The 247,500-nt window shown below is 48.6% G+C and overlaps 4 protein-coding genes across 11 annotated transcripts in view; 1 reads left to right on the top strand and 3 right to left on the bottom strand.

Annotated features, from left to right (window-relative positions):
- Positions 1-31,549: 31,549 nt before the first annotated feature.
- JHY (junctional cadherin complex regulator) lies at positions 31,550-102,824 on the bottom strand. 3 transcript variants are annotated; one of them, XM_075327895.1, is made up of 8 exons: positions 102,732-102,824; positions 93,503-93,777; positions 58,196-58,640; positions 53,588-53,961; positions 52,368-52,578; positions 33,544-33,618; positions 32,242-32,367; positions 31,550-32,074 (listed from the first exon to the last, which is right to left on the bottom strand). In XM_075327895.1, the coding sequence occupies exons 2-8, from the start codon at positions 93,745-93,747 to the stop codon at positions 31,874-31,876; spliced, it is 1,677 nt and encodes a 558-aa protein (XP_075184010.1). In that variant the 5' UTR covers positions 93,748-93,777; positions 102,732-102,824; the 3' UTR covers positions 31,550-31,873. The 3 variants fall into 3 exon arrangements, with proteins under 3 accessions (XP_075184010.1, XP_075184012.1, XP_075184011.1); XM_075327897.1 differs by having other exon boundaries at positions 93,503-93,772; positions 102,732-102,787; XM_075327896.1 differs by lacking the exon at positions 102,732-102,824 and adding an exon at positions 95,971-96,096.
- Positions 102,825-106,615: 3,791 nt separating this feature from the next.
- On the bottom strand, positions 106,616-154,804 carry CRTAM (cytotoxic and regulatory T cell molecule). Of its 5 annotated transcripts, none has more exons than XM_075327898.1 (13): positions 154,726-154,804; positions 135,775-135,912; positions 128,334-128,486; positions 127,061-127,204; positions 125,674-125,832; positions 124,273-124,323; positions 117,104-117,190; positions 115,775-115,852; positions 115,616-115,684; positions 115,126-115,218; positions 114,731-114,862; positions 108,714-108,806; positions 106,616-106,771 (listed from the first exon to the last, which is right to left on the bottom strand). In XM_075327898.1, exons 1-13 carry the CDS (start codon positions 154,781-154,783, stop codon positions 106,713-106,715), a joined length of 1,314 nt encoding a protein of 437 aa, XP_075184013.1. In that variant the 5' UTR covers positions 154,784-154,804; the 3' UTR covers positions 106,616-106,712. The 5 variants fall into 5 exon arrangements, with proteins under 5 accessions (XP_075184013.1, XP_075184014.1, XP_075184015.1 ...); XM_075327899.1 differs by having other exon boundaries at positions 106,616-106,768; XM_075327900.1 differs by having other exon boundaries at positions 115,126-115,215.
- A 23,479-nt stretch (positions 154,805-178,283) lies between these two features.
- LOC142257145 (uncharacterized) lies at positions 178,284-210,636 on the top strand. Its single transcript, XM_075329260.1, has 23 exons — positions 178,284-178,466; positions 180,831-180,937; positions 181,943-181,987; positions 182,681-182,834; positions 188,405-188,476; positions 189,629-189,717; positions 189,979-190,135; positions 190,215-190,292; positions 193,914-194,005; positions 194,164-194,269; positions 196,366-196,445; positions 196,711-196,779; positions 196,853-196,913; positions 197,271-197,287; positions 204,146-204,203; positions 205,490-205,582; positions 205,797-205,857; positions 206,118-206,231; positions 207,660-207,717; positions 209,525-209,593; positions 210,075-210,138; positions 210,279-210,350; positions 210,427-210,636. Exons 1-23 carry the CDS (start codon positions 178,410-178,412, stop codon positions 210,535-210,537), a joined length of 1,884 nt encoding a protein of 627 aa, XP_075185375.1. The 5' UTR covers positions 178,284-178,409; the 3' UTR covers positions 210,538-210,636.
- Positions 210,637-220,747: 10,111 nt separating this feature from the next.
- UBASH3B (ubiquitin associated and SH3 domain containing B) overlaps positions 220,748-247,500 on the bottom strand; it is a 104,956-nt gene continuing 78,203 nt past the window's right edge. The window contains exons 8-14 of one of the 2 annotated variants that reach the window (XM_075328385.1): positions 226,332-226,452; positions 225,898-226,020; positions 225,621-225,713; positions 225,250-225,394; positions 224,107-224,213; positions 221,994-222,121; positions 220,748-221,032 (exon numbers count right to left, since the gene is read on the bottom strand). In XM_075328385.1, coding sequence (XP_075184500.1) covers positions 220,895-221,032; positions 221,994-222,121; positions 224,107-224,213; positions 225,250-225,394; positions 225,621-225,713; positions 225,898-226,020; positions 226,332-226,452 — 855 coding nt within the window. In that variant the 3' untranslated portion in view covers positions 220,748-220,894. The remainder of the gene's footprint in view (positions 221,033-221,993; positions 222,122-224,106; positions 224,214-225,249; positions 225,395-225,620; positions 225,714-225,897; positions 226,021-226,331; positions 226,453-247,500) is intronic. The other variant, XM_075328387.1, reaches the window with a different exon arrangement.

The raw sequence follows: 247,500 nt of genomic DNA, 5'->3' as shown, positions 1-247,500 counted from the left end.
TCACTGTGGATCTGGGGCCGCAGACCACTCCCCTCAGCTTCACTCCAGCGTCTGTGGAAGGTGAGGGGAGCTGCTGACCCATTACTACAGGATGGGGACAAAGTGCGCACATTACTATAAGATGGGGACATTACAAGGATGGGGACTAGGATGGGCACATTACTATAGGATGGGGGCATTACAAGGATGGGCACAATACTATTGGATGGGGACATTATTACTATAGTATGGGGACATTATTATAGGATGGGGACTAGGATGGGCACAATACTATAGGATGGGGGCATTACTACAGGATGGGGACAAGGTGGGCACATTACTGTAGGATAGGGACATTACTACAAGGGGACAAGGATGGGAAACATTACTATAGAATAGGGATAATGCTGGGGACATTACTATAGGGTGGGGACAAGGTTGGCACATTACTAAAGGATGGGAAACATTACTATAGAATGGGGACAGTACTATAGGATGGGGACATTGCTACAAGGGGACAAGGATGGGGAACATTACTATAAGATGGGGGACAAGGATAGATACATTACTATAGATTGGAGACATTACTATAGGATGGGGATAAGGATGATCACATTACTACAAAATGGGGACAAGGATGAGCACATTACTGTGGGATGGGGACTAGGATGGGGCACAATACTACAAGGGGACAAGGATGGGCACGTTACTGTGGGATGGGGCACAATACTACAAGGGGACAAGGATGGGCACGTTATAGGGAACATTACTAAAAGATGTTGGTCAAAATTTCAATATAGTGGTAATTGTAACACTATTAGTTACAAGAAAGGAATAATATGTAAAAAAAAAAAAAGTTTATATTTAAACAAAGAATGTGCACGTTTGCTATAATGAACAAGTGAAAATGTTCAAAATCAGTGATCCCAAGGTGTGTAAAAAAAAAAAATAAAATATATATATATTATATATGGTACCAATAAAAATGTCACTTTGTCCTGCAAAGAATGCGACCCCCCCCCAAATTATTTTTTTTCCTCTGTGCAGCCCATACACCCAGCCGAGTTTGAGACCCCTGGTCTATCTAATGAGTAATTATTACTGACAATCATCAGTAGGAGCCCAAATACTGTCCTCGGGTCCCTCAGCTGCGGTGATGCGGAGCACATATACCGTCCTCGGGTCCCTCAGCCCTGGTGATGCGGAGCACATATACCGTCCTCGGGTCCCTCAGCCGCGGTGATGCGGAGCACAGATATTGTCCTCGGGTCCCTCAGCCCCGGTGATGTGGAGCACATATACCGTCCTCGGGTCCCTCAGCTGCGGTGATGCGGAGCACATATACCGTCCTCGGGTCCCTCAGCCCTGGTGATGCGGAGCACATATACCGTCCTCGGGTCCCTCAGCCCCGGTGATGCAGAGCACAGATATTGTCCTCGGGTCCCTCAGCCCCGGTGATGCGGAGCACATATACCGTCCTCGGGTCCCTCAGCCCCGGTGATGCGGAGCACAGATATTGTCCTCAGGTCCCTCAGCCCCGGTGATGCGGAGCACATATACCGTCCTCGGGTCCCTCAGCTGCGGTGATGCGGAGCACATATACCGTCCTCGGGTCCCTCAGCCCCGGTGATGCGGAGCACATATACCGTCCTCGGGTCCCTCAGCCCCGGTGATGCGGAGCGCACTTGTTCTAGTCACCCCGGCGCTTGCAGCGGAGGCCGCACCACACGCTCCAGGTCACCGCTCATATCTGATGGCATCAATGGTCGGGAACCGCAGCCCTGTGAACTTGGCCTCAGAGACCATTGAATTCACAGCCTGTAAGGAGCAATTACCTAGAGAGATAATTCCGCGCTCCGAGAGGCTTCTTGGATCCGTGTCTCCAGTGAAGTGGATGGAGAAGATCCGCGCGACCTCGTGTAATATAGATAATTATTGTTATTATTCCATCTGAAGGGTGAAAATTACCACCAGAGACGCACGTGATGCCAAAACCATGAAAGACGCGGCGCTCTCAGGGAAAAGACGGCTCGTTATTAAACAGTGTTAGATGTGACTCTAATACGAGCGTTAATTCTAGAAAGATTACAACCGAAATCTGAGAAGATGAAAAAAAAAATACAGGAAAGAAGCCGCACACCCGCAGCCAATCACACCGGACCAAGGGGACTACAAGGAATCCGCTTCACGGGAAATTGTCATATGTTTAAAAGATCCTCGAAAACCTCATTTATAAGGAAGCAGCGATTGCTGTTATCTGGATAGGACGTGCAATACTCTCTACCCCCATAAGGGGGAGCCATTCTCAGGTTCAAATCACTATCTAGGATGGTGGAGGGAGACCCCCGAGGCCTGTCTGTGACATTGTGACATGTACACCCTGAGGGGTGAGAACCATGGACGCCCTGCTACATAAGACCTTCTTCATACATCCGTGCAAAACACTAATGTTATGCAAGGTCCATGGTGAAGGTCTGTATGTGTGTGCGTGTGTGTGTATACGTGTGTGTGCGTGTGTATGCGTGTGTGTGTATATGTGTGTGTGCGCGTGTGTGTATATGTGTGTGCGCGTGTGTGTGTGCTGTTCCTGTTTTATCAGTGTGACATCCGGACAGCACATGAACAGCATGAGCTGCTATAATTACCTGTCCCCAGTGCTGCTGTTACTTCCTGTCTGCAGTGAGGGCAGTGAATATTCATGAGCATAATGAGTGGCCTGGAAGTGACAGCACAGGCAAAAACAGCAGTGTCGGAGACAGCAGAGGCAGAAACAGCAGTGCCGGTAACAGCAGAAGCAGAAACAGCAGTGCCAGTGACAGCAAAGGCAAAAAAGCAGTGCTGGAGACAGCAAAGGCAGACAACAGTGACGGAGATAGCAGAGGCAGAAACAGCAGCGCTGGAGACAGCAAAAGCAGAGACAGGAGCTCTGGAGACAGCAGAGGAAGAAACAGCAGTGCTGGAGACAGCAGAGTCAGAGACAGCAGATCTGGAGACAGCAAAAGCAGAGACCACAGCGTTGGAGACAGCACAGGCAGAAACAGCAGCGCTGGAGACAGCAGAGGCAGAAACAGCAGAGGCAGAAACAGCAGCGCTGGAGACAGCAGAGACAGCAGAAGCAGAAACAGTAGCACTGGAGACAGCAGAGGCAGAGACAGCAGCTCTGGAAACAGCAAAGGCAGAGACAGCAGCGCTGGAGACAGCAGAGGCAGAGACAGCAGACGCAGAGACAGTAGCACTGGAGACAGCAGAGGCAGAATCAGCAGCATCGGAGACAGCAGAGGCAAAGACTCCAGAGGCAGAAACAGCAGTGTTGAAGACAGCAGAGGCAGAGACAGCAAAGGCAGAGACAGCAAAGGCAGAAACAGCAGCGCTGGAGACAGCAAAGGCAGAGACAGCAGCACTGGAGACAGCAAAGGCAGAGACAGCAGAGGCAGAAACAGCAGCGCTGGAGACAGCAGAAGCACAGACAGAAGCTCTGGAGACAGCAAAGGCAGAGACAGCAGAGGCAGAAACAGCAGCTCTGGAAACAGCAAAGGCAGAGACAGCAGCGCTGGAGACAGCAAAGGCAGAGACAGCAGCACTGGAGACAGCACAGGCAGAGACAGCAGAGGCAGAAACAGCAGCGCTGGAGACAGCAGAAGCACAGACAGAAGCTCTGGAGACAGCAAAGGCAGAGACAGCAGAGGCAGAAACAGCAGCTCTGGAAACAGCAAAGGCAGAGACAGCAGCGCTGGAGACAGTAGAGGCAGAGACAGCAGCGCTGGAGACAGTAGATGCAGAAACAGCAGTGCTGGAGACAGTAGAGGCAGAAACAGCAGACACAGAAACAGCAGCGCCGGATACAGATGAGTATAAATATTCTTTATTTTTTTGTCACCTGTGTTTTCTCTGGTACGTGTCACACGGGTCACATCAGTGTGCGGTCCGTGTGACACCCGTGCTGCCTGCAGAAAATGGACATGTTGCAGTGTGGAGCACACGGATACACGGTCCATGTCAAAACATGAAGTTGTGCGCAGACCCATTGATTTTAATGGGTGCACGTGTATCCGTGAATATGTGTGGGTATGTGTGAAAACGGACATCACATGTACTGGAGTCACGGATGTGTGAACGAGGCCTAACAAGAGGCCAGGATTATAAATGGCTCTTGGTGCTCGTTGTCTGGTGGACTCATTGCTCTGGGTCCAGGATATTCTGGTTACAGTGGGAAATATGTTACAGCCTCTGCTCCCCAGTGCAAAATAAGAACAGCATGCATTAAGTGGTGTTTCCCTTCAAATTTACCTGCACTGACAGGGACGGAGCCGTGACAACTTCTCCTTCAGTTCATTTGTCAGTGAGGGGCCACAGACCCAATATAGGGCCCATCCGCACTCCACACACCGAGAAACATAATTAATCCAAATAGCAATAAAATAAGGAGAGTAACCTCTCCAGTCCGCCAGCGCCCTCTGTGCCTCGACCACCACCCCCATCGTGCCCCCTCCACACACCCTGACCCCCACCCCCATCAAACCCCCTCCGCATCCCGACCACCACCATTGTGCCCCATCTGTGCCTCGACCACCACCCCAATCGTGCCCCTCCGTGCCCTGATTACCACTTCCATCGTGTCCCCTCCGTTCCATGACCACTCCCATTGAGCCCCCTCTGCGCCTCGACCACCACTCTCATCGTGCCCACTTCACTCCTCGACAACAACTCCCATCATGCCCCCTCTGTGCCTCAATCACCACCCCCATCATTCCGCCTCCGCACCTTGACCACCACCCCCATCGTGACCCCTCCATGCCCTGACCACCATCCCCATTGTGCCCCCTCCTCCCCTCGACCACTACCCCCATCATGCCACCTCCGCGCCCTAACCACCACTCCCATTGCCCCCTCCGCTCCTTGACCAACACCCCCATCATGCCCCCTCCGCACCTCGACCACCACCCCCATCATGCCACCTCCGCGCCCTGACCACCACTCTCATCGTGCCCTCTCCACGCCTCTACCACCACCCCCATCATGCCCTCTCCGCACCTCCACCATCAGTCCCATCGTGACCTCTCCGCGCCTCCACCCCCATCGTGCCCTCTCCGCGCCTCCACCACCACTCCCATCCTGCCCTCTCCGCACCTCCACCACCAGTCCCATCGTGCCCCCTCTGCGCCTCCACCTCCACCCCCATCGTGCCCTCTCCGCGCCTCCACCACCACTCCCATCGTGCCCCCTCCACCACCACTCCCATTGTGCCCCCTCTGCGCCTCCACCTCCACCCCCATCGTGCCCCCTCTGCGCCTCCACCACCACCCCCATCGTGCCCCCTCTGCGCCTCCACCACCACCCCCATCATGCCCTCTCTGCACCTCCACCACCACCCCCATCATGCCCTCTCCGCACCTCCACCACCAGTCCCATCGTGCCCTCTCCGCGCCTCCACCACCACCCCCATCGTGCCCTCTCCGCACCTCCACCACCAGCCCCATCGTGCCCCCGCCGCGCCTCCACCTCCACCTCCACACCCATCTTGCCCTCTCCGCTCCTCCACTATTACTCCAATCGTGCCCCCTCCGTGCCTCCACCACCAATCCCATCGTGCCCTCTCCGCGCCTCCACCACCACTCGCATCGTGCCCTCTCCGCACCTCCACCACCACCCCCATCGTGCCCTCTCCGCGCCTCCACCACCACCCCCATCGTGCCCTCTCCGCGCCTCCACCACCACCCCCATCGTGCCCTCTCCGCGCCTCCACCACCACCCCCATCGTGCCCTCTCCGCACCTCCACCACCACCCCCATCGTGCCCTCTCCGCGCCTCCACCACCACCCCCATCGTGCCCTCTCCGCGCCTCCACCACCACTCCCATCGTGCCCTCTCCGCACCTCCACCACCAGCCCCATCGTGCCCCCTCTACCACTCCCATCGTGCCGCCTCCACCACCACTCCCATCGTGCCCCCTCCGCGCCTCCACCACCACCCCCATCGTGCCCTCAACGCACCTCCACCACCACCCCCATCGTGCCCCCTCCGCGCCTCCACCACTACTCCCATCGTGCCCTCTCCGCGCCTCCACCACCAGCCCCATCGTGCCCCCTCCACCACCACTCCCATCGTGCCCTCTCCACGCCTCCACCACCACCCCCATCGTGCCCCCTCTGCGCCTCCACCACCACCCCCATCGTGCCCTCTCCGCGCCTCCACCACCACCCCCATCGTGCCCCCACCACCTCTTCCTGGTAGAACATTTTATCTCCATTTCATAATGAGCTGTAATTTCGTGTTGTGAACGTGTCGACTTGTAATGAAATCATAATCACTCGCGCTCTCACAAGTGCCGCGTTCAGCGCAATCTTTAGGCAAATATCAAAGCCCTATTTGCTTCTTTCTAATATTCTAATTAAATCATGGGCTCAATTTAACCCTTCGCGTGGCTTTGATGAAGCCTCTTCAGTTTTTTCTTCTGTAGCATTTAGGCGCAGATGTAGGACGGGATGAATATTGGCCTATTGATTTAATGAGAAATCATTGCTGCCGGAGAGCCGCTCGCTCCTTTTATTTTCCCCGCTATAGAATTCATTTAATTGAAAGCGCCTTTTTAGCAAAACACATTAAGGGTCTAAATTAGTGAAGCTTTTCTGCTCCGGGAGACGAGCGGCCGTGGAGGCTTTGATGTGAAGACCGGGCTAAAGTGGGCAAAGAAACCCTGAAAATGAGCTGATGGGCCCATTATTACCATAGAATGGCGGCCGGCCCATGTGTAGGAGAAGAATACTTAATTTCTTAATTGATCACCTTTCGCTCTCCTTGGCCGAGCTCTGCCCCCTTCCTCTATAGAGGTCGCCCCCCTCATAGGTTTCAATTAGGAGATTTGTTACAAAGAGCGGGAATATTTACATATTGTTGGAAAATTCTCAAAACGTCTTTGGAATAAAGGTTGGAACGAGGCTCTTTTCATTCGATGGACGAGCAACATGTGCGACCGGGGGACGTGCGGGGGAGGGGAGCATTTGATCTCATTTAATACTAATGGTAATTACCTGCGGTACAATGCGTCAATGACGAGCGCCCATCTGTCTGAGCCGACACTTATACCACTCCATATAGCAATGATACAGTATCACCGATGGCCACTGTTCACCAGTGAGATGCCAATCTCTCCCGGACGCCGGTTCGTATAGTTATCCCCTCCTACAAAAGCACAATTCTAGCTTTCCTGATGTCTAAGCCGAAAACTGAATTTGCCTGGTGATGAGCTGACGATTTATTGATACCCTTTTGGGGGACATCCGACTTTTTGATCGATTTCTATTACACTTAATTAGGGAGGTGACAAACAAAAAGCATTATGGAGCGTCTGTAACTTTATATTTGATCATTTTATTAGGCCAGACTTTTACAGATTTACAAAATTTATGTTTTAATTTCTTTATTTTTAACAAGGAAGAAGATTTGTATTTGTATTCTTCTTCTTTATATCTTTAGTCGTCTCAGGAGACGTGAACTTACAATCCTTTCATTGGTCAGTGTATCGCCCCTACTGGCGTCCACGCACTCTCGAGCTCCCCCCAGCGGCGGGGACGTTGGTTTCCTCACCTGTTCTATCTCCATCCCATGCTGCTGTCTCCTGGAGCTTCTGTGCACCTTGCAGGCTTCCGGCGTCTGCCCGAAGGGTGTATGCACAGCCACACCCCTTTTCTTGAAGGGCCAGCGTCCCTTCGCCTGGAAGTGCTTCTCAGGTCGGCTGAGAGGCTGCAGGTATTCAAGGCACTTCCTCCCCTTAGGGAATGCCTGGGCAATGTGTTAGTTCAGTTGCTAGTTCTCAGGTCCGCAGTGCTGCTGCTACTGTTACTGACATTGTGTTGTTGCTGTCACTGAGCTGTACCTCTGTTACAGTGTGCTCCTACATGCTGCTGCTGTGACCATCCACACCGGCTGTCTACTACCATACAAGCTGCCGCCACATCCATCCATCCGTCCTGGCCGAAACCGCAATACCTGTTGTTGCTGTCATCTCCCACCAGAGACTGTCTCTCCAGTATCCCTGGGGCCAGCCATTGCAGCTTCAGCCTTCCTGAGTGGCACCTGGGCTCACACCTGCAGCGTAATACCCGCACCATTAGAGGCTCTGGTGAAAACAAGGTGTGGGTCCATAGTCAAGCCCTTCTGAGTTTTCTGTGTGCTGCGTCCCAGTGGGTCCGCTATATCCCCTGCTCGCCTAGCGGGCATAACACTTAAGCTATATGCCGCAACTTTAATCTCCTGTGAAGGTCAGTTGGTGGCACAGGAGAGACAAAAGTCAGCAACAAGGGTCTTCAAATACAAAAGGTTTGATACTCCTAACATAAATATAGATGTAGCAATCCATAATTTATCACACAGCACAACACTTTATTAATATGGCCACATAGCTATAGAGTACTACATTTGTACAGGATCAGAACCAATAACAGCACAGGCATACAGAACCAATACCACTATTAATACATATAAACAGCACCAAAACAACCACAAGTTACATGAATACAGCACCAGATCCACCATCAGTACATGAATAGAAAACCACCATCAGTAAATGAATGCAACACCAGAGCCATCATTAGTACATAAAAACAGCAACAAAATCATCTTCAGTACATGAATACAGAACTAGAACAACCATTTTTACAAGAACAGAGCAGTAGAACCACCATTAGTACATAAACCATAACTATCGTCAGTACATGAATACAGAACCAAATTCAATCAGTACATAAATATAGCACCAAAGTCATCATTGTTACACACTGTACAAACAGTACCAAAGCCACCATAAGAACATGAATGAAGCATATGAAGCACCATCAGTACATGAATAAATCAGCAAAACTAATTTCAGTGCAGAAATAATCACAAGAACCAACATGACTACATGAATAAAGAACCAGAACAACCATCAATAAACAAATAAAGCACCAGAACAATCATTAGTACAAGAATATAGCACCAGATCTACTATCAGTGCATGAATATATCACCAAAACCACCATCAGTAAAGGAAAGCAGCACTAGAATCACCATCAGTACATAACTGCAGCACCAAAATCATTACTATTATTTTTAGAACACCATGGATTCCATGCTGCTGTACATGTGAAAAGGGTTTCCATACAAAACACAAATAGCTCACAGGACCCTGCTCTCTTGAGCTTACAGTCTACAGGGTAATAGGGAAGGAGCTCTTAGGATTTGGGGGATTAGCAGCAGCTCAGGTGGTGGTGAGGTGGCAGAGGGGTCATTGCAAGCTGTAAGCTTTCTTGAAGAGATGGGTTTTCAAGTTCTGTCTGAAGGTTCTGAATGTTGGAGACAACTGGACATCTTGGGGCACGGAATTCCAGAGGATAAAGGATCCTCAGGAGAAGTCCAGAAGATGGTTAAGTAAAGTACATATGAGTGTGGAAGACAGAAGGAGGTTTTGTGAGAACCAGAGATTACGGGAAGATACAAAGAGATTATTTTGGAGATATATGCAGGAGACAGATTATGGATGGCTCTGTAGGTCAGTTTTAGTCATTTAAATTGAATCCGTTGGGAAATTGGGAGCCAATGAAGAGATTTTCAGAGCAGAGAAGTGGAGGAAGTAGCGAGGGAAGAGGTGGATTAAATTGGAATCATTAGTACATGAATGCAGCACCAGAACAAAGCTGAATCCCACTTCTAAGTGTGGCAAAATACCGCCATCTGGCAGACACCTTGGCCCGCTGCCTGAGGCGAGATGCTCATCTTGCCTCCTGGTAGAGCTTGTCCTAGTAGTAGTTCAATTCTTGTACATAGGAGCAGTATTATAGCAGTTATATTCTTGTACATAGGGGACAGTATTATAGTAGTTATATTCTTGTACATGGGGCAGTATTATAGTAGTCATATTCTTGTACATGGGGCAGTATTATAGTAGTCATATTCTTGTACATGGGGCAGTATTATAGTAATTATATTTTTGTACATAGGAGCAGTATTATAGTAGTTATATTCTTGTACATAGGAGCAGTATTATAGCAGTTATATTCTTGTACATAGGGGCAGTATCATAGTAGTTATATTCTTGTACATAGGAGCAGTATTATAGTAGTTATATTCTTGTACATAAGGGCAGTATTATAGTAGTTATATTCTTGGACATAGGGGGCAGTATTATACCAGTTATATTCTTGTACATAGGGGCAGTATTATAGTAGTTATATTCCTATATATAGGAGTAGTAATATAGTAGTTATATTCTTGTACATAGGGAGCAGTATTATAGTAGTTATATTCTTGGACATAGGGGGCAGTATTATACCAGTTATATTCTTGTACATAGGGGCAGTATTATAGTAGTTATATTCTTGTACATAGGAGCAGTATTATAGTAGTTATATTCTTGTACATAGGGGGGCAGTATTATAGTAGTTATATTCTTGTACATAGGGAGCAGTATTATAGTAGTTATATTCTTGTACATAGGGGCAGTATTATACCAGTTATATTCTTGTACATAGGAGCAGTATTATAGTAGTTATATTCTTGTACATAGGGGGCAGTATTATAGTAGTTATATTCTTGTACATAGGGAGCAGTATTATAGTAGTTATATTCTTGTACATAGGGAGCAGTATTATAGCAGTTATATTCTTGTACATAGGGGCAGTATTATAGTAGTTATATTCTTGTACATAGGGGCAGTATTATAGTAGTTATATTCTTGTACATAGGGGGCAGTATTATAGTAGTTATATTCTTGTACATAGGGGGCAGTATTATACCAGTTATATTCTTGTACATAGGAGCAGTATTATAGTAGTTATATTCTTGTACATAGGGGCAGTATTATAGTAGTTATATTTTTGTACATAGGGGCAGTATTATAGTAGTTATATTCTTGTACATAGGGGCAGTATTATAGTAGTTATATTCTTGTACATAGGGGCAGTATTATAGTAGTTATATTCTTGTACATAGGGGCAGTATTATAGTAGTTATATTTTTGTATATAGGGGCAGTATTATAGTAGTTATATTCTTGTACATAGGAGCAGTATTATAGTAGTTATATTCTTGTACATAGGGGCAGTATTATAGTAGTTATATTCTTGTACATAGGGGCAGTATTATAGTAGTTACAGTGCCTACAAGTAGTATTCAACCCCCTGCAGATTTAGCAGGTTTGATAAGATGCAAATAAGTTAGAGCCTGCAAACTTCAAACAAGAGCAGGATTTATTAACAGATGCATAAATCTTACAAACCAACAAGTTATGTTGCTCAGTTAAATTTTAATAAATTTTCAACATAAAAGTGTGGGTCAATTATTATTCAACCCCTAGGTTTAATATTTTGTGGAATAACCCTTGTTTGCAATTACAGCTAATAATCGTCTTTTATAAGACCTGATCAGGCCGGCACAGGTCTCTGGAGTTATCTTGGCCCACTCCTCCATGCAGATCTTCTCCAAGTTATCTAGGTTCTTTGGGTGTCTCATGTGGACTTTAATCTTGAGCTCCTTCCACAAGTTTTCAATTGGGTTAAGGTCAGGAGACTGACTAGGCCACTTCAACACCTTGATTTTTTCCCTCTTGAACCAGGCCTTGGTTTTCTTGGCTGTGTGCTTTGGGTCGTTGTCTTGTTGGAAGATGAAATGACGACCCATCTTAAGATCCTTGATGGAGGAGCGGAGGTTCTTGGCCAAAATCTCCAGGTAGGCCAGGCTATCCATCTTCCCATGAATGCGGACCAGATGGCCAGGCCCCTTGGCTGAGAAACAGCCCCACAGCATGATGCTGCCACCAGCATGCTTGACTGTAGGGATGGTATTCTTGGGGTCGTATGCAGTGCCATCCAGTCTCCAAACGTCACGTATGTGGTTGGCACCAAAGATCTCGATCTTGGTCTCATCAGACCAGAGAACCTTGAACCAGTCTGTCTCAGAGTCCTCCAAGTGATCATGAGCAAACTGTAGACGAGCCTTGACATGACGCTTTGAAAGTAAAGGTACCTTACGGGCTCGTCTGGAACGGAGACCATTGCGGTGGAGTACGTTACTTATGGTATTGACTGAAACCAATGTCCCCACTGCCATGAGATCTTCCCGGAGCTCCTTCCTTGTTGTCCTTGGGTTAGCCTTGACTCTTCGGAAAAGCCTGGCCTCGGCACGGGTGGAAACTTTCAAAGGCTGTCTAGGCCGTGGAAGGCTAACAGTAGTTCCATAAGCCTTCCACTTCCGGATGATGCTCCCAACAGTGGAGACAGGTAGGCCCAACTCCTTGGAAAGGGTTTTGTACCCCTTGCCAGCCTTGTGACCCTCCACGATCTTGTCTCTGATGGCCTTGGAATGCTCCTTTGTCTTTCCCATGTTGACCAAGTATGAGTGCTGTTCAGAAGTTTGGGGAGGGTCTTAATTAGTCAGAAAAGGCTGGAAAAGAGATAATTAATCCAAACATGTGAAGCTCATTGTTCTTTGTGCCTGAAATACTTCTTAATACTTTAGGGGAACCAAACAGAATTCTGGTGGTTTGAGGGGTTGAATAATAAATGACCTCTGAATAAACTTTTCACAATTTAAAAATAAAAAAAAGAAAAAAGAAATAACATTCTTTTTTGCTGCATTTCACACTTCCAGGCTGATCTACAGTCCAAATGTCACAATGCCAAGTTATTCCGAATGTGTAAACCTGCTAAATCTGCAGGGGGTTGAATACTACTTGTAGGCACTGTATATTCTTGTACATAGGGGCAGTATTATAGTAGTTATATTCTTGTACATGGGGGGGCAGTATTATAGTAGTTATATTCTTGTACATAGGGGCAGTATTATAGTAGTTATATTCTTGTACATAGGAGGCAGTATTATAGTAGTTATATTCTTGTACATAGGAGCAGTATTATAGTAGTTATATTCTTGTACATAGGGGCAGTATTATAGTAGTTATATTCTTGTACATAGGGGCAGTATTATAGTAGTTATATTCTTGTACATAGAGGCAGTATTATAGTAGTTATATTCTTGTACATAGGGGCAGTATTATAGTAGTTATATTCTTGTACATAGGGGCAGTATTATAGTAGTTATATTCTTGTACATAGGGGCAGTATTATAGTAGTTATATTCTTGTACATAGGGGCAGTATTATAGTAGTTATATTCTTGTACATAGGGGCAGTATTATAGTAGTTATATTCTTGTACATAGGGGCAGTATTATAGTAGTTATATTCTTGTACATAGGGGGGCAGTATTATAGTAGTTATATTCTTGTACATAGGGGCAGTATTATAGCAGTTATATTCTTGTACATAGGAGCAGTATTATAGTAGTTATATTCTTGTACATAGGGGGCAGTATTATAGTAGTTATATTCTTGTACATAGGAGCAGTATTATAGTAGTTATATTCTTGTATATAGGAGCAGTATTATAGTAGTTATATTCTTGTACATAGGGGCAGTATTATAGTAGTTATATTCTTGTACATAGGAGCAGTATTATAGTAGTTATGTTCTTGTACATAGGGGCAGTATTATAGTAGTTATATTCTTGTACATAGGAGCAGTATTATAGTAGTTATATTCTTGTATATAGGGGGCAGTATTATAGTAGTTATATTCTTGTACATAGGGGGCAGTATTATAGCAGTTATATTCTTGTACATAGGGGGCAGTATTATATTAGTTATATTCTTGTACATAGGGGCAGTATTATAGTAGTTATATTCTTGTACATAGGGGCAGTATTATAGTAGTTATATTCTTGTACATAGAGGGCAGTATTATAGTAGTTATATTCTTGTACATAGGAGCAGTATTATAGTAGTTATATTCTTGTACATAGGGGACAGTATTATAGTAGTTATATTCTTGTACATAGGAGCAGTATTATAGTAGTTATATTCTTGTACATAGGGGACAGTATTATAGTAGTTATATTCTTGTACATTGGGGCAGTATTATAGTAGTTATATTCTTGTACATAGGGGGCAGTATTATAGTGGCATATTCTTGTATATATTTGCAGTATTATTAGGGTGATTATACTTATTTAGTGCAGTATACAGGGATTTTAGTGAGTGTGCAGATATTAGCATTTGTGGGGGGTCATGACCTTTTAGAAATCGCCGATTCGTTATGTGTGTATCCAGCTGAAGTATCTGAACACAATGGAATAACTTGTCCTCCCGCTTAACTAGATACTTAGAGAACTCGTACACAATTGCAGTTCATGAATTCATTGATTTGCAAGGAAACTAACCTTACAATTTGCCTTGTTCATTATTTTTCCCATTTCCTCCGTCCAGAGGTACAGCTGGCAGGACGCCCTCTCAGCGCTCGCCGGCAGCGGCTGGCCTCGTCGTCCGGCCTCACAATGGTCACTCAGAGCTGCATTGTTGTATGAAATGAGAAAATACTTGATAATATCCGCGGGTTAATGGGGATTGTCCATATCTCATGGCTGTGCGGTATTGATTATGGCAGGGCTTGGTTATAGCACACACCGGCCTGGTAATCAATGCTCTTACTTGTCAAGTGAGTGTCAGGCAGTTAATCCATAGTGTGTAACCTTTCCGCATTCCTGCAGTATGGATGTCAGCGCCGCGCCGGATAAATGCTCCATTAGTTTTGGGGAACAGTTACAGTTCCGTGCGGTCAGAGCCCGGCTTACAGGCAGGGATTTGTGCATTTTCTGGGGAAACTTTCTGCAATTAATCTTCGGGTTTCTGTGGGGAGTTCACAGCGACAGATCCACAAATAATCCTGGAGACGATGATGGCAGCAAACATTGCACCCCTGCGCCCATCCCTTCAGCAGCGGCTCCGTGCAACCCGACCCGCTGCGTGCGGTTTGAGCTCGTGTGATTGCTGCAGCCTATGATTGACTGCAGCGGTCACATAGGATGGAGCAACATGATTGGTTAGTGAAGTCATATGATGTGATGTTAGAATGGATTCACTATTGTGGTCTACAGACATTAGATGATTTGGTCATGTGATGGAGGACTCGCTGCACCGGACCTCTCTCAGATGTGACCCTGTGCCCCAGCATGTCCGGCCGCCATGATAACAACAGGGTGGTAGACAGAGATGTGGAGGAGATGTAAGGTGGGTACGGAAAGTATTCACACCCCTTTACATTTTGTACTCTTTGTTTCATTGCAGCCGTTTGGTAAATTCAAAAAAGTTCATTTTTTCTCATTAATGTGCCCTCTGCCCCCATCCCCCGTCTTGTCAGAAAAAATAAATTGCAGAAATTTTTGCAAATTTATTAAACAAGAAGAACTGAAATCTCACATGGTCATAAGTATTCAGCCCCTTTGCTCAGTATATCACATGGTCATAAGTATTCAGCCCCTTTGCTCAGTATATGACATGGTCATAAGTATTCAGCCCCTTTGCTCAGCATAACACATGGTCATAAGTATTCAGCCCCTTTGCTCAGACACTCATATGTAAGTCCCATGCTGTCCATTTCCTTGTGCTCCTCCTTGAGATGGTTCTCCTCCTTCATTGGGGTCCAGCTGTGTGTAATTACACTGATAGGACGTGATTTGGAAAGGCGCACACCTGTCTATATAAGACCTCACAGCTCACACTGCACGTCACACCAAATGAGGATCATGGGGTCAAAGGAACTGCCCAAGGAGCTCAGAGACAGAATTGTGGCAAGGCACAGATCTGGCCAAGGTTACAAAAGAATGTCTGCAGTACTCAAGGTTCCTAAGAGCACACTCATTAAATGGAAGACGTTTGGGACCAGCAGGACTCTTCCTAGACCTGGCAGTCCAGCCAAACTGAGCAATCGTGGGAGAAGATCCTTGGTGAGAGAAGAAGAACCCCAAGATCACTGTGGCTGAGCTCCAGAGATGCAGTAGGGAGATGGGAGAAAGTCCCACAAAGTCACCTGTCACTGCAGCCTCCACCAGTCGGGCCTTTATGGCAGAGTGGCCAACGGAAGCCTCTCCTCAATGCAAGACATATGAAAGCCGCATAGAGTTTGCAAAAAACACATGAAGGATCCCAGACTATGAGAAATAAGATTCTCTGCTCTGATGAGAAGATAGATCTTTTTGGTGATAATTCTAAGCAGTATGTGCAGAGAAAACCAGGCACTGCTCATCACCTGCCCAATACAATCCCCACAGTGAGACATGGTGGTGGCTGCATCATGCTATGGGGGCAGGTACAGGACGACTGGTGGCACTTGAAGGAAAAATGAATGTGGCAAAGTGCAGAGATATCCCGGAAGAAAACCTCCTCCAGATGCTCTGGACCTCAGACTTGGGCAAAGGTTCACCTTCCACCAAGACAATGACCATAAGCACACAGCAAAAATAACAAAGGAGCAGCTTCAGAACAACTCTGTGACCATTCTTGACCGGCCCAGCCAGAGCCCTGACCTAAACCCAATAGAGCACCTCTGGAGAGACCTGAACATGGCGTCCACCAACGTTTACCATCCAACCTGACGGCACTGTAGAGGGTCTGCAAGGAAGAATGGCCAAGGATCCCCAAATCCAGGATCCCAAGAAGACTCATGGCTGTACTAGCTCAAAAGGGAGGGTGCGTCTACTAAATACTGAGCAAAGGGGCTGAATACTTATGACCATAGGATATACTGAGCAAAGGGGGTGAATACTTATGACCATGGGATATGTCAGTTTTTCTTTAATAAATTTGCAAAAATTTCTACATTTCGGGGTTTTTTTTCTGTCAAGATGGGGAATGGGGCGCTGAGTGTACATTAATGAGGAAAAAATACCAAATGGCTGCAATGAAACAAAGTGAGAAATTTAAAAGGGTGTGAATACTTTCTGTACCCACTGTAGAGTGGTGCAGAACTGTAGAGTGGACAAATAGGGTGATAGAGATGAGGAGATGTAGGGCGGTGCAGATCTGTAGAGAGGACAGATAGGGTGATAGAGATGAGGAGATGTAGGGCGGTGCAGATCTGTAGAGAGGACAGATAGGGTGATAGAGATGAGGAGATGTAGGGCGGTGCAGATCTGTAGAGAGGACAGGGTGATAGAGATGAGGAGATGTAGGGCGGTGCAGATCTGTAGAGTGGACAAATAGGGTGATAGTCATGAGGAGGAGATGTAGGGCGGTGCAGATCTGTAGAGAGGACAGATAGGGTGATAGAGATGAGGAGATGTAGGGGGGTGCAGATCTGTAGAGAGGACAGATAGGGTGATAGAGATGAGGAGATGTAGGGCGGTGCAGATCTGTAGAGAGGACAGATAGGGTGATAGAGATGAGGAGATGTTGGGCGGTGCAGATCTGTAGAGAGGACAGATAGGGTGATAGAGATGAGGAGATGTTGGGCGGTGCAGATCTGTAGAGAGGACAGATAGGGTGATAGAGATGAGATGTAGGGCGGTGCAGATCTGTAGAGAGGACAGATAGGGTGGTAGAGATGAGGAGATGTAGGGGGGTGCAGATCTGTAGAGAGGACAAATAGGGTGATAGAGATGAGGAGATGTAGGGCGGTGCAGATCTGTAGAGTGGACAGATAGGGTGATAGAGATGAGATGTAGGGCGGTGCAGATCTGTAGAGAGGACAGATAGGGTGATAGAGATGAGATGTAGGGCGGTGCAGATCTGTAGAGAGGACAGATAGGGTGATAGAGATGAGGAGATGTAGGGCGGTGCAGATCTGTAGAGAGGACAGATAGGGTGATAGAGATGAGGAGATGTAGGGCAGTGCAGATCTGTAGAGAGGACAGATAGGGTGATAGAGATGAGGAGATGTAGGGCGGTGCAGATCTGTAGAGAGGACAGATAGGGTGATAGAGATGAGGAGATGTAAAGCGGTGCAGATCTGTAGAAAGGACAGATAGGGTGATAGAGATGTGGAGATGTAGGGCGGTGCAGATCTGTAGAGAGGACAGATAGGGTGATAAAGATGAGGAGATGTAGGGCGGTGCAGATCTGTAGAGAGGACAGATAGGGTGATAGAGATGAGGAGATGTAGGGCGGTGCAGATCTGTAGAGAGGACAGATAGGGTGATAGAGATGAGGAGATGTAGGGCGGTGCAGATCTGTAGAGAGGACAGATAGGGTGATAGAGATGAGGAGATGTAGGGCGGTGCAGATCTGTAGAGTGGACAAATAGGGTGATAGTCATGAGGAGGAGATGTAGGGCGGTGCAGATCTGTAGAGAGGACAGATAGGGTGGTAGAGATGAGGAGATGTAGGGCGGTGCAGATCTGTAGAGAGGACAGATAGGGTGATAGAGATGAGGAGATGTAGGGCGGTGCAGATCTGTAGAGAGGACAGATAGGGTGATAGAGATGAGGAGATGTAGGGCGGTGCAGATCTGTAGAGAGGACAGATAGGGTGATAGAGATGAGGAGATGTAGGGCGGTGCAGATCTGTAGAGTGGACAAATAGGGTGATAGTCATGAGGAGGAGATGTAGGGCGGTGCAGATCTGTAGAGAGGACAGATAGGGTGGTAGAGATGAGGAGATGTAGGGCGGTGCAGATCTGTAGAGAGGACAGATAGGGTGATAGAGATGAGGAGATGTAGGGCGGTGCAGATCTGTAGAGAGGACAGATAGGGTGGTAGACAGAGATGTGATGGAGGGTGGTGCATAAAAGGAAAACACTTTTAGGGAGGGTGGGCAGGGTTTTTCCATATTTTTTTTTTGTTTGGTGCACACTACATCTTATTATGCTGTTGTTACCCCCAGCGTGAGCCAATCAAACACTGCAAGCGGCTCACACTGGGCTGAGCACCAAGCGTACCCAAGCACTGAGCGTACCCAATCACAGCGATGCTCACGCGAGTGGTCTGCATACATAAAGCACCCGAACTCTGTTTTTTTCTAAAGCCTGTGTTTGGTACGAGCACCGAACCTCGGGTTCACTCATCTCTAGTGGTAATTCATTTAACAAGAGTGAATGTGATCATGAGCTGGAGTCACATCCGAAGAGGAAGGTACAAATTATTCTCTTAACGCTGTAACAACCTTTCACTTGTGTCCTATGTGGTGTATGGAGCAGGCTCAGGAAAGATGATAAGCAGCCGGCATTGGACACTAACGGCCATTTATGTTTAGCTATTAGGTCTGTTTCCACTGACAGCAGCATATAGAGGTCTGTGCTGTCACCCGTTGTGGCGCCTATTGCCCCCTCCCTCAATTTGACGCCCTGTCTGTACTCCATGAAGGGCAGCCTGCGGATGAACTTCACATGAGTTCATTAACTTATCTATATACTATAATACTGTAGCATTGCAGTGTGTAGTGATCATATGATCATTGCTTCAAGTGGGATTAAAAAAAATAGGCAAATAGTTTAAATTATATTTAAAAAAATCAGCAAAATTAAATTATCCATTTTTAGTAATTCTAAAATAATAAAAAAACATTTGATAAAAGTCCTATTTATCAAAATATATATTTAAGAAATGTGAAAAAAAAAAATATATTTAAGTAGTTGACATTTAAAAAATATAAAAAATATTTAACAAGAAACATAAACTTAACTCACCCCCAACCTGAAAATATTTATGTGTAAAGTACATTTGTTATTGCCACAACTGCAAAACCCACTGCCCAGAGTTTGCTGGAATTATCGGACACAGATTTATCCCCATTTTTCAGTATTTTCTACAGTAAAGTGAATGGTTTTATTCAAAACTACAAATTTTCCTGCAAGAAAAAGTGCAAATTCTCATACAACCGAGGGGACGGAGAAATAAGGGAGTCATGGAGAAGCAAAGCAACACTGACTGCGTCCTCAAGGGTTTAAAGGGACAAAATAATCCAATATATAAGGCTGAGTGTATGTATGTGTGTATTTATGTGTGTATGTATGTGTGTGAATATGTATGTGTGTATGTATGTGTATATGTATGTGTGTATGTATGTGTATATGTGTATGTATGTAAGTATGTATTTGTGTGTATGTATGTGTGTGTGTGTGTGTGTGTGTGTGTGTATGTATATATGTGTGTGTGTGTGTGTGTATGTATGTATATGTGTGTGTGTGTGTGTGTATGTATGTATGTATTTGTGTGTATGTATATGTATGTATATATGTGTGTGTGTATGTATGTATGTATATATATATGTGTATATATGTGTGTGTGTGTGTGTGTGTGTGTGTGTGTGTGTGTCCACAAAAGGAATCTGCACCGTTACATTTACATTCACGAAATTTTGCACAGACGCCCCGTGTGACTCAGGGGACGTCATAGACTATGTTTTGAGGGGAAATTTAACCCCGCGCTTTACAGTTATTTACAAAAAAACCTGCGTAATTAAAGTCAATGGAGCTGGGAGCTACAGGTCATTAATAGGAGCTGTGATTGGTTGTTATAGGCAACAAAGGACATTCTTAGTATAAGAAGCTTATGTGTGAGGTAATTTGATTTCGAGAGAGACAGACACACAGTAACAGAGACACACAAAGACAGAGACACACAGAAACAGTGACACACAGAGACACAAACACAGAGACACAAAGAGACAGACACAGAGACACACAGAGAGAGACAAACAGCGACACACACAGACATACAGAGACACACACACACAGACACAGAGAGAAAGCGCGAGAGATAGAGAGAGGGAGACAGAGAGTGGGAGATAGGGAGAGGGGGAGAGACAGAGAGACACTTAGTTACTATCCTGGGCAACGCCGGGTACTACAGCTAGTATTTATATATTTCAGAGTTTTTGCCGTTTCCATAATCTTAAAAAAATCAAAATTTAAAGATTTTTTTTATTGTATTAGTTATAATCTAAAAATAAAGAGATTTCTAGGTCACTTATTGTTACAAATTATAATGAAATAAAAATTATATATTTATTGTTGAAAAAAAAATCATATAAAACATCCCAATAAATTGTGATGCAGGTTGTATGTGAAATCTATGGGAGGCAAAATTAATTTTCTTAAAGGGACAGCATATTTTATGGAGCAGCTTTTGCAGTTTTCTCATTACTTTGAAGCTTAAATTATTATATTCACGTTTATTTTATATTTACAGGACTGGATTTAACTTTTAGGGAACCCCTTACATGATGCGGCCCCTTAATTTAGTTTTCTTGGATTATGGGACAAATCGAGGAAAGAAACTGATGACACCAAGAAGAGAAAATACTAGAAAAGTGGAATTCAATCTAAAAAAGTGCAAAAAATGGCAAAACGATGCAAGTTCTTCACTTTGTGCCGGCACCGAGCCTTCCAGAGAGCCTGTTCCCATGGCCAAGGCGATAATCGCAGGCATTTTCCTGCAATCCTGGGGTCACAGGTACAATGTTATGTTTTTTTTATCCGTTTATTTTTATTTTTTTCCACGATTTCTATCTTTTCGCTCTTTATCCTCTTTTTGTAGCAATTTAAACTGTATTCCAGCGTGAACGAGAAGTTGCGTATATTAATCCCCCCCACTTACAAGATTCTGCGGCTGCTTAAATTTTGCTAAAACTGATTGTGACACATTTTATACAGTAAAAAAAAAGGAATATTTTTTTTTCCTATTGGTAAAACACAATATCGCATTCGTCTGATTCCACAGTGGGGACGCGGGGAACGAGGCCTTTACAGCTTTTGTGACATTTGTAAGAAAATAACTTGTGTTACGAAGCAGGAGAAAGCTATTATATATAAAAAAACATTAAAAAAATGATAAAAAAACAACCTGTTAGGACTGGTGCTGCTTTCAATGAGCTGCTTACAATATGGCAGCTCCAGCGACCATTAATTGTTAATGCATTTTGCATTAACCCTGGGAGATCGCAGCTCCTGCAGGTTCAGGATTAAAAAATGATTTCCAGCGTGTTGCTAAAATGGCTGCAGAGCAGCGGGGCTCCATTACCTTCCAAGCCGAGCACTGCCACTTAAATGGCAATTTAAAATTAGGCCATTAACAATTTGAGGCAATTACGAGGCTTTTTCAATAATATTATTTTACGGTTTGAATTAACTATCAAAATTAGATTAGATACAAACGCTCTGCGGACGGATCCGATCCCGGGCGACTGACACCTTCTTCCTGCATCTTATGGCACGTATGTGACCTATAGCCGGGGTATGGGTCTGGAGATGTGGAGGTGCGGACAGGAGAGCGGGGGGGGGGTCGCTGGTCGGAGAAGTCGTATTTCCTCATACACTACTTGCAAAAAGTTAGGAATATTTGGCTTTTCTTTCAGGATGACCCTACAATGGCCTCTGATCTTCTCTGGTGACCTTCATGTCACCTTCTCTAATCTTTTAGATGTTCTTGTCAAACTGTTCAATGTTTCAGGACTTTTTGCACAATTTACTGTTCTCTAACAAGGAGCTTAATGGCAAAATTCACAACCCATGTTTGATCAATGAATCGCCCAATAAATTTCGAGGTTGAATTGGAATTGGTATTAACCCGTCCTCCTCATCAGTTTGGTCACATTTTGACATGATGAGACCAATACGACACCTAACAATTGATCATCAGCACCGCGCCATTGCAAAGCTTCAAGCGGCATGTTCTCAGATGGAAGTGGCCACTGAGCTTAGAACGTCACAGAGTGTCACCAGCAGGTTGTACAGAGACACAGAGAGACTGGACGAACCACAGAAAGGCGGAGAGGTGGCCACTAAGCTTAGAGCGTCACTGAGTGTCACCAGCAGGTTGTACAGAGACACAGAGAGACTGGACGAACCACAGAAAGGCAGAGAGGTGGCCACTGAGCTTAGAACGTCACAGAGTGTCACCAGCAGGTTGTACAGAGACACAGAGAGACTGGACGAACCACAGAAAGGCGGAGAGGTGGCCACTAAGCTTAGAGCGTCACTGAGTGTCACCAGCAGGTTGTACAGAGACACAGAGAGACTGCAAAAATCACAGAAAGGCAGAGAATTGTCCACTGAGCTTAGAGTCTCACCAGCAGGTTGTACAGTGATACTGTCATGGCTCGCCTCCCCGTCCACATGGCTAGGGGGAGGATCCTTCTCTCGGGCCTCACTTCCGGACCCTGGATGCCTTAAAAGCTGACATTTCCAGTGAACCAGCGCCGGCTATAAGCTTAGCTCTGCTTTGCCTGTGATTGCTGGTCCTGTGAGTGATATCCTGATCTGTCTGTTCCTGTGCCCCCGTGCCCTTGTCTGTGTTCTGTCCCCTGGTCGTCCCTCCTGTCCTCTGTCCCCCCCTCCTATTTCCCCACTCGGTTGCTTCCTCCGGTACTGACCTTGGCCTGACTTTGACTCCACTTCTACTCGTTCCTCCGGTCCTGCTTCTGCCCGTACGGTGTTTGACCCAGCCTGCCTGACTATTCCTCGCATGCCCTGCAGTTCTGCTTCTCAGCTGTGCTGTGAGGCAGTGTATGAAAATGCTGTGTATTTACTTCCTGGTTCTCGTTGCTCTGTGTAGTGTCTCTGCTGCAGAGCTCTGGCTCCCCCTGGTGGCAGCTTGATAGATACAGAGACCTGAAGACTCATAGAAAGAAAGAGAAAATTCCACTGCGCTTAGAGTGTCACCAGCAGGTGAGACAGACAAAATGGAACAGTTACAGAAAGGCAGAGAGTTGGCTACTGAGATTAAAGAGTCACAGAGTGTCACCAGCAGGTTGTACAGAGACACAGAGAGACTGGGAGAGTCACAAAAAGGCAGAGAAGTTGCCACTGAGCTTAGACTGTTACCAACAGGTTGTACACTGATACAGAGAGACTGGAAGAGTCACAGAAAGGCAGAGAAGTGGCCACTGAGTTTAGAGTGTCACTGAGTGTCACCAGCAGGTTGTACAGAGAGACAGCAAGAATCACAGAAACCCAGAGAATTGTCAACTGAGCTTTGAGTGTCACCAACAGGTTGTGCAGAGACACAGAGAGACTGCAAGAATCACAGAAAGGCAGAGAAGTGTCCACTGAGCTTTGAGTGTCACCTGCAGGTTGTATAGTGATATAGACAGACTGGAAGAGTCACATAAAGGCAGAGAGGTGACCACTGAGCATATGGGGGCTTTACACGCTGCGTCATCTCTAATGCGGAGTCGTTGTGGTAACGGAATTTGTGACGCACATCCGGCCGCATTAGCGATGTTGCTGCGTGTGACACCGATGAGCGATTTTGCATCGTTGCAAAAACGTGCAAAATCGCTCATCGGTGACATGGGGGTCCATTCTCGATTATCGTTACTGCAGCAGTAACGATGTTGTTCGTCGTTCCTGCGGCAGCACACATCGCTATGTGTGACGCCGCAGGAACGAGGAACCTCTCCTTACCTGGCTCCCGGCCGCTATGAGGAAGAAAGGAGGTGGGCGGGATGTTACGTCCCGCTCATCTCCGCCCCTCCGCTTCTATTGGGCGGCCGCTCAGTAACGTCGCTGTGACGCCGCACGGACCGCCCCCTTAGAAAGGAGGAGGTTCACCGGTCACAGCGACGTCGCCGGGCAGGTAAGTATGTGTGATAGGTCTGCGCGATGTTGTGCGGCATGGGCAGCAATTTGCCCGTGTCGCACAACAGATGGGGGCGGGTACCCACACTAGCGATATCTGGACTGATAGAGTGTCACAGAGTGTCTCCAGGAGGTTGTGCATTGATACAGAAAGACTGGAGTCACAGAAAGGCAGAGAAGTGGACATCCTCTCTCCAAATCCCACACTGATGACTGCTTCATTGTGAACAATGCCCTGCGGAGCCAGATGATGAATGCCATACAACTCCGGGCTCATTTAGGGGAGGTGAGAGGATACAAGTGTAACATCAAACCATTGAAACCGTTTTCATCAGCGTGGTCTGCATGCTAGATGACCTGCAAGGTACCTGGCTGCACCACCAGGCACAGGCGTCGTCTACACTGGACGAGGGACCAGTGGCCTCAGTGCTGGTCACTTATGAAAGTCGATTCACGCTGAGCAGAAATGATGGCCACCAACGATGCTGGGGACATCAGGGAGAGTGCTGTGCATCAGCCGCTGCTGTCACCAGACGAGGCTTTGGTGGTGTTATAGTGTGGGCCGATGTGTGGTCAGTACAGATCAGCTCTACACTGTGTGATTGGTAAAGTGACAGCCCCTACTACTGGAATGAAGGGAATTTTGTTACTTACCGTAAATTCCTTTTCTTCTAGCTCCTATTGGGAGACCCAGACGATTGGGTGTATAGTACTGCCTCCGGAGGCCACACAAAGCATTACACTAAAAAGTGTAAGGCCCCTCCCCTTCTGGCTATACACCCCCAGTGGGATCACTGGCTCACCAGTTTTAGTGCAAAAGCAAGAAGGAGGAAAGCCAATAACTGGTTTAAACAAATTCACTCCGAAGTAACATCGGAGAACTGAAAACCATTCAACATGAACAACATGTGTACCCGAAAAACCACCAAAAATCCCGAAGGACAACAGGGCGGGTGCTGGGTCTCCCAATAGGAGCTAGAAGAAAAGGAATTTACGGTAAGTAACAAAATTCCCTTCTTCTTCGGCGCTCCATTGGGAGACCCAGACGATTGGGACGTCCAAAAGCTGTCCCTGGGTGGGTAAAGAAATACCTCATGTTAGAGCTGCAAAGACAGCCCTCCCCTACGGGGAGGCAACTGCCGCCTGCAGGACTCTTCTACCTAGGCTGGCGTCCGCCGAAGCATAGGTATGCACCTGATAATGTTTGGTGAAAGTGTGCAGACTCGACCAGGTAGCTGCCTGGCACACCTGTTGAGCCGTAGCCTGGTGTCGTAATGCCCAGGACGCACCCACGGCTCTGGTAGAATGGGCCTTCAGCCCTGATGGAACCGGAAGCCCAGCAGAACGGTAGGCTTCAAGAATTGGTTCCTTGATCCATCGAGCCAGGGTGGATTTTGCAGCCTGCGATCCCTTGCGCTGACCAGTGACAAGAACAAAGAGTGCATCCGAGCGGCGCAGGGGCGCCGTGCGGGAATGTAGATTCTGGGTGCTCTACACCAGATCCAACAATGCAAAGCCATTACATATCGATGAAATGGATAAAAGGAAGGTAAGGAGATATCCTGATTGTGATAAAAAGGGGATACCACCTTAGGGAGAAACTCTGGGATCGGACGCAGCACTACCTTATCTTGGTGAACACCAGGAAGGGAGCTTTGGATGACCGCGCTGCTAGTTCGGACACTCTCCGAAGAGACGTGACCGCTACCAGAAAGGCCACTTTCTGTGAAAGTCGAGAAAGTGAAAACATCCCTCAGAGGCTCGAAGGGCGGCTCCTGGAGAGCAATTAATACCCTGTGCAGATCCCATGGGTCTAACGGCCTCTTGTACGGAAGGACAATGTGATAACCCCCCTGCAGGAACGTGCGCACCTGAGGAAGTCGTACTAGGCGCTTCTGAAAGAATACCGACAGCGCTGCGACTTGTCCTTTAAGGGAGCCGAGCGACAAACCTTTTCCCAATCCAGATGCAGGAAGGGAGGAAAAAGGAGACAACGCAAATGGCCAGGGAGACACTCCCGAAGCAGAGCACCAAGATAAGAATAACGTCCACGTCTTGTGGTAGATCTTGGCAGACGTCGGCTTCCTAGCCCGTCTTATGGTGGCAATGACGTCTTGAGATAATCCTGAAGACGCTAGGATCTCGGACTCAATGGCCATACAGTCAGGATCAGGGCCGTAGAATTCAGTGGAAAAAACGGCCCTTGGGACAGTAAGTCTGGCCGGTCTGAGAGTGCCCACGGTTGGCCGACCGTGAGATGCCACAGATCCGGGAACCACGACCTCCTCGGCCAGTCTGGGACGACGAGGATGGCGCGGCGGCAAGCGGAGCTGAGCTTGCGTAGCACTCTGGGCAACAGTGCCAGAGGTGGAAACACATAGGGTAGCTGGAACTGCGACCAATCCTGAACTAGGGCGCCTGCCGCCAGAGCTCTTTGCTCGTGAGACCGCGCCATGAAAATCGGGACCTTGTTGTTGTGCCGAGACGCCATTAGTTCGACGTCCGGCATCCCCCAGCTGCTACAGATTTCCTGACACCATTCTGGGTGCAGAGGCCATTCCCCTGCGTCCATGCCCAGGCGACTGAGGAAGTCTGCTTCCCAATTTTCTACTCCCGGGATGTGAACTGCGGATATGGTGGATGCTCTGTCCCCCACCCACGTCAGAATCCGCCGGATTGCCTGGTAGGCTTGGCGATGCGTGTTCCGCCTTGGTGGGCGATGTCTGCCACCGCTGTGGAATTGTCCGACTGAATTCGGATCCGTTTTCCTTCCAGCCACTGCTGGAAGGCTTGCAGGGCAAGATACACTGCCCAGATTTCCAGAACATTGATCTGAAGGATGGACTCCTCTGAAGAGAGTCCTTGACCGTCTGAGAAGGGAAACGTTCCTGTCTAGGGACGTCGACTCCCCAACCCATTGGCAAGGCATGTCCCATTGAAGTGGACGCAGATGAAACTGCGCGAAAGTGACTGCCTCTGCATGAGGCGTCTTAAGGGGTGTGACTGGCCTTGAAGGAGAGACTGCACCCCCGTCTGTAGTGAACGCTGCTTGTCCAGCGGAAGCTTCACTATCGCTGAGGGAGTGTGAAACTCCATACCCAGATATGTCAGCGATTGGGTCGGTGCCCGATGTAACCTTGAAAAGTTGATGATCCACCCGAAACTCTGGAGAGTCTCCAGCGCCCCGTTCAGGCTGTGTTGGCATGCCTCTTGAGAGGGTGCCTTGACAAGTGGATCGTCCCAGTAAGGATCACAGAGTGACCCTGAGAGTGCAGGACTGCTCCCACTGCTGCCCTGAACTTGGTGAAAACCCGTAGGGCTGTCGCCAGACCGAAGGGCAGGGCTATGCACTGAAGATGGTCGTCTTCAATAACGAAACTTAGCAAACGCTGGTGCTCTGGAGCAATCGGCACGTGGAGATAAGCATCCTGATATCTATTGATGCTAGGAAATCTCCTTGAGACATTGAGGCAATGACGGAGCGGAGGGTTACATCCGGAACCGCCTGGCCTTCACGTGCTTGGTGAGCAGTTTTAGGTCCAGAACGGAACGGAAAGAGCCACCCTTTTTTGGCACCCCAATCAGATTGGAGGAAAAAACCGTGTCTTGTTCCTGAAGAGGAACAGGGATTACCACTCCTTCTGCCTGCAGAAGAGCATCGGCTCGGTGGGGGGGGGGGAATGTCCTGTACACGTGAGACACAATGTCTCTCACCCACCGGTCTGTGACCTGCGGCAGCTAAATGTCGCCAAGCGGGAGAGTCTGCCACCAACCGCGGATGCGGAGAGAGAGAGCTGAAGTCCTGAGGAGACCGCCTTGGTAGCGGTTCCTCCTGCAGCCTTCCTTGGGCGTGATTGAGCCCGGCCGGAATTTGAGCCCCTCTGAGCATTTTGAGCCCTTTTGGACGAGGACAATTGGGACCTGCCCGAGCCTGGGAAGGACCGAAACCTCGACTGTCCCCCCAGGACAGCATTACTAGGGTAAGTCGCAATGCAGACATTGCGAGGTTAAGGACACCACCTGCGGCCCAGATGTACATGTGCTCAAGACCAGCTGCGCAAGACCAGCTGAAAAAGCTTAGAGTGCCTATACGGCTGCGAATGCCGGAGCAACCGACACGCTGATAGCTTCACAGACAGATTTCAACCAGAGGTCCATCTGTCTGTCATTGGCATCTTTAAGTGAAGCCCCATCTTCCACTGCAACTATGGATCTAGCCGCAAGCCTGGAGATTGGGGGATCCACCTTTGGACCCTGGGTCCAGCGCTTTACCACGTCAGGGGGAAGGGATAACGTGTATCCTTAATACGTTTGGAGAAAACGCTTATCTGGTAAGCGTGGTGTTTCTGAACTGCTTTTCTGAAGTCAGCGTGGCCAGAAAAGTACTCAATATACGCATGAGATACTGAAAAAGGATTTTTCCTGCTGTAAGCTGACTCCTCCCCTGGGGGAGCTGAGGGAGCATTATCCAACATTCCATTGATGGACGCTATAAGATCATTCACTATGGCGTCACCATCCGGTGTATCCGGATTGAGAGCGGTGTCAGGACCAAAGCCCTGATCAGCTACGTCTGCCTCATCATACAGAGAGTCCTCTGCTGGGACCCTGACCAGTGATGAAGCCGAGTGCCGCACCCAGCGAGCTAGCTTAGGCTGTCTGGGACTGCCGTCCGTGTCAGAGCCTTCACCCTGGAATGCCTGGGACCCCCCCGGAGCACTGATTATGTTCCAAATGAGGGTGGCCAGGGAGCATTAATCAAGATTGCCCATGGCCTGTCTGGAGTGCAAAGTCTCCATCCCATGACAATCTCCGTCCCTGTCCCTGGACAGGGTTCACAGGTGGTTTCTTTGGCCACCTCTAGTAGAGACCCCGGCTGACCAAGTGCTACAGGGGTGCATTGCACACAATGGGGGTCAGTGGAACCTGCCGGTGGAACAGTATCACATGCAGGAAAAGCAGCATAGAAAGCCTGTGTTGCTTTTTTGCTGCTGTATTCTAGCCATCTATGCAATGTATAGCATACAAGCATAAACACTTCAGCACATGCAATACAAGCAGCATAGAAAGCCTGTGCCTTAGCACCCTTGCTTTTTTGCTGCTGTTGTCCAGCCATCTAGGAGAATATAGCCAAGAGTAGCGACCGTACAGTGCAATGTATAGCATACCAGCATAAGTACAAATGAACACTTCAGCACATGCAATACAAGCAGCCTATAAAGCCTGTGCCTTGGCGCCCATGCTTTTTTGCTGCAGTTGTCCAGCCCTCTAGGAGAATATAGCCAAGAGTAGCGACCGTACAGTGCAATGTATAGCATACAAGCATAAGTACAAATGAACACTTCAGCGCATGCAATACAAGCAGCCTAGAAAAACTGTGCCTTAGCACCCTTGCTTTTTTGCTGCTGTTATCTCGCCATCTAGGAGGGCATATAGCCAAAGATAGCGACCTACAGTGCAGTGTATAGCATACAAGCATAAAATACAAATGGACACTTCGGTATTTAGTGGGGTCAGCACTTCAGGTGCTGCTTACCGCCCGCCTATAACGCGGGTGTGTGGTCGCCAGAGCCCTGTGAGTGGTTGCCCAGAGCATTCTCCGTTCCCCAGCTCGGACTGCGTGCAGGAATGGCTGCCGGCGTCCTTCTCCAGCTCGTGTGACGAGGGGCGGGCCGTGGGCGTGCCCCAGACAAGAGCGGGAAACTGGCGTCCCACTGTGTCCAGTGAAGGGGGCTGGAGAATGCAAAGCAGACTCCAGCTCTCGGCGCTGACTGTCTGTACAGCGTCCCGCCCCTCCCCTGACTGGCAGGGCTGGAGGCGGGAACGAAACGAAAACTAGGCCGCAAAGCCGGGGACTCGAGTAATAAGCGCGGCCGTCCATGTGCACGGCCAGCGCGGAAGTCCCCGGCGCACCACAAGTCCCAGCCGCGCCACAATGTAAAAAACACCCCGCAGCGGCCGGCGCGGCAGTTCCCAATACATAAAGTCACTCAGCAAAGCTGTAGTGAATAATAGCACGAGCGCTCCGCGCTGTTGCCCCCGGCGCACTAACACTCCCAGCAATGCTGGTGTGTGTGTGCGCGCTTGCCCGGGGACACAGAGTACCTTAATGTAGCAGGGCCTGTCCCTGACGATACTCAGCTCCATATCCAGCAGGTTCTCTGGGTCTGTGGATGGAGCCCGGTCTCAGTGCCTGGAGACCTGTAAGATCCCACTTCGCCCAGAGCCCTGAGGGGGGATGGGGAAGGAAAACAGCATGTGGGCTCCAGCCTCCGTACCCGCAATGGGTACCTCAACCTTAACAAACACCCGACAAAAGTGGGGTGAGAAGGGAGCATGCTGGGGGCCCTAGTATGGGCCCTCTTTTCTTCCATCCGACATAGTCAGCAGCTACTGCTGACTAAACAGTGGAGCTATGCGTGGATGTCTGACCTCCTTCGCACAAAGCAGAAAACTGGTGAGCCAGTGATCCCACTGGGGGTGTATAGCCAGAAGGGGAGGGGCCTTACACTTTTTAGTGTAATGCTTTGTGTGGCCTCCGGAGGCAGTACTATACACCCAATCGTCTGGGTCTCCCAATGGAGCGCCGAAGAAAACATCATTACTCCAGTCACTGTGCCTCTGCATGAACAACAGCGGCCTAAACTCATCTTCATGGAGGACAATGCTTCAGCTCATCGAGGAGACATCATTAGATAGTAGCTACGGGAGACTGGGGAACCTTAAATGCAGTTGCCGGCGCTATCTCCAGACCTGAATCCCATAGAAAATCTATGGGATCAGCTAAGTCGCCGTGTAGAGGCTCGTAACTCTGTACCCCAGAACCTCAATGATCTGAGGGCTGCCTTCAAGAAAAAGGGGATGCCGACCTCCAATAACTCCACTGGTGACCAGGAGGAGGTGTCATTGTTAGCTGGAAAAAATGCCTAAGGCCACATGACAAGTTATTGGGACACTGACATTTTGGGGGGGGGTATTTTGGGGGGTATACCGGCCACTATTGGCTTTTATCTCAATAAATAGTTTGAGATGAGGGAATCTCCATTGCTGCTTCTACTTAAATGCCCAAATTCATGATAAAATATCACTGTAGCTTGAACTTTTTACGTTTTCCATAAATTTCAAAAGCCAAATATAGTAAAATGAGGTAAAAATGAAGATTAATAAAATTCTAGATGTGAGAGGCGGTGTCTGCGGATATTTTTATTTTGCACATGTAACAAGCGTGCGTCCTCCACACATTATCACATCAAAGGTAAAATCACCCGGGAGAAACGTTTTCTTCTCTTAACACCTGAGGAGCACAATGCTTAGTGTCAGAGCCTGAATTTAGGCGTGCATCCCGTCCAAGGAGGGGGAATACCATTCTTCCTATGGGGGAGGGGAAGTAACAACAGGTGTGAGCACATTTCTGGCTCCATGGTTGTCAGCACCACCCAGTGTGTTGACTTTGGAGCTCAGGAGGTGTCTGCTGCCCCTATTTTGCAGCCTCGTGTAGACTTCTCCTACCATGCAGGTCACTTAGAGGATATGGAGGGCGTTCAGGGCGGCCACCGCCATCTTCTCCTTCTCGTGCCTGAGCTGCAGATCCTCGAGTAGCTTCATCTGTGGGAGCAGAGACTCGCAACTCATCGCTCGCTTCTCGGGGACGCTCGCGCTCTTCTCATTGGACACTTTGGGTACAGGCTGCGGTCGCGGAACCTTCTTGGCGTACTCCAGGCTCTTAAAGAGACAGACACACAATAACAGTTTGGTTACATTGTTGTTAGTATGGTGGACGAGCCCCCGGGTTTGGTTGATGAATTGCTGGTCACATGACCGTAGCCACCACTATTAATCATCTATAAGTACTGTCAGTGTAGCTATGTGAGTAGGTGATGGCCTCGCACCTTCTGCCGCGTGCTCTTGTCCTTGTCGGTCACAGTCACCGGGATTTCCCGCGGTTTTGCCGGCTTGCTGCGGTTCCACTCGAGGATCTCTTTGGCGTATTCCTTCTGCTGCTTCAGCTGTTCTTTCTGGAAATTGAGCATTGGGTCATGAAGGTGAGAACATTCACCAGCATTCATACATGGAGAAAACTTCCACAAAGGCCTCTCATGGTGAAACATCGGTACTCCCATCTCACACACGGGCGGCCCTGCACAAATGCAAAGAGAGTGACTGCAGGGGCGGTGTGCGTCCTCAGGACCTCGCCAAGATGGGGATGAACATCCCGTCATCAATCCTAAGACTTTGAAGAGACCCACATAATAAATTACATAGTGTCATTATTTACTAAAAACAAGGCAGTGTGTGAGAAAGTAAGTACACCCTTACTGCACCAGCTGCCCTCCAATACCTCTTGATGTCTTGACTTGTCCAAAGAAAAGGAGAGTAAAGCCAGCGGGGCCGCAGGGATCACGTAACATATATCAATGTCATGTGAGCCCTGGGAGTGAAAGACGTCGGCACCAGAGGGGAGTATATGGGTTATTACTTTACTTTGGGGGACAAAAATAGGGATTCATAAAGCGTTGTCCAAGTAGTACACAAACTCCTTGAAAGACATGCAAGGAATGTCTTTCAGGTCATGTGACTGTCAGCAGAGTCCAGCTCCGTTCAGGTCATGTGACTGTCAGCAGAGTCCAGCACCGTTCAGGTCATGTGACTGTCAGCAGAGTCCAGCACCGTTCAGGTCATGTGACTGTCAGTAGAGTCCAGCACCGTTCAGGTCATGTGACTGTCAGCAGAGTCCAGCACCGTTCAGGTCATGTGACTGTCAGCAGAGTCCAGCTCCGTTCAGGTCATGTGACTGTCAGCTGAGTCCAGCTCCGTAGCAGAGGAGCAGGACACACAGGCCGGTGGGATGGTTGTATGGGGGATTCATACCATGTGGAGGACAATGTACTGTGTGTGGGGGTGCGGGGCACTGTGAGGATCATAAATAGGGGCCATAAAAGTGGTGTCCTACAGTAATGTGCAGTATGGGCTTCTCTAGGAGAATATTTCTGTGTGGCCGGGGGACAGTACAGCAGACAGTAGGGTACTGGCTTAGCGTAAAATAAAACCGTCTGCGGTATGTCTCCCTCTTTCCGATGGTAAGTGTGGAGCGGGGTCACAGACTGCAATGTGTGTAGTGGGGTCACTATATAGCGGTACGGGGGAGTAAGGTCAGAGGTTAGCACAGTACACAGCGTGCAGATGTATCTCACCTTCTCCTCGCTGACGGCGTGTGCCGGTCCCAGTCCTCCTAACTTCACCTCTTGATTGAGGAACGATTTCAACCTCTAGAATAAAATCATGAAAACTGTGATCATCACATAGAGGTGTCTCACACTACGTACAGTCATGGCCAAAAGTGTTGGCACCCTTAACATTGTTTCAGAAAATGAAGTATTTCTCATAGAAAATTATTGCAATTACATATGATTTGTCATGCACATGATTATTTCCTTTGTGTGTATTGGAACAACACAAAAAAACTAAACATAGAAAATTTCACACAAAACCCCCAAAATAAGCCGGACAAAACTGTTGGCACCTTTCCAAAATTGTGGGAAAATAACCTCCAGCATGTGATGCTTGATCAGACTCACCTGTGTGGGCAACATGGAAATCTCCCTAAACGTGGACGGCAGAGAAAAACTGATGAAAGGCTGTAACGCAGGATAGTCCGGATGGTGGATAGGCCCCAATCAAGGTCCAGAGAAATTCCAGCCATCCTGAAGCTCAGGGGGCATCAGTGTCAGTGCAACCTATCCGTCCACATCTGAATGACATGAAACACTATGGAGGAGACCCAGGAGGACCCCAGTGCTGACACCAAGACAGAAAAAAGCCAAAATGTATGAGAGAAACCAAAATCCTTCTGGGAAAGCGTCTTGTGGACAGAGGAGACCAAGATAGAGCTTTATGGTAAAGCGAATCATTATACTGTTTTCAAAAAACAGAATGAGGCCTAGAAAGTAAAGATCACAGCACCTACAGTCACATATGGTGGAGGCTAGAGATGTTTTGCTGCTTCTGACACTGGGGGTCTTGACTGTGCGCTAAGAATCATGAAATCTGAAGATTACCAGATGATACTGGGTGGCAATGTAGGGCCCATGGTCAGAAAGCTGGGTGTGCGTCCTAGGTTGGGGGTCTTCCAACAGGACAATGACCCCAAACACTTCAAGAAGCCCCAGAAATGGATGGAAACAAAGCGCTGGAGAGTTCTGAAGAGGTCGCAATGAGTCCGGATCTAAATCACATTGACACCTGTGGAGAGATCTGAAAATTAGGAGAAGAGAGGAGAGATGAGGAGAGAAGAAGAGAGAAGAGGAGAGATGAGGAGAGAAGAATAGAGAAGAGGAGAGATGAGGAGAGAAGAAGAGAGAAGAGGAGAGATGAGGAGAGAAGAATAGAGAAGAGGAGAGATGAGGAGAGAAGAAGAGAGGAGAAGAGACGCCTTCAGATATGAGAGACCTGGAGACGTTTATAAAGAAGAGTCTGAGACTCCAGGTGAGAGGAGGAAGAAGCTGTGGACGGGTGCAGGAGGCGACTGATGGAAGGGATTTATTCCAGAAGATACAACTAAATATTAAGAGGAGGGGACAACAATTGTGTCTGGACCATGTTTGGAGTTTCTTTTGTATGAAATTATGTCCAATTTGCCTTTTTTCTGTTTGTTTGTTTTTTTGTGTTGTTCCAATACACACAAAGGGAATAAACGTGTGTAATAAAACTGGCAAGTACAATAATTTTCTGGGAGAAATACTTCATTTTGTGGAACAATTTCAAGGGTGCCAACACTTTTGGCCATGACTTTATGTATGGGAAGAGTCCCTAGGTGGCGCTGTGCGCTCATGGTGCAGAATGCCAGGTTGTTTATATAGACTGGATTTGCTAAGCCGTGTATCTAATCCTATCATACGTATATTGTCTGCAGCACTGTGTATCTAATCCTATCGTGTGTGGTGCTCTTTGCAGAGTTGTGTATCTAAGCTCACGTATGACACATTCTCGGAGAAGCATTGCTGGATGGTGATATTCCCTGGAACGCCTCTTCTGGTGGCGGCTCTCGCCCTTCGGGTGGAGGCCGCAGTGGATGTCGGGCGGCTGTAATAACACCCCAGGCAGGAACACTCAATAACATACATTAATGTAAGTCAATAATCTGCAGCGAGCGGCAGCCGGGCGAGCGGAGGAGAGCGCAGTGATACTCAGCCCGTACTGATCCCATCCACCCGTCTGACACTTCTAGATACCGAAGTTAAATATGAATATAATCTTTAGGAAGATGTGGAAATACAGTAACTGCAGAAGAAGAGAATACACTATTATTATCAATAAACAAAATGCAAAGTGAATGAACAAAAGAGAAATGTAAATCTCCTCAATATTCAGTGACCGCCCGTCTCCTCTGTCCTCAGTATTCAGTGACCGCCCGTCTCCTCCGTCCTCAGTATTCAGTGACCGCCCGTCTCCTCCGTCCTCAGTATTCAGTGACCGCCGTCTCCTCCGTCCTCAGTATTCAGTGACCGCCCGTCTCCTCCATCCTCAGTATTCAGTGACCGCCCGTCTCCTCCGTCCTCAATATTTAGTGACCGCCCGTCTCCTCCGTCCTCAGTATTCAGTGACCGCCCGTCTCCTCTGTCCTCAGTATTCAGTGACCGCCCGTCTCCTCCGTCCTCAGTATTCAGTGACCGCCCGTCTCCTCCGTCCTCAGTATTCAGTGACCGCCCGTCTCCTCCGTCCTCAGTATTCAGTGACCGCCCGTCTCCTCCGTCCTCAGTATTCAGTGACCGCCGTCTCCTCCGTCCTCAGTATTCAGTGACCGCCCGTCTCCTCCGTCCTCAGTATTCAGTGACCGCCCGTCTCCTCTGTCCTCAATATTTAGTGACCGCCCGTCTCCTCCGTCCTCAGTATTCAGTGACCGCCCGTCTCCTCTGTCCTCAGTATTCAGTGACCGCCCGTCTCCTCCGTCCTCAGTATTCAGTGACCGCCCGTCTCCTCCGTCCTCAGTATTCAGTGACCGCCCGTCTCCTCCGTCCTCAGTATTCAGTGACCGCCGTCTCCTCCGTCCTCAGTATTCAGTGACCGCCCGTCTCCTCCATCCTCAGTATTCAGTGACCGCCCGTCTCCTCTGTCCTCAATATTTAGTGACCGCCCGTCTCCTCCGTCCTCAGTATTCAGTGACCGCCCGTCTCCTCCGTCCTCAGTATTCAGTGACCGCCCGTCTCCTCCGTCCTCAGTATTCAGTGACCGCCCGTCTCCTCCGTCCTCAGTATTCAGTGACCGCCCGTCTCCTCCGTCCTCAGTATTCAGTGACCGCCCGTCTCCTCCGTCTTCAGTATTCAGTGACCGCCCGTCTCCTCCGTCCTCAGTATTCAGTGACCGCCGTCTCCTCCGTCCTCAGTATTCAGTGACCGCCCGTCTCCTCCATCCTCAGTATTCAGTGACCGCCCGTCTCCTCTGTCCTCAATATTTAGTGACCGCCCGTCTCCTCCGTCCTCAGTATTCAGTGACCGCCCGTCTCCTCCGTCCTCAGTATTCAGTGACCGCCCGTCTCCTCCGTCCTCAGTATTCAGTGACCGCCCGTCTCCTCCGTCCTCAGTATTCAGTGACCGCCCGTCTCCTCCGTCCTCAGTATTCAGTGACCGCCCGTCTCCTCCGTCCTCAGTATTCAGTGACCGCCCGTCTCCTCCGTCCTCAGTATTCAGTGATTGCCCGTCTCCTCCGTCCTCAGTATTCAGTGACCGCCCGTCTCCTCCGTCCTCAGTATTCAGTGACCGCCCGTCTCCTCCGTCCTCAGTATTCAGTGACCGCCCGTCTCCTCCGTCCTCAGTATTCAGTGACCGCCCGTCTCCTCCGTCCTCAGTATTCAGTGACCGCCCGTCTCCTCCGTCCTCAGTATTCAGTGACCGCCCGTCTCCTCCGTCCTCAGTATTCAGTGACCGCCCGTCTCCTCCGTCCTCAGTATTCAGTGACCGCCCGTCTCCTCCGTCCTCAGTATTCAGTGACCGCCCGTCTCCTCCGTCCTCAGTATTCAGTGACCGCCCGTCTCCTCTGTCCTCAGTATTCAGTGATTGCCCGTCTCCTCCGTCCTCAGTATTCAGTGACCGCCCGTCTCCTCCGTCCTCAGTATTCAGTGACCGCCCGTCTCCTCCGTCCTCAGTATTCAGTGACCGCCCGTCTCCTCCGTCCTCAGTATTCAGTGACCGCCCGTCTCCTCCGTCCTCAGTATTCAGTGACCGCCCGTCTCCTCCGTCCTCAGTATTCAATGACCGCCCATCTCCTCCGTCCTCAGTATTCGGTGGCTGCCCACCTTCATCCTCAGTGGTCGGTGATCACATCAACTTTTCTCGTCACTTGTACAATGGTTATGGAGGATCTCAGCAGAAGATCGTTCCAAACATCTTGGAGAGATGACCCCTGATCTTCTGTGTATGAGGCTTGTGCGGATCCTTCTGTCTCTTGACCCCAGATCTTCTGTGTATGAGGCTTGTGCGGATCCTTGTCTCTTGATTCCAGATCTTCTGTGTATGAGACTTGTGCGGATCCTTCTGTCTCCTGATGCCAGATCTTCTGTGTATGAGGCTTGTGCGGATCCTTCTGTCTCTTGACCCCAGATCTTCTGTGTATGAGGCTTGTGTGGATCCTTCTGTCTCCTGATCCCTGATCTTCTGTGTATGAGGCTTGTGCGGATCCTTCTGTCTCTTGACCCCAGATCTTCTGTGTATGAGACTTGTGTGGATCCTTCTGTCTCTTGACCCCAGATCTTCTGTGTATGAGGCTTGTGTGGATCCTTCTGTCTCCTGACCCCGGATCTTCTGTGTATGAGGCTTGTGCGGATCCTTCTGTCTCCTGATCCCTGATCTTCTGTATATGAGGCTTGTGCGGATCCTTCTGTCTCCTGATCCCAGATCTTCTGTATATGAGGCTTGTGCGGATCCTTCTCTTTTCATCCAATTCCTGACAGACTGGATGATGTGAGATTAGGGCTCTGATCATCCCACAAAATCCGCTGTATACCGGTAACACATCACGAGATGTGCCATATACTGGGAACACCCCAGAAGACCATGTTTTGGAGATGAGCCAGTCCTCTAGACACTACTATCTGACCTTTATCACAGTCGCTCAGATCCTTACACTTGCTTTTGTTTGCTGTCAGTGAATGGAAGCATATCTGCAGGATGGACGCATATATCGTGAATATTTCTATTGGCTGAGGGTTTGTTACAATGTAGCAGTGCTGACAATCCTCCTCTGCCCTGTGGTGATGGTTTATGGCTGGTTTCCTGCATCCATCATGTTTTCTCGCTCCCCCCGACCCTCTGTCAGGACTGTGTGAGCCCCGATGGGGGGGTGATAGTTTCCCTGATAACATAATTTGTGAGTATTAGTAGTTTTATGGCGGCTGCTCCGTCTTCTAATCTCCGGTGTGTGATCACAACGCTGCAGATGATGGGGCTATCATCTCATTACTCAGGCTGGCGAGGAGTTAATAGCGATAATGTCAGCGCGGAGAGATGTAACGCTGGCGGCAGGTTACTATAATATCTCCTCTTTATATCTCACATGAGCGCGGCGGCTACAAGAAAGTTCTCTCCTAATGAAGCTTGGATTTCACAGAATATACTGTATATAGATTAATTTATGGAAAAAAATGAGCCGACCGGTCCAAAACGCTGCGGGGGGAGAAGGTTACACGACGCCTGGAGGCTGCAAGAGGACAGAACCGAAACTCCAGATCATGGGTCACGGGTCACTGAGGATTCTTTTCCATTTTTAGGTAGGTTGAAAAAAAAAAAAAAGATTAGATAAAAACAAGAAAAAGCAGAATTACATCAGATCTTTATCTCCATTGTATCATTACATGGGATAGGGCAGACGTCTACACCCCATAACCCCATGTCCAGAGGCATTAGCCTGTTACACCCCCCCCCTTCCCCCCCGTACCCCACTAGCTACCACCCGGTGTCCCTGTACTGGAAGGACCAAGATGGCAGCGTCTGAGCCGTCACCGGAGAACGGCAGGACGGGGAGCGGCATGTGACAATTTGGGCTCCTAGTGAAGACTTTGAATTGGGGCCCGGGAATGAACCATTTTATTAATGTCTCTTAGGCCATATTTACACAGTGCAGATTTGGTCATGATTTTACACCAAGAGAGGATCCTAATTATAGAAAAAGTAGAATGGAAAAAAGTTCTACGTTCCGTCTCACATCACACTGCCTTCAAAATGTGTTACTTTTTCCATTTTTTCCTCTCACGCCAACAAGTGGAAGGGACTTAGTGGAAGGTCACGTGGCAAATTATTATGGTATTTAATGCAAATTGTCATAATATACAGCACAAATCTATGCCAGCCCCTGTTATGTTACAGTGTATCAGCACAGGTAACATACAGTATATCAGTCAGGATATATATTCCAGGATGGGGACATATATATAAGCAAGGGGCCCAGGACAGGGAAATATATCAGGAAGAGGCCCACAATGGGGACATATACCAGAAAGGTCTAAAAAACTGACCGCACATCCAACAAATGTGAACAGGTGCTAACTTAAAAAAACATAGTAACTATAAAATGCATACAGCTGCACACTGAAAAAGCCAAAAATGTACAAGGGAAAATATAGCACTGCATTACTGCAAAGGAGAGATGAAGGGAATTTTGTTACTTACCGTAAATTCCTTTTCTTCTAGCTCCAATTGGGAGACCCAGACAATTGGGTGTATAGCTTCTGCCTCCGGAGGCCACACAAAGTATTACACTTAAAAGTGTTAAGCCCCTCCCCTTCTGCCTATACACCCCCTGTGCCTCACGGGCTCCTCAGTTTTGATGCAAAAGCAGGAAGGAGGAAACTTATAAATTGGTCTAAAGTAAATTCAATCCGAAGGAAGTTCGGAGAACTGAAAACCATTCAACATGAACAACATGTGTACACAAAGAACAGCCCAAAGGGAACAGGGCGGGTGCTGGGTCTCCCAATTGGAGCTAGAAGAAAAGGAATTTACGGTAAGTAAACAAAATTCCCTTCTTCTTTGTCGCTCCATTGGGAGACCCAGACAATTGGGACGTCCAAAAGCAGTCCCTGGGTGGGTAAAATAATACCTCGTAATAGAGCCGTAAAACGGCCCCTTCCTACAGGTGGGCAACCGCCGCCTGAAGGACTCGCCTACCTAGGCTGGCATCTGCCGAAGCATAGGTATGCACCTGATAGTGTTTCGTGAAAGTGTGCAGGCTCGACCAGGTAGCCGCCTGACACACCTGCTGAGCCGTAGCCTGGTGCCGCAAAGCCCAGGACGCACCCACGGCTCTGGTAGAATGGGCCTTCAGCCCTGAGGGAACCGGAAGCCCAGAAGAACGGTAGGCTTCGAGAATTGGTTCCTTGATCCACCGAGCCAGGGTTGATTTGGAAGCCTGTGACCCTTTACGCTGGCCAGCGACAAGGACAAAGAGTGCATCCGAGCGGCGCAGGGGCGCCGTACGAGAAATGTAGAGTCTGAGTGCTCTCACCAGATCTAACAAGTGCAAATCCTTTTCACATTGGTGAACTGGATGAGGACAAAAAGAGGGTAAGGAGATATCCTGATTGAGATGAAAGGGGGATACCACCTTAGGGAGAAATTCCGGAACCGGACGCAGAACCACCTTGTCCTGGTGAAACACCAGGAAAGGGCCTTTGCATGACAGCGCTGCTAGCTCAGACACTCTCCGAAGTGATGTGACTGCTACTAGGAAGACCACTTTCTGCGAAAGGCGAGAAAGAGAAATATCCTTCATTGGCTCGAAAGGTGGTTTCTGAAGAGCCTTTAGCACCCTGTTCAGATCCCAGGGTTCTAACGGCCGCTTGTAAGGAGGGACTATGTGACAAACCCCCTGCAGGAACGTGCGTACCTGTGGAAGTCTGGCTAGGCGCTTCTGAAAAAACACAGAGAGCGCTGAGACTTGTCCCTTAAGGGAGCCGAGCGACAAACCCTTTTCCAATCCGGATTGAAGAAAGGAAAGAAAAGTGGGCAAGGCAAATGGCCATGGAGTAAAACCCTGATCAGAGCACCAGGATAAGAATATCCTCCACGTCCTGTGGTAGATCTTGGCGGACGTTGGTTTCCTAGCCTGTCTCATAGTGGCAATGACCTCTTGAGATAACCCTGAAGACGCTAGGATCCAGGACTCAATGGCCACACAGTCAGGTTGAGGGCAGCAGAATTCAGATGGAAAAACGGCCCTTGAGACAGCAAGTCTGGTCGGTCTGGTAGTGCCCACGGTTGGCCCACCGTGAGATGCCACAGATCCGGGTACCACGACCTCCTCGGCCAGTCTGGAGCGACGAGGATGGCGCGGCGGCAGTCGGACCTGATCTTGCGTAACACTCTGGGCAGCAGTGCCAGAGGAGGAAACACATAAGGCAGTTGAAACTGCGACCAATCCTGAACTAAGGCGTCTGCCGCCAGAGCTCTGTGATCTTGAGACCGTGCCATGAATGCCGGGACCTTGTTGTTGTGCCGGGACGCCATTAGGTCGACGTCCGGCATCCCCCAGCGGCAACAGATCTCTTGAAACACGTCCGGGTGAAGGGACCATTCCCCTGCGTCCATGCCCTGGCGACTGAGAAAGTCTGCTTCCCAGTTTTCTACGCCCGGGATGTGAACTGCGGATATGGTGGAGGCTGTGGCTTCCACCCACAGCAGAATCCGCCGGACTTCCTGGAAGGCTTGCCGACTGCGTGTTCCGCCTTGGTGGTTGATGTATGCCACCGCGGTGGAGTTGTCCGACTGAATTCGGATCTGCTTGCCTTCCAGCCACGGCTGGAACGCCTTTAGGGCAAGATACACTGCCCTTATCTCCAGAACATTGATCTGAAGGGAGGACTCTGGCTGAGTCCAGGTACCCTGAGCCCTGTGGTGGAGAAAGACCGCTCCCCACCCTGACAGACTCGCGTCCGTCGTGACCACCGCCCAGGATGGGGGTAGGAAGGATTTCCCCTTCGACAATGAAGTGGGAAGAAGCCACCACCGAAGGGAGGCTTTGGCTGCCTGAGAAAGGGAGACGTTCCTGTCGAGGGACGTCGACTTCCTGTCCCATTTGCGGAGAATGTCCCATTGAAGTGGACGCAGATGAAACTGCGCAAAAGGAACTGCCTCCATTGCTGCCACCATCTTCCCTAGGAAGTGCATGAGGCGCCTCAAGGGGTGTGACTGGCCTTGAAGGAGAGATTGCACCCCTGTCTGTAGTGAACGCTGTTTGTCCAGCGGAAGCTTCACTATCGCTGAGAGAGTATGAAACTCCATGCCAAGATATGTCAGTGATTGGGCCGGTGTCAGATTTGACTTTGGGAAATTGATGATCCACCCGAATCTCTGGAGAGTCTCCAGAGCAATGTTCAGGCTGTGTTGGCATGCCACTCGAGAGGGTGCCTTGACAAGCAGATCGTCTAAGTAAGGGATCACCGAGTGTCCCTGAGAGTGTAGGACTGCTACCACTGTTGCCATGACCTTGGTGAAAACCCGTGGGGCTGTCGCCAGGCCGAAAGGCAGTGCCACGAACTGAAGGTGTTCGTCCCCTATGGCGAAGCGCAGGAAGCGCTGATGCTCTGGTGCAATCGGTACGTGGAGATAAGCATCTTTGATGTCGATTGATGCTAGGAAATCTCCTTGGGACATTGAGGCGATGACGGAGCGGAGCGATTCCATCCGGAACCGCCTGGTTTTTACGTGTTTGTTGAGCAGTTTTAGGTCCAGAACAGGACGGAAAGATCCGTCCTTTTTTGGCACCACAAACAAGTTGGAGTAAAAACCGTGACCCTGTTGCTGAAGAGGAACAGGGATCACCACTCCTTCTGCCTTCAGAGTGCTCACCGCCTGAAGAAGAGCATCGGCTCGCTAGGGGGGCGGAGATGTTCTGAAGAATCGAGTCAGAGGACGAGAGCTGAACTCTATCCTGTAACCGTGAGACAGAATGTCTCTCACCCAACGGTCTTGTACCTGTGGCAGCCAGGCGTCGCAAAAGCGGGAGAGCCTGCCACCGACCGAGGATGCGGTTTGAAGAGGCCGAAAGTCATGAGGAGGCCGCTTTGGGAGCGGTTCCTTCGGCGGTCTTTTTAGGACGTGACTTAGACCGCCATGAATCGGAGTTCCCCTGACCCTTCTGTGGCCTGTTGGACGAGGAGAATTGAGACCTGCCCGCGGGCCGAAAGGACCGAAACCTCGATTGTACCTTCCGTTGTTGAGGTCTGTTTGGTTTGGACTGGGGTAAGGATGAGTCCTTTCCCTTGGATTGTTTAATGATTTCATCCAATCGCTCACCAAACAGGTGGTCGCCAGAAAATGGCAAACCGGTTAAGAACTTTTTGGAAGCAGAGTCTGCCTTCCATTCACGTAGCCACATGGCCCTGCGGACTGCCACCGAATTGGCGGATGCTACCGCCGTACGGCTCGCAGAGTCCAGGACAGCATTAATGGCGTAGGACGCAAACGCCGACGCCTGAGAGGTTAAGGACACCACCTGCGGAGCAGAGGCACGTGTGACTGCATTAATCTCAGACTGACAAGCTTAGATAGCTTGGAGTGCCCATACGGCTGCGAATGCTGGAGCAAAAGACGCGCAGATAGCTTCATAGATGGATTTCAACCAGAGCTCCATCTGTCTGTCAGTGGCATCTTTGAGTGAAGCCCCATCTTCCACTGCAACTATGGATCTAGCCGCCAGTCTGGAGACTGGAGGATCCACCTTGGGACACTGAGCCCAACCCTTGACAACGTCAGGGGGGAAGGGATAACGTGTGTCCTTAAGGCGCTTAGAAAAGCGCTTATCTGGACAAGCTCGGTGTTTCTGGACTGCCTCTCTGAAGTCGGAGTGATCCAGAAACGTACTCATTGTACGCTTGGGAAACCTAAAACGGAATTTCTCCTGCTGAGAAGCTGACTCCTCAATTGTAGGAGCTGGGGGAGAAATATCCAACACCTGATTGATGGACGCTATAAGGTCATTCACTATGGCGTCTCTTTAAGGTGTATCTAGGTTGAGAGCGGCCTCAGGATCAGAATCCTGATCTGCCACCTCCGCTTCATCCTCTAGAGAGTCCTCCTGCTGAGACCCTGAGCAGTGTGATGAAGTCGAGGGAAGCTCCCAGCGAGCCCGCTTAGGCGGTCTGGGACTGCGGTCCGTGTCGGAGACCTCACCTTGGGACCTATGAGTCACCCCAGGAGCACTTTGCTGCTCCAACCGAGGGAGGCCTGGGGTCAATGATTCAACAGTGCCCGGGGCCTGTGTTACCGGTCTGGACTGCAAGGCTTCTAGTATCTTAGCAGACCATTTATCCATAGACTCAGAAAGTTTGTCAGCGAATACTGCAAACTCCGTCCCTGTCACCTGGACAGTGGTAGCAGGTGGTTCCACCTGGGCCACCAGTGGCAGGGGCTCCGGCTGAGTAAGTGCCACAGGGGCCGAGCATTGCACACAATGAGGGTAGGTGGAACCTGCCGGTAGCATAGCTGCACATGAGGTACAGGTTGCAAAGTAAGCCTGTGCTTTGGCACCCTTGCTTTTTGCGGACGACATGCTGTTGTCTCCTCTGAGTACAATCCGGGAGGGTATATAGCCAAAAACCAACAGTGCGACCGTACAGAGTAAATGTATAGCATATAAGTATATATATATATATACACTTCGGCACCCAGGGGGGCCAGCACCTAGTAACAGGTGCGGCTTACCGACCGCCCAAAGCGGTTGTGTGACCACCAGATTCCCTGCCTGGGCCTCCCAGAGTCGTGTTGTCTCTCCTCTCCAGCTTCAGAAGTGCTGACAGGAATGGCTGCTGGCGTTCTGTGAGGAGGAGGGGGCCGTGGGCGTGCCCTAGAAAGTGCGGGAATCTGGTGCCCCACGGTGCTCAGTGAGGGGGGAGGAGGATACAAAGTATGCTCCAGCCGTCAGCGCTGACGTCCAGTGCAGCGTCCCGCCCTTCCCCTGACTGGCAGGCCCGGGGGCGGGAGTATGCGGTACTAGGCTGCAGAAGCCGGGGACTAAAGTTATAAGCGCGGCCGGCAAACAAGCGCGGTCAGCGCGGTAGTCCCGGCGCACTAACACACCCAGCAGTGCTGCAGCGTGTATAACACAAGCGCTCCATGCGCCGTCCCCAAGGGGACACAGAGTACCTCACAGTAGCAGGGCCTTGTCCCTGACGATACTCGGCTCCTGTCCAGCAGATTCCCCCAGGGGCTGCGGAGGGAGCACGGTCCCAGTGCCTGGAGACCGATTAGGATCCCACTTCACCCAGAGCCCATAAGGGATGGGGAAGGAAAACAGCATGTGGCTCCTGCCTATGTACCCGCAATGGGTACCTCAACCTTAACAGCACCGCCGACCAGAGTGGGGTGAGAAGGGAGCATGCCGGGGGCCCTGTTATGGGCCCTCTTTTCTTCCATCCGATATAGTCAGCAGCTGCTGCTGACTAAATTGTGGAGCTATGCGTGCATGTGTGCCTCCTTCGCACAAAGCATAAAAACTGAGGAGCCCGTGAGGCACGGGGGGTGTATAGGCAGAAGGGGAGGGGCTTTACACTTTTAAGTGTAATACTTTGTGTGGCCTCCGGAGGCAGAAGCTATACACCCAATTGTCTGGGTCTCCCAATGGAGCGACAAAGAAATTTAGTTTATGTATTGGCCAATGCATGTAAGCCTGGAAACCAACGGCAAGGTATATCTCTGTAATCCGGGAACCTAACTTAAATTCCACTATCTAGGTTAAAAACATCCGTGTCTGGGCAAAACGCCACTATTTGGACTACAAACCTCCATGTATAGGCGGCTAGGCTCCTGCTACAATGGTTATGAACACAAAAAACCAAGGAGAAAAATTGTATGAAAAATACCCTGAATATAAATAAATAAATTGCAAGTGCTTAATAACAGGGTACTTAGTGTATACATTTTTGCAAAAAGGTAAAAAGCTGTCTCACCTCGTCACGGTGTACCCATCTGAGACAGTCCCTAACCTACTGAAGTTAAAAACATTATCAATACCTGACTTGTGTCATGTCAGAACTCCAATATGGATGGTGGCAAGTGGTTAGCTGTGTCCCAGATAAAATACACAGCAAAGTGAGACGCAATCAGCTGTTCAGTCTCAGTACTAGGAGGGCTGCACCCCCAACTTGCAACCAAGCAAGAAAACATACAAAAAACACAAAAAACCTGAGCTGAAACAATGTTCAGTAAACATGCAACATTAAGCATGTGAATTGCAGCCTTAAGACTAGAAAAAACCAAGGAGAAAAATTGTATGAAAAATACCCTGAATATAAATAAATAAATTGCAAGTGCTTAATAACAGGGTACTTAGTGTATACATTTTTGCAAAAAGGTAAAAAGCTGTCTCACCTCGTCACGGTGTACCCATCTGAGACAGTCCCTAACCTACTGAAGTTAAAAACATTATCAATACCTGACTTGTGTCATGTCAGAACTCCAATATGGATGGTGGCAAGTGGTTAGCTGTGTCCCAGATAAAATACACAGCAAAGTGAGACGCAATCAGCTGTTCAGTCTCAGTACTAGGAGGGCTGCACCCCCAACTTGCAACCAAGCAAGAAAACATACAAAAAACACAAAAACCTGAGCTGAAACAATGTTCAGTAAACATGCAACATTAAGCATGTGAATTGCAGCCTTAAGACTAGAAAAAACCAAGGAGAAAAATTGTATGAAAAATACCCTGAATATAAATAAATAAATTGCAAGTGCTTAATAACAGGGTACTTAGTGTATACATTTTTGCAAAAAGGTAAAAAGCTGTCTCACCTCGTCACGGTGTACCCATCTGAGACAGTCCCTAACCTACTGAAGTTAAAAACATTATCAATACCTGACTTGTGTCATGTCAGAACTCCAATATGGATGGTGGCAAGTGGTTAGCTGTGTCCCAGATAAAATACACAGCAAAGTGAGACGCAATCAGCTGTTCAGTCTCAGTACTAGGAGGGCTGCACCCCCAACTTGCAACCAAGCAAGAAAACATACAAAAAACGCACTTGCAATTTATTTATTTATATTCAGGGTATTTTTCATACAATTTTTCTCCTTGGTTTTTTCTAGTCTTAAGGCTGCAATTCACATGCTTAATGTTGCATGTTTACTGAACATTGTTTCAGCTCAGATTTTTGTGTTTTTTGTATGTTTTCTTGCTTGGTTGCAAGTTGGGGGTGCAGCCCTCCTAGTACTGAGACTGAACAGCTGATTGCGTCTCACTTTGCTGTGTATTTTATCTGGGACACAGCTAACCACTTGCCACCATCCATATTGGAGTTCTGACATGACACAAGTCAGGTATTGATAATGTTTTTAACTTCAGTAGGTTAGGGACTGTCTCAGATGGGTACACCGTGACGAGGTGAGACAGCTTTTTACCTTTTTGCAAAAATGTATACACTAAGTACCCTGTTATTAAGCACTTGCAATTTATTTATTTATATTCAGGGTATTTTTCATACAATTTTTCTCCTTGGTTTTTTCTAGTCTTAAGGCTGCAATTCACATGCTTAATGTTGCATGTTTACTGAACATTGTTTCAGCTCAGGTTTTTGTGTTTTTTGTATGTTTTCTTGCTTGGTTGCAAGTTGGGGGTGCAGCCCTCCTAGTACTGAGACTGAACAGCTGATTGCGTCTCACTTTGCTGTGTATTTTATCTGGGACACAGCTAACCACTTGCCACCATCCATATTGGAGTTCTGACATGACACAAGTCAGGTATTGATAATGTTTTTAACTTCAGTAGGTTAGGGACTGTCTCAGATGGGTACACCGTGACGAGGTGAGACAGCTTTTTACCTTTTTGCAAAAATGTATACACTAAGTACCCTGTTATTAAGCACTTGCAATTTATTTATTTATATTCAGGGTATTTTTCATACAATTTTTCTCCTTGGTTTTTTCTAGTCTTAAGGCTGCAATTCACATGCTTAATGTTGCATGTTTACTGAACATTGTTTCAGCTCAGGTTTTTGTGTTTTTTGAATGGTTATGAACACAGCCAGGTCTTAGGGCGGAGTGCTCAGTCAGAAAAAGACTCACTAGTAATATCAAAAAACTGACCCGCACATCCAGCAAATGTGTGCAGCTGTATGCATTTTATAGTTACTATGTTTTTTCAGTTAGCACCTGTGCACATTTGTTGGATGTGCGGGTCAGTTTTTAGATATTTCTAGTGAGTCTCTTTCTGACTGAGCACTCTGCCCTAAGACCTGGCTGTGTTCATAACCATTGTAGTAGGAGCCTAGCCGCCTATACATGGAGGTTTGTAGTCCAAATAGTGGCGTTTTGCCCAGACACGGATGTTTTTAACCTAGATAGTAGAATTTAAGTTAGGTTCCCGGATTACAGAGATATACCTTGCCGTTAGTTTCTGGGCTTACATGCATTGGCCAATACATAAACTAAATATCTCTCTTTTGCAGTAATGCAGTGCCATATTTTCCCTTGTACATTTTTGGCTTTTTCAGTGTGCAGCTGTATGCATTTTATATATACCAGAAAGGGGCCCAGGACAGGGAAATATACCAGGAAGGGGCCACAATGGTGACATATATACCAGGATGGGGAACATATATACCAGGATGGGGATATACACAGTATATACCAGGAAGGGGACATATACAGGAAGGGGCCCAGGATGGGGACATATGTCGAGCCCCGGGCACGCTGTGTCGGTGCATTACCTTCAGGGACTCCGCTGTCAGTCTGGATCTTGTCACCGGTAGGGAATCTTCTATTTGTCGTGACGCCACTCTCAGTATTGCGGTCAGTGGGGACCGCCACTGCAGGTTGAGGGACGCCTGGGGCTGATGGTGAGTGCAGTTAGTTGGAATAGCCTCCTGAGAGTGAGGCAAGCCCCAGGGCCCTGTGTAGGTGCGTAGTACCACAAGGCGCAGAATAACTCCACACACGCAGGATGTCTTTCAGGGGTTTTACTCACTTCAGGTGGCAGGGTGAGTAACCCGGGCGTAGCTGGGATGAACCAGGCGGGAACCAGGTATCCTTCAGGCTGACTTCTGATGGTGACTACCAACTCGCCTTCCTTAGCCCTTGGTGGTTTGGGGTAACCCCGACTTTTAGTCCCTATGGGGGTCACCCAGGGAAGTTGCTGAAGCCTCTCTCCCCTTCGTTTGCCGTTTGCTTGTTGCCTGGGCCAGATCACTCCAGCTGCTTGCCTCCTGTGAACTATGGGCCCTAACTGTGGCTACGTGGCTGCGGCTTTTGGGTGTTGTGGTGTGGGCTTTGAGGGCCCCACACCGGCAGGTTTAGCAGGGAAAGGTGGATCTATCCCCGCTCCGGGATCTGCCGCCCGTTTGGGCCTGGTACTCCCTAGCAGTCTCCTTACTTCCCACTCTGTGCTCTCTCTCTAGCTGGAGATGGGTTTCGGGTAGCCCTCCTAAGTGACCGTTCTCCCCCGTCGGTAGCCACTGCGCGGGCGCTGTCAGACTGCAACAGCCCAGGGGAAGGGGTCAGCTCTCCTCGGAGCTCCCTGGACTCTGCACTGAACCGGCTCACTGCTCCTCCTCTCCTGTTCTTGCCTACGCCACCTAGCAACCAGGCTCTCTTACCACACCCCTTGAGAGGAGATGGAGGCTTTTGGCCCCCTCCACTATTCCAGTGGAGGTGAAGGCTTTTCCCCCTCCTGGGATCCCCAGGGGTCCTCTCATAGGTACATGTGTGAGACCTGATCACTATGCGCCTGTGTAGTCACACCTCGGTCAGCCTTCTGGATTACCTGTATTGTACTGTCCCCAGCATGGGTGCAGTACTCAGTGGTGCCTGACCAGGTCAGGGGCGCCACACATATACCAGGATGGTGGACATATATACGAGAAGGGGACATATATTCCAGGAAGGGGCCCAGGATGGAACATACATTCAAGGAATGGGCCCAGCATGGGAGACATATATACCACGATGGAGAAGATATATACCAGAATTGGGGACATATATAACAGGAGGGGGCCCAGGATGGGGGACATGTGTACCAGTAAGGGACCCAGGATGGGGGACATTGCTTAATGAATTGCATAATGAAAATGGAGGGGGGCAACTGCATAATGAAGATGGAGGGGGGCAACACTTATGATTTTGTAGGCTTTAGAACGCTACATCTGACCATTATGCGGTGGGGGCAGGTCCAAATTTTTGCGCCAGGTCCATTCGGACTGGCTGAAGCTGACTGTCCTCTTGTGTATGGGGCCCTTACTTTCCTAATAATCCTCCATGCTGTTATGTAGGTGATTCACCAGCTGCTTGTTACACATGGCAGAGCGCGTGCAGCAGGTAATGACGTGTCCGCAGCCTCGGAGCGGCCGCTGCTGCAGGTAAGTGTAAACGCTGCTAATGTGAAGTGTACTTGGATTTATCGTGAACCTCTCATTATGTCGGTACATGAGATACTCAAGACGAATGTTGTTGGTGATGAGAGGCGCAAGAAGGAGACTCGTCTGATAGACACAGGATCCGAACATCACATTCAGGCAGCCCATGCGGCCACTATGGGGCCCCTGAAGAAGAGACCACGCTCGGGCTAACCTGGGTTGCCAACCATCTGTAAATTCAGAGGCAGTCCATGAGGCTATGTGCACACAGTGCACATTTATTGCGATTTTTGATGCGTTTTTTTAATGCAGTTTTGTGAAAACTGCAAGCGAATCCTTATACCAGCAAAGTCAATGAGAGACCTGAAGGTTTCTACACATTTTGCATTTTTTCCTTACAGATTTGGTGCAGAAAATAATCTGCAGCGTTAATTCTTTCAGCGTTTTTATCTGCGCTTTTTACCATTGAAAGCAATAAAAAAACGCATTCAATGTTTTTGAGCTGTGTTTTTCTGCCAAGAAATGCAGGAATGGTGCAGAAATTTTTGCAACCAAATCGTAGATACCCGATAAAGGATTGTAGTGGTTTTTTTGCTGTTTGTAGTGTTCAGCATAAACAAATAGTCAGTATTTTTTTTTTATTTTGCAAAGTTTGCATTGTGCATGGTAGCCAAAGGAGAACAGTGTCTGAATGCAGCCTGCAGGGGGCGCTGAATGGAGGAGCTGATGCCAGTGGGTGTGGAGTGCCCTCACTGTCCGCACTGCTGTAACATGCCTGCAACTGGCCCAGAAGCGTCTGCATCGTGGACTGACTCCAGGCAGGAGAGTGGAGAAGTAGTAGAGGACCCGCAGGACGGCAGCGCTGCACACATCCTCCTCCCCGTCCACATCGGGAAGATACTATTCTAATGCTCAGTACTGCGACTTTGTTGTATCTGCTTTTAGGAAAGCTGGGTGACAACCAATATGGCCGCTACTACAGATTGAACTGGATGTGTCCCCTGGCTTTCTCATATCCACGCTTGTAGCCATTATATGGGCTGAGGGCTACGAGTTATACCATTCAGGAATCCCGGATCCCGTGTACTCTGCTTTCCTGATATGAACAGTTCTGTGCTATACTCACCCTACTGGGGTCCGGCACTGAGTATCCAGCACTGTCATGGTCTCAGGTTGGCTGCAGCAGTGACGTTACTCTGACATTGCTGCAGCCAATCACAGAGTTCAGCAGCTCTGCCCAAATATATGTATGAGCCACTGATTCGCTGCAGCGCTGGACCTGGGGAGGGTGAATAAAGTGGTTTAGTTTTTTACAACGAACTGTCCATACCAGTAAACATTTTCTGAAAGGGCCCATCCTCTTTAAAGGCTGCAGAGAGGAGGTTTCCCAATGGCTGCCTCCTAGTAGCCATAAATGTCTCCTATGTGTATCATAAGGATTTCGGCTACTAATATATCTGCGTGGCTCAGTGGGTTCTGTGCACAGTGGCGTACGCTGCTCTCCCCTGATGTCAGGTAATCGGACGCTGTCAGATTAATTGAATCACTAATCACAACCTGAGGCTAAGCACATCTAAAAGTAAAGTCTGCGCCCATCAGCAATGACAGCGTCTGGGGCAGGCTCCTGGAAAGGGTTGTGAGGGCCACAGGCCCGGGTCAGTTCACACTTGGATTTTATAAGGATTTTACCTTTTGATGTCTTCCTTCCTTCTTCCTCATCCCTGAAGAGCCCGATCTGGTTTTCTGGTTGCCGCCTTTGTCCTGGGCTCCGGGTTCAGGCTCACCGCTGGATATTGCTGCTTGCGTCTGTGGGAATATCTGGCCATGTCGGGGGGCGTCATTGCGGGCGATACAGATGATTCCCGGGTCTAGAGAGGTCAAAGCTCCAACCTGAGAAAACCTTAATAGAAAAATACACAATCATGTTCTAAAGATGGTGGCTGCATTGGCTCCACGGACATTACTGCATCCATTCACAGCAGGGCGCCATCTTGATTTTTTACTTTTCCTGGACACTTTATCAAAAAATCATGGACAGACAATATTTTTCACGTCACATTGTAAACCCTTAATGAATCATTCTGATGATCACTGATCTATGTACAGCCCATAATTGTGATCAGACATCAGCTGCAGACGCTGTAGACATATTGGGGCCGATTCATCAAAGCTTCTATGCCAGAATTCAAAGAGTGAAAAGTCACAAAAGTTTGGCACAAGTGGAGGCTGCGGTGAAATGTTGCGACTTCTGGTGGTCTCACGCCATTTTCACCAGATCCAACAAAGCGGTTGGACCTGGGGTGATACACGGGCGTGACAATCCTGCTCTTCAAATTCATGACGAGTGGTGACATTGCTTATGCCAACAATCTTACCGCAGTCCCCGCCTGGAGTAAGCTTTGTGGTGAGGCACACGACACTCGTCAGATGCTCCTGATTAATGATGACGCTGCGCCTCTTCATGAATCAGGAGTGTCTGACTCCAGAACATCTCCTCGTCAAGAGCGGCGCAAAATCCACCTGACTTAACGAATCTGGGCCATTGAATTTGTAGCCGCCACTGCCGGGTCCTGCAGAAGAGCAACAGCTCCTATTCTCAAATATGCTGGACCCCACCGATCAGATATTGGTGACCCATCACTATCTTTCACTAGACACCCCTTTATGTAAATCCCCACATCCTGCTAATTAAAGGGGGTCCTGTTTTTTGTAAATGATGCTTCAGTTTTTAATTGCTTAATTCTTAAGAAACAATCTGGGCAAACTGTATACACTGTGTTCAGCGGCCGGAGCATGAGCAAGGGGGTCTTTATTAGGTGGTCTTTGAGTCCCTATGTGATGTAGCGCCTCCTGCACCAGGACATGAATTAGTTTTGACTAAAGTGAGCAGTCACACCATTCCTCCTCACCTGGGGTACATGTACATCTCCATCAGGTCTTCTGCTTCCTCCATGGTCTCCGCTACGTGACGGCCACGTCTGATGCGGTGATATAATCCATCATTATGCATCTGGAGAAGTTCTTCAGGGGAATAGTGACCCTCAAAACTCAGAGAATCCCGGTATCTCTCAGGGTTAGAAGGGACGGTCATGTATTGGTGGTCATACTCCCAGACCGCCCTCCTGTCCCACTGTAAAGCAGCTGTCGCATGTATATCTTGGGCAGTTTTCTTTTGGATCCAGCTCCCGGATAATCCTGATTCTTCCATGGATTCAGATAATTTTGCTTCTTTCCTCAGGTGGGATTCGTCCTCCGCTGGCTGAAAATCTGACTTCTCATTGTCCTAGAAAAGAGTCAATGAATTAAGACCCAATTAGGAACTAGGCTTAATGGGTTAATGGCGACACTAACACTGAGATATCCACGGGTATAAACCTGTAGTGGGAGACCCTCTTCCATGTCACCCCTGTAGGAGACCAGCAGGATCAGAAGAGTGAAAGTCTTCACACGTGACATACATCCAGGTAGGACATGCTGCCATGTCACCTCCTGGACCCCAGCAGAGCTTCATCCTACAAAATATACAGTCCACCACTGATGGTCGTCCAACCTTTCTGCCTAGTGGGACATCGATGGATAAATGATGGGGTGTCAGGAATATTGCACCATTTCCATCTACTCATCAAATTGTTTCTTCAGGGAGGAAGGAGACAAACGCTAGCGCCACCTATTGGAAGTAGCAATCCTAAAAGTCAAAAGTGGCCCTTTAACAAGCCTTTTTATATGACCTAGGATTTATGCAAGATCAGAACCTCAATTTGCAGACACGGTGTTTCGGGGGATGATTGTCCCTCGTCAGTGCAAAATATGAGATCTGAGGAGCATTGCAGCTATAAGACTCCTCACCACTAACAGCCAGATTGGTTTGTCAGTCTCCGCAAGGTGAAAAGTTTTCCTCTTAGACCCCAGTACAGCTTCTCATTCAGCCAGAGCAGATCTCATACTTTGCACTGACGAGGGAAAATCATCCTGAAACACTGTGTCTGCAAATTGAGGTTCTGATCTGGTATAAATCCTAGGTCATAGGAAAAGGCTTATTAAAGGGCCACTTGACTTTTTGGATTGCTACTTCCAATAGGTGGCGCTAGACTTTGTCTCCTTCCTCCCTGAAGAGACAATTTGAGTATTACCCAGAGGAGCATTGCAGCTATAAGATTCCTCACCATTGGCAGCCAGATTGGAGAAAAGTTTTCCATCTACTCATCAGCACTTTTTTTTATTCTTGTAGGACCACCACCACTATTTCCATCCACGGTGTGATCTAGTCATGACTCTGGGTGGTCTTCATCACAGAAACAGTCAATTAGCACCTATTATGCATTAAGTGATTCCTGTCCAGCGCAATTTATGTACCAGAAATTCAATAACCCCCGTCTCCATCCCTCCGCCTTGGTTGGTGCCATTGTCTATGGAGCGCGTGTTCTTCTGGAAGACACATTGTATCAGTAGAGATGTAGTTTACGGGGCCAGTATGATACATACTTCTGCATTAGCCCTTTGAAAAGAGGAACAGGACGCAACCTCTGCTTGCCTGTTTGTGAACTGTTCTATTAATACCAATCAAATTGAGAAAATGATCAAATGAAATTGCATTTTGAGCATCATAAGCTGTGTAATGTCTATTCTGTTAAATTGAGGCCCATAATTGCTTCTCTACAGAAAAGGTACAACAAAGACCGCAATCATGTCATGTCATTATCCCAGACTAGGAAACGGCCTTAGGAGCTGGGACATCAAAGACTCATGCTTCTCGAATTGCATTTGGCTACTATTGTGGAAGCGCAGACAATCTGGATGAGGTGTTTATACTGAGCCAAGCCGTAGTGCACAGAGAGTCTGAGTGCCTTGGTCTAGGGCCATTAAAAAATTGTACATTATGTTCCTGCCTTTGAAGTGATGTTGTAGGTAGGAAAGCAAGTCGCATGGAGTACGGCTGAGTGAGATTGCTTGTCTGCTCGTCATTCTCTCTCTCAAAGAAACAGAAGGTTCTTAGACAATAAGAAAACACTAAAAAGTTCATTTTATGGAGAATATTAGGAGCCCTAAAAACAAACCCAGAAATGCACTTAGCATCGGAAAACCGCCGGGAGAAAGAAACAATTATGCTTTTGCGGAATTTGGATAAACTCAGCTCCAGCGAAACATGGCATGAAATTTCCAAAACATGGAAGCAAAATGCAAATATGGGGGGTCTGCTTGTCGATTGGATTCTGGAGTCATAAAGCTGGGTGGATTTCTGAATTATTTCGGGATTCAGAGGCCTGTGCGGCTTGTATGATATCGATGGTAAATTCTGGTACATGTAGGAAAGTGACAACCACAGGGCTGAGCCAGAGAACGGCTCACAGGAGTTGTCGCTCCCCTTCCCCCACATTATACAGAGGTCTCTTTGCTCACATAGAAGGCATTCCCAAGATGAGGGTGACTTAAAGGGGCACTCTGATCGCTAACATTTGTGGCATGTCCATAGTATATGACAGGTCGCAGGGGTGGGCACGCTTCTATCTTAAGAATAAGGCCCAATCTTGCACCACTAGGTATAAACAGGGGGTCATGCATGTGTGGCTCTCTCCATTTACTTCTACGCTATATTGGATCTCCTCATACCTAACAGACCGGACATTCAGCGTCTCCCACTCTCACACCACTTCCTTCCTCGCCCTCTATCTGACGGTGTCCCCCAAGGCTCAGTTCTTGGACCCCTTCTCTTCTCCATCTTCACCTTCGGCCTGGGACAGCTCATAGAGTCCCACGGCTTTCAGTATCACCTCTACACTGATGATACGCAGATCTACCGCTCTGGACCTGACATCTCTCCTTACTAACCACAATCTCACAATGACTTCTGCTATTTCATCCTTTTTCTCTGCTCAATTTCTAAACCTGAACATGGACAAACAGAGTTCATTGTCTTTCCTCTTCCTCACTCCAATCCAACAAACCTATCCATCAATGTCACTGGCTGCTCACTTTCCCCAGTGCCATGTGCTCGCGGCCTGGGAGTAACTCTAGACTCTGAGCTCTCTTTCAAGTCACACAATCTGCCGCCTCCAACTCAAAAATATTTCCGAGATTCGTACATTCCTTATCCAAGAAGCTGAAAAACCCCTCGTGCATGCCCTTATTATCTCCCGCCTGGACTATTGCAACCTCCTGCTCTGTGGCCTCACTTCTACATTACAATCTATCCTAACCTCTGCTGCCCGATTAATCCACCTGTCCCCCCGCTATTCCCCAACCTCACCTCTCTGTCAATCCCTTCACTGGCTTCCCATCGCCCAACGACCCCAGTTCAAAACCCTAACTGTGACCTACAAAGCCATCTACATCCTGTCTCCTCCATACATCTGTGACCTAGTCTCCCGGTACCTACCCTGACGTAACCTCCGATCCTCACAAGATCTCCTTCTCTACTCCCCTCTCATCTCCTCTTCACACCACCGCCTCCAAGATTTCTCCCATGCCTCCCCCATACTCTGGAATGCTCTGCCTCAACACATCAGACTCTCACCTACCTTAACAAGCTTCAAAATGAACCTGAAGACCCACCTCTTCCGACAAGCCTACGGCGGGCTTTGCACGTTGCGACATCGCAAGCAGATCGTCCCCGCCCCCGTTGCAGGTACAATATCTTGTGAAAGCTGGCGTAGCGAAAATTATCGCTACGCCGGCTTCACATGCACTCACCTGCCCTGCGACCGTCGCTCTGGCCGGCGACCCGCCTCCTTATTAAGGGGGCGGGTCGTGCGTCGTCACTGCGACGTCACACGGCAGGCGGCCAATAGGAGCGGAGGGGCGGAGATGAGCAGGATGTAAACATCCCGCCCACCTCCTTCCTTCCGCATAACCTACGGAAGCCGCGGTGACGCCGGTAGATGTTCCTCGCTCCTGCGGCTTCACACACAGCGATGTGTGCTGCCGCAGGAGCGAGGAACATCGGACCGTCAAGTCAGCGTAATTATGGATTACGCCGACGCTGCACCGATGATACGATTACGACGCTTTTGCGCTCGTTAATCGTATCATCTAGGCTTTACACACTGCGATGTCGCATGCGATGCCGGAAGTGCGTCATTTTCAATTTGACCCCACCGACATCGCACCTGCGATGTCGTAGTGTGCAAAGCCCACCTACAACCTGCCTTAACTGTCAGTCCACTATAGCACCACATGACCATCTCTACCCTCACCTACTGTATCTTCACCCATCCCTTGTAGACTGTGAGCCCTCGCGGGCAGGGACCTCTATCCTCCTGTACCAGTCTGTGCCTTGTTTTGTTTACGATCATTGTAGTTGTCCCTACTAAGTAATAATAATTAATAATAATAATAATAATACTCATAATAATAATAATAATGGGAGTTCTAAAAATAGCCAAGTGAAGGATGAGAGCCGCCCATGACCAGCCATCTCTCCATTACCAGAGGCCTAAGATGGTACACTGTTCTCTAGACATGTACAGCTCCCTTCTTTACATTAGTCTTATTAATAAAACTGACAGTCCCGATGGTCTTACCTGCCCGGAGGTGCCTGTCTCTATTTTCTTTTTGTGAATGTGGACGTATGATCGGCTTTTCTCTTTTCGCACCCCTAAAGTAACCTTGTTCTTCTCTACAATGTCTTTTGTGGTTGCCTCTCCTTGTGTCTTCTTATCGGATGCGTCCTGATGGGCTCCCTGTTTTCTTATCTGGACATTTTCTAATATTTTTGGTTTTGTTGTAGCTATGATCTTCCTGTCCTTGGGGACCACATGAGTGAGGGGCTTCCAATACGGGTGACGGTCTGGACTTTCCCGATCGTCTGTGGTGTCGAGGATCACGTCATCAGGTGGCCATTGGTCTGAGTCAATGGAGGACACGTCTAGAGCGTCCTCCTCATCTGGGTCCGATGTGTGCAGCTGGTTCTGGTGCTTCCTCCAGTTCGGGTCGTATCTTAATTCAGAATAGGATGAGCCGATTCTCCTAAAAGGAATATTAGAAGGAGATTAGATCTTTCTATATATTCTAGAATGCTCTACCTGGGTATCTGTATAATATCCTGTCAGTGATGGCCCTGTGGTCACAATTATATTTGCCCCCTGAGGAAGACCCCCTTGTATCACAAAGTAATCCTCTTCTCTATTAATCACTTGGAGCTCCATGAGAACCCACAAGAAAGAGAAGGAGCGCTAGTAAGAAATATGGCGTGGCGACATGTGGCTCATGTCTTTATTTTTTAGTTACACTGACAAGCAAAAGGGTAACAATGTTTTTAACTTTTGAATTTCAGGTTCGATATCTCGCCATCCTCTACAGCTTTGAGCGTGAAACGACCTTCGTTATAGACAATCAGCTTGGCTATCTCATATATCTCAAATGTGACGTGCAGCTATTTAGCGTATGGTTAGTTCTGCAGATTCTTGTCATGTCTCTGCATTGTTACTGTTTGGTCCTAAAAATCTAAATTGATGGTATTTTTTAAATACACCTTTGGCTTTCAGCACTGCCGAGGCCTAAAACACACTTCCGCAAAAAAAACGTCCGTGTGAAACGGTCCGTTTTTCGGGTCCGTGTTCCGTTTTTTTTGGGCGTTTCTCCGGTACGTATGGCATCCGTGTGATGGCGTATGCGAGCCGTGTGTGCGTGTAAAATGTCCGTGTTTGTGTGTAAAATGCCCGTGTATGTGTACGTGGAATGTGCGTGTGGAATGTCCGTTTGTGTGTTGCACAATGTCGTTGATACATGTCGGCTGACAGCAGACAGAGTTGCGCGATGAGAATGAACTTGGGTGAACTTCACCCGACTTCATTGTCATGCCACGGCTCTGTGCCGCGTACTGATTAGCGGTCACCTGTGAAGGATTCACCAGTGACCGCTAATCCCCCGAGTGACAGAAGTGAGCAGCCCTCTCTCTTACTCACCGCTCCCCGATCACCCGCGCGGCGAGGAACAGCTGTGCAGAGAATACGCAGCAACAATTACTTTGAATATGCCGGCCGCTCATTAATCAATCTCGTATTTCCTGCTTTCCCCACCCACAGACACCTGTGATTGGTTGCAGTCAGACACGCCCCCCATGCTGAGTGACAGCTGTCTCACTGCACCCAATCACAGCAGCCAGTGGGCGTGTCTATACTGTGCAGGAAAATAAATAAATAAATAATTTTAAAAAACGGCGTGCGTTCCCCCCCAATTTTAATACCAGCCAGATAAAGCCATACGGCTGAAGGCTGGTATGCTCAGGATGGGGAGCGCCACGTTATGGGGAGCCCCCCAGCCTAACAATATCAGTCAGCAGCCGCCCAGAATTGCCGCATACATTATATGCGACAGTTCTGGAGCTGTACCCGGCTCTTCCCGATTTGCCCTGGTGCGTTGGCAAATCGGGGTAATAAGGAGTTATTGGAAGCCCATAGCTGCCAATAAGTCCTAGATTAATCATGTCAGGCGTCTCCCCGAGAAACCTTCCATGATTAATCTGTAAATTACAGTAAATAAACACACACACCCGAACAATCCTTTATTAGAAAAAAAACCCCACTAAGAAATTGCCTTGTTCACCAATTTAATAAGCCCGAAAAAGCCCTCCATGTCCGGCGTACTCCAAGATAGTCCAGCGTCGCTTCCAGCTGTGCTGCATGATGGTGACCGGAGCTGCAGAAGACACAGCCGCTCCCGTCAGCTCCACGCAGCTAATGAAGGGAATAGCGCGATCAGCTGTATTCAGCGTTGGCCGCGAGTAACCTCAGTGACAGCTCAGCTGATCGCGCGGCTGTCTTCATTAGCCGCGTGGAGCTGACAGGAGCGGATGTGTCTTCTGCAGCTCCGGTCACCTTCATGCAGCACAGCTGGAAGCGACGCTGGACCATCCTGGAGTACGCCGGACATGGAGGGCTTTTTCGGGCTTATTAAATTGGTGAACAAGGCAATTTGTTAGTGTTTTTTTTTCTAATAAAGGATTGTTCGGGTGTGTGTTTATTTACTGTAATTTACAGATTAATCATGGAAGGTTTCTCGGGGAGACGCCTGACATGATTAATCTAGGACTTATTATCACCTATGTATGAGGAGATAAGGTATGCACACCAGTGACTATGTAAGGGGAATACATGAAATAGCAGAAACTGCTGTGTGAATACTGACTTGAAAAATCCAATAGCTATATGCAAGAGTGAATATGTGAAAAATGGAATCTGCATTACTGCCATGAACATATGAATCAAGAGAAATTTAGCTACTGAATTGATCAATGCAATGGGGCTCTATTGCATTGATCAATTCAGTAGCTAAATTTCTCTTGATTCATATGTTCATGGCAGTAATGCAGATTCCATTTTTCACATATTCACTCTTGCATATAGCTATTGGATTTTTCAAGTCAGTATTCACACAGCAGTTTCTGCTATTTCATGTATTCCCCTTACATAGTCACTGGTGTGCATACCTTATCTCACCATAGTGATGTTTTTTTAGGTTTTTGCACCCAGTTCGGACTTAGAATGGTGTTCCAAACGTTATTCCTATTTATTGTCACCTATGGGCTGCCAAAAACTCCTTATTACCCCGAATGCCAATGCACCAGGGCAAATCGGGAAGAGCCGGGTACAGTCCCAGAACTGTCGCATATAATGTATGCGGCAATTCTGGGCGGCTGCTGACTGATATTGTTAGGCTGGGGGGCTCCCCATAACGTGGAGCTCCCCATCCTGAGAATACCAGCCTTCAGACATATGGCTTTATCTGGCTGGTATTAAAATTGGGGGGGACCGCACGCCGGTTTTTTTAATTATTTATTTATTTTCCTGCACAGTATAGACACGCCCACCGGCTGCTGTGATTGGGTGCAATGAGACACCTGTCACTCAGCGTGGGGGGCGTGTCTGACTGCAACCAATCACAGGCGTCTGTGGGTGGGGAAAGCAGGGAATACGATATTGATTAATGAGCAGCCGGCATATTCAAAAGTAATTGTTGCCGCGTATTCTCTGCACAGCTGTTCCTCGCCACGCTGGTGATCGGGGAGCGGTATGAGCCGGGGGAAGAAAAAAACCGAGCGCCAATGTAAGTATGACTGAGAACAGCACAAAAAAAAGGTAAGTATACTGACTTTAATTTAAAAAAAAACAAAAAATAAGATCGCTAGTGTAAAAACGCACACGCACGAAACGCACTGAACACGGACATACTCCGTGTGCGGTACGTGCAGGCACGGACCCATAGACTAAAGCGGGTCCGTGCCTGCGTGCTGCCAGCCAAAAATGGACATGTCGTCCGTGTAGAAAAGCGCACACACGTACTTACCACACGGTCACACGTTCCGTGTGATTTTACGTGTGTGTGCCATCTACCATAGAACAACATGGGTCTCCGTGTGTACGTGTCTCCGGTACGTGCAAATCCGTACAAATTACACAGATGTGTGTTGCGGGTCTGAATCATTCTGAGCTCTTGATCAGATTCAAGCATGTCTGGACCAAAATCTGCTCCCAGGTCTCTTCTCCACGTTCCCAGTGTTGGTGTATACTGGTCAGGTCTCTTCTCCACGTTCCCAGTGTTGGTGTATACTGGTCAGGTCTCTTCTCCATGTTCCCAGTGTTGGTGTATACTGGTCAGGTCTCTTCTCCACATTCCCAGTGTTGGTGTATATTGGTCAGGTCTCTTCTCCCTGTTCCCAGTGTTGGTGTATACTGGTCAGGTCTCTTCTCCCTGTTCCCAGTGTTGGTGTATACTGGTCAGGTCATTTCTCCACGTTCCCAGTGTTGATGTATACTGCTCAGGTCTCTTCTCCATGTTTCCAGTGTTGGTGTATACTGGTCAGGTCTCTTCTCCACATTCCCAGTGTTGGTGTATACTGGTCAGGTCTCTTCTCCCTGTTCCCAGTGTTGGTGTATACTGGTCAGGTCTCGTCTCCATGTTCCCAGTGTTGGTGTATACTGGTCAGGTCTCTTCTCCACGTTTCCAGTGTTGGTATATACCGGTCAGGTCTCTTCTCCACGTTCCCAGTGTTGGTGTATACTGGTCAGGTCTCTTCTCCACATTCCCAGTGTCGGTGTATACTGGTCAGGTCTCTTCTCCACGTTCCCAGTGTTGGTGTATACTGGTCAGGTCTCTTCTCCACATTCCCAGTGTCGGTGTATACTGGTCAGGTCTCTTCTCCACGTTTCCAGTGTTGGTATATACCGGTCAGGTCTCTTCTCCACGTTCCCAGTGTTGGTGTATACTGGTCAGGTCTCTTCTCCACGTTCCCAGTGTTGGTGTATACTGGTCAGGTCTCTTCTCCGTGTTCCCAGTGTCGGTGTATACTGGTCATGTCTCTTCTCCATGTTCCTAGTGTTGGCGCATACTGGTCAGGTCTCATCTCTATGTTCCCAGTGTTGGTGTATACTGGTCAGGTCTCTTCTACATGTTCCCAGTATTGGTGTATACTGGTCATGTCTCTTCTCCACATTCCCAGTGTTGGTGTATACTGGTCAGGTCTCATCTCTATGTTCCCAGTGTTGGTGTATACTGGTCGGGTCTCTTCTCCATGCTCCCAGTGTTGGTGTATACTGCTCAGGTCTCTTCTCCACGTTCCCAGGGTTGGTGTATACTGGTGTTAGGGCCAGGTGGACGGGCAGACCCAGGAGGTGGATCCACTGGGCCTAACTCCTTGATGATGATAAGGGGTCCGGTAGCTGGTGCACTACAGGTAGCAGGATAGTCTGTGTATAAGAGCAGAATGCAGAAGTCCCTGGGACCACGGAGTCACAGATGGTAGTCCGGGTGACGGAGCTCAGGTTCGGAAGCCGAGATGTTGTCAGGCGGAGTCCGGAACCGATGGAGCGAGAAGACGGGTCACCGCAGGGATCAGAGATGGAACGGACTGTCAGGATGGCAGATAGGCAGCGTTCGGGATTCGGGACTCGGCAGGACCGGATGGCGAGGCAGGATCGGCTCTAGAAGAGAGAGAGGTGAGTATCTCACAGGAACACAAGTAGACCTGACTCCTAGCTTGGGAAACACGAAGAACAGGCCCCGCCTACTTGGACACTAAACCCCTTTATACCCAGTACCTGTGTGCTCAATTTCCTGTCAGTGGACGCTGGCCCTTTAAGAAAGGGTCAGTGACCGCGCGCGCGCCCTAATGCGCATGCGCGCGGCCCGGGTGCCAGAAGCCAGGGCAGGGAGCGGAGAGGAGGAAGCAGGAGAGCCGGGCTGGGGCTGTGTAGCCGAGGGGCGCCGGGAGCGGGGACCGGACCGCCTGGAGGCCGCAGGCAATGGAGGCTGGAGACCGGGGAGAGAAGCAGGGAAGCCGGGGAGCGTGGCAGGTGAGCCGGGGAGTAGGGCAGGGGACCCGGAGAGCGTGACAGTACCCCCCCCCCACGCCCCCCTCCCCGCAACCGGGACAGGAAGGCACGGATCAAAGGAGTACCCACATTCTCCCGGGGTTCCCAGGACCTATCTTCAGGACCATAGCCTGCCCAGTCCACCAGGAAGAACTGTTGGCCCCGTACAGTTTTCATGGCCACAATATCCCTTACCGCATAGATGTCGTCATCGGCAATAGGAGGAGGAGCCGAACTGGCAGCAGCGGAGAAGGGACCAAGGACAACCGGCTTGAGCAGGGAGACGTGGAAGGAGTTGGGTATCCTCATCGTGGCCGGGAGCTGCAGCTTGTAGGAGACCTCATTGACCTTGCTGAGGACTTTAAACGGCCCGATGTAGCGAGGTCCCAGCTTGTAGGAAGGTAGCTTCAATCGGACGTACTTGGAAGCAAGCCAGACGAGATCTCCTGGAGAGAAACACGGAGGGTCCAGACGCCTTTTGTCTGCATGTCTTTTCATCCGCAGGGAAGCACGTCCTAGGGACGCCTTAACAGAGTCCCAAATGGTTGCAAAGTCACGGGCTAGAGCATCAGCAGCAGGGACATCCGAGGAAGAGGATACAGGCAATGGGACGGAAGGCTGAAGTCCGTAAACAACATGGAAGGGAGAGCTGGAAGAGGACTCACTGACGTGGTGGTTATGGGAGAATTCAGCCCAAGGAAGAAGCGTGGACCAGTCGTCATGATGGGCGTTGACGTAGTGACGTAAGAAGGAGGTCAAGATCTGATTGACCCGTTCCACTTGGCCGTTCGACTGAGGATGGTAGGCTGAAGAAAAGTTCAGAGTCACTCCCAGATGTTTGCAGAGAGCCCTCCAGAAGCGGGAGGTGAACTGAGTTCCTCTGTCGGAGACAATGTGTGATGGAAAGCCATGCAACCGGAAGATGTGCTGTATGTAGGCGGCAGCGAGTTCCTGGGCAGAGGGCAGTCCAGCCATAGGGACGAAATGAGCCATTTTAGAGAACCGATCCACCACGACCCATATGACAGTGTGTCCGGAGGACAATGGCAAGTCCGTAATAAAGTCCATCGCAATGTGTTGCCACGGTATTGAGGGTATAGGCAGAGGTAGAAGACGGCCATATGGTAGATGTTTGGGCGTCTTATTCCTGGCACAAGAGGAGCAGGCTGAGACAAAAGAAGCGACGTCCTTGCGAAGGGATGGCCACTAGTAGTGACGTACAATCGTACTCCATGTTCTCTTCTGACCAGCGTGACCGGCTATTTTCGAGGCATGGCCCCAGTGTAACACTTTTTGCCTGTCAGTCTCAGAGACATAGGTCTTCCCGGGCGGTATGTGGGCCAGAGTGACAGGAGTCACCGGAATGATTTTACTAGGGCAGATGATGGGCTGGGATGTCTCCTCCTCCTGCTCCATGGGCATGAAAGACCTGGACAAGGCATCTGCGCGTACATTCTTGTCCGCGGGTCGGAAATGGAGCTGGAAATCGAATCTGGCAAAGAACAAGGACCACCTGGCTTGCCGTGGGTTCAGTCGCTGAGCAGACCGCAGGTATTCCAGGTTCTTGTCGTCCGTGTAAATAATAACGGGGTACACTGCTCCTTCCAGAAGGTAGCGCCATTCCTCCAGAGCCAGTTTGACTGCCAATAGCTCTCGGTCACCGATGGTATAGTTGCGTTCAGGCGCAGAGAAGCTCTTGGAGAAGAAACCGCAAGTCACCATCTTCCCGGAGGAGGACTTCTGCATGAGCACTGCTCCAGCTCCCGAGGAGGAGGCATCCACCTCCAAGGTGAACTGTCGGTTTAACTCCGGACGGTGGAGCACAGGAGAGGAGGCAAATGCCCGCTTCAGAGAGCCAAACGCGGCGTCGGCCGCAGGTGACCAGTCCTTTGGATTAGCCCCCTTCTTGGTCAAGGCGGAGAGAGGAGCAGTCAGAGCAGAGAAGTGAGGGATGAACTGGCGGTAATAGTTGGCGAATCCCAGAAAGCGTTGGATGGCCTTCAGTCCGGAAGGAGGAGGCCAGTTGAGAACGGCAGAGACCTTCTTTGGATCCATCTGCAGTCCGGTATCGGAGATGAGGTAACCCAGGAAGGGCAGAGAAGACTGCTCGAAGACACACTTCTCGTACTTGGCGTACAGACGATTCTCCCTCAGTCGTCGTAGTACCAGCTGCACGTTCTCTCTGTGGGTCTGGAGGTCCGGAGAAAAGACCAGGATGTCATCAAGATACACCACCACACAGATGTAAAGAAGGTCCCGGAACACGTCGTTCACCAATTCCTGAAAGACTGCTGGTGCGTTACACAGGCCGAAGGGCATCACACAGTATTCATAGTGCCCATCGCGCATATTGAACGCGGTCTTCCATTCGTCCCCTGAGCGGATGCGGACCAGGTTGTAGGCACCCCGAAGATCCAACTTGGTGAACACACGAGCTCCTCTAAGCCGATCAAACAATTCGGGGATGAGCGGCAGGGGGTACTTGTTTTTCACTGTGATTTGGTTTAATCCCCGGTAGTCTATGCATGGGCGTAGGTCACCCTCTTTCTTCTTAACGAAGAAGAAGCCTGCTCCAGCAGGAGAGGAGGATCTCCGAATGAATCCCCTTGCCAGGCTCTCTGTGATGTAAGTAGACATGGCCCTTGTCTCGGCTGGAGACAGCGGATATATCCGTCCTCGAGGTGGTGTAGTTCCCGGGAGCAGGTCGATGGCACAGTCGTAAGGACGATGTGGCGGAAGTACCTCTGATTCCTTTTTATCGAAGACATCCGCGAAGGACCAATAGGCCGAGGGCAGTCCCGGTAGGGACTCTGGAACCGGAGGTCGTCGGATGGGTTGTATGGTCTTCAGACAGTTTTCATGGCAAGAAGAGCCCCATCGGGTGATCTCACCAGTGCCCCAGCTGACTGATGGTTCGTGTGTCCGTAACCAGGGAAGTCCCAGCAGGATTTGATGGGACATGTGTGGAAGGACGTAGAGAGCGATGTTCTCGGTGTGCAGGGCACCGATACGCAGTTCGACCGGCTTGGTGATCCATGAGATGGTGTCAGAGAGGGGTCTCCCATCCACAGAGGCAATCATGAGGGGTTTGTCGAGTGGAGTAACAGGCACCTGGTACTTGTCCACCGTGGCCTGCTGAATGAAATTGCCTGCTGCCCCAGAATCGAGGTACGCCTCAGCCGTGAACCGCGTCTCCCCCGTTGTCACTTGTACAGTCCACATAACCGGGTCTGAGAGAGTCCCAGCACCTAGGGTGGCCTCTCCTACCAACCCTAGGCTTTGGAGTTTCCCGGCCTCTCTGGACAGGAGCGTAGCAGGTGTGTGCCCTCTCCGCAGTAGAAGCAGAGGCCCTTGGCGAGCCGCTCTGCTCGGCGTTGTTCAGACTGCCGCACGCGGTCCATCTGCATGGGCTCGTGGACGGAGACACCAGATGCCGTTGACTGGAGTACGGCGGGCTTCTGCGGAGGAGAGGAATGCCGTACCGGACGTCTCTCACGGGACACCTCTTTGGATCGCTCCTGAAAGCGAATGTCCACTCGAGTCGCTAGGGTAATCAGGGCATCCAGGGTGGACGGTACGTCACGGCCAGCCAGCTCATCTTTAATTCGACCCGAGAGTCCTTCCCAGAAGGCGGCGGTTGGAGCCTCGTTGTTCCACCCGAGTTCCGAAGCCAAGGTGCGAAAACGGATGGCGTATTGACCCACCGTCAGAGTCCCCTGACGTAACCGGAGAAGAGATGAGGCCGACGCAGAGGCGCGTCCGGGCTCGTCAAAGGTGCCACGAAATGCCTGCAGGAACTCCTGGATGTTTGTGGTCACAGGATCCTCCTTCTCCCACAAGGGGTTCATCCACACCAGTGCCTCACCCTTTAGATGGGACATGATGAACGCGACCTTGGCTTGGTCGGAGGCAAACAAATGCGGCAGCTGCGTGAAATGGAGGGAGCATTGGTTTATGAATCCCCTGCAGGTCTTGGGATCTCCGGCGTACCGGGGTGGTGAGGCCAAACGAAGTCTGGAAGCATCCGAAGAGGCTGCCACGGGGGCTGGAGCCGTGGATTGGCTAGTGGAAGCCCGTGATGCTGAAGATGTAATTGACGCTTGTAGCGTGTTCAGGCGGGCGTCCACAGAAGTCATGAAGTTCAGCATGCGGGTCTGGGTCTCACGCTGGCGTTGGAGTTCCTCCTGCAAGGCTGCTAGTGCTTCAGCGGGATCCATGGCCTGTTCTTACTGTTAGGGCCAGGTGGACGGGCAGACCCAGGAGGTGGATCCACTGGGCCGAACTCCTTGATGATGATAAGGGGTCCGGTAGCTGGTGCAGCACTACAGGTAGCAGGATAGTCCGTGTATAAGAGCAGAATGCAGAAGTCCCTGGGACCACGGAGTCACAGATGGTAGTCCGGGTGACGGAGCTCAGGTTCGGAAGCCGAGATGTTGTCAGGCGGAGTCCGGAACCGATGGAGCGAGAAGACGGGTCACCGCAGGATCAGAGATGGAACGGACTGTCAGGATGGCAGATAGGCAGCGTTCGGGATTCGGGACTCGGCAGGACCGGATGGCGAGGCAGGATCGGCTCTAGAAGAGAGAGAGGTGAGTATCTCACAGGAACACAAGGAGACCTGACTCCTAGCTTGGGAAACACGAAGAACAGGCCCCGCCTACTTGGACACTAAACCCCTTTATACCCAGTACCTGTGTGCTCAATTTCCTGTCAGTGGACGCTGGCCCTTTAAGAAAGGGTCAGTGACCGCGCGCGCGCCCTAATGCGCATGCGCGCGGCCCGGGTGCCAGAAGCCAGGGCAGGGAGCGGAGAGGAGGAAGCAGGAGAGCCGGGCTGGGGCTGTGTAGCCGAGGGGCGCCGGGAGCGGGGACCGGACCGCCTGGAGGCCGCAGGCAATGGAGGCTGGAGACCGGGGAGAGAAGCAGGAAAGCCGGGGAGCGTGGCATGTGAGCCGGGGAGTAGGGCAGGGGACCCGGAGAGCGTGACAACTGGTCAGGTCTCTTCTCCACGTTCCCAGTGTTGGTGTATACTGGTAAGGTCTCTTCTCCACATTCCCAGTGTTGGTGTATACTGGTCAGGTCTCTTCTCCACGTTCCCAGGGTTGGTGTATACTGGTCAGGTCTCTTCTCCATGTTCCCAGTGTTGGTGTATACTGGTAAGGTATCTTCTCCACATTCCCAGTGTTGGTGTATACTGGTCAGGTCTCTTCTACATGTTCCCAGTATTGGTGTATACTGGTCATGTCTCTTCTCCACATTCCCAGTGTTGGTGTATACTGGTCAGGTCTCATCTCTATGTTCCCAGTGTTGGTGTATACTGGTCGGGTCTCTTCTCCGTGCTCCCAGTGTTGGTGTATACTGCTCAGGTCTCTTCTCCACGTTCCCAGTGTTGGTGTATACTGGTCAGGTCTCTTCTCCATGTTCCCAGGGTTGGTGTATACTGGTCAGGTCTCTTCTCCATGTTCCCAGTGTTGGTGTACACCGGTCAGGTCTCTTCTCCACGTTCCCGGTGTTGGTGTATACTGGTCAGGTCTCTTCTCCACGTTCCCAGTGTTGGTGTATAGTGGTTAGGTCTCTTCTCCACGTTCCCAGTGTTGGTGTATACTGGTCAGGTCTCTTCTCCACATTCCCAGTGTTGGTGTATACTGGTCAGGTCTCTTCTCCATGTTCCCAGTGTTGGTGTATACTGGTCAGGTCTCTTCTCCACGTTCCCAGTGTTGGTGTATACTGGTCAGGTCTCTTCTCCATGTTCCCAGGGTTGGTGTATACTGGTCAGGTTTCTTCTCCATGTTCCCAGCGTTGGTGTATACTGGTCAGGTCTCTTCTCCACATTCCCAGTGTTGGTGTATACTGGTCATGTCTCTTCTCCATGTTCCTAGTGTTGGTGTACATTGGTCAGGTCTCTTCTGTATGTTCCCAGTGTTGGTGTATACTGGTCTTGTCTCTTCTCCATGTTCCCAGAGTTGGTGTATACTGGTCAGGTCTCTTCTCCATGTTCCCAGTGTTGGTGTATACTGGTCAGGTCTCTTCTCCATCTTCCCAGCATTGGTGTATACTGGTCAGGTCTCTTCTCCACATTCCCAGTGTTGGTGTATACTGGTCATGTCTCTTCTCCATGTTCCTAGTGTTGGTGTACATTGGTCAGGTCTCTTCTCCATGTTCCCAGTGTTGGTGTATACTGGTCAGGTCTCTTCTCCATGTTCCCAGTGTTGGTGTATACTGCTCAGGTCTCTTCTACATGTTCCCAGTGCTGGTGTATACTGGTCAGGTCTCTTCTCCATGTTCCCAGTGTTGGTGTATACTGGTCAGGTCTCTTCTCCACGTTCCCAGTGCTGGTGTATACTGGTCAGGTCTCTTCTCCACGTTCCCAGTGTTGGTGTATACTGGTCAGGTCTCTTCTACATGTTCCCAGTGTTGGTGTATACTGCTCAGGTCTCTTCTCCATGTTCCCAGTGCTGGTGTATACTGGTCAGGTCTCTTCTCCACGTTCCCAGTGTTGGTGTATACTGGTCAGGTCTTTTCTACACATTCCCAGTGTTCGGGTATACTGGTCGTCTCACTCGGGGATGTATACAGCTTTTCTTTATCTCTACGCACAAGTGTTGGATTGGGTTGCACTCTGGGGACTGTGGGGACAATCCATCTCCTCTACTTCATGGTCATTGAACCATTTCTTCCCCAATCTCGCGGTATGCTTTGGGTCGTTGTCCTGCTGGAACACTGCGTCGTCCTTTTCATACACATAGTATCGAGTGTATGAAGTAACTGGTCTTGTAGGATCCTCACATATAACTCAGCATTCAGACCATCATCCATCCTGGTCAAGTATCCAGCACCTTTGGCTATGAAACCCTCCCCATATCATCAGGCTTCCTCCACTGAACTTGTCAGTTCCTTCATTTTCTCTATCCATTTGCCCCTTTTTCCCTTGTTTCTTCCAGACCCATTTGTACCCATCTGAACCATCTCTTTTCATTTTTTTTCCTCATCGCTCCAAATCACCCGTTTCCAATCTTCTACTTTTCTTATTTCTTTGCAAACTTGAGCCGACGCTTCTTCTGATGATATTGCAGTGGAGGCTTCTTCACCTTTTTTCGGGCCACCATTCCACACTGCGCTGATCCTGTGGGAGGTCATAGACAGAGTGGGAGCCCCCAGCAGCACAGAGTATTTCAGGAGAAGACTATGCTGATCTTGTGGGAGGTCATAGACAGAATGGGGTCCACCAGCAGCACAGAGTATTTTAAGAGAAGGCTGCGCTGATCTTGTGGGAGGTCACAGACAGAGTGGGGTCCTCCAGCAGCGCAGGATATTTCAGGAGAAGGCTGCGCTGATTTTGTGGGAGGTCACAGACAGAGTGGGGTTCTCCAGCAGGGCAGAGTATTTCAGGAGAAGGCTGCGCTGATCTTGTGGGAGGTCACAGAGAGAGTGGGGTCCCTCAGCAGAGCAGAGTATTTCAGGAGTAGGCTGCGCTGTTCTTGTGGGAGGTCACAGACAGAGTGGGGTCCTCCAGCAGCGCAGGATATTTCAGGAGAAGGCTGCGCTGATTTTGTGGGAGGTCACAGACAGAGTGGGGTCCTCCAGCAGCGCAGAGTATTTCAGGAGAAGGCTGCGCTGTTCTTGTGGGAGGTCACAGACAGAGTGGGGTCCTCCAGCAGTGCAGAGTATTTCAGGAGAAGGCTGCGCTGATCTTGTGGGAGGTCACAGACAGAGTGGGGTCCTCCAGCAGTGCAGAGTATTTCAGAAGAAGGCTGCGCTGTTCTTGTGGGAGGTCACAGAGAGAGTGGGGTCCTCCAGCAGCGTAGGGTATTTCAGGAGAAGGCTGCGCTGATTTTGTGGGAGGTCACAGAGAGAGTGGGGTCCTCCAGCAGTGCAGAGTATTTCAGGAGAAGGCTGCGCTGATCTTGTGGGAGGTCACAGACAGAGTGGGGTCCTCCAGCAGCGCAGAGTATTTCAGGAGAAGGCTGCGCTGATTTTGTGGGAGGTCACAGAGAGAGTGGGGTCCTCCAGCAGGGCAGAGAACTAGATCATACCAACTGGATGCTGAATGTCAGAATCTAATAATAATTATTAATAATTTGCTGCCAGGGGAAGGCGTGGGGCTGCGTCTCACTTTCTAATGGTCCGCTCGTGTAATGTGAGTGGTATAAGCCTGTCTGCAGCTGCTGCCATTAAGGAAATGATCGTTTAATTAAAGTTAAGAAATGGTTTTAATGCAACGCGAGGGATATTGAATTTTCACGCCTCAAACTGTTCCAGTCAGAAATGCGTTTTTTCTGAATAATCTTATAGATTTTACCCTTTTATCGCCTGCGCTCGCTGTGCATGTAGCTTAGCATCACAGACAGATGATCAGGTGATTATTATTCATTACATGTGTTACTGAGAAGCTGCCGGGAGGATGATGACCTCATATGTCGCTACACCTGACATTCCCCCACAATATTATTAGTATATGACATACACCTCATAGTGAAAAGTTCTGTAACTTTCTAGTAAACTTTATATCTCCGTCATTATCTTACTCAAACAGCCGAAAACCAATCCTGACGGACACTTGTGCTGATGGTTGGTGGCGAATGTTTCCAGGCTATGACTATTTCTCTGTGGAGACTTCAAACTGATACATTTCATCTGCACTGATTCATTGTAGCAAACTATCAGCGAGGAGACGGCTTTGCCCCCCCTGTGTTTGACCTCGACCAGGGGTCTCACACTCTGAGGGGTCAATGAGCTGCTGCACGTAGAAGAAATCTGAATTTGTTGGGCCGAATTCTTTGCAAGACGAGATGATGTTTTCAGTGAAGCCATTTTTTTTTCTATACGACTTTTTCATCCATTTTTTAACATCTTTGATGTTTTTTTTATTTATTATTGCTGGTATTTATTGTATGGGTTATGGTCAGTTGTATAGCTGGTGTTACCTATGCAGCGATAACAAAAACTTTTCCATTACTTTAATTTTGACATAAAATAGCATTTTTATTGGCAAACTATATTCTGTTATTTTTTTATACTTTACTTTTATTTTTTGAATTTTACAATAGATTTGACCTTTTTTTGTTCCTTAATTGACCACATACAGTAGTATTGTCTTACAATTAGCCCCATACTGTAATTCTCACCCCATCCTGTAATATTGTCCCGCATCTTGTAGTAATGTCCACCATCCTGGTCCCCATCTTGTAGTAATGTCCCCCATCCTGGTCCCCATTTTGTAGTAATGTCCCCCATCCTAGTCCCTATCTTGTAATGTCTCCAGTCCTGGTCCCCATCTTGTAGTACTGTCCCCACTCCTGATCCCCATCATGTTGTAATGTCCCCCATCCTGGTCCCCATCATGTAGTAATGCCTCCCATCCTGGTCCCCATCTTTTAGTAATGTCCCCATCCTGGTCCCCATTTTGTAGTAATGTCCCCCATCCTGGTCCCAATCTTGTAGTCATGTCCCCCATCCTGATTGATTCCCATCTTGTAGTAATGTCCCCCATCCTGGTCCCTATCTTTTTGTAATGTCCCCATCCTGGTCCCCATCTTGTAGTAATGTCCCCCATCCTGGTCCCTATCTTGTAATGTCTCCTGTCCAGGTCCCCATCTTGTAGTAATGTCCTGCATCCTGTCTCCCATCACATAAAAGAAAAAAAATAAATTATTCTCACGTCTTTGCTCCCTCTGCAAACGTCATCCTCTTCCTCCTCCACAGCCAGGGTGTCACTGAGCTGTGACTACTCACACTGCCTGTGATGGGCACTGCGATGTCAGCTGTGAGTGGCTTGTGGTTGGTATTGTGGTGCAGCGAGCCTGTGACTCCTTGCACAGGGATTGCATCCTTGGATGTCCTTTGAAAAAAGTCCTAACTTCAGGGGGGCTACGAATTACTTAAAAGCTCATGTATCCATGAGCCGCAGAATATAATCTCAGGGCCTGAATGTGTGAGATCCTGACCTAGGCCAAGGGTCGGCAACCTGCAACACTGCAGCCTCAGGCAGTTGTCAGGGAATGCTGGGAATTGTAGTTTCACAACAACTGGAGTACCACAAGTTGCGGACTCCTGACAGACCTGAATATAATTGCAAAGAACCCTCAGCTGTCTAAACCTCTGGATATTAACTAGCATGTATGCAGAGACCCAGGTTCCTAGAATATGTCACTTACTGGGATGTGTGTAGCAGTTTCAATTCAATCAGTGTTTTATCAGCAGGAGATTATCATTAGAGCACTGGGTCTCCAGTGCAGGCCAGTGTAGTGTAAACATTAAATGGATATTTTGAGCCCATACATTATGGTAAACTATGACAAACCAGCATTGTTGGACATAGTGATACAGGCAGACAATGGGTTCGTTGTGGCAAAACTGTTACATGGTGATTGGCTTTAAACTCGCAGTGTTATGACGACATCTGACACTGTTCACATTGCAGAATCTGACACTCCACACTATGCCTCCTTTGAGGCTTCTGAGTTGTCTTGTTGTTTCCTCCCTGCTCTTATTTTCCTCTTATACTTCTGTGTGTGTGTGTGCCATGAGGTAGAGATTTGGTTTCCTGTGTTTGTCTATTACTGTTGGCTTTATCACTCCTGCCCTGGCTCTCCTCAGACGTTGGGTAGGAGGTATAAGACCAGGGCTGGTCAGAAACAGGGAAATGAAGGCGGCCCAGATATCCTCACCATCAGAGGTAACTCTGGGATTAGGGACAGCTAGGGTCCTCTAACCTGATGACCAGTCTAGGAGCTCCTGTCCCCTGCTCTCCATATACAACTTTACAAAAACCTTGTGATTTATTTAACCTAATGCTTTTGACTTGTGTGATTCTTGAGAACCTTGAATTGTGACTGATGTTTGCCCCTTTATTGTGATTCATCTAATACCAAAGGCATTTGATTAGCAGCTGCTGACAATCAGCTATTGGCTGGGGTGGGTTTTGATAATGATTCATGCACCCCTGCCTGTTATTCCTCCCCCTATCTTTTATTTATGCTAATTCCTTTACAGAAGTGTTTTACTAATCGTAACGCCTAAATCCCAGTGGCTAGAAGGACCTCTGCTGACGTCATGCCCATGTGACTAGAAGGGGAGGGGCCTCCACCAACATAACTGATACCAGGAAGCAACATTATTTTTCTAAGTCCACGCGGGAATGGAATTGAGTATAATAGAAGCGGAAGTCTGTGGGTAAGACCCCCAAATGAGGGGGCTGCAAGGGGGTGGCAAAGCATCATTATAGTGGACAGAAGGAAATATCACCACACCCACCAACAAAGCCGGCCACGCCCACTAACCAACAGTCATGCCCAAGCTCCTTCTAGCCACTGGGATTTAAGCAACAACCTTTTATTAATGGTTGTGACTTATCCCAGTGGCTAGAAGGACCTTGCTGACATAATACCCATGTGGTTACACCCAAGGCTACCCATGTGACCAGAAGGGGCGAAGCATCAGCCAACAGAAAAATAATGTTGCTTCCTGGTATCAGCTATGTTGGCTGAGGCCCTGCCTCTTCTGGTCATATGGGTATGACATCAGCACAGGTCCTTCTAGCCACTTTGATTAAACCACAACAATTAGTAAAATGATTCCATAATAGAATTAGCATAAATAAAAGATAGGGGAAGGAACAACAGGCAGGGGGGTGGGAATCACTATGAATACCCACCCCAGCTATTAGCTGCTTGGCAGCTGCTGCCAATCAAAAAGCTGTTCATTTTACAAACTTTACTTGCTTGCATTTCAAAACCTATACATCCGAGCTGATCACTACAGGTATGTATAGAATCAGCCTGATAGTGCTAGTATAGCACTGTATGTATAGAATCAGCCTGATAGTGCCAGTATAGCACTGTATGTATAGACTCAGCCTGATAATGCCAGTATAGCACTGTATGTATAGACTCAGCCTGATAGTGCCAGTATAGCACTGTATGTATAGACTCAGCCTGATAGTGCCAGTATAGCACTGTATGTATAGAATCAGCCTGATAGTGCCAGTATAGCACTGTATGTATAGAATCAGCCTGATAGTGCCAGTATAGCACTGTATGTATAGACTCAGCCTGATAGTGCCAGTATAGCACTGTATGTATAGAATCAGCCTGATAGTACCAGTATAGCACTGTATGTATAGAATCAGCCTGATCGCGCCAGTATAGCACTGTATGTATAGACTCAGCCTGATAGCGCGAGTATAGCACTGTATGTATAGACTCAGCCTGATAGCGCCAGTATAGCACTGTATGTATAGAATCAGCCTGATAGCGCCAGTATAGCACTGTATGTATAGAATCAGCCTGATAGCGCCAGTATAGTACTGTATGTATAGAATCAGCCTGATAGTGCCAGTATAGTACTGTATGTATAGAATCAGCCTGATAGCACCAGTATAGCACTGTATGATAAGAATCAGCCTGATAGCGCCAGTATAGCACTGTATGTATAGAATCAGCCTGATAGCGCCAGTATAGCACTATATGTATAGAATCAGCCTGATAGCGCCAGTATAGCACTGTATGTATAGAATCAGCCTGATAGTGCCAGTATAGCACTGTATGTATAGAATCAGCCTGATAGTGCCAGTATAGCACTGTATGTATAGAATCAGCCTGATAGTGCCAGTATAGCACTGTATGTATAGAATCAGCCTGATAGCGCCAGTATAGCACTGTATGTATAGACTCAGCCTGATAGCGCCAGTATAGCACTGTATGTATAGACTCAGCCTGATAGCGCCAGTATAGCACTGTATGTATAGAATCAGCCTGATAGCGCCAGTATAGCACTGTATGTATAGAATCAGCCTGATAGCGCCAGTATAGTACTGTATGTATAGAATCAGCCTGATAGTGCCAGTATAGTACTGTATGTATAGAATCAGCCTGATAGCACCAGTATAGCACTGTATGTATAGAATCAGCCTGATAGCGCCAGTATAGCACTGTATGTATAGAATCAGCCTGATAGCGCCAGTATAGCACTATATGTATAGAATCAGCCTGATAGCGCCAGTATAGCACTGTATGTATAGAATCAGCCTGATAGTGCCAGTATAGCACTGTATGTATAGACTCAGCCTGATAGTGCCAGTATAGCACTGGCTTTAGGTTATATAGGAAAATCCTGGTGATTAGTGTGCTTTACTTTGACTTGTGCAATGTTATGCAAGTCCCTATATAAGGCCGGAGAAACATGACAAAGGCGGAGGCTGTGCATCTGTAACTGTGGGACGCCCGGTAGAGTGCTGGGATTTTTTCCAGGCGTTTTCTGCCTTTGTCATGCTTTTCCGACTGATGAGCCAGACAGATGATGTTCTAAAGCTCCATGGTGATGTAAGAGCTTAATTTTTGCTTGTTGAATATACAAAACTGTACGCAATATCATACTATTTTTTAATTTTATATTTTATATACTTTAGAATAAAATTGTGTGATTTCCTTCTTTAAAGTTGTATGTGAACCTTAGTTTTAAAATCTTGGCAATACAGCCAGACAGGTTAATCTGTGTAACCCCGCCCCACCACTGACTGGCAGCCTGCTAACAATGCATAGCGTAGACACAGGAAGTGGGCTTAGCATTCTGAGCACTAATACATCTGCAGTAGAGAAAACAGGGATTCTATCCAAACTGCACGAAGCAGCCAAGTACAGTGCCTTGCAAAAGTAATTGGCCCCTTTGAATTTTTCAACCTTTTCCCACATTTCAGGCTTCAAACATAAAGATAAAAAAATTTAAAAATTTTATGGAGAAGAATCAACAAGTGGACACAATTGTGAAGTTGAACGAAATTTATTGCTTATTTTAAACTTTTATAAAAAATAAATAATTGAAAATTGGGGCGTGCAATATTATTCATCCCCTGTAAGTTAATACTTTGTAGCGCCCCCTTTTGCTGCGATTACAGCTGCAGTCTCTTGGGGTATGTGTCTATCAGTTTTGCACATGGAGAGGCTGAAATTCTCGCCCATTCTTCCTTTGTAAACAGCTGGAGCTGAGTGAGGTTGGATGGAGGCATTTGTGAACAGCAGTTTTCAGCTCTTTCTACAGATTCTCGATTGGGTTCAGGTCTGGACTGTGAATTGGCCATTCTAACACCTGGATACGGTTATTTGTGAACCATTCCATTGTAGATTTTGCTTTATGTTTGGGATCATTGTCTTGTTGGAAGACAAATCTCCGTCCCAGTCTCAGGTCTTTTGTAGACTCCAACAGGTTTTCTTCAAGAATGGTCCTGTATTTGGCTCCATCCATCTTCCCATCAATTTTAACCATCTTCCCAGTCCCAGCTGAAGAAAAGCAGGCCCAAACCATGATGCTGCCACCACCATGTTTGACAGTGGGGATGGTGTGTTCAGCATGAACATATCGTTTGGCATTGTGCCCAAAAAGTTTGATTTTGTTTCCTCTGACCAGAGCACCTTCTTCCACATGTTTGGTGTCTCCAGGTGGCTTGTGGCAAACTTTAAACGACACTTTTTATGGATTTCTTTGAGAAATGGCTTTCTTCTTGCCACTCTTCCATAAAGGCCATTTCAATATGATCGCTTGCACAGTGCTCCTTGGGATGTTTAAAGGTTTGGAAATCTTTTTGTAACCAAATCCGGCTTTAAACTTCTCCACAACAGTATCACGGACCTGCCTGTTGTGTTCCTTGGTCTTCATGATGCTCTCTGTGCTTTACACAGAACACTGAGTCTATCACAGAGCAGGGGCATTATACGGAGACTTGATTACACACAGGGGATTATATTTACCATCATCAGTCATTTAGGACAACATTGGATCATTCAGAGATCCTCAATCAACTTCTGGAGTGAGTTTGCTGCACTGAAAGTAAAGGGGATGAATATTATTGCACGCCCAGTTTTCAGTTTATTCTTTTTTACAAAAGTTTAAAATAAGCAATAAATTTCGTTCAACTTCACAATTGTGTCACTTGTTGTTGATTCTTCACCAGAAATTTTTATCTTTATGTTTGACGCCTGAAATGTGGGAGGTTGAAAAATTTAAGGGGGCCAAATACTTTCGCAAGGCACTGTAAGTGACATCGCTGGAATCAGGGTCTCTGTCCCTACATCATGTTACTCTTGGATTACATAGCAAAAACCTGTTCACAAATCCCTTAAAAATGAATGAGGCACAGAAAGATAAAAGATACATTAGAAAGTTGTAATAATGTCTGCCTTAGGGGTACTTTGCACGTTGTGACATCGCAAGCCGATGCTGCGATGCTGAGCGCGATAGTCCCCGCCCCCGTCGCAGCTGTGATATCCTTGTGATAGCTGCCGTAGCGAACATTATCGCTACGGCAGCTTCACATGCACTCACCTGTCCTGGGACGTCGCTCTGGCCGGCGACCCGTCTCCTTATTAAAGGGGCGGGTCGTACGGCGTCACTGCGACATCACACGGCAGGCGGCCAATAGGAGCAGAGGGGCGGAGATGAGCTGGATGTTTATCCCGCCCACCTTCTCCCTTCCGCATATCCTACGGGAGCCGCGGTGACGCCGGTAGGAGATGTTCCTCGCTCCTGCGGCTTCACACACAGCGATGTATGCTGCTGCTGGAGCGAGGAACAACATTGGACCATCGCGTCAGCGTAATTATGGATTACGCCGACGCTGCACCGATGATACGATAACGACGCTTTTGCGCTTGTTAACCGTATCATCTAGGCTTTACACACTACGATGTCGCCTGCGATGCCGGATGTGCGTCACTTTCAATTTGACCCCACCGACATCGCACCTGCGATGTCGTAGTGTGCAAAGTACCCCTAAGATTATAAAACCTTGTTAACTATGATGTGTTCCCTTTTCTGGGCTGCACCTTTCTGATATGTTTGGAAACAGATGCCATTAGGTGCAGAGATTATATCGGTATCTCTAGACTGAACACATAGGAAAAAGGGATAAAATTATGGGTCCTGGAACATTGGGACCCCGGAGTTTTAGGCCCCACCTATGAGTAAGGTGATGGGTTTGTGACAGTTTTGTAAATGTATATCGGGGCTCTTCTTGGAGAGTATTGGGGTGCATGCATTGATAACCTCAGGCGCCATGTTTCCTTGCTCCGTTTTTCTATCGCTGATGACACACAAGCCTCGCTGAGTATCCGTTACATTGTTAACCTGTCGCAGCAGTGGGTTCATTGCCGATTTGGGATGTAGACGGAGAAAATGTTACTGTGAAGGGGATGGGGGCAAGATTACAGATGGCTTCTCGGGAGCATCTGCCGCTCGTCCACAAGAATCATTTTCAAGAGCCACAGTAAATGGATGTAAACACTTGCAAGGCAACGCTGCCAGATGCTCCTGGGGCGCGGATCTGCCCATTCTTCGCCAAACTATTGAAGAATCCTATTAAAACATTTAGCGACATTTAATCCCTGTGTGTTTGGCATGAGTCGGACGTGTTTATGGGGCGCGCTGTCAGGCCTCCCTGGTTATTAGTGATCTTGATGCGCTGCAGGAAACCTACAAGCCGCGAGGCTCATAGAATATGCAGCTTGTTGGTGTCGCTGGACGTGTCGGGGCAGCGGCGTGGGCGCAGATCAGCCGCGGATTATCCGGATGCACAAGACTTTATCATTTCCTGAATCTATTAAGCAATTAAAAGTTTTTAGAAAGTTATTTATTGGACTGTCTGGTGGTGTGCAGGTGATTGGCTGGCCGCCATGATTAGCCGCAGTATGGCCTGGCACGGTAATCTATAATGGGGGCAACAATAGAAAGCACAGGGCACCATCAGCCAGAGACTGGAGGGGACGAGGGGTAGGAAGGGATCCAATGGTGGAAAGTGGCGTGCAATATACAGTATATAGGACCGGTGTTATATATACAGCCCCGATGCATCCCTGTCCTATATGTACAGCCCCGATACCTGCCAGTCCTATATATACAGTCCCGATACATCCCAGTCCTATATATACAGCCCCTATACATCCCAGTCCTATATATACAGCCCCTATACATCACTGTCCAATATATACAGCCCCAATACATCACAGTCCTATATATACAGCCCAATACATCCCAGTCCTATATATACAGCCCCGATACATCCCAGTCCAATATATACAGCCCCAATACATCACAGTCCTATATATACAGCCCCGATACATCCCAGTCCTATATATACAGCCCCTATACATCACAGTCCAATATATACAGCCCCAATACATCACAGTCCTATATATACAGCCCCTATACATCCCAGTCCTATATATACAGCCCCTATACATCACAGTCCAATATATACAGCCCCAATACATCCAATATATCCCAGTCCTATATATACAGCCCAATACATCCCAGTCCTATATATACAGCCCTGATACATCCCAGTCCAATATATACAGCCCCAATACATCACAGTTCTATATATACAGCCCCAATACATCAGTCCTATGCAGTATATACAGCCCCAATACATCCCAGTCCTATATATACAGCCCGATGCATCCCAGTCCTATATATACACAGCACCGCTACATCACACCGCTATGTATACAGCCCCAGTACATCACACTGCTATGTATACAGCCCCAGTACATCATACTGCTAAGTATACAGCCCCGGTAGATCACACTGCTATGTATACAGCCCCAGTACATCACACCACTATGTATACAGCGCCGGTACATCACAGTGCTATGTATACAGCCCCAGTACATCACACCGCTATGTATACAGCCCCGGTACATCACACCACTATGTATACAGCGCCGGTACATCACACTGCTATGTATACAGCCCCGGTACATCACACTGCTATGTATACAGCCCCGGTACATCACAGCACTATGTATACAGCCCCAGTACATCACACCGCTATGTATACAGCCCCAGTCCATCACACTGCTATGTATACAGCCCCGGTACATCACACTGCTATGTATAAAGCCCTCGTACATCACATTATGTATACAGCCCCATCACATCACACTGCTATGTATACAGCCCTAGTACATCACACTGCTATGTATACAGCCCCGGTACATCACACTGCTATGTATACAGCCCCGGTACATCACACTATGTATAAAGCCCCGGTACATCACACCATTGCACCCAAGCCGCTCAGTATAGACATGCGTTCTCTGCTCTCACATCTACGCCTCACCGTTTCTCATTTTCATGCACTTTTAATTGCCGGTAAATTGGAAACAATTGCCTATTTAAATTATTAGTAGAATGGCGGCGAGGTAATAATTAGCGTTCCCCGTCTTTTCCTAACAGCCTGCCATACTAATCACTAAATTGAATCATCTCTTCAATATTCATCATTGCCCTCTGCAATTTACCGTGGAGGACGCTAATTGCTCTCCATATGTTCCGCATTTACTCATTTCTATTTACGACGTGTAGATTAGGAGCTTTCTGCAGAAAACATTTTTGTTTCTAAACCATTAAAATAAAAGACACTGAGCGCTCGGCGGTGAAGCCCCGCCCCGCGTATCACGCATTACAAAGGAACAATCACCTCTTTATGTGCGGGGGGCGCGCGGCTCGGTGGGTAGTCCGCACTGGAGAAGGATAAAGCCGTCCGGATTTACATGTAAAATATGTTCTAAAAATATCTCAAAACAAGCCGCCTTTAGTATGGTAATATATCTCACCAGTGCCGTGCCATAGTCTCCAGCATATAAACGGACTGATATATCTTAACGACCATATTAATACAAAACAATATTAATTTAGGAACATTTTTTTTTGCTCAAGATTAGAGAAAAGTGCAATTATTGTGATTAGCAAATTTAATTTTAAGGAATACCTGTGACCCCAGGCGATTTCAGAATGAGCCGTCCTCTGTCTACATGAGGATTAATGCTACTTTTGTCCATTATATGACCTGTATTCTGCAAGTTTCATCAATTTTTCCTTCTGGAAGTTTTATCTTTGATTTTCAGTTGTCTCTGAGCTACTGGGTAGAGAGAAGTTGCTCTGATGTCTCCCATACACAGCACATTGAGGAGTCCTGCTCTCCTGTCTCTATGCAGCACATGTTCAGAAGAAGCAGCAGCATGGAGGACATTACACAGCAGTACTGAGCAGTGTAGCTGTGACTCCAGCTCCAGGGTGAGATAAAGAGTCTTTAGAAAGCTACAGCAGCAGGAAAGACATTATACAGCAGCAATGAGAAACGCAGTTATGAGTTTTGCATTTAGGTCTTACTAGAAGCAGCAGCATGGAGAACATTAAACAGTACTAAGCAATGTAGCTGTGGATCCAGCTCTGGGGAGAGATGCAAAATTAATAGCAACAGCGCCATCTGTGTGTGTCTCTGCCTCCCCTCTCGCTCTGTTTCCCCTCCTATCTCTGCCTCCCCTCTCGCTCTGTTTCCCCTCCTATCTCTGCCTCCCCTCTCGCTCTGTTTCCCCTCCTATCTCTGCCTCCCCTCTCGCTCTGTTTCCCCTCCTATCTCTGCCTCCCCTCTCGCTCTGTTTCCCCTCCTATCTCTGCCTCCCCTCTCGCTCTGTTTCCCCTCCTATCTCTGCCTCCCCTCTCGCTCTGTTTCCCCTCCTATCTCTGCCTCCCCTCTCGCTCTGTTTCCCCTCCTATCTCTGCCTCCCCTCTCGCTCTGTTTCCCCTCCTATCTCTGCCTCCCCTCTCGCTCTGTTTCCCCTCCCATCTCTGCCTCCCCTCTCGCTCTGTTTCCCCTCCCATCTCTGCCTCCCCTCTCGCTCTGTTTCCCCTCCCATCTCTGCCTCCCCTCTCGCTCTGTTTCCCCTCCCATCTCTGCCTCCCCTCTCGCTCTGTTTCCCCTCCCATCTCTGCCTCCCCTCTCGCTCTGTTTCCCCTCCCATCTCTGCCTCCCCTCTCGCTCTGTTTCCCCTCCCATCTCTGCCTCCCCTCTCGCTCTGTTTCCCCTCCTATCTCTGCCTCCCCTCTCGCTCTGTTTCCCCTCCTATCTCTGCCTCCCCTCTCGCTCTGTTTCCCCTCCTATCTCTGCCTCCCCTCTCGCTCTGTTTCCCCTCCTATCTCTGCCTCCCCTCTCGCTCTGTTTCCCCTCCTATCTCTGCCTCCCCTCTCGCTCTGTTTCCCCTCCTATCTCTGCCTCCCCTCTCGCTCTGTTTCCCCTCCTATCTCTGCCTCCCCTCTCGCTCTGTTTCCCCTCCTATCTCTGCCTCCCCTCTCGCTCTGTTTCCCCTCCTATCTCTGCCTCCCCTCTCGCTCTGTTTCCCCTCCTATCTCTGCCTCCCCTCTCGCTCTGTTTCCCCTCCTATCTCTGCCTCCCCTCTCGCTCTGTTTCCCCTCCTATCTCTGCCTCCCCTCTCGCTGTTTCCCCTCCTATCTCTGCCTCCCCTCTCGCTCTGTTTCCCCTCCTATCTCTGCCTCCCCTCTCGCTGTTTCCCCTCCTATCTCTGCCTCCCCTCTCCCTCTGTTTCCCCTCCTATCTCTGCCTCCCCTCTCCCTCTGTTTCCCCTCCTATCTCTGCCTCCCCTCTCCCTCTGTTTCCCCTCCTATCTCTGCCTCCCCTCTCCCTCTGTTTCCCCTCCTATCTCTGCCTCCCCTCTGTTTCCCCTCCTATCTCTGCCTCCCCTCTCCCTCTGTTTCCCCTCCTATCTCTGCCTCCCCTCTCCCTCTGTTTCCCCTCCTATCTCTGCCTCCCCTCTCCCTCTGTTTCCCCTCCTATCTCTGCCTCCCCTCTCCCTCTGTTTCCCCTCCTATCTCTGCCTCCCCTCTCCCTCTGTTTCCCCTCCTATCTCTGCCTCCCCTCTCGCTCTGTTTCCCCTCCTATCTCTGCCTCCCCTCTCGCTCTGTTTCCCCTCCCATCTCTGCCTCCCCTCTCGCTCTGTTTCCCCTCCTATCTCTGCCTCCCCTCTCGCTCTGTTTCCCCTCCTATCTCTGCCTCCCCTCTCGCTCTGTTTCCCCTCCTATCTCTGCCTCCCCTCTCGCTCTGTTTCCCCTCCTATCTCTGCCTCCCCTCTCGCTCTGTTTCCCCTCCTATCTCTGCCTCCCCTGTCGCTCTGTTTCCCCTCCTATCTCTGCCTCCCCTCTCGCTCTGTTTCCCCTCCTATCTCTGCCTCCCCTCTCCCTCTGTTTCCCCTCCTATCTCTGCCTCCCCTCTCCCTCTGTTTCCCCTCCTATCTCTGCCTCCCCTCTCCCTCTGTTTCCCCTCCTATCTCTGCCTCCCCTCTCGCTCTGTTTCCCCTCCTATCTCTGCCTCCCCTCTCGCTCTGTTTCCCCTCCTATCTCTGCCTCCCCTCTCCCTCTGTTTCCCCTCCTATCTCTGCCTCCCCTCTCCCTCTGTTTCCCCTCCTATCTCTGCCTCCCCTCTCCCTCTGTTTCCCCTCCTATCTCTGCCTCCCCTCTCGCTCTGTTTCCCCTCCTATCTCTGCCTCCCCTCTCGCTCTGTTTCCCCTCCTATCTCTGCATCCCCTCTCGCTCTGTTTCCCCTCCTATCTCTGCCTCCCCTCTCGCTGTGTTTCCCCTCCTATCTCTGCCTCCCCTCTCGCTCTGTTTCCCCTCCTATCTCTGCCTCCCCTCTCGCTCTGTTTCCCTTCCTATCTCTCTATAGATGTTAATAGACTTCTGTAATCTGATTCCTCAGTGAGATTGCAGTCCTTTTTATTCTGAGCAGAATGGCTTTTAGAGTGTATTATGGGGGGTGAAGTGGCTCATAGGTGGACAAAGAAGCTGATTTTTCTAAATATTTTCATATTAACTTGCACTTGTCATGGGTGGTGTTAATAGGGCTTCCACAGACATCCTTGACACAGACCACTCCATTTTCCAGATCCCAGGGACTGCCCTGGCTTTCATCTTATGGACTTATATAGGGACTCCTGGGCAGGAACCACAGAGTCATTTGCTAACTGGTGGAGCAAGCTGGGAGCAAGAAGGGTCAACACACACAATTGATCCCAAGAGATCACATCAGGACCAAAATCAGAAGGCAGGCGGGTGGTCGAAATATGGACTAATGTGACAGGAGCAACAGATCAGAGAGACCAGGTCTAGCTGAACTAAATATCTGTCAGCCATCGTCCAGCGGTAGCCGTGGTCTTAGTGCGGCGCCCCCTTACAGGCCAGGGCAGAGGTTGCAGACTTATATCCTGATGTGCCAGTAATATTCACTGAAGTAATGTTAAGAGAACAGTGCACGTTTATTCTGGGCTGCCATTAAGCTTCTTATTTATAAGGTAAGTAATCTATTGGGAAAGTTGGTCAGATCGCTTTTTATTAAAAAAATAACTATATATTCTGCAGATTATTACATTTCAGAGATCTTTGGAGATCTCAAAATAACTGAACTTCTATATAACAGATACATAGTAATATAGTCAGCAGAATACATTGCCAACCCCCTCAGAGATACGCTGAGTATATAAAAATCGATACATTTCTTCTTTCCGACAGGCACAATCTGATTTCCTCTGCAGATAAAAGATATCTATCAAATCTTCATTACAACAGATTTTAATTTGAGCTCTCAATCTGGAAACATTTTAGCAATAATTTAGCTGATCATTTTACTATTGAGTGGGGTATTGTTAGACCCCATTACTGTACCATAATACCTGTTGATACTTAAACAATAAAGTTCAGTGTTGATAATCTGCATATATGATAGATAACTGCGATCATTTGAATAATCTGAACTTTTGTGGTGTCTATGATGATAAAATAATATTTCAAAAGAAGAATCCCATTTTCAGTTCTTTGAAACACTTTGAGATATCTGCAGCTACAGTATATAGGTGTCAAATATGAAGCTGTTGGGAGAGGTCATGCCTCAAAAATAGTGAATTGTGAGAATTACATTTGAAGGTAATGATGTGTGATCCACGTACTTTCTGATCCACTCCAAGTGTCTCAGAATGAAAGTTGTGGATCTCACACCAAGTTTTTCAGATGTAAATAGCAGCTATATTTACAAAGAGATAAAGATGTGGATCTCACGCAAAGAATCTCCATGTGGAGGAAGAGATACATTTGTGGATCACTTGCCAAGTATCTCCTCCATTTGGGGATCACTTGCCAAGTATCTCCTCCATTTGGGGATCACTTGCCAAGTATCTCCTCCATTTGAGGATCACTTGCTAAGTATCTCCTCCATTTGAGGATCACTTGCTAAGTGTCTCCTCCATTTGAGGATCACTTGCCAAGTGTCTCTCCATTTGAGGATCACTTGCCAAGTGTCTCTCCATTTGTGGATCACTTGCCAAGTGTCTCTCCATTTGTGGATCACTTGCCAAGTATCTCTTCCATTTGTGGATCACTTGCCAAGTATCTCTTCCATTTGTGGATTACTTGCCAAGTGTTTCCTCCATTTGTGGATCACACGCTGACTGTCTCTTCCATTTGTGGATAGCGCACCGAGTGACTCCTCTATTTGTTGATCACGCGCCGAGTCTCTCCTTCATTTGTGGATCAATAAAAGTGGTTTTCTTTAGTATAGACAACCCACGCTATTACATGTCCGTAATGCAACTGCTGTAACAAACTGCCTTAAAAGTCCATATTATTAAAGATGGCACATGACTTAATTTTCTTTATCCTTTCTGTCAATTAAAATTTCAGAAATATGCATCCAGTAACTTATCATTTTGTTACATCATATTCACCACTGTGAAGAAAGACATCCAGCGTGCAGTGAGATATGGGTTTCATCAAGCTTCTGTGCTACAGTCAGACTCGGTGCGGGCGATCCATATGTGCTCAAAGGCTGCACTAGATTTAACAGGGAGGCAGAGACACTTCACTGATGAACAGGGAACCATACCTGCAGTGACGGTTTGGGGGATCGCCCCCCTTTCTCAAGGCCACATAGATTTGTGGATCAAAGTCCTAGTGTCTCCACCATTTCTGAATAACGTTCTGAGTGTTTCGTCCATTTGTGGATCACGCGTCGAGTGTCTCCTCTATTTGTGGATCACACACCGAGTGTCTACTCTATTTGTGGATCACACGCCGAGTGTCTCGTCCTTTTGTGGATTATGTGCTAAGTGTCTACTCAATTTGTGAATTACACGTTAAGTGTTTTCTCTATTTGTGGATCACGCGCTGAGTGTCTCCTCTATTTGTGGATCACGCGTTGAGTGTCTCCTTTATTTGTTGGTCACGCGTCAAGTGTCTCCTCTATTTGTGGATCACACGCTGAGTGTCTCCTCTATTTGTGGATCACGCGCTGAGTGTCTCGTCCTTTTGTGGATCATGTGTAGAGTGTCTTGCCCATTTGTGGATCGTGTCTATTCCATTTGTGGATCATTTGCTAAGTGTCTACTCAATTTGTGAATCACACGTCAAGTGGTTTCTCTATTTGTGGATCACACGCTGAGTGTCTCGTCCATTTGTGGGTCACGCGTCGAGTGTCTCCTCTATATGTGGATCACGTGTCGAGTGTCTCGCCAATTTGTGGATCAGGCGCTGAGTGTCTCATCCATTTGTGGATCACGCGCCGAATGTCTCGTCTATTTGTGGATCACGCGCCGAGTGTTTTCTCTATTTGTGGATCACATGTCAAGTGTCTCGTACATTTGTGGATCATACGCCTATTGTCTCGTCCATCTATGGATTAGGAACTGAGTATCTTGTCCATTTGTGGATTACATGCTGGGTGTCTTGTCCATTTGTGGATCACATGTCGAGTGTTTCCACCATTTGTGGATCACATGTTGAGTGTCTTCTCTATTATTTGTGGATCACACGTTGAGTGTCTTATCCATTTGTGGATCACATGCTGAGTGTCTCCTCCACTAAGTGGATTATGCGCTGAATATCTACTCCATTTGTGAATCATTCGCAGAGTGTCTCATCAATTTGTGGATCATGCGCTGAGTATCTACTCCAATTGTGGATCACGCACTGAGTGTCTCCTCCATTTGTGGCTCATGCGCTCAATGTCTCCTAAATTGTGGATCACGCACCGAGTGTCTCCTCCATTGTGGATCAGTGCCGAGTGTCTCGTCCATTTGGGGATCAGTGCCAAGTGCCTCCATTTGTGGATCACACACTGAGTGTCTCCTCCATTTGTGGATCAGCGCCGAGTGTCTCCTTCACTTGCTATTTTAATACCTGGCAGCTAACATCGCTTAGTACAGAATATGTGATTAATGTCCTGTATGCGGCTTTTCATGGATTATGTAATAGCTCTGCAGGCAGAGAAAATGGACGTGTAAGTGATCATTGCGAGCCGAGCGTCCTGCCGATATTTTTATTATCCTCTTCCATTAGTTTTCATGAGAGCAATGCTGCCCTGCGGGGGTCTTTCAGGCTACATCTTTCATAGGGGTCTATTCAGCGCTTCCATAGTGCAAGGATTTCAGCTCAGCGGAAGTAAAATCCATTCTGCAGGAGCTGTTCAGCCGGGGGAGGATTTATTTATCTATTTCCTCCATGGCTTTCTGTAAAAAAAAAAAACTTCTCTGATGTTTATTGCGCTCAAATTTGAGAGAAAAGTCTCCTGGTCAGATCTATGCAACGCCTAAACCCCAAAGTATTACATTACTGACCGCAGAAAGAATCTGCAGAGCATCGGCTTCTCTAGCTACATTCAACAGGTAAATATTGCTCTATTCTGTAGGCTATTACATTGCTGAGCTCAGTCTGCAGAGCATCGCTCCAAGCCAGACAGGTAAGTATTGCTCTTCTCTGCAGACTATTAGTCGTTTTTGTAGTGGTCTGCAGAATATTACTGCACTTACATTCAACAGCTGCACATTGCTGTATTCCGCAGATTATTACAGTACTTTGTAATCTGCAGAACATTTCTCATCTACCCATTTATGTGTGTATCTATATATTGGGTGAAATACGTATTGAAGATGTAACTAATTTTGTAAGTAAATATATTTCTAAAGGTGCTTTTTACAAAACTTTCTCACCAGATGTCGGTAACAACCCATCCAATCCACACACGCAAAGAAACCAAACCATAGATGTCCATAAATTAAGTGATGAGTAGCTATGAAAAATGTCACAGGGAAAAAGTATTGAACACATGAAGAAAGAAAGGTGCAAAAAGCCCTGGAAAGTCCTGACACGGGCTGCAATCCTGCCACTTAGTGAAAAATAATATCAGCTGGTTCAACTGATGGACTATAAAAAGGTGTCTCATTACCAAGGAGCCACAAAAGAAACATCTCATGATGGGTAAAACCAGTGAGCTGTCTCAAGACCTTCACAGCCTTAGGCCCCCTTCACACGTCCGTGATACACGTGCGTGTTTGGTCCGTTTCCGTATATACTGGAGACACGGCCAAACGTGCACCAATGTTAATCTATGAATGTGGTCACACGTGCGTTATTTCATTATGTCCGTGTGTGCGTGTCCGTGATCCGTATGTGTTTACGTTTTGCACGGATGCATGTCCGTTATCTGCACGGAGCACGCACACGTGGACACAATGAAAGTCTATGGGTATGTGCACACACGTTAGTAAACACGTATGCATCTACCTATAGTCCGTGTCCGTTTGGTGTTTTTATTTCTAGTGATGTCAGCTATTCTTTCTATTTCTGTGTATGTCGGTCAATCTCCCTGAGTCCGTCGGTCGGTCTCTCTGTCTGTCTGTCCCTCTCTCACAGTCTGTCGGTCAGTTTCCCCCCCTCTCTCATACTTACCGTTCCCCGATCACCGGCGCGGCGCTGCACGGGCGCGGCGGCTTTTACTATTTTGAAAAAGCCGACCGCTCATTAAACAATCTCCTATTCCCTGCTTTCCCCGCCCACCGGCGCCTATGATTGGTTGCAGTGAGACACGCCCCCACACTGAGTGACAGGTGCCTCACTGCACCCAATCACAGCAGCCGGTGGGCGTGTCTATACTGTGCAGTAAAATAAATAAATAAATAATTAAAAAAAAACGGCGTGCGGTCCCCCCCAATTTTAATGCCAGCCAGATAAAGCCATACGGCTGAAGGCTGGTATTCTCAGGATGGGGAGCTCCATGTTATGGGGAGCCCCCCACCCTAACAATATCAGTCAGCAGCCGCCCAGAATTGTCGCATACATTATATGCGACAGTTCTGGAACTGTACCCGGCTCTTCCCGATTTGCCCTGGTGCTTTGGCAAATCGGGGTAATAAGGAGTTAATGGCAGCCCATAGCTGCCACTAAATCCTAGATTAATCATGTCAGGCGTCTCCCCGAGATTCCTTTCATGATTAATCTGTAAATTACAGTAAATAAACACACACACCAGAAAAAAATCCTTTATTAGAAATAAAAAACACACACATATACTCTGGTTCACCACTTTAATCAGCCCGAGAAAGCCCTCCATGTCCGGCGTCATCCAGGATGGTCCAGCGTCTCATCCAGCGCTGCTGCATGGAGGTGACAGGAGCTGCAGAAGACACCGCCGCTCCCGACAGCTCCACGCGGCAAATGAAGACAGCCGCGCGATCAGCTGAGCTGTCACTGAGGTTACCCGCTGTCACTGGATCCAGTGACAGCAGGTAACCTCAGTGACAGCTCAGCTGATCACGCTTCTCACCTCATTTGCTGCGTGGAAGTGACCGGAGCGGCGATGTCTTCTGCAGCTCCTGTCACCTCCATGCAGCAGAGCATGGAGCAAAAGGATTTTTTCGGGTGTGTGTGTTTATTTACTGTAATTTACAGATTAATCATGAAAGGAATCTCGGGGAGACGCCTGACATGATTAATCTAGGATTTAGTGGCAGCTATGGGATGCCATTAACTCCTTATTACCCCGATATGCCAAAGCACCAGGGCAAATCGGGAAGAGCCGGGTACAGTTCCAGAACTGTCGCATATAATGTATGCGACAATTCTGGGCGGCTGCTGACTGATATTGTTAGGGTGGGGGGATCCCCATAACGTGGAGCTCCCCATCCTGAGAATACCAGCCTTCAGCCGTATGGCTTTATCTGGCTGGCATTAAAATTGGGGGGGACCGCACGCCGTTTTTTTTTAATTATTTATTTATTTTACTGCACAGTATAGACACGCCCACCGGCTGCTGTGATTGGGTGCAGTGAGACACCTGTCACTCAGTGTGGGGGCGTGTCTCACTGCAACCAATCATAGGCGCCGGTGGGCGGGGAAAGCAGGGAATAGGAGATTGTTTAATGAGCGGCCGGCTTTTTCAAAATAGTAAAAGCCGCCGCAGCAGTGTGAATGCCGTGCAGCGCCGCGCCGGGGATCGAGGAACGGTGAGTATGAGAGAGGGGGGGAAACTTCAGTCACTCGGGGGATTAGCGGTCACCGGTGAATCCTTCACAGGTGACCGCTAATCAGTACTCGACACAGACAGAGCCGCGGTATGAGGATAAAGTCGGGTGAAGTTCACCCGAGTTCATTCTCATCGCGCAACTCTGTCTGCTGTCAGCCGACATTTATAAACGACATTGTGCATCACACACACGGACATTCCACACGGACATTCCACGTACACATACACGTTAATTCCACACGCACACACGGACGTTCTACACACAAACACGGCTAGCATACGCAATTCACACAGGTGCCACACGGACCATAAAAACGGACACAAAAACGGGACACGGACCCGAAAAACGGCCCGTAACACACGTGCGTGTTTTTCACGGACGTGTAAAGGGGGCCTCAATGTTGCAAAATATACTGATGGCATTGGTTACGGAAGAATTTCTAAACTACTGAGGGTTCTAGTGAGAACTGTTGGGGACAGAATCCACAAGAGTAATAACAATAATGTCATCATATATGGGCCACGACCAAGTGCTCCCTGCAAGATTTCAGACAGATTAGTGAAAATAATTAACAGAAAAGTTTTCCAGAAATGTTCGCTCACCACGTAGGACTCCATTGCTGAACAAAAAGCATGTTGAAGAGCGTTTAAAGTGTTCTCAACAGTATTTAGACAAGTCTGTGAAATACTGGAGAATATCGTCCAGTCGGAGGAGCCAAACCGCACTCTTTGAATGCCATATTACACACCATGTTTGGAGGCCAAAAGGCAAATCACCATTGTTGGTGATTTTGGGGTGAAGTGTGGAGGTGGGAACATCATGGTGTGCGGTTGTTTTTCTCCATACGGCATTGGCAAACGTTATATAATTGAAGGAAGGATGAAAAGAAAGAAAATAAATCTGCTAGAATGGCCGAGCCGATCACCGGAGCTGAATCCAATAGAAAATGTCTGGAAGGAACTAAAGCTCAGAGTTCATAGAAGGAGCCGAGACCTGCAGGATGTGAAGAGTGTGTGCGGAAGAATGGGCCAAAATCCACCTGAGCCATGCAGGCGACTAATGTCTCCATACAGGGGGCGTCTGTAGCTTCATCACCAACAAAGGAGAATAATAAATACATTCCAGTAACATTTTCAATACTTTTTCCCTGTGTCTCTTCTCATTATTACACATAATTTATGGGCATCTCTGGTTTGATTTCTTTGCCTGCGTGGATTGGATGGGTTGTTACTGACATCTGATGAGAACTTCATGTCAATAGCAACTTTAGAAATATATTTACTTAGAAAATAGTTGACGCGTCCAGTACTTATTTCACTCGCTGTATATCTCTCTACAGACCTGCCGCACATTTACCATTAACCACTCGCTGGCTCGTGATCCTGTGTTACCTTATGCTTGGTGCTGCTCCTTGGTCCTCAGCTGCTCTTCCTGTCGTAACCAACTCCTCCGTGCCCTGGAAGACGACCTCATGGGTCCTGTGTATGCGGTTCTGGAGGTCGCTTTGATACTGTCTCTCCTCACATACGCTGTCTGTATCGCTGCCCTCCAAACTATCAGAGCTGAGGCCCGGATCCATGTCAGCGGCGGCGTTCACTCGGCCATGAGGACGTCGCACAAGGTTGTCAGCGTCCATTACAGTTGTCAGGAATCACCTCACCCTAAACTGGAAAAAACAAATACCAGTGAGAGGCAGGAACGGCCCATTGATAAGGGGGTCTCCAGAGCTGGGAGTGAGCGCACATTAGCCTCACTGCCTCATACAACAAACCAGGTCTTGTCAGCCATACTGGATGTCACGGATATCGGCACGGAGTACGGCTGGGAAATCTCCGACCATGGAAAGGTCGTGCAATTACAATATGTCACCATCAGCCATAACATAAAAAACACTGGCAAGTAACCGGAAAAGTAAAGCTGACCATGTGTTTACTGTGACACAGTTTATCAGGACAGACAAGAATGGTCCCGCTACCTGCTCCCCGACCCCCGCTACCTCCTAGCTGGCCTCGGCCCCCACTACCTGCTCCCCGACCCCCGCTACGTCCTAGCCGGCTTCGGCCCCCACTACCTGCTCCCAGACCCCCGCTACCTCCTAGCCGGCCTCGGCCCCCACTACCTGCTCTCCAACCCCCGCCTACCTCCTAGCCGGCCTCAGCCCCACTACCTGCTCCCCGACCCCCGCTACTCCTAGCTGCCCTCAGCCCCCACTACCTGCTCCCCAACCCCTGCTACCTCCTAGCCGGCCTCAGCCCCCACTACCTGCTCCCCAACCCCCGCTACCTCCTAGCCGGCCTCGGCCCCCACTACCTGCTCCCCAACCCCTGCTACCTCCTAGCCGGCCTCAGCCCCCACTACCTGCTCTCCAACCCCCGCTACTTCCTAGCCGGCCTCGGCCCCCACTACTTGCTCTCCAACCCCCGCTACCTCCTAGCCGGCCTCAGCCCCCACTACCTGCTCCCCAACCCCCGCTACCTCCTAGCCGGCCTCGGCCCCCACTACCTGCTCTCCAACCCCCGCTACCTCCTAGCCGGCCTCGGCCCCCACTACTTGCTCTCCAACCCCCCCTACCTCCTAGCTGGCCTCAGCCCACAGTACCTGCTCTCCAACCCCCGCTACCTCCTAGCCGGCCTCAGCCACCACTACCTGCTCCCCAACCCCCCCTACCTCTTAGCCGGCCTCAGCCCCCACTACTTGCTCTCCAACCCCCCGCTACTCCTAGCCGGCCTCAGCCCCCACTACTTGCTCTCCAACCCCCCGCTACCTCCTAGCCGGCCTCAGCCCCCCACTACTTGCTCTCAACCCCCCCTACCTCCTAGCCGGCCTCAGCCCCACTACTTGCTCTCCAACCCCCCGCTACCTCCTAGCCGGCCTCAGCCCCCACTACTTGCTCTCCAACCCCCCCTACCTCCTAGCCGGCCTCAGCCCCCACTACTTGCTCTCCAACCCCCCGCTACCTCCTAGTCGGCCTCAGCCCCCACTACTTGCTCTCCAACCCCCCCCTACCTCCTAGCCGGCCTCAGCCCCACTACTTGCTCTCCAACCCCCGCTACCTCCTAGCCGGCCTCAGCCCCCACTACTTGCTCCCCAACCCCCGCTACCTCCTAGCCGCCTCGGCCCCCACTACCTGCTCCCCAACCTCCGCTACCTCCTAGCTGGCCTCGGCCCCCACTACCTGCTCCCCGACCCCCGCTACCTCCTAGCTGGCTTCAGCCCCCACTACCTGCTCCCCAACCCCTGCTACCTCCTAGCCGGCCTCAGCCCCCACTACCTGCTCTCCAACCCCCGCTACCTCCTAGCCGGCCTCAGCCCCCACTACCTGCTCTCCAACCCCCGCTACCTCCTAGCCGGCCTCAGCCCCCACTACTTGCTCTCAACCCCCGCTACCTCCTAGCCGGCCTCAGCCCCCACTACTTGCTCCCCAACCCCTGCTACCTCCTAGCCGGCCTCAGCCCCCACTACCTGCTCCCAACCTCCGCTACCTCCTAGCTGGCCTCGGCCCCCACTATCTACTCCCCAACCCCTGCTACCTCCTAGCCGGCCTCAGCCCCCACTACCTGCTCCCCAACCCTGCTACCTCCTAGCCGACCTCAGCCCCCACTACCTGCTCCCCAACCCCTGCTACCTCCTAGCCGGCCTCAGCCCCCACTACCTGCTTCCAACCCCCGCTACCTCCTAGCCGGCCTCAGCCCCCACTACCTGCTCCCCAACCCCCCGCTACCTGCTTTCGAGCCAAAGCTACCTGCTCTTGGCCCCCACTACTTTCTCTTTGGAGCCTGCTACCTGCTCCCCGGCCCCCACTATCTACTCTTGGCCCCCACTACCTGTCCCCCGACCCCTGCTCCCCAGCCCACATTACCTGCAGCTCGGCCCACACCTACCTGCTCCCTTGTGTGGTCTGTACATAGCAACGAATATCAGGCTTCAGTCATCAGAACTTATCACACGTCAGTTTCATTTTATGAGCGCAACCAGAGCTTAGCTTTCAGTTTACCTCAGCAGAGCCACCAATCAGAGCTTAGTGTTCAGTTTACCTCCACAGATCCACCAATCAGAGCATAGTTTTCAGTTTGCCTCAGCAGATGCACCAATCAGAGCATATTTTTGTTTACCTCATCAGATCCACCAATCAGAGCATAGTTTTCAGTTTACCACAGTAGAGCCACCAATCAGAGCTTAGTTTTCAGTTTACCTCAGCAGTGTAGGACATGAGGCCGTCATCTCCTCTCATGAACGTCAGTGATAAATGGTGCATGTGATGGCAAAAGAGCCCATTGAAGGCGCGGTGTTACAGGAGAAGCTCCTGAATATATCTACAGCACAGTTTACACATCTGCTGCCTCCATCTCCTGGTACCAGGTACACCATAATCCAATATACAAACCACATGAGGAAACCTGAGGCCCCTGGTCTTATCAGCACGAGGCGGCACCAGCTGTAGATGATTGTGTGAAGAAGTAAAAATGGACTGAACACATGAACTATGACACAGGGCTGGTGTCTGCAGTGTGACCAGTGACAGGGGCCGGTGTCTGCAGTGTGACCAGTAACAGGCGCTGGTGTCTGCAGTGTGACCAGTGACAGGGGCCGGTGTCTGCAGTGTGACCAGTAACAGGCGCCGGTGTCTGCAGTGTGACCAGTAACAGGCGCCCGGTGTCTGCAGTGTGACCAGTAACAGGCGCCGGTGTCTGCAGTGTGACCAGTAACAGGCGCTGGTGTCTGCAGTGTGACCAGTAACAGGCGCCGGTGTCTGCAGTGTGACAGTAACAGGCGCCGGTGTCTGCAGTGTGACCAGTAAACAGGCGTCGGTGTCTGCAGTGTGACCAGTAACAGGCGCTGGTGTCTGCAGTGTGACCAGTAACAGGCGCCGGTGTCTGCAGTGTGACCAGTAACAGGCGCCGGTGTCTGCAGTGTGACCAGTAACAGGGGCTGGTGTCTGCAGTGTGACCAGTAACAGGCGCCGGTGTCTGCAGTGTGACCAGTAACAGGCGCCGGTGTCTGCAGTGTGACCAGTAACAGGGGCTGGTGTCTGCAGTGTGACCAGTAACAGGCGCTGGTGTCTGCAGTGTGACCAGTAACAGGCGCCGTGTCTGCAGTGTGACCAGTAACAGGCGCTGGTGTCTGCAGTGTGACCAGTAACAGGCGCCGGTGTCTGCAGTGTGACCAGTAACAGGCGCCGGTGTCTGCAGTGTGACCAGTAACAGGCGCCGGTGTCTGCAGTGTGACCAGTAACAGGGGCTGGTGTCTGCAGTGTGACCAGTAACAGGGGCTGGTGTCTGCAGTGTGACCAGTAACAGGGGCTGGTGTCTGCAGTGTGACCAGGGGCTGGTGTCTGCAGTGTGACCTGTAACAGGGGCCGGTGTCTGCAGTGTGACCAGTAACAGGGGCCGGTGTCTGCAGTGTGACCAGTAACAGGCACTGGTATCTGCAGTGTGACCAGTAACAGGGGCTGGTGGCTGCAGGTGTGACCAGTAACAGGGGCCGGTGTCTGCAGTGTGACCAGTAACAGGCGCTGGTATCTGCAGTGTGACCAGTAACAGGCGCTGGTATCTGCAGTGTGACCAGTAACAGGCGCTGGTGTCTGCAGTGTGACCAGTAACAGGGCCGGTGTCTGCAGTGTGACCAGTAACAGGGGCCGGTGTCTGCAGTGTGACCAGTGACAGGGGCCGGTGTCTGCAGTGTGACTAGTAACAGGGGCCGGTGTCTGCAGTGTGACCAGTAACAGGCGCTGGTGTCTGCAGTGTGACCAGTGACAGGCGCCGGTGTCTGCAGTGTGACCAGTAACAGGGGCCGGTGTCTGCAGTGTGACCAGGGGCCGGTGTCTGCAGTGTGACCAGGGGCCGTTCTCTGCAGTGTGACCAGTGACAGGCGCCGGTGTCTGCAGTGTGACCAGGGGCCGGTGTCTGCAGTGTGACCAGGGGCCGGTGTCTGCAGTGTGACCAGGGGCCGGTGTCTGCAGTGTGACCAGTGACAGGGGCCGGTGTCTGCAGTGTGACCAGGGGCCGGTGTCTGCAGTGTGACCAGTGACAGGGGCCGGTGTCTGCAGTGTGACCAGGGGCCGGTGTCTGCAGTGTGACCAGTGACAGGGGCCGGTGTCTGCAGTGTGACCAGGGGTCGGTGTCTGCAGTGTGACCAGGGGCCGGTGTCTGCAGTGTGACCAGGGGCCGGTGTCTGCAGTGTGACCAGGGGCCGGTGTCTGCAGTGTGACCAGGGGCCGGTGTCTGCAGTGTGACCAGTAACAGGCGCCGGTGTCTGCAGTGTGACCAGTAACAGGCGCCGGTGTCTGCAGTATGACCAGTAACAGGCGCCGGTGTCTGCAGTGTGACCAGTAACAGGCGCCGGTGTCTGCAGTGTGACCAGTAACAGGCGCCGGTTTCTGCAGTGTGACCAGTAACAGGCGCCGGTGTCTGCAGTGTGACCAGGGGCCGGTGTCTGCAGTGTGACCAGTAACAGGCGCCGGTGTCTGCAGTGTGACCAGGGGCCGGTGTCTGCAGTGTGACCAGGGGCCGGTGTCTGCAGTGTGACCAGGGGCCGGTGTCTGCAGTGTGACCAGTAACAGGCGCCGGTGTCTGCAGTGTGACCAGGGGCCGGTGTCTGCAGTGTGACCAGGGGCCGGTGTCTGCAGTGTGACCAGTAACAGGCGCCGGTGTCTGCAGTGTGACCAGGGGCCGGTGACTGCAGTGTGACCAGGGGCCGGTGTCTGCAGTGTGACCAGTAACAGGCGCCGATGTCTGCAGTGTGACCAGTAACAGGCGCCGGTGTCTGCAGTGTGACCAGTAACAGGCGCCGGTGTCTGCAGTGTGACCAGTAACAGGCGCCGGTGTCTGCAGTGTGACCAGTAACAGGCGCTGGTGTCTGCAGTGTGACCAGTAACAGGCGCCGGTGTCTGCAGTGTGACCAGTAACAGGCGCCGGTGTCTGCAGTGTGACCAGTAACAGGCGCCGGTGTCTGCAGTGTGACCAGTAACAGGCGCCGGTGTCTGCAGTGTGACCAGTAACAGGGGCTGGTGTCTGCAGTGTGACCAGTAACAGGGGCTGGTGTCTGCAGTGTGACCAGTAACAGGGGCTGGTGTCTGCAGTGTGACCAGTAACAGGCGCTGGTGTCTGCAGTGTGACCAGTAACAGGCGCCGGTGTCTGCAGTGTGACCAGTAACAGGCGCCGGTGTCTGCAGTGTGACCAGTAACAGGCGCCGGTGTCTGCAGTGTGACCAGTAACAGGCGCTGGTGTCTGCAGTGTGACCAGTAACAGGCGCCGGTGTCTGCAGTGTGACCAGTAACAGGCGCTGGTGTCTGCAGTGTGACCAGTAACAGGCGCCGGTGTCTGCAGTGTGACCAGTAACAGGCGCCGGTGTCTGCAGTGTGACCAGTAACAGGGGCTGGTGTCTGCAGTGTGACCAGTGACAGAGGCTGGTGTCTGCAGTGTGACCAGTAACAGGGGCTGGTGTCTGCAGTGTGACCAGTAACAGGGGCTGGTGTCTGCAGTGTGACCAGGGGCTGGTGTCTGCAGTGTGACCAGTAACAGGGGCCGGTGTCTGCAGTGTGACCAGTAACAGGGGCCGGTGTCTGCAGTGTGACCAGTAACAGGCACTGGTATCTGCAGTGTGACCAGTAACAGGGGCTGGTGGCTGCAGTGTGACCAGTAACAGGGGCCGGTGTCTGCAGTGTGACCAGTAACAGGCGCTGGTATCTGCAGTGTGACCAGTAACAGGCGCTGGTGTCTGCAGTGTGACCAGTAACAGGGGCCGGTGTCTGCAGTGTGACCAGTAACAGGGGCCGGTGTCTGCAGTGTGACCAGTGACAGGGGCCGGTGTCTGCAGTGTGACTAGTAACAGGGGCCGGTGTCTGCAGTGTGACCAGTAACAGGCGCTGGTGTCTGCAGTGTGACCAGTGACAGGCGCCGGTGTCTGCAGTGTGACCAGTAACAGGGGCCGGTGTCTGCAGTGTGACCAGGGGCCGGTGTCTGCAGTGTGACCAGGGGCCGTTCTCTGCAGTGTGACCAGTGACAGGCGCCGGTGTCTGCAGTGTGACCAGGGGCCGGTGTCTGCAGTGTGACCAGGGGCCGGTGTCTGCAGTGTGACCAGTGACAGGGGCCGGTGTCTTCAGTGTGACCAGGGGCCGGTGTCTGCAGTGTGACCAGTGACAGGGGCCGGTGTCTGCAGTGTGACCAGGGGCCGGTGTCTGCAGTGTGACCAGTGACAGGGGCCGGTGTCTGCAGTGTGACCAGGGGTCGGTGTCTGCAGTGTGACCAGGGGCCCGGTGTCTGCAGTGTGACCAGGGGCCGGTGTCTGCAGTGTGACCAGTAACAGGCGCCGGTGTCTGCAGTGTGACCAGGGGCCGGTGTCTGCAGTGTGACCAGGGGCCGGTGTCTGCAGTGTGACCAGGGGCCGGTGTCTGCAGTGTGACCAGGGGCTGGTGTCTGCAGTGTGACCAGTAACAGGCACCGGTGTCTGCAGTGTGACCAGGGGCCGGTGTCTGCAGTGTGACCAGGGGCCGGTGTCTGCAGTGTGACCAGGGGTCGGTGTCTGCAGTGTGACCAGGGGCCGGTGTCTGCAGTGTGACCAGGGGCCGGTGTCTGCAGTGTGACCAGGGGCCGGTGTCTGCAGTGTGACCAGGGGCTGGTGTCTGCAGTGTGACCAGTAACAGGCGCCGGTGTCTGCAGTGTGACCAGGGGCCGGTGTCTGCAGTGTGACCAGGGGCCGGTGTCTGCAGTGTGACCAGGGGCCGGTGTCTGCAGTGTGACCAGGGGTCGGTGTCTGCAGTGTGACCAGGGGCCGGTGTCTGCAGTGTGACCAGTAACAGGCGCCGGTGTCTGCAGTGTGACCAGGGGCCGGTGTCTGCAGTGTGACCAGGGGCTGGTGTCTGCAGTGTGACCAGTAACAGGCGCCGGTGTCTGCAGTGTGACCAGTAACAGGCGCCGGTGTCTGCAGTGTGACCAGTAACAGGCGCCGGTGTCTGCAGTGTGACCAGTAACAGGCGCCGGTGTCTGCAGTGTGACCAGTAACAGGCGCCGGTGTCTGCAGTGTGACCAGTAACAGGCACTGGTATCTGCAGTGTGACCAGTAACAGGCGCTGGTATCTGCAGTGTGACCAGTAACAGGCGCTGGTGTCTGCAGTGTGACCAGTAACAGGGGCCGGTGTCTGCAGTGTGACCAGTAACAGGGGCCGGTGTCTGCAGTGTGACCAGTGACAGGGGCCGGTGTCTGCAGTGTGACTAGTAACAGGGGCCGGTGTCTGCAGTGTGACCAGTAACAGGCGCTGGTGTCTGCAGTGTGACCAGTGACAGGCGCCGGTGTCTGCAGTGTGACCAGTAACAGGGGCCGGTGTCTGCAGTGTGACCAGGGGCCGGTGTCTGCAGTGTGACCAGGGGCCGTTCTCTGCAGTGTGACCAGTGACAGGCGCCGGTGTCTGCAGTGTGACCAGGGGCCGGTGTCTGCAGTGTGACCAGGGGCCGGTGTCTGCAGTGTGACCAGGGGCCGGTGTCTGCAGTGTGACCAGTGACAGGGGCCGGTGTCTTCAGTGTGACCAGGGGCCGGTGTCTGCAGTGTGACCAGTGACAGGGGCCGGTGTCTGCAGTGTGACCAGGGGCCGGTGTCTGCAGTGTGACCAGTGACAGGGGCCGGTGTCTTCAGTGTGACCAGGGGCCGGTGTCTGCAGTGTGACCAGTGACAGGGGCCGGTGTCTGCAGTGTGACCAGGGGCTGGTGTCTGCAGTGTGACCAGGGGCCGGTGTCTGCAGTGTGACCAGTGACAGGCGCCGGTGTCTGCAGTGTGACCAGTAACAGGCGCCGGTGTCTGTAGTGTGACCAGGGGCCGGTGTCTGCAGTGTGACCAGGGGCCGGTGTCTGCAGTGTGACCAGGGGCCGGTGTCTGCAGTGTGACCAGGGGCCGGTGTCTGCAGTGTGACCAGGGGCCGGTGTCTGCAGTGTGACTAGTAACAGGGGCCGGTGTCTGCAGTGTGACCAGGGGCCGGTGTCTGCAGTGTGACCAGGGGCCGGTGTCTGCAGTGTGACCAGGGGCCGGTGTCTGCAGTGTGACTAGTAACAGGGGCCGGTGTCTGCAGTGTGACCAGGGGCCGGTGTCTGCAGTGTGACCAGGGGCCGGTGTCTGCAGTGTGACCAGGGGCCGGTGTCTGCAGTGTGACCAGGGGCCGGTGTCTGCAGTGTGACCAGGGGCCGGTGTCTGCAGTGTGACCAGGGGCCGGTGTCTGCAGTGTGACCAGGGGCTGGTGTCTGCAGTGTGACCAGGGGCTGGTGTCTGCAGTGTGACCAGTAACAGGGGCCGGTGTCTGCAGTGTGACCAGGGGCTGGTGTCTGCAGTGTGACCAGGGGCCGGTGTCTGCAGTGTGACCAGGGGCCGGTGTCTGCAGTGTGACCAGTAACAGGGGCCGGTGTCTGCAGTGTGACCAGGGGCTGGTGTCTGCAGTGTGACCAGGGGCCGGTGTCTGCAGTGTGACCAGGGGCCGGTGTCTGCAGTGTGACCAGTGACAGGGCTTCTGGTACTTGTAGTGCATGTGACTTATCCTGCCCTTAGTGGCTGATGTCTGACCCTGTCCTGACCCCGGATATCGCCCCTGATATCGGCCCTGACCTATCATTATATAGACACATTAACTCTTCACGTACCTGATCCTGCCGCTCTCTGGGCTGCTCTGGTTTCTTCTGTTATTCTGGTTTCCATAGCGACCAAAGGGACAACAAACTCCCTGGAAGAGGAGCGCAGGCCTCACCCCCAGAGCAGGGAGGACCCGGCCATGCTGCCCCCTGCAGGGCAGAGAATGGTAATGACTGCATATAGCTGGTATACATGTATGTAACATCACGGAGATAAAGGAGAGCTATCTGCAGCAGCCATAGGAGCAGGGGGTCATGTGACCTAAAGCCGACTCTATGACATCACGTCACAGGGTCATGTGGGGTCTTCACAGGTATCAAGTGTTTACGTGTGTAGGAGTGTATAGAATATATACATATATGTACATAGATGCATTTATGTATCACAGTATAGTATTTTATATAGGTATGAGATTTGGCGATGAATATAATGTATTATGTACATAATTTAGATAATGAGAATATATACACTGTATATAAATATATATACACTGTATATGTCTGAGTATATACACAATGGGTCCAATTCATCAAAGCTTTGACACCAGTATTGTGGAGTAAAAAGCTCTGAAAAGTTGCATTATTTGGGCACGACTTGAGGCTGCGCTAACATTTTGGGATTTTTAGCATTGTCTGTCATTTTCGCCCCGGCTCCAATAGATTTATGATGAGCAGCGACGTTACTCGTCTACTCCACAAATCCTCTTCCAGGAGAGACTGGGACTGGAGTAGGGCCTGTGGCGAGACGCAGACAGGGGTCTGACTCCTGCACATTTCCTCATCAAGACCATCCTGAACAACACCAGCCTGGATGTATCAGGTCAATAATGTAAAGTATGTGCCCCCCACATCCACCTCTGGGGGCTTTTCTGTTCTCCATCTAGATCCATACACATTAAAGGGTTTGTTCACTACTCCGACAACCCCTTCTCAATACCTATGTTTCTCCCCAGTAAAATAACAACACCTATACTCACTCCAGAGTTGGCACTGGCTCTCCCATGGATTGTAGGATATTCATGTACATCACGAAATCACAGTGGCCAGTCATCGCTGACCTCACTTTCCCCTCCTTCGCACAAATCAGACTTCTGTAAGAAGTGAGGGAGCAGTCGCACCAGAGTCAGAACTTGGGGTTGTGCCTGGCGGTGTACAGCTTTGTGTTGTGCTTGATGATGTACTGCTTGGCATTGTGCTTTGATGTACGGCTCGGAATTCTGCTTTTGTGATGTACGGCTCGGCATTGTGCTTGGTGATGTACGGCTCAGCATTGTGCTTGGTGATGTATGGCTCGGCATTCTGCTTGGTGATGTACGGCTCGGCATTGTGCTTGGTGATGTATGGCTCGGCATTGTGCTTGATGTACGGCTCGGCATTGTGCTTGGTGATGTACGGCTCGGCATTGTGCTTGGTGATGTACGGCTCGGCATTGTGCTTGGTGATGTACGGCTTGGCATTGTGATTGGTGATGTACGTCTTAGCATTGTGCTTGGTGATGTATGGCTCAGCATTGTGCTTGGTGATGTACGGCTTGGCACTGTGATTGGTGATGTACGGCTCGGCATTGTGCTTGGTGATGTACGGCTCGGCATTGTGCTTGGTGATGTATGGCTCGGCATTGTGCTTGGTGATGTACGGCTCGGCATTGTGCTTGGTGATGTACGGCTTGGCATTGTGATTGGTGATGTATGGCTCGGCATTGTGCTTGGTGATGTACGGCTCGGCATTGTGCTTGGTGATGTACGGCTCGGCATTGTGCTTGGTGATGTACAACTCAGCATTGTGCTTGGTGATGTACGGCTCGGCATTATGCTTGGTGATGTACGGCTCGGCATTGTGCTTGGTGATGTACGGCTCGGCATTGTGCTTGGTGTTGTACGGCTCGGCATTGTGCTTGGTGTTGTACGGCTCGGCATTGTGCTTGGTGATGTACGGCTCAGCATTGTGCTTGGTGATGTATGGCTCAGCATTGTGCTTGGTGATGTACGGCTCGGCATTGTGCTTGGTGATGTACGGCTCAGCATTGTGCTTGGTGATGTATGGCTCAGCATTGTGCTTGGTGATGTATGACTCGGCATTGTGCTTGGTGATGTATGACTCGGCATTGTGCTTGGTGATGTACGGCTCGGCATTGTGCTTGGTGATGTATGGCTCGGCATTGTGCTTGGTGATGTACGGCTCGGCATTGTGATTGGTGATGTATGGCTCAGCATTGTGCTTGGTGATGTACGTCTTGACATTGTGCTTGGTGATGTATGGCTCAGCATTGTGCTTGGTGATGTACGGCTCGGCATTGTGCTTGGTGATGTACGGCTCGGCATTGTGCTTGGTGATGTACGGCTCGGCATTGTGCTTGGTGATGTACGGCTCGGCATTGTGCTTGGTGATGTACGGCTCGGCATTGTGCTTGGTGATGTACGGCTCGGCATTGAGCTTGGTGATGTACGGCTCGGCATTGTGCTTGGTGATGTACGGCTCGGCATTGTGCTTGGTGATGTACGGCTCGGCATTGTGCTTGGTGATGTACGGCTCGGCATTGTGCTTGGTGATGTACGGCTCGGCATTGTGCTTGGTGATGTACAGCTCGGCATTGTGCTTGGTGATGTACGGCTTGGCATTGTGCTTGGTGATGTACGGCTCGGCATTGTGCTTGGTGATGTACGGCTCGGCATTGTGCTTGGTGATGTACGGCTCGGCATTGTGCTTGGTGATGTACGGCTCGGCATTGTGCTTGGTGATGTACGGCTCGGCATTGTGCTTGGTGATGTACGGCTCGGCATTGTGATTGGTGATGTACGGCTCGGCATTGTGCTTGGTGATGTACGGCTCGGCATTGTGCTTGGTGATGTACGGCTCGGCATTGTGATTGGTGATGTGCAGCTCAGCATTGTGCATTGTGCTTGGTGATGTACGGCTCGGTATTGTGATTGGTGATGTGCAGCTCAGCATTGTGCATTGTGCTTGGTGATGTACGGCTCAGCATTGTGCTTGGTGATGTACGTTTGCTGTAGCTGCTCGGCCATGAAGCTCCCGGCAGGTGCAGTGTTTGTGCTGATGTTACCAGAGGAGGTCTGGACTCTGCAGTTATGGGGTCAACAGAGCAGTAGGGACTTTGTTACATGTATTTGCAAAAATATACACTAGCACTGTCAAAAGCTAAAATATGCAAACACTGAATATGGGAATACTGGTCCTGCATTACTGCTACTGGAACTAGGTTTAAAAAAAATGAGATAATCAGCTTATAGATTGGCCAATCCATGTGAGCCCGACAGCCAGCGACAAGCCGTATCTCTGTGCCGGGACCCTACACTACATGCCTTTATCCAGGTTAAAAAACCTACAAGTTATGGGCAGGTAGGATGCAGCTAAATGAAAACGCCTTGACTAAAGGGCAGAGTGCTCAGTCACAAAGGAATAGAATACAAATATGAAAGACTGACCAGCACATCCTACAAGTGTGAACAGGTGCAGGCGCTTTTATATTTGTATGCTATTCCTTTCTGATAGGGGCATATAGTGTAGGGTCCCGGCCAGGAGATACGCCGGGTTCACATGGATTGGCCAATCTATAAGCTGAGTGTCTCATTTTTATAGCCAGTTCCAGCAGCAGTAATGCAGGACCAGTATTCCCAGGTTCAGTGTTTGCAGATTTGGCTTTTTACAGTGCTGCCCTATACTCTTGTAGTGATATTGACTTTTCAGCGTCCTCCTGTTCACATTTGCAGGATGTGCTGGTCAGTCTTTTATATATTTGTTGCATGTAAAAACAGTGAAGATCTTTGACTTTCTCTTCATATTGGACGTTATACTCTGCGAGTCACAGCATCTGCCCCGGCTTTGCAAAAATAACCTCAGAAATGCAGAATGCACACATCCAATCTATATAAAGGCTTTATTGTAATTCCATACATGTCACATATAAACCACAGACAGTAACCGTGCAGGACACCGGCGCCGCTCCTCATTGTCAGGTGCAGGGGCCCGGCCGCCTCATAGGGACACCTGGTTGTTGTACTGGATTCCGGGGGGTTTGTTCTTGGCATTTTCTGCTGGAAGATACCAATAGACATCAGACATCACTAACCTCTGATTTGGCAGAGCCGCGCTGCAGACACAACGGTCGCCTGCTGAGACGCATTTCATTTTAATGTCTTAATTACCGGTTACTACACTAAGAATTTAATCTTCAAAGCAAGAAACATTATTAGTAAATAAAACAGGAGGGAGCAGAAGGAAAGTTCCCTAATGAAAATCTGCAGCTTTCTATTGTGTTTCGTTACCATATTTTATATCTCTGCTTCTTATCAACAAATGGAAACTTTAGTACCATATATCCTAAGGCTATGTGCGCACTTTGCATTTCCACAAAGTTTTGAGCAGCAGCGTTTTCATGCCAAAATGCATGCGTTTTGATTTTGGAAAAGGAAGATTTCCTGACCGCACTTTGCATTTCAAAACACTGCGTTTAATTTGCATATTTTGTGGCAAAAACATGCGTTCAAAGAAGCAGCATGTCAGTTGTTTTTGCCATTTCTGCTGCGTTTTGCTAACATTGAAGTCAATGAGAAGTAGCAAAAAGCAAGAAAGATCAAAATTCCAGCGTTTTACCTGCTTTTTAGCTGCAGAAATGCTTTTCTGACTTTAAAATAATGGAATAATATATCCCTTTACACACACACACATAGTCCGACAAGTAAATTAATGAAAAATATTAATTTATTGCTATTTTACCGCTAAATAGTAAAAAAACGCTATAATTATATGAAATATAACTATTTTCTTTATTATTTCAATAATTATGTGTTCCTTTTTTTTCCCCTTTTTTCATTGTGTTTGACTGTTTAAACTTTATTTAACAGTGTCTTTATGTTCAAAACGCATCTTTCAAAATGCAATGGAAAAGCATGTAAAAAGCGCTAAAAACGCGGCTAAAACGCGGTAAATACGCATGCGTTTTTAGCGCTATTTTGTGGTCAAAAGCAACTTTGGCAAAATCAATTACTGCCAGAGGGTGCGTTTTGAACTGCAAGTAGGACGACGCAAAGTGCGCACATAGCCTAAGGCTGAAAAACTCTACAGACCGAAGATTTCTCACTCTAGTATTTCCCAATTCTAGTCCTCACACCCCCAAAAGATCACGGCTCCGGATTTTGTTGATAGGACCTGTGGGTGAGAGAATTTGTGATGTCTTGATAATTCCATCCCTTGTGCAATACCGAGACAATCCTGAACATAATCTGTTGGGGCCGTTAGGACTGGAGTTTGGGATACACTGCTCTAGATAATCCTCTGAGAGGAAAACGTCCCGGACTCTAGACTGATACATTGTAACAAACTATCAAGACAGAGGTGAGATAAGTGCTGCCTCTGTCTTCAGCTCACAGAGAATTGTCCAGACTGAATACAGTTGCGACAAACTCTCAGTGGTGAAAAATATTAGGGTGTGTGCACACAGTCCGGTGACACTGCCTCCTGGACGCAGCATGTCCTCTCCTGCGGGGCCGCGATTGTTCTCCACAGGAGGCCGCAGCAGCCATGCCTACGATCAGGGTTCGGGCCGCTGTGGACTTTTGCTATATTCTCCTCGAGGAGAACACTCGTGTCCCCGCAGCATAAATTGACATGCTGCGGCTCGGGAAGCTTCACCACGTCCATTTACGTTGCGGGAAAAACAAGCACAGTGTGCATGGGATTTCTATAAATCCAGCCATTGTGCTCGTACTGTACAACGCAGCGTTTTGGACTCGGCGAAAACAATTTGCGTCCAAAGCGCTGCAATCCCTGATCATGTGCACTTACCCTTAAGGGAGGGTGAGATTTGGGGTGTGATCAATAATGGTTTTATCGACTGCCTGCAAGCAGAGGTTTTGTAACCGGTGAGGAATTGAAATTCACAGTACAGTTGTAGAAAGTTATAAACTTCTGAGCATATTTAATATCTATTCTCTGCTTTTCCACCACGTGGTATCAGCAGTCACAGTCGCTCCTGACCTGGCGGCGCAGCGTTCCTGGTCTGACTCGACGTCTCCTCGTTATTAGATCTGGACTTCGTGCTCTCCAGCGTCTGATCCGATGTTTCATTTTCTGGACAAAAAGATACAATAACAAAAGCCTCTGAGTCATTGAGTTACAGCAAAGTTTCTATACCTTCATCACAGAACATTCTCTGCAGAACATTCCGCCTCGTTAAAGACACCGAAAAGGCAAAGGCCACAAAACCTGCCGGCCACAAAGCTTGCGGATAATTCATGGAGGGGGAACAACTTGTCATCAAACTATTGTGTGCCGCAGCCTAAAGAATGGCGAGCAGCAGGTGTGCGCAGAGCGAGGCGCTCAGACACGGCCGGGACATAGAATTACCAGCTGCAGCCCCGACTCCACGTCTCATTCATTCCCACAAATTCGCCTCATTTGCTGATTGTGTCAGGTTGGTGGATTAAATCGAAAGTTTTGTCCCTTAAAAGGTGGAAATATAAACAGGCCTCGTCCATTAATTAATTAGAATCCCATTAGAGGAGCTGGGCGCTGGGTGATGCCGCTTCGCCTCGTTCATTACTCCACCTCACAAAATATTGTGGGCCTTTAAATGAGCAATTCTTGAAAAGGGAGAGTCTTTATTTTAAAGGGCAGAAAATACGTCCTTGAAAATTAACAAAATGTTGTCAAGTGGAGGAGAGCGCTGCAGAGGAAGATAATGACAATTAATGTGACTGAGTTATATCTGCGTCATACGAGGGCAAATTTATGGTGAGGACGAAGTGTAATTATGGGAACAAAGAAGAAAGCAATAGCAATAAAATGACCAAAATATAAATTTACACTTTTAAGAGCATGAAAAAATATAATATTATTTGGGATTGGTTATTGTTTCCTAATAATCATCATGTATTTATACTATTAGTCTTATTTACAGTAATAAAAAAATGAGCAGGCTGCAGAGGCTGCCAAAACCCCAGCTGCTGCGAGAAGCAGTCTGTGCAAGAAAAATGGGGATCAGGGAGCAGTCTGTATAAAAAGAGGGGAACATGGGGAGCAGTCTGTGTGAGAAAAATGGGGTATAGGGAGCATTCTGTATAAAAAGAGGGGAACATAGGGAGTAGCCTGTGTGAGAAAAATGGGCACAGGAAGCAGTCTGTATAAAAAGAGGGGAATATAGGGAGCAGTCTGTGTGAGAAAAATGGGGTATAGGGAGCAGTCTGTATAAAAAGAGGGGAACATAGGGAGCAGCCTGTATGAGAAAAATGGGCCATAGGGAGCAGTCTGTATAAAAAGAGGGAACCATATGGAGCAGCCTGTATGAGAAAAATGAGGCATAGCGAGCAGTCTTTATAAAAAGAGGGGACCGTAGGGAGCAGCCTGTATGAGAAAAATGGGGCATAGCGAGCAGTCTTTATAAAAAGAGGGGACCGTAGGGAGCAGCCTGTGGGAGAAAAATGGGGTTCAGGGAGCAGTCTGTATAAAAAGAGAGAAACATAAGGAGCAGTCTATGCAAGAAAAATGGAGCATAGGGAGAAGTCTGCATGAGAAATATGGAGCATAGGGAGAAGTCTGCATGAGAAATATGGAGCATAGGGAGAAGTCTGCATGAGAAATATGGAGCATAGGGAGAAGTCTGCATGAGAAAAATGGAGCATAGGGAGAAGTCTGCATGAGAAAAATGGAGCATAGGGAGAAGTCTGCATGAGAAAGATGGAGCATAGGGAGAAGTCTGCATGAGAAAGATGGAGCATAGGGAGAAGTCTGCATGAGAAAGATGGAGCATAGGGAGAAGTCTGCATGAGAAAGATTGAGCATAGGGAGAAGTCTGCATGAGAAAGATGGAGCATAGGGAGAAGTCTGCATGAGAAAGATGGAGTATAGGGAGAAGTCTGCATGGGAAAGATGGAGCATAGGGAGAAGTCTGCATGAGAAAGATGGAGCATAGGGAGAAGTCTGCATGAGAAAGATGGAGCATAGGGAGAAGTCTGCATGAGAAAGATGGAGCATAGGGAGAAGTCTGCGTGAGAAAGATGGAGCATAGGGAGAAGTCTGCGTGAGAAAGATTGAGCATAGGGAGAAGTCTGCGTGAGAAAGATTGAGCATAGGGAGAAGTCTGCGTGAGAAAGATTGAGCATAGGGAGAAGTCTGCGTGAGAAAGATGGAGCATAGGGAGAAGTCTGCGTGAGAAAGATGGAGCATAGGGAGAAGTCTGCATGAGAAAGATGGAGCATAGGGAGAAGTCTGCATGAGAAAGATGGAGCATAGGGAGAAGTCTGCATGAGAAAGATGGAGCATAGGGAGAAGTCTGCATGAGAAAGATGGAGCATAGGGAGAAGTCTGCATGAGAAAGATGGAGCATAGGGAGAAGTCTGCATGAGAAAGATTGAGCATAGGGAGAAGTCTGCATGAGAAAGATGGAGCATAGGGAGAAGTCTGCATGAGAAAGATGGAGTATAGGGAGAAGTCTGCATGGGAAAGATGGAGCATAGGGAGAAGTCTGCATGGGAAAGATGGAGCATAGGGAGAAGTCTGCATGAGAAAGATGGAGCATAGGGAGAAGTCTGCATGAGAAAGATGGAGCATAGGGAGAAGTCTGCATGAGAAAGATGGAGCATAGGGAGAAGTCTGCGTGAGAAAGATGGAGCATAGGGAGAAGTCTGCGTGAGAAAGATTGAGCATAGGGAGAAGTCTGCGTGAGAAAGATTGAGCATAGGGAGAAGTCTGCATGAGAAAGATGGAGCATAGGGAGAAGTCTGCATGAGAAAGATTGAGCATAGGGAGAAGTCTGCATGAGAAAGATGGAGCATAGGGAGAAGTCTGCATGAGAAAGATGGAGCATAGGGAGAAGTCTGCATGAGAAAGATGGAGCATAGGGAGAAGTCTGCATGAGAAAGATGGAGCATAGGGAGAAGTCTGCATGAGAAAGATGGAGTATAGGGAGAAGTCTGCATGAGAAAGATGGAGCATAGGGAGAAGTCTGCATGAGAAAGATGGAGCATAGGGAGAAGTCTGCATGAGAAAGATGGAGTATAGGGAGAAGTCTGCATGAGAAAGATGGAGTATAGGGAGAAGTCTGCATGAGAAAGATGGAGTATAGGGAGAAGTCTGCATGAGAAAGATGGAGCTCAGGGAGCAGTCTGCATGAGAAAGATGGAGCATAGGGAGAAGTCTGCATGAGAAAGATGGAGCATAGGGAGAAGTCTGCATGAGAAAGATGGAGTATAGGGAGAAGTCTGCATGAGAAAGATGGAGCTCAGGGAGCAGTCTGCATGAGAAAGATGGAGCATAGGGAGAAGTCTGCGTGAGAAAGATGGAGTATAGGGAGAAGTCTGCATGAGAAAGATGGAGCATAGGGAGAAGTCTGCGTGAGAAAACATGGAGCTCAGGGAGCAGTCTGTGCAATAGAAATGAGCCATAAGGAACAGTCTGTATAAAAAGAGGGGAACATAGGGAGCAGTCTCCATGAATAAAAATTGGGAACAATGAGCAGTCTCCGAAAAATGTATTTCTTTATTTTTCTTATTCTTTGGGTCTGAATTTAGATGTCTGGTCTGATATCTGATAATTGTTCAGTCTGGGGTACAAATTAATGTTGTGGCTTATAGAAAGGGATTTCCCAAAATCACAAATTATCCCCTATCCATAGTCTAGGCTGAGGGTTGGACCTCAGACATCCCCAGCGATGGCCAGGTGTGACTCAATAAAGGAGCAGATCTGAATGTGCTCGACCTCCACTCCGTTGATTGTCTATGGTACTGCTGGAGAAAACAGTACAATCTCCACTATTTCTGCCTTTCACATAGACACTGAGTAAAGCAGAGGTCGAGCATGGGCTAAAAATTAAGGCAAGACTCTGCAGAGCCGTGTTTTCATGGTTCTGGAGTCCCCGTTGTGGAATCACTTGTGGGCCCAGAGGTCAGACCCCGAGTTATCAGCAAGTTATCTTTTATGGATAGTTGATAACTTAGGATTTTGGAAAATCACTTTAAAAGTTTAAACGTTTGACATAAATAACCTCCCTGTGCTGATGTATGAATAGAAAAAAATTGCAAACTAACAATGTATTCAGTATTTGTCAGATACTTTCTCCTGTTAATTACATATTAACCTGCAGGACAAATCAAGGAAGATCGTAGTAATAACTCATATGGAGATATTTACCAGCATGAAATCACGCTCATGTAGGGGTACTGCTGCTAGAAGTTTGTATGTTCTCCCTGTGTTTCGTATGGACTTTCTCTCTACAAGTTTCCTCCCAATAGGGACACTGAAAATAATGCCTACAAAGTACTGTACTGCCAAATATTATGGTGCTATATAACCAAGCAAAATAAATAATATTCTGACTATATACAGTGGAGTGATGAATTCTGCAGTGCACAGGGCGAGACTTTCTGTAAGATTCCTACAAATGCGGAAAGGATTGGATGGCGCTTTATAGACAGATGGACAAAGACCAAAAACATCCTGCAAAAGTGAAGAAGAGGAATATTCTGCAATGGCCATGTCCTCACCAGATCTCAGCTCCATCGAGCTACATTTCACAGGATTAAGACAAAGTTTAAGGAGAAAGCCTCAAAGAAGAAACAACTGAAGTCTCCACAATAAAGGCGGCAAAGTCTCACACTGGAGGAGTCCAGCTATGGAGACGTCCATGGCTGGAAGCCTCACACTGGAGGAGACCAGCGATGTAGACGTCCACGACCGGAAGCCTCACACTGGAGGAGACCAGCGATGGAGACGTCCACGACCGGAAGCCTCACACTAGAGGAGTCCAGCGATGGAGACGTCCACGACCGGAATCCTCACACTAGAGGAGTCCAGCGATTGAGACGTCCACGACCGGAAGCCTCACACTAGAGGAGTCCAGCGATGGAGACGTCCATGACCGGAAGCCTCACACTGGAGGAGACCAGCGATGGAGACGTCCATGACCGGAAGCCTCACCCAGGAAGAGACCAACAATGGAGATGTCCATGACTGGAAGCCTCACGCAGGAGGAGACCAGTGAGGGTGACGTCCATGGCTAGAATCCTCACACAGGAGGAGATCAGCGATGGTGATGTCCATGGCTGGAAACCTCAACCTGGAGGAGACCAGCGATGGAGACGTCCATGGCTGGAAGCCTCACCCAGGAGGAGACAAGTGAGGGTGACGTCCATGGCTGGAAGCCTCACCCAGGAGGAGACCAGTGAGGGTGACGTCCATGGCTGGAAGCCTCACACTAGAGGAGATCAGCAATGGTGACGTCCATGGCTGGAAGCCTCAGCCTGGAGGAGATCAGTGATGGAGACGTCAATGGCTGGAAGACTCACACAAGAGGAGACCAGTGAGGGTGACGTCCATGGCTAGAATCCTCACACTGAAGGAGATCAGCGATGGTGATGTCCATGGCTGGAAGCCTCAACCTGGAGGAGACCAGCAATGCAGACGTCCATGGCTGGAAGCCTCACACAGGAGGAGACCAGCGATGGAGACATCCATGGGCTAGAAGCCTCACACAGGAGGACACCAGCGATGGTGATGTCCATGGCTAGAAGCTTCACACTGGAGGAGACCAGCGATGGTGATATCCACAGCAGAAAGACTTCAGTCTGAAAAGGATTCTCTACAAAGGGTTAAAAATGGACATTTTATTTGTGATAGTTATTTTGTCCAGTTTCTTTTGATCCCCTGAAATGAGGAGACTTTATAGAAAAGTGGCTGCAATTTCTAAACATTTCATGGATTTTTATTCAACCCCTTTAATTAAACCTGAAAGTCTCCACTTCAATTGCATCTCAGTTGTTTCATTTCAAATAAAAAATAGCGGCCTGCAGAGCTGAAATCACAAAGATTCAGTCACTGTCCAAATATTTTTGGATCTAACTGTACCTGCATGCAGCCCAATAATGTCAGTTTCTACCTTCTATCAGCAGGTGGCGGTGTTGTTATTATTAGTGATACCCCGGCTATAGGTTCCCCCTTTATTCTGTAGGTTTATGGGATACATGAGTCTGTCTTATGCGGCAGCTCCCAGCATCTCTCACCTTTCTTCCAGGAGTAATGGGCTTTTCTCAGCTTTATCAGGAACAGATGCACAATGACCAACAAGATGCAAAGCATCAGAGACACCAGGACCAGGATGAGGTTGCGGTGAGATTCCCTCCTGGACTCCACATCTGAAAAACAAGGGCAGAAATCTCAGCACCTACAGAACCTGGAGGGAAAGGGGGTGCTCAAATATAGCTCTGCGGCTGTTACAATACAGCACATTACGTATGGTGATCAGGACCTCTTGTGTCCACACATGATCGGGACAGAGTAACTGAGCTAGGGAAGAGCTGTAGTGACAGTCATACTGGTGGTCACACAGCTTTCCCTAAAGCAGACCCAACCTAGAAAGGGTTGAACCACTGCTCTCTTTGGGATTTTGGCCACTTACCATACTTTGCGGTGTCATTAGTATTTCTGGTTGTGGTGACATCAGTAATGACCAAGGAATTTCCTTCCGAGAATGAAGCAAATGTCAGAACTTCTAAAAAAAAATAAATATATATATATATATATATATTTAAAAAAAAAAATCAGTAAAGACCTAACAGAGAGAACATGTGGCCAATATGCCTCCTACAAGAACAGAAAACCGACATTGCTGAAATACTCCGTGCTGCTGTGGGCTCTGCTCCTTCCACTGACCAGCGATGACCTCCTGCATGTTTCCTTTCCCTTCTCATATCATGACCCTGTTACATAAACCCCAGTCCTCACTAACACCATCACCTACATTTCTTCTTGGAAATATCACTGCTGAAACACTCTGTGCTGCTATAATATTTATTCGGATTGGTCATAGTTTATGTAGACTCTGAACTAACAGGGTAATGGAAGCCCCCATGTGTCTCCAGTGTAGGGGGCCATATCTTGGTCACTACCTGTGGTCACACTGACATCAGCTCCATCTGTCACGTTTCTGTTTGTGATTTCAGCAGCGGTGGCATTTCCTATAAAATGATACATAAAGATATGATGTTATAGAACTGATTTGTGGACAATAATCATCAGGAAATCCTCCATTATTGCCAGGACTATACCGAAGAATGATGTTTCATTGGATGCATTTGCCGGGTTTACATCAGGCGTATCTGCAGGTGATGAGGAAGTTCCTTGTACTGAGAAACATACAAAAATAGCAAAATGTGAAGTGTTCCAAAATTTCAGAAGGCTGAAATAATGGTTGTGAAATTCTGCTAATGTTATATTTGAATGTTTGAGGAATAGGAGAGAGATAAAGAGCCAAAAGAGGTGAGAGGAGGCGATAATAGAAGATGGTGATCCAATGTGAGAAGAAAGTGGTGAAGGAGGAGCAAAAGGTGAAGAGGAGGAGCAAAATGGAAGAGAAGGAAGAGGAAAAGGTGAGGAAGAGGATCAAGCAACAGTGGAAAAGGAGCACCAAGACTGGAAGAGGAGGAGCAAGAGAGGATTAGAAGGATGAGGAGAAGCAAGTATTTAGGAGGCAAAAGCAGCAATGGAAATGGAGGAGCAAGAGTGGAACAGGAAAAGCAAGAGGTGAGGCAGTGCAGCAAAAAGTGTGGAGGAAGAGCAATTATGAATGAGTAGGAGCAAGAGGTGAGGAGGAAGAGTAACAATGGCAGAGGAAAAGCAAGAGTGGAAGGGGAGCAACAATGGAAGAAGAGCAAGAGTGGACAAGGAGAAGCTATAGGTGAGAAGGAGGGGCAAAAGGTGAGGAGGAAGAGCAACAATGGAAGAGGAGCAAGAGTGGACGAGAAGAAGCAAGAGGTGAAAAGCAGCAAGAGTGGAAGAGGAGCATCAAGAGTTGAAGAGGATCAACAATGTAAGAGTAGCAAGAGTGGATGAGCAGAAGCAAGATGTGAGGAGAAGGAGCAGGAAGAGTGGAAGAGGAGCAGCAAAAGGTGAGGAGAAAAAGCAACAATGGAAGAGGAGGAGCAAGAGTTGTTAGGAGGAGTAGCAACAATGGAAGAGGAAGTGGTGAGGTGGAGCAGCAAGAGGTGAGGAGGAGAGGCAAGATGAGAAAAGTAGAAAAGGAAAAATGGAATTAAAGGATCAAGAGAAGAGAATAAAATAAGGAAGAAAAACAGAGGTGTTCACGCTAAAGAAAAGATAGTGGAGGAGCAGTAGGAAGAAAGGATAGATTAGAACGAAGAAGAAGAGGAAAGATTAAAGGAAGGAGGAGAGGAAGAGGAGGAGCAACAACAAGGAAGAAAAAAAAAAAGGAGGGGAGTGGAAGGTGAAGAAGAGGAACACGAGGAAAGGTAGATGAGGAGTAGAATAAAAGGAAATAGGAGCAAAATGAGAAGAGGAGGAAGGACAAAGGAAAGGTGGAAGATAAGAGGAGGAGGAGCAAGAGGGCAGTTGGCAGAAGAGTGAGAGTTGATGGTCACCTCTGGCTTCATCTTCTCGCTTTCTTCCTGACGCCTTCCCATCTTGGATTGTGTGTTCCTCTGTAGATGGCGTCCATGTTACAGCATCTGCAATACAATAATTATACACACTTATCCCGCTGTCTGGACCCCTATATTAGAATATTGGGGAGGTTGGGTGGGCACAGAAGTAAATGTTTTGTACAACAGGTGACTTGACAGAATGAAGACATTGATCAAGCAGAGAATATGTGGGAAATGTGAGCTCTGCTGCAGCTTGTTATGTGACTGGAGCATAAGCCAGGAGGAGCCTGGATCAGGACAAAGTGAAGCGTCCCGGGAATGTGTGTCCTGTGCGGTGCGGACACTTGTGTGTAATGCTGCACAGTGATGACACCGGGGACTTCTCGGCACCGGTAATTCCTGCTGATCGGCGCTTGCGTCACGCTGCAGCGCTGCTCTGTGATCCGCCAAAATTACTTTCAATTAATTTACTAATTATTTGCTTCAACTGAGCAATTACTGGATGCAATCTGCCATTTGCGGCTGTCATCGGAAGCGAGGCCCTTTTATCTGCCCGGTCTAGACACATTCAAGTCCCCGTCTGGCACATATTAAAGGTGATGCACATGAAAGGCGGATTCTGTTTTATGACAAATTAATTTAATTGAACTTTAAGCTCTCAGAGTAAATGCAAAAGCGAATAATATGGCGGTTAAATATCTGGAAAGTACAAGAGGAAAAGGAGAGAAAGCAGCGAAATGCGCAAGGTGGGACCATCGGATGCTCATTTTGGGGCAAGTGCTAGTGTCCGACCACAAGGGGCGCTGTTGCCTATTGGCTTTCCGCTGATTGACGTCCCTGAGTGCACTCGTCCCCGGCTTCATATTGTGCATCTTTATTTTCCTCTGTAAAATCCGACTCCTTGAATGAGATTTTAGACATATGATGATTGGACTTGGGGAGATTTCTGGGATTTGCTGGACTTTGCTTTCAATCTGCCGTTTCTACCATTCATGATGTGTTATTTCGATTTGTACAGGAAAGTTGCACTGAAAACCCTCAGGCCCGGTCCGATGAGCGTTTAAAGGATTTGCCATCGATTGTGCTGAAATCTCGGCAGACCTGGTTGTGGGTCGCTATCGCCGGACCTCATTACCGCTGAGCTGCGGATTGATGCGCAGAATTCGCTCCGTTTGTCGCCTGTTGACTGCTTCATTATTGATAATGGTATAAAATTTCACTCCACTTTGTTCCGGGAAGATCGCCGCGGCTGTAATAAAACCTCCGTATTGTGAGCGGCTTCTCACACAAAGCGTCACCTGCGTCTCGGGGGCTTTTTTTAATTCCTAAAGTGGCCAATGTGAAATGCAGAAGCAGGGCTGTTTTGGAGGCACTAAGCGCTGTGTCGCTATTGATTTAGCGGCGTGGAGCGGGCTGGGTTCAGCGCCAGCGCTAGGTGCTCAGCTCTCATTCCGCCATTGATTGTTTCCAGGTGGTTTGGGCCCCTCCAGCTGGGATTAAGCACATTTACAGAAAATGAAAGCAATTTCACTCTATAAATGTACGAGTTGACTGTGATGCCAATACCATTATCACTAATGCTGTACCCGGCTCCCTGCGCTGACCGCTGACATGTCTCCAGCTCCCTCCTGACTCCGAGAGCAAAATGATGGGGGTTCAGCCGAACTGCGGGCAATGTGCATTAACCCATTGTGACCCAGGAGTGCAGAGAATAGGAAGGCTGGAGGCAATTACCACACTCTATGAAAGCAAACCACAGTGTAGCCAGTCAGTAAGGCTAGAAACACACTTATGCGTGTAAAAACAGTCCGAGTTGCATGAAAAAAAGTCGGCCGATTTTAGTTCACGTTAAGGCTACTTTACACACTGCGATATCGGTCCCGATATCGCTAGTGTGGGTACCCGCCCCCATCTGTTGCGCGACACGGGCAAATCGCTGCCCGTGCCGCACAACAGCCGTCACACATACTTACCTGTGCGGCGACGTCGCTGTGACGGGCGAACCGCCTCCTTTCTAAGGGGGCGGTCCGCGCGGCATCACAGCGACGTCACTGAAGCGTCACTGAACCGCCGCCCAATAGCAGCGGAGGGGCGGAGATGAGCGGGACGTAACATCCCGCCCACCTCCTTCCTTCCGCATAGCAGCCGGGAGGCAGGTAAGGAGAGCTTCCTCGTTCCTGCGGTGTCACACGGAGCGATGTGTGCTGCTGCAGTAACGATTTTTAAGAATGGACCCCCATGTCGCCGATTAGCGATTTTGCACGTTTTTGCAACGATGCAAAATCGCTTATCGGTGTCACACGCAACGGCATCGCTAATGCGGCCGGATGTGCGTCACAAATTCCGTGACCCCAACAACTCCGCATTAGCGATGTCGCAGCGTGTAAAGCCCCCTTTAGATCATTGTGCAATGCAACTGCACCGCGATCCTGAGATTTTTCTCATGATTGCAGTGCATGTGCAATGCGTGTTTGATGCTTATGGGATCCGTTTTTTTTCTCAGCAGCTGTCATCTGCCAATCAGTTTTGCTACATGGCTCTGTCTGTGTCTGCTGTCAGCGGCCATGAAGCAGACACAGACAGAGCCATGTAGCAGAGCTGAATGGCCGCTGACAGCAGACACAGACAGAGCCGCACGATCAGAATGAAGTCGGATGAACTTCACCCGACTTCATTGTCATCCCGCTGCTCTGTCTGTGTGCCGTGGCCTGATTTTCGGTCACCGGTGATGGTCTCACCGGTGACCACAAATCCCGAGTGACCACAGTGAGCCGCGCTATCAGCGGTGCCGTCACTGAGGTTACCCGCGGCCACAGCAGAAGTCCTCCCACTGAGATTTGTGGCCGCGGGTAACCTGAGTGACGTCATCGCTGATAGCGCGACTCACTTCACTGCTATTATTACCATCTTTTCAGTTAGCCATTAAAAGGTATCAACTACTGAGGACTTCAGTTGTTTTAAACAAACTTTTTTTTATATCATTATGGTAACATGTAGACAGAGTAATGATGAGCAAATGTATCTAAGCCTGATTGCTAATGAGATACTGTCTGCTGAGAAATGTATCCAATCCTACTAGGCCTGATATTGGGCTGTGTCTCATTCACATGTCCTGTGTTCATCCATTAAAACGGATCCAGTAGAGATCCGTTTGCAAAATGATTTGTGCCGGATCCATTTTTTAACAATTGAGTCTATGGAGAACGGATCAGGTAACTGATCGCTATTTGTCTTCCATTTGTAACGGATCCTGTAAGAAAAAATGGATGTGTATAAATAGCGATCCATTAATGGATCCTCCCTCCCTAGAATCCAATGTTAAAACAACAGATCCTGCAGAAATCAGTTATTTAAAAACAGCCAAAATGTTGTGCAGAACTTTTTTCCCCAAAGGATCTCTGCAGGATCCAATCTAAGGGAAGATTAGGCTGCTTTCACACATCCGGCTGTAGCAGTGCGGCACAATCCGGCGCTCTGCTGAAAAAACGAAACCGTTTTTTTTTGCCGCTGGTTTCATTTTTGCCAGCATTGACTTGCATTGGCGCTGCATTGTGCCGCATGGTCTTGCGTTCCGTCCGGTTTTTGACGCATGCGGCAGATTTAGGCGATGCGGCGGTCGGATGGAACGTTCCCTGGCACGTTTTTTGCTCCGGCAAAAAAAACCGCATTGCGCCGCATTTTTCAATGCATCCCTATGGACGCCGGATGCGTCAAAAACCGCTTCCGGCCGCCACATGCGGTTTTGTCCACTGCGCATGCTCAGTAGCATGCCGCAAGCGGCAAAAACCGGACGGGCCGCATGTAAAAAACTTATGCAAAGTATGCGGTGTTTTCAACGCATCCGTTGCATAGGTTTCACAGCCGGATTGAGCCGCACTGCTAAAACCGTATGTGTGAAAGTAGCCTTACTGGACATGTGAACTCCATCTAATCCAGAAAGTCCTCAGTGGTTGATACCTTTTAATGGCTAACTGAAAAGATGGTAATAATTGCAGCTTTCGAGACTACTCAGGTCTCTTCATCAGGCATGGTATAACACAAAATCTGAAGAGTCACATATTTATACAAAAAGAACAGAAAGTCCTCAGTGGTTGATACCTTTTAATGGCTAACTGAAAAGATGGTAAAAAATTTTTTTTATCTCTACTGGCTAACACGGTACAAAGATATATTTTACTTCCATCTAATCCAATCATTTGTGATGTGATACCATCTGCTGAATTGGGTATCCAATCTGGTTATGTTTTATACTATCTTCAGAGCAGTGTATCCAATCGTCTCCTGTGTGATACTGTCTGCTGAGCTGTGTATCCAATCCTATCATGTGTGATACTGTCCGCTGAGCTGTGTATCCAATCCTATCATGTGTGATACTGTCCGCTGAGCTATGTATCCAATCCTATCATGTGTGATACTGTCCGCTGAGCTATGTATCCAATCCTATCATGTGTGATACTGTCCGCTGAGCTATGTATCCAATCCTATCATTTGTGATACTGTCTGCTGAGCTGTGTATCTAATCCTCTCCTGTGTGATACTGTCTGCTGAGCGGTGTATCTAATCCAGTCATTTGTGATACTGTCTGAGCATCTAATCCTCTCCTGTGTGATACTGTCTGCTGAGCTGTGTATCTAATCCTCTCCTGTGTGATACTGTCTGCTGAGCTGTGTATCTAATCCTCTCCTGTGTGATACTGTTTGCTGAGCTGTGTATCTAATCCTCTCCTGTGTGATACTGTCTGATGAGCTGTGTATCTAATCCTCTCCTGTGTGATACTGTCTGATGAGCTGTGTATCTAATCCTCTCCTGTGTGATACTGTCTGATGAGCTGTGTATCTAATCCTCTCCTGTGTGATACTGTCTGATGAGCTGTGTATCTAATCCTCTCCTGTGTGATACTGTCTGCTGAGCTGTGTATCTAATCCTCTCCTGTGTGATACTGTCTGATGAGCTGTGTATCTAATCCTCTCCTGTGTGATACTGTCTGATGAGCTGTGTATCTAATCCTCTCCTGTGTGATACTGTCTGATGAGCTGTGTATCTAATCCTCTCCTGTGTGATACTGTCTGCTGAGCTGTGTATCTAACCCTCTCCTGTGTGATACTCTCTGCTGAGCTGTGTATCTAATCCTCCTGTGTGATACTGTCTGCTGAGCTGTGTATCTAATCCTCTCCTGTGTGATACTGTTTGCTGAGCTGTGTATCTAATCCTCTCCTGTGTGATACTGTCTGCTGAGCTGTGTATCTAATCCTCTCCTGTGTGATACTGTCTGCTGAGCTGTGTATCTAATCCTCTCCTGTGTGATACTGTCTGATGAGCTGTGTATCTAATCCTCTCCTGTGTGATACTGTCTGCTGAGCTGTGTATCTAACCCTCTCCTGTGTGATACTCTCTGCTGAGCTGTGTATCTAATCCAGTCATGTGTGATACTGTCTGCTGTGTAATCCAATCCGGTTATGTTTTAATCTGCCTTCATAGCCATGTATCTACTCCTCTCCTGTGTGATACTGTCTGCTGAGCTGTGTATCTAATCCTCTCCTGTGTGATACTGTCTGCTGAGCTGTGTATCTAATCCTCTCCTGTGTGATACTGTCTGCTGAGCTGTGTATCTACTCCTCTCCTGTGTGATACTGTCTGCTGAGCTGTGTATCTAATCCTCTCCTGTGTGATACTGTCTGCTGAGCTGTGTATCTAATCCTCTCCTGTGTGATACTGTCTGCTGATATGTGTATCTAATCCAGTCATGTGTGATACTGTCTGCTGTGTAATCCAATCCGGTTATGTTTTAATCTGCCTTCATAGCCATGTATCTAATCCACTCATGTGTGATACTGTCTTAGAGACACACTTGCCCTGTGCGGTAGCCATTATAAGCTATTTAGTAGTCACAGAGTGAACCTGTTCTGTAGATTTGTAATTAATCATTGTCATTACTCCTGGCGCCCGCTGATTTCTGCGTAACATTGCATCGGATTGGGTTGTTGTCTGCTAACTACATGGCGCCACCTTGTGTTCATCACAGGCACTGCAGACTAAGCCTAGGGCAGGTAGAATAGTCACATTTGTCGGTCCCTTCATCTGAACATGAAATGTTACAGGAAAATACATGCGTTATCATTGTGACTAAATTCTGTCTGTAAGATTTCAGCCCACAAACTATTTACATGCACATGTAGCTGTTACACAGACAAGTGCAGCAATACCTGCGCATGACCGGCCTGTTCCCCTGCTGCGGAGAAATCAGTGTTTTCACTGACCTGTAAATGAGGCTGAAGAGCTATTTGTAGATCTGAAGCCTCTGTCCCTCCCGCTCTATTCCTCCTTGTGGCTGACTGACGGCGTCTGTGCTGTGTGACTTCAGGAGGCCAAAGCCACACGGCAAGAAAATCGGTGTGAGAAAAATCGGTGTGAGAAAAATCGGTGTGAGAAAATCGGTGTGAGAAAATCGGTGTGAGAAAATCGGTGCTATAAAACATCGCATTCCACTCGGAGCAATTCTAGCCTGTGTGTCAGCGCACATGAGCGACTTTCTCAGCCCTAATCAGACAGAGACAACAATGGCAGCATGCTGCGGGTGTAATGCGAGACTCTTTTCTCTCACATCCATTCAAGTGAATGGGGCGAGAGAAAAATCGCACTGCACTCGCGGTACACCGGTGTACCGCGCATGCAGAGCGAGAATTGCAATAGCCACGGAGGAGAGAGGGAGAGAAATCCCACCTTCCCCTCCTCCATGCCGGCCCACCCCCCGCAGCTGAGGTCCGCTCGCACGGTTGGACCTCAGTCGCAGGGATACTAGCATGACACTCGGCTCCTGCTGTGCTGCCAGCGCGAGCCGAGTGTCATGTGAGCATCGCACTAGTGCCCCGTGTGGCCCTGGCCTTTAGGAGCCGTCAGCCATGCAGGAGGAGGAATAGAGCTGGAGTGACGGAGGCTTCAGATCTACTAGGGCACTCCAGCCTCATTTACATACATTCAAACACTGATTTCTCAGAAACGGAGGAACAGACCGGCCATTCAGATGTCTGTTTTTATTCACATCTATGAAATCAGCGGTTCAAGTTTCATCATGGCTTTCATTGAATGGTTTTTATTCAGGTAAGGAAAGTCGTCACTGAAGTGACTGCGCTTTCTATGTGAAATGCTGCCGTCCCCTTTCCTCTCACCTGACGGCCGGTGACGGCTGCTCTCAGTGACTTGTGCTTCTGTGTCTGCTGCTGTAACAATTTATAAGAAATAAAAGTCAAAAATTACAATCAGCTCAAAAGAAAATGGAAAAAAACCCATCAGAGAACAGAACTTGTCACTACCCACAAGAGAGGACCCAGGAGTATTCATGATGCTGCCAGATGGGATGCGGCTCTAGTATCGATGCCCCCCTCAGCTTAAAGGGACCCTGTCAGTAGGATGGTCCCTCCGGAACCGTCTATATGAGCAGCAGGTCACAGGCAGCTGAATACAATGACACCATCTGCGATCCAATGTTTTATTCCAGAGAAATCCATGTTTTTCTTATATGTAAATGAGCTCTTCCAGGCTCCGGGGCGGACGCTGCCCGGAAGATAACTCCGCCCCCAGAGATTACTACAGCTTGGAGGGGCGTCACCAGGGTGACAAAAGAAACAGACAGAGCAGGAGAAATGACATTTGTCTTCTTGGAAACCTGCTTTGTTTTCTTTTTTTTGCAGTTCCCTGAGCTCTGTTTCATTGCAACAATATTGCAGCCCTGTCTACCTGTGAGATGGAGGCTGAAGCAGAGAGGAACCTGCAGAAGTGTCAGTTATAATCACACACAGCTCTACAGAGTGATCAGAGAGTGACCGTCACACATCACATTGGTAACACTGGTAACCATCACACATCACACTGGTAACGTTGGTAGCCATCACACTGGTAACTCCAGGAACCATCACTCAACAAACTGGTAATGCTGGGAACCATCACTCAATACACTGGTAACACTGGTACCAGCACACATCACACTGGTAATCATCACATATCATACTGGTAATGCCGGGAACCATCACTCAATAAACTGGTAACGCTGGTACCATCACACTGGTAATCATCACATATTACACTGGTAATGCCGGGAACCATCACTCAATACACTGGTAACATCGGTACCATCACACATCACACTGGTAATCATCACATATTACACTGGTAATGCCGGGAACCATCACATAGGTAACACCGGTAACCATCACACATCACACTGGTAATCATCACATATTACACTGGTAATGCCGGGAACCATCACATAGGTAACACCGGTAACCATCACACATCACACTGGTAACGTTGGTAGCCATCACACAGGTAACTCCAGGAACCATCACTCAACAAACTAGTAATGCTGGGAACCATCACACATCACACTGATAACTTCAGAGGTGAGAAACTGAGCGCATCGTCCAATGATTTCACTAGATTTACATATCTAGTGCCAGATATTTTGAGTGAGGGTTTTGCTCACAATATACAGTATATTCTCCTTTGGTGGGCACCAGAGTGGGCATGGGGGGCCTGGTACCTTGTAGATTTCGGTCACATCTTTCACTTACATACTGTATGAAAGCTGTAGGACACGGTGAGATTTCCTGGATTCAGGGTCCGGTGCCTCACTACACATCTGACCTTCGATGTATGTGACGCCGCACTGACCCGCAGGCTGCTGACCGCTGTGCAACGCCCGTCACTCTTCAGCCTGCGATTGTGATGACCTTCAGAAAACAAGAGGAATTCATGAGAACTGGAGACAATTTCCAGGAACAGCTTCATGGAGAATAGAGAATGGTGGAAACCCACATAGTGGAGACACCAGGAACATAGTGGAGCTATGGCACATTGTTATGGTGGCACCTTGGATCAGATTAGTGGAGCTATGGCACATTGTTATGGTGGCACCGTGGATCAGATTAGTGGAGCTATGGCACATTGTTATGGTGGCACCGTGGATCAGATTAGTGGAGCTATGGCACATTGTTATGGGGGCACCGTGGGTCAGATTAGTGGAGCTATGGCACATTGTTATGGTGGCACCGTGGATCAGATTAGTGGAGCTATGGCACATTGTTATGGTGGCACCGTGGATCAGATTAGTGAAGCTATGGCACATTGTTATGGTGGCACCGTGGATCAGATTAGTGGAGCTATGGCACATTGTTATGGTGGCACCGTGGATCAGATTAGTGGAGCTATGGCACATTGTTATGGTGGCACCGTGGATCAGATTAGTGGAGCTATGGCACATTGTTATGGTGGCACTGTGGATCAGATTAGTGGAGCTATGACACATTGTTATGGTGGCACCGTGGATCAAATTAGTGGAGCTATGGCACATTGTTATGGTGGCACCGTGGATCAAATTAGTGGGGCTATGGCACATTGTTATGGTGGCACCGTGGATCAGATTAGTGGGGCTATGGCACATTGTTATGGTGGCACCGTGGATCAGATTAGTGGAGCTATGGCACATTGTTATGGTGGCACTGTGGATCAGATTAGTGGAGCTATGACACATTGTTATGGTGGCACCGTGGATCAGATTAGTGGAGCTATGGCACATTCTTATGGTGGCACTGTGGATCAGATTAGTGGAGCTATGACACATTGTTATGGTGGCACCGTGGATCAAATTAGTGGAGCTATGGCACATTGTTATGGGGGTACCATGGGTCAGATTAGTGGAGCTATGGCACATTGTTATGGTGGCACCATGGGTCAGATTAGTGGAGCTATGGCACATTGTTATGGGGGCACCGTGGGTCAGATTAGTGGAGCTATGGCACATTGTTATGGTGGCACCGTGGGTCAGATTAGTGGAGCTATGGCACATTGTTATGGTGGCACCGTGGGTCAGATTAGTGGAGCTATGGCACATTGTTATGGGGGCACTCTTCCTGACTCTGGGGGCTAAATCCGCACAGTGAATGATATGAAGGGTCTTACCGAGCACTTCTGTGTGGTCATGGATCAGCCAGGTGAGTTTGGGGCACGGCCGCCCGCCTGATGAAGAGCAGATGAGAAGATACTTCTCCTTCAGGCCTTTCCCAGGAATTCTGACGACTTCTAAGGAAGGTGAGGAGGGAGCAGCTGGAACATAATCAGACCCTATCAATGCTGACGGCCGGCCCATCCTGGCTATGAACAATATAAAAGGTTTCTACATCACTTGGTGTCGTAAAGAATGCTGCGCTGCGCTGGTTCCGGGTCCAGTCTTGTATTGGAGCATTCCAGCCCTGATTTCTTGCTTGAGTTTAACTGTTGCTATGAACTTTCTTTAGGCTTTCCATTGCTAGGTTACTGTTGCTATAACAATTCCCATGCTCATTTACTATTGCTATGGACAATGTCAAACCGTGCCGACAAATGAAGGAGCAAATGAGGTGGTTTTAGGCCATGTGCGCACGTTGCGCTCTGCCGTGACAAATATTCTGCAGTGTTTTGTCACTGCATGTGTGTTTCAAAACGCTGCCGAAAATCTGCGTTTTAGAAGTATGTTGAATGCGTAATGGATGCAGAATTCATGCGTTCTGGATGCTTGCTCTGCCATAGACGGAGTGGGAAAAGCATCCAAAACGCACAAAAGAAGTGACATGTTGCTTTTTTGAACGCAGCGATTCGGCCACAAATTTCAGCATCCAAATCGCTGCGTTCTAAAACACAACGTGCGCATGGAATATCCACAAGTGACATAGACTTTGCTGGGGACGCAGAACGCATGCGTTTACGCTGCAGTCCAAAGCGCTGTGTAAACGCATGCAAAACACACACGTGCGCACATGGCCTTACAAATGCCTCACTTATCAAACCAAATATTTTCCATATGTTTGCTGATAGTGAAAGGGAGGACCAGGATGGGACAGGCAGCGGCTATAGGGGGCATGTCTCCAGACGCTGGGTGTAATCCACCAGTGTAGGGGCTGGTGAAATGCCGCTGTTTGTCCTGACAGAGGAGACTTCTTCAGGTGCTTTTCCACCGCCATCATCTTACAGGAGCTTTGTCTCTAGTGTCAGTGACCACAAGATGCCATGAAGTCGAGATGTTGCTTTGTGGCTTCATTTGCAGAACTATTTTTTTTATTTGTTGTGTTTTTAAGAACGTTGTATGAAGTTTCATGTTTTGAAATAAGGTGTCACAAGTGACCTGAGCGCTGCAACATCAAGTCTGCAGCAAAGGGGGAAATATGTTATTTAGTTTCATTGTGACAGATGCACTTACCCAACACTGCGAGCCGGACGGTCCTGGTCTGCAGCGGGGAGCTGTAACACAGGCAGGAGTACACCCCCTCATCTGCCCTCGTCACATTGGACAGGCGGACGATCAGCGTATTCCCGGAGGATTCTACTAACTGGTGTCTTCTGTCTTTTAAAACTGTAACAATAAGAATAATGTGATCAGAAGCCTGAGAATAGGAGATGAAGCTTTCCCTGTCAGTCTATACTGTAGATATGATGTTCTCTGTATAAACGAAGAAAACAATGATTTAGTTTCACATCACTGTCATGTCAGAGTATACCCCCAGGGTAGGGTATGTTCACACACACAGTGCAGAGGAGATTGGGAAATTGCTCAAAGAACTTGACATGGCCACAACATGGTAAACAAACTGTATATACTTCTGCATATATATAAACGTTCTGACAGGACCAATGTAACCACTAGGCCAGTGCCTGAGGGGGCTTGTTAGAGGGGGCGGCATCTGATGAATCCAATAGTAAAAATTGTTATTATTTCTCATAACTTTCTCTTCTGTCTCCAGTGGCAAAATCAGTGTCACAAACCGTAAAACAGAAGGTAGAGATCTGCTCTGCCCGCTCTCAGCAGAGGAACGCAGGAGCTGATTGGTGCAGCAGCAGTGGATCCTTGGTCCTGCTCCACCAATCAGTACACAGCTTGTCCTGCAGTCACAGACGTCAGTGCTACAGGCCACTGAGGATTGTGATCGCATAAGGCACCACAATGTGAGTGCAGAGCTTGCACATTTCTTCATAGTGACTGATTACTCCTGCAGGGGGAAAGGACTGTCATATCCTTGGGGGGTGGAACCGGCCAGGTGAGCTTCATAGGTATGCTGCCACATAAGTGATGGGGAGCGGTGCCTATGATTGTGCCCTCGGGCTCGATCTCTATAAACGCCTTGTCTGTGGTGCAGAATGCACAGCCAGGTATTGCAGCTTCCTATCCACATTAAGTGCTGAGAAGAGGTTCTGCAGCTGCCGCGTCCTGACTAACCGCAGCGCTAATACAGACCTTCTGTTATCTGTATTGTGCTGAAACACTTCAGTTTACAGGAATGTTTCTGACTTAGAAAACCATTTCTAAAAGCCCCGCAGTATATAGCAGTATATACAGCAGTGTGTATATGGGGGTACGGCGGTGACTGTGCCATCTACCTGGTCTCTGACGTGCTTTATAAGTATGGGATCTTATATGCAGCGGAGAGAGGTTTATAAGCGCAGTTCACACGCGTTCATGAGACCCTTCCATCCGTACTGTCATCCATGTCACCCGTGTCCGTATGGCTTCTGTTTTATACATACACAGCTAATGAAAGCACAAGATCAAATTACAGTAATTGCAATGTGCCCAATACAAATACGGATGCGGTGCGGATGATGTGTATGGGATACTTCTCCCGGGAACTATAGACTTGAATAGGTGGGTTGCTCCGTTACATGGCACAGATTAGTGCATGGTAGGATTTTTTTCTTACACAAACATGGGATTATTTGTGTGAAAAAACTCTCGTCTGAACAGCCCAATTCAGTGACATCGGTCCGCGTGCCGTCCCACTAAATAATGAGCAGCACACATATATGTAATGTGGCGCCCCTGACCTGGTCAGGCACCACTGAGTACTGCACCCATGCTGGGGACAGTACAATACAGGTAATCCAGAAGGCTGACCGAGGTGTGACTACACAGGCGCATAGTGATCAGGTCTCACACATGTACCTTTGAGAGGACCCCTGGGGATCCCAGGAGGGGGAAAAGCCTTCACCTCCACTGGAATAGTGGAGGGGGCCAAAAGCCTCCATCTCCTCTCAAGGGGTGTGGTGGAGAGTCTGGTTGCTAGGTGGCGTAGGCAAGAACAGGAGAGGAGGAGCAGTGAGCCGGTTCAGTGCAGAGTCCAGGGAGCTCCGAGGAGAGCAGACCCCTACCCCTGGGGCTGTTGCAGTCTGACAGCGTCCGCGCAGTGGCTACCGACGGGGGAGAGCGGTCACCTAGGAGTGCTACCCGAAACCCATCTCCAGCTAGAGAGAGAGCACAGAGTGGGAAGTAAGGAGACTGCTAGGGAGAACCAGGCCCAAACGGGCGGCAGATCCCGGAGCGGGGATAGATCCACCTTTCCTTGCTAAACCTGCCGGTGTGGGGCCCTCAAAGCCCACACCACAACACCCAAAAGCCGCAGCCACGTAGCCACAGTTAGGGCCCACAGTTCACAGTCAAGCAGCTGGAGTGATCTGGCCCAGGCAACAAGCAAACGGCAATCGAAGGGGAGAGAGGCTTCAGCAACTTCCCTGGGTGACCCCCATAGGGACTAAAAGTCGGGGTTACCCCAAACCACTAAGGGCTAAGGAAGGCGAGTTGGTAGTCACCATCAGAAGTCAGCCTGAAGGATACCTGGTTCCAGCCTGGTTCATCCCAGCTACGCCCGGGTTACTCACCCTGCCATCTGAAGTGAGTAAAACCCCTGAAAGACATTCTGCGTGTGTGGAGTTATTCTGCGCCTTGTGGTACTACGCACCTACACAGGGCCCTGGGGCTTGCCTCACTCTCAGGAGGCTATTCCAACTAACTGCACTCACCATCAGCCCCAGGCGTCCCTCAACCTGCAGTGGCGGTCCCCACTGACCGCAATTCTGAGAGTGGTGTCACGACAAATAGAAGATTTCCTACCAGTGACAAGATCCAGCCGAGTGGAGTCCCTGAAGGTAATGCACCGACACAACACCTGTGGGGCTTCACATCTGGCGTCACGAACAGGATAAGGACTAGACCTGTCCAGACAGGTGACCATGTGCCTGGGCGGTCCGCTTGAAAAATTGGAAGCGCCGCCATATTGCCACCATGAAAAGCGCGCCGAAAAACAACAGCAGCCCGCGCTGGGAGAAGTTACCGCCCACGAAGAGGTGTGGCTACCCAGAGATCCCCTGCAGAGTTCTGACCTCGCTTGTGAAGAGAGCGGAAGCGTCCAGAGACGGCGGAACGGAAGAGAAGCCAGCAGCTTGTTGCTAGAGAAAATGGCGTCTGAATGCAGAGACCCAGAGCCAGGCTCCGCTGCCTGGTGGTGTCGGGAGCTCGCCGAGTTCTGCGATCAACTGGAGGCCAGGGTCGGAAGGCTGATCTGAGAGGGACGGACGGAGTTTCTGTGGATGACCGCGGCGGTTCAGGCCTATGAGGGGAGAACCGCGCGCCGAGTGCCAGACCGGGCGGTGACGACTCAGACCCCGATGCTGCCACCGATGGGTGAGTCCAGTGATGCCCCTGCCAGCGCGAGTGCCCCGACCCCTGCTGCCACGTCCGCGGTCCCTGAAGAGGCGTCCGGCGCGGCGACGCTGAGCCAGGCCGCAGCCACGCCAGGTGCGGCCCGCCAAGCCCAGGCCGCCGCAGCGATGCCCTGCTCGGCCCACCAAGACCCGGTCCCTGCAGCGACGCCCAGTCCGGCCCGCCGAGACCCCACCGCAGCAGCAACGCTCGTCCGCGCCGCAAGTGAGGTGCTGAACCAGGCCGCAGCCCCGCCAGGTGCGGCCCGCCAAGCTCCGATCGCCGCAGCGATGCCCTGCCCGGCCCGCCAAGACCAGGCCGCCGCCATGTCAGGCGCGGCCCGCCAAGACCAGGCCGCCGCCATATCGGGCGCGGCCCGCCAAGATAAGATTGCATCATCATTTTCCCCGGCCTGCAAGGCCAGAGCAGCCACCGCTCCCCAGTCCAAGGAGGTCCCTGCTAGGAAGCCCACGCTGGGGGAGGACCCTGCATACTGGCAGCTGAAGGCTGACATGGAGGCCAAGTTCCCACAGGAGATGGTGGATCAGTACATGCTCCCTCCGCACACCCCCAAGAGGATTCCGACAACTCCTGCAGCAACCACGCCAAAGAGTTCCCCGTCTGGGTCTGCTGAAGAAAGCCCATCCCCAGCACTGCCACCGAAGGAGTGCTCAGAAGAACTAAGGGGGAGAGGAGGCCAGGAGGCTGAGGAGCTGACCTCGGAGATACCAACAGTGGATCCATGCCCAGAGCCAGAGATGTTGCCATACTCCCGCTGGGATGAAGAAGACCTGACACCGTCTGCTGAAGAAGATTTGCCTAAAAGCCTCACCTGGGAGCTTGTAAGCTGTACCTCGCAGAATCCAGTCCGCAAGACACGGCGCCGTAGCAGAACCCAGTCTTTCCCTGCACCGCCATCCCCAGAGCAGAGAGAAGTCACGGCCCGAGACCTAGAAGAAAAACGGTTCCTGAGAAGAGCCAAAGCACAGGTCAGAGGACCCCTTTGTAGAGGAGTTGTGGAAGACTTTAACTTGAAGAGCGGATATGGCTTTATAGTGGCACCAGGTATGAAAGAGGGCATTTTTGTCAATAGACGAGACGTCAGAGCCCACTTGCCCAGAGGACATCCTGGAAGAAACCTAAGGATGGGAGACACAGTGCAATTTACCATGCATCAAGGAGAAAGAGGCTGGTATGCGCTAGATGTAGCACCATGTCCCAAAGAAGAAGAAAGGAAAGACAGCGATAAAGAAAGAAAAGACAAAGGACCTACTGACGAGACTACCACAGATGAAGAAAAAGGTCAAGGAAGCAACAGGTGCCGCAGCCCTACAGGCCCAAGCCCTGGTGAGGAGGAATCCACATAAAGTACAGAAAGAAGCATAGAAGTTACCAGTTTGAAAAAGTTTGTTTTGCAACGTTTTACAAGTTTAAGCATGTGCCCACATGAACTAATGTGAGAAACCCATGAACCTTAAGGCTATGAACTGGCTATAGCCACAAACTCTCGCAGTGTAAATAGTTACACCAGAGGGCACCACCGCCACCAGAGTCAGCCTGTTTAGGGGCTTGGCTCGTCTGCAACCAGGGAGCACGTCCGTATATAGGGCCTTGGCTCACCTGCAACCAGAGAGCATGCCTGTTTATGGGGCCTGGCTCTCCACCACAAAGAGGGTACCTGGTCAGCACCAACTGTGGAGGCCGCCTCTACATCCTGCCAGAAGAGGCTGAAGGCGCGGATCCACCAGGCCAGGTATACCCTGAAGACCACCAGACCATGAAAGCCGCCTCTACATCCTGCCAGAAGTGGCTGAAGGCGCGGCCAACGTGAAAGGGTTTTGGGTGGGTTAACGGACTTGTGGGTGGAGGGTGGTGATGTATGGTACCTGGTGCTTTTAAATGTTTTACATGTTTTAATGTTTTATGCATTTTAAAATGTTGTCTTGCAGCCCGAGGACGTGCTGGTGATAACTAAGGGGGAATGTGGCGCCCCTGACCTGGTCAGGCACCACTGAGTACTGCACCCATGCTGGGGACAGTACAATACAGGTAATCCAGAAGGCTGACCGAGGTGTGACTACACAGGCGCATAGTGATCAGGTCTCACACATGTACCTTTGAGAGGACCCCTGGGGATCCCAGGAGGGGGAAAAGCCTTCACCTCCACTGGAATAGTGGAGGGGGCCAAAAGCCTCCATCTCCTCTCAAGGGGTGTGGTAAGAGAGTCTGGTTGCTAGGTGGCGTAGGCAAGAACAGGAGAGGAGGAGCAGTGAGCCGGTTCAGTGCAGAGTCCAGGGAGCTCCGAGGAGAGCAGACCCCTACCCCTGGGGCTGTTGCAGTCTGACAGCGTCCGCGCAGTGGCTACCGACGGGGGAGAACGGTCACCTAGGAGTGCTACCCGAAACCCATCTCCAGCTAGAGAGAGAGCACAGAGTGGGAAGTAAGGAGACTGCTAGGGAGAACCAGGCCCAAACGGGCGGCAGATCCCGGAGCGGGGATAGATCCACCTTTCCTTGCTAAACCTGCCGGTGTGGGGCCCTCAAAGCCCACACCACAACACCCAAAAGCCGCAGCCACGTAGCCACAGTTAGGGCCCACAGTTCACAGGAGGCAAGCAGCTGGAGTGATCTGGCCCAGGCAACAAGCAAACGGCAATCGAAGGGGAGAGAGGCTTCAGCAACTTCCCTGGGTGACCCCCATAGGGACTAAAAGTCGGGGTTACCCCAAACCACTAAGGGCTAAGGAAGGCGAGTTGGTAGTCACCATCAGAAGTCAGCCTGAAGGATACCTGGTTCCAGCCTGGTTCATCCCAGCTACGCCCGGGTTACTCACCCTGCCATCTGAAGTGAGTAAAACCCCTGAAAGACATTCTGCGTGTGTGGAGTTATTCTGCGCCTTGTGGTACTACGCACCTACACAGGGCCCTGGGGCTTGCCTCACTCTCAGGAGGCTATTCCAACTAACTGCACTCACCATCAGCCCCAGGCGTCCCTCAACCTGCAGTGGCGGTCCCCACTGACCGCAATTCTGAGAGTGGCGTCACGACAAATAGAAGATTTCCTACCAGTGACAAGATCCAGCCGAGTGGAGTCCCTGAAGGTAATGCACCGACACAACACCTGTGGGGCTTCACAGTAATAATACGCTCACCTGAACCAGGCCAAAAGTGACAAGGAAGGCACAATTAGGGTCGAGTTCAGACAGATAACTATAGAGGCGTGCTATCAATATATACTGTATGCAAAAATACGTATGTACTAGCTGCAGATTTCTGGACTTACCCTTCTCTACTTCCTTTCAATGACTTATATTAAAGTCTATCTCTTTATTCATATACATTAAAAATTCCTCAAGCCAAGACAAACAAACAACAATACTTATAAAGTGAAAGTTTAAGAAGGTGTCTAAATCACTTTACTTAAGACAGTTGAGAGGTGGAAGGTAGAGGAAATACAATACTCTTAGGATAAGCATTAATGCTAGAGGGGGACAAATGGAAATATAATCATGTCCTTACTCTTACCCTCACAAGGACGTCCCCTGCCTATCAATGGAGTGCATCCTTACTTGACCGATGCCCCCATTCCTCGGCGGCTCGCCCTTGTGTATCCCTTCTCTATCCCTCTCAAACAATAATCAAAAAAGTGAAAGAGAAACCAGCTAGATCTCTGGCACCTGGTTCATATGATACATACACATTTACAATATTTCCCAGTATAAGCTATCCCTCAATCGTCTCACTCCTGCCTGGCAATGGAGTACACCCTTATATTTGCGGTGCCCCCATTCCTCGGCGGCTGGCCCTATAAAAAGCCCTATAGTCCTGGTTATTAGCCACCAGGAAATAGTCAATAGAGATCTTTTTTTTCTCAATATTTACAACAATAAGGCTTTGCACTTATCTGGAAATTCTGAGGTGCCTGGAGAATATTCAAATTTTCATATCATGAATTCCTTAAGGTCTGATCTCATCTCAACGCGTTTCACTCCATATGAATGACCAACGGAGCTCATCAGGAGATTTTTCCTCTTTCAAAATGGCATAATAGCCTTTACTTTAGATGTTATGGTCTCCAGGGATCAGAGCGGTGTGACACTAAGTAGGTATTTTCTAACACAACACTAAGATTGTATACCCGAAAAAAAGAAATTTCTGAGAGTTTTTACTTACCCTTCTCCCCATTAAAGTAACTGGTGTAGCCCCTCGGAGTCACCCACTGTATGTCTGCGCCATTGCTCCTCGGAAACGCACATCTCAGGGTGACGGCTTTTCCTTCCTCCACAGACAGACGCGAAGTGTGAAATTCCGCTGTAAGAAATGTGGTCATGAATCCCCCCACATTGTACACAGAATGTGCTGCACATCAACACCACGCACAGGTCTCAAAAAGTGGCGATGAATACATGTCTGCAAAGCAGGGACCTCATTAAGGTGAATTTCATACATTGTAGGAGATATCAGAAAACAATACATCACTGATTGTGTAAAAAAAACCTTGGAAACTGTGACATCACTGACTGCAGAGAAGCCAATAACTAATGACATCACTGACTGCAGAGAAGCCAATAACTAGTGACATCACTGACTGCAGAGAAGACAATAACTAGTGACATCACTGACTGCAGAGAAGCCAATAACTAATGACATCACTGACTGCAGAGAAGCCAATAACTAGTGACATCACTGACTGCAGAGAAGCCAATAACTAGTGACATCACTGACTGCAGAGAAGCCAATAACTAATGACATCACTGACTGCAGAGAAGCCAATAACTAATGACATCACTGACTGCAGAGAAGCCAATAACTAGTGACATCACTGACTGCAGATAAGCCAATAACTAATGACATCACTGACTGCAGAGAAGCCAATAACTAATGACATCACTGACTGCAGAGAAGCCAATAACTAGTGACATCACTGACTGCAGAGAAGCCAATAACTAGTGACATCACTGACTGCAGAGAAGCCAATAACTAGTGACATCACTGACTGCAGAGAATCCAATAACTAATGACATCACTGACTGCAGAGAAGACAATAACTAGTGACATCACTGACTGCAGAGAAGACAATAACTAGTGACATCACTGACTGCAGAGAAGCCAATAACTAATGACATCACTGACTGCAGAGAAGCCAAAAACTAGTGACATCACTGACTGCAGAGAAGCCAATAACTAGTGACATCACTGACTGCAGAGAAGCCAATAACTAATGACATCACTGACTGCAGAGAAGCCAATAACTAGTGACATCACTGACTGCAGAGAAGCCAATAACTAATGACATCACTGACTGCAGAGAAGCCAATAACTAATGACATCACTGACTGCAGAGAAGCCAATAACTAGTGACATCACTGACTGCAGAGAAGCCTATAACTAGTGACATCACTGACTGCAGAGAAGCCAATAACTAATGACATCACTGACTGCAGAGAAGCCAATAACTAATGACATCACTGACTGCAGAGAAGACAATAACTAGTGACATCACTGACTGCAGAGAAGCCAATAACTAATGACATCACTGACTGCAGAGAAGCCAATAACTAGTGACATCACTGACTGCAGAGAAGCCAATAACTAGTGACATCACTGACTGCAGAGAAGCCAATAACTAATGACATCACTGACTGCAGAGAAGCCAATAACTAGTGACATCACTGACTGCAGAGAAGCCAATAACTAATGACATCACTGACTGCAGAGAAGCCAATAACTAGTGACATCACTGACTGCAGAGAAGCCAATAACTAGTGACATCACTGACTGCAGAGAAGCCAATAACTAATGACATCATCTACTGCAGAGAAGCCAATAACTAGTGACATCACTGACTGCAGAGAAGCCAATAACTAGTGACATCACTGACTGCAGAGAAGCCAATAACTAATGACATCACTGACTGCAGAGAAGCCAATAACTAATGACATCACTGACTGCAGAGAAGACAATAACTAGTGACATCACTGACTGCAGAGAAGCCAATAACTAGTGACATCACTGACTGCAGAGAAGCCAATAACTAGTGACATCACTGACTGCAGAGAAGCCAATAACTAATGACATCACTGACTGCAGAGAAGCCAATAACTAGTGACATCACTGACTGCAGAGAAGCCAATAACTAGTGACATCACTGACTGCAGAGAAGACAATAACTAGTGACATCACTGACTGCAGAGAAGCCAATAACTAGTGACATCACTGACTGCAGAGAAGCCAATAACTAGTGACATCACTGACTGCAGAGAAGCCAATAACTAATGACATCACTGACTGCAGAGAAGACAATAACTAGTGACATCACTGACTGCAGAGAAGCCAATAACTAGTGACATCACTGACTGCAGAGAAGCCAATAACTAATGACATCACTGACTGCAGAGAAGCCAATAACTAGTGACATCACTGACTGCAGAGAAGCCAATAACTAATGACATCACTGACTGCAGAGAAGACAATAGCTAGTGACATCACTGACTGCAGAGAAGCCAATAACTAATGACATCACTGACTGCAGAGAAGCCAATAACTAGTGACATCACTGACTGCAGAGAAGCCACTAACTAGTGACATCACTGACTGCAGAGAAGCCAATAACTAATGACATCACTGACTGCAGAGAAGCCAATAACTAATGACATCACTGACTGCAGAGAAGCCAATAACTAGTGACATCACTGACTGCAGAGAAGCCAATAACTAGTGACATCACTGACTGCAGAGAAGCCAATAACTAATGACATCACTGACTGCAGAGAAGCCAATAACTAATGACATCACTGACTGCAGAGAAGCCAATAACTAGTGACATCACTGACTGCAGAGAAGCCAATAACTAATGACATCACTGACTGCAGAGAAGCCAATAACTAGTGACATCACTGACTGCAGAGAAGCCAATAACTAGTGACATCACTGACTGCAGAGAAGCCAATAACTAGTGACATCACTGACTGCAGAGAAGCCTATAACTAGTGACATCACTGACTGCAGAGAAGCCAATAACTAGTGACATCACTGACTGCAGAGAAGCCTATAACTAGTGACATCACTGACTGCAGAGAAGCCAATAACTAGTGACATCACTGACTGCAGAGAAGCCAATAACTAGTGACATCACTGACTGCAGAGAAGCCAATAACTAATGACATCACTGACTGCAGAGAAGCCAATAACTAGTGACATCACTGACTGCAGAGAAGCCAATAACTAGTGACATCACTGACTGCAGAGAAGCCAATAACTAATGACATCACTGACTGCAGAGAAGCCAATAACTAGTGACATCACTGACTGCAGAGAAGCCAATAACTAGTGACATCACTGACTGCAGAGAAGCCAATAACTAATGACATCACTGACTGCAGAGAAGCCAATAACTAGTGACATCACTGACTGCAGAGAAGCCAATAACTAATGACATCACTGACTACAGAGAAGCCAATAACTAGTGACATCACTGACTGCAGAGAAGCCAATAACTAATGACATCACTGACTGCAGAGAAGCCAATAACTAATGACATCACTGACTGCAGAGAAGCCAATAACTAGTGACATCACTGACTGCAGAGAAGCCAATAACTAGTGACATCACTGACTGCAGAGAAGCCAATAACTAGTGACATCACTGACTGCAGAGAAGCCAATAACTAATGACATCACTGACTGCAGAGAAGACAATAGCTAGTGACATCACTGACTGCAGAGAAGCCAATAACTAATGACATCACTGACTGCAGAGAAGCTAATAACTAGTGACATCACTGACTGCAGAGAAGCCAATAACTAGTGACATCACTGACTGCAGAGAAGACAATAACTAGTGACATCACTGACTGCAGAGAAGACAATAACTAATGACATCACTGACTGCAGAGAAGCCAATAACTAATGACATCACTGACTGCAGAGAAGCCAATAACTAGTGACATCACTGACTGCAGAGAAGCCAATAACTAGTGACATCACTGACTGCAGAGAAGCCAATAACTAGTGACATCACTGACTGCAGAGAAGACAATAACTAGTGACATCACTGACTGCAGAGAAGACAATAACTAGTGACATCACTGACTGCAGAGAAGCCAATAACTAGTGACATCACTGACTGCAGAGAAGCCAATAACTAGTGACATCACTGACTGCAGAGAAGCCAATAACTAGTGACATCACTGACTGCAGAGAAGCCAATAACTAATGACATCACTGACTGCAGAGAAGCCAATAACTAATGACATCACTGACTGCAGAGAAGCCAATAACTAATGACATCACTGACTGCAGAGAAGCCAATAACTAATGACATCACTGACTGCAGAGAAGCCAATAACTAATGACATCACTGACTGCAGAGAAGCCAATAACTAATGACATCACTGACTGCAGAGAAGCCAATAACTAATGACATCACTGACTGCAGAGAAGCCAATAACTAGTGACATCACTGACTGCAGAGAAGACAATAACTAGTGACATCACTGACTGCAGAGAAGCCAATAACTAGTGACATCACTGACTGCAGAGAAGCCAATAACTAGTGACATCACTGACTGCAGAGAAGCCAATAACTAATGACATCACTGACTGCAGAAAAGACAATAACTAGTGACATCACTGACTGCAGAGAAGCCAATAACTAGTGACATCACTGACTGCAGAGAAGCCAATAACTAATGACATCACTGACTGCAGAGAAGCCAATAACTAGTGACATCACTGACTGCAGAGAAGCCAATACCTAATGACATCACTGACTGCAGAGAAGACAATAGCTAGTGACATCACTGACTGCAGAGAAGCCAATAACTAATGACATCACTGACTGCAGAGAAGCCAATAACTAGTGACATCACTGACTGCAGAGAAGCCAATAACTAATGACATCACTGACTGCAGAGAAGCCAATAACTAGTGACATCACTGACTGCAGAGAAGCCAATAACTAATGACATCACTGACTGCAGAGAAGCCAATAACTAATGACATCACTGACTGCAGAGAAGCCAATAACTAGTGACATCACTGACTGCAGAGAAGCCAATAACTAGTGACATCACTGACTGCAGAGAAGCCAATAACTAATGACATCACTGACTGCAGAGAAGCCAATAACTAGTGACATCACTGACTGCAGAGAAGCCAATAACTAATGACATCACTGACTACAGAGAAGCCAATAACTAGTGACATCACTGACTGCAGAGAAGCCAATAACTAGTGACATCACTGACTGCAGAGAAGCCAATAACTAGTGACATCACTGACTGCAGAGAAGCCAATAACTAGTGACATCACTGACTGCAGAGAAGCCAATAACTAATGACATCACTGACTGCAGAGAAGCCAATAACTAGTGACATCACTGACTGCAGAGAAGCCAATAACTAATGACATCACTGACTGCAGAGAAGCCAATAACTAGTGACATCACTGACTGCAGAGAAGCCAATAACTAGTGACATCACTGACTGCAGAGAAGACAATAACTAGTGACATCACTGACTGCAGAGAAGCCAATAACTAATGACATCACTGACTGGAGAGAAGACAATAGCTAGTGACATCACTGACTGCAGAGAAGCCAATAACTAATGACATCACTGACTGCAGAGAAGCCAATAACTAGTGACATCACTGACTGCAGAGAAGCCAATAACTAGTGACATCACTGACTGCAGAGAAGACAATAACTAGTGACATCACTGACTGCAGAGAAGACAATAACTAATGACATCACTGACTGCAGAGAAGCCAATAACTAATGACATCACTGACTGCAGAGAAGCCAATAACTAATGACATCACTGACTGCAGAGAAGCCAATAACTAGTGACATCACTGACTGCAGAGAAGCCAATAACTAGTGACATCACTGACTGCAGAGAAGCCAATAACTAATGACATCACTGACTGCAGAGAAGCCAATAACTAGTGACATCACTGACTGCAGAGAAGCCAATAACTAGTGACATCACTGACTGCAGAGAAGCCAATAACTAGTGACATCACTGACTGCAGAGAAGACAATAACTAGTGACATCACTGACTGCAGAGAAGACAATAACTAGTGACATCACTGACTGCAGAGAAGCCAATAACTAGTGACATCACTGACTGCAGAGAAGTAAATAACTAGTGACATCACTGACTGCAGAGAAGCCAATAACTAGTGACATCACTGACTGCAGAGAAGCCAATAACTAATGACATCACTGACTGCAGAGAAGCCAATAACTAGTGACATCACTGACTGCAGAGAAGCCAATAACTAGTGACATCACTGACTGCAGAGAAGCCTATAACTAGTGACATCACTGACTGCAGAGAAGCCAATAACTAGTGACATCACTGACTGCAGAGAAGCCAATAACTAATGACATCACTGACTGCAGAGAAGCCAATAACTAATGACATCACTGACTGCAGAGAAGCCAATAACTAGTGACATCACTGACTGCAGAGAAGCCAATAACTAGTGACATCACTGACTGCAGAGAAGCCAATAACTAGTGACATCACTGACTGCAGAGAAGCCAATAACTAGTGACATCACTGACTGCAGAGAAGCCAATAACTAATGACATCACTGACTGCAAAGAAGCCAATAACTAGTGACATCACTGACTGCAGAGAAGCCAATAACTAGTGACATCACTGACTGCAGAGAAGCCAATAACTAATGACATCACTGACTGCAGAGAAGCCAATAACTAGTGACATCACTGACTGCAGAGAAGCCTATAACTAGTGACATCACTGACTGCAGAGAAGCCAATAACTAATGACATCACTGACTGCAGAGAAGACAATAACTAGTGACATCACTGACTGCAGAGAAGCCAATAACTAGTGACATCACTGACTGCAGAGAAGCCTATAACTAGTGACATCACTGACTGCAGAGAAGCCAATAACTAGTGACATCACTGACTGCAGAGAAGCCAATAACTAATGACATCACTGACTGCAGAGAAGACAATAACTAGTGACATCACTGACTGCAGAGAAGCCAATAACTAATGGCATCACTGACTGCAGAGAAGACAATAACTAGTGACATCACTGACTGCAGAGAAGCCAATAACTAGTGACATCACTGACTGCAGAGAAGCCTATAACTAGTGACATCACTGACTGCAGAGAAGCCAATAACTAGTGACATCACTGACTGCAGAGAAGCCAATAACTAATGACATCACTGACTGCAGAGAAGCCAATAACTAGTGACATCACTGACTGCAGAGAAGCCAATAACTAATGACATCACTGACTGCAGAGAAGCCAATAACTAGTGACATCACTGACTGCAGAGAAGCCAATAACTAGTGACATCACTGACTGCAGAGAAGCCAATAACTAGTGACATCACTGACTGCAGAGAAGCCAATAACTAGTGACATCACTGACTGCAGAGAAGCCAATAACTAATGACATCACTGACTGCAGAGAAGACAATAACTAGTGACATCACTGACTGCAGAGAAGCCAATAACTAGTGACATCACTGACTGCAGAGAAGCCTATAACTAGTGACATCACTGACTGCAGAGAAGCCAATAACTAGTGACATCACTGACTGCAGAGAAGCCAATAACTAATGACATCACTGACTGCAGAGAAGACAATAACTAGTGACATCACTGACTGCAGAGAAGCCAATAACTAATGACATCACTGACTGCAGAGAAGACAATAACTAGTGACATCACTGACTGCAGAGAAGCCAATAACTAGTGACATCACTGACTGCAGAGAAGCCTATAACTAGTGACATCACTGACTGCAGAGAAGCCAATAACTAATGACATCACTGACTGCAGAGAAGCCAATAACTAGTGACATCACTGACTGCAGAGAAGCCAATAACTAATGACATCACTGACTGCAGAGAAGCCAATAACTAGTGACATCACTGACTGCAGAGAAGCCAATAACTAGTGACATCACTGACTGCAGAGAAGCCAATAACTAGTGACATCACTGACTGCAGAGAAGCCTATAACTAGTGACATCACTGACTGCAGAGAAGCCAATAACTAGTGACATCACTGACTGCAGAGAAGCCAATAACTAGTGACATCACTGACTGCAGAGAAGCCAATAACTAGTGACATCACTGACTGCAGAGAAGCCAATAACTAGTGACATCACTGACTGCAGAGAAGCCAATAACTAGTGACATCACTGACTGCAGAGAAGACAATAACTAGTGACATCACTGACTGCAGAAAAGCCAATAACTAGTGACATCACTGACTGCAGAGAAGCCAATAACTAATGACATCACTGACTGCAGAGAAGCCAATAACTAGTGACATCACTGACTGCAGAGAAGCCAATAACTAGTGACATCACTGACTGCAGAGAAGCCAATAACTAATGACATCACTGACTGCAGAGAAGCCAATAACTAGTGACATCACTGACTGCAGAGAAGCCTATAACTAGTGACATCACTGACTGCAGAGAAGCCTATAACTAGTGACATCACTGACTGCAGAGAAGCCAATAACTAGTGACATCACTGACTGCAGAGAAGCCTATAACTAGTGACATCACTGACTGCAGAGAAGCCAATAACTAATGACATCAGTGACTGCAGAGAAGCCTATAACTAGTGACATCACTGACTGCAGAGAAGCCAATAACTAATGACATCACTGACTGCAGAGAAGCCAATAACTAGTGACATCACTGACTGCAGAGAAGCCAATAACTAGTGACATCACTGACTGCAGAGAAGCCTATAACTAGTGACATCACTGACTGCAGAGAAGCCAATAACTAGTGACATCACTGACTGCAGAGAAGCCAATAACTAGTGACATCACTGACTGCAGAGAAGCCTATAACTAGTGACATCACTGACTGCAGAGAAGCCAATAACTAATGACATCACTGACTGCAGAGAAGACAATAACTAATGACATCACTGACTGCAGAGAAGACAATAACTAATGACATCACTGACTGCAGAGAAGACAATAACTAATGACATCACTGACTGCAGAGAAGCCAATAACTAGTGACATCACTGACTGCAGAGAAGCCAATAACTAGTGACATCACTGACTGCAGAGAAACCAATAACTATGACATCACTGACTGCAGAGAAGCCAATAACTAGTGACATCACTGACTGCAGAGAAGCCTATAACTAGTGACATCACTGACTGCAGAGAAGCCAATAACTAGTGACATCACTGACTGCAGAGAAGCCAATAACTAATGACATCACTGACTGCAGAGAAGCCAATAACTAATGACATCACTGACTGCAGAGAAGCCAATAACTAGTGACATCACTGACTGCAGAGAAGCCAATAACTAGTGACATCACTGACTGCAGAGAAGCCAATAACTAATGACATCACTGACTGCAGAGAAGCCAATAACTAGTGACATCACTGACTGCAGAGAAGCCAATAACTAGTGACATCACTGACTGCAGAGAAGCCTATAACTAGTGACATCACTGACTGCAGAGAAGCCAATAACTAGTGACATCACTGACTGCAGAGAAGCCAATAACTAGTGACATCACTGACTGCAGAGAAGCCAATAACTAGTGACATCACTGACTGCAGAGAAGCCAATAACTAGTGACATCACTGACTGCAGAGAAGCCAATAACTAGTGACATCACTGACTGCAGAGAAGCCTATAACTAGTGACATCACTGACTGCAGAGAAGCCAATAACTAGTGACATCACTGACTGCAGAGAAGCCAATAACTAGTGACATCACTGACTGCAGAGAAGCCTATAACTAGTGACATCACTGACTGCAGAGAAGCCAATAACTAGTGACATCACTGACTGCAGAGAAGCCAATAACTAGTGACATCACTGACTGCAGAGAAGCCAATAACTAGTGACATCACTGACTGCAGAGAAGCCAATAACTAGTGACATCACTGACTGCAGAGAAGCCAATAACTAGTGACATCACTGACTGCAGAGAAGCCTATAACTAGTGACATCACTGACTGCAGAGAAGCCAATAACTAGTGACATCACTGACTGCAGAGAAGCCAATAACTAATGACATCACTGACTGCAGAGAAGCCAATAACTAATGACATCACTGACTGCAGAGAAGCCAATAACTAGTGACATCACTGACTGCAGAGAAGCCTATAACTAGTGACATCACTGACTGCAGAGAAGCCAATAACTAGTGACATCACTGACTGCAGAGAAGCCAATAACTAGTGACATCACTGACTGCAGAGAAGCCAATAACTAGTGACATCACGGACTGCAGAGAAGACAATAACTAATGACATCACTGACTGCAGAGAAGCCAATAACTAGTGACATCACTGACTGCAGAGAAGCCAATAACTAGTGACATCACTGACTGCAGAGAAGCCAATAACTAGTGACATCACTGACTGCAGAGAAGCCAATAACTAGTGACATCACTGACTGCAGAGAAGCCAATAACTAGTGACATCACTGACTGCAGAGAAGCCAATAACTAGTGACATCACTGACTGCAGAGAAGCCAATAACTAGTGACATCACTGACTGCAGAGAAGCCAATAACTAATGACATCACTGACTGCAGAGAAGCCAATAACTAATGACATCACTGACTGCAGAGAAGCCAATAACTAGTGACATCACTGACTGCAGAGAAGCCTATAACTAGTGACATCACTGACTGCAGAGAAGACAATAACTAGTGACATCACTGACTGCAGAGAAGCCAATAACTAGTGACATCACTGACTGCAGAGAAGCCAATAACTAGTGACATCACTTACTGCAGAGAAGCCAATAACTAATGACATCACTGACTGCAGAGAAGCCAATAACTAGTGACATCACTGACTGCAGAGAAGCCAATAACTAGTGACATCACTGACTGCAGAGAAGCCAATAACTAATGACATCACTGACTGCAGAGAAGACAATAACTAGTGACATCACTGACTGCAGAGAAGCCAATAACTAGTGACATCACTGACTGCAGAGAAGCCAATAACTAATGACATCACTGACTGCAGAGAAGACAATAACTAGTGACATCACTGACTGCAGAGAAGCCAATAACTAGTGACATCACTGACTGCAGAGAAGCCAATAACTAATGACATCACTGACTGCAGAGAAGCCAATAACTAGTGACATCACTGACTGCAGAGAAGCCAATAACTAGTGACATCACTGACTGCAGAGAAGCCAATAACTAGTGACATCACTGACTGCAGAGAAGCCAATAACTAGTGACATCACTGACTGCAGAGAAGCCAATAACTAATGACATCACTGACTGCAGAGAAGCCAATAACTAGTGACATCACTGACTGCAGAGAAGCCAATAACTAGTGACATCACTGACTGCAGAGAAGCCAATAACTAGTGACATCACTGACTGCAGAGAAGCCAATAACTAGTGACATCACTGACTGCAGAGAAGCCAATAACTAGTGACATCACTGACTGCAGAGAAGCCAATAACTAATGACATCACTGACTGCAGAGAAGCCAATAACTAGTGACATCACTGACTGCAGAGAAGCCAATAACTAGTGACATCACTGACTGCAGAGAAGCCAATAACTAGTGACATCACTGACTGCAGAGAAGCCAATAACTAATGACATCACTGACTGCAGAGAAGCCAATAACTAGTGACATCACTGACTGCAGATAAGCCAATAACTAGTGACATCACTGACTGCAGAGAAGCCTATAACTAGTGACATCACTGACTGCAGAGAAGCCAATAACTAGTGACATCACTGACTGCAGAGAAGCCAATAACTAGTGACATCACTGACTGCAGAGAAGCCAATAACTAATGACATCACTGACTGCAGAGAAGCCAATAACTAGTGACATCACTGACTGCAGAGAAGCCAATAACTAGTGACATCACTGACTGCAGAGAAGCCAATAACTAGTGACATCACTGACTGCAGAGAAACCAATAACTAGTGACATCACTGACTGCAGAGAAGCCAATAACTAATGACATCACTGACTGCAGAGAAGCCAATAACTAGTGACATCACTGACTGCAGAGAAGACAATAACTAATGACATCACTGACTGCAGAGAAGCCAATAACTAGTGACATCACTGACTGCAGAGAAGCCAATAACTAGTGACATCACTGACTGCAGAGAAGCCAATAACTAGTGACATCACGGACTGCAGAGAAGCCAATAACTATGACATCATCTACTGCAGAGAAGCCAATAACTAGTGACATCACGGACTGCAGAGAAGCCAATAACTAATGACATCACTGACTGCAGAGAAGCCAATAACTAATGACATCACGGACTGCAGAGAAGCCAATAACTATGACATCATCTACTGCAGAGAAGCCAATAACTAATGACATCACTGACTGCAGAGAAGCCAATAACTAGTGACATCACTGACTGCAGAGAAGCCAATAACTAGTGACATCACTGACTGCAGAGAAGCCAATAACTAATGACATCACTGACTGCAGAGAAGCCAATAACTAATGACATCACTGACTGCAGAGAAGCCAATAACTAATGACATCACTGACTGCAGAGAAGCCAATAACTAGTGACATCACTGACTGCAGAGAAGACAATAACTAGTGACATCACTGACTGCAGAGAAGCCAATAACTAGTGACATCACTGACTGCAGAGAAGCCAATAACTAGTGACATCACTGACTGCAGAGAAGCCAATAACTAATGACATCACTGACTGCAGAGAAGACAATAACTAGTGACATCACTGACTGCAGAGAAGCCAATAACTAGTGACATCACTGACTGCAGAGAAGCCAATAACTAGTGACATCACTGACTGCAGAGAAGCCAATAACTAATGACATCACTGACTGCAGAGAAGCCAATAACTAGTGACATCACTGACTGCAGAGAAGCCAATAACTAGTGACATCACTGACTGCAGAGAAGCCAATAACTAGTGACATCACTGACTGCAGAGAAGCCAATAACTAGTGACATCACTGACTGCAGAGAAGCCAATAACTAGTGACATCACTGACTGCAGAGAAGCCAATAACTAATGACATCACTGACTGCAGAGAAGCCAATAACTAGTGACATCACTGACTGCAGAGAAGCCAATAACTAGTGACATCACTGACTGCAGAGAAGCCAATAACTAGTGACATCACTGACTGCAGAGAAGCCAATAACTAGTGACATCACTGACTGCAGAGAAGCCAATAACTAATGACATCACTGACTGCAGAGAAGCCAATAACTAGTGACATCACTGACTGCAGAGAAGACAATAACTAATGACATCACTGACTGCAGAGAAGCCAATAACTAGTGACATCACTGACTGCAGAGAAGCCAATAACTAGTGACATCACTGACTGCAGAGAAGCCAATAACTAGTGACATCACTGACTGCAGAGAAGCCAATAACTAGTGACATCACTGACTGCAGAGAAGCCAATAACTAATGACATCACTGACTGCAGAGAAGCCAATAACTATGACATCATCTACTGCAGAGAAGCCAATAACTAATGACATCACTGACTGCAGAGAAGCCAATAACTAGTGACATCACGGACTGCAGAGAAGCCAATAACTAATGACATCACTGACTGCAGAGAAGCCAATAACTAATGACATCACTGACTGCAGAGAAGCCAATAACTAGTGACATCACTGACTGCAGAGAAGCCAATAACTAATGACATCACTGACTGCAGAGAAGCCAATAACTAATGACATCACTGACTGCAGAGAAGCCAATAACTAATGACATCACTGACTGCAGAGAAGCCAATAACTAATGACATCACTGACTGCAGAGAAGCCAATAACTAGTGACATCACTGACTGCAGAGAAGCCAATAACTAATGACATCACTGACTGCAGAGAAGCCAATAACTAGTGACATCACTGACTGCAGAGAAGCCAATAACTAGTGACATCACTGACTGCAGAGAAGCCAATAACTAGTGACATCACTGACTGCAGAGAAGCCAATAACTAATGACATCACTGACTGCAGAGAAGCCAATAACTAATGACATCACTGACTGCAGAGAAGCCAATAACTAATGACATCACTGACTGCAGAGAAGCCAATAACTAATGACATCACTGACTGCAGAGAAGCCAATAACTAATGACATCACTGACTGCAGAGAAGCCAATAACTAATGACATCACTGACTGCAGAGAAGCCAATAACTAATGACATCACTGACTGCAGAGAAGCCAATAACTAATGACATCACTGACTGCAGAGAAGCCAATAACTAGTGACATCACTGACTGCAGAGAAGCCAATAACTAGTGACATCACTGACTGCAGAGAAGCCAATAACTAGTGACATCACTGACTGCAGAGAAGCCAATAACTAATGATATCACTGACTGCAGAGAAGCCAATAACTAGTGACATCACTGACTGCAGAGAAGCCAATAACTAGTGACATCACTGACTGCAGAGAAGCCAATAACTAGTGACATCACTGACTGCAGAGAAACCAATAACTAGTGACATCACTGACTGCAGAGAAGCCAATAACTAATGACATCACTGACTGCAGAGAAGCCAATAACTAGTGACATCACTGACTGCAGAGAAGACAATAACTAATGACATCACTGACTGCAGAGAAGCCAATAACTAGTGACATCACTGACTGCAGAGAAGCCAATAACTAGTGACATCACTGACTGCAGAGAAGCCAATAACTAGTGACATCACGGACTGCAGAGAAGCCAATAACTATGACATCATCTACTGCAGAGAAGCCAATAACTAGTGACATCACGGACTGCAGAGAAGCCAATAACTAATGACATCACTGACTGCAGAGAAGCCAATAACTAATGACATCACGGACTGCAGAGAAGCCAATAACTATGACATCATCTACTGCAGAGAAGCCAATAACTAATGACATCACTGACTGCAGAGAAGCCAATAACTAGTGACATCACTGACTGCAGAGAAGCCAATAACTAGTGACATCACTGACTGCAGAGAAGACAATAACTAGTGACATCACTGACTGCAGAGAAGCCAATAACTAGTGACATCACTGACTGCAGAGAAGCCAATAACTAATGACATCACTGACTGCAGAGAAGCCAATAACTAGTGACATCACTGACTGCAGAGAAGCCAATAACTAGTGACATCACTGACTGCAGAGAAGCCAATAACTAATGACATCACTGACTGCAGAGAAGACAATAACTAGTGACATCACTGACTGCAGAGAAGCCAATAACTAGTGACATCACTGACTGCAGAGAAGCCTATAACTAGTGACATCACTGACTGCAGAGAAGCCAATAACTAATGACATCACTGACTGCAGAGAAGCCAATAACTAGTGACATCACTGACTGCAGAGAAGCCAATAACTAATGACATCACTGACTGCAGAGAAGCCAATAACTAGTGACATCACTGACTGCAGAGAAGCCAATAACTAGTGACATCACTGACTGCAGAGAAGCCAATAACTAGTGACATCACTGACTGCAGAGAAGCCAATAACTAGTGACATCACTGACTGCAGAGAAGCCAATAACTAGTGACATCACTGACTGCAGAGAAGCCAATAACTAGTGACATCACTGACTGCAGAGAAGCCAATAACTAATGACATCACTGACTGCAGAGAAGCCAATAACTAGTGACATCACTGACTGCAGAGAAGCCAATAACTAGTGACATCACTGACTGCAGAGAAGCCAATAACTAGTGACATCACTGACTGCAGAGAAGCCAATAACTAGTGACATCACTGACTGCAGAGAAGCCAATAACTAATGACATCACTGACTGCAGAGAAGCCAATAACTAGTGACATCACTGACTGCAGAGAAGCCAATAACTAGTGACATCACTGACTGCAGAGAAGCCAATAACTAGTGACATCACTGACTGCAGAGAAGCCAATAACTAGTGACATCACTGACTGCAGAGAAGACAATAACTAATGACATCACTGACTGCAGAGAAGCCAATAACTAGTGACATCACTGACTGCAGAGAAGCCAATAACTAGTGACATCACTGACTGCAGAGAAGCCAATAACTAGTGACATCACGGACTGCAGAGAAGCCAATAACTATGACATCATCTACTGCAGAGAAGCCAATAACTAGTGACATCACGGACTGCAGAGAAGCCAATAACTAATGACATCACTGACTGCAGAGAAGCCAATAACTAGTGACATCACTGACTGCAGAGAAGCCAATAACTAATGACATCACTGACTGCAGAGAAGCCAATAACTAATGACATCACTGACTGCAGAGAAGCCAATAACTAATGACATCACTGACTGCAGAGAAGCCAATAACTAATGACATCACTGACTGCAGAGAAGCCAATAACTAGTGACATCACTGACTGCAGAGAAGCCAATAACTAATGACATCACTGACTGCAGAGAAGCCAATAACTAATGACATCACGGACTGCAGAGAAGCCAATAACTATGACATCATCTACTGCAGAGAAGCCAATAACTAATGACATCACTGACTGCAGAGAAGCCAATAACTAGTGACATCACTGACTGCAGAGAAGCCAATAACTAGTGACATCACTGACTGCAGAGAAGCCAATAACTAGTGACATCACTGACTGCAGAGAAGCCAATAACTAATGACATCACTGACTGCAGAGAAGCCAATAACTAATGACATCACTGACTGCAGAGAAGCCAATAACTAGTGATATCACTGACTGCAGAGAAGCCAATAACTAGTGACATCACTGACTGCAGAGAAGCCTATAACTAGTGACATCACTGACTGCAGAGAAGCCAATAACTAGTGACATCACTGACTGCAGAGAAGCCAATAACTAGTGACATCACTGACTGCAGAGAAGCCAATAACTAGTGACATCACTGACTGCAGAGAAGCCAATAACTAATGACATCACTGACTGCAGAGAAGCCAATAACTAGTGACATCACTGACTGCAGAGAAGCCAATAACTAGTGACATCACTGACTGCAGAGAAGCCTATAACTAGTGACATCACTGACTGCAGAGAAGCCAATAACTAGTGACATCACTGACTGCAGAGAAGCCAATAACTAATGACATCACTGACTGCAGAGAAGCCAATAACTAGTGACATCACTGACTGCAGAGAAGCCAATAACTAGTGACATCACTGACTGCAGAGAAGCCAATAACTAGTGACATCACTGACTGCAGAGAAGCCAATAACTAGTGACATCACTGACTGCAGAGAAGCCAATAACTAGTGACATCACTGACTGCAGAGAAGCCAATAACTAGTGACATCACTGACTGCAGAGAAGCCTATAACTAGTGACATCACTGACTGCAGAGAAGCCAATAACTAGTGACATCACTGACTGCAGAGAAGCCAATAACTAGTGACATCACTGACTGCAGAGAAGCCAATAACTAATGACATCACTGACTGCAGAGAAGCCAATAACTAGTGACATCACTGACTGCAGAGAAGCCAATAACTAATGACATCACTGACTGCAGAGAAGACAATAACTAGTGACATCACTGACTGCAGAGAAGCCAATAACTAATGACATCACTGACTGCAGAGAAGCCAATAACTAATGACATCACTGACTGCAGAGAAGCCAATAACTATGACATCATCTACTGCACAGAGAAGCCAATAACTAATGACATCATCTACTGCACAGAGAAGCCAATAACTATGACATCATCTACTGCACAGAGAAGCCAATAACTATGACATCATCTACTGCACAGAGAAGCCAATAACTATGACATCATCTACTGCACAGAGAATACTGATGGCACCCAAGTGTCAGGCTTTTTTTTTTTTGCAGATTTGAACACATACTTTGGACCCTCATCTAATTGCAGTTGTTACCATGTAACGCTCCCTTTCCTCTGTGGCGGTGTCGGAGGTCAGAGGGGCACTGGATCCTGGGGTCCCTCTCAAAATACAGTAGAAAAATAAAGGGTACAAGGAATAACGTGTAAGGGGTTTATTTTTTGAAAACCCTTATAACAACCAGGCATAAAAGCAGTGGACAGCCCCTCTAATAACTAACAATAAAAGTTCTTTATCTTTTGAATATATTTGGTACATCAGTTCAAATCCAATACTTCTTACAGCTGAGAGTTTGGTACAATGTATTAGTCAAAATAATCCTCAAAGTAAATAGAAGACCAGTTCAAAGCTCCTGTCTCTCTCCCTCCCTCTATCTGTCTGGTTTCCCTCTATTCTCCTCTCTCTGGTTCCCTCTATCTCTATCTGTCTCTATCTGTTTTCCTCTATCTCTGCCTCTCCCTTTCCCTCTATTCTTTCTCTCTGTTTCCCTCTATCTCTATCTCTGTGTCCCTTTTCCTGAGATTTTGATACAATGTTTAGTACAATTATGTATCTGTCTGGAGTTTTGTACTTTCAGCTCAAGTTTGAATACAAATACAGTATATATTTTCTGGGAAGCTGGTTGAGGAGTTATATGTCACTGTATTACCTCTGGTGTTACATAGGACTGCAGGTGATATCTACTACATTATCTGTACTCAGAGAGATATCACTGTGTTATCTGTGTTGTTACATAGGACTGCAGGTGATATCTACTACATTATCTGTACTCAGAGAGATATCACTGTGTTATCTGTGGTGTTACATAGGACTGCAGGTGATATCTACACATTATCTGTACTCAGAGAGATATCACTGTGTTATCTGTGGTGTTACATAGGACTGCAGGTGATATCTACTACATTATCTGTACTCAGAGAGATATCACTGTGTTATCTGTGGTGTTACATAGGACTGCAGATGACATCTACTACATTATCTGTACTCAGAGAGATATCACTGTGTTATCTGTGGTGTTACATAGGACTGCAGGTGATATCTACTACATTATCTGTACTCAGAGAGATATCACTGTGTTATCTGTGTTGTTACATAGGACTGCAGGTGACATCTACATTTGCGATACCCCACACCTGGTCTAGATTGTCAGCTCTTTGACCCATACTTGTCGCTGTTATGCTGTTTCTCTTTGTATGTGAGCCCCCTCCTTGCATATCTCTCCTTATGGGTGAGGTGATGTGCGGCCCCTCTGTGGCTCAGCTCTGGGTTTCTTACCTTTCACTTTGCTCATTATTATCATTAGCAGAACATAGAGAGCGGCCACCACAATCATCAGTCCGGGCTCCGGGTTCTTTCTGGTGCTGCTTCCTGTGCACTGGCAGAGTAGAAGTTATATTTGTGGGGGCGCGGAAATGATTACAGACCAGTTCTATGTCACACGGTTCTTTCCACTGTGAGAAAGTTACAGAGTTTGCGGTTCAGCGCGACTCACTACATCTACACTATACCTGCGGAATACAGTCCTCCTGCAGAGCTATTGCTACAGTCCACATGCAAAAAAGGGCCGCTGTGCAAGGACACTATATGGGCCCCTGTGCAAAGACACTATATGGACCCCTGTGCAATTACACTATATGGGCCCCTGTGCAAAGACACTATATGGACCCCTGTGCAAAGACACTATATGGACCCCTGTGCAATGACACTATATGGGCCCCTGTGCAAAGACACTATATGGGCCCCTGTGCAATGACACTATATGGGCTCCTGTGCAAGGACAGTACATGGGCCCCTGTACAAAGACAGTATATGGGCCCCTGTGCAAGGACAATATATGGGCCCCTGTGCAAGGACAATATATGGGCCCCTGTGCAAGGACAATATATGGGCCCCTGTGCAAGGACAATATATGGGCCCCTGTGCAAGGACAATATATGGGCCCTTGTGCAAGTACATTATATGGGCCCCTGTGCAAAGACACTATATGGGCCCCTGTGCAAAGACACCCTATGGGCCCCTGTGCAAAGACACTATATGGGCCCCTGTGCAAGGACAATATATAGGCCATTTGCAGCTCAAGAGCTCAACATAATTCACAATTCCACCTGCTTTGGAGCTGGATGTGGCCCCCTGACCTCTTGGGCCCCTCTGCGGCTGCACCAATGATATCTACACTACAACATTCAGAAATGAGTAGATTGTACAATTAAAATTACTTTATTAAATACACAATTAAAAGAAACACATTTGTTCAAATATTAAATATATAGTCAAACATTTGCTGACAAAACCATTGCGGGGTCACACACTGCAATATTAAATTAATAACATGTGCTGATACCTATTATAAATATGTTACAATACATAATTTTGGGGTGTCTGTCCCTTTAAAAATACTTATTTGTTCAAAAACAGATACCAAAGTGACATACTGCAGTCTCCATCTCTTGAAAAAGTTGCTACTAGTGCATAGCTGCGATGTTCTGCGTGTATATTTGTACATTATTGTATATTAGCTGTATACAGCTGTATACAGTATATCTGTACATTATTGTATACTACATGTATACAGTCTATATGTACATTGCTGTATATCAGCTGTATACAGTATATATGTACATTGTAGTGCTGTATACAGTATCTGTACATTGTGTATCAGCTATATACAGTACTAGCTGTACTACCCGGCTTTGCCAGGATTAATAACTGTTGTTAACAAAATAGAATGTATTAACATTCCCGGGATAGAATGTATGAACGCCCGGGATAGTAACTGTCTCTCTGTTTCTCTCCCATTCTCTGTCTGTCTCCCCCTCTGTACATATCTCTCTGTCTCTCTCTCTATCTATGTCTGTCTGTCTCTGTCTCTTTCTCCGTCTGTCTCAATCTCTTTCCCTGTCTGTCTATCTATCTCTTTCCCCGTCTATCTATCTCTGTCACTTTTCCTGTCTGTCTCTTTCCCTGTCTGTCTCTTTCCCTGTCTGTCTCTTTCCCTGTCTGTCTCTTTCCCTCTCTTTCCCTGTCTGTCTCTTTCCCTCTGTCTATTTCCCTGTGTCTGTCTCTTTGTCTGTCTCTTTACCTGTCTTTGTCTGTCTCTTACCCTGTCTGTCTTTTTCCCTTTCTTTCCCTGTTTGTCTGTTTCCCTGTGTCTGTTTCTATCTCTTTGTCTGTCTCTTTCCTTGTCAGTCTGTCTCTTTGTCTGTGTCTGTTTCTTTGTGTCTGTCTCTTGCCCTGTCTATGTCTGTTTCTTACCCTGTCTGTGTCTGCCTCTTTCCCTGTCTGTGTCTGGCTCTTTCCCTGGCTGCATTGTGACACGCCAACATTCCATATAAGGGCGTGGCTGCGCATTCTTCTGAAGTTCTGGCTGCACTGTGGCTCCCAGCTCCATTCGCTTTAATGGAGGCAGGTTTTTTGGCGAGTAACTGTAAAGCGCGGGGTTAAAATTTCCCCTCAAAACATAGCCTATGACGCTCTCGGGGTCCAGACGTGTGAGTGTGCAAAAGTATATCTGTGCATTGTTGTGCTATATACAGTATATCTGTACATTGTTGTATATCCCCTGTATACAGTATATTTGTACTTTGTTGTATATCCCCTGTATACAGTATATCTGTACATTGTTGTATATCAACTGTATACAGTATTTGTACATTGTATATCCCATGTATACAGTATATCTATACATTGTTGTATATCCCCTGTATACAGTATATTTGTACATTGTTGTATATCCCCTATATACAGTATATCTATACATTGTTGTATATCAGCTGTATACAGTATATCTGTACATTGTTGTATATCCCCTGTATACAATATATCTGTACATTGTTGTATATCCCCTGTATACAGTATATCTATACATTGTTGTATATCCCCTTTATACAGTATTTGTACATTGTTGTATATCCCCTGAATACAGTATATCTGTACATTGTTTTATATCCCCTGTATACAGTATATCTGTACATTGTTGTATATCCCCTGTATACAGTATATTCGTACATTGTTGTATATCCCCTATATACAGTATATCTATACATTGTTGTATATCAGCTGTATACAGTATATCTGTACATTGTTGTATATCCCCTTTATACAGTATATCTATACATTGTTGTATATCCCCTGTATACAATATATCTGTACATTGTTGTATATCGCCTGTATACAGTATTTGTACATTGTTGTATATCGCCTGTATACAGTATTTGTGCATTGTTGTATATCCCCTGTATATAGTATATATGTATATTGTTATATATCCCCTGTATACAGTATATTTGTACATTGTTGTATATCCCCTGTATACAGTATATCTGTACATTGTTGTATATCCCCTGTATACAGTATATCTGTACATTGTTGTATATCCCCTGTATACAGTATCTGTACATTGTTGTATATCCCCTGTATACAGTATATCTGTACATTGTTGTATATCCCCTGTATACAGTATATCTGTACATTGTTGTATATCCCCTGTATACAGTATATCTGTACATTGTTGTATATCCCCTGTATACAGTATATCTGTACATTGTTGTATATCCCCTGTATACAGTACATCTGTGCATTGTTGTATATCGCCTGTATACAGTATATCTGTACATTGTTGTATATCCCCTGTATATAGTATATTTGTACATTGTTGTATATCCCCTGTATACAGTATATCTGTACATTGTTGTATATCCCCTGTATACAGTATATCTGTACATTGTTGTATATCCTCTGTATACAGTATATCTGTACATTGTATATCCCCTGTATACAGTATATTTGTGCATTGTTGTATATCAGCTGTATACAGTATCTGTACATTGTTGTATATCCCCTGTATACAGTATATCTGTACATTGTATATCCCCTGTATACAGTATATTTGTGCATTGTTGTATATCAGCTGTATACAGTATCTGTACATTGTTGTATATCAGCTGTATACAGTATCTGTACATTGTTGTATATCCCCTGTATACAGTATATCTGTACATTGTTATATATCCCCTGTATACAGTATATCTGTACATTGTTGTATATCCCCTGTATACAGTATATCTGTACATTGTTGTATATCCCCGAACCGTCACATTCTGTGTATTATCCGTTTCTACTTACAGTAAATCTTCCGCTCTATATTCCACAGTTGTCAGTTCTTTCCCCCGGGGGCGCTGTATTCGGGGTGTGATACCACATCAGTAGGATATGATTGCGGCTCTGCGTGGACATTCACAACTTATTAAGGTCAGAAAAGTTTTCTGCATCATTTTCCTCTCCAGAATTGTGAAAGAAGTCGTCATATTGATTCCTGCGACCCCGTGTGTATTACAGCATTAATGACGTGTGACAGAACAGGGGCCGATGGTGAATGTCGTTGTACACATTGTCTCCTCATTGGACGCATTATACATCGTCTCATTAGTATGTATGTCGCGGTAAATGCTGCTGATGTCTTATACTAAACGATAAAAATCCTCCTCACAGAATAAAGCAAGTGTAAACAGGTGCAAGCGGATGACTACATAACACATTAACCAAAGAATACAGCCCCCGCTGCATACACTGAACGTGCAGCCTGTAACCTGCATTTCTGCAATAAAGGCTATAAAGTAAAGGAACATGGCGCACAAATTGGTCAGTTCATGTGAGCCCCCTAGCCTCAACAAAGTGAGGAAATTTAGGAAACCAGAGAACCGTCAGAACAGAAAAACTCCTTGAGCGATTGGAACTCAGGACACCATTGCTGCAAAGCAACAGTGCTAACCACTGAACCACCATACAGTGCTAACTATGAGCCTGCTTACAGTGCTAACCACTGATCCACCATACAGTGCTAACTGCTGAGTCTCCATACAGTGCTAACCACTGAGGCTCCATACAGTGCTATCCACTGAGTCTCCTTACAGTGCTAACTACGGAGCCACTATACAGTGCTCCCTACTGATCCACCATACAATTCGAACTACTGAGCCATTATACTCTGCTAATCACTGATCCACCATACAGTGCTAACCACTGATCCAACATACAGTGCTAACTGCTGAGTCTCCATACAGTGCTAACCACTGAGGCTCCATACAGTGCTAACCACGGAGCCACTATACAGTGTTAACTATTGAGTCTCCATACAGTGCTACCTACTGAGCCACCATGCATTGCTAACCACTGAGCCAACATACAGTGCTAACCACTGAGCCACCAACTGTTTATCCCCTGGTTCTCGGCTGTGTTGTTATGGATTTCTCCCCTGGTTCTCGGCTGTGTTGTTGCAGATTCCTCTCCTGGTTCTGTTGTTGTGGATTTTTCCCCTGGTTCTTAGCGGTGTTGTTGTGCATTTCCCCCCTGGTTCTCAGCTGTGTTGTTGTGGATTTCCCCCCTGGTTCTCGGCTGTGTTGTTGTGGATTTTCCCCCTGGTTCTCTGCTATGTTGTTGTGGATTTTTCCCCTGGTTCTCTGCTGTGTTGTTGTGGATTTCCCCCCTGGTTCTCTGCTGTGTTGTTGTCGATTTCCCCCCTGGTTCTCGGCTGTGTTGTTGTGGATTTCCCCCCTGGTTCTCGGCTGTGTTGTTGTGGATTTTTCCCCTGGTTCTCGGCTGTGTTGTTGTGAATTTCTCCCTTGGTTCTCGGCTGTGTTGTTGTGGATTTTCCCCCTGGTTCTCGGCTGTGTTTTTGTGGATTTCCCCCCTGGTTCTCGGCTGTTGTTGTGGATTTCCCCCCTGGTTCTCTGCTGTTGTTGTGGATTTCCGCCCTGGTTCTCGGCTGTGTTGTTATGGATTTCCCCCCCTGGTTCTCTGCTGTGTTGTTGTGGATTTCCCCCCTGGTTCTCTGGTGTTGTTGTGGATTTCCCCCTTGGTTCTCGGCTGTGTTGTTGTGGATTTCCCCCCCTGGTTCTCGGCTGTGTTGTTGTGGATTTCCCCCCCTGGATCTCGGCTGTGTTGTTGTTGATTTCCCTCTTGGTTCTCGGCTGTGTTGTTGTGGATTTCCCCTCTGGTTCTCGGCTGTGTTGTTGTGGATTTTTCCCCTGGTTCTCTGCTGTGTTGTTGTTGATTTCCCCCCTGGTTCTCGGCTGCGTTGTTGTGGATTTCCCCCCTTGGTTGTCTGCTGTGTTGTTGTTGATTTCCCCCCCTGGTTCTCTGCTGTGTTGTTGTGGATTTCCCCCCTGGTTCTCGGCTGTGTTGTTGTGGATTTCTCCCCCCTGGTTCTCGGCTGTGTTGTTGTGGATTTCCCCCCTGGTTCTTGGCTGTGTTGTTGTGGATTTCCCCCCTGGTTCTCTGCTGTGTTGTTGTGGATTTCCCCCCTTGGTTCTCTGCTGTGTTGTTGTTGATTTCCCCCCCGGGGTTTTTTGCTGTGTTGTTGTGGATTTCCCCCCTGGTTCTCCGCTGTGTTGTTGTGGATTTCCCCCCTGGTTCTCGGTTGTGTTGTGGTGGATTTCCCCCTGGTTCTCTGCTGTCTTGTTGTGGATTTCCCCCCTGGTTCTCGGCTGGGTTGTTGTTGATTTCCCCCCTGGTTCTCGGCTGTGTTGTTGTGGATTTCCCCCTGGTTCTCGGCTGTGTTGTTGTGGATTTGCCCCTGGTTCTTGGCTGTGTTGTTGTTGATTTCCCCCCTGGTTCTCGGCTGTGTTGTTGATTTCCCCCCCCCCGGTTCTCTGCTGTGTTGTTGTTGATTTCCCCCCCTGGTTCTCGGCTGTGTTGTTGTGGATTTCCCCCCTGGTTCTCGGCTGTTTTGTTGTGGATTTTCCCCCTGGTTCTCTGTGTGTTGTTGTGGATTTCCCCCTGGTTCTCTGCTGTGTTGTTGTTGATTTCCCCCCTGGTTCTCTGCTGTGTTGTTGTTGATTTCCCCCCTGGTTCTCGGCTGTGTTGTTGATTTCCCCCCTTGGTTGTCGGCTGTGTTGTTGTTGATTTCCCCCCTGGTTCTCTGCTGTGTTGTTGTTGATTTCCCCCCTGGTTCTCGGCTGTGTTGTTGATTTCCCCCCCGGTTCTCTGCTGTGTTGTTGTGGATTTCCCCCCTGGTTCTCGGTTGTGTTGTGGTGGATTTCCCCCTGGTTCTCTGCTGTCTTGTTGTGGATTTCCCCCCTGGTTCTCGGCTGGGTTGTTGTTGATTTCCCCCCTGGTTCTCGGCTGTGTTGTTGATTCCCCCCCCCGGTTCTCTGCTGTGTTGTTGTTGATTTCCCCCCCTGGTTCTCGGCTGTGTTGTTGTGGATTTCCCCCCTGGTTCTCGGCTGTGTTGTTGTGGATTTCCCCCCTGGTTCTCTGTGTGTTGTTGTGGATTTCCCCCTGGTTCTCTGATGTGTTGTTGTTGATTTCCCCCCTGGTTCTCGGCTGTGTTGTTGATTTCCCCCCTTGGTTCTCGGCTGTGTTGTTGTTGATTTCCCCCCTGGTTCTCTGCTGTGTTGTTGTTGATTTCCCCCTGGTTCTCGGCTGTGTTGTTGATTTCCCCCCCGGTTCTCTGCTGTGTTGTTGTTGATTTCCCCCCTGGTTCTCGGCTGTGTTATTGATTCCCCCCCCTGGTTCTCGGCTGTGTTGTTGTGGATTTCCCCCCTGGTTCTCTGTGTGTTGTTGTGGATTTCCCCCTGGTTCTCTGCTGTGTTGTTGTTGATTTCCCCCCCTGGTTCTCTGCTGTGTTGTTGTGGATTTCCCCTCTGGTTCTCGGCTGTGTTGTTGTGGATTTCCCCCTGGTTCTCTGCTGTGTTGTTGTTGATTTCCCCCCTGGTTCTCGGCTGTGTTGATGTGGATTTCCCCCCTTGGTTGTCTGCTGTGTTGTTGTTGATTTCCCCCCCTGGTTCTCTGCTGTGTTGTTGTGGATTTCCCCCCTGGTTCTCGGCTGTGTTGTTGTGGATTTCCCCCCAGGTTCTCGGCTGTGTTGTTGTGGATTTCCCCCCTGGTTCTCGGCTGTGTTGTTGTGGATTTCCCCCCTGGTTCTCTGCTGTGTTGTTGTGGATTTCCCCCCTTGGTTCTCTGCTGTGTTGTTGTTGATTTCCCCCCCTGGTTCTCTGCTGTGTTGTTGTGGATTTCCCCCCTGGTTCTCCGCTGTGTTGTTGTGGATTTCCCCCCTGGTTCTCGGTTGTGTTGTTGTGGATTTCCCCCTGGTTCTCTGCTGTCTTGTTGTGGATTTCCCCCCTGGTTCTCGGCTGGGTTGTTGTTGATTTCCCCCCTGGTTCTCGGCTGTGTTGTTGTGGATTTCCCCCTGGTTCTCGGCTGTGTTGTTGTGGATTTCCCCCTGGTTCTCGGCTGTGTTGTTGTTGATTCCCCCCCTGGTTCTCTGCTGTGTTGTTGTTGATTTCCCCCCTGGTTCTCGGCTGTGTTGTTGTTGATTTCCCCCCTGGTTCTCTGCTGTGTTGTTGTTGATTTCCCCCCTGGTTCTCGGCTGTGTTGTTGATTTCCCCCCCCGGTTCTCTGCTGTGTTGTTGTTGATTTCCCCCCTGGTTCTCGGCTGTGTTGTTGATTTCCCCCCCTGGTTCTCGGCTGTGTTGTTGTGGATTTCCCCCCTGGTTCTCTGTGTGTTGTTGTGGATTTCCCCCTGGTTCTCTGCTGTGTTGTTGTTGATTTCCCCCCTGGTTCTCTGCTGTGTTGTTGTTGATTTCCCCCCTGGTTCTCTGCTGTGTTGTTGTTGATTTCCCCCCTGGTTCTCTGCTGTGTTGTTGTTGATTTCCCCCCTGGTTCTCGGCTGTGTTGTTGTTGATTTCCCCCCTGGTTCTCTGCTGTGTTGTTGTTGATTTCCCCCCTGGTTCTCGGCTGTGTTGTTGATTTCCCCCCCCGGTTCCCTGCTGTGTTGTTGTTGATTTCCCCCCTTGTTCTCGGCTGTGTTGTTGATTTCCCCCCCTGGTTCTCGGCTGTGTTGTTGTGGATTTCCCCCCTGGTTCTCTGTGTGTTGTTGTGGATTTCCCCCTGGTTCTCTGCTGTGTTGTTGTTTATTTCCCCCCTGGTTCTCTGCTGTGTTGTTGTTGATTTCCCCCCTGGTTCTCGGCTGTGTTGTTGATTTCCCCCCCTGGTTCTCGGCTGTGTTGTTGTTGATTTTCCCCCTGGTTCTCTGCTGTGTTGTTGTTGATTTCCCCCCTGGTTCTCGGCTGTGTTGTTGATTTCCCCCCTGGTTCTCGGCTGTGTTGTTGATTTCCCCCCCTGGTTCTCGGCTGTGTTGTTGTGGATTTCCCCCCTGGTTCTCTGCTGTGTTGTTGTTGATTTCCCCCTGGTTCTCTGCTGTGTTGTTGTGGATTTTCCCCGGTTCTCTGTGTGTTGTTGTGGATTTCCCCCCTGGCTCTCTGCTGTGTTGTTGTTGATTTCCCCCTGGTTCTCTGCTGTGTTGTTGTGGATTTCCCCCGGTTCTCTGTGTGTTGTTGTGGATTTCCCCCCTGGCTCTCTGCTGTGTTGTTGCGGATTTCCCCCTGGTTCTCGGCTGTGTTGTTGTTGATTTCCCCCCTGGTTCTCTGCTGTGTTGTTGTTGATTCCCCCCTGGTTCTCGGCTGTGTTGTTGTTGATTTCTCCCCTGGTTCTCTGCTGTGTTGTTGTTGATTTCCCCCTGGTTCTCTGCTGTGTTGTTGCAGATTCCCCCCTGGTTCTCGGCTGTGTTGTTGTTGTTGTTGATTTCCCCCCTGGTTCTCTGCTGTGTTGTTGTGGATTCCCCCCTGGTTCTCGGTGTGTTGTTGTGGATTTCCCCCTGGTTCTCTGTGTGTTGTTGTGGATTTCCCCCTGGTTCTCTGCTGTGTTGTTGTTGATTTCCCCCCTGGTTCTCTGCTGTGTTGTTGTTGATTTCCCCCCTGGTTCTCGGCTGTGTTGTTGATTTCCCCCCCTGGTTCTCGGCTGTGTTATTGTTGATTTCCCCCCTGGTTCTCTGCTGTGTTATTGTTGATTTCCCCCCTGGTTCTCAGCTGTGTTGTTGATTCCCCCTCTGGTTCTCTGCTGTGTTGTTGTGGATTTCCCCCCTTGGTTGTCTGCTGTGTTGTTGTTGATTTCCCCCCCTGGTTCTCTGCTGTGTTGTTGTGGATTTCCCCTCTGGTTCTCGGCTGTGTTGTTGTGGATTTCCCCCTGGTTCTCTGCTGTGTTGTTGTTGATTTCCCCCCTGGTTCTCGGCTGTGTTGATGTGGATTTCCCCCCTTGGTTGTCTGCTGTGTTGTTGTTGATTTCCCCCCCTGGTTCTCTGCTGTGTTGTTGTGGATTTCCCCCCTGGTTCTCGGCTGTGTTGTTGTGAATTTCCCCCCTGGTTCTCGGCTGTGTTGTTGTGGATTTCCCCCCTGGTTCTCGGCTGTGTTGTTGTGGATTTCCCCCCTGGTTCTCTGCTGTGTTGTTGTGGATTTCCCCCCTTGGTTCTCTGCTGTGTTGTTGTTGATTTCCCCCCCTGGTTCTCTGCTGTGTTGTTGTGGATTTCCCCCCTGGTTCTCCGCTGTGTTGTTGTGGATTTCCCCCCTGGTTCTCGGTTGTGTTGTTGTGGATTTCCCCCTGGTTCTCTGCTGTCTTGTTGTGGATTTCCCCCCTGGTTCTCGGCTGGGTTGTTGTTGATTTCCCCCCTGGTTCTCGGCTGTGTTGTTGTGGATTTCCCCCTGGTTCTCGGCTGTGTTGTTGTGGATTTCCCCCTGGTTCTCGGCTGTGTTGTTGTTGATTCCCCCCCTGGTTCTCTGCTGTGTTGTTGTTGATTTCCCCCCTGGTTCTCGGCTGTGTTGTTGTTGATTTCCCCCCTGGTTCTCTGCTGTGTTGTTGTTGATTTCCCCCCTGGTTCTCGGCTGTGTTGTTGATTTCCCCCCCCGGTTCTCTGCTGTGTTGTTGTTGATTTCCCCCCTGGTTCTCGGCTGTGTTGTTGATTTCCCCCCCTGGTTCTCGGCTGTGTTGTTGTGGATTTCCCCCCTGGTTCTCTGTGTGTTGTTGTGGATTTCCCCCTGGTTCTCTGCTGTGTTGTTGTTGATTTCCCCCCTGGTTCTCGGCTGTGTTGTTGTGGATTTCCCCCCTGGTTCTCTGCTGTGTTGTTGTTGATTTCCCCCTGGTTCTCTGCTGTGTTGTTGTGGATTTCCCCCCTGGTTCTCTGCTGTGTTGTTGTTGATTCCCCCCCCCGGTTCTCTGCTGTGTTGTTGTTGATTTCCCCCCTGATTCTCGGCTGTGTTGTTGATTTCCCCCCCTGGTTCTCGGCTGTGTTGTTGTGGATTTCCCCCCTGGTTCTCTGTGTGTTGTTGTGGATTTCCCCCTGGTTCTCTGCTGTGTTGTTGTTGATTTCCCCCCTGGTTCTCTGCTGTGTTGTTGTTGATTTCCCCCCTGGTTCTCGGCTGTGTTGTTGATTTCCCCCCCTGGTTCTCGGCTGTGTTGTTGTTGATTTTCCCCCTGGTTCTCTGCTGTGTTGTTGTTGATTTCCCCCCTGGTTCTCGGCTGTGTTGTTGATTTCCCCCCTGGTTCTCGGCTGTGTTGTTGATTTCCCCCCCTGGTTCTCGGCTGTGTTGTTGTGGATTTCCCCCCTGGTTCTCGGCTGTGTTGTTGATTTCCCCCCCTGGTTCTCGGCTGTGTTGTTGTGGATTTCCCCCCTGGTTCTCTGCTGTGTTGTTGTTGATTTCCCCCCTGGTTCTCTGCTGTGTTGTTGTTGATTTCCCCCCTGATTCTCGGCTGTGTTGTTGATTTCCCCCCCTGGTTCTCGGCTGTGTTGTTGTGGATTTCCCCCTGGTTCTCGGCTGTGTTGTTGTGGATTTCCCCCTGGTTCTCGGCTGTGTTGTTGTTGATTCCCCCCCTGGTTCTCTGCTGTGTTGTTGTTGATTTCCCCCTGGTTCTCTGCTGTGTTGTTGCAGATTCCCCCCTGGTTCTCGGCTGTGTTGTTGTTGTTGTTGATTTCCCCCCTGGTTCTCTGCTGTGTTGTTGTGGATTCCCCCCTGGTTCTCGGCTGTGTTGTTGTGGATTTTCCCCCTGGTTCTCTGCTATGTTGTTGTGGATTTTTCCCCTGGTTCTCTGCTATGTTGTTGTGGATTTTTCCCCTGGTTCTCTGCTGTGTTGTTGTGGATTTCCCCCCTGGTTCTCTGCTGTGTTGTTGTGGATTTCCCCCCTGGTTCTCGGCTGTGTTGTTGTGGATTTCCCCCTGGTTCTCGGCTGTGTTGTTGTTGATTCCCCCCCTGGTTCTCTGCTGTGTTGTTGTTGATTTCCCCCCTGGTTCTCGGCTGTGTTGTTGTTCATTTCCCCCCTGGTTCTCTGCTGTGTTGTTGTTGATTTCCCCCCTGGTTCTCGGCTGTGTTGTTGATTTCCCCCCCTGGTTCTCGGCTGTGTTGTTGTGGATTTCCCCCCTGGTTCTCTGTGTGTTGTTGTGGATTTCCCCCTGGTTCTCTGCTGTGTTGTTGTTGATTTCCCCCTGGTTCTCTGCTGTGTTGTTGTTGATTTCCCCCCTGGTTCTCTGCTGTGTTGTTGTTGATTTCCCCCCTGATTCTCGGCTGTGTTGTTGATTTCCCCCCCTGGTTCTCGGCTGTGTTGTTGTGGATTTCCCCCCTGGTTCTCTGCTGTGTTGTTGTTGATTTCCCCCTGGTTCTCTGCTGTGTTGTTGTGGATTTTCCCCGGTTCTCTGTGTGTTGTTGTGGATTTCCCCCCTGGCTCTCTGCTGTGTTGTTGTTGATTTCCCCCTGGTTCTCTGCTGTGTTGTTGTGGATTTCCCCCGGTTCTCTGTGTGTTGTTGTGGATTTCCCCCCTGGCTCTCTGCTGTGTTGTTGCGGATTTCCCCCTGGTTCTCGGCTGTGTTGTTGTTGATTCCCCCCCTGGTTCTCTGCTGTGTTGTTGTTGATTCCCCCCTGGTTCTCGGCTGTGTTGTTGTTGATTTCCCCCCTGGTTCTCTGCTGTGTTGTTGTTGATTTTCCCCTGGTTCTCTGCTGTGTTGTTGCAGATTCCCCCCTGGTTCTCGGCTGTGTTGTTGTTGTTGTTGATTTCCCCCCTGGTTCTCTGCTGTGTTGTTGTGGATTCCCCCCTGGTTCTCGGCTGTGTTGTTGTGGATTTTCCCCCTGGTTCTCTGCTATGTTGTTGTGGATTTTTCCCCTGGTTCTCTGCTATGTTGTTGTGGATTTTTCCCCTGGTTCTCTGCTGTGTTGTTGTGGATTTCCCCCCTGGTTCTCTGCTGTGTTGTTGTGGATTTCCCCCCTGGTTCTCGGCTGTGTTGTTGTGGATTTCCCCCTGGTTCTCGGCTGTGTTGTTGTGGATTTCCCCCTGGTTCTCGGCTGTGTTGTTGTTGATTCCCCCCCTGGTTCTCTGCTGTGTTGTTGTTGATTTCCCCCTGGTTCTCTGCTGTGTTGTTGCAGATTCCCCCCTGGTTCTCGGCTGTGTTGTTGTTGTTGTTGATTTCCCCCCTGGTTCTCTGCTGTGTTGTTGTGGATTCCCCCCTGGTTCTCGGCTGTGTTGTTGTGGATTTTCCCCCTGGTTCTCTGCTATGTTGTTGTGGATTTTTCCCCTGGTTCTCTGCTATGTTGTTGTGGATTTTTCCCCTGGTTCTCTGCTGTGTTGTTGTGGATTTCCCCCCTGGTTCTCTGCTGTGTTGTTGTGGATTTCCCCCCTGGTTCTCGGCTGTGTTGTTGTGGATTTCCCCCTGGTTCTCGGCTGTGTTGTTGTTGATTCCCCCCCTGGTTCTCTGCTGTGTTGTTGTTGATTTCCCCCCTGGTTCTCGGCTGTGTTGTTGTTCATTTCCCCCCTGGTTCTCTGCTGTGTTGTTGTTGATTTCCCCCCTGGTTCTCGGCTGTGTTGTTGATTTCCCCCCCTGGTTCTCGGCTGTGTTGTTGTGGATTTCCCCCCTGGTTCTCTGTGTGTTGTTGTGGATTTCCCCCTGGTTCTCTGCTGTGTTGTTGTTGATTTCCCCCCTGATTCTCGGCTGTGTTGTTGATTTCCCCCCCTGGTTCTCGGCTGTGTTGTTGTGGATTTCCCCCTGGTTCTCGGCTGTGTTGTTGTGGATTTCCCCCTGGTTCTCGGCTGTGTTGTTGTTGATTCCCCCCCTGGTTCTCTGCTGTGTTGTTGTGGATTCCCCCCTGGTTCTCTGCTGTGTTGTTGCAGATTCCCCCCTGGTTCTCGGCTGTGTTGTTGTTGTTGTTGATTTCCCCCCTGGTTCTCTGCTGTGTTGTTGTGGATTCCCCCCTGGTTCTCGGCTGTGTTGTTGTGGATTTTCCCCCTGGTTCTCTGCTATGTTGTTGTGGATTTTTCCCCTGGTTCTCTGCTATGTTGTTGTGGATTTTTCCCCTGGTTCTCTGCTGTGTTGTTGTGGATTTCCCCCCTGGTTCTCTGCTGTGTTGTTGTGGATTTCCCCCCTGGTTCTCGGCTGTGTTGTTGTGGATTTCCCCCTGGTTCTCGGCTGTGTTGTTGTTGATTCCCCCCCTGGTTCTCTGCTGTGTTGTTGTTGATTTCCCCCCTGGTTCTCGGCTGTGTTGTTGTTCATTTCCCCCCTGGTTCTCTGCTGTGTTGTTGTTGATTTCCCCCCTGGTTCTCGGCTGTGTTGTTGATTTCCCCCCCTGGTTCTCGGCTGTGTTGTTGTGGATTTCCCCCCTGGTTCTCTGTGTGTTGTTGTGGATTTCCCCCTGGTTCTCTGCTGTGTTGTTGTTGATTTCCCCCCTGATTCTCGGCTGTGTTGTTGATTTCCCCCCCTGGTTCTCGGCTGTGTTGTTGTGGATTTCCCCCTGGTTCTCGGCTGTGTTGTTGTGGATTTCCCCCTGGTTCTCGGCTGTGTTGTTGTTGATTCCCCCCCTGGTTCTCTGCTGTGTTGTTGTTGATTTCCCCCTGGTTCTCTGCTGTGTTGTTGTGGATTTTCCCCGGTTCTCTGTGTGTTGTTGTGGATTTCCCCCCTGGCTCTCTGCTGTGTTGTTGTTGATTTCCCCCTGGTTCTCTGCTGTGTTGTTGTGGATTTCCCCCGGTTCTCTGTGTGTTGTTGTGGATTTCCCCCCTGGCTCTCTGCTGTGTTGTTGCGGATTTCCCCCTGGTTCTCGGCTGTGTTGTTGTTGATTCCCCCCCTGGTTCTCTGCTGTGTTGTTGTTGATTCCCCCCTGGTTCTCGGCTGTGTTGTTGTTGATTTCCCCCCTGGTTCTCTGCTGTGTTGTTGTTGATTTTCCCCTGGTTCTCTGCTGTGTTGTTGCAGATTCCCCCCTGGTTCTCGGCTGTGTTGTTGTTGTTGTTGATTTCCCCCCTGGTTCTCTGCTGTGTTGTTGTGGATTCCCCCCTGGTTCTCGGCTGTGTTGTTGTGGATTTTCCCCCTGGTTCTCTGCTATGTTGTTGTGGATTTTTCCCCTGGTTCTCTGCTATGTTGTTGTGGATTTTTCCCCTGGTTCTCTGCTGTGTTGTTGTGGATTTCCCCCCTGGTTCTCTGCTGTGTTGTTGTGGATTTCCCCCCTGGTTCTCGGCTGTGTTGTTGTGGATTTCCCCCTGGTTCTCGGCTGTGTTGTTGTGGATTTCCCCCTGGTTCTCGGCTGTGTTGTTGTTGATTCCCCCCCTAGTTCTCTGCTGTGTTGTTGTTGATTTCCCCCTGGTTCTCTGCTGTGTTGTTGCAGATTCCCCCCTGGTTCTCGGCTGTGTTGTTGTTGTTGTTGATTTCCCCCCTGGTTCTCTGCTGTGTTGTTGTGGATTCCCCCCTGGTTCTCGGCTGTGTTGTTGTGGATTTTCCCCCTGGTTCTCTGCTATGTTGTTGTGGATTTTTCCCCTGGTTCTCTGCTATGTTGTTGTGGATTTTTCCCCTGGTTCTCTGCTGTGTTGTTGTGGATTTCCCCCCTGGTTCTCTGCTGTGTTGTTGTGGATTTCCCCCCTGGTTCTCGGCTGTGTTGTTGTGGATTTCCCCCTGGTTCTCGGCTGTGTTGTTGTGGATTTCCCCCTGGTTCTCGGCTGTGTTGTTGTTGATTCCCCCCCTGGTTCTCTGCTGTGTTGTTGTTGATTTCCCCCCTGGTTCTCGGCTGTGTTGTTGTTCATTTCCCCCCTGGTTCTCTGCTGTGTTGTTGTTGATTTCCCCCCTGGTTCTCGGCTGTGTTGTTGATTTCCCCCCCTGGTTCTCGGCTGTGTTGTTGTGGATTTCCCCCCTGGTTCTCTGTGTGTTGTTGTGGATTTCCCCCTGGTTCTCTGCTGTGTTGTTGTTGATTTCCCCCTGGTTCTCTGCTGTGTTGTTGTTGATTTCCCCCCTGGTTCTCTGCTGTGTTGTTGTTGATTTCCCCCCTGATTCTCGGCTGTGTTGTTGATTTCCCCCCCTGGTTCTCGGCTGTGTTGTTGTTGATTTCCCCCCTGGTTCTCTGCTGTGTTGTTGTTGATTTCCCCCCTGGTTCTCGGCTGTGTTGTTGATTTCCCCCCCCGGTTCTCTGCTGTGTTGTTGTTGATTTCCCCCCTGGTTCTCGGCTGTGTTGTTGATTTCCCCCCCTGGTTCTCGGCTGTGTTGTTGTGGATTTCCCCCCTGGTTCTCTGCTGTGTTGTTGTTGATTTCCCCCCTGGTTCTCTGCTGTGTTGTTGTTGATTTCCCCCCTGGTTCTCGGCTGTGTTGTTAATTTCCCCCCCTGGTTCTCGGCTGTGTTGTTGTTGATTTTCCCCCTGGTTCTCTGCTGTGTTGTTGTTGATTTCCCCCCTGGTTCTCGGCTGTGTTGTTGATTTCCCCCCTGGTTCTCGGCTGTGTTGTTGATTTCCCCCCCTGGTTCTCGGCTGTGTTGTTGTGAATTTCCCCCCTGGTTCTCTGCTGTGTTGTTGTTGATTTCCCCCTGGTTCTCTGCTGTGTTGTTGTGGATTTTCCCCAGTTCTCTGTGTGTTGTTGTGGATTTCCCCCCTGGCTCTCTGCTGTGTTGTTGTTGATTTCCCCCTGGTTCTCTGCTGTGTTGTTGTGGATTTCCCCCTGGTTCTCGGCTGTGTTGTTGTTGATTTCCCCCCTGGTTCTCTGCTGTGTTGTTGTTGATTCCCCCCTGGTTCTCGGCTGTGTTGTTGTTGATTTCCCCCCTGGTTCTCTGCTGTGTTGTTGTTGATTTCCCCCTGGTTCTCTGCTGTGTTGTTGCAGATTCCCCCCTGGTTCTCGGCTGTGTTGTTGTTGATTTCCCCCCTGGTTCTCTGCTGTGTTGTTGTGGATTTCCCCCCTGGTTCTCGGCTGTGTTGTTGTGGATTTTCCCCCTGGTTCTCTGCTATGTTGTTGTGGATTTTTCCCCTGGTTCTCTGCTATGTTGTTGTGGATTTTTCCCCTGGTTCTCTGCTGTGTTGTTGTGGATTCCCCCCTGGTTCTCGGCTGTGTTGTTGTGGATTTTCCCCCTGGTTCTCTGCTATGTTGTTGTGGATTTTTCCCCTGGTTCTCTGCTATGTTGTTGTGGATTTTTCCCCTGGTTCTCTGCTGTGTTGTTGTGGATTTCCCCCCTGGTTCTCTGCTGTGTTGTTGTGGATTTCCCCCCTGGTTCTCGGCTGTGTTGTTGTGGATTTCCCCCTGGTTCTCGGCTGTGTTGTTGTGGATTTCCCCCTGGTTCTCGGCTGTGTTGTTGTTGATTCCCCCCCTAGTTCTCTGCTGTGTTGTTGTTGATTTCCCCCTGGTTCTCTGCTGTGTTGTTGCAGATTCCCCCCTGGTTCTCGGCTGTGTTGTTGTTGTTGTTGATTTCCCCCCTGGTTCTCTGCTGTGTTGTTGTGGATTCCCCCCTGGTTCTCGGCTGTGTTGTTGTGGATTTTCCCCCTGGTTCTCTGCTATGTTGTTGTGGATTTTTCCCCTGGTTCTCTGCTATGTTGTTGTGGATTTTTCCCCTGGTTCTCTGCTGTGTTGTTGTGGATTTCCCCCCTGGTTCTCTGCTGTGTTGTTGTGGATTTCCCCCCTGGTTCTCGGCTGTGTTGTTGTGGATTTCCCCCTGGTTCTCGGCTGTGTTGTTGTGGATTTCCCCCTGGTTCTCGGCTGTGTTGTTGTTGATTCCCCCCCTGGTTCTCTGCTGTGTTGTTGTTGATTTCCCCCCTGGTTCTCGGCTGTGTTGTTGTTCATTTCCCCCCTGGTTCTCTGCTGTGTTGTTGTTGATTTCCCCCCTGGTTCTCGGCTGTGTTGTTGATTTCCCCCCCTGGTTCTCGGCTGTGTTGTTGTGGATTTCCCCCCTGGTTCTCTGTGTGTTGTTGTGGATTTCCCCCTGGTTCTCTGCTGTGTTGTTGTTGATTTCCCCCTGGTTCTCTGCTGTGTTGTTGTTGATTTCCCCCCTGGTTCTCTGCTGTGTTGTTGTTGATTTCCCCCCTGATTCTCGGCTGTGTTGTTGATTTCCCCCCCTGGTTCTCGGCTGTGTTGTTGTTGATTTCCCCCCTGGTTCTCTGCTGTGTTGTTGTTGATTTCCCCCCTGGTTCTCGGCTGTGTTGTTGATTTCCCCCCCCGGTTCTCTGCTGTGTTGTTGTTGATTTCCCCCCTGGTTCTCGGCTGTGTTGTTGATTTCCCCCCCTGGTTCTCGGCTGTGTTGTTGTGGATTTCCCCCCTGGTTCTCTGCTGTGTTGTTGTTGATTTCCCCCCTGGTTCTCTGCTGTGTTGTTGTTGATTTCCCCCCTGGTTCTCGGCTGTGTTGTTAATTTCCCCCCCTGGTTCTCGGCTGTGTTGTTGTTGATTTTCCCCCTGGTTCTCTGCTGTGTTGTTGTTGATTTCCCCCCTGGTTCTCGGCTGTGTTGTTGATTTCCCCCCTGGTTCTCGGCTGTGTTGTTGATTTCCCCCCCTGGTTCTCGGCTGTGTTGTTGTGAATTTCCCCCCTGGTTCTCTGCTGTGTTGTTGTTGATTTCCCCCTGGTTCTCTGCTGTGTTGTTGTGGATTTTCCCCAGTTCTCTGTGTGTTGTTGTGGATTTCCCCCCTGGCTCTCTGCTGTGTTGTTGTTGATTTCCCCCTGGTTCTCTGCTGTGTTGTTGTGGATTTCCCCCTGGTTCTCGGCTGTGTTGTTGTTGATTTCCCCCCTGGTTCTCTGCTGTGTTGTTGTTGATTCCCCCTGGTTCTCGGCTGTGTTGTTGTTGATTTCCCCCCTGGTTCTCTGCTGTGTTGTTGTTGATTTCCCCCTGGTTCTCTGCTGTGTTGTTGCAGATTCCCCCCTGGTTCTCGGCTGTGTTGTTGTTGATTTCCCCCCTGGTTCTCTGCTGTGTTGTTGTGGATTTCCCCCCTGGTTCTCGGCTGTGTTGTTGTGGATTTTCCCCCTGGTTCTCTGCTATGTTGTTGTGGATTTTTCCCCTGGTTCTCTGCTATGTTGTTGTGGATTTTTCCCCTGGTTCTCTGCTGTGTTGTTGTGGATTTCCCCCCTGGTTCTCTGCTGTGTTGTTGTGGATTTCCCCCCTGGTTCTCGGCTGTGTTGTTGTGGATTTCCCCCCTGGTTCTCGGCTGTGTTGTTGTGGATTTTTCCCCTGGTTCTCTGCTGTGTTGTTGTGAATTTCTCCCTTGGTTCTCGGCTGTGTTGTTGTGGATTTTCCCCCTGGTTCTCGGCTGTGTTTTTGTGGATTTCCCCCCCTGGTTCTCGGCTGTTCTTGTGGATTTCCCCCCTGGTTCTCTGCTGTTGTGGATTTCTGCCCTGGTTCTCGGCTGTGTTGTTGTGGATTTCCCCCCCTGGTTCTCTGCTGTGTTGTTGTGGATTTCCCCCCTGGTTCTCTGGTGTTGTTGTGGATTTCCCCCTTGGTTCTCGGCTGTGTTGTTGTGGATTTCCCCCCCTGGTTCTCGGCTGTGTTGTTGTGGATTTCCCCCCCTGGTTCTCTGCTGTGTTGTTGTTGATTTCCCCCTGGTTCTCGGCTGTGTTGTTGTTGTTGATTTCCCCCCTGGTTCTCTGCTGTGCTGTTGTGGATTCCCCCCTGGTTCTCGGCTGTGTTGTTGTTGATTCCCCCCCTGGTTCTCGGCTGTGTTGTTGATTCCTCCCCTGGTTCTCAGCTGTGTTATTGTGGATTTCCCCCCTGGTTCTCGGCTGTGTTGTTGTTGATTTCCCCCCTGGTTCTCGGCTGTGTTGTTGTGGATTTCCCCCCTGGTTCTCCGCTGTGTTCTTGTTGATTTCCCCCCCTGGTTCTCTGCTGTGTTGTTTTTGATTCCCCCCTGGTTCTCGGCTGTGTTGTTGTGGATTCCCCCCTGGTTCTCTGTGTGTTGTTGTGGATTTCCCCCCTGGTTCTCGGCTGTGTTGTTGTTGATTTCCCCCCTGGTTCTCGGCTGTGTTGTTGTGGATTCCCCCCCTGGTTCTCTGCTGTGTGTTGTTGTGGATTCCCCCCCCTGGTTCTCGGCTGTGTTGTTGTTGATTCCCCCCCCTGGTTCTCGGCTGTGTTGTTGTTGATTCCCCCCTGGTTCTCTGCTGTGTTGTTGTGGATTCCCCCCTGGTTCTCTGCTGTGTTGTTGTGGATTTCCCCCTGGTTCTCGGCTGTGTTGTTGTTGATTTCCCCCCTGGTTCTCGGCTGTGTTGTTGTTGATTTCCCCCCTGGTTCTCGGCTGTGTTGTTGTTGATTCCCCCCTGGTTCTCTGCTGTGTTGTTGTTGATTCCCCCCTGGTTCTCGGCTGTGTTGTTGTTGATTCCCCCCCTGGTTCTCGGCTGTGTTGTTGTTGATTTCCCCCCTGGTTCTCGGCTGTGTTGTTGTGGATTTCCCCCCTGGTTCTCTGCTGTGTTGTTGTTGATTTCCCCCCCTGGTTCTTTGCTGTGTTGTTTTTGATTCCCCCCTGGTTCTCGGCTGTGTTGTTGTGGATTCCCCCCTGGTTCTCTGTGTGTTGTTGTGGATTTCCCCCCCTGGTTCTCGGCTGTGTTGTTGCTGATTTCCCCCCTGGTTCTCGGCTGTGTTGTTGTGGATTCCCCCCCTGGTTCTCTGCTGTGTTGTTGTGGATTCCCCCCCCTGGTTCTCTGCTGTGTTGTTGTTGATTCCCCCCTGGTTCTTTGCTGTGTTGTTGATTCCCCCCTGGTTCTCTGCTGTGTTGTTGTTGATTCCCCCCTGGTTCTCTGCTGTGTTGTTGATTCCCCCCTGGTTCTCTGCTGTGTTGTTGTTGATTCCCCCCTGGTTCTCTGCTGTGTTGTTGTGGATTCCCCCCCTGGTTCTCGGCTGTGTTGTTGTTGATTCCCCCCTGGTTCTCTGCTGTGTTGTTGATTCCCCCCTGGTTCTCTGCTGTGTTGTTGTTGATTTCCCCCCTGGTTCTCGGCTGTGTTGTTGATTCCCCCCCTGGTTCTCTGCTGTGTTGTTGTGGATTCCCCCCTGGTTCTCGGCTGTGTTGTTGTTGATTTCCCCCCTGGTTCTCGGCTGTGTTGTTGTTGATTCCCCCCTGGTTCTCTGCTGTGTTGTTGTGGATTTCCCCCCTGGTTCTCTGTGTGTTGTTGTGGATTTCCCCCTGGTTCTCTGCTGTGTTGTTGTTGATTCCCCCCTGGTTCTCTGCTGTGTTGTTGTGGATTCCCCCCCTGGTTCTCTGCTGTGTTGTTGTTGATTCCCCCCTGGTTCTCTGCTGTGTTGTTGATTCCCCCCTGATTCTCTGCTGTGTTGTTGTTGATTCCCCCCTGGTTCTCTGCTGTGTTGTTGTGGATTCCCCCCCTGGTTCTCTGCTGTGTTGTTGATTCCCCCTGGTTCTCTGCTGTGTTGTTGTGGATTCCCCCCTGGTTCTCTGCTGTGTTGTTGTGGATTCCCCCCTGGTTCTCGGCTGTGTTGTTGATTTCCCCCCCTGGTTCTCGGCTGTGTTGTTGATTCCCCCCCTGGTTCTCGGCTGTGTTGTTGATTTCCCCCCCTGGTTCTCGGCTGTGTTGTTGATTTCCCCCCCTGGTTCTCGGCTGTGTTGTTGATTCCCCCCTGGTTCTCGGCTGTGTTGTGGATTTCCCCCCTGGTTCTCTGCTGTGTTGTTGTTGATTCCCCCCGGTTCTCTGCTGTGTTGTTGTGGATTCCCCCCTGGTTCTCGGCTGTGTTGTTGTTGATTCCCCCCTGGTTCTCGGCTGTGTTGTTGTTGATTTCCCCCCCTGGTTCTCGGCTGTGTTGTTGATTCCCCCCCTGGTTCTCGGCTGTGTTGTTGTTGATTCCCCCCTAGTTCTCGGCTGTGTTGTTGTTGATTCCCCCCTGGTTCTCGGCTGTGTTGTTGTTGATTCCCCCCTGGTTCTCGGCTGTGTTGTTGTTGATTCCCCCCTGGTTCTCTGCTGTGTTGTTGTTGATTCCCCCCCTGGTTCTCGGCTGTGTTGTTGTGGATTCCCCCCTGGTTCTCGGCTGTGTTGTTGTTGATTCCCCCCCTGGTTCTCGGCTGTGTTGTTGTTGATTCCCCCCCTGGTTCTCTGCTGTGTTGTTGTGGATTCCCCCCTGGTTCTCTGCTGTGTTGTTGTGGATTCCCCCCTGGTTCTCGGCTGTGTTGTTGTTGATTTCCCCCCTGGTTCTCGGCTGTGTTGTTGTGGATTTCCCCCCTGGTTCTCTGCTGTGTTGTTGTTGATTTCCCCCCCTGGTTCTTTGCTGTGTTGTTTTTGATTCCCCCCTGGTTCTCGGCAGTGTTGTTGTGGATTCCCCCCTGGTTCTCTGTGTGTTGTTGTGGATTTCCCCCCCTGGTTCTCGGCTGTGTTGTTGCTGATTTCCCCCCTGGTTCTCGGCTGTGTTGTTGTGGATTCCCCCCCTGGTTCTCTGCTGTGTTGTTGTGGATTCCCTCCCCTGGTTCTCTGCTGTGTTGTTGTTGATTCCCCCCTGGTTCTTTGCTGTGTTGTTGTTGATTCCCCCCTGGTTCTCTGCTGTGTTGTTGTTGATTCCCCCCTGGTTCTCTGCTGTGTTGTTGTTGATTTCCCCGCTGGTTCTCGGCTGTGTTGTTGATTTTTCCCCCTGGTTCTCGGCTGTGTTGTTGATTCCCCCCTGGTTCTCTGCTGTGTTGTTGATTCCCCCCTGGTTCTCTGCTGTGTTGTTGTGATTTCCCCCCTGGTTCTCGGCTGTGTTGTTGATTCCCCCCCTGGTTCTCGGCTGTGTTGTTGTTGATTCCCCCCTGGTTCTCGGCTGTGTTGTTGTTGATTCCCCCCCTGGTTCTCGGCTGTGTTGTTGTTGATTCCCCCCTGGTTCTCTGCTGTGTTGTTGTGATTTCCCCCCTGGTTCTCGGCTGTGTTGTTGTGGATTTCCCCCCTGGTTCTCTGTGTGTTGTTGTGGATTCCCCCCCCTGGTTCTCTGTGTGTTGTTGTGGATTTCCCCCTGGTTCTCTGCTGTGTTGTTGTTGATTCCCCCCTGGTTCTCGGCTGTGTTGTTGTTGATTCCCCCCTGGTTCTCTGCTGTGTTGTTGTTGATTTCCCCCCCTGGTTCTCTGCTGTGTTGTTGTTGATTCCCCCCTGGTTCTCGGCTGTGTTGTTGTTGATTCCCCCCTGGTTCTCTGTGTGTTGTTGTTGATTCCCCCCTGGTTCTCGGCTGTGTTGTTGTTGATTCCCCCCTGGTTCTCGGCTGTGTTGTTGTTGATTCCCCCCTGGTTCTCTGTGTGTTGTTGTTGATTCCCCCCTGGTTCTCTGTGTGTTGTTGTGGATTTCCCCCTGGTTCTCTGCTGTGTTGTTGTTGATTCCCCCCTGGTTCTCGGCTGTGTTGTTGTTGATTCCCCCCTGGTTCTCTGCTGTGTTGTTGTTGATTTCCCCCCTGGTTCTCTGCTGTGTTGTTGTTGATTCCCCCCTGGTTCTCGGCTGTGTTGTTGTTGATTCCCCCCTGGTTCTCTGCTGTGTTGTTGTTGATTCCCCCCTGGTTCTCGGCTGTGTTGTTGTTGATTCCCCCCTGGTTCTCTGCTGTGTTGTTGTTGATTTCCCCCCTGGTTCTCTGCTGTGTTGTTGTTGATTCCCCCCTGGTTCTCGGCTGTGTTGTTGTTGATTCCCCCCTGGTTCTCTGCTGTGTTGTTGTTGATTCCCCCCTGGTTCTCGGCTGTGTTGTTGTGGATTCCCCCCCTGGTTCTCGGCTGTGTTCTCTGATCTGTTGGGTTTCGGTGGATTTTAGCGGCTCCCTCCCAGCCTGTCACCCTGTAGTGGAGGAGGGGCCGGGGCACAGGAGGATTGTGGGAGGTTGCAGCTCGCAGGAGGAGGGGGCGCAGATGAAGCAGCTGTGGAGTTTGCGGCGGGTCCGGTGCAGCGCTGGGATGTGATCTGCTGCTGTCGGAGCCTCCAGCCCCCCCGGACACTATGATCTGCATTCTGCTGGTGGCCGGACACGGCGCCCTGCTGGAGAGCCACATCAAGGTGTCTGCTTGTGTGTTCTGTGTGTGTCCTGTGCTCGGTGTCGCCCCCTGCTGGGCAGAGCTGTCTGCGGTCAGGTGATCACACTTCATGTATCGCGCATTTGCACTTATTGTAGCAAACTGTAAACTAAGATTAGGGAATTGGAAATGTAAAGTGTAATTAATGGATGATCGTGTGAGATCCGCTGTGTAGCTGCTGGGACTTGTGGTGTTAGGCTGCAGCCAAACTGTAGGAAATGCAGCAAATTCCTCCCTGAAAGCTTGTGTGCAAAAATTCTGTCACAGAAATTACCGATTTCAAATGTCTATTAATTATGTGGATTTCCCCGCAGTAATGAGTGGGGCCGAGGGGAGGGGGGCCGCCTTGGGGCCGAGGGGAGGGACGCCGCCTTGGGGCCGAGGGGAGGGACGCCGCCTTGGGGCCGAGGGGAGGGACGCCGCCTTGGGGCCGAGGGGAGGGACGCCGCCTTGGGGCCGAGGGGAGGGACGCCGCCTTGGGGCCGAGGGGAGGGACGCCGCCTTGGGGCCGAGGGGAGGGACGCCGCCTTGGGGCCGAGGGGAGGGACGCCGCCTTGGGGCCGAGGGGAGGGACGCCGCCTTGGGGCCGACGGGAGGGACGCCGCCTTGGGGCCGAGGGCAGGGACGCCGCCTTGGGGCCGAGGGCAGGGACGCCGCCTTGGGGCCGAGGGCAGGGACGCCGCCTTGGGGCCGAGGGCAGGGACGCCGCCTTGGGGCCGAGGGCAGGGACGCCGCCTTGGGGCCGAGGGCAGGGACGCCGCCTTGGGGCCGAGGGCAGGGACGCCGCCTTGGGGCTAATTTACTAAAGCAGGGCCCGTTAGACCAAACAGTCTTAGGCCCCCTTCACACGTCCGTGAAAATCACGCACGTTCTTCACGGACGTGTCAAAGGTGCGTATTGCCCTCCGTGCGCCGTTTTTATGGCACAACGTGTGTTATCCGTGATAACACGGAGAAGGGGAACTTTTTTCTCACCTGTCCCTGGTGTTGCTGTGCGTGGTGCTGATCTTCGGTCTCCGGTCCTGCAGACTCCCCACCGCTGCTTCCGGCAAACAGTGGAGTGAATATGCGATGAGCATAATGAGCGGCGGTCGGAAGAAAATGACAGCAGCGGCAGAGACAGCAGCGCTGGAGAAGGTGAGTAAAGATTTTTTTTTACAAACACGTGTGTTTTCTCCGGTGCGTGTCACACGTGCGGTTCGTGTGCGGTTCGTGTGACATCTGTGATGCCGGAGAAAAATGGACATGTCTACATGTGGAGCATACTGGCACATGTATGCTCCACACGTACACACGGTCCATAGCAAATCATGCACGTGTGTGCAGACCCATGGATTTTAATTTCTCTACGTGTGCCCGTGTCTCCGGCACGTGAGGAAAAGGACCAAACACGCACCGGAGACACGCACCGGAGACACGCACCGGAGACACGCACCGGAGACACGCACCGGAGACACGCACCGGAGACACGCACCGGAGACACGCACCGGAGACACGCACCGGAGACGCGTACCGGAGACACGCACCGGAGACGCGTACCGGAGACACGCACCGGAGACACGCACCGGAGACACGCACCGGAGACACGGACGTATGAAGGAGGCCTAAGGCTGAGTTCACATATTCAGTAATCATTCACTAGATCGGATCCTGCAGAAATGTGTTGGCAAAATAGTTCTGCAAACACAACTTTGTCCGTTACCTGATTACTACTGATCTTGCATTTGAAACGGATCCGTTACAAATGCAAGAAAAACGGGGGCTAAATAGTGATCAGGTAACGGATCCGTTCTCCATAGACTCCAATTCTAAAAAAATGGATCCTGAAAAACTCAATTATTTAAAATCGGACAAAATAGTTGTGTTTGCAGAACTATTTTGTGAATGGATCTCTGCAGGATCCGATCTAATGAAGGATTACTGGACAATGCCCTGAATGTATCCTGTCGCCTCTACGTTTCCACCATTAGATGACTTCCATCGGCCACACAATGTTGGCAGAGTTTCGGTGAGACATCGCTGTTTGGCTCCGGCATTGTCTCTGCCGATCTTCGGTGTCAGTGTTCACACAGGACGTTTTTGCTGCTTTTTTTTTTTCTTGCAGTAAAACTAGCAAAATCTCATCTTGTGGCAGGAAATAACCTGCGGTTTTGCTGCGGTTTTGGTGTGTTTTTCTGGCGTTTTTGCACTCTTTGATTTCTATGGGTGAAAAAAAAGCTACAAAAAATCAGCAACACCAGTGGTGCGGTTCCTGTGATGGAGAGGTATCTGGTGTAATCTGTACCTATAAGAGGACATGTAATCCAGGGAATATTGCACAAACTCTTCTGTTCTCTAATCCCGTCTAGAACGATCAGAGCGGATTGTACGGTTTTCTGGAGGACGTTCCCAAGGCTTTGCTGCCTGGAGTAGGAGGGAAGAAGATCCTGGACTTCTGGTGGAAAGCGGTGAACACGTGCGTTCTCTTCCCCATCGGTGTATAATGGTCAGGATTGTGCTGATCAGGTGGAACATGAAGTAGAGTTCACACGAGAGAAAGGAGAGCGGTGATCGTGGGAAGAGCCGGCTCCCCGCAGCACAGACACAGAAGGGGACCTGTCACCTGATTAATGCAGCTCGGACCGCAAGCTGCACCATCGCAACCAGAGAAATATTCCTAACAGACAGAAGATCCAGGTGGTGACCATAACCAGAGACCAGACTAGTCTGGTGCCGCCCGGCCGACATTCTTAGTCCTGCTACAAGTGACTGGCAGTGAGACACTTGTCGGTTAACTATAGAATGGCCGGGGCTTGGCCGGACAACTGAGGTCTCCAGTTATAGGCACCAGCCGGATCCTCTATACTATCAGGAAAATATATCTGGTTGTGATGGTGCAGTCCGGCTCAGATTCGTGCTGCTCGTGTTTTGGGAAGCCTGGACCAGGTGACAAATAAAAGAGATGGTTGTTATCTCCAGGTATGCGTAGTGGCCCGTCCGCCGCGGCACGCGTAGTGGCCTGTCCACCATGGTATGCGTAGTGGCCTGTCCACCATGGTATGCGTAGTGGCCTGTCCACCATGGTATGCGTAGTGGCCTGTCCACCATGGTATGCGTAGTGGCCTGTCCACCATGGTATGCGTAGTGGCCTGTCCACCATGGTATGTGTAGTGGCCTGTCCACCATGGTATGCGTAGTGGCCTGTCCGCCGCGGTATGCGTAGTGGCCTGTCCGCCGCGGTATGCGTAGTGGCCTGTCCGCCGCGGTATTCGTAGTGGCCTGTCCGCCGCAATATGCGTAGTGGCCTGTCCGCCGCGGTATGCGTAGTGGCCTGTCCGCCGCGGCACGCGTAGTGACCTGTCCGCTATGTGACGGAGGCAGAGTTGTCAATCACTTTTCTTTCTTTCATATGTAAATAACATGTATATTTTATATTCTCCGCTGTAACATTATATCTGTGATGGGTTGTGTCTTCTTCCAGGAGGCAGCTCTTCAGTGAAGTGTATCTGGTGACCAACGCTGACAAGTACGATCCCGCACTGTACAAACTGAAAAATGCATCTAACAACATTTCATCCTATAGACTTACATAAAGTCTAACCCCAGCTCTAAACCCACACAACAGGTCACATAGAAAATAGTCTACATTAAACAGAGGCGACACTGTACATACATTACTGATCCTGAGTTACCTCCTGCATTATACTCCAGAGCTGCACTCACTTATCTGCTGGTGCAGTCACTGTGTACATACATTACTGATCCTGAGTTACCTCCTGTATTATACCCCAGAGCTGCACTCACTATTCTGCTGGTGCAGTCACTGTGTACATACATTACTGATCCTGAGTTACCTCCTGTATTATACTCCAGAGCTTCACTCACTTATCTGCTGGTGCAGTCACTGTGTACATACATTACTGATCCTGAGTTACCTCCTGTATTATACCCCAGAGCTGCACTCACTATTCTGCTGCTGCAGTCACTGTGCACATACATTACTGATCCTGAGTTACCTCCTGTATTATACTCCAGAGCTGCACTCACTATTCTGCTGCTGTAGTCACTGTGTACATACATTACTGATCCTGAGTTATACTCCAGAGCTTCCCGCTTTACTTTGATTCCGCTGTTTGCATACATGACTTCCATATGTGACCTGTGTGATGTATCTGGGTGATTTCCTGTGTGTAACTCTCGGATACTCATTATCCATCAGATACAAACACTATGAGCGCTGGGCGACAGCCAACGACTTCCCAGTGGACAATATTATTAATGATGGGACGACCACCTATGACACCAGACTGGGAGCAGTTGCTGACTTGGAGCTTGCAATATCCAGCAAGAAACTGAATGATGATATTATGGTGGTAAGTGTCATCATCGTAGAGGGCCGAGTGTTTGCAATCGGTGCTGTAGAGGTTGGAGTTACATTTTATAAGCTTACATTAAAGATTTCAATAGTTGGCTACAGACAGGATCTTATCATGTATCTCTGTATACAGGGAGCTCCCCCTAGTGGTGGCTGCAGACAGGATATTATCATGTATCTCTGTATACAGGGAGCTCCCCCTAGTGGTGGCTGCAGACAGGATCTTATCATGTATCTCTGTATACAGGGAGCTCCCCCTAGTGGTGGCTGCAGACAGGATCTTATCATGTATCTCTGTATACAGGGAGCTCCCCCTAGTGGTGGCTGCAGACAGGATCTTATCATGTATCTCTGTATACAGGGAGCGCCCCCTAGTGGTGACTGCAGACAGGATGTTATCCTGTATCTCTGTATACAGGGAGCTCCCCCTAGTGGTGACTGCAGACAGGATCTTATCATGTATCTCTGTATACAGGGAGCTCCCCCTAGTGGTGACTGCAGACAGGATCTTATCATGTATCCCTGTATACAGGGAGCTCCCCCTAGTGGTGACTGCAGACAGGATCTTATCATGTATCTCTGTATACAGGGAGCTCCCCCTAGTGGTGGCTGCAGACAGGATCTAATCATGTATCTCTGTATACAGGGAGCTCCCCCTAGTGGTGGCTGCAGACAGGATATTATCATGTATCTCTGTATACAGGGAGCTCCCCCTAGTGGTGGCTGCAGTCAGGATCTTATCATGTATCTCTGTATACAGGGAGCTCCCCTAGTGGTGGCTGCAGACAGGATCTTATCATGTATCTCTGTATACAGGGAGCTCCCCCTAATGGTGACTGCAGACAGGATCTGATCATGTATCCCTGTATACAGGGAACTCCCCCTAGTGGTGGCTGCAGACAGGATCTTATCATGTATCCCTGTATACAGGGAACTCCCCCTAGTGGTGGCTGCAGACAGAATCTTATCATGTATCTATGTATACAGGGAGCTCCCCCTAGTGGTGACTGCAGAGAGGATCTTATCATGTATCTGTATACAGGGAGCTCCCCCTAGTGGTGGCTGCAGACAGGCTCTTATCATGTATCTCTGTATACAGGGAGCTCCCCCTAGTGGTGACTGCAGAGAGGATCTTATCATGTATCTCTGTATACAGGGAGCTCCCCCTAGTGGTGGCTGCAGACAGGATCTTATCATGTATCTCTGTATACAGGGAGCTCCCCCTAGTGGTGGCTGCAGACAGGATATTATCATGTATCTCTGTATACAGGGAGATCCCCCTAGTGGTGGCTGCAGACAGGATCTTATCATGTATCTCTGTATACAGGGAGCTCCCCCTAGTGGTGGCTGCAGACAGGATCTTATCATGTATCTCTGTATACAGGGAGCTCCCCCTAGTGGTGGCTGCAGACAGGATCTTATCATGTATCTCTGTATACAGGGAGCTCCCCCTAGTGGTGGCTGCAGACAGGATCTTATCATGTATCTCTGTATACAGGGAGCTCCCCCTAGTGGTGACTGCAGACAGGATCTTATCATGTATCTCTGTATACAGGGAGCTCCCCCTAGTGGTGACTGCAGACAGGATCTTATCATGTATCCTGTATACAGGGAGCTCCCCCTAGTGGTGACTGCAGACAGGATCTTATCATGTATCTCTGTATACAGGGAGCTCCCCCTAGTGGTGGCTGCAGACAGGATCTTATCATGTATCTCTGTATACAGGAAGCTCCCCCTAGTGGTGGCTGCAGACAGGATCTTATCATGTATTTCTGTATACAGGGAGCTCCCCCTAGTGGTGGCTGCAGACAGGATCTTATCATGTATCTCTGTATACAGGGAGCTCCCCCTAGTGGTGGCTGCAGACAGAATCTTCTGTATCTCTGTATACAGGGAGCTCCCCCTAGTGGTGGCTGCAGACAGGATCTTATCATGTATCTCTGTATACAGGGAGCTCCCCCTAGTGGTGGCTGCAGACAGGATATTATCATGTATCTCTGTATACAGGGAGCTCCCCCTAGTGGTGGCTGCAGACAGGATCTTATCATGTATCTCTGTATACAGGGAGCTCCCCCTAGTGGTGACTGCAGACAGGATCTTATCATGTATCTCTGTATACAGGGAGCTCCCCCTAGTGGTGACTGCAGACAGGATCTTATCATGTATCTCTGTATACAGGGAGCTCCCCCTAGTGGTGGCTACAGACAGAATCTTATCATGTATCTCTGTATACAGGGAGCTCCCCCTAGTGGTGGCTGCAGACAGGATCTTATCATGTATCTCTGTATACAGGGAGCTCCCCCTAGTGGTGGCTGCAGACAGGATCTTATCATGTATGTCTGTATACAGGGAGCTCCCCCTAGTGGTGGCTGCAGACAGGATCTTATCATGTATGTCTGTATACAGGGAGCTCCCCCTAGTGGTGGCTGCAGACAGGATCTTATCATGTATCTCTGTATACAGGGAACTCCCCCTAGTGGTGGCTGCAGACAGGATCTTATCATGTATCTCTGTATACAGGGAGCTCCCCCTAGTGGTGGCTGCAGACAGAATCTTCTGTATCTCTGTATACAGGGAGCTCCCCCTAGTGGTGGCTGCAGACAGGATCTTATCATGTATCTCTGTATACAGGGAGCTCCCCCTAGTGGTGGCTGCAGACAGGATATTATCATGTATCTCTGTATACAGGGAGCTCCCCCTAGTGGTGGCTGCAGACAGGATCTTATCATGTATCTCTGTATACAGGGAGCTCCCCCTAGTGGTGACTGCAGACAGGATCTTATCATGTATCTCTGTATACAGGGAGCTCCCCCTAGTGGTGACTGCAGACAGGATCTTATCATGTATCTCTGTATACAGGGAGCTCCCCCTAGTGGTGGCTACAGACAGAATCTTATCATGTATCTCTGTATACAGGGAGCTCCCCCTAGTGGTGGCTGCAGACAGGATCTTATCATGTATCTCTGTATACAGGGAGCTCCCCCTAGTGGTGGCTGCAGACAGGATCTTATCATGTATGTCTGTATACAGGGAGCTCCCCCTAGTGGTGGCTGCAGACAGGATCTTATCATGTATGTCTGTATACAGGGAGCTCCCCCTAGTGGTGGCTGCAGACAGGATCTTATCATGTATCTCTGTATACAGGGAACTCCCCCTAGTGGTGGCTGCAGACAGGATCTTATCATGTATCTCTGTATACAGGGAGCTCCCCCTAGTGGTGGCTGCAGACAGGATCTTATCATGTATGTCTGTGGTTGTGTAAGGAATTTCAGGCTAAATAGCAGAAAATTTGACCTGTGTAAATATAACGTATAATTAATCAACATTGACAAAAAATAAAGTTGGGATTTGCATTGGATAAATTCTGACCCATTTCAGACTAATAAGCCGTTTCTGTGTGGCTCCACACTGCCTCTAGTGGCCGAGGCTGTTTTTTCTCCTTATATTTCTTTGTTTCTTGGTGTAGTGACATGTTGGCTGTGTGTCTCTTGAGTGGACCCTTCCGCTGTGTTATTTTTCTATTGTGCATCGTGTATGTGATTGTCCCCGCGCTGTGCGATGCACACACAATGCCCCCCGATGTGGACGCAGCGTCTCCGGGCTGTGGATGCACGCACTATGCCCCCCGATGTGGACGCAGCGTCTCCGGGCTGTGCGATGCATACACAATGCCCCCCGATGTGGACGCAGCGTCTCCGGGCTGTGGATGCACGCACTATGCCCCCCGATGTGGACGCAGCGTCTCCGGGCTGTGGATGCACGCACTATGCCCCCCGATGTGGACGCAGCGTCTCCGGGCTGTGGATGCACGCACTATGCCCCCCGATGTGGACGCAGCGTCTCCGGGCTGTGCGATGCATACACAATGCCCCCGATGTGGACGCAGCGTCTCCGGGCTGTGGATGCACGCACTATGCCCCCCGATGTGGACGCAGCGTCTCCGGGCTGTGCGATGCATACACAATGCCCCCCGATGTGGACGAAGCGTCTCCGGGCTGTGGATGCACGCACTATGCCCCCCGATGTGGACGCAGCGTCTCCGGGCTGTGGATGCACGCACTATGCCCCCCGATGTGGACGCAGCGTCTCCGGGCTGTGGATGCATACACAATGCCCCCGATGTGGACGCAGCGTCTCCGGGCTGTGGATGCACGCACTATGCCCCCCGATTTGGACGCAGCGTCTCCGGGCTGTGGATGCACGCACTATGCCCCCCGATGTGGACGCAGCATCTCCGGGCTGTGCGATGCATACACAATGCCCCCCGATGTGGACGCAGCGTCTCCGGGCTGTGCGATGCACACACAATGCCCCCCGATGTGGACGCAGCGTCTCCGGGCTGTGGATGCACGCACTATGCCCCCCGATGTGGACGCAGCGTCTCCGGGCTGTGCGATGCACACACAATGCCCCCCGATGTGGACGCAGCGTCTCCGGGCTGTGCGATGCACACACAATGCCCCCCGATTTGGACGCAGCGTCTCCGGGCTGTGGATGCACGCACTATGCCCCCCGATGTGGACGCAGCATCTCCGGGCTGTGCGATGCATACACAATGCCCCCCGATGTGGACGCAGCGTCTCCGGGGTCTTGTGATTAGGATTCCTGCACCGTCCTGTGTAATGAGTGTCTCCTCCGGATGTAATGAGTGCTGGGAGCTGCTTTCCTACATTTATTTGGTTACCGTCTCTTTAATATTTGCAGTGTTTTGTTCTTTTTTGGAGAGATGGGGGACATCATGGCTGAACATGTGATTGTCCAATCAACGGCAGTTTAAGGATTAGGCGGTGTCAGCGGTGGCGTTGCGCTCCCTCCTGGCGTCTGCTCCACTCTAATCAGCCTCTTACAGCCTTTCTTCTGTCCTTCGTAATTCACGGTGATAACTCTCAGCGGTAGATGCCGCCGCACACACCGCAAGCGGCTCCAGAATCCAAATTTGTTATTCAAAACCTTGGCGCTGGCGACACCAGGGGAGCAGCTCGAGGTCTCAGATATCGTTATTGGCGTGGAGGGGGCGTCGTTATTGGCGTGGAGGGGGCATCGTTATTGGCGTGGAGGGGGCGTCGTTATTGGCGTGGAGGGGGCGTCGTTATTGGCGTGGAGGGGGCGTCGTTATTGGCGTGGAGGGGGCGTCGTTATTGGCGTGGAGGGGGCGTCGTTATTGGCGTGGAGGGGGCGTCGTTATTGGCGTGGAGGGGTCGTCTTTATTGGCGTGGAGGGGTCGTCGTTATTGGCGTGGAGGGGTCGTCGTTATTGGCGTGGAGGGGTCGTCTTTATTGGCGTGGAGGGGTCGTCGTTATTGGCGTAGAGGGGGTGTCGTTATTGGCGTGGAGGGGTCGTCTTTATTGGCGTGGAGGGGTCGTCGTTATTGGCGTAGAGGGGGTGTCGTTATTGGTGTGGAGGGGGTCGTCGTTATCGGTATGGAGGGGTCGTCATTATTGGCGTAGAGGGGGTGTCGTTATTGGTGTGGAGGGGGTCGTCGTTATCGGTATGGAGGGGACGTTATCGGCGTGGAGGGGTGTATCGGGCTGCCATTGTTCTGCTTTATTATCTCGCTTCTGCCCGTAGATCGCCGCTGACATGTTGTGTGCTGACCAGAACTTCAACATGGCCCAAGTGCTGAAATTTTTCCAGTTGAAGGTAAAGTCCGCGGCTCCGGTGCGGCTCCGGTGCGGCTCCGGTGCGGCTCCGGTGCGGCTGCCATTATTATATTGCTTTGTTTATTCTGGCAATATTCATAGGTAGAAGCTATTACTATAAGGCTATGTGCCCATGGGACAATGTATCCGCAGGTTTCCCGCAGCTGATCCCCGGAATCCGCAGTTATCCATTGCTGCGGGATCTCCGCTAAATATCTGCGGTAAAGCTGCAGACATTCGTGTGACTTTACCTGCGGACGTCCTGGCCTCTATCTCCATAGTGGAGGGCCGGGATTTCCGCAGGAATAATTGACATGCAGTTACGTGCGGCTGTGGGACATCCGCAGCATATTCCGCAGCCGCACATAACGCAGCGTGGACACAGCACTCCCCGTGTCCCTTTGGATAACATGGAGAGTGTCTAGAAAATCCAGATAAATCCGCAGGTTTTCTGCGGCAAAATTCGCGGGTGCATAGTCCTGGGGGCACATAGCCTTATGGTTATGGCAGTGCCCGGTCTGACTGCCGAAATCAGAGGGGTAAGTCAAGAGAATAAAGTTTCCAGGGTGAGGAGGGGGTAGCACTGCCACGTGCCACTGCTCAGGGTATGGTGGTACCACGTGCAACTGGGATTTACAGCTCTGAATGTTGGGGATACGGAGACAATAAAGATGTTAAAAGTGACGTTATAATACTGCCAAATATGAAAAGTAATACTATAGTAGTGCCACATGCAATAGCTTGGACTGAGCGGCATGCGACTGTCGTGGCTGTGCCACGTTTAACAGTTTGGGCTGTGCCACGTGTGATTGGGCAGAACCACGTTTGACTGGACTGTGCCGCGTGCGGCTGCAGGGGCTGTCTCACGTGCAGTTGATGGTGCTGTGCCACGTGTAACTGCTGGGGTTGTGCTGGTGCCACATGTGAGTGATGACAGATATGAGGGTGATGCTACAAGCGGTGTATGAGGTAATGATGAGGTAGCCATGGTGGGTATCATGTGAGCGGGCAGTCCTGTGTAGCTGAGGACGTGGCACTGATCGTTGTGACGTTGGCGTGGCCTCTTCCTGTGGCTGCAGCATATGCCGGCTTTTCTACATTATACGAGGTTTCCCCGTGTTTTTCACTTATCAGTGTCCTCCTCTTGTTTTAGGACGGTGAGCTGGCAATTTATTATGAGATGGAAGAAGGGGAGAGTCCGTCCTCCCGTGGAATAGTAGAAGTGTGTCCAGACAGCCACCGGTGAGACCCCCGCATATCCCCCCAGTCTGATATATGGGGTGTGATCCGCCATGTGACGCTCATTGGCGGGTGTTCACACGCACCATCCAGGCAGCCTCCACATCAACATATCCTCCCCCAATATTATCACCAGCCACAGCCCCCACTATTCTGTGTGGACTGACACTGGTGGGGCAGAGAATTGTCATTCAGGGTCTGTGGAAAGCTGAGTGACGACCTCCGGAGTGTGCTGAATGTTGACTGTCTACATTCTCTCTATAGAATTACACGTTTTTTGGAGAAGCCTCCAGAAGGTAAGACCACCTCGAGACTGGCCAGCGTGGTCTTCTACTGCCTCCGGAGACAGACGCTGCCGACGCTCGAGACCTTTCTCCAGCACTTCCCCAGGACAGAGGACCGCGTGCTGGGCAGATACATGGTAACAAGGTGTCCGTACTCGGGATTTCTGAATTCCAAAAATTGCTGATTAGTAACCGCAACTCTCCCTCCTGATGAAGGAATGGCTGATAAACTCTGCCGCCGTCCCGGTGTACGGCATGAAACTCCCCACCGGCTTCCAGCTCATTGGACAAGTGGTGAGTGTCTGCAGTGTGAAGGCGCTGCAGCCAATCCGCAACCAGATATATAGTGATGTGGAGCACACTTGTATAACCTGGGTGTCTCCTGTATATTATTATATATGTACAGCCGGTATAACCTGGACATCTCCTGTATATAATTATATATGTACAGCCGGTATAACCTGGGCATCTCCTGTATTTAATTATATATGTACAGCCGGTATAACCCGGGCATCTCCTGTATATAATTATATATGTACAGCCGGTATAACCCGGGCATCTCCTATATATAATTATATATGTACAGCCGGTATAACCTGGACATCTCCTGTATATAATTATATATGTACAGCCGGTATAACCTGGGCATCTCCTTTATATAATTATATATGTACAGCCGGTATAACCTGGGCATCTCCTGTATATAATTATATATGTACAGCTGGTATAACCTGGTCATCTCCTGTATATAATTATATATGTACAGCCGGTATAACCTGGGCATCTCCTGTATATAATTATATATGTGCAGCCGGTATAACCTGGGCATCTCCTGTATATAATTCTATATGTACAGCCGGTATAACCTGGGCATCTCCTGTATATAATTATATATGTACAGCCGGTATAACCTGGGCATCTCCTGTATATAATTATATATGTACAGCCGGTATAACCTGGGCATCTCCTGTATATAATTATATATGTACAGCCGGTATAACCCGGGCATCTCCTGTATATAATTATATATGTACAGCCGGTATAACCTGGACATCTCCTGTATATAATTATATATGTACAGCCGGTATAACCCGGGCATCTCATATATATAATTATATATGTACAGCCGGTATAACCTGGGCATCTCCTGTATATAATTATATATGTACAGTCGGTATAACCTGGGCATCTCCTGTATATAATTATATATGTACAGCCGGTATAACCTGGGCGTCTCTGTATATAATTATATATGTACAGCCGGTATAACCTGAACATCTCCTGTATATAATTATATATGTACAGCCGGTATAACCCGGGCATCTCCTATATATAATTATATATGTACAGCCGGTATAACCCGGGCATCTCCTATATATAATTATATATGTACAGCCGGTATAACCTGGGCATCTCCTGTATATAATTATATATGTACAGCCGGTATAACCTGGGCATCTCCTGTATATAATTATATATGTACAGCCGGTATAACCTGGGCATCTCCTGTATATAATTATATATGTACAGCTGGTATAACCCGGGCATCTCCTGTATATAATTATATATGTACAGCCGGTATAACCTGGGCATCTCCTGTATATAATTATATATGTACAGCCGGTATAACCTGGGCATCTCCTGTATATAATTCTATATGTACAGCTGGTATAACCTGGGCATCTCCTGTATATAATTATATATGTACAGCCGGTATAACCCGGGCATCTCCTGTATATAATTATATATGTACAGCCGGTATAACCCGGGCATCTCCTGTATATAATTATATATGTACAGCCGGTATAACCTGGGCATCTCCTGTATATAATTATATATGTACAGCCGGTATAACCTGGGCATCTCCTGTATATAATTATATATGTACAGCCGGTATAACCTGGGCATCTCCTGTATATAATTATATATGTACAGCCGGTATAACCTGGGCATCTCCTGTATATAATTATATATGTACAGCCGGTATAACCCGGGCATCTCCTGTATATAATTATATATGTACAGCCGGTATAACTTGGGCATCTCCTGTATATAATTATATATGTACAGCCGGTATAACCTGGGCATCTCCTGTATATAATTATATATGTACAGCCGGTATAACCCGGGCATCTCCTGTATATAATTATATATGTACAGCCGGTATAACCCGGGCATCTCCTGTATATAATTATATATGTACAGCCGGTATAACCCGGGCATCTCCTGTATATAATTATATATGTACAGCCGGTATAACCTGGGCATCTCCTGCATATAATTATATATGTACAGCTGGTATAACCTGGGCATCTCCTGTATATAATTATATATGTACAGCCGGTATAACCTGGGCATCTCCTGTATATAATTATATATGTACAGCCGGTATAACCTGGGCATCTCCTGTATATAATTATATATGTACAGCCGGTATAACCTGGGCATCTCCTGTATATAATTATATATGTACAGCCGGTATAACCTGGGCATCTCCTGTATATAATTATATATGTACAGCCGGTATAACCTGGGCATCTCCTGTATATAATTATATATGTACAGCCGGTATAACCTGGGCATCTCCTGTATATAATTATATATGTACAGCCGGTATAACCTGGGCATCTCCTGTATATAATTATATATGTACAGCCGGTATAACCTGGGCATCTCCTGTATATAATTATATATGTACAGCCGGTATAACCTGGGCGTCTCTGTATATAATTATATATGTACAGCCGGTATAACCCGGGCATCTCCTGTATATAATTATATATGTACAGCCGGTATAACCTGGGCATCTCCTGCATATAATTATATATGTACAGCTGGTATAACCTGGGCATCTCCTGTATATAATTATATATGTACAGCCGGTATAACCTGGGCATCTCCTGTATATAATTATATATGTACAGCCGGTATAACCTGGGCATCTCCTGTATATAATTATATATGTACAGCCGGTATAACCTGGGCATCTCCTGTATATAATTATATATGTACAGCCGGTATAACCTGGGCATCTCCTGTATATAATTATATATGTACAGCCGGTATAACCTGGGCATCTCCTGTATATAATTATATATGTACAGCCGGTATAACCTGGGCATCTCCTGTATATAATTATATATGTACAGCCGGTATAACCTGGGCATCTCCTGTATATAATTATATATGTACAGCCGGTATAACCTGGGCATCTCCTATATATAATTATATATGTACAGCCGGTATAACCTGGGCGTCTCTGTATATAATTATATATGTACAGCCGGTATAACCTGGACATCTCCTGTATATAATTATATATGTACAGCCGGTATAACCTGGGCGTCTCTGTATATAATTATATATGTACAGCCGGTATAACCTGGGCATCTCCTGTATATAATTATATATGTACAGCCGGTATAACCTGGGTATCTCCTGTATATAATTATATATGTACAGCTGGTATAACCTGGGCATCTCCTGTATATAATTATATATGTACAGCCGGTATAACCCGGGCATCTCCTGTGTATAATGATATAGATATATATACTGCCGGTATAACCCGGGCATCTCCTGTGTATAATGATATAGATATATATACTGCTGGTATAACCCGGGCATCTCCTGTGTATAATGATATAGATATATATACTGCCGGTATAACCCGGGCATCTCCTGTGTATAATGATATAGATATATATACTGCTGGTATAACCCGGGCATCTCCTGTGTATAATGATATAGATATATATACTGCTGGTATAACCCGGGCATCTCCTGTGTATAATGATATAGATATATATACTGCCGGTATAACCCGGGCATCTCCTGTGTATAATGATATAGATATATATACTGCTGGTATAAGTGCCGCGTTTTTCTTGTATGTTGATGTTCCGCTTGTTATAGGGATTGCCGGATTACACAAAGTGGTTGGCGCACTACTCTGCGGTAAAGAGTCAGCCGCGGGTGAAGGCGATCACCTGTAGATCGTACGCCAGGTAGGGGACCCGCGATTATCGGGGATCAGCCGCGGCCGCTCATGTGACTGTTATCTGCCGCGATACAAACCACATTGATCAAAAAATGTGAAATTTCCAAATTGTAATGTTTCTTTAACCCATTGTGAGCTGCTCCTTTTTTCGCCTCCGCTCTCTAGAATCGGGATTATTGGGAACCCATCGGATGGATATTATGGGAAGACCATTTCCATGACGATTTCTAACTTTTGGGCTGAGGTGACGATCTCTGAGAGTAAGAAGCTGGTGAGGCTCGGGGGGCGTCCATCATCCCGGTGATTATAGGTTTTTCAGTGGGAATAACTTTGCCTTTAATCCCTCTTTCCATGAGATAAGTGTGTCAGGAGCCGGCAGCCGTCTTGTGCTCCTCGGTCGCCGCTCATCCCCATCATTCCCATTATACGGAGGGTTTTAGTCTAATAAGCATCGGCTAAGTGCAAAATATGCAAATCTGCCCTTTATCAAAGCCCCTGAGAGCGACCTCCGGGGAGGGGGACGAGGATTGACATTGCCGCATTGTATCAGGGAGGCAGAGCTGGGACTTGTAGTCGTCCTCATTTTCCGATTGCTTTCAGCCCGGTTCAAAGCTTACGGCTTAAAGCGTCTGAAAGTGTAATGAGCGGGAATGGCTCTTACATGATGACAGAATTGTAATTAGCTTTAATGGCCTCTTCTCCCGCTCCACGCGCCGCACTTTACTTCTCCCTGAGCCGCATCGATCACACGATTTATTGTCTTTTGAAATACGTAAAACTCTTGTTGGAGGCGGCAGGTTTTATCTCCATCTCCTGCTGGAGCCGCACACCGCTTCACTTATTATTCTGTAGTTTTCACAATATTTGGTGCTCTTCTTCTTCTTCTTCTTCTTTTTTTTTTTTTTCTTTTTCTTCCCCCTATTGGTCTTTTTTCACTCACAACAGCTCCTGTGCTTATTATTCCTCCATACACCGGCTGAGAGCTTCTAAGCATAATCACTTCCTGAAATACTCTGTGCTGCTGCGACCTGCTCCTTCTTTTATGTATCCCTGTGACCATGTTCCCTCTGTCACCTCCTCTCCTGAAATCCTCTGTGCTGCTGGGTGAGCTGGCCCCCTCACATTCAGTGCTGGGTGAGCTGGCCCCCTCGCATTCAGTGCCGGGTGAGCTGGCCCCCTCGCATTCAGTGCCGGGTGAGCTGGCCCCCTCACATTCAGTGCCGGGTGAGCTGGCCCCCTCACATTCAGTGCCGGGTGAGCTGGCCCCCTCGCATTCAGTGCCGGGTGAGCTGGCCCCCTCGCATTCAGTGCCGGGTGAGCTGGCCCCCTCGCATTCAGTGCCGGGTGAGCTGGCCCCCTCGCATTCAGTGCCGGGTGAGGCGGCCCCCTCGCACTCAGTGCCGGCTGAGGCGGCCCCCTCGCACTCAGTGCCGGCTGAGGCGGCCCCCTCGCACTCAGTGCCGGCTGAGGCGGCCCCCTCGCACTCAGTGCCGGCTGAGGCGGCCCCCTCGCACTCAGTGCCGGCTGAGGCGGCCCCCTCGCACTCAGTGCCGGCTGAGGCGGCCCCCTCGCACTCAGTGCCGGCTGAGGCGGCCCCCTCGCACTCAGTGCCGGCTGAGGCGGCCCCCTCGCACTCAGTGCCGGCTGAGGCGGCCCCCTCGCACTCAGTGCCGGCTGAGGCGGCCCCCTCGCACTCAGTGCCGGCTGAGGCGGCCCCCCTCGCACTCAGTGCCGGCTGAGGCGGCCCCCTCGCACTCAGTGCCGGCTGAGGCGGCCCCCTCGCACTCAGTGCCGGCTGAGGCGGCCCCCTCGCACTCAGTGCCGGCTGAGGCGGCCCCCTCGCACTCAGTGCCGGCTGAGGCGGCCCCCTCGCACTCAGTGCCGGCTGAGGCGGCCCCCTCGCACTCAGTGCCGGCTGAGGCGGCCCCCTCGCACTCAGTGCCGGCTGAGGCGGCCCCCTCGCACTCAGTGCCGGCTGAGGCGGCCCCCTCGCACTCAGTGCCGGCTGAGGCGGCCCCCTCGCACTCAGTGCCGGCTGAGGCGGCCCCCTCGCACTCAGTGCCGGCTGAGGCGGCCCCCTCGCACTCAGTGCCGGCTGAGGCGGCCCCCTCGCACTCAGTGCCGGCTGAGGCGGCCCCCTCGCATTCTGAGCTGCTGGGTGAGCTGCCCCCCTCGCACTCAGTGCCGGCTGAGGCGGCCCCCCTCGCACTCAGTGCCGGCTGAGGCGGCCCCCCTCGCACTCAGTGCCGGCTGAGGCGGCCCCCCTCGCACTCAGTGCCGGCTGAGGCGGCCCCCTCACAGTCAGTTCCATCCTCTGTGTGTCGCTGCTGCCGAGTAATTTTGGTGTTTTGTGCTTTGTCCCATCAGGTTCTGGTCCCTCATCCCTTGAATGACCCAACAGAGTTCGGGAGTTTGCTGGATCTCCATTATATCAGCAGAAAAGAGGGGTGAGTGGGTGACTGTGAGGCAATATGTGCAGGACCTATTAACCCTTACCTGTACGAAATCACCTTGCTGCAGACGGATCAGAAGTACAGAGCGCGAGGTGATCAGTCCGGCGCACTGCAGCGCCGCCCTCCATAGATCCGCTATAAAGTCATTATATATATGATCTATATTGAGCCGTATTCACCTGAAGCGCTAATATTTATTGGTGTCAGTAACTTCACGCTGACATTTTGTATCTTTTTTGCCCCTTTCTTGTCCTGACAGATACCTGGGAGGACTGAGACTGCTACAAGCCACCTGCAAGAAGTTCTATCAGTACTGCTCCGAGAAGGGGTGAGGGGCTTTACCTCGGAGCCAGCGGCCGCGGAGGAGGAGAAGGGGTTAATCTCTGCTAATCTCTTTACAGAATCGCTCTGTCGAAGCAGAACTTTATCCTGAAGTACAACGTGAACATCCCGCGCCAAGTGGCAAGTGCAATAATGAGCAACAAACCCTTATATGACAGGTGTCAGGGATCGCAACGCTGCAGCCAATCCCTCCCTCCGTCAGGGTATCAGCCGGCACAAACGTCTCCAATGATCAGGAGCAGTGGCTGACTGCGGAGAGGCGGTCAGTGAGGACTAGCTGCAGACAAACACTGCGCGCACTGAGGGCAGCGCCTCCGACCATGTTTATATTCCGGCCTCCCCTCCCTGCGACGTTAAGTGTCCCCTGATCTAAACGGAAATACTAGAAAAGCAAGAGAGAAGTATACAACCGTAATAATGTATAAACCCGCAGAAAGGAGAGTGAAAAGCTGTAACTTCATTTCTGTTGTTTTGCAGGGACTTGCCGGAAGTAGGTAACTACTATTATTATCTATAATGCCTCATGTGTTATATATGTATATGTATATAAGTGTACATAGGGGCAGTATTATAGTAGTTATATTCTTGTACATAGGGGGCAGTATTATAGCAGTCATATTCTTGTACATAGAGAGCAGTATTATAGTAGTTATATTCTTGTACATAGGGGGCAGTATTGTAGCAGTTATATTCTTGTATATAGGGGCAGTATTATAGTAGTTTATATTCCTGTACATAGAGGGCAGTATTATAGTAGTTATATTCTTGTATATAGGGGCAGTATTATAGCAGTTATATTCCTGTACATAGGGGGCAGTATTATAGTAGTTATATTCTTGTATATAGGGGCAGTATTATAGCAGTTATATTCTTGTATATAGGAGGCAGTATTATAGTAGTTATATTCTTGTACATAGGGGCAGTATTATAGTAGTTATATTCCTGTACATAGGGGGCAGTATTATAGTAGTTATATTCTTGTATATAGGGGCAGTATTATAGCAGTTATATTCCTGTACATAGGGGGCAGTATTATAGCAGTTATATTCCTGTACATAGGGGGCAGTATTATAGTAGTTATATTCTTGTATATAGGGGCAGTATTATAGTAGTTATATTCTTGTACATAGGGGCAGTATTATAGTAGTTATATTCCTGTACATAGGGGGCAGTATTATAGTAGTTATATTCTTGTATATAGGGGGCAGTATTATAGCAGTTATATTCTTGTATATAGGGGCAGTATTATAGCAGTTATATTCTTGTATATAGGGGGCAGTATTATAGCAGTTATATTCTTGTATATAGGGGCAGTATTATAGTAGTTATATTCTTGTACATAGGGGTGGTATTATAGTAGTTATATTCTTGTATATAGGGGCAGTATTATAGTAGTTATATTCTTGTACATAGGGGTGGTATTATAGTAGTTATATTCTTGTACATAGGGAGCAGTATTATAGTAGTTATATTCTTGTACATAGGGGGCAGTATTATAGCAGTTATATTCTTGTACATAGGGGCAGTATTATAGTAGTTATATTCTTTTACATAGGGGCAGTATTATAGTAGTTATATTCTTGTACATAGGGGCAGTATTATAGTAGTTATATTCTTGTACATAGGGGCAGTATTATAGTAGTTATATTCTTGTACATAGGGGGCAGTATTATAGCAGTTATATTCTTGTACATAGGGGCAGTATTATAGTAGTTATATTCTTTTACATAGGGGCAGTATTATAGTAGTTATATTCTTGTACATAGGGGCAGTATTATAGTAGTTATATTCTTGTACATAGAGAGCAATATTATAGTAGTTATATTCTTGTACATAGGGGGTAGTATTGTAGCAGTTATATTCTTGTACATAGGGGCAGTATTATAGTAGTTATATTCTTTTACATAGGGGCAGTATTATAGTAGTTATATTCTTGTACATAGGGGCAGTATTATAGTAGTTATATTCTTGTACATAGAGAGCAGTATTATAGTAGTTATATTCTTGTACATAGGGGGTAGTATTGTAGCAGTTAAATTCTTGTATATAGGGGCAGTATTATAGTAGTTTATATTCCTGTACATAGGGGCAGTATTATAGTACCGTGGTTATATTCTTGTACATAGGGAGCAGTATTATAGCAGTTATATTCTTGTATATAGGGGCAGTATTATAGCAGTTATATTCTTGTATATAGGGGACAGTATTATAGCAGTTATATTCTTGCATATAGGGGGCAGTATTATAGCAGTTATATTCTTGTATATAGGGGCAGTATTATAGTAGTTATATTCTTGTACATAGGAGCAGTATTATAGTAGTTATATTCTTGTATATAGGAGCAGTATTATAATAGTTATATTCTTGTACATAGGGGCAGTATTATAGTAATTATATACTTGTACATAGGGGCAGTATTATAGTAGTTATATTCTTGTACATGGGAGCAGTATTATAGTAGTTATATTCTTGTACATAGGGGCAGTATTATAGTAGTTATATTCTTGTACATATGGGGCAGTATTATAGTAGTTATATTCTTGTACATAGGGGCAGTATTATAGCAGTTATATTCTTGTACATAGGAGCAGTATTATAGTAGTTATATTCTTGTACATAGGAGCAGTATTATAGTAGTTATATTCTTGTACATAGGGGCAGTATTATAGTAGTTATATTCTTGTACATAGGGGCAGTATTATAGCAGTTATATTCCTGTACATAGGGGGCAGTATTATAGTAGTTATATTCTTGTATATAGGGGCAGTATTATAGTAGTTATATTCTTGTACATAGGGGCAGTATTATAGTAGTTATATTCCTGTACATAGGGGGCAGTATTATAGTAGTTATATTCTTGTATATAGGGGGCAGTATTATAGCAGTTATATTCTTGTACATAGGAGCAGTATTATAGTAGTTATATTCTTGTATATAGGAGCAGTATTATAATAGTTATATTCTTGTACATAGGGGCAGTATTATAGTAATTATATACTTGTACATAGGGGCAGTATTATAGTAGTTATATTCTTGTACATGGGAGCAGTATTATAGTAGTTATATTCTTGTACATAGGGGCAGTATTATAGTAGTTATATTCTTGTACATATGGGGCAGTATTATAGTAGTTATATTCTTGTACATAGGGGCAGTATTATAGCAGTTATATTCTTGTACATAGGAGCAGTATTATAGTAGTTATATTCTTGTACATAGGAGCAGTATTATAGTAGTTATATTCTTGTACATAGGGGCAGTATTATAGTAGTTATATTCTTGTACATAGGGGCAGTATTATAGCAGTTATATTCCTGTACATAGGGGGCAGTATTATAGTAGTTATATTCTTGTATATAGGGGCAGTATTATAGTAGTTATATTCTTGTACATAGGGGCAGTATTATAGTAGTTATATTCCTGTACATAGGGGGCAGTATTATAGTAGTTATATCCTTGTATATAGGGGGCAGTATTATAGCAGTTATATTCTTGTATATAGGGGCAGTATTATAGCAGTTATATTCTTGTATATAGGGGGCAGTATTATAGCAGTTATATTCTTGTATATAGGGGCAGTATTATAGTAGTTATATTCTTGTACATAGGGGTGGTATTATAGTAGTTATATTCTTGTATATAGGGGCAGTATTATAGTAGTTATATTCTTGTACATAGGGGTGGTATTATAGTAGTTATATTCTTGTACATAGGGGTGGTATTATAGTAGTTATATTCTTGTACATAGGGAGCAGTATTATAGTAGTTATATTCTTGTACATAGGGGGCAGTATTATAGCAGTTATATTCTTGTACATAGGGGCAGTATTATAGTAGTTATATTCTTTTACATAGGGGCAGTATTATAGTAGTTATATTCTTGTACATAGGGGCAGTATTATAGTAGTTATATTCTTGTACATAGGGGCAGTATTATAGTAGTTATATTCTTGTACATAGGGGGCAGTATTATAGCAGTTATATTCTTGTACATAGGGGCAGTATTATAGTAGTTATATTCTTTTACATAGGGGCAGTATTATAGTAGTTATATTCTTGTACATAGGGGCAGTATTATAGTAGTTATATTCTTGTACATAGAGAGCAATATTATAGTAGTTATATTCTTGTACATAGGGGGTAGTATTGTAGCAGTTATATTCTTGTACATAGGGGCAGTATTATAGTAGTTATATTCTTTTACATAGGGGCAGTATTATAGTAGTTATATTCTTGTACATAGGGGCAGTATTATAGTAGTTATATTCTTGTACATAGAGAGCAGTATTATAGTAGTTATATTCTTGTACATAGGGGGTAGTATTGTAGCAGTTAAATTCTTGTATATAGGGGCAGTATTATAGTAGTTTATATTCCTGTACATAGGGGCAGTATTATAGTACCGTGGTTATATTCTTGTACATAGGGAGCAGTATTATAGCAGTTATATTCTTGTATATAGGGGCAGTATTATAGCAGTTATATTCTTGTATATAGGGGGCAGTATTATAGCAGTTATATTCTTGCATATAGGGGGCAGTATTATAGCAGTTATATTCTTGTATATAGGGGCAGTATTATAGTAGTTATATTCTTGTACATAGGAGCAGTATTATAGTAGTTATATTCTTGTATATAGGAGCAGTATTATAATAGTTATATTCTTGTACATAGGGGCAGTATTATAGTAATTATATACTTGTACATAGGGGCAGTATTATAGTAGTTATATTCTTGTACATGGGAGCAGTATTATAGTAGTTATATTCTTGTACATAGGGGCAGTATTATAGTAGTTATATTCTTGTACATATGGGGCAGTATTATAGTAGTTATATTCTTGTACATAGGGGCAGTATTATAGCAGTTATATTCTTGTACATAGGAGCAGTATTATAGTAGTTATATTCTTGTACATAGGAGCAGTATTATAGTAGTTATATTCTTGTACATAGGGGCAGTATTATAGTAGTTATATTCTTGTACATAGGGGCAGTATTATAGTAGTTATATTCTTGTATATAGGGGCAGTATTATAATAGTTATATTCTTGTATATAGGGGCAGTATTATAATAGTTATATTCTTGTATATAGGGGCAGTATTATAGTAGTTATATTCTTGTATATAGGGGCCGTATTATAGTAGTTATATTCTTGTATATAGGGGCAGTATTATAGTAGTTATATTCTTGTACATAGGGGCAGTATTATAGTAGTTATATTCTTGTACATAGGAGCAGTATTATAATAGTTATATTCTTGTATATAGGGGCAGTATTATAGCAGTTATATTCTTGTACATAGGAGCAGTATTATAGTAGTTATATTCTTGTATATAGGGGCAGTATTATAGTAGTTATATTCTTGTACATAGGGGCAGTATTATAGCAGTTATATTCTTGTACATAGGGGCAGTATTATAGTAGTTATATTCTTGTATATAGGGGCAGTATTATAGTAGTTATATTCTTGTATATAGGGGCAGTATTATAGTAGTTATATTCTTGTACATAGGGGGGAAGTATTATAGTAGTTATATTCTTGTACATAGGGGGCAGTATTATAGTAGTTATATTCTTGTACATAGGGGCAGTATTATAGTAGTTATATTCTTGTATATAGGGGCAGTATTATAGTAGTTATATTCTTGTACATAGGGGGGGAAGTATTATAGTAGTTATATTCTTGTACATAGGGGGCAGTATTATAGTAGTTATATTCTTGTACATAGGGGCAGTATTATAGCAGTTATATTCTTGTACATAGGGGCAGTATTATAGTAGTTATATTCTTGTACATAGGGGGCAGTATTATAGTAGTTATATTCTTGTACATAGGGGGCAGTATTATAGTAGTTATATTCTTATACATAGGGGCAGTATTATAGTAGTTATATTCTTGTACATAGGGGCAGTATTATAGTAGTTATATTCTTGTACATAGGGGCAGTATTATAGCAGTTATATTCTTGTACATAGGGGCAGTATTATAGTAGTTATATTCTTGTACATAGGAGCAGTATTATAGCAGTTATATTCTTGTACATAGGGGCAGTATTATAGTAGTTATATTCTTGTACATAGGGGCAGTATTATAGTAGTTATATTCTTGTACATAGGAGCAGTATTATAGTAGTTATATTCTTGTACATAGGGGGCAGTATTATAGCAGTTATATTCTTGTACATAGGAGCAGTATTATAGTAGTTATATTCTTGTACATAGGGGCAGTATTATAGTAGTTATATTCTTGTACATAGGAGCAGTATTATAGTAGTTATATTCTTGTACATAGAGGCAGTATTATAGTAGTTATATTCTTGTACATAGGAGCAGTATTATAGCAGTTATATTCTTGTACATGGGGGCAGTATTATAGTAGTTATATTCTTGTACATAGAGGCAGTATTATAGTAGTTATATTCTTGTACATAGGAGCAGTATTATAGTAGTTATATTCTTGTACATAGGGGGCAGTATTATAGCAGTTATATTCTTGTACATAGGAGCAGTATTATAGTAGTTATATTCTTGTACATAGGGGCAGTATTATAGTAGTTATATTCTTGTACATAGGAGCAGTATTATAGTAGTTATATTCTTGTACATAGAGGCAGTATTATAGTAGTTATATTCTTGTACATGGGGGCAGTATTATAGCAGTTATATTCTTGTACATGGGGGCAGTATTATAGCAGTTATATTCTGGCTCCTGGGTAATTGCTGGGATTTGTGGTGCTTCGTGCTCTTTTCTCTGTATTATGTTTTGCTTTTCTGTAATTTCTCGCTTTCTTCTCTCGGAGACGTTTCTGTATTTCTCGCTCATTTTCCGGCCGTTCTCATTTATTGTTACTTTCCTATTTTCATGTAAAATAATCTGATTTCATTTTTCTTCTTCACAATTTGACAAACTTTTCCCCATTTTGTGTGTAAATGAAGCGGTGGCGGCCGGTCGCCGCTCGTCTCTGCGGCACATTATGAGCAGTTTATGGTGACTGCAGATGGAGGATTGTAAATTGGTGTTTATCATACAATGCGTCGTCCTCCTGCAGAAATGTGCTGCGCCGCGGCTGCGGTTCTGCCTCTCCGGCCCCGTCTCTGTGTGTTCAGAGCCGCACGGAGTAATTTACCGGCACTTCTACAAATGGCAGCAACACATTCATGAGCGCTCCCACTGTCAAAGGGTATTTAATTTTAATAGTGCGCAGATTGGATCATTTCCGGGGATGGATGGAAGCAGTTACTTAAAATGCGGCAGCGGCAGCAGCTTCCATCTCCTGCAAATGACACCTGTTACCTGTATTCAGATACCAAGCAATTATCTGCCCAACGCTTCTGCTTTATTCCTCCAGCGCCATCGTGTCCGCAACGCTGAGATGTCTCATGAAATTCTTCAATCTGACAGACGATGTAAGCGACATGTATCACAACAGGATTAGATACGCACTGCTGCAAACAGTATCACACATGATGGGATTAGATACACGGCTCAGCAGACAGTATCACACAGGAGAGAATTAGATACACAGCTCAGCAAACAGTATCACACAGGATAGGATTAGATACACAGCTCAGCAGACAGTATCACACAGGATAGGATTAGATACACAGCTCAGCAGACAGTATCACACAGGATAGGATTAGATACACAGCTCAGCAGACAGTATCACACAGGATAGGATTAGATACACAGCTCAGCAGACAGTATCACACAGGAGAGGATTAGATACAGCTCAGCAGACAGTATCACACAGGAGAGGATTAGATACAGCTCAGCAGTTGGTATCACACAGGATAGGATTAGATACATAGCTCAGCAGACAGTATCACACAGAATAGGATTAGATACATGGCTCAGCACAGTATCACACAGGATGGGATTAGATACACAGCTCAGCAGACAGTATCACACAGAATAGGATTAGATTCATGGCTCAGCACAGTATCACACAGGATAGGATTAGATACACTGCTCAGCAAACAGTATCACACAGGATAGGATTAGATACACGGCTCAGCAGACAGTATCACACAGGATAGGATTAGGTACACGGCTCAGCAGACAGTATCACACAGGAGAGGATTAGATACACGGCTCAGCAGACAGTATCACACAGGAGAGGATTAGATGCTCAGCACAGTATCACACAGGATGGGATTAGATACACTGCTCAGCAGACAGTATCACACAGGATAGGATTAGATACACAGCTCAGCACAGTATCACACAGGATAGGATTAGGTACACGGCTCAGCACAGTATCACACAGGATAGGATTAGGTACACGGCTCAGCACAGTATCACACAGGATAGGATTAGATACACGGCTCAGCAGACCGTATTACACAGGATAGGATTAGATACACGGCTCAGCAGACAGTATCACAATTAATGGGATTAGATACACTGCTCAGCAGACAGTATCACACAGGATAGGATTAGATACACAGCTCAGCAGACAGTATCACACAGGAGAGGATTAGATACACAGCTCAGCAGACAGTATCACAGGATAGGATTAGATACAGCTCAGCAGACAGTATCACATACGATAGGATTAGATACAGCTCAGCAGACAGTATCACGTGATGGGGCGCAGATAAGCGTGGGTGGGGCTTCACAGCTCTGGGGTGGGGCTTGGCTCCATCCTTTTTGTCTATTGGTTATAATCCTATCTGTTCTCTCTCTGTTGTAGGATCTTCCAAAGTCGTTGCGGCCAAATTTTATTCTGGACGTGGAGAAAGAAGAACTGTTTATAACAGCCGGACTTCAGGACCGCGTGGTTCAGGTGACGATCCGCGGGCCGTCCCTGCCGCCGACCAGTAGCCCATATATAATGGTATATAAAGAGAGCGGTGTGTAGGTGCCGTGGTGGTGGAGACCATGTCAGGCGTATGATGGGACTGTCCGCTCTATATACTGTATATAGTCACTGCGCTGATGTCGGTGTGTATACTACAGCCCCTTTATAGTGGAGGTGAATGAGTTTGTTTTTCCTTCAGGTCTATGAGGGGCTCATCTACATGGACTTCAGCAGAGCCATCATGGAGGAGCAGGGATACGGTGAGGGCTGCACTTCTTCGGCTTTCAAGGTTCCTCCGGTTATGTCCTTGTATCACCCGGCTGCCAGTATGCGAGGACTGCAGAGTATTGCGCCCGTTTTTTTGCAGGATTAATGCGCTGCTGTGATTGGTCGCTGCGCCCAGGTCTACATCACATGACTCGCTGCCATTGCTACATTGTTGTCCGCCTTCTGATTCATTATATCTCATGATTTCTGCTGTGAAGTTGTATCTGTAATTCTGTGTCTGGATGTGTCACAGGGAATTATGTTCACATGGATGCGAGTTCTGCACCGCCGTTCTGGCTGGCGTATCTGCGGGATCCCAGCGACTCCGGCGTCATTCATAATAATGTCCGACAACGCTGGCAGAACGGTGAGAAAATCAATGCTTTCCCAGTCACTGTATCTAATCCTACAGTGTGATACTGTCTGCTCAGCCGTGTATCTAATCCTATCCTGTGTGATACTGTCTGCTCAGCCGTGTATCTAATCCTATCCTGTGTGATACTGCCTGCTGAGCCGTGTATCTAATCCTATAGTGTGATACTGTCTGCTGAGCCGTGTATCTAATCCTATCCTGTGTGATACTGTCTGCTCAGCCGTGTATCTAATCCTATCCTGTGTGATACTGCCTGCTGAGCCGTGTATCTAATCCTATAGTGTGATACTGTCTGCTGAGCCGTGTATCTAATCCTATAGTGTGATACTGCCTGCTGAGCCTTGTATCTTAGGGGTGCTTCACACACAGCGAGCTCGCTGCCGAGATCGCTGCTGAGTCACGCTTTTTGTGACGCAGCAGTGACCTCATTAGCGATCTCGCTGTGTGTGACAATGAGCAGCGATCTGGCCCCTGCTGCGAGATCGCTGCTCGTTACACACAGCCCTGGTTCGTTTTCTTCAAAGCCGCTCTCCTGCTGTGACACACAGATCGCTGTATGTGACAGCGAGAGAGCGACAAATGAAGCGAGCAGGGAGCAGGAGCCGGCGTCTGACAGCTGAGGTAAGCTGTATCCAAGATAAACATCGGGTAACCAAGGTGGTTACCCGATATTTACCTTAGTTACCAGCAGCTCTCACGCTGCCAGTGCCGGCTCCGGCTCTCTGCACATGTAGCTGCTGTACACATCGGGTTAATTAACCCGATGTGTACAGCAGCTAGGAGAGCAAGGAGCCAGCGCTAAGCAGTGTGCGCGGCTCCCTGCTCTCTGCACATGTAGCTGCATTACACATCGGGTTAATTAACCCGATGTGTACTGTAGCTAGGAGAGCAAGGAGCCAGCGCTCAGTGTGCGCGGCTCCCTGCTCCCTGCTCACACTGGTAACTAATGTAAACATCGGGTAACCATACCCGATGTTTACCTTAGTTACCAGTCTCCGCAGCTTCCAGACGGCGGCTCCGTGCAAGCGCAGCGTCGCTTGCACGTCGCTGCTGGCTGGGGGCTGGTCACTGGTCGCTGGTGAGATCTGCCTGTTTGACAGCTCACCAGCGACCATGTAGCGATGCAGCAGCGATCCTGACCAGGTCAGATCGCTGGTCGGATCGCTGCTGCATCGCTAAGTGTGAAGGTACCCTAATTCTCTCCTGTGTGATACTGTCTGCTGAGCCTTGTATCTAATCCTCACCTATGTGATACTATCTGCTGAGCTGTGTATCTAATCCTATAGTGTGATAATGTCTGCTGAGCTATGTATGTATCTAATCCTCTCCTGTGTGATACTGAGCTGTATATCTAATCCTATCCTGTGAGCTGAGTTGTGTATCTAATAATATCCTGTGAACCCTTTGTTTTTTCCCTCGCAGGTGACCCTGAGGTTGTTGAGGCCATGGTGGTATTTGCTGAACTGACTGATAAAGCCAAGTAAGATTTTGCCATCTTTCCTTGCCTCTGGTGCTGCTGTATCGGTCCCTGTATTTTCGGCTGATTGTGCTTCTGTATCGGTCCCTGTATCTTCGGCTGATTTTGCTGCTGTATCAGTCCCTGTATCTTCGGCTGATTTTGCTGCTGTATCGGTCCCTGTATCTTCGGCTGATTGTGCTGCTGTATCAGTCCCTGTATTTTCGGCTGATTGTGCTTCTGTATCGGTCCCTGTATCTTCGGCTGATTTTGCTGCTGTATCGGTCCCTGTATCTTCGGCTGATTTTGCTGCTGTATCGGTCCCTGTATCTTCGGCTGATTGTGCTTCTGTATCGGTCCCTGTATTTTCGGCTGATTGTGCTGCTGTATCAGTCCCTGTATTTTCGGCTGATTTTGCTGCTGTATCGGTCCCTGTATTTTCGGCTGATTTTGCTGCTGTATCAGTCCCTGTATCTTCGGCTGATTGTGCTGCTGTATCAGTCCCTGTATCTTCGGCTGATTGTGCTGCTGTATCAGTCCCTGTATTTTCGGCTGATTGTGCTTCTGTATCGGTCCCTGTATCTTCGGCTGATTTTGCTGCTGTATCGGTCCCTGTATCTTCGGCTGATTTTGCTGCTGTATCGGTCCCTGTATCTTCGGCTGATTGTGCTTCTGTATCGGTCCCTGTATTTTCGGCTGATTGTGCTGCTGTATCAGTCCCTGTATTTTCGGCTGATTTTGCTGCTGTATCGGTCCCTGTATTTTCGGCTGATTTTGCTGCTGTATCAGTCCCTGTATCTTCGGCTGATTTTGCTGCTGTATCGGTCCCTGTATTTTCGGCTGATTTTGCTGCTGTATCGGTCCCTGTATTTTCGGCTGATTGTGCTTCTGTATCAGTCCCTGTATTTTCGGCTGATTTTGCTGCTGTATCGGTCCCTGTATTTTCGGCTGATTGTGCTTCTGTATCGGTCCCTGTATTTTCGGCTGATTGTGCTTCTGTATCGGTCCCTGTATTTTCGGCTGATTGTGCTGCTGTATCAGTCCCTGTATTTTCGGCTGATTGTGCTGCTGTATCGGTCCCTGTATTTTCGGCTGATTGTGCTTCTGTATCGGTCCCTGTATTTTCGGCTGATTGTGCTTCTGTATCGGTCCCTGTATTTTCGGCTGATTGTGCTTCTGTATCGGTCCCTGTATCTTCGGCTGATTTTGCTGCTGTATCGGTCCCTGTATTTTCGGCTGATTTTGCTGCTGTATCGGTCCCTGTATTTTCAGCTGATTTTGCTGCTGTATCGGTCCCTGTATTTTCGGCTGATTGTGCTGCTGTATCAGTCCCTGTATTTTCAGCTGATTGTGCTGCTGTATCGGTCCCTGTATTTTCGGCTGATTGTGCTGCTGTATCAGTCCCTGTATTTTCGGCTGATTTTGCTGCTGCATCAGTCCTTGTATTTTCGGCTGATTGTGCTGCTGTATGAGCCCCTGTATTTTTGGCTGATTGTGCTGCTGTATCAGTCCCTGTATTTTCGGCTGATTGTGCTGCTGTATCAGTCCCTGTATTTTCGGCTGATTGTGCTGCTGTATCAGTCCCTGTATTTTCGGCTGATTGTGCTGCTGTATGAGCCCCTGTATTTTCGGCTGATTTTGCTGCTGCATCAGTCCTTGTATTTTTGGCTGATTGTGCTGCTGTATCGGTCCCTGTATTTTCAGCTGATTGTGTTGCTGTATCAGCCCCTGAATTTTCGGCTGATTGTGCTGCTGTATCAGTCCCTGCATTTTCGGCTGATTTTGCTAGTTACAGAGATTTGTGTTAATGATGCAATGTCCGTTCTTCCAGGGCGGCCATAGAAGATAAGAGCTGGGATGAGCTGGCCGAGCTAATGAACCGGAATCTGTCCCTGAGAAGGTAATAATGAGCACCCTGGGTGTGTATGGGGCCGGGCGTGGCGCCTGTAGCAGGGTGTGTATAGGGCCGGGCGTGGCGCCTGTAGCGGGGTGTGTATGGGGCCGGGCGTGGCGCCTGTAGCAGGGTGTGTATAGGGCCGGGCGTGGCGCTTGTAGCGGGGTGTGTATGGGGCCGGGCGTGGCGCCTGTAGCGGGGTGTGTATGGGGCCGGGCGTGGCGCCTGTAGCGGGGTGTGAATGGGCCCGGACGTGGCGCCTGTAGTGGGGTGTGTATGGGGCTGGGTGTGCGCCTGTAGTGGGGTGTGTATGGGGCCGGGTGTGGCGCCTGTAGCGGGGTGTGTGCCTCCTCGGCTGGAGCTGGTGGGAGTACGTGTGATATCAGCCATGCACTTAATGTAACTGTATTACATCTAGTGTTCTCTGTTATCATTGCCTCCTATCACACCAGTCTTTGCAGGGACAGTCTTCATTTTTCTGTCCTAGATCAATCTTCACTGACGCCTGCCTGGGTCCGGGAAACCTAAAGATGATAGAAATCGCTCAACAGGTAATGTCTCCAGGAGAGATGGTGGAGCCATCGCTGGCGGCCATCGTTCTGCTTCCTTCATATATTAGACTTTGGTGCCACCTTGTGGCCAGTACAGATCATTACGACCATTAATTCCGCTGTATTTCATTATTTTGCAGCACGGTTGCGCAGTGAAGTTACCTGGGAGTGGTGGCGCAGTCATCGGATTGTGCCTGGACCCCAAAAAACTGGTGCGTCTTATTAATGTATTTGTGTTCTGTGATGGTAATGCGGCTGCTGGAAACTGAACCTCTTCTCTGCCTCAAGGTGGAACTAAAGAAATCTTATCAGGAGGCCGGATTTGTGTTTTGCCCAATTGTTCCCTATTGCCCAAAAAATGCAGAAACAAGCAGCGCGGCTCCGGATAGTAAAGGGTAAATGCTGGTGCCTATGAGAATACGGCCGGAGATAACAGATTGTATAAGACATTGTGATGGGCTGCTACAAAATAAAAGCCATTATTGGTGTGGATATTGAGGCTGCGTGCCGCTGTAGCATCATTACTCTCTGCTCACAATGTTATAGTCTCCTGGATTTTTGTAGGGTTTTTGCCTCTTTTTACATTTAGAGCTCTCGCATATACAAAGCTGTTGTAATCAATGATGTCCCCGACAGCACCCCCCACTCATTTCTCTCATAGACGCCTCTTTCCCCGCGGCGGCCGGTGGCTGACGACCTCTTTCCCCGCGGCGGCCGGTGGCTGACGACCTCTTTCCCCGCGGCGGCCGGTGGCTGACGACCTCTTTCCCCGCGGCGGCCGGTGGCTGACGACCTCTTTCCCCGTGGCGGCCGGTGGCTGACGACCTCTTTCCCCAACCCCAACATGTTGGTTAGACACAACTTCCATGAATCCATGCTGGTAGTCAGTTATTATATTATTCTCTCTAATATATCGTTACATGTCATCTCTTATAATGGCCTCAAAAAACTTGCACACCACTGATGTCAGAGTTACCGGACGGTAGTTCCCTGGATCCACCCTCTTAACTTTCTTTAATATCAGTACCACGTCAGCAATCCTCCAATCCTGTGGTAACAACCCTGTTACAAGAGACTAAAGGCCCTGTCACACACAGAGATAAATCTGTGGTTGCTGTGAATTTGTGGACAATCAGTGCCAGGTTTGTGGCTGTGTACAAATGGAACAATATGTCCATGATTTCACTACAACCACAGATCTGCCAAAGATTTATCTCTGTGTGTGACAGGGCCTTAAGAAGGTAAGATACAGCGGTCTGTCAATTACTGAGCTCAATTCACTCAATATCTATGGATGAATGCAATCTGCCCCTGAGGATTTGTCATTGTTTAATTTACTCAGATGCAGGTGTACGTCTTCTTGTGTTTAGATTGGTTATATCAGGAGGGACTTTGATTTTTGGCTTGATAAATGATTCCTGGAACAGTCAGTTCCTTGCTGAATACCAATGAAAAGTGTTTGTTTAATATCTCACCCTTTGCTTTGTCCACTATAATTGTCTTATTATTATCATCTTGTAAGGGACCAATTCTATCCTTGTTTTCTTTTTGGCGTTAATGTGTTTATAGCATTTTTGGGATTTATTTTAATGTCGATGACAATATTTTTTTCAGTAGCTTATTTTCTTTTTTTGCATTTCCTAGTGAGATCTTTACTCTCCTGAAATGCTTTTTCTATATTCTCAGTCTTCAAGATTTCTCGGCCTTTTTTTATTATAGTTTCCACGGTCTTATTTATCCATAGTGGATTCTTTTTATTCCTGGACATTTTAGTACCAGAGGGTATACGTTTTTTACAGGACTCTAGTAGTATATTCTTAAACTTACCCCATTTATGTTCGGTATCATCAGTTACCATGACTTTGTTGCAATCTACACAATTAAAACTCTTCCCTTAATGTGTTGAAATCAGCTTTCCTAAAATTTCGGGTTTTAGCATTTCCCCTGTGAAATGTTCTATTGAATATTACATTGAAATTTCCCATATTATGGAAACTGCTGCCCAAGTGCTCCGGGACCTGCCAAGTGCTCCGGGACCTGCCAAGTGCTCCGGGACCTGCCAAGTGCTCCGGGACCTGCCAAGTGCTCCGGGACCTGCCAAGTGCTCCGGGACCTGCCAAGTGCTCCGGGACCTGCCAAGTGCTCCGGGACCTGCCAAGTGCTCCGGGACCTGCCAAGTGCTCCGGGACCTGTACATCTGAAATCATATCTGGTCTCTGTGACAGGACCAGATTTAGCAAAGTATCTCCCCTGGTCGATTCCTCTACCATCTGAGAGAAGTAATTGTCTTTAATTGTAGATATTTGCAGCTTTTAGCACAACCCGAAGATTCTCTGTCCCACTGAATGTCTGAATAGTTGAAATCCCCCATAATAAGGACCTGGTCTTTTTTTTACTGCCCTTTTTGATTTGTTGCAGCATTTCATCCTCTCCCTGTTCTGCTGTTGGGTGTCATCACCGCCCGTCGCTGGAAACCTTTGAGCTGGAGCTGATGTTCTCAGTCCTGGAAAATCACAAGCTCTTGTCCTTTATCTGAGCCATTTTCTGAATGGCTGCTCTCACTTTCCAGCCACTGCTCGTTTAAAGGAAGGCAGTGCCTTCATAATCCCCAGTGGACGCTGTGAGAATTGCAACATTTCTATTTTTTTTTACTACACATTAATCTGTTATTTTATATGGGAAAAAAATTGTCCAAAAAAAAATTGTAACATAAAAACTTGATTTAAACAATAGGTTTATATATGTAACCACTGCAGGCAATCAGTGGCCAATGATTGTCTGCAGCCTTCACTATTCCATCAGAGCAGGCATTAAAGCGGCTGTCCGACAATCATTTTTATTTCCTTGGAGGACTGATTAAATGGGAGCTCCCCCTAGTGGTGGCTCCAGAGAGGATCTTATCATGTATCTCTGTATACAGGGAGCTCCCCCTAGTGGTGGCTGCAGAGAGGATCTTATCATGTATCTCTGTATACAGGGAGCTCCCCCTAGTGGTGGCTGCAGAGAGGATCTTATCATGTATCTCTGTATACAGGGAGCTCCCCCTAGTGGTGGCTGCAGACAGGATCTTATCATGTATCTCTGTATACAGGGAGCTCCCCCTAGTGGTGACTGCAGACAGGATCTTATCATGTATCTCTGTATACAGGGAGCTCCCCCTAGTGGTGGCTGCAGACAGGATCTTATCATGTATCTCTGTATATAGGGAGCTCCCCCTAGTGGTGACTGCAGACAGGATCTGATCATGTATCTCTGTATACAGGGAGCTCCCTCTAGTGGTGGCTGCAGACAGGATCTTATCATGTATCTCTGTATACAGGGAGCTCCCCCTAGTGGTGGCCGCAGAGCGAATCTTATCATGTATCTCTGTATACAGGGAGCTCCCCCTAGTGTTGGCTGCAGACAGAATCTTATCATGTATCTCTATATACAGGGAGCTCCCCCTAGTGTTGGCTGCAGACAGGATGTTATCATGTATCTCTGTATACAGGGAGCTCCCCCTAGTGGTGACTGCAGACAGGATCTTATCATGTATCTCTGTATACAGGGAGCTCCCCCTAGTGGTGGCTGCAGACAGGATCTTATCATGTATCTCTGTATACAGGGAGCTCCCCCTAGTGGTGGCTGCAGACAGGATCTTATCATGTATCTCTGTATACAGGGAGCTCCCCCTAGTGGTGGCTGCAGACAGGATCTTATCATGTATCTCTGTATACAGGGAGCTCCCCCTAGTGGTGGCTGCAGACAGGCTCTTATCATGTATCTCTGTATACAGGGAGCTCCCCCTAGTGGTGGCTGCAGACAGGATCTGATCATGTATCTCTGTATACAGGGAGCTCCCCCTAGTGGTGGCTCCAGAGAGGATCTTATCATGTATCTCTGTATACAGGGAGCTCCCTCTAGTGGTGGCTGCAGACAGGATCTTATCATGTATCTCTGTATACAGGGAGCTCCCCCTAGTGGTGGCCGCAGAGCGAATCTTATCATGTATCTCTGTATACAGGGAGCTCCCCCTAGTGGTGGCTGCAGACAGGATCTTATCATGTATCTCTGTATACAGGGAGCTCCCCCTAGTGGTGGCTGCAGACAGGATCTTATCATGTATCTCTGTATACAGGGAGCTCCCCCTAGTGGTGGCTGCAGACAGGATCTTATCATGTATCTCTGTATACAGGGAGCTCTCCCTAGTGGTGGCTGCAGACAGGATCTGATCATGTAGCTCTATATACAGGGAGCTCCCCCTAGTGGTGGCTGCAGACAGGATCTTATCATGTATCTCTGTATACAGGGAGCTCCCCCTAGTGGTGGCTGCAGACAGGATCTTATCATGTATCTCTGTATACAGGGAGCTCTCCCTAGTGGTGGCTGCAGACAGGATCTTATCATGTATCTCTGTATACAGGGAGCTCTCCCTAGTGGTGGCTGCAGACAGAATCTTATCATGTATCTCTGTATACAGGGAGCTCCCCCTAGTGGTGGCTGCAGACAGGATCTTATCATGTATCTCTGTATACAGGGAACTCCCCCTAGTGGTGACTGCAGACAGGATCTTATCATGTATCTCTGTATACAGGGAGCTCCCCCTAGTGGTGGCTGCAGACAGGATCTTATCATGTATCTCTGTATACAGGGAGCTCTCCCTAGTGGTGGCTGCAGACAGGATCTTATCATGTATCTCTGTATACAGGGAACTCCCCCTAGTGGTGGCTGCAGACAGGATCTTATCATGTATCTCTGTATACAGGGAGCTCCCCCTAGTGGTGGCTGCAGACAGGATCTTACCAGGTATCTCTGTATACAGGGAGCTCCCCCTAGTGGTGGCTGCAGACAGGATCTTATCATGTATCTCTGTATACAGGGAGCTCTCCCTAGTGGTGGCTGCAGACAGGATCTTATCATGTATCTCTGTATACAGGGAGCTCCCCCTAGTGGTGGCTGCAGACAGGATCTTATCATGTATCTCTGTATACAGGGAGCTCTCCCTAGTGGTGGCTGCAGACAATCTTTTTCTCTCAGGATAGAGCTTACACCAGTGGCTCTTGCAGGTATCTTTTTTTGGACACACAATCAGAAACTCCTCTGGAGAAAGGAGACACCAGGTAATTATTGGGCCGGTTAAGGTCACTAGAGTCCGGTGTATGGTGTGTTTGTAGTGTATCATTATACCAGTATCGCCCAGTCCTTATATATATATATATATATATATATATATTTGCACAATCCCAGTGTGATGTTTCCTACAGGACATATTTATCGCTGCCCACTACAGGACACTAGAAGAACTGCAGCCGGGAGACACATTGTCACATTTATTTCAGGAGACCAAAGCATGAAAGACACAATACAGAGCCGGCACGTGGCCTGAAGGAGGGACGGTGGAAAGTCTTTTCCGTTCAGTGGCTGTGGATCGGTCACATCCCAAATTAATGCTACAATGATCCTCCAAACAGCTTAGCAGCCGGCAAAGCAAACAAAGTGCAACGTTAAGAAGGCGCTCGCTCGCGGGGAAGGCGAGGGCTCCGCACGGTCGTCCCGGAGCAGCTGCCGGTCACTGCCTTGCTTAGAGGAATCTTCCAATGAAGTGCAAAGAAACTGTCCGTGCTCAGTTCAGAGCTCCCGGCGCGGTCGCGGCAGCCGGAGAAACCTGTCCTTACATTTATCACCTCATCAGATATAACACTGAGAAAATAAACCTCCTCTCACAAGAAAAGGAATCCGGAGGGGTCACCCCGAGACCACTTTAGCATTCAGGACCTTTATTCAACTTTTACTAAAAAAATAAATAAGAATTTCATTGATTGAAAGTTTAAACCCAAATTTACGTAACATTTCAGCCATCGCTTCAGTCACGCCCAGAGCTGCGCTCGTGGTTTTGCTCCTTTGAATTTGTCTTCGTTTTTGCACATACTTCACTTTTTTTTCCATTGACATTAATTAAGTTACATGAAATTACCTAAAAGGCAAAAGCAATAAAGTACCGAATCCTCCATAAATACGAGCACTCCGATCTATCAGATCATTCTGGATTTCTGTGTACATCTTGCACAGTGAGGCTGAAGGCAGACCCTGAACCAGCAGGGATCTGCAGGAAGAGGTGAGCCCCCCCCCCACAACAGAAGAGGGGAAAGAAGTGAGCCCCCCCCCCCACAACAGAAGTGAGGAAAGAGGTGAGCCCCCCACAACAGAAGTGAGGGAAGAGGTGAGCCCCCCACAACAGAAGAGGGGAAAGAAGTGAGCCCCCCACAACAGAACTGCAGGAAGACATGAGCCCCCCCCCCCCACAACAGACCTGTAGGAAGAGGTGAACCCCCCAGAACAGACCTGGGTGTGACTGGGGTGTCAGACCCGCTGTGCGGCGGGTGCAGAGACCCTTCCTGACCCCGTGCTTCTCACACAGCCGCCTGCGCTGATACAGTGCAACAATCGGGCAGATTTATCATCTTATCACTCAGTGCAAACATGGCCGATTGATCCCTCATCAGAGCGACTTTAGACGGTTTTGTTTAAGTTTACACAAACCATTATTTGGCTTTTTTTGTGACAGAAATGTGCACTGCACACTTTTTGGGGCCACGGGTTGCGCCTTTGATAACGTCCCATTTTTGGACAACGCTAAAAGACATAATAAACATGGCGCAGCCGAGGAGAGGAGCAAAGTACAAAAGATGTCCTCCTCCATCAATGCACTGGGACACAGCAGCTCTATGAGCCGGACCACGGCAGGACTGGTGTTCATGGTCCTGTATGAGGCGCGGAGACCCCACCGGAGATGATGCTCCCTCTCCCCCAGTCTGGACTTGATCTCCCCCCCCCCCTCCCCCCACCCGTCTGGAGGTGATTCCCCCAACCCCCCCCCCTCCCCAGTCTGGAGGTGATTTCCCCCCCCCCCCCTCCCCAGTCTGGAGGTGATTTCCCCCCCCCCTCCCCAGTCTGGAGGTGATTCCCCCAACCCCCCCCCCCCTCCCCAGTCTGGAGGTGATCCCCCCCCCCTCCCCAGTCTGGAGGTGATTTCCCCCCCCCCTCCCCAGTCTGGAGGTGATCCCCCCCCCTCCCCAGTCTGGAGGTGATTTCCCCCCCCCTCCCCAGTCTGGAGGTGATTCCCCCCCCCTCCCCAGTCTGGAGGTGATTCCCCCAACCCCCCCCCCTCCCCAGTCTGGAGGTGATTCCCCCCCCCTCCCCAGTCTGGAGGTGATTCCCCCAACCCCCCCCCCTCCCCAGTCTGGAGGTGATCCCCCCCCCTCCCCAGTCTGGAGGTGATTTCCCCCCCCCTCCCCAGTCTGGAGGTGATTTCCCCCCCCCCTCCCCAGTCTGGAGGTGATTTCCCCCCCCCTCCCCAGTCTGGAGGTGATTCCCCCAACCCCCCCCCCTCCCCAGTCTGGAGGTGATTTCCCCCCCCCCCCTCCCCAGTCTGGAGGTGATCCCCCCCCTCCCCAGTCTGGAGGTGATTCCCCCCCCCCCCCTCCCCAGTCTGGAGGTGATCCCCCCCCCCTCCTCAGTCTGGAGGTAGGTGATTTCCCCCCCCCCCTCCCCAGTCTGGAGGTGATCCTCCCCAATCACTTTGCACTGTTCCCTTGTACAATAATACAATAAACATCAAACATTTCACAAAGTAGAATTTTTGGTTTTTGATTGTCGTCCTTTAAATAAAAATATATGGTACTACTCTGTAATGCAGTGCAATCGTCCCCAGCTCCCCAGGCCATGCTGGGAGTTGTGGTTCTTCCATTGATGGCTAACCACTGTTTTCTTATACCCTGGGCCACGGTGTAACTAGAGGCCACGAGGCGCTGTGCACAGGCCGGGTTCTGATCCATAAATACAATATGTGCAAAGTGAAATATCTGCCCAGAACGAGCGTCCTCCAGAGCCCCCCGGTAGAGACCCCTGTATATAGCCACACACTGAAGCCCATCACACATATATATGCCAACTTGGCCAAATCTGCCGGACGGTCCTGAGTCTTCAGAAACTGGTAAATCTGCGGCGTTCTGGCCAGGGGCGTTCACTTATGGGATTTGCAGCTGACCCTGTAGCCATTCCTCCCTGAAGCCCCCCGGTTGCCCCCTCTATTTGCCCATGCAGTAGGGGCCCCCGATAATTCCCTCCGGTTTTTCAGCAGATACAGAAGCTGTGCCCATTTTATACCATCTGCTGCTCCGGCGCCCGCTGCTCTGATTAATAGCGGACCACTGGTTCTGCGGTCGGATCCCCAGTTCTGCGGTCGGACCCCCAGTCCTGCGGTCGGACCCCCAGCCGTGCGCTCCAGGGTTTATTCTGTGGCTCATTACAAAGACTCCAGAAATTCCAGTTCTAATTAAGGAGACGGCAGAAGAAAATGTCCTGAAAATTCCCAAAAAATCCAGTCGCCCTCTTCTGCCAGGAGGTTGCTGAGCGACAACCAGTGTATGGTGACCACGCTAGTCATCACCCAGCTTTCCCAGGGACGGACGGGACGGATATTAGAGATTGTATTTTGCTTTTTAATAGGAGACTCCGGGGAAACAGTCAGTAAGCAGCGAATAAGAGGGGCCTCTGGGCGGGATCAGCGATCGGTATAGGGGGGTGTTCACATGCGCAGATTTTTGTGCCACGTGAGAACACTGGAAGTGACTGGATCTCAGAAACTATATGTAACACAAAATAAGTGGGGTCATTCATTAACCCTTAGCTTCCAAAAACAAAGACCCCACGCCTGTACCGTATCCTCAGACTGTCACATGGTCTGCGGTCCGAGCCACAGACACCGCACAATCTGTTGCATTCGGGAATTGCATTACGAGCAGTTGTCTTACTATTACTGAGGGGGGAACAGACCCCAATGATGGGGCCCCACGTCATGTCCTGTGGGGGGCAGCGGTGAGAATCCCATCCCCCAGACCTGCAGGATTATACAGACTCGTCCCCGATGGGAAATGGAGCAGTTTCAATAATCTGAGACCATTCCTAAAAATGCAATTCCCTAATGAAATAGTCTCCCTCCATTGCTCTGCAGCATTAGCTGCCCCCTCTGCCCCTTGCAATGGTATAAGATATACCCCCACCCCGGACTTGTGCCATACAATATACTGCAGCGGGCACTGTTTTGCAGCACCTCACACTTTACTGCAGCCCTGCTCCTGCATAGCTTATAATCACATACATGTGGGCGATGCGCCTGCAAAATAAACATAGATGGAAATGGAAGGTATGAAGTGACCGGTTCTGACTGTTGGCAGGCGGTGGCGGCACCAGAACCAGTATCAGATCTAGTGTGACCTCCAAAGCCTTAAAGTGGCAGCAGCACAGAGTATTTCAGAAGAATCTGGTAAAGGAAGACGGGTCATGAAGAGGTGAGCAGTGTTCATAGCAGCACAGAGTATTTCAGGAGAGGAGGTTTATGAAGGAGGACAGTGCAGCATCTTCATGTGAGCGCAGGCAAGGAATGGTGATTAATGCGGGAGGTGCAGTGTCCACAGCAGCACAGAGTATTTCAGAAGATGACTGGAAGAAGAGACTCTCATGATGGAAGCAGAGAGAAGGAATGTGAGGCCATAGGAGGAGCAGCAGCACAGAGTATTTCAGGAGATGAATAGGAGGAGAATGGCAGGGAGGGAAAGTGGGGGACACAGGAGGAGCAGCAGCCTCAGCAGCACAGAGTATTTCAGGAGATGAATAGGAGGAGAATGGCGGGGGGGGAATGTGGGGGACACAGGAGGAGCAGCAGCCTCAGCAGCACAGAGTATTTCAGAAGATGAACGGTGGGGAGGGAATGTAGCTACATGAGAAACGCAGCAGCGAGGCGCGTACTTTGGCTGAGCACACACGGCGAGAAAATGGAGCGAGTGGAATGCGATACAGAAAATCACATTCCACCCGGAGTTATGTTACTCTATGGAGCCGCTCCCATGAGCAATTTTTTTCTCAGCCCTAATCGGACCGAGTAAACAATCACAGCATGCTGCGAGGGTTACCTGATTTGTTTTCTCTCGCACCCATACAAGTCTATGGGTGCAAGAGAAACATCGCAGAACAGAATCGCATCAGCTGACAGTGCAGAAGGAGATTAGTCCCTCCTTCTCATCCGCAGCACCCGCCCTCCCCTCTGCAGCTGTGCTGTGATCGCAGGATCGCATCACAGTGGCATGGCACTCGCATAACTCTCCAGCAGAGCAAGAGCCGAGTGTCATGAGATTAGATTCTCCTTAATGCCCATGTGCCCCCAGCCTTTTAATAATGTAAGGTGCTGGCTTCCACAGCAGCACAGAGGAGTCTGCCCAGGCTCAGATTGGTTTTCCCCCCATAATTTGCAGGGAGGAACCAGTAATCAGATTTTTTGCTGCCATATGAGCACTGGCCGCACCCATCTGTAATCATGGAGAGCGCCGCAGTCCACGAGCAAGAACCGGACGCCTCATCTTCTGAAATGAAGACTCGGAAGACACTACCTGTGTGTCGGCTCGATGCCAGACGGCTGCGCAGAGGGTGAGGGCTGCGCGCAGGATAGAGGTTGCGCACAGGGCGGAGGTTGCGCACAGGGCAGTGGCTGCCCACGGACTCATAGACACCGAGCTGAGGTTACACTGGTATAAAGTGGCGCAGATTCATGCCCTCCCAGTATAATATACAGATCTGTCACTCAACAAAAATATCTATTAGAAGCCTGACATATATCCATATTTATATATATATATAGTAGGCGAATCCTGGCATACATTGGTATATTGGGCGCGGTGCCGGGATGTGCTGCCATACGTTGTGCGATCGCGCTCCACCCGGCTCATTCCTGGAGTAAAGTCTCTCTCCAGTTAAATCCACCTGTGGGTCCGTGAGTTAGAGGGAGGATCGGGGGGTCCGTCAGCTGCCACACGCCGGCCTCCCCCAGCTCTTCACAGCAGCAGAAGCCCAGGTAAGGGATCTGTAATGAGAGGTGGACCGGGGACAGTTAATCATGGGCAATTATACGGCACTGTCTATACGAGCCTGAGGAGGCCGAAAATCTACCGCTTAACACAGGCTTAGCACAGTCCCACATGGTGCTTTACACTGCAGCTCTGCTTCTTCACATCTGCATGTGCTCTCTTCCAGTAAATCTTATGCAGCCAGCTCTCGAATGTCAACGACTGGGGCAAAGTCCTAATGTAAAAAGCGAGAGGAGTCCAAAACCTCAAATCTTTCTGCTCAGCTCTACTGCCTTCCGCCAAACACAGCGCCACCTCTGCCTGCAGGATGTGTGTGGAACTGCAGCAACACTGGCACAACCCACAGACGGGGACGACGCTGGTTTAGGAAGATGGCAGCCGTGTTTCTCGGGCTGGATAAACATGAGGAACTGGAGAGTCACTATAACTGGGCTCAGCGCCTGCAGCACCACAAGTCCCAGCACCGCACGGGGACCAGCGAACCTCTGAGCCACACGTCCTCCGTATGGAGCCGGGCTGATGGGACTAATCTGATGCACAATGTTCTGCAGCGTGACGCTGTGCCGACGCTCCTGCAGCGTGACGCTGTGCCGACGCTCCTGCAGCGTGACGCTGTGCCGACGCTCCTGCAGCGTGACGCTGTGCCGACGCTCCTGCAGCGTGACGCTGTGCCGACGCTCCTGCAGCGTGACGCTGTGCCGACGCTCCTGCAGCGTGACGCTGTGCCGACGCTCCTGCAGCGTGACGCTGTGCCGACGCTTCTGCAGCGTGACGCTGTGCCGACGCTCCTGCAGCGTGACGCTCCTGACGGCTCATCAGTTACTGATTCTAGATCTTCTCACCAGGAGGACGGATGAATATTCTGCAGGCATAGTGGGGCAGCAATTGTTACTATGACCGAGAGCCTTAAAGCATCTGGTCCCGGCCTTTAAGGCGGATAGTGAACAAAATAATTACCTTTCTGACAACCTGCACAAAATCCTTGGAGTTCTGCTGCGTCAGCCCCTGTAGTTGTCGAGTGCAGGCTTCCAGGGATGAGGCATGGGCCACGATGAGAATGTTATTACCTGGGAGAGAGGAAACCTCTGAAAAACATTTAATTCCTCCACAGTCAAAAGGAAAGTCAAATATGATGAAAACATAGAACACATTATTATAGGACTATTACTGCTTACAACCAGCCTGGATATAGCGTGGGGTGTCTGCCCCGCCCCTGGTGATGACATCACTGATATAATGGCATGAAGCCACACCCCTTATATAGCCCCATCCCCTGGTGATGACATCACTGATATAATGGCATGAAGCCACACCCCTTATATAGCCCCATCCCCTGGTGATGACATCACTGATATAATGGCATGAAGCCACACCCGTTATATACACCCCCTGGTGATGACATCCCTGATATAATGGCATGAAGCCACACCCCTTATATACACCCCCTGGTGATGACATCCCTGATATAATGGCATGAAGCCACACCCCTTATATACACCCCCTGGTGATGACATCCCTGGTATGATCAGACATGAGACAGCACCCCTTATATACAGCACCCCTTATATACAGCACCAGCTGAAGAGAAGTAAACAATCAAGTGTCTTACACCGTTTGAGTAGAATTGTTTGTGTGTGTATATATATATATATATATATATATATATATATATAGCTCTGGCAAAATAAGAGACCATTTCCAAATTGTCAGTTTTTCTGCTTTTTCTCTATTTCTGAGTAAAATGTAAATTGTTCTTTATTCTATAATCTACTGACGACGTCTCTGAATTTCCAAGCAATAAAATGTTGTATTTATTTTCTGAAAATGAGAAATGGTGAAAATAACAGAACAATGCATTGTATTCACATCAAATAATGCAAAGAAAACAAGTGCATAATCATTTACACACAACAATATAATAATGTTTTCCCTCAGGAAGATTCAGAAATCAATATTCTGTGGAATAACCATGATTATTAATCCCAGCTTTCCTGCGTCTTGGCCGCTTTCCACAAGTCTTCACACTGCTTTTGGGTGACCTTATACCACTCCTAGTGCAGACATTTAAGCAGTTCTTCTTTGTTTGATGTGACTTATGACTATCCATCTTCCTCTTGATTACATTCCAGAGGTTTTCACTGGGGTTCAGGTCTGGAGATTGGGCTGGCCATGACAGGGTTTTGATGTGGTGGTCCTTCATCCACACATTGATTGCCCTAGCTGTGTGGCATGACTCATTGTCCTGCTGGAAAAACCAGTCCTCAGATTTTGGGAACATTGCCTGAGCAGAAGGAAGCAGCTGCTTTTCCAGGATAACCTTGTACGGGGCTTGATTCATACATTCTTTGCAAAGATGTTTGTTGAATTTTCTTTACCAAATTTTCAGCTTTGCCCAACTCCTGGTCGTCTAATGGTTAGACGGAGACCTGGAGAGGCTTCAGCAAGGCTGGAATTGGGCAGATTAATCTTTGCGAAGGACGTATAAATACAAGGGTATCCTGGAAAAACAGTTCTTCCTTCTTCCACATCAAAACCCTGTCATGGCCAACCCAATTTACAGACCTGAACCCCATTGAAAACTTCTGGAATGTAATCAAGAGGAAGATGGATAGTCACAAGCCATCAAATAAAGAAGAACGGCTTACATTCTTGCACCAGGAGTGGCATTAGGTCACCGAAAAGCCGTGTGACAGACTGGTGGAAAGTGGCCAAGATGCATGAAACTGGGATTAAAAATCATGATCATTCCACAAAATATTGATTTCTGAATCTTCCTGCGGTAAAACATTATTAGTATTGTTGTGTGTAAATTATTATGACCTTGTTGTCTTTGCATGACCTGTGTGGGGGCAGAGTGATGGGTCAGTGATCGCGGGGTCTCCATTATTCTTTGTCAGCCAGTGTAATGGCCGATAAGCTCCGGCCACCTTCACTGTTGGAGATTGCCCGCCTCGTGTATGTATAGTGTGATATGTGAGCATTTGGGACCCCACTTTTCATTTTGGCCCGGACCCCACTCTACAGCCGGCCGTGCCCCTGATGTGCGTGATGGCGGCAGCGCTGGTTTTACCTTTACTTCTGCATTCTCCCAGAAGGTCCTTGGTGACTTGGTAGCTGCGGTTCATGTACGTCTCGTATGTCTCGGACACCACCAGCTTACTGATCGGTATGTGAGGTCTGGAGGGAAAGTGTCACCGGTCACCGCACAATCACACGGTCCTAACACGACGTCTGTTCCTACATTATCAGGGTCTGCTGCACAGGGACATCAGTAATGGCTGCCGTACCCATCGGGTCATCACCCAGCTTTCTACAGACCCTGATCACATACATGACTCCCACCCCTGTGATAACACTGCTCTGTCAGGCTCCACTGTAATTCTGGCATTCTGCTCTTTGGTCCTGAGCAGGTCAGCATGTGAATTGGGTAAATAAACAGATCATTTTCAGGATTTTGTCCTTGACATGACTTGACTTTTTTTTTTAGACATCACGGCAGTGAATGATTTACAGAACACATGAAAAAATTAGCACAGCCCACAACAGGGGTGAGGGGACAAACGACTCCCTCCATCCATGGACTGCACTAACATCTCCCCCCATCTGTGGGCTACACCAACGTCTCCCCCCCCCCCACACACACACACACATCTGTGGACTGCAATAGCCTCTTTCCCCCTTCCGTGGTCTGCACTGTTTCTCCCCCATCCGTGGACTGCACTAGCCTCTTTCTCTCAAGTGTGGACTGCACTAGCCTGTTTCCCCCATCCGTGGACTGCACTAGCCTCTTTCCCCCATCCGTGGACTGCACTAACCTCTTTCCCCATCTGTGGACTGCACTAACCTCTTTCCCCCATCCGTGGACTGCACTAGCCTCTTTACCCCATCCGTGGACTGCACTAACCTCTTTACCCCATCCGTGGACTGCACTAACCTCTTTCCCCATCTGTGGACTGCACTAACCTCTTTCCCCCATCCGTGGACTGCACTAACCTCTTTCCCCCATCCGTGGACTGCACTAACCTCTTTACCCCATCCGTGGACTGCACTGTCTCCCCCATCTGTGGACTGCACTAACCTCTTTCCCCCATCCGTGGTCTGCACTAACCTCTTTCCCCCATCCGTGGGTTGCACTAACCTCTCCCTGTGAGCTGCATTAAATATCTGGGTGGTGCCCTAAATTTCCCCGTCTTTCGATCCCTCGCCGTTTTACCTGTACGTTGTATCAACACTGAGGTTTGCAGACGATAATTCGGCCGGGGTGAGCCAAGCGGGCAGGGTGGTGCCAGACACCCACTTGGTCCATTCAAATAAACCAGGCTCAATGCGGATTTTGCACTTATTTTCTTGATTGAGCCCTGGAGGAGAAGAGACGAGGAGATCGGATCAGACCGAACACAAAGTGGAGCACATGATGGGACACAGTCACTATTACTCTATTCACAGCCAGAGCTGCGGGTCTGCTGTGTCCTCATATACCGGGAGGTGCAGCAGCTCTGGCTCTGAGCAGAACACAAGATATGATGAGACTCAGAGGGGCTTCCCCTGGGGGTCCACGGGACACGTGCTATTATGGCTGCTCACCTTTCAGGATGTTGTGTGCGGTTTGGACACAGCGCAGCGATGGGGAACAGTATACAAAGTCTACAGGCGTGTTACTCTCCAGCAAAGCTTCTCCTGTAACACAGAGGATCATTATTACCCACCATAAGACCATCGGCTGGAGGACGAGGGTCCCTGTGATCAGCCCATGGTGGGATCTGTGCCCCCTCAGCGGAGCTCTGGCCGGGCTATGTACCCGATAATGATGGGGCACAGATCTGCGGCCTCCACCTCCAATAAACAAAACCCTAAAACTCACCCACGAGCTTTGCTTGCGTGCATCCGAAGACGGTTATGGGGGCGTCCTTCTCGTAGTCCCGGTATCCGCCGCTCCTCTGCGGTAAGCTGGACGGCATATTCAGGTTTGTCCGGATGTAGCGACCTGAACAAGACAAGAGCCGGACCGGATTATGGAAGAAATGGTTCTGGAGCATCAGTTATTTTGTAACAATGTATCAATGTTTTCTAAGCTGGAAACGTCGGTCCCCAATCGTCCTTGTCATTTCCCCAGCTCGTCCGTCTACATTGCCACAGCTGCTGCAGCGCCTCCTACTACTGGCCGCCATTACACTGCCCCTCTATGTAGAATACATCTACACTGTGGTAATATCTGCCTGTGCCGATGTCAGTCCTCACTGTCCTCTGTATATTCATGTCCGCACCAGATTGGAGCCTTCATATTGTCACATTTACCTTTAGCATCAAAACACTGTGACAGCCAATATTTCCCGAACACCACGTCCATCCGCTCCCCGTGCCGGCACACGAACAGGCAGCGCTTCTTGGGGCCCGGGTGACTGTTAATCCGCAGAGGCTGGAGACGGGAATAAAGGGGACAGGTCAGAGGATCCGAGACACAGAAGCCACATCTTCCTCTAGAGTGAAACTTTATCATATTTCCCCCTCCCCCTCCGGCCCGTCCACTAGATCCCAGCTCCTTCCAGTGCAGCCACAAGCAACAATGTAACAAGCAGAGAAACATTGTTTATATTTGGAAGAATCGGTGAAAACACAGAGGAAAGTACAATAACCCTGACCCATCAGTTGTGCCTATGACCAGAGATGACTATCAGAGGTTTCCATCAGATGACGGCGGTGACACCCAGATACCACAGCTGCCTTTTATCTCACATGTCGCCCACATGTTGGTATTTAGTGATATTTCCTCTCCGCCCCCTCACGTCTTATGACCTGCAACGCCTGATAGAGGGGATCAAAGGCGCCTCACTAAGTAAGAAGTGATGCCTCATAATCTCCACTATCGATAATGAGGACCCCCGGAGCGCAGAGCGCTGCTCCTGAGGATGTCCGCATTCACCCTCACTGGGAGCATGCGGACCCCGCGCCCACCGCCAGCTCCGGGCAAATGCACGAAGAATATGGAGAATGCAGGAAAACCTGAAAAATACATGTATTTATTTATTTATTTACAACATATTCCCCAGCACTTAAGCCAATCACAAAACAAAAGCTAATTTTTAAGGAAAGGTTCACACGACCATTCTGTCTCCATCCAAGAAAAATTATCCTAATCGGGGTGAGATCAGCGTGAGATCAGAGTGGGATCAAAGAGGGATTAGCGTGGGATCAAAGTGGGATCAAAGAGGGATTAGCGTGGGATCAAAGTGGGATTAGCGTGAGATCAGAGTGGGTTCAGCGTGAGATTAAAGTGGGATCAGCGTGGGATCAGAGTGGGATTAGCGTGAGATCCCAGTGGGATCAAAGTGGGATCAGCGTGAGATCAAAGTGGGATCAGAGTGGGATTAGCATGGGATCAGAGTGGGATTAGCGTGAGATCCGAGTGGGATCAAAGTGGGATCAGCGTGGGATCAGAGTGAGATTAACGTGGAATCAGAATGAGATCAAAGTGGGATTAGCATGAGATCAGAGTGAGATTAACGTGGGATCAGAGTGAGATCAAAGTGGGATCAGAGTGAGATCAGGGTGGGATCAGTGGGATTAGCGTGAGATTAGCAGGTTCTGAGTGGGATCAGTTTTTCTCAGAGGTGGAGAACAAAAAAGGAAAGTTTCTCCTCCTTCTCCATTCTATCAGTAGATTTTTTTTTCACTGACCCACAGACTTGAATGGGTGAGTATCCTTGGAGGAAACTGGCGCATGCTGTGATTTTTGTAACACTGCGGTCAGTGAAAAGAATGAGTTGCTCCGCTGTGGCCCTGAATAACTGACCCACGTGCGAACAAGCCAATTGTTTTAAAGATCAGACCTCGGACTGAAAATCCGGTGGTGTGCACAAGGCCTGAGGGCGAATATAAGAAAACCCCGAGATGGAGCCGCCCCGAGTCCTGACAAACCCTGAACAGAACTGGTTCAGCTCCTCCTAAAATAATGTAAATAAAAAGGTTTAAATATTTATTTAAAAAAAAACAAAAAACTTCAGACTCCAACTTTTTTTCCAATTCATCAAAACATAAAAATTATTTAACCCATAAAAAAGGTAAATACTGCAAAGCAAGAAAAAAAAAGAAAAATGTCAAAATTGCCATTTTTTTGTCGATTCAAGCACCTCCCGCTGAAGAAGAGCAAATCAAAACATCGCACATATCCCAAAATGGCAGCAGAAGACCCCCAGCTCGCCAAAGCCTCACACAGGTGCATCAGCGGGGGACACCACGCATAATGGGGGCCGATATACAAGGTGGAGAGGTGAGGGAGGAACTGCTCAGCTTTTGGGGTTGTATAACCCACTCTGGAAAGGAGTGCTCGGAGGATGGCAGTGGTGGTCTGCGCGGCTGAAGACAAGACGCAGGGAAGAATACGCAGGTTTATCCCAGCACATTGAGGTTAAACCTCTAATTACCTCCTGCATCTCGTTTATGGATTTTTATGGAAATACCATCAGCAGCACAGACTACCACTCCCATCCTCCATCAGCAGCACAGACTACCACTCCCATCCTCCATCAGCAGCACAGACTACCACTCCCATCCTCCATCAGCAGCACAGACTACCACTCCCATCCTCCATCAGCAGCACAGACTACCACTCCCATCCTCCATCAGCAGCACAGACTACCACTCCCATCCTCCATCAGCAGCACAGACTACCACTCCCATCCTCCATCAGCAGCACAGACTACCACTCCCATCCTCCATCAGCAGCACAGACCACCACTCCCATCCCCCATCACCAGCACAGACCACCACTCCCATCCTCCATCAGCAGCACAGACCACCACTCCCATCCTCCATCACCAGCACAGACCACCACTCCCATCCTCCATCAGCAGCACAGACCACCACTCCCATCCTCCATCAGCAGCACAGACTACCACTCCCATCCTCCATCAGCAGCACAGACTACAACTCCCATCCCCCATCAGCAGCACAGACCACCACTCCCATCCCCCATCAGCAGCACAGACCACCACTCCCATCCTCCATCAGCAGCACAGACTACCACTCCCATCCTCCATCAGCAGCACAGACTACCACTCCCATCCTCCATCAGCAGCACAGGCTACCACTCCCATCCGCCATCACCAGCACAGACTACCACTCCCATCCTCCATCAGCAGCACAGACTACCACTCCCATCCTACATCAGCAGCACAGACTACCACTGTCATCCTCCATCACCAGCACAGACCACCACTCCCATCCCCCATCAGCAGCACAGACTACCACTCCCATCCTCCATCAGCAGCACAGGCTACCACTCCCATCCTCCATCAGCAGCACAGACCACCACTCCCATCCTCCATCAGCAGCACAGACTACCACTCCCATCCTCCATCAGCAGCACAGGCTACCACTCCCATCCTCCATCAGCAGCACAGACTACCACTCCCATCCTCCATCAGCAGCACAGACTACCACTCCCATCCTCCATCAGCAGCACAGACTACAACTCCCATCCCCCATCAGCAGCACAGACCACCACTCCCATCCTCCATCAGCAGCACAGACTACCACTCCCATCCTCCATCAGCAGCACAGACTACCACTCCCATCCTCCATCAGCAGCACAGACCACCACTCCCATCCTCCATCAGCAGCACAGACTACCACTGTCATCCTCCATCAGCAGCACAGACTACCACTCCCATCCCCCATCAGCAGCACAGACTACCACTCCCATCCTCCATCAGCAGCACAGACCACCACTCCCATCCTCCATCAGCAGCACAGACCACCACTCCCATCCTCCATCAGCAGCACAGACTACCACTCCCATCCTCCATCAGCAGCACAGACTACCACTCCCATCCTCCATCAGCAGCACAGACTACCACTCCCATCCTCCATCAGCAGCACAGACTACCACTCCCATCCTACATCAGCAGCACAGACCACCACTCCCATCCTCCATCAGCAGCACAGACCACCACTCCCATCCTCCATCAGCAGCACAGACCACCACTCCCATCCTCCATCAGCAGCACAGACTACCACTCCCATCCTCCATCAGCAGCACAGACTACCACTGTCATCCTCCATCACCAGCACAGGCTACCACTCCCATCCTCCATCAGCAGCACAGACTACCACTGTCATCCTCCATCACCAGCACAGGCTACCACTCCCATCCTCCATCAGCAGCACAGACTACCACTCCCATCCTCCATCAGCAGCACAGACTACCACTCCCATCCTCCATCAGCAGCACAGACTACCACTGTCATCCTCCATCACCAGCACAGGCTACCACTCCCATCCTCCATCAGCAGCACAGACCACCACTCCCATCCTCCATCAGCAGCACAGACTACCACTCCCATCCTCCATCACCAGCACAGACTACCACTCCCATCCTCCATCAGCAGCACAGACTACCACTGTCATCCTCCATCACCAGCACAGACTACCACTCCCATCCTCCATCACCAGCACAGACTACCACTGTCATCCTCCATCACCAGCACAGGCTACCACTCCCATCCTCCATCAGCAGCACAGACTACCACTCCCATCCTCCATCAGCAGCACAGACTACCACTCCCATCCTCCATCAGCAGCACAGACTACCACTGTCATCCTCCATCACCAGCACAGACCACCACTCCCATCCTCCATCAGCAGCACAGACTACCACTCCCATCCTCCATCACCAGCACAGACTACCACCTCCATCCTCCATCACCAGCACAGACTACCACTCCCATCCTCCATCAGCAGCACAGACCACCACTCCCATCCTCCATCAGCAGCACAGACTACCACTCCCATCCGCCATCACCAGCACAGACTACCACTCCCATCCTCCATCAGCAGCACAGACTACCACTCCCATCCTACATCAGCAGCACAGACTACCACTGTCATCCTCCATCACCAGCACAGACCACCACTCCCATCCCCCATCAGCAGCACAGACTACCACTCCCATCCTCCATCAGCAGCACAGACTACCACTCCCATCCTCCATCAGCAGCACAGGCTACCACTCCCATCCTCCATCAGCAGCACAGACCACCACTCCCATCCTCCATCAGCAGCACAGACTACCACTCCCATCCTCCATCAGCAGCACAGACTACCACTGTCATCCTCCATCACCAGCACAGGCTACCACTCCCATCCTCCATCAGCAGCACAGACTACCACTCCCATCCTCCATCAGCAGCACAGACTACCACTCCCATCCTCCATCAGCAGCACAGACTACCACTCCCATCCTCCATCAGCAGCACAGACTACCACTCCCATCCTCCATCAGCAGCACAGACCACCACTCCCATCCTCCATCAGCAGCACAGACTACCACTGTCATCCTCCATCAGCAGCACAGACTACCACTCCCATCCCCCATCAGCAGCACAGACTACCACTCCCATCCTCCATCAGCAGCACAGACCACCACTCCCATCCTCCATCAGCAGCACAGACTACCACTCCCATCCTCCATCAGCAGCACAGACTACCACTCCCATCCTCCATCAGCAGCACAGACTACCACTCCCATCCTCCATCAGCAGCACAGACTACCACTCCCATCCTCCATCAGCAGCACAGACTACCACTCCCATCCTACATCAGCAGCACAGACCACCACTCCCATCCTCCATCAGCAGCACAGACCACCACTCCCATCCTCCATCAGCAGCACAGACCACCACTCCCATCCTCCATCAGCAGCACAGACTACCACTCCCATCCTCCATCAGCAGCACAGACTACCACTGTCATCCTCCATCACCAGCACAGGCTACCACTCCCATCCTCCATCAGCAGCACAGACTACCACTGTCATCCTCCATCACCAGCACAGGCTACCACTCCCATCCTCCATCAGCAGCACAGACTACCACTCCCATCCTCCATCAGCAGCACAGACTACCACTCCCATCCTCCATCAGCAGCACAGACTACCACTGTCATCCTCCATCACCAGCACAGGCTACCACTCCCATCCTCCATCAGCAGCACAGACCACCACTCCCATCCTCCATCAGCAGCACAGACTACCACTCCCATCCTCCATCACCAGCACAGACTACCACTCCCATCCTCCATCAGCAGCACAGACTACCACTGTCATCCTCCATCACCAGCACAGACTACCACTCCCATCCTCCATCACCAGCACAGACTACCACTGTCATCCTCCATCACCAGCACAGGCTACCACTCCCATCCTCCATCAGCAGCACAGACTACCACTCCCATCCTCCATCAGCAGCACAGACTACCACTCCCATCCTCCATCAGCATCACAGACTACCACTGTCATCCTCCATCACCAGCACAGACCACCACTCCCATCCTCCATCAGCAGCACAGACTACCACTCCCATCCTCCATCACCAGCACAGACTACCACCTCCATCCTCCATCACCAGCACAGACTACCACTCCCATCCTCCATCAGTAGCACAGAATACCACTCCCATCCTCCATCACCAGCACAGGCTACCACTCCCATCCTCCATCATCAGCACAGACTACCACTCCCATCCTCCATCAGCAGCACAGGCTACCACTCCCATCCTCCATCAGCAGCACAGACTACCACTCCCATCCTCCATCAGCAGCACAGACTACCACTCCCATCCTCCATCAGCAGCACAGACTACCACTCCCATCCTCCATCAGCAGCACAGACTACCACTCCCATCCTCCATCAGCAGCACAGACTACCACTCCCATCCTCCATCAGCAGCACAGACCACCACTCCCATCCTCCATCAGCAGCACAGACTACCACTCCCATCCTCCATCAGCAGCACAGACTACCACTGTCATCCTCCATCACCAGCACAGGCTACCACTCCCATCCTCCATCAGCAGCACAGACTACCACTCCCATCCTCCATCAGCAGCACAGACTACCACTCCCATCCTCCATCAGCAGCACAGACTACCACTGTCATCCTCCATCACCAGCACAGACCACCACTCCCATCCTCCATCAGCAGCACAGACTACCACTCCCATCCTCCATCACCAGCACAGACTACCACCTCCATCCTCCATCACCAGCACAGACTACCACTCCCATCCTCCATCACCAGCACAGACTACCACCTCCATCCTCCATCACCAGCACAGACTACCACTCCCATCCTCCATCAGTAGCACAGAATACCACTCCCATCCTCCATCACCAGCACAGGCTACCACTCCCATCCTCCATCATCAGCACAGACTACCACTCCCATCCTCCATCAGCAGCACAGGCTACCACTCCCATCCTCCATCAGCAGCACAGGCTACCACTCCCATCCTCCATCAGCAGCACAGACCACCACTCCCATCCCCCATCAGCAGCACAGACCACCACTCCCATCCTCCATCAGCAGCACAGACTACCACTCCCATCCTCCATCAGCAGCACAGACTACCACTCCCATCCTCCATCAGCAGCACAGACTACCACTCCCATCCTCCATCAGCAGCACAGACTACCACTGTCATCCTCCATCACCAGCACAGGCTACCACTCCCATCCTCCATCAGCAGCACAGACTACCACTCCCATCCTCCATCAGCAGCACAGACTACCACTCCCATCCTCCATCAGCAGCACAGACTACCACTCCCATCCTCCATCAGCAGCACAGACTACCACTCCCATCCTCCATCAGCAGCACAGACTACCACTGTCATCCTCCATCAGCAGCACAGGCTACCACTCCCATCCTCCATCAGCAGCACAGACCACCACTCCCATCCTCCATCAGCAGCACAGACTACCACTCCCATCCTCCATCAGCAGCACAGACCACCACTCCCATCCTCCATCAGCAGCACAGACTACCACTCCCATCCTCCATCAGCAGCACAGACTACCACTCCCATCCTCCATCAGCAGCACAGACCACCACTCCCATCCTCCATCACCAGCACAGGCTACCACTCCCATCCTCCATCAGCAGCACAGACTACCACTCCCATCCTCCGAGCACTTGTCAATGGAAAAATGAAATGCGTTGTGGCTCTCAGAGCAGGCGACAAACAATTGTCGTCTTTGAACCCCTCAAAACCCTCCGTCTGCGCACAACCGAAAAGTCCCAGGGAATTTTGTGAGATTCTCCCGACTTTGCCCCATTGTATGTGGGGACCTCAATGTCACTGAAGGTGGAGAGATGAATTTGGGGTCTGGGTTCTTTCTATCGGCTGCCACCAGGGGGCAGTAACTTCCAAGAGTAAAAACTGACGACCAACATTGCGTAGCGAGCGAAGAATGAAACGTGTTCACGGCTGCAAAAAGAGATAAAAAAGTGATGAACGCACAGAACGGATCGTCCAATGACGTGCGAGCGAGCGCAAACCCCAGAGTTACACAACGGGCTGCGGACAGACGGCACAATGGAGCTAAATGAGAACCAGAACCCAAAAGAAGAAGTGCGGGGAAACGACGCGCCGCGGGGGGAATCCGGCAAATCCGCCACTTCTTCCAGTTCAGTCTCATTTAACAAGTTACATCCCCAAAAACCTTCTCACCCCTTTCAATGCACCAAAACATCCTGCACAAATACAGCCACAGATGCCACGTATATTTTGTGACTATTAATGACAGATTACCTCTTCCAACAAGCCTATAACCTACCATAACCCTCAGCCCAGTGCAGCACTGCGCAACCAGCTCTGTCCTCACCTATTGTACCATCACCCATTCCCTGTAGACTGTGAGCCCTCGCGGGCAGGGTCCTCTCTCCTCCTGTAGACTGTGAGCCCTCGCAGGCAGGGTCCTCTCTCCTCCTGTAGACTGTGAGCCCTCGCAGGCAGGGTCCTCTCTCCTCCTGTAGACTGTGAGCCCTCGCGGGCAGGGTCCTCTCTCCTCCTGTAGACTGTGAGCCCTCGCGGGCAGGGTCCTCTCTCCTCCTGTAGACTGTGAGCCCTCGCGGACAGGGTCCTCTCTCCTCCTGTAGACTGTGAGCCCTCGCGGGCAGGATCCTCTCTCCTCCTGTAGACTGTGAGCCCTCGCGGGCAGGATCCTCTCTCCTCCTGTAGACTGTGAGCCCTCGCGGGCAGGGTCCTCTCTCCTCCTGTAGACTGTGAGCCCTCGCAGGCAGGGTCCTCTCTCCTCCTGTAGACTGTGAGTCCTCGCGGGAAGGGTCCTTTCTCCTCCTGTAGACTGTGAGTCCTCGCGGGCAGGGTCCTCTCTCCTCCTGTAGACTGTGAGCCCTCGCGGGCAGGGTCCTCTCCCCTCCTGTAGACTGAGTCCTCGCGGGAAGGGTCCTTTCTCCTCCTGTAGACTGAGTCCTCGCGGGAAGGGTCCTTTCTCCTCCTGTAGACTGTGAGCCCTCGCGGGCAGGGTCCTCTCCCCTCCTGTAGACTGAGTCCTCGCGGGAAGGGTCCTTTCTCCTCCTGTAGACTGGGAGCCCTCGCGGGAAGGGTCCTTTCTCCTCCTGTAGACTGGGAGCCCTCGCGGGCAGGGTCCTCTCTCCTCCTGTAGACTGTGAGCCCTCGCGGGCAGGGTCCTCTCTCCTCCTGTACCAGTCTTTTTTGTACTGTTAATGATTGTTGTACTTGTTTTTATGTATACCCTTTTTCACTTGTAAAGCGCCATGGAATTAATGGCGCTATAGTAGTAAATAATAATAATAATGCAGGACAGAAGCTACACCCGAGGTCACGGCAGGAAATATTCAAGTGACTAGCAGAGAAATGACGGTGTGAAGTGTCTGCAGCAAATAAATGACTGTGCGCAGTGTCTGCAGCGGATAAATGACTGTGCGCAGTGTCTGCAGCGGATAAATGATTGTGCGCAGTGTCTGCAGCAAATAAATGACTGCGCAGTGTCTGCAACAAATAAATGACTGCGCGGTGTCTGCAGCAAATAAATGACTGCGCAGTGTCTGCAGCGGATAAATGACTGTGCGCAGTGTCTGCAGCGGATAAATGATTGTGCGCAGTGTCTGCAGTGGATAAATGACTGTGCGCAGTGTCTGCAGCGGATAAATGATTAAATGATTGTGTGCAGTGTCTGTCTGCAGCGGATAAATGATTGTGCGCAGTGTCTGCAGCGGATAAATGATTGTGCGCAGTGTCTGCAGCGGATAAATGATTGTGCGCAGTGTCTGCAGCGGATAAATGATTGTGCGCAGTGTCTGCAGCGGCTAAATGATTGTACGCAGTGTCTGCAGCGGATAAATGATTGTGTGCAGTGTCTGCAGCGGATAAATGATTGTGCGCAGTGTCTGCAGCGGATAAATGATTGTGCGCAGTGTCTGCAGCGGATAAATGATTGTGCGCAGTGTCTGCAGTGGATAAATGACTGTGCGCAGTGTCTGCAGCGGATAAATGATTAAATGATTGTGCGCAGTGTCTGCAGCGGATAAATGATTGTGCGCAGTGTCTGCAGTGGATAAATGATTGTGCGCAGTGTCTGCAGCGGATAAATGATTGTGCGCAGTGTCTGCAGCGGATAAATGATTGTGCGCAGTGTCTGCAGCGGATAAATGATTGTGCGCAGTGTCTGCAGCGGATAAATGATTGTGCGCAGTGTCTGCAGCGGATAAATGATTGTGCGCAGTGTCTGCAGCGGATAAATGATAGTGCGCAGTGTCTGAAGCAAATAAATGACTGCGCAGTGTCTGCAGCGGATAAATGACTGTGCGCAGTGTCTGCAGCGGATAAATGATTGTGCGCAGTGTCTGCAGCGGATAAATGACTGTGCGCAGTGTATGCAGCGGATAAATGACTGTGCGCAGTGTCTGCAGCGGATAAATGACTGTGCGCAGTGTCTGCAGCAAATAAATGACTGCGCAGTGTCTGCAGCAAATAAATGACTGTGCAGTGTCTGCAGCGGATAAATGACTGTGCGCAGTGTCTGCAGCGGATAAATGATTGTGCGCAGTGTCTGCAGTGGATAAATGACTGTGCGCAGTGTCTGCAGCGGATAAATGATTAAATGATTGTGCGCAGTGTCTGTCTGCAGCGGATAAATGATTGTGCGCAGTGTCTGCAGCGGATAAATGATTGTGCGCAGTGTCTGCAGCGGATAAATGATTGTGCGCAGTGTCTGCAGCGGATAAATTATTGTACGCAGTGTCTGCAGCGGATAAATGATTGTGCGCAGTGTCTGCAGCGGATAAATGATTGTGCGCAGTGTCTGCAGCGGATAAATGATTGTGCGCAGTGTCTGCAGCGGATAAATGATTGTGCGCAGTGTCTGCAGTGGATAAATGACTGTGCGCAGTGTCTGCAGCGGATAAATGATTGTGCGCAGTGTCTGCAGCGGATAAATGATTGTGCGCAGTGTCTGCAGTGGATAAATGACTGTGCGCAGTGTCTGCAGCGGATAAATGATTAAATGATTGTGCGCAGTGTCTGCAGCGGATAAATGATTGTGCGCAGTGTCTGCAGCGGATAAATGATTGTGCGCAGTGTCTGCAGTGGATAAATGATTGTGCGCAGTGTCTGCAGCGGATAAATGATTGTGCGCAGTGTCTGCAGCGGATAAATGATTGTACGCAGTGTCTGCAGCGGATAAATGATTGTGCGCAGTGTCTTCAGCGGATAAATGATTGTGCGCAGTGTCTGCAGCGGATAAATGATTAAATGATTGTGCGCAGTGTCTGCAGCGGATAAATGATTGTGCGCAGTGTCTGCAGCGGATAAATGACTGTGCGCAGTGTCTGCAGCGGATAAATGATTGTGCGCAGTGTCTGCAGCGGATAAATGATTGTGCGCAGTGTCTGCAGTGGATAAATGACTGTGCGCAGTGTCTGCAGCGGATAAATGATTAAATGATTGTGCGCAGTGTCTGCAGCGGATAAATGATTGTGCGCAGTGTCTGCAGCGGATAAATGATTGTGCGCAGTGTCTGCAGTGGATAAATGATTGTGCGCAGTGTCTGCAGCGGATAAATGATTGTGCGCAGTGTCTGCAGCGGATAAATGATTGTACGCAGTGTCTGCAGCGGATAAATGATTGTGCGCAGTGTCTGCAGCGGATAAATGATTGTGCGCAGTGTCTTCAGCGGATAAATGATTGTGCGCAGTGTCTGCAGCGGATAAATGATTAAATGATTGTGCGCAGTGTCTGCAGCGGATAAATGATTGTGCGCAGTGTCTGCAGCGGATAAATGATTGTGCGCAGTGTCTGCAGTGGATAAATGATTGTGCGCAGTGTCTGCAGCGGATAAATGATAGTGTGCAGTGTCTGCAGCGGATAAATGATAGTGCGCAGTGTCTGCAGCGGATAAATGATAGTGCGCAGTGTCTGCAGCGGATAAATGATTGTGCGCAGTGTCTGCAGCGGATAAATGATTGTGCGCAGTGTCTGCAGCGGATAAATGATTGTGCGCAGTGTCTGTACGGCACAATCGTGTCTATAGGAATAATCACAAGAGCACAATGTCACACACTCACCATATGATCAGAACCGCCGCACAGCAAAGAGCCGCAGTCGCCTGGACATCAGCTGCTGAACCCAGATCAAAGATAAGACCACCCAAGAAAAGGCTCAGAAGACCCCAAAACACCACTCCCTTTCCCCTAAATTCTGATGTATCCATTAAAAATAGACTGATAATGATAACTGATCAAGATCTGGGGGAATTTCAGGGCAGAATTAGTGTTGTTATGGGTCAGTACACAGCGAGCACACACTAATAACGGGCAGCACTGACAACCTCTCACACGTGTATACAGGCCGGTTGTCAGCAGTAATAGAGGAGGAGCTGGTGCTGTATATAAGGGGTGTGGCCTCATGTCTGATTGTGTCATTATATCAGTGATGTCACCGCCAGGGGGCGGGGCTGTATATAAGGGGTGTGGTCTCATGTCTGATTGTGTCATATCAGTGATGTCATCGCCAGGGGGCGGGGCTGACACCTCACACTGTATGCAGGATGGTTGTCAGCAGTAATATTGGAGCTGCTGCTGCAGTATAAGGAGGGCCACATTTTAGGATTAATAATTCAGTGTGTGGTGGATTTAATACATGGATCACCAGTTATTTTGTTGCAGATTATTTTAAATCGGCCATATCACATTATTACCAGTTGTGATGTCACCAGTTAGTATGACTAGTTGTGCTGTCACCAGTTAGTATGACTAGTTGTGATGTCACCAGTTAGTATGACTAGCTGTGATGTCACCAGTTAGTATGACTAGTTGTGCTGTCACCAGTTAGTATGGCTAGTTGTGATGTCACCAGTTAGTATGGCTAGTTGTGATGTCACCAGTTAGTATGGCTAGTTGTGATGTCACCAGTTAGTATGGCTAGTTGTGATGTCACCAGTTAGTATGACTAGTTGTGATGTCACCAGTTAGTATGGCTAGTTGTGCTGTCACCAGTTAGTATGGCTAGTTGTGCTGTCACCAGTTAGTATGGCTAGTTGTGATGTCACCAGTTAGTATGGCTAGTTGTGATGTCACCAGTTAGTATGGCTAGTTGTGATGTCACCAGTTAGTATGACTAGTTGTGATGTCACCAGTTAGTATGGCTAGTTGTGATGTCACCAGTTAGTATGGCTAGTTGTGATGTCACCAGTTAGTATGGCTAGTTGTGATGTCACCAGTTAGTATGGCTAGTTGTGATGTCACCAGTTAGTATGACTAGTTATGATGTCACCAGTTAGTATGACTAGCTGTGATGTCACCAGTTAGTATGACTAGTTGTGATGTCACCAGTTAGTATGACTAGTTGTGATGTCACCAGTTAGTATGGCTAGTTGTGATGTCACCAGTTAGTATGGCTAGTTGTGATGTCACCAGTTAGTATGGCTAGTTGTGATGTCACCAGTTAGTATGACTAGTTGTGATGTCACCAGTTAGTATGGCTAGTTGTGATGTCACCAGTTAGTATGACTAGTTGTGCTGTCACCAGTTAGTATGACTAGTTGTGCTGTCACCAGTTAGTATGACTAGTTGTGATGTCACCAGTTAGTATGACTAGTTGTGATGTCACCAGTTAGTATGACTAGCTGTGATGTCACCAGTTAGTATGACTAGTTGTGATGTCACCAGTTAGTATGACTAGCTGTGATGTCACCAGTTAGTATGACTAGTTGTGCTGTCACCAGTTAGTATGACTAGTTGTGATGTCACCAGTTAGTATGACTAGCTGTGATGTCACCAGTTAGTATGACTAGTTGTGATGTCACCAGTTAGTATGACTAGTTGTGCTGTCACCAGTTAGTATGACTAGTTGTGCTGTCACCAGTTAGTATGACTAGTTGTGCTGTCACCAGTTAGTATGACTAGTTGTGATGTCACCAGTTAGTATGACTAGTTGTGATGTCACCAGTTAGTATGACTAGTTGTGATGTCACCAGTTAGTATGACTAGTTGTGCTGTCACCAGTTAGTATGACTAGTTGTGCTGTCACCAGTTAGTATGACTAGTTGTGATGTCACCAGTTAGTATGACTAGTTGTGCTGTCACCAGTTAGTATGACTAGTTGTGATGTCACCAGTTAGTATGACTAGTTGTGATGTCACCAGTTAGTATGACTAGTTGTGATGTCACCAGTTAGTATGGCTAGTTGTGATGTCACCAGTTAGTATGACTAGTTGTGATGTCACCAGTTAGTATGGCTAGTTGTGATGTCACCAGTTAGTATGACTAGTTGTGATGTCACCAGTTAGTATGACTAGTTGTGATGTCACCAGTTAGTATGACTAGTTATGATGTCACCAGTTATGACTAGTTGTGATGTCACCAGTTAGTATGGCTAGTTGTGATGTCACCAGTTATGACTAGCTGTGATATCACCAGTTAGTATGACTAGTTATGATGTCACCAGTTATGACTAGTTGTGCTGTCACCAGTTAGTATGACTAGTTGTGATGTCACCAGTTAGTATGACTAGTTGTGCTGTCACCAGTTAGTATGACTAGTTGTGATGTCACCAGTTAGTATGACTAGTTGTGATGTCACCAGTTAGTATGACTAGTTGTGATGTCACCAGTTAGTATGACTAGTTGTGCTGTCACCAGTTAGTATGACTAGTTGTGATGTCACCAGTTAGTATGACTAGTTGTGCTGTCACCAGTTAGTATGACTAGTTGTGCTGTCACCAGTTAGTATGACTAGTTGTGATGTCACCAGTTAGTATGACTAGTTGTGCTGTCACCAGTTAGTATGACTAGTTGTGATGTCACCAGTTAGTATGACTAGTTGTGATGTCACCAGTTAGTATGACTAGTTGTGATGTCACCAGTTAGTATGACTAGTTGTGCTGTCACCAGTTAGTATGACTAGTTGTGATGTCACCAGTTATGACTAGTTGTGATGTCACCAGTTAGTATGACTAGTTGTGATGTCACCAGTTACTATGACTAGTTGTGATGTCACCAGTTATGATTAGTTGTGATGTCACCAGTTAGTATGACTAGTTGTGATGTCACCAGTTAGTATGACTAGTTGTGATGTCACCAGTTAGTATGGCTAGTTGTGATGTCACCAGTTAGTATGACTAGTTGTGATGTCACCAGTTAGTATGGCTAGTTGTGATGTCACCAGTTAGTATGACTAGTTGTGCTGTCACCAGTTAGTATGGCTAGTTGTGATGTCACCAGTTAGTATGACTAGTTATGATGTCACCAGTTATGACTAGTTGTGATGTCACCAGTTATGACTAGTTGTGATGTCACCAGTTATGACTAGTTGTGATGTCACCAGTTAGTATGACTAGTTATGATGTCACCAGTTAGTATGACTAGTTGTGATGTCACCAGTTAGTATGACTAGCTGTGATGTCACCAGTTAGTATGACTAGTTGTGATGTCACCAGTTAGTATGACTAGTTGTGATGTCACCAGTTAGTATGACTAGTTGTGATGTCACCAGTTAGTATGGCTAGTTGTGATGTCACCAGTTAGTATGACTAGCTGTGATGTCACCAGTTAGTATGACTAGTTATGATGTCACCAGTTAGTATGACTAGTTGTGATGTCACCAGTTAGTATGACTAGTTGTGATGTCACCAGTTAGTATGACTAGTTGTGATGTCACCAGTTAGTATGACTAGTTGTGCTGTCACCAGTTAGTATGACTAGTTGTGATGTCACCAGTTATGACTAGTTGTGCTGTCACCAGTTATGACTAGTTGTGCTGTCACCAGTTAGTATGACTAGTTATGATGTCACCAGTTAGTATGACTAGTTATGATGTCACCAGTTATGACTAGTTGTGATGTCACCAGTTATGACTAGTTGTGATGTCACCAGTTATGACTAGTTGTGATGTCACCAGTTAGTATGACTAGTTATGATGTCACCAGTTAGTATGACTAGTTGTGATGTCACCAGTTAGTATGACTAGTTGTGATGTCACCAGTTAGTATGACTAGTTGTGATGTCACCAGTTAGTATGACTAGTTGTGATGTCACCAGTTAGTATGGCTAGTTGTGATGTCACCAGTTAGTATGACTAGCTGTGATGTCACCAGTTAGTATGACTAGTTATGATGTCACCAGTTAGTATGACTAGTTGTGATGTCACCAGTTAGTATGACTAGTTGTGATGTCACCAGTTAGTATGACTAGTTGTGATGTCACCAGTTAGTATGACTAGTTGTGCTGTCACCAGTTAGTATGACTAGTTGTGATGTCACCAGTTAGTATGGCTAGTTGTGATGTCACCAGTTAGTATGACTAGTTGTGCTGTCACCAGTTAGTATGGCTAGTTGTGATGTCACCAGTTAGTATGACTAGTTATGATGTCACCAGTTATGACTAGTTGTGATGTCACCAGTTAGTATGACTAGTTGTGATGTCACCAGTTAGTATGACTAGCTGTGATGTCACCAGTTAGTATGACTAGCTGTGATGTCACCAGTTAGTATGACTAGTTATGATGTCACCAGTTAGTATGACTAGTTGTGATGTCACCAGTTATGACTAGTTGTGATGTCACCAGTTAGTATGACTAGTTATGATGTCACCAGTTAGTATGACTAGTTGTGATGTCACCAGTTAGTATGACTAGTTGTGATGTCACCAGTTAGTATGACTAGTTGTGATGTCACCAGTTAGTATGACTAGTTGTGATGTCAGCAGTTAGTATGGCTAGTTGTGATGTCACCAGTTAGTATGACTAGCTGTGATGTCACCAGTTAGTATGACTAGTTATGATGTCACCAGTTAGTATGACTAGTTGTGATGTCACCAGTTAGTATGACTAGTTGTGATGTCACCAGTTAGTATGACTAGTTGTGATGTCACCAGTTAGTATGACTAGTTGTGCTGTCACCAGTTAGTATGACTAGTTGTGATGTCACCAGTTATGACTAGTTGTGCTGTCACCAGTTATGACTAGTTGTGCTGTCACCAGTTAGTATGACTAGTTATGATGTCACCAGTTATGACTAGTTGTGATGTCACCAGTTAGTATGACTAGTTGTGCTGTCACCAGTTAGTATGACTAGTTGTGATGTCACCAGTTAGTATGACTAGCTGTGATGTCACCAGTTAGTATGACTAGTTATGATGTCACCAGTTAGTATGACTAGTTGTGATGTCACCAGTTAGTATGACTAGCTGTGATGTCACCAGTTAGTATGACTAGTTATGATGTCACCAGTTAGTATGACTAGTTGTGATGTCACCAGTTAGTATGACTAGTTGTGCTGTCACCAGTTAGTATGACTAGTTGTGATGTCACCAGTTAGTATGACTAGTTGTGATGTCACCAGTTAGTATGACTAGTTATGATGTCACCAGTTAGTATGACTAGTTGTGATGTCACCAGTTAGTATGACTAGTTGTGATGTCACCAGTTAGTATGACTAGTTGTGATGTCACCAGTTAGTATGACTAGTTGTGCTGTCTTCTTGCTCGTCCTCCTTTGTAGCGGATCACAGCTGATTGCAGTGACATTGTGACAATGGCGGGGAGCGCGGCCTCGGCTGGTGACTGCAGTATTATCGCTCGGTGGTAATTATCTGCCGTTTCCTCATCAGTCTCCTCTACACAGATCTTATATCTGGGGTTACACATTAATGTGCTCAGCAGCAGGAAGCCGGCGGCTGGAGATTTAACTCCTCAGGACCCTACAGTCAGCAACATGGCCGAGGCCTCGACCGCAAGAAACACCGCACATGTTCAGGCAGAAAAAGATCTACATGGGGGACAATCAGCTCAGTGTTCTCCTGAAATCCTCTGTCCTGCTGGGATCTGCTTCTTTCTCTATGTATCTCTGTGACCTCCTATAAGATCAGCTCAGTGCTCTCCTGAAATCCTCTGTGCTGCTGGGACCTGTTCCTTCCTCTATGTATCTCTGTGACCTCCTATAAGATCAGAGCACGCCTCTCCTGAAATCCTCTGTGCTTCTGGGACCTGTTCCTTCCTCTATGTATCTCTGTGACCTCCTATAAGATCGGTGCTCTCCTCTCCTGAAATCCTCTGTGCTGCTGGGACCTGCTCCTTCCTCTATGTATCTCTGTGTCCTCCAATAAGATCAGCGTTCTTCTCTCCTGAGATACTCTGTGCTGCTGGGACCTGCTCTTTCCTTTATATATTCCTGTGACGCCCTATAAGATCAGCGATCTCCTCTCCTGAAATACTCTGTGCTGCTGGGACCTGCTACTTCCTCTATGTATCTCTGTGACCTCCTATAAGATCAGCTCAGTGCTCTCCTGAAATCCTCTGTGCTGCTGGGACCTGTTCCTTCCTCTATGTATCTCTGTGACCTCCTATAAGATCAGAGCACGCCTCTCCTGAAATCCTCTGTGCTGCTGGGACCTGCTCCTTCCTCTATGTATCTCTGTGTCCTCCAATAAGATCAGCGTTCTTCTCTCCTGAGATACTCTGTGCTGCTGGGACCTGCTCTTTCCTTTATATATTCCTGTGACGCCCTGTAAGATCAGCGATCTCCTCTCCTGAAATACTCTGTGCTGCTGGGATCTGCTACTTCCTCTATGTATCTCCGTATCCTCCTATAAGATCAGTGCTCTCCTCTCCTGAAAAACTCTGTGCTGCTAGACGCTGCACCTGTCACTATGTAACTCACTGCTTGACCTTCCATTAGGATGAGTGCTCTCACCTCCTGAAATACTCTGTGCTGCTGGGACTCCATTCTTCTTTCATTATATAGTCTTATTGGGGTTATCTGGAAGCTATGATTTTTTTTCCAATTGAGCCAAGAACTTATTGGCAGGTAGTTGCTTTCTCCCTGCCTGCTCTGCCTTGTGACGATGCACTCTGGCTCTGGCAGTGATTCTCCTGCTTGCTGTGATGATGCGCTCCGGCTCTGGTAGTGATTCTCCTGCTTGCTGTGACGATGTGCTCTGGCTCTGGCAGTGATTCTCCTGCCTGCTGTGACGATGCGCTCCGGCTCTGGTAGTGATTCTCCTGCTTGCTGTGACGATGCGCTCCGGCTCTGGTAGTGATTCTCCTGCTTGCTGTGACGATGTGCTCTGGCTCTGGCAGTGATTCTCCTGCTTGCTGTGACGATGTGCTCTGGCTCTGGCAGTGATTCTCCTGCTTGCTGTGACGATGTGCTCTGGCTCTGGCAGTGATTCTCCTGCTTGCTGTGATGATGCGCTCCGGCTCTGGCAGGGATTCTCCTGCTTGCTGTGACGATGTGCTCTGGCTCTGGCAGTGATTCTCCTGCTTGCTATGACGATGCGCTCCGGCTCTGGCAGGGATTCTTCTGCTTGCTGTGATGATGCGCTCCGGCTCTGGTAGTGATTCTCCTGCTTGCTGTGACGATGTGCTCCGGCTCTGGTAGTGATTCTCCTGCTTGCTGTGACGATGTGCTCTGGCTCTGGCAGTGATTCTCCTGCTTGCTGTGACGATGCGCTCCGGCTCTGGTAGTGATTCTCCTGCTTGCTGTGACGATGCGCTCCGGCTCTGGCAGGGATTTTCCTGCTTGCTGTGACGATGTGCTCTGGCTCTGGCAGTGATTCTCCTGCTTGCTGTGACGATGCGCTCCGGCTCTGGCAGTGATTCTCCTGCTTGCTGTGACGATGTGCTCTGGCTCAGGCAGGGATTCTCCTGCTTGCTGTGACGATGCGCTCCGGCTCTGGCAGGGATTCTCCTGCTTGCTGTGACGATGTGCTCTGGCTCAGGCAGGGATTCTCCTGCTTGCTGTGACGATGCGCTCCGGCTCTGGCAGGGATTCTCCTGCTTGCTGTGACGATGCGCTCCAGCTCAGGTGCGGATTCTCCTGCTTGCTGTGACGATGCGCTCCGGCTCAGGTGCGGATTCTCCTGCTTGCTGTGACGATGCGCTCCGGCTCAGGTGCGGATTCTCCTGCTTGCTGTGACAATGCGCTCCGGCTCAGGTGCGGATTCTGCTTCTTGCTGTGATGATGCGCTCCGGCTCTGGCAGGGATTCTCCTGCTTGCTGTGACGATGCGCTCCGGCTCAGGTGCGGATTCTCCTGCTTGCTGTGACAATGCGCTCCGGCTCAGGTGCGGATTCTGCTGCTTGCTGTGATGATGCGCTCCGGCTCTGGCAGTGATTCTCCTGCTTGCTGTGACGATGCGCTCCGGCTCAGGGGCAGATTCTGCTGCTTGCTGTGATGATGCGCTCCGGCTCTGGCAGGGATTCTCCTGCTTGCTGTGACGATGCGCTCTGGCTCTGGCAGGGATTCTCCTGCTTGCTGTGATGATGCGCTCCGGCTCTGGCAGGGATTCTCCTGCTTGCTGTGACGATGCGCTCCGGCTCTGGCAGGGATTCTCCTGCTTGCTGTGACGATGCGCTCCGGCTCAGGTGCGGATTCTCCTGCTTGCTGTGACAATGCGCTCCGGCTCAGGTGCGGATTCTGCTGCTTGCTGTGATGATGCGCTCCGGCTCTGGCAGTGATTCTCCTGCTTGCTGTGACGATGCGCTCCGGCTCAGGGGCAGATTCTGCTGCTTGCTGTGATGATGCGCTCCGGCTCTGGCAGGGATTCTCCTGCTTGCTGTGACGATGCGCTCTGGCTCTGGCAGGGATTCTCCTGCTTGCTGTGATGATGCGCACCGGCTCTGGAAGGGATTCTCCTGCTTGCTGTGACGATGCGCTCCGGCTCTGGCAGGGATTCTCCTGCTTGCTGTGATGATGCGCTCCAGCTCAGGTGCGGATTCTCCTGCTTGCTGTGACGATGTGCTCTGGCTCAGGTGCGGATTCTCCTGCTTGCTGTGACGATGCGCTCCGGCTCAGGTGCGGATTCTCCTGCTTGCTGTGACGATGCGCTCCGGCTCAGGTGCGGATTCTCCTGCTTGCTGTGACAATGCACTCCGGCTCAGGTGCGGATTCTGCTTCTTGCTGTGATGATGCGCTCCGGCTCTGGCAGGGATTCTCCTGCTTGCTGTGACGATGCGCTCCGGCTCAGGTGCGGATTCTCCTGCTTGCTGTGACAATGCGCTCCGGCTCAGGTGCGGATTCTGCTGCTTCCTGTGATGATGCGCTCCGGCTCTGGCAGTGATTCTCCTGCTTGCTGTGACGATGCGCTCGGCTCAGGTGCGGATTCTGCTGCTTGCTGTGATGATGCGCTCCGGCTCTGGCAGGGATTCTCCTGCT

The sequence above is a fragment of the Anomaloglossus baeobatrachus genome, chromosome 11 (assembly GCF_048569485.1).
Source record: "Anomaloglossus baeobatrachus isolate aAnoBae1 chromosome 11, aAnoBae1.hap1, whole genome shotgun sequence".
In the NCBI taxonomy this organism is placed as follows: domain Eukaryota; kingdom Metazoa; phylum Chordata; class Amphibia; order Anura; family Aromobatidae; genus Anomaloglossus; species Anomaloglossus baeobatrachus.
This window is presented reverse-complemented; position numbering and strand designations above follow the sequence as displayed.

Coding starts and splice junctions, on each gene's coding strand:
- LOC142257145 (XM_075329260.1), top strand. CDS start 178,410: ATGATCTGCATTCTGCTGGTGGCCGGACACGGCGCCCTGCTGGAGAGC. Junction 188,477..189,628: donor TGAAATTTTTCCAGTTGAAG/GTAAAGTCCGCG, acceptor CTCTTGTTTTAG/GACGGTGAGCTGGCAATTTA. Junction 189,718..189,978: donor GTGTGTCCAGACAGCCACCG/GTGAGACCCCCG, acceptor TTCTCTCTATAG/AATTACACGTTTTTTGGAGA.
- JHY (XM_075327895.1), bottom strand. CDS start 93,747: ATGGACGCTGACAACCTTGTGCGACGTCCTCATGGCCGAGTGAACGCC. Junction 52,579..53,587: donor GAGATGTACATGTACCCCAG/GTGAGGAGGAAT, acceptor TTTTCTATTAAG/GTTTTCTCAGGTTGGAGCTT. Junction 33,619..52,367: donor AGGAAGGAAGACATCAAAAG/GTAAAATCCTTA, acceptor ATTTTATTCTAG/AGGTTGAAATCGTTCCTCAA.
- CRTAM (XM_075327898.1), bottom strand. CDS start 154,783: ATGATTGTGGTGGCCGCTCTCTATGTTCTGCTAATGATAATAATGAGC. Junction 124,324..125,673: donor CTACAGCTTTCATACAGTAT/GTAAGTGAAAGA, acceptor AAATTGTTACAG/CAGCAGACACAGAAGCACAA. Junction 115,219..115,615: donor TGATGTCAGTGTGACCACAG/GTAGTGACCAAG, acceptor ATTTTTTTTTAG/AAGTTCTGACATTTGCTTCA.